The following is a 238,765-nucleotide window of genomic DNA, read 5'->3' as shown; positions in this document are numbered from 1 at the left end:
CAGGAGAAAGAGGTAGGATAGCGCCAAAACTGTTCAAAAATAATAATCTGCCATCGATTTGGATTTGCATAGCAGGAAATGTTGGGGAGGGGTCTTGGCTTTTTGTAAGAGGTAAAACTAGCTTCAGTTGACTAAAAGGGAGTTCAAGATCAACCCTACGTATGGTGAATTTGTAAATCAAATTATGATGTACACTCGAGGGAGAGCAGTGACTTTCACATTTCGGGACCAGAAGTTGACAATCTGAGAATGTCCTTCTCATCATTTAAGCAATAGACAAGGTACATTTGAAGGCAACCCAAATTTATATGCATGTTAATTAGAATATCAGGTTTATGGTCATTGTGGAACGAAGTCAAAGTAAGGGAATTAATAGAGGTCAGACCCTAGACCTTTTTAATAGAACGACTTCGGTGTAGATAAAATGACAGTATGTTTAAGTTTCTGGTAATGGAAGTTAGAAGTGATTCAGCCAACTATCGATCGATAATTATAGGTATGACATCTATCTGAATACGATGAATGTGAATTTTCAGGTTACGAAAGAAATCACGATTATGATAATGTTATGTACTCACATGAGTAAAATAGAGTCTTATTTACCACGAGTCTAATGAAAGGCTCATGTAGATTAGAATGGGATCGAATCGCTTAGGCGAGGATCTGCCAAGTCCTGTCCCTCTATATTAAGACCATGTTCGAATATAGAAGTGAAAACCTAATCGCAAACATCAACGACATGGTCTCTAGCTAAATGTAGATCTCTATTTTAGAAAAACATCACTTATTAAACATTTTAACTATGCATAGAATAACCTCAAGAAAGTTGACTCAATCATGGAACTATGGGAGGAAAAAAAAAACAGTTCGAGAAATTATTGGAGGTACTTGCCAGAGGTACGTAGCCATAAATTATCTTATCATGATGCCTTGTACCAAATTGTACATGGTACCTTACTACCTCACCTCTCAGATGACAGCTAGCTCGAATAAGAGGAAAGATAGAGATCGAATTAGAAAATCTTCTTCAATTCATGAAGGGATGGCACCTGTTCTATAACAACTAATCCCCATCACAATTATAGCGCTTTACATGTTTGAACCTTCCAGTGCATCTCCATCTTTCCTTCCTTTCTCATTGTCCCTTTACATAAGTGAAAACACTCCCCAGAAGTACATCTACTTCTAAGCGCCGTGTTTCTTTCAAATTTCACACCAGCTATATCTAGCTTTTACATATTTTATTCAAAGTTTGAAAGTTGAAACCCTAACTATAGCCCCTTAACGAAATTAAGATCAACGAACTAACTTAAATTGATTTAGTTGTGTAGGGCAATTTTAGATTATAGATATTGGACCGTCATATATCTCGTGGAGCCTAATTAAAAGTACTATGACCCGGTGATTGATCCAAAGCATTAATTTCCTCGATCTTTGATGAATATCAAGTTGCAAGGAATTGTAATTATACGTACTATATATGGTTCAGAAAGTACGTACAATTAATTCACATATCTGATATCAGGCAGACGTGAATCTTAATCCTGTGATGGTTAAACCTGAAAATCTTTTGTAGGGTCTCATAACATGTGGGTGTTCGTATGATCGAATCTTTCAATTTTCTTTCGCCTTCTTAATCAACCACAATCGATCCTGCAACTGCATGTAAGGTTTACAGTACCAGCCGACAATTAGTGTGCATAGTATTTCACCACTATAAATTGAATAAAGGTTCGGAGATTCATCTATCAACCATTCAAACATGCATGATCAGGTAAATGAAACCGACCAAATGAGTGTTATGATGTCAGACTACACAGATCGGTTTACAGTTAAGACTATTCGATACGAGATCGATCAAACAATATTATTACTCGATCGGTGAAACTAGCTAGCTCGGTTTACATATTTGAACCAACCGCATTCACCTGCAAATCCTAGGAGTCTAGGGCGCGCGAGTGAACGTAAATGTCAGCATGCACTCAACGTTCAATCATTCTTTTTACTCGTGAACCTATCAGGCACTCAACGAGAGTTACTTCATCTCTCTAAGAGAAAACTATGGAAGGTCGACTTGTCGTGATTCATGTGTGACTAAATATGTATATCTATACAGATATGGGTACGCATTCAAGTGAGATATGATAGCTGACACTGTGTTGATGTTATCAATTACAGTTGGCCGGGTCACGTACGTACCCAACTTAGCTAGTAGCAACTGAGTTGTACATGTACGGGCTGATATATCTGTAAGAGTTAGACTCGTCAAATTATTGATTCAAATCTCAAAAGGCAATAATTATCACTCTCGTCATTTAAATACCTTACTTGAGTTGTAGATATCAAGCATTGTGGTACCAATTCAAGTACATATATGTAAACATCACGTACAGATGGTCAAGTTACCAAGAGCTTATATATGTATTTAGAGTCCTCATACCTATATTAGAATTTCACGTACCGACGCTAAATTAAATTCAAATATCAATCTGTTCTTAATAATCATGGAATTGACAAAACATTTTGATATGATATTAATTTTGCTAACATATATGGAAAAACGATTGACCTCCTCCAACAACCTATAGAGATTTTTTTATTAGCTATTAGCTAATGAAGTGTTCCCAGCAATTGGTTAGAACGATGGCCCGGCAAGCCTCCTTTTGACCTAATTCATAAAGTCATGTGTGCAATATATATTGTCCAGCACTAGAGTAATTAAGTACCAATGGTTGGCTCCTCTCATCCCACAGATGCTTGCTAATAGTCTATGTACGTATGCTCTATTCCCTCTGCTTTCTTTCCAAGTTCAAAGTAGTACTACCAATACTACTTTCGCTTCTTTATTGCCGCACGAGTTCCCTCCCATAGTCTTCAACTGTTCATATTCTTTTTTATGCATGTTTTGATTAATAGGATAATGTTTCTGAAGAATTATTTTCTACGGGGAGACGAAGAATCAATTCAATGTTTGCTTGCTTTCAACAACTTTGTTAGGCAATGTGCCCCAAATCTTTAAGCAAAATATGATTGAGGATTTGACGATTAGCTACTAAATTTAGTTTGATGAGTAAAATGAATGTTTTCTACAGTTTAAAAGATTGAAGATTAAGAAACTCACACACTAATTATTTCTTTTAGCTTGATCGATACTACTTTCACTACTTAACTCTCCTTCAAGCATCTCATCAAACACTTCAATTTTCTGGTACTTAACAAACGGATTTTGATTACCGATCTCATAAACATGATATACTTCAATACTTGCTTGTAGAGGATATGTACCTTACCGGCCGAGTATTACATGCACGAACTGATCAATACTCAAAATTCTAATACAACTAAAATAACATATACTTAGAACTACGTACAATTAATCCCTTATATAACATGTCAGTGGAGTATTATTATTTCCGGTGTTTGACTGCAGCAACAGCAGTCCTCTATTCCATAGCTGAACAACAGTCTTCTATTATTGCTATATGAACTTGTGGACCGCCAATCAAGCTAGTCATCCATGTTCATTGTCCCAACATATATATGTTCATCCAAATCAAACAATACAAAGAAAAGGTTTTCTTATTGCTTTTCCGGGTGGCATTACTCTGCTCCCGATCGATCTATGACAATGCTTCACTTTCCTCTCCTCTTCCTCAAACATAATTTCGCTACCACCGACGCTCAGCTAGCTAATAAGGTTGCATCAATCTTTATAAACCCAAGTATTCCATTTGTTTTCTCATTAACAAGTTTCGTACTTGGAATAGATGCACGAACGAAATCCCAGCTGATATTTTTTGCCTCGCCCAGTGGGGACACCGCCAAATGAAATCGGTAGGTGGAAGCTGTAGATCGATTTTGTGCCAAAAAACTTCTGAGAAAGAAAAGTAATAAACAAAGACAATATGATCGTGATGAACATTGTTCACCACTCAGTCATTGTTGTCCTTGTCCCCTCCTCAGCTAGATTTGCTCCAATTCTTTGACCTCACTCTAATTTTATTACTTTGATGACCAACCCCGACAAAGAGATTGGTGCTCTAATTATGTGTTTAATCTAATTACTACTTTAATCATTAGCGTTAGTGTTGTTTAATAACAGTGCACTGTTTGATACCACATCATTCGAGTATGGGAATCGTGGTTTTATGATTTTAAAATAGTCTGTTTTGTCTGATGGTGTGGATAGAGAGGAATAATCTTTAAGCAAGGGTTTCGACCGTTTCGTATTATTAATTCTTCTACTCAGTACTATATGTCATCTGGTATATATGCATACATTAAGATAATTAATTAGGGTTTTGTTTAGTAATGCTAATGTGTTTGGTGTTTGTTAATTTTGGGTCTTGGAGAACGGCGGTGATTATACTCGGTATTAGATTGACACGTATGAGTAGAGTAAGACAAATTTGCCAAATATAAACAAATCTAGCATGTCTGCGCTAAATTTATTTATCTAATTGGAATGATCAGTAGTCCAAAAACAATCCTATCCCTTTAAAACTATTATGAAGGGTGGTTACTAAGGGTGTCAAAAGTAAACACAACCCTTATATTTTATGTGACAATTACGTTTGATTGAAAATCTAAATATGTACAATGTAGCGGAATATATTTCCATAGGAATTGAACACTTATGATCGAAATGGTGATTAGTGTTTCTTATAAATAATCAACAATTTCGATTGAAAATTTGATGAAATACTTTGAAGACAAGAACCGACAGAGTGTAGCCAGACTCCTTAAAAATTAGTACTCCAATTTATTCTTCTAGTGTGCAAGTATAGCCATCTTGTATGCTACTTTATTAATTAGATAGTAGTTAGGGCTAATTTTAGACCATGCATGGAGGTTGGTGTTTGTTTAATTAGTTCGTTTCGTTTAATTTACAACTAATTATAATTTGTGTTTGAGGAAAGGTGGTTTACCAGATCGACACGTACATGTGGAATAGACAAGATGTCAAAGAAAAACAAAATGAAGGAATTGGGATTGAAGGCTGATGTAGGTTTTGGCCTCTAATACCGGCCAATCGCTGCGTGCATGGATGGTTGGCGACTTCTTAAGGGCCACCATTGGAGACACAAGCGAGGCAAACCGGCAAGTGATGATTCTCTAAACCGACTGTATGTGATTTTTGCTGACTTCGCCGACTCATTATTAGATGTTCGTTAAGACGCTTAGCAATATTAGATAGCTAGCATGCTGAGTATGATGTTAATTAAAATTGTCCACAAATGTCTCATTATTGACTCAAAGAACGTAATTAGCTCGAGAAAAAGCTTCGATTGCGGCACTACACAAGGGAGATAGATCAATGTGCCTACATGCCTTAATAGTTGCATACCATCCCCGCCTTGCGCATCTTTGTCTCGGAAAGCCTTTCTCTTAATGAAAGAGTTTTTCTTTGACAAGACAATCGCCTTGTAGGAACTGTAGGATTCAGTTACCTGTTAACTTTGGTCGCTTAATTATGACCTGATGACGATGAACTGCGACTTGTTAGTTAGCTGGTACAACCAAATAGTAGAGGTCATAAGTTGAAATCGGTTTTACCGATGTCAAGGATGGATATATAGAGTGGTGCTTTACTCTTTTTTAGTTGTGATACTCACGTACATATATCAAACTCATACCAAAATAGTTACAGTATGACGCAAACTTAAAAGATATATCAAAACTTCGTGATCAATACACCAACAAAGTACATAGAGAATAGATGGGGTATATGTCTGATCGAACTCGATCACACTCACATAGTACTATAGAAGTGAGCATACAACTTTGAAAATTTTAAGAACACAAAGAAATTTAATGCTAGGTCGATAAAGACAAATTAACCTAATTAGAGTTTCGTCTCCATTGGTAAAACTGAGGACCCGGCCTTGGCATAGCCTATAGGCCTAGTAGGCTTGTGCCCAGAGCCCCCATATTCGCCCCAAAAAAATTAAATCCCGGTTAAAATTATTAAATAAATAGCTTATAAATTCTCTTACTCAATGAATGTGTAATTATTGTAATGAAAAAGAGGATTTTATAATATATATTTTGGTGATATTGTGTTTAAACACAATTACATCTATGTGTTTTATTTTTTATTTCATTCTATTTTTTAATTTTTCTTTATGTTTTCTAACTTTACACTCTTTTTATCTTTACACTATCATTTTTATTACTATTTTCATCGTATACTTACTATCAACTTTATCTCTGAATTCGATTAAGCATATGAAAAATATGGTGTACGATATATTATAAATGAAATTAAATAATATATTATTTCACGTACTAGTAATTTTTAACGAATAAAACTATTAAAAATATATTTGACCATACTAAATAATGAGCCCGGCCCTACTGAGTAGCGAGGAAGTGCGCAGTGAATTTGTACATGGCATTCTTTGCACGTCTCCGGTTAAGGCGGTTATGTCTGCAAAACTTTTTGGGCAAGATATAAAAAAGAAAAAACGATATGATTTGGGCACGTTCTAGGCCCAATTAAACTGGGTATTTCAGCATCTTATTCATCAACGTAAACACACCCTTTGCTATGAAGCATCACCCCCGAATTTGTGGCCACCCCAGTCTCCACACCGATGATGACTCATGTCTCAATGGTGAGCTATATTCAATAGATAATACTCCTTATAATCATCCATATATAGCTCAACTTCAAGAAATTAGCTCCTCTCTATTGGAAGTTTGGAACTAGTAATAAGAATGACAGAATCGCTTTGGACATCTATTAATTTCAAGCCAACCTTTGAATGAAAAAATTCCTCTCATCCGAACAAAAAAGAACAGAAATAGGAGACGCAAGTGTAAATGTAAAATTTGCTATTGCAGTATGAAAAATACTACAACACTGAACACTGTTTAACCAACATCATCAAAGCAAAAGAATAACACCAACATTACTAATTCAGACCTATTCAGTCCTTTCAGAATGTAACGAAAACATAGAAAGAGTATGAATAAATTCCTATAAAAGAGAAAAGGCGGATTCCCCCAATATATAATATGTAACTAAACTGCGTACTTCTGAGTATAGCTACGGGCAGTCGCTTCGTACTTGGCTCGATCGGTTTTATACATATGGGCGATATCCGGCACGAGGGGGTCATCAGGATTAGGATCCGTCAACAAGGAGCAGATCGATAGCAACACCTTAGAGACCGTTAAGGCTGGACTCCATTGTTCTTTAAGAATATCAAGGCATATGCTTCCGTTGTTATTGACATTGGGGTGGAAGACCTTCGTCTTGAATGCAACCTTGGGAGGTTTGAAAGGATAATCAGGAGGGAAGTTTATGGTAACCTGGAATACACCATTGGCATATGGGCTATCAGCGGGTCCTATAATCGTCGCTTGCCAATTAAACATGTTGTCTGCCGCCAACGGACCGGCGCTGCAATTAGTCGGAGGATCCCTCTCTAAATCCTTGAGTTCCTTCAGGATGCGCTTCGAGGCCATGATCGATGATAAGCTTGTGCCTTAGTGTGCAGCTCGATCAGTAACCAAGATCTATATAATTTTCTCTCGTATTAGACGGGTATTTATAGGGTTTACATACCTTGTACAACAAGGAAAGTGTTTTCTGTTCAGCCAAGTGAATCTACAACTACTAGAATTCCCAATCAGAATCGAAAAAGAAAAAATTATATCAGAGAATGTTCTAGAATTACCGAGATGGCGAATTTGTCAACAATCGATGGGAGAGTCTCCCCTTGTGATAAGAATATGGCCTCATAATTAAGGGTTAGGGCTTCTTACGTGCCACTGCCCACGTACTGATCGACCATCATTCTCTCCCTTGAGACAGAGACAGTCTCCCCGTCTTCTTGGTGATTTCTTTGCTAATCAAAGCACCATCTCCACCACGCACACAACTTTCATTTGGAGAGGGAATTGTGGCACCTCCCTAATTATATTAGGATGAGAATCGCTTGTGAGTTGAGTAGGTGTAGTTATTTGTCCAGAAAACATGATAAATTTCTTGCGAACTATATAGCAAGAAATCCGCATGCACAACGGGTAAAGAGTTATGGTTAACAACATCTTTAAAGAGCATGTTTAATTTTTTATAAAAATTAATGGTTGTACCACTCTCTATTATAACTTTGTTTCAACTTTAAGCTATCTTACTCAATAAATTTGTCTAATGAGCAGTGATGGATCTATGATTAGATTTTCGTCTAGGCTAATAAGAGTTGCTAATGCAATAACGTTTTTGTCAATTTTGTATATTTGAAATCAAATGATAAACTTACAATTAAGGAATTTTGAATATTCTCATTAAAATCATATTTCATAGGATGGAGAAGAAAATGGAAAGAAAATAAGAAGAAAAGTAAGAATACTGTTGAAGATATGGTAAGAAATCAAAATAAATTTTTTTTTTTAAAAAGAGAAGAATGGCCGGAATTGAACCCAGGCCACCAGGTTTGTTATACAAGTACTCAACCAACTGAGCCAACAAAGATGATTGTAACTTATGCACATAAAGTAATTATACCAAAATATTTTCGTCTGGACTTAAGCTCATACAGCCTACTGAGTAGATCCATCCTTGCTAGCGAGATAGTTTAATTTATGAACAAATTAAAAATATTTTTAGGCATGTAATAAATATTTTAAATTCAAATAAAGCTAAAATAGAGAAATTGATGTAGCCAAAATTTCTAAATTAACTAACTAAAATGACTTTTAAGCTATTTTGATGAAATTAATTAAAATATCCCTAGTATTATTAAAGATGCTCTAAGAGGGCTTTAGCTACTAGAGAATAATGTGTGCATATAACTAGTTATGGGGGTGCCATTAGTTTTAATAACCCATGAATTCATTTGTATCGACTTTCATAAATAAAAATATATATACAAGCCAAACCTTTGGTCTTTGAATAGATCCGCCACTTTTATGTCTAACCATTCCTCATTTCCTCTAATTACCCTGGTTAGATTACATGCCAGAAGTCGACGAGGGTCGTTGTTTTATTTAGCAAGCAGAGGCGCGCATAGTTAATGTCGGGTACATATTCATTTGAATAAGAATCAAATCCTAAAAGTCTAAAGCTGTAGTGGTGCTGGCTGCTGCTGTTGGTGCTGCCTCCTTGATTGGTTTGGAAAGTTAACAAAACTCATTTCGGCTTCTGAGTTTGACGGCCAAAAAGCTGTCAAAGTCAACCTGTGAATCAAGAGAATTAGGCATTACTTGCCTTACTGTTACCCCATTATACACAATCGCAATTACAAAATAAGAAAATGCATTTATTTATAATTAAGGAGAAATGTCCAATGGCAAGAATTTTATCGTGCAACAATACAGTGTTGGCCGAGAACATTTACACGCTACAATTAGCAATTGCTCGATCGATCAATTGTATCCTGCATTAGAGCAAGTCATGAGTAGTAGAATGAGAATATAGGCAAGCAATTAATGGTGCACTATCCATCAATACGACCAACATTGGTGATGATACCTAAGATTAGAATCTAGGGAGGGTTTCAAATTTGACCGAAGGTAAAATTATTTTTTTGACAATTTACATAAAAGATGAGATTCAACCATACAATGTACACAAAACTTTATCTCATGATTGTCAAAACTAAATCATAAATAATGTAAACAAACTTCAAATTTCAATTCGATGCAATAAGTTATACACAACTACAAAAACTAATTCATATGAACTTTGGAATCAATCAAATTAAAATTGAAATAGCGGCAAATAGGAGGCGATAGCGTACCTGAAAAATGAGAGTGAATGTGAAGAAGGTGGATCACCCATTCACCCTAGTCACATACAAAAATCAGTCCATCTCACCATCTTTTTCTTCTTCTGTCATGGGCTCCGAGCCCCGGGCTGGATCGCCACTGCGCTAATATATATGTTGCATGTGGAGCTGTGGACTGCATAGGATAAAAAGAGACACCCTTAAACTCTAAAAGTCAAAATGTTTTCATTTCCAGCATGTAAATCAACAATTTAAACTAACCATGCACTACATACTTGTACACATACTTATATTGACGATCAAGGGGAATAATTCGTTACTTCCCTCTCGGATGAAAAGTTCAAATATTGCTAAACCGAGAAAGAAAGAGTAGTTTATTAAGTAATTTATTTCATTGGTAATCTATATGTTATATTGAACTACAATATAGACAAATTTATTTCTTTATTTAAAAAAAATCACATTTTACCTTTTCATTATGTAAATGTACGAGACCTATGTATAAAACTTAACATCTGGATGGGAATCAAGAACAAAAAAAAAACTAAGTTACAGATATTTAAATTAGCATATACATATGCTGTGAGAATGCTTTATACAAAAGATAATATTGCATGTCAATTAACTGAATTCAAAATTAAGTCACTTAAGATCTATATCTTCAACTAAATAAGAGAGAACAAAATCAAGACAATAAACAGAAGTTCATGACAATAGGTGAATGGAATTTAGTTATTATAACATGTAATAAGAATATGGTAAGATGATCGATATGGGTATTATTACTTCTTTTTAGACCCTCTTGGGGAAATCCTTCTCTTCCATCATTGTTATCCACGAACCTTTACATATATGCAGTACGAAGCAAATTAGCTGCTATCTACATACACACATATTTGCAGATGCAGGGAAAAAATACATAACGAAAGAAATCAAAAGAGAGAATAAGAGAGATATGCTTGGCTCCTCATACGCCACCCACAAAAACCAAGCAACAAGAGGTTGGCTTCTGCTTGTGGCATACAGGGAGCCAGGCACAAACCCACTACTTCACCTTTCACGTACTGTTATTATAATTAAAACCTTCGATCAGTACGTTCTTCTCATCGCCGGCGCCTCCGGCCTTGAATAGATCGAAAGCACCTTCACTACTTCTGTTCACAGAGAGAGAGAGAGAGAGAGAGAGAGAGAGAGAGAGAGAGAGAGAGAGAGAGAGAGAGGAAGCAGAAGATAGAGGGAGTCGCCAAGACTGAAGTGGTCGAAGGTTTGGAGACTATTTAAAGAGGTTTTGGGGGCCCTAGAAGAGAATTTGCTTGACTTGTGCATGTAGTTTAATTAAGTTAATACACATTTCTATTTTTTGAGGGATTCGTTTTTTAAAAACTAAATCACTCTAAATCCTTGAGGGGATAATGGAAATTTAGCTATATCTGCCATTCTGCCTTCATCACCGCCACACTAGGCGCCAGGCATAATTTGGTCTCACACTCTCACTCGTGTCAGAATACTAACGTTATCTTACATTGGTTTAGTGAATAAACTATCCAAAATTTCATTGCAGATAGCAGCATAATGTTTTCCAGAATGTGATTAATTGAAGATGCGTAAAAATGGTACGACTCTTTTATGTCTTGTCACTTCATTTCTCCCTAGATATTCAATATCAAAATAACTTTTCAAGATACCATTTTTGGTGAAAATCATCGATAAATAATAATTCGATACGGTAAATATTACATTGAAACCAAATTTAATCCAATACTATTTGGGTAGACATAGTTTTCCTTTAATATGTGGGGGATGGTGAAACGACAAGTTTTAGCAATTGAATTATTTATTTCACCCAAATTTCATTTTATTTATTATAACGGGACTAAATCACCAAATGTCATTAATTTTCTGTGAGGAATCCAGTTATATAGTACGAATTGTAGTGGTTAACATGATATACATATATCTCCTTCGAACTGCCGACAGTTTCTCCGAAAATGAGATAGTAAGGATAAATCCAACTTGATAATTAATCATATACTTCTCTAAACTGACTATAATCGTAAATATGAAAACTAGATTGATAGTTTAACTTCATGTGATTCGTTTGACGTCCCACTATGTTTTGTGCTTTATCAATATAGAATCAAAACTTAAGACAACTAAAGTAACATCAGATATAATACTTTGATTATCAATTACTCCTCTTGTCCTCCTCCCGCACCTATTATGTTGTTGCGCACTACGACCACCTGCTATAGATCCATGAATCTCATCTCAAGTAGCATGATCAAAATTATTTTCACAAGTAAACTGCTCAAATCCTCCACCTACATAAGATTGTCCACATTCAAATCTTGTATCTCCACCACCTTGTGACTTCCATCACTACCACCACCACACCACCACCACTATCATCATCATATGAACTATCTGGAGTTGCTAAGCCACCTCACACTAGCATTATCATAATCATTTTCTGGGTCTCCAACTTCATCAGATAATACATTGTTTACATAAATTCCAAAATCAGTTGTCTTTTCTACAACGTGTGGAGGAGGGTTGCCAATTTCATCATCGAGGTCAAGGAGAGCGTTTGTCACTGATATGGTTTGACTCTTAAGCGTTAAAACTTGAACTTTTACTCATTCAGATTTCTTTTACGAAAAATTAAAAATTAGCTGATTGAGGGACTACTCTTCTAATTTTCTTTTGGATATATCTCGAGGTTTGAGGTGATTAATTAATCAAAAACTCATCTCTGAGAGTTTGAGACATCCTCAAGTTGAGATAAAAAAATTAATAATTTTTTTCGGATATTTCTCTAAAACATCGAAGATATATCAGATAAATTGTAAATATCAGAGATATTTTATGTTATCGGATAAATATCGTAGATACGAAAAAAAAATAAAGATATTTACCCCTAAGATATATCGGTTTTTTAAGGGAGATATCGGAGGATATATCGAAAATATCAGAGAAATTTTGAACCTCGCTAATAATGTCCGTTCAAGATTGATGCTTGTAATCTTCTTCTTGCATTAGTAAACGTGATGTCTTCTTTGATTAAAAAAAAACTTGTAAAAATTTATCACTCATGTTTGACGAGTCATAACTCCATTCGTGCGACATTGCGTGAATGTAGATCGATCATGTTATTTAAAATAAAAAAGAGATGGTATTTCTAGTTGCAAATCCAAGTGGAACTTCCAATTAATATTGATGAAAAAGATGGTATTTCACTACTATTTCTAATCGAAAAGAAAAATAAAAATGAAAAAGGTGGTATATGCATAATTTAGTTTCTCTATCCCATGCAAATGCATCTATCTACGTACAAACACTGCTATATCAGCGATTTATGATTGCATTCCTACCAAATTAGCCCTGTGCCATATACTTCTCATAAGATTCAAGTTAGAGTCCCTAGTCCCCCCCCCCCCCCCCCCCTCTCTCTCTCTCTCTCTCTTCTCTCTCAACTCTGAAGCATACACGTAAAAATGTAAAGTTACACTGACGTTTGGAAGCTTTTCTTAACAAAGCTAAGCTAGCAATTAGCTCAATAGCTATCAGATATACAGCAGCAGCTAGCTTTAAATCGAAATATGAATAATGGTTTTGAGAAGGGGGCCAAAGTAATGTGAATTATGCTTTCGGGGGCCGCCCGATAATGAGTAATTTTGCATGCTTTTCTTTGTCGGGTTCGCTTGGAGGTACTCCAGGATTCTTCTTTCTCTCTTCTCCAACTTTCTCGATCGACCTGCCATGCCTACCAGCAATGGTTCCCTTGCCTTCTAACTTCATAGAGAACAATATCTAGCTCCTATATGTTACATAAGATTTGTTATCTGTGACCATCGTACGTACAGATCAGAAGCTAGGAGTAACTATCGTGCTTGTGAGTAATTTTTCCATTTTTTTCCTCTGGGATTTCTTGCGTAACGAGAAGGACAATGATAGAGCAGGAGATCGATTTGTCTTGGTTAAAAATACTATGCATAATTATCTTTGAGACATTTCATTATAGCATCTTTAACAGTTTCTCTAACACCCAAATAATCTTTATTATAGAGAAAAAATATCAATTTTTAGCTCTAACAATTCCTCTAAACCGTCCTATATAATAGATAAAGTGAAAAGAGAGAGAAATAAAATATCTAGATTTGTAGAATTTTCAAAATCTCTATAAATTTCAAAACAATCTCTAAACTTTATTACTTACCAAAATAAATTCACTATTTATCCTAAAAATAACAAAAAAAGAAGAAATAAATAATTTATCATTCATTCTCGGGCTTTGGTATAAATGATGATATTATGAGATTCAATTTATTTTTATTTAATTATACACATTTGCATTTAATTTTATACAATAGGATAAATGAGTTGTTGGAGTTGAGAGTTATTTTTGTTGTTGAGATTTTGTGTTTTCATCCTCCATAATAGAGAATTTTAATAGGAGTTGTTAGAGATGCTCTTAGAGATTAGACAATTAGACCTTGAAAAGCTATCCACAAGACATTTCATCACGTTATATTCGCTAAACTATTCTCTGAAAAATGTCAACAGGCAAAAGACTTCACGCTGCTGATATATCACTACACAAGGGAGTCGATTGTTATGACGATATCAAGTTTTTTTTCTTTAGTTTTTAAATTTAATTATGTGCGTTTTATCGTATATTATATATATATATATTTATAATAAAAGATTTGCGCGGCTCCACTCAAGCATTTAGTAATGAAGTTGTCGAAAATAGAAAGAAAATTAAGCCAAGGAGGGAAATTTAAATCAACCATAAGTTTGAAGAGGTTGTTGCCATAACAAATAAAATCATGTGAAAGTTTCTTCATTATATCCTGCCAGGGCCATGTGCATAATGATAATAGACCATGCATGCACTATTGATCCAACTTTTTGTTGGTCAAAGATCAAGCCTAGGCAGCTAACATGATGATGACTATGGTTCCTCAAATCTCTATATGAATAACCCACACATTCATTTTCTCCACAGTTCAACCAGCACAAATGGACAATATCATACACTATGTAGGACCAATTCTTCTAACATAAGCTCCATTTGCGCCGATGAAGGAAAATTGGAAGTGGAATTGCTTTACTTTTTCTCATGATCTGATTGTCATCTTCTTTTTTCTTCAATTTTAAGGTATTGCCTTTTCTCTTTCTCTGACTCAACTAGAGCTGATCCATTCATACATCAGTTCCAAAAAAACGTTCAATTACTGGTTGGTGTGCTTCAAAACAATAAGAGTAAACAAACCTTTCTTAATCCCATTCCACTCATCAAAGAGTTGGGGCCTTATTCCCCTGATAAGAAGAAATCAGTTGTATGCATATGTAATTTTTGTTCAAACAAAGTGTGTTATAGTCTATGCAGAACAGACCTATAGATGAAGAATTAATCTCATATATATGACATTAGGGAAAATGGTACCAAGTGATGAGATTATACTATGTTGTTCTTGAATGACTGTATCCCAATAATTAGTAATAACAAAGTTGTTATCCTTTCATATCTTTTGACTCCATGGATCATGAATCCACTAATGAGATTTTGAGAATTATGTTGTTGGGTGAATAGATCATTTGTCAGTCATGTCTAGATCTTCCTTACATATTTTCCAAGTAAAAGAGTGATTTGAGTTTAAAGGATTGGTGGAGAATAGAGCTCATCAACCTCGTTAGACCAAAGTTTGAAACAGTGGCAATCACTGGAACAAGATTGAAGGGAAACGACATATTAAAGATACCAACCGTTTGGTAAAAAAATCAGAATGCTTTAAACAGTGGACATTGTCAAAATTATGTACTTCCATTGATCGATCGACAATTGGTTTCTACACAATGATCTGATATACATGTGGGACTTCGATCAATGGAAAATCATGATCGTCATTTGTCATTCTGAGTTCAAATAGAGATGATGCTCTTTAATATAATCAATTACTTCATCTGCAGTCAGATACTTTATCGACAATCCTCTTGAGATGCAATCCCTGAGTTAAACAGTAAATCGTCAGTTCATAATTCTTCTTAATAATCTTCTCAACAAGACAACAAGTCAACAACATATCACATTACCTTATTCTTGTTGAGCTTATTTGGTTTGGTACAAGCTCATCCACAATTCTTATGTTACCCTGTAATAAAGATGACATTTAGTAGAGTTAACAAGCATTAATGAACCACAAAGCAATTGACTGTAAAGACGATTTCATCAAAACATATCCAGGACAGAAGGTTTTACTCTTTGAGGCCATAAAAGGTTTGAAAACAATCTAAGAAAAAGGTTATAAATCCCCGAAACAAAACCATGATGAAATCCTAGTCTTTTCATTCAGACTAAATGATTTGCATGACACACGCGGCCGCACATGTATGTTCACTATACAGTTATATATGCATGACCCAAGAATCGTGATGAAATCCTAATCTTTTCATTCAGACTAAAAGATTTGCATCACACACGCTAGCGTGCGCACGTGAGTGTTACTATACAGTTATATAGGCATGACCCAAGAAGACCCTGGAGAAAACTTCATCTGATTCCTAGTTGTTGGTTAATAATTAACTAAACGTGCAGCTAAGCAAATTCCAGAGTTTTAAACCACCTAGGTGAGTTTGGTCAAATTAAGAAGAGACTGACAGAAAACTGGAAATATTAATGGAGTTACCCTATTCTCCCTCAAAATATCATCATTTGACATTATCTTGTCAATATCTTGTCCCTCCCTGCGAATGCAAACCACACCATAATCTCTACATATGCCCCTGATCTGATGATAAACAAGGACAAGGAGTTATGACAGATAACGTTCTCAGAAGTAATGAGCAAATCATCGATAATATATCACATTTTGATGTAAATAACTCTTTATAATTATTAAGTTTTTGAACTAATAAAATTTTCCACAAGAGGTAGCGTAGTAAATACAGGAAGATGAGAATAAACAATATTACAGACATACCTGGTCTGGAATCCAAACTCCAGGAATGCTAAAAGAGTGGAGTAGATCAGAACCACAGACAAGCATGCACTTCAGGGATTCTAATAAGAGTAGAATAACAAATAACTTGTCATGCTTCTAATGAAGGAGTATAAATTTCAGGTTCAAGTTCTCATGGATTAAATTGATTAATCAAAGTCCTTGATGATATATGTGATAAATGAAGTGAGCTAGATCCTAAAGCTTAGCAAGAGCAGAAAATTCAAGCAGCAAAACATTCCTGACAAACTTCCTATAACATTATAGCCATACAGCTTTTGGGCAAGAATATGCACATGTGCTTGGAATTCCTATTTATATGCATACATATAACAAAGAAACAATCTGTGAGATGATAAAATTCTAACTATTCAGTTCAAATGCTTAGAAGCAAAAACTGGTTCATAATTTCGCCAACTTACCACTAGGTATCAGCCCAGATGCAGACAAGAAACCCTTAACTCTAGACAGTACTGTTAAACTTCGTTGGAAGGTACTTTGTCTTGCCTGTAAAAATTGTTTAAAACTAACATACATAAGTACACAACAATTATACCAAGATATAGACTGTACCGCAGAACCAAAGAATGACATGAGAGAGAGAGAGAGAGAGAGAGAGAGAGAGAGAGAGAGAGAGTTACCTCCCATGGGTCAACCATTACAAACTCTGAACTTTTGCAGGCTAAATGACACAACTGTATACGATGGTCAGCAGATAGAAGTCCCTGTAGAGCAGATGACTTAGTACTTTGTCAGACAATGAATGCTATACATGGCTGTGTGATATCTGAGTACCTGATCTTATGACTTAGTCACTTAGCTACAAAATTGTACAAGGCAGAAATAGGTAACCACATAAGCAAGCATTAACAAACTGATCCAAGCAATCCATTGTGCTTATGCAAGCTCTCTCTACTCAAACCTACAGAAAAATTATTACAGGTTCCATACCTTCTTGTTGTATGCATCATTAACAGGTGAAATATAACCTCCAATCACACAAAAGCCTTCAGAATTCAATGCATCCCTTGCTAGTTCTGTGCACACAAAAAAAAAAAAGCAAATAATCGAAATACAGCAGACATGTAATCATTTGTATTCACTGGTTTTGTAACTGTTCATTCAACTAGATTACAATAAGTTTATATATTGTATACTTGTACGGAATAATAAGAATATAAGAAAACCATTCTCGACAAAAGATTACTAACTTAAGACACTAATCAACATAGCAAAAGTTTGAAACCCAAAAAGATAAGAATGAGCCCATCGATAACATGGTTTAACCAGGTAGGCATTTTATTACATGGTTTAAACAAGTAGGCATTTCATTATTTTTACTGTAGCTGTGCCTTATTTACATCTTAAAAACAGTTAAAACAGTATAAATTTGACCTCAAAAAACAAGTATACTGCATACCTGATTCTTTTCAACTTCAAAGATCCATTTCTTATATTACAACATATCAAGGAAACTCATATGCTTGACCCTAACCCATCTAAGAGAAAGATGACATAACTAGTAGTCTCATCGATGAGAACGCCAAAACTTAGCAGAAGCTACATCATATATATCATCTCATCCCACCGCTTATCAGTTTTAAAAGATATTTGTCTATTAACCATGACTATGATTTCATGATTGAGTTGCAACATCGTGTCACTTTGATGAAAACATATCAGTACGACAATATCAGCACTTTAGATAAAAGTTTCTCAACCATAACTGAACAGGAAATCCTCATCTCATCATCATAATTCCTTATACCAGAAACCTATGAGTCTATAACCCAATACAATATAGAGTACAGCCTTCTAATATGTAGATCCAAAATTTAGTAATCGATTATGAAAGATGATAATAATGCAGGTGTAACTTATCCAACATCCGTAAATGCATGTAGGTAAGAGGACTGAAACTTCCAGTGAATGCGAAAATTATAATAATGGTGGAATAACTCACCCATCATTCGCAAATGCATGTAAGTAGGAGGATTGAAACTTCCAGTTGCTACTAGAACTACATATTCCTTGTCCCTGACAGATAGAGAGAGAGAGTCAATATCTTCTCAACAAATTTACACCTTATATTTTTATGAACTTGAACAATCCTCATTGAAAATTCACAAATAAACACGGTCCTGCTGCAAACTAAAAATATACTGAGCTTAAAGGTAGATAAAATTAGGAGACTGAAACATAGAAATACAGTACTTTACTAAACATTATGTTGTCTATGCAATTCCTCATTGTATTAAATTTCTGTTTAAATCTAGTTTGTGAACGCCAACATATCCGTTCATTCCCTTAGCAACAAACAAAACCACAGGCAGTGATATAAACCAGACAAGGTAAAAAACTTACTTGTCGTCGAGATTAACCAAATGCATAGCCAATTTAGTAAGAGGCAGAGGGATATCCATGACACCTGGTATAATCAATAAAAAGAACAAATCAAACAACTGTATCTCTTGTTTTCACAGATAAAATTAACCCCAACCTACTGGGTGTATTAAGTCTCTAACAGCCTTTCTATCTGCCCAACCCTGTTGATTTCACAAGCTAAACAAATCTACAGCACGAAAACCCACAATGAAAAAACAAGAACTTCCATCCAAATCTAACACTCTCGTACCAGCCAAATACAGCATAATCAAGCATTAACAAGATTACAATCGAAAGATACCCAAAGACTATGAAACGCAAATAAGCTAAACCCAGACTAATTAATTGAAAAATCAATACCCTTTTTGAGAACAAATCTCCTCCAACCCAAGCTCCAAGCTAAGTAAAACTGGAAGACTTCTGATCTTTTGTGATATGTGGCTTTTGAAACTTGAAAGTTGAAAGCCAAGTGTTTTACTATGGGATCAAAGTTAAAAGGTTCGTTTTACTTCAAGTTAAAAGGTTTTTTTTACTTCAAGTTAAAAGGTGGAGGCACGGTTAAAAAAGTTGGATACTTTTTGAGTTCTGAAAGGTACTTGTTTCCTATATTTTGCTCCAGACTCAATATGGCGGGTATCACAAAGCTCACAGTGGCCTTTTGTGCTCTTGTTTGACTCATGGACTCTGCCGCCTTCCAATGCCTTCAAAGCTTCCTCCTTTGCATTACTCTTGGCCTTTCTTCTTTTCTTCTTCTTCGTCTTCATCATCATGAGGTCTCCAACAAGCCCAAAACCAAGAGCACTTGCTCAGCCTCTCAAGGTTTCGCTCTTTTAACTCACTTTTCTGCTTATCCTTTATCGTTTGATATTAGAATTGCGTTGATAGTTTGCCAAGATTCAGTTTTTAAGTTACCCATGTCGTTTTCTCATTGAATCGTTGAATTGTATTGAATCTGTGCCTCAGTGTTTAAGTCAATTGCAATTTGTTGCTTTACCCTTTTAATTTCTTTGTTGAAGTGTAATGAAATTGTGCCAAAGTTTAATGTTTAACTCATAAGCTGCTTACTGTTGAATTGTATTGAAAATTGTGGCAGGTTCTAACTTTAACTTATTTGCTCCTTACCATTTGTGTTTCACTGTTTAGTTGTCATAAAATTTTGAGAAGTTCAGCCTTTAACTAATTTGCAGCTTACCCTTTTGATTTCATTGTTGGATTGTATTGTAAATTGTGCCGAGAGGTTGAATCATCAACTCACTTGCTGCCTACCCTTTTGATTTGATCTTGGAATTGTTTGAAACTTGTGGCAAGCTTCAATCTTTAACTCATTTCTTGGTTACCCTTTTCATTATATCATTGAATTGCATTTAAACTGTGCCTCAATTGCATTTTCAGGACACTTATAGACGTGCAAGAAAGAACCCATTTTTTAATGGGCTGATAGATGGCCCTCCCCCACCGGTTGATTTTAATGCAAGTCCCGGCAAGAACATTGCTCGGTCTGTGTCAGATATTGGTCTTAGACCGCAGCAAGAAGCCGTATTAAATGTGTTTGATCAGTTCAGTCCAAATGAAAAACCCTATGATCAAATTACCCCAAAGAAAAAACACTCTTCACTTAGTTTAAAAAAGAACCCTTTTGAGCATAGTCCAGAAAAGAAATTTGAATGGCCAGAAAATGTGAAAGTAGAGGCCTTCGAATTCACAAATGTTCAGACTGTGTGTAGCTTTAACTTGGCTGCTGAAAATAATAATCAGCAGCATGAGATTGTATCTAGTGATATGAGTCCCACAGTTGAGAAAGTGTTTTGTGTTAATAGAAGGAAGGAAGACCTGTCTGCAGTTCCACTTCCTCAGTCTGCAGCTTCATTTTACAACGGAAACTCACCGCTGTTCGAAATTGCTGAGTCATGTCCAAGCATTAAGAGGCTTAATCTGTTCCTAAAAGCGACAAAAAATGAAGTTAATGCTGGTGTCCCTGGAAGATTCTTACATGCAGTAATAGCTCAAGATGTTCCTGGTAAATGCCTATCTTTCTTCTGTGTTATATCTGTATCATTGCCTTTGAAACTTCTCCTACACAACAAGAGGAGGCTACAATATGCTCACACTATCTTTTATATATCTGATGTGCCCTAAAAAGGCGAAAAGTTTGTTATTAACATTTTAAATTTGTTACCTAGTCTTTATCTTGATTGATTTCTATTTTTATCATTTCTACTGATACTTTTAACCACATTGTCATTCTAAGGATTTTCGTTGTCCAATGTCCATGCTCATCTATAGTCAGGCATGCAGAGTGCATTTGGCCTATGTGGGCATCAATTCTGTGACTGATTTGAGGTTCTTGTAATCATTATATCACAATTTACAGATGTCGGATCTGTTGCCTCAACCATAATGTATGCTTTCTACCTGAATGAAACACATAAAACTGACCATCTATGCACGGTTCCTGTGATCAACATGAAAAGGTCTGAGATAAGCTCTCAAGCCGAAGTCAAATGGTTGCTTGATTCCTGTCAAATTGATCAAAAGTCCTTAATCTTTGTAGATGAGGTATGTTCTACTTGCAACAGAAATGCTTGCAAGTTGCTTATTTCTTGTCAAGTTCTGTTATGGTCTTCCACCTGGATAGAACAATGCATAAGAGCAAACAAGTCCGGTCATTTGTGACATGCCTGTTCAACTTATATGCTTCCTCTTGATTATGGAATATTGAGCAGATCGATCTGTCATATTATGATCTATTTGGGAGTCTTAAACTGGTTTTACTAAATGGCTACAAGCTCCCAACAAAGCAAGAGGTACTTACATTTGAAATCTGGATACACTTGTGTTCTTAACCTCAGGAATTTATTGATTATTGTGTCTTCCTAAAACAGGCATTGAAAGATGCAGTAGTTGAAATTTTCAATTGCGGAAAGGTGATTGTTGAATTATGTTTACTTTACTAGGTTACCTTACATCTTCGAGGAACCTTCAATTTAAATCAGCTATTTAAAGATTTCTTTTCATTTTGCAGGGTGACCCTGTATACCCCTGGGTTGATACTGTTACTGTAGGAGAGGTCTGTTTTTTTACAAGTATGAATGGACTGTTTCTTTTCAGTTAGTACACAACTTATGAAGAACTGAAAATTATTTGTGCAGTAAAGTCTGAATGGTTTGATACAGTGCTTTTTGCAATTTGTTGTTTCTATCTTTAAATTATTGTACGATTTGCTTGAGCCAAATATTATCTTTTTGTTTGAATATTTGGCTCCTTTTTAATGCATTTTACATATGTATATACAAATAAAATGTCTATACGAGCGTAAGCATGCTGACATTATCACTATTTTTTCTGAACACTATGCTGGTTGCCTTGTTATACCAAACAGGACAGTTCATGCTGTACTCCAATCGCTGAGAAGTTTGCACTGCTTTCACCTGAGATTTTGGCTGGACATGGATTCAGTCGAGTTTTGGTAGCTTCCTTTTCACCCCTTATCTTGTTATACAATGCGTAGTTATTTCATGATTCTAGACCCTCCAGGGGAGGATGCCATATTGCTCTGAGAAGTGTGATTTTACTATAAAATACTGTCGATTTGCATATAATTTTATGAAGAAAAAAAAACTATAAAATAATATCACCTAATTGTTTAGAGTTTACTCACACCTCCTATTATTGATTAACAAAACAATATTCCTGATTGCCTGCAGTTGGCTGCCATCCTATTAGATTCTGCAAACCTGAGCAGTTCTAATTGTTCCATCAAAGATAAATACATGGCTACAATGCTAATCCATGGTGCTGGTCGCTTTGGATACAATGGTCTTTACCAATTATGTATGTACCTGGTCCTCCACTTACACTTACTTTCTAGCTCTCAATTTTTCATTTTCAATAATTAAATTGTTTTCTTGATTTCAGTGAGATACAAAATGTATGATGTAACTGGTCTCAGAGTAGATGATGTATTGCGCAAGGATTTCAAAAAGTGGACACGCGTAGGTAGAAACTTGAACCAACCCTTAATTTTCACTTAATGGTGCATCTCGGGCCTGCATAATGCTATGTATATATCTCTAAAGATTGAGTGTTCTATAAATTGGTGTGACCAGTCATCTGCGGTCACTACTGGCACAATATAAAACCAGTAGAACCAATGACATCAGACTGATAATTTAGTTTTATGATATTCGGATATTCCATGCTTTGGCATAGGAATTTTTTTTTTTGTCTTATATCATGAACAATTGTTTCCAATGACTTGGAAATGTTGAAATAGGTAATCAGGACAATGCTGGCTCTAGATTGACAGTATCACATATTGGAATGAGTTCTATTGGGACGTCTATAGCAGAATTTCTTGATAATGAGGATTCCACAGTGCGTGAAATAAAATATTTTCAGCGTAAGTGTACTTTATCTCATTGTTATCACCTATTGTAATTTCTTGAATAGGTATTGTATCTTCGTGGATGAAAGATGAGCTATCTCACGAACATTGTTATATAGCTTGCACACATCATTTCACGCATCAGGTTGTCGTTTCTATGAGAACTTCTCTTTTTCTTTTTTTCCTGAGAAATAAACCCATTTCCTCATTGGTGTTTGATAAATTCTCGATTAAGCATAAAGTGGTTCTGTTTCACAAGAAACAAAAAGCATTTACTATTAAATCCAAGTGGGATTATGCAGTATATTTGGTGAACCATATGTGTACTAGATGATAAATTGGATTAATCCTAAATTGGATTAATTTCAATTTACTACCCTGAACTTTAGGTCCTTTATCAGGTGTGCCCCTTTTCTTTTCTTTCAATCATGTGTGCTCCTAAAGTTTTTAAAAACCTTAACAACCGGATACAATTTTAATTTGAGCCTACGATGACGTCAAGATCTAGATGTGAATGAGAGAATAATGAACCATCATTCAGTTTATGACCCTTTATGAAGCACAAAAACATCTTATAGATATCTATCTCATTATTTTGATGGCATAAGTTTGAAGGAAATTTGAAGACTTTTATTAGTCTGATTGAAATTCAAAAGTACAAGGGCACACATGATTGAAATAAAAGAAAAGGGACACACCTGATAAATGACCTAAAGTTAAGGGTAGTAAATCCTAAATTTATAATCCATGTGTTGTGCTTTAGTCCAAGCACATTTAAGTTATTTCTTCCTATTTATGCGAATTATAATGGAAGTATCATGATGTATGTTGGTCTTTATCATATTTAATGCAGTGTTTATTTTCATTGCCCGACTTGTAATTATATTCTTTTTGTGGATTTCCCCTACCAGTGCAATATTAAGATGACCTCTTCAAATTATTTCTGGATTATTAACACATTAAGACTCCAAGCAACATATTCATTCATTCATATGTAATTATGTTCCCGTCTTCTTCTTTTTTTTTGTTCAATTTTTATAATTTAATGTGTGATTTCAGAGATGGAGAAACTTCGTCTTCTCATGATTGTTTCTGGGTATTATGATTTGAAAAAGACCTTCAAGGTAAGACAGATGCTTCGATTTTATGTTCATGCCATGCTAAAGAATTATGATCATACAGCTTTATGTTACCCAGGAAAAAAAAACTAGATGAGCAATATTAAAATATTATTAATTCCCTGCTACTGACCATGCATATTCCAAAGAGCACTTTCATTTTTTTTTTCTAGTTGGTAAATATGGAGTGACATCACTTTATCTTTGGTCTACTTTAGAGAGAGATCCTAGTCTCCGCTCAGTCAGTGGAGCTCATGAGGAATCTGCTGTCTTTCTTGAACTTGAGTGCTTCCAAACTACCCCTGAAAGCTATCCCCAAGCCAGGTATGAATCGCTTTAAAACTCTGCAGAACATGAACTTCAGTTTCTTATGGTTGGCAAAATTGCATTTATATCCTACTTAAATTTTGAAAGAGTACATCGAAAAGACAGAAACTCATACCTCAGTATGATGATTGTCTGAAATGCATATAAGTTGTCGTTTGTTGATGATTGCACACATTTTAGCTTCGAAGTTTCCATGATTAGTTGCAATTTTGTATGATGGCCATGTAGGTCTCCCAGAGCAGATGCGAGCTTTTGAGATTGACAAGATGACATCAAGAAAGACCATCGAGCGGCTCTTGGAAGAATTTGGTGGGAATTCAAAAGGCTAATCTGAATTGATCACCCAGTCAATTATGCAGTACAGTTCTCGAGTATGTGATTAAGAAAAGTGATGATACATTTTGTGGAACAATATGATGTAAGATATAATATATTCTGGCTGCTGAAATTGAAAGGGATGGTGATTATCCAATTCCTTAGCACTTGGGCCTACAAATATTTTTGTCGGAATATCAGAATACTGAGTCTAAGTTGCATCTTTTCTCTTACCGCTGCTTCCAATACTTATTACAAGTCTCATGTCTATGGTTTGGATGCCATAAATTTACGTGTGTAACTAACTGTCCAGTTAAAGAGTATTGGTGTCATGCTTTAGCCTCAGCTCCAACCCAAACTTTTTTCCTATAAGAATGGATACACTGGATACTTCTACCATGGCAAAACGCTCATCAGTGTGAATATTGGTCTTGACAACCGACTTTCCTTTCAAATTTGTTCCCTTAGTAATGTTGACTGCAAACCCTTCTGATCCATCAACTTTTTCCAACCCAATGAAGGTAATTTTATCAATGATCCATTTCTGGCTCAAAGCAAATCCTCCATTTTTAACCTTTGAGCTCAAAAACACAATTCCATTTGCTGCTCCACTATAGAATTTGACTAAGCTCCACTTCCCTCCCACTCCTCCCATTTCAACTTCCTCTCCATCATCCAAGAATACTTCTCCAGTGCTCTCTCCGCTACCACTGAAGACCACCAAGAGTTCAAATGCAGTCTTTCGAGCAGCTTGTGTTGTCAATGCCTCTCCTTGCAAGGCCAAAATGTTACCTTCGCGGACATGTACATTTATATGATCAGCTGGTGCGTCCAATATAACATGCTCTCCCGAGTCTACACTCACTGATCGGGAGTAGTTGAAGAGATCAAACCAGTTTCCAGTTGGAAAATACGCCTCGACTGAAGTTGCTCCTTGCTGCAACACAGGTGACACCATTACACCTTTACCAATCAGGAACTGTGAACTGATGTCGTATGTATTGGTATCTTCAGGAAAAGAGAAGAAGAGGGGCCTTGCAATGGGGGTCCCTTTTTTGTGTGCCTGATACATAGATGTGTAGAACAAGGGGAGCAACCGGTAACGGAGGCCTAGTACCTTCCTTGCTGATGCAGCTACTGATTCCCAAACATAGAGCTCTTGGCGGATAGTAAACTTCTCTGAATGATCTCTAGAAAACGGATAAAAGGCCCCCAGCTGCATGTAGACAGATCAATAAGACATTAAGACAATAAAGTTAGTAAAATTGCTTATGCAAAAGTGATAAATGAAGACAATGTGGTGTAACTCTGCTGCAACGCCTGCAAGTATTCAATGTTCAAGCTAAAGGCTGATGCTCAGTTACCTGAATCCATCGCCGGCAGAGTTCTTCAGTAGTATTCTGAGAGAAACCACATATATCAGCTCCAACCATCGGAACTCCAAATAGTCCAAAATTCAAAATGCCTGGAATTGTGTAGGCCAAGTCACTCCATCTAGCTGCATTGTCTCCGGTCCAGTGTGCTGTGTACTTACCAGAGCTTACAAAGGTTGATCTAGAAAGTACAAATGGTCTCTTACCAGTAGCATTGATCAACCCCTGGTGTGTTGCTTTAGATTCCAAGAACCCATACATGTTGTGAACATTATACTCTGTCACATTACCAAAGTGTAGAGCTGATGCCGGAACGGTTTTACTAATGATCGGGCGCTGAACTCCGGAATCATTGATTTTGTAAGGTGGATCATCAAGTGTGGAATTCGGAGAGGGAGGAGATGTTATAAAGTTGGATAGCTCATTCATATCAATCCAGAGACCATCAAAAGCCAGTTGGTCTTGAAATAGTTTGATCTCATTAGCCCAATATTGTTCACTTTGTGGATGTACAAAATCAGGGTAGTAAACATCACCAGGCCATACATTTCCCTGGTAAGGAATGCCATCACGTTTTATGTAAACATCTGCTTCCTTCCCTCTGATATAAGTTGCATAGCTCTCATTTATGCTGATACCTGCAAGAGCCGAATCATATGGTAGAGAAACATTTAGCAACAATGTTCGGTTCTACTTATGCTTTGTTTCCTCAAAGCCTAATCTTAACAGTTCAGATTGACAGTCTGATAACATAACATACCGACAATATGAAAAGAAAACTCACAAGCGGATGCAAGAAATAATAAAAATGCAATTAGTGTCTATTGCGGCTCACCAGGGTCCAAGATGAGCACATATTTCTGGCCATTTTGGTGGAGGGCGTTTGTAAAGGTCTGCATTTTATCCAGTGGAAAGTTGATAGGATCAAGAGTGAAATCCTTGTAAGCATCCATGTAGTCAATATCTGTCCACATAACTTCAAGAGGGATGCTAGCATTTGCATAACCAGCAACCACCCCCTCAAGATCATCTACATCCTTGTAACCATATCTACACTGGTGGAATCCTGGTAGAATATCGAAACAATGGTAAGTAAATTTACCCCTCGGTATCAGCTTGATCTCCTCAATTTCATGTGTATAATGCATGTAGAGATGACCTTTCGCAGTCGGTCTAACATATTGTGACACTAGTATTCACATTACGCCGGTAAATTCTTTTTGTTTGGTTAACATTACGCTTCTAGTGTATACACTACATTATATATGAATTTCAGTTTGAACAAACTATATATCAATACTCCAAAATGAAATTTACAAATTACCAAGGTAGGATTTAGAATTCACTACTTACCAAAAGACCAGTAAGGCATGGGGGCAGGTCGGCCAATGAGCTCCGTGTACTGCTCCATCACCAATTCCGGCGTCGGGCCGGAAAAGAAATACAAGTCAACAACTCCGCCAATCACCTTATAAGTAACCCTGTCTCCGCCATAATTTACATCCATGCCATTACTATTCAACATCAACACTCCATGAGTAGCTCCCGCGGTAACATTCCCATCGCCGGACGGTGACCTCACGTCCATGTAGAAGGGGTGGGACCCATAGAGGTTGACGTCGACGTTGGCGCTGCCAATGTCGGCGGCCCAGAGCGTGAGAGTCTGGTTGGGTTGGACCTTGAAGGAGGGTTTGGTGTGTTCACCAAGGCCGTAGAGGGAGGACCGGGTTTCCGGGAGAGACGAGGAAAGCTGGATGTACTGGTCCTTGAAGACGAAGATAGAGGAAGGGTCGGAGGGGTTTGGGGTGGCGTCGAAAACGACATCGTTGGAGGAGCGGCGGGTGACGGTGAAGCCGAATGGGGTGGTTTTGCGGAGGGTGAAAATGAGATCATTGTCGGAGATGGAATGGTGGGATGTTTGTGGAGTTTGGCGGGGGAGAAGGTCTTGTGGGATTTCCCATCTTTGGTTATTTGAGTCCGTTATTCTAATTCGTAGTCTCTCTTTGGTTTCATAGCTGTTTCATATAATCATATTACAAATTAGGAATTTTTTTACAAATATTACATGAAATTTAGTACACTATTAATATCGATACATCAAGTTATAAATTATAAACTCTAACACACAAACTAAGAAGTTTGTTACACGAGCAGTACATGCGTCAATAACAATGTTAACTATGCCATTAATTCGTTATCAAAGAGTAATGCAGTAATTCATGTTTATGTCTCTTTCTTATTCTCTCATTTACACGCCACTCACACTCTACACAAGATCAACTCTGCATCCACTATAAATCTCATTCACCCACGAATTCCAACGGTGTTGTTGCCTCCAATGAAACATGATCAATTATCGTCTCCTGAATGGCTCATGGTCATCACTAATGCCGATTTCCAAACGCCAAATATTGATGTTCCATGAGATTTGCATCGGCACACTGTCGATCTCTACAATCTTCTCCATCCTTGCCATCAACTCACTCTTCACCCTGCTCTCCTACATCACCATCACCATCTTTGCCATCAATGTTGTCCCTCACCACCCCCGAACCTACCGCCGTAGCTGCTTGTACATCTCAGAGCATTGGTCAACCAAGGTGGGTCAAGCTGCCGACAATAGAGCTTCTGGAACTGACCATAGGCAGCGTTGAGGTTTGGGTATGGTCAAGTTCTTGGGGCTTTGGTTGTCTCTTGTGTTTTGGAGGATATATGTTGGGAGGGTGGTGGTGCAAGTAGGTAATCAATATAGAGATTGTGCCAAGAGAGAGATGAGATCTGAGTTGCTTAATTAAGTGACGAGAGAAGTCAGAATAAAAAAAGAGGGGAAAAAGTGATGAGATTAAATTGCTTCTAAAATATGGCATATGTCACTAAACTAACGTCGTTAATAACGATGTGTATGTTTATTCGGTTGGACTTGAAGTCTTATGTACCAAAACTTATGTTTTAAAATTTGGTGTACTGAAATTAATAGCGGTCCATAATTAATGTACTCAGTGCCAAAATTTTCCCTACAAATTATGTTGGAGAGTATTGCTTCAAAAACATATCATGTCATGTTCCAACTTCTTAACGAAGTTATATATAGCTAGTGATATACTGAATTACTGATCATCTATTGTTGTATGTACTATGTAATGGAATAATATGCAGATGAGTCTGGTCGAGTTAAACTATTTTGGTGCTAATTTACACTTAAGTAATCACACTTAAAAAAAGGACTAGATATTTAGCATGTATTGTTGGAATTACTTGGAAGAAAACTAGAGGCAGCAATCTTTTTTGGTAATGGAAAAAAAAAAAAAAAGATTGCTGCTTAACTTCATCCTACATTCCAAGTTTCCAACCCACTAGTCTGATCTGAATGCCGTCTATCATTACTATGGACGGCTCAGATGTTCTCCTTTCCAAAAGAATATTAGTTCATATCAAATCTTCCATGTTCTTGTAGTCAACCCCCAAAAATAATCCCGATCGATCTTTGTTCAATCCCAGAAAGCAACCAAGTACATGAAGATCATTCAGCTAAAATGAGCTAATAAATATATAATATTAATGGTTGATCAGTAGAGGTGTACCTGGCAGAAAGCTTGAGATTTGGGATGTCAGGTCCATAGACCAAAGAGCTCTTGATCAGGCCAAGATTAGCCGTCAATGTCTTCCCGAAGTGATCAGAATTCACAGACTCGACTTTATATCCATATCCTATTGGCTCTTCTGCAACTAAACAATCCAGAGAAAAGATGAAGAAGAATGGTAGCAGATGAAGAAACACTATTGCTTTTGGTGTATAGTTTGATCTGTTTCTTTCCATGCTTGTAACTTCTTATAATTTGGTGAAACAATGGTGATAGAAGACAGAGAAGTGTAGAGCACTTGAGCTGGGTTTTATAGTGGATGTTGAATTAGAAGGAGTTCAAGGATAATATTAATAAGATAGAAATGGGAATTGAATATACATAGCTTTCGTACGTGGTACCTACCACACACGTGTTTGTCAATTTTCAAATATCACTGCTTACCTATAGTTTCACTAGTCTTAATCTAAGCGAGAACGTATAGGTCGATATCTCTATCTTGCCTTTTAAATCTCACTTAGTTACCAGAAGAAGAAAGAAGACTGATCAAAGAGGCTCTGTTCTGTTTCTGATCAACTGATGCTGCAGTCCTTGAGTTGTGTACAACTATATATCAACCAATGGAGCGAATACTGTTGAGAATATACATCTCTCATGAGAGAAAATGAGACATATTCAGAGAATTTATAAAAGTTTAGATCATTGTATCTATTGTCAATTAATTTTGGATATGAATCTCATATCACTTTATTATAGTATAAGAGCAGTTTACTCACGTCCACGTGTGGCCCAAATGACCACACGCACTCCATGTTACCCAAAATTATCTACGTGTATGACTTGAAAATTCACCACACGTACGTGAGCGTGTTGATAATATACATCACACATTGGGAATTGAGACACAGTCTGGGTTCACATCCAAAATCAATTGATAATGGATAGAGTGATCCAAACTCTAATAGACTCACATGTTAAATCTCAATTCTCAATGCATAATGTATATTCTCAACAAACACATGTGGTGTATCGTAGCAAAGTGCCAAAGTGTAGCATCAAATTTTTACTGAAAATAATAAACAAGCATAAGGATATGCTATACTCTGTCTTTTCTGGGAAGAATCAATGGAGCTTCGGATTTTTACTGAAAATAATAAACAAGCATAAGGATATGCTATACTCTGTCTTTTCTGGGAAGAATCAATGGAGCTTCGGATTTTGGCTTGAAGCAATCTGGTTTGTTTCCTAAACTCAACCCTACTATCTTATTCTAAAAAAAAAAATTCACTACACTACAATAGAAACCGGATCTTTTTAGGGTTTTGGTGTGTTTTATTGTCCCTTTCGGGGACATCTTATAAAATTTGGTGTGTTTTATTCAGAAACCGAGTAGTTATTTTATATACATGTCACACTACGTGAGATTATCATGTGTTGTACCTAACTAATCATATTACGATATGGTATAATTAAGGACTAACATTGGTTTAGTCTCTGTATTTTTGGTCGGTCATCTATTCAGTCCTTAAAATTTTATTTTCATTTAAATAGTCCTCAAAATTACAACTTTTAATATGAAAAATTCATTATGTCAATTCTTCAATTAAAGTAATGAGGTGATAATTTTTAAAAAATTGTAATTACCAAAATACTCCTAGATTAGTATTTTCTTTTATTTTCTTTAATTAATTATAGAATAGTTATGGCTTTCGTTTTTTTGTTACATTTATATTGTACATATATAAAGAAATATGGAAAAATTACTTGGTTCAATAAAAGCATTCACATCTCTTAAAAATAAAGGGAAAACAATGAAAAAAAATATGTATTGATGAATATAAATATAAACTTTAAATATAAGGATATTTTCAGTAATTGTACATTTATTTTTTGAGAAACTTTAACTACCAATTGAGGGAATAGACTTTTCAGATTAGAATTGTAAGTTCAATGACTATTCAGATGAAAATGAAATTTTAAGGACTTAATAGATGACCAACCAAAAATATAGGGACTAAATAAACGTTTGCCCTATAATTAACATGCATGCGGTGAAAATAACAAAAATTCATTTACATATAAGTAACCAATCGGAAACAAACACAATAAAAAATAGACCAATAACATTAATGGAATACGTCATATGGTATATGTAGCAGGTATATATAATAATTTTTTTTCAGAAACCGAGTAAAATACAAGAGCTGTAAGAAAATTTATTAGTTCATGCAATTATTTGAAGAGAGTCACGTACTAAGTAATAATGCTACACATCTATAATTTGGGACTTTGGGTAGATTATAGGTGGAGCGGCCTTGCTAGTGGCTACATACCATATTGTACGTTGTTAAGCTATATGCCTATATCCCAATAAATGCATACAATAATTTGGTGAGGCAACCTACACTCTTTCTATGGAAAATTCTATTATGCAGGCAATGCTAACGTTCTATGTGCATGTGAAAAAAAATCAATCAAAAAATTAATCTCAAGATGTCATAAGAACTAAATAATTTTAGAATTTTAGATTTAAATAGTGATGATTATGTGCTGCATGGTGTACAACGTTGCACCATAGACAAATCTCTCTTTCTATAAGCAAGTTACATCTATGTCTAGATCATTTGATCTGGGTTAGTTTTATGCGGATTAGTTCTGCATAACGTACAGAAATGATTCAAATGAACGACTTGCTTCAAATAAACAGGTAAATAAGCAAACTAAGGTGTATAAACACAAATTCCAAATCTTTTTTATTTATTATACAACTGAATGAACTGATCATTTATCCCAAATAAACTTGGATAGTTTTCTAAGCAATTGATCTCTAGCTTAAGAGTTTTCTCGCCGCTGTCTGATTAGGCTTTAGCTCCAACTCGAACTCCTTTCCTATAGGAAGGGACACACTGGACTCTACCTTGACAAAACGCTCATTACTTTGACAGTTGACGTTAACATCTGTGTTTCCTTCCAATTTTGCTCCCATATTAACGCTCAACGTAAACCCTTGTGTTGCATTAACTTTGTCCAACCCAATGACAGTAATTTTATCAATGATCCAACCTTGGCTTAATGCAAAGTCTCCATTTTCGACCTTTGAGCTCAGAATTAGGCTTCCATTTTGTGCTCGTGCAGAATGAAACCTCAGGAAACTCCACTTCCCTCCCTCTCCTCCCATTTCAATCTCCTTTCCATCGTCCAAGAACACTTCTCCGATACTTTCGTTGCTGCTACCAACGACCACCAGAAGTTCGAAGGAAGTGTTTCGGGCTGCTTGAGTTGTCAAGGCTTCTCCTTGCAAGGCCAATATGTTTCCTTCATGTACATGCACGTTGATGTGATCAGGAGGTGCATCCAACGTAACATTCTTTCCAGTATCTACACTAAGGGATGTGTAGTTGAAAAGATCAAACCAATTTCCTGCAGGAAAATATGCCTCGACTGAAGTTGCTCCTTGCTGCAACACAGGTGACACCATTACACCTTTACCAATCAGAAACTGTGAACTGACGCCGTATGTATTGGTGTCTTCAGGAAATGAGAAGAATAGGGGCCTTGCAATTGGGGTCCCGTTTGTGTGCTTGATACATTGATGTGTAGTACAAGGGGAGCAACCGGTAACGCAGCCCCAGCACCTTCTTTGCTGATGCAGCCACTGACTCCCAAACATACAGCTCTTGCCGGATTGAACTCTTGTCGGAGTGGTCTCTTGAAAAGGGGTAAAAGGCTCCTACCTGCATATAGACAATAGTTAATAGATAAGTTAGTCACATATAATAAGCAAAAATCAAGTGTCAATATTTCAACTTCTAGGGAAATCAAAATAATGTGGTATAAATTTGTCCGAAGTGTTCAAGCTTCAAAGTAAAGAGGCTTATGATCAGTGAGTTACCTGAATCCAACGACGGCAGAGTTCTTCGTTAGTATCCCCAATGAAACCACAGATATCAGCTCCAACCATTGGAACTCCAAATATACCAAAGTTCAAAATGCCCGGAATTGAGTATGCCAAATCATTCCATTTTGCACCATTGTCTCCAGTCCAGTGTGCTGCGTACTTACCAGAGCTTACAAAAGTTGATCTAGAGAGTACGAACGGTCTCTTACCAGTCACATTGGTCAAGGCCTTGTTTGTTGCTTTGGCTTGTAACATCCCATACATGTTATGCACATTGTACTCTGTAACATTACCAAAGTGGAGAGCTGATCCTGGAATAGTCTTACTGAGGATCGGGCGGTGGCCACCGGAATCATTGATCTTGTAAGGTGGAACATCAAGTGTAGAATTAGGAGTTGGAGAAGAAGTTTGGAAATTTGATACTTCATTCATATCAATCCAAAGGCCATCAACAGGTAGCTGGTCTAGAAATAGTTTAATCTCATTTTGCCAGTATGGTTCACTTTGTGGATGTACAAAATCAGGAAAGTAAACATCACCAGGCCAAACATTTCCCTGGTAAGGTTTTCCATCACGTTTAATGTAAATATCGGCTTCCATCCCTCTAGTGTAGGTTCCATAGCTCTCATTGATACTAATACCTGTAAAAGTGGCCGGAATCATATATAAAAAGAGCTCAAGTATTATACCAATAATTTGATGTTATAAGTAAATATCTAATATCGGCATACTAATAACATAACATACCAAGCCATCTAATTAAGAGAATTTAAAAAAGCTTAAACGGCCTGAAAAAGGAACTATGCTTTGGCATACCGGGATCCAGGATGATCACATATTTCTGGCCATTTTGGTGAAGGTTGTTGGTAAAGTTCTTCATCTTGTCTAGAGGAAAGTTGATGGGATCAAGAGTAAAATCCTTGTAAGCATCCATGTGGTCAATGTCTGTCCACATAACTTCAAGTGGGATGCTAGCATTTGCATAACCAGCAACAACCCCCTCAAGATCAGAAACATTCTTGTAACCATATTTACACTGGTGGAATCCTACAATAGTAAAAAACAAAAATCAAACTTGTTATATTAGTTTATCCATATTATGTAACATGTACAATGCTACAAGTCTTCATTAATTTGTTAAAATATATCATGAGGTGTTTTGTTTTAGCATCACAATGAAGAACTAGAGAAATGAAATTTACTTTCAAATGTAACCATTAGAGAAATGAAATTTACAACTTACCGAAAGACCAATATGGCATCGGGGCGGGTCGACCGATGAGCTCCGTGTACTGCTCCATTACCAATTCGGGTGTAGGACCCGAAAAGAAATACAAGTCCACAACCCCGCCAATCACGTTGTAAGTAACCCTGTCCCCGGTGTAATTTACATCCATGCCATTGCTATTTAAGAGCAGCACACCATGAGTGGTTCCCGCCTTGACCTTGCCGTCACCGGACGGCGACCTGACGTCCATGTAGAAGGGGTGGGAGCCATAGAGATTGAGATCGGGATTTATGCTGGCGATGTCGGCGCTCCAGAGTGTCAGCGTCTGATTGGCGAGGAGCTTGAATGTGCTCTTGGTGTGTTCTCCTAGGCCGTACAGGGAAGACCTGTTGTTGGGGAGAGAGGAGGAGAGCTGGATGTATTAATTGGTCCTTGAAGATGAAGGTGGTGTTGGGATCCGAAGGGTTTGGAGTGGTGTCGAAGACGGTGTCATTGTTGGAGCGGCGGGTTATGGTAAAGCCGAAGGGGGTGGTGTTGCGGAGGGTGAAAATGAGATCGTTGTCGGTGACGGAAAAGTTCTGTGAAGTTTGGTTTTGCCGGGGAAGAATGTCTTGTGGGATCTCCCATCTTTCTTGCGTTGAATCCGTTATTCGAACTCTTAGACGGTTCTTAGTCTCGTAGCTGTTCAATACAATATTTGAAGCATTAACTAGTCATTAACATACATTGATATGTATACCATGCGTGTCCATATGTGATCTGATCATATATCATTAAACCTTTTCATCTACGTTCTGATTGACAACCATAACATTAGAATACTGGATGTAAGAACTAAGAAGTCATAAGTTGTGACAATGTTCCAATCAATATCATTAGACAAGTAACACACATTGTATATATTAATCGACGATATCAACATAATATAAGAAGGATGCATGATATTGATGCAACAAGTGATGAACTGTGGGATGATATGGACAATGAACAAAATAGTTCTTGAAAATTATGGAAGGGAAGAAGGTGCCTATATATATACCTGACGTAGAGGGTGAGATTTGAGATGTCAGGTCCATAAACTGAGGAGCTGTTGATGAGACCAAGGTTAACAGTCAATGTCTTCCCCGAGAAATCAGAACTATGGACGGACGCGACTTTATATCCATACCCAACTAACTCTTGGGCAACTAAGCATTCAAGAGAGAAGAAGATATAGACGAGGAAGAGTAGTAGAAGATGATGGATTGTGGCCTTTCGTGTGGATTTTGATCGGTTTCTTTCCATTTGATCCTGTAATTGGTATACTTTGTGATGAGTTTGCATAGTTGGGAGGAACTGAAGGATAATGAGATAGATACTGGTTTTATATATAGCTCTATGTAATGGGTGTGGACTTTGAATCGGGAGGAAATGAAGGATAAAGATCAATAGGCGGGATAGAAATGAGTTTATATACTAATTAGACGTGGTCCCACGCAGGTGATTAGCATATGGCTGGCGACATTACATGCTTCGCTTTAGCTCTGGTAATTAGCCTTCACTAATTAAGAAAGGAAATAAACCTTGTTAATGGTGTTAAACCTGTTACCAAAAGAGACGACTATTTCCCAAGGGAAATTTTATCCAAAAGCTTGATTGGTTCTCTTTGGATAAACGTTGTTAATTTTTTTTTCCACGATTCTTAAATGAGTATGAATATTGTACATGAGGCATGCCTATTAGTTTTTTGCGGAGTATGATTGTGAAGTTCATCCACCAAACTTCTCGTATCATCACTATCATGCACTAAAGAACAATGCCAGGCGGATTACCTTTTGTCAATGGTATTAATAATGGCTGAAAGGCGCAATTTTGTTTTTACTATGTTATTCTTAAATTAAATATATTGATATTTGTCATCAGAATGAAGTTTTTTCAAATTAATTTCTACACGTCTCTATTTTGATCTTTCATTACTGTATAAGAGAAGATGATATTTTTCGCCTGATGTTTATTTATAAAATCTCTCTATTTCACAACTGTAAATTTATATAAATAACAAATCATGAATTCAAAAACCAAACTAGTTTACACTAAAACATAAAAATCCAACATAATAAAGAGGATAAAAATATAAGATTTTAGATTTTTTCGTGGCCAAATTTGTAAAGCAAATGGTTGTGCTAATGGTGCACACCTTGCTAAAATGTGTTCATCACTAGAATGCATAGGTTATGTAGTGACGTCTGATATTATTTCGGGATGTTCATACAATATGGGGTTTAGGCTCAATGTCTCTCCCTTGTATTATACGGTTTCATTAATGGATACGGTGTGAGGATAGCCAATAGCCAATGATCTAAATATCACTTATCGACATCGTATCGGTTTTGAAAAAATATATTGGATTTATCGGATTTGCTAATTTTTAGTTAAATTTAATATATTTATAAATTTCACTACGAACAAGTACCAAATAAAAATACACAAATAGTTTTAAATAATAAAAAGATGTGTCTAAATAAGGATTGAGGCAGACGAGTAGTAGTTTGGCTCACATATAAAGTTGGAGGTTTCGCCTGATGATGTTTTTTTCTTTCTTGATTAAGGTTTCGGCATTCGAATATGAATATGAAGTTTTTGCGTTCTAAGAAAATGAAGTTTTTTACTGATTTAAGGCACAACTTGTCTCAATTTTAAGTTTACACCTTTTTGTTTTCTCGCAAAAGTAAAATGATAACATTATTTTTTGAAATAAAATAAAAAATGTCCGATATATTGGGTCAAAATCGGGTTGATCCGATATATCAGATTTTGACCATGAAATTATCATTGACTGATAACTTGAAAGGATATGGAGAATATCGTATCGTTTTCTAAATTTTACTGATATATGAGGATATTTAGAACAAAGCTAATAACCCATTTCAAAAAATAATAATAAAATAAATTAAGTAGGGAAGTTAGAGTATTAGATTCGTCAATTATAAAAAAATTGAGTTCAAAAACTCACCATGTAGGAAAAAAAACCATAAAATTTGAGTGGGGGTAATGACCCGCCTCCCCCCTCCCACATGTGGGTATTAAATTTTGGATAAATTATTATATATACTCGCTACATATCTTACGTGACGTACCATCTTAATGTTATTAGTTCATTTTTTATTGTGATTATTTCTGATTGGTTTTTATATATAAATAAACTTTTATCATTTTCACCGCTTGTATGTTAATTATATCATGACGTAATATGATTGGCTAGGTACATCACATAACAGTGTCACGTGGTTGTACCAGCAAACTTTAACAAACCCGGCTTCATGCATGGGAAGTAATTAAATAGACGTTGTTTATGGTATAATAATTGTTACCAAAACGATTCTCTTTGGATAAAATTTCTCTTTGGTAAGAAGTCAATACCAAGAATAAGTTGGACGTTTTCTCATCGAATGTTGTCCTATATCACGTATCAAGTGGATTACCAGGACTGGAGGAATTTGTTGGTCGTCCATTTATAATAGTTATGAATGTTTCCATTATACTTTACGGTTTCATAAATAGTAACGGTGTGAAGGCTTCTGTTTTAGCCCTTATGACACTGTTCACTTATACCTATTGCTTTGTACCCTTTAACAATTGAACTTTGATAAAATCATAAGAACCACAAAAGGAATGAACTTTGCACTTTGATCTTTTGTGATTTTTTTAAAGGACTCTTTGTGACTACTTGCTTGTAGACTCTAGGCATTAATGCATTATGAGTGAATGAAGAAATATAATACAGGGACCAGATTTATGAGCAATGTAATGGTAGAAGTGTTAAGAGTCTAGTCATCAATTTTTGTGTAATACAGGGGCCAGATTTAGATAGAATAGACACTGAGGTTGCAGCAGCGGTCGTCCGATATGATTGGCGCAAGTTGAGGCCAGGAGCGGAGTTATTCAAAGGCTTAAAGGCCATCTCCAGTAAAGGGGTCTAAAGGGCTAAATCCTAAATTATGATTTTATTCTGATCTCCAACAACATAAAAGTCAAAGGGCCAAAGTGTCATAAAAGAGCCAAATAACCATCAAAAGAGCCAAATTTAGCCCTTTGTGTCTTGGGCTATGAGGTCCCTTGCATAGAAAGCACGATATGGGTCTTGGGGTGAAGCCTGTATAACTGAACGGGCGTGGAGTAAACACCCCAGTGGAGGCTGCTGGCTTGGAGGAGGCAGTGTCCCTGACACCAATAACCCTTCTATCCCCCCCTCCAAAATTCGAGGACCTTGACTCTCCTCCCCCACTTCTACTCGGACCCGGTCTGGCATTTCTATTGATATTCACATTCGAAAAGGAAGAGGTTTTCCTCGCAGAGTTCTCTTCGAATGTGTAATCAGTCAGCCTTTCTGCCGCTGCTTGGGCCGAGGCTAAATCTTGGACCCTTTGTCTTTGGAGCTCAGTTCTAGCCCATGGCTTCAATCCTTCAAGGAAGTAGAATAGCCGATCTTTCTCTGACATATCGGGGAGGTCGAGCATGATCATAGAGAATTTGCTCACAAAATCTCTAATGTTGTTGGTGTGTTTCAACTCCCTCAATTGCCTTCTTGCAATATAATCGACATTCTCAGGAAAGAATTGGGTTTTGAGTTCCTTCTTGAGATCCTCCCATGTCTCAATGCAGCAAACATTCCTTTGAATATCATTGTATTTAGTCCTCCACCATAACTTGGCATCTCCTGACAAGTACATAGTCGCCATGTTTACCTTCGCTTCTTCCGAATCAGGCTTTACTGCTCGAAAGTATTGTTCCATATCAAATAGAAAGTTCTCAAGCTCCTTGGCATCCCGTGCCCCTCCGTAAGCTTGAGGTTCCGGTATTTTGACCTTCCTGTAGTCCGTCACAGGTTGGTTTGACATCGCTCGAACAACAAGATTGAGCTTGGTGTTCATCTCCAACAGCTCGGTTTTGAACGCATCAATGGTGGCTCGGACATCCTCAGCGAGGGTGTCCATAGTCACATGTAATGTGTCAAGGGCATCACTCATGGCCCCCAACTGCTCTAACGAGGCACCTCCTCTATCTTCATCATCATGTCCTCCCCCCTCGGGAGCTCTTGTTTTCTCTAGGGCCGAAACTCGGTCCTTCAGCTTTTCAAGTTCCTTCTTAGGCCCTGCTCCTCCCCTGGGAGCTTCTGCCTTCTCTAGGGCCACCACTCGGTCCCTTAACTCCTCAAGGTCTTCCACTCGTGTCGCCAACTTCTCTAGATCGACACGATCCAACAAGGAGGTAATATCAATCAATCTATCAGGGACTCCCGCAAGTTCACCGAGTTGTTGATCATAGAAATCGAACCGTTGCGCGTTCGTCATGTTTCCCACCATCGTATGAGTCTTAAGCACAGCCGGCAAGCCGGCTCTGATACCAGCTGTCACGGGCCGACTTTTGTAGAGTAAAAGGCGGACCGTGCGGCACTTGCTAATCGATGAACGAGTAACAAGTAAGCCAAGTGAGTACCTTGCAAGGGACAATGGAAAGCACACGATATTAGTATAGTGTTAGCGGCAAGCAAGAACACGGTTTATATAGTTGTTGGGCAATCTCATGAACAATTTAATAGGCAACAAGAATGATCTCACGGGGCGCAGATAATTGAATAATTCCTCTCTTTATTGATGGTAAGACGTTAAGGGAGGCGCAAGTACATGTGCTTACCTATACTAGTTCCGTAGGCCAACCGTCGCCGCCTAGGAACCCCTCCCTATAATAGCATATTTTGCAAAACTAGACTTGGCAGGGGGAAACATGGAACCTTCCCACCATGAACCAACTTAAAAAAGGAAATTACAGAAAATATAAATTACAATACTGCCACTAGCACGCAAGCAACCGGCCATAGGCATGACTCATGACCTTGGACAAGGTTGCTTGCGGCCTTACAAGTGCGGCCCCTAACACTTTGGCTAGCCCAGGCCAAACCAATTAGTGGTCCCAAATCAGATAAAAAAAAACATGTACAATTATGTTGTGTATATAAAGACAAGTGTTATGATATTAATGACCTAAATTTCTATTTACAAATATAATTTGTAAAAACATTGTCATTATACATAATTATATGTATAGCTTGGATATTGAATATGACCAATGTATGCTTATGTTATTATTATTTTCGGTCTAAAATCAAATAGCTAACTTTTCAAACTATTCGAAATTTTAATAAAATCTTCAACGATCAAAATAATCAATTATTATTTTTTGTTTGATATCATCATGTCAAAATGCTATCAATGAAACCATATAGGTATACTCAACCATACATACACCTTAAAAATTAGTTTAACACAAATTCAATATAATTTGAATTAAATCATTTTATAATAAGTTTACAAATTCGTAAAATATTTGAAAGGACTAAATTTTAATTCTTTCTTATTGGAGATGATGTATTGGTTTTTTAATAAAAAATAATATTTTAGGAGGCTAAATTATAGCCGTGCCCCAATATAGCCCTCCCTTATTGGAGGTGGCCTAAGGGTGACATCAGTCTCAAATGTTTATGGAATTATGGTTTTCTTCTTGTTAATGTAGCCTTATTGCGCACTCATTCTTGAGTTAATTATGCATATTGGCACCCTTAATTATGTTTCAGCTGCATTTTTGCCCCTCTCATTTAATTCATGATTTTATGGTATGAATCTTCGAAGCAATGTAGGATAGATAATATTGAATTGGAAAAAGGATTCAATACTACATTGGAAGTTCTGGTCTATTATTATCCCAATAAATCCAGTCATGGCCGAACTCATAACGGCTAGTTGGAAATATTCAGCCGTTGTTGGCACGTGCGAACCGGAAACAAAGCAGCACGCTCAGCACAGCTCACACTCACACTCACACTCACTTCCCGTGTCTCTCTCCCTTGGAAGCAGAAGCAGAAGCACAATAATAAGAAGAAGAACAGAAGACCAGTGGTTTTGTCTCCCTCAGACTCTGAAAGCTTCAAGCTTCGAGAGATTTTGTGTCACCATGAACTTGAACATCTTCAAGAAGAAGACCTCCCCCAAAGGTTCAATCTTTTCCTTCTCCTTAAGGTTTTCTGCATTTCTGGGGTTCTTATAATTTTACTGAATAGGATAAGGAACTGTTGAAAACCAAATGGGTTTCTTTCAATTGTTAAAGGGTACAGTTTGACAGTGCAAAGTTCATTCCTTTTGTGGTTCTTATGATTTTATCAGAATCCAATGTTTAGATTGAATTGTAAGCTTAAGGATTTTTCCAGATTTTGAAGCTTTCTGAGTTTTCTATTTGATGAATTGTGAATGAGATTGTTAAATTTGTTGTTTGTTTGAACAGAGGCTTTGAGGTCCAGCAAAAGAGACATGGCTGTTGCTACCAGAGGTGGGTGTATGCTCTATAGCATTGACTGCTTTCTTTGATACTGAAGCTGATTTCTTTTGTGATATTCTGAAAACTAAAGAATCATTGATCGAGAGTTCGACATTGTGCTGCTTACTGCTACTAAGATTATATTGCACCTGTTTGCAGCTACAATTTTGGAGCTTTGGCCTTCCTATCTGTGTTTCTGATTCGTTACCTTTCTTTGCAGGCATTGAACGTGAGATTTCATCTCTTCAATTGGAGGTATATGTCACCATTTCAGGAACGCTTTCTGAATGATTATGTTATCAAGTGCCTTTTTTCAATTGTTCTGATTGTTTGCACATTTCAGGAAAAGAAATTGGTGGCAGAAATCAAGAAAACGGCTAAAACTGGAAATGAGGCAAGTTTACTTATCTAGTCATCTGCTTAAATTTCTCTCCTGCTTCAACTGTTATATTGTGCATAAGTTATAACCTGAGGTCAAATGCAATAAACAGATATAAATTATTTAATAATGTTCTGCAAAATAGAAAGACTTAATGGCACGGTACCTAATAGTTGACACGTACCTTTCGTAGTGCTTGGTAAGGTGTTTAGGTCTCTCATTTGCTGAAATTTACAGCACCAGACGATATTCTGCTCTAGTAGTGAGTGTTACTGAAGGCATGCATACCAAATGATTGGGGAGTCATTGGGGAGTCAGCAGTTGTGAGAATCCTTAGTTAGCATGAAAGAATGTGTTCTTAAGAAACCTGAAAACATGATAATTGACGTGCAACTTTACTTTCGTTTGGTCTCTGCTTTAATGATTTCATCCGTAGATTTACATTACCATGTTTATTAATCTGCAATTTTCTTCTATTGCAACATCCAGTTGTGAAAATGATTACATGCACACAGGGAAGTCATGTCATGTTTCAGTTACAGTACTAGTGGGGTTTAGAAGATGTAAATAAGCTGGTTACTGCACCACAGGAAGAGCTAGGCTTGTTTCTTAGTGCGTGAGTGAATGATTCTTCATATATTATGAGAAGATAGGAGGAAGACATGAAATTATTGTTTATCCTTCTAGTCATGTCATATCTCATTTAAAATATTAATGGGATATGAAAGAAGATGTAAATAAGCTGGTTACTGCACCACAGGAAGAGCTAGGCTTGTTTCTTAGTGCGTGAGTGAATGATTTATTCATATATTATGAGAAGATAGGAGGAAGACATGAAATTATTGTTTATCCTTCTAGTCATGTCATATCTCATTTAAAATATTAATGGGATATGAAAGAAGATGTAAATAAGCTGGTTACTGCACCACAGGAAGAGCTAGGCTTGTTTCTTAGTGCGTGAGTGAATAATTCTTCATATATTATGAGAAGATAGGAGGAAGACATGAAATTATTGTTTATCCTCTAGTCATGTCATATCTCGTTTAAAATATTAATGGGATATGAAAGAAGAAACTGAGCTGCAGGACAAGAAGAGCTTGGCCTGTTTGTTAGTGTGGGAGAGTGGGAGTATATGATTGTCAGATATCATGGAAACATGGGAGGAAGTAACATAATCATTACCGATAGGTCACTGAATAGACATATTTTCTACTGGTAATGTCTTGAAATTCAATATCTTACAAGATGGGGCTCCTTGAACAAAAAAAAACTGTGTAAGACATGCAAAAGGGAACTCCAAATGTATAAGTAATTTATACCGGATAAAACATTGTGTGTGGTATTGATGGATGATTGTTGCATTCACATATTGTTTGGTCATATTGAATGGTGTATGTAACAAGTTTAAACAAACTTTATAGGGTTTCAATAATGTTATTGAAGCCAATTACTTTGTCTTAATATTCTATATTTGAAATAATATATGTATATACTCTATTTAGGCTGCCACAAAAATCCTAGCTCGCCAACTTGTTAGGTTACGTCAACAGATTACCAACTTGCAAGGAAGCCGGGCCCAAATAAGAGGCGTAGCTACTCATACACAGGTCACCATGTTATTATTTGAAATTCAGTTGAACCTTTATGATAGTAAGTGCCCAGCAGATTATTGATTGTTGGTCTATTTGCAGGCATTATATGCAAGCACTTCAATTTCCACAGGCATGAAAGGCGCAACTAAAGCAATGGTGGCAATGAACAAGGTATGCATTTGAAGAGGCAATTTGGAAGATAAATGTTGGGTCAGCTCTATTATTTATAAATACATGATCTGGACCAGTATAGCCATCAAATTTATTATTTCTATCATGATCTTTGATTGATAAAGTGTTGATCATCAATATCTGTTTTTCATTTCAGGAAATGCAACCTGCAAAACAAATTAAAGTGATCAGGGAATTCCAGAAGCAGTCAGCACAAATGGACATGACGGTAATACCACTAAAGGATTTTGCAGCATAATATCGATGTCAAGAGTTTTCATAATTGTTATCCACATGCTGATTTTATTCAAATGGACACTTCAAATATGAATCAAGACAAACGGATAGTAAATAATCTCATCAAATATGTACTAATCTTAAAATATGAATCAAAACAAAGGAATAGTAATAATCTCATCAAATATGTAACTAATATTGTTCTTTTTGCAGATTGAAATGATGTCAGAGTCCATTGATGAGACCTTAGACAAAGATGAGGCTGAAGAGGAAACAGAGGAGCTCACTAACCAGGTGGATTATTGGCAGCCTGATTGTAGTTTTGTTTTCTTGTATATGTCGACACCTTCATCTTATTTGTTTAAAATTTGCATGTTTTACTTCTCAGGTTCTTGATGAGATTGGTGTTGATATTGCTTCCCAGGTTGGTGCTTTAAAATAGCTCCCATGAGTTTGCTTGGTTGGCTATTGTTTTATAGAATAAATATTTTAATTTTGATTCTTGTTGCCTAACAGTTATCTTCAGCTCCAAAAGGCAAGATTGGATCAAGGAATGGTGGAAATGTTGCACCAAGGAATGCTGCAAGTGTTGTTCCAAAGAGGTACGTCTTGATGAAAGAATTTTATGGGTTTAGCCTTTTCTGAAATTGTCTGATTACTAATAGACTAACTAATGTTACAGTAGGGAATGAAATACCCTGTTTAACCCAAGAACCTTTGGCATGATCGGCATAAACTCTCATCTATTCCATATATAAAATAATCTGATTAGTGATTACTAATACTAACTAATGTTTATCTGGCTATACGGAAGGATCAGCATAAGAGGTTCTTGTTTAACTCAGACAATAAGAATGTTTGGTAGTAATCAGACAATACTCTTATCTGTTCCATATTGGAAATTGTTTGTTTAGTGTACTACTAGTACTAACTAATGTTCATCCAAAATTACAAAATTGTTTTTCCTTGTTTAAGCCAAGAATCTCTGGCATTATCAGCATAAATTCTATTATGTTTCATTAACACTCATGAAGCACCTCACATTATCTTCTTTCATGGAAAGAGATAAACTGAGTTGCATACAATGACCGTTCTCTTGTTCTTGTAAATTCTGTGAAGAACCAAGATCAAGTTTTCTACAATGAACTTCTTTAGTTCACTACTGAGAGTGTTAGTGTTCTAACAAAACTGTTTTAACTGATGCAGTTCTGAATCTCCTGATGTTGAGGATCTTGAGAAGAGATTGGCCTCTCTGCGACGCATATGATCTCAACCATTTCATGCATGTGGCACATCCTAGTACGTATGTTCATGTAAATCTGTCAAATTACAAAGCAAGTAACATAAAGAAGAGTATTGTAATAGTAGGGTTCTTAATATGTTTTTAGTACTTTGAAAAGTCTGCCTTTTAGCAACCCAGTTAGTAGAGCTTGTGGACATGATGCTATTTTCTCAATAAGTTAATATTAATAATTAGTTGAAAGTTGAAACATGTTTCTAGTACATAGGTGTTGGTTATTTGTGAATATGCTCCTACCATTATTTACTATTATCTGTACAATTTGAGGGAGTGAACTGTTATTGACCTCGCCTTCTCAAAACTTGTTTAGGTGTGAGGTCCTTAAAGGCATGAAAACACAAACGTTTTAGCTTGAGGATTACCCTTAGATTGTCTAAATTGAGGGGAAATGTAATTCGAAAACACGGAACTTAAAGAAAGAAATAAGAATCAAAGTTCTAATTGAGGATTACCCTTAGATTGTCTAAATTGAGGGGAAATGTAATTCGAAAACACGGAACTTAAGGAAAGAAATAAGAATCAAAGTTCTAATTGAGGGTTCTCCGTGTGATACTGACCAAAGTCTTTAGTACACAGTTTCTTCTGTTTATATATTCGTTTGTTGGAGTAAGGTTGTCTTAGCCCTTGTCCGTTTGTTTGAAAACTACCAATTTCCTTTATGTTAGTCTTTATATGTGCAAAATTTCCCTACCCCCAAGTTGGTGATCTTAGTGTTGATTCCCAAGTTTCAAAATGTGAATGATTGGGGTAGTACCATTTGTTCTTTTTCTATTTTAACAACCTCCCTTTTCTCTTATACCAGTCCTATATTAAAAGTATCAGATGGCCAAGCTGACAGTCGACCTTAGTAGGCCCTGAGAGCCAATATAAGCAGTCCAACCTTGGCCAAACTACAAAATTGTTTGATGTTTTGAGTTTGTTGCAGAAAGAGTTTTAGTACAGTTCATTTCAAGATTAAGCAACTAGTTTCAGTTCATTTCTGGACTAAGTAACTAGTAAGTAGTAACTAGCCTCAGGCGAATACAATAGTAGTGTATCCATATATAACTTGTTCACTTCTCAAGTTATTAGATTTGACTCAATTTATACAGAAAGCAATGGCCAACTGACCCATGTAATATCAGTGGAGGAGAAGAAAAACAATGCAAATAGAGGAAAGGCTATGTAATTTGATTCTGAGGTAATCACATGATACGGCAATTTCAGTACGAGTAAGAAAAGAAAACAAAAATTCCTCCTCCAATTCTGTTTGGTGTTACCAACCACTTTTGCTGTTGAGAGTAGTGGAAGTGAATTCTCAGAACAGAGAAATTTGATGCCTAGTGACATGTGAGGCGAATTGGAAGTCCTTTTTCTGGGGTAGGCATCATATCACCTGTGATCTTTTCCTTAGGAAACACCACTTCCCACTTGAACCTCTTGACCACATTGTGAACAAAAGTGAGTATTGCGAGCCTGGCATACTCTTTCCCTGGGCACATTCTTGGTCCTCCTCCAAATGGAACAAATGTGAATGGTGGGAATACGCTCAAGTCATTGTATCTTGAGGGGTCGAACTTTTCTGGGTTGGGGAAGAATTCTGGGTTCATGTTTGTTGTGCTAACAGTCCAGTATACCTGCAACAAAACATGACTTGGTTAGCTACTTAGTCTTAACCAGGGATGCTCCTTTTAAATCAAAAACTAAGATGATGGACAATGTTTATACCTTCCAGCCCTTGGGAATAGTGTAACCGGCATACTCAAAGTCGGTCAAAGCCTCTCTGAATGTTCCCTGAAGTGGTGGAGTGAATCTCATGACCTCATATATGACATTCCATGAGTACTTCATCTTATTCAAGTCTTCCCATTCCAAAAGTTGTCCTGGCTTCTTCGACTCTGCAACCTCCATTTGTTCTGTTTCCAACTCAAAAACTCAGTTAGCATAAAATTAGAAAGAGAAAACTTTGATGAACTGGGTTATGAAGTTGTGAGGTGAATTACCTGCTAAGACCTTGGCATAGATGTCAGGCCTTTCTCCCACATACTTCATGAAGAAAGTCATAGCAGTAGCCACCGTGCTGTACCCTGCAGTCAACAGACCCATCATCTTATCAGCAATCTCAGCCTCAGGCATGTGTTGCCCAGATGGATCACTTGCCACAATCATATGTGTCAAAATATCCATCATTGGTGCTCCTGATGCCATTGCAGCTTTCTTCTCCTGGATCACAGCCTTCAACTCCTTCCTGATTGCATCAGCTGCTTTTGTTGCTTTGTAGAAAATGGTTCCTGGGAAGTTCACAATGAGTGAGTGCATCCCCACAGTCACATCATCAAAGTTCTCCACCAGCCTAGCAATCCTCTCCGGCTCATCAATCCCCAAGAAGAATCTGCAGGCAAGACTGAGAGTCAAAGTCTTGGCCAGAGGGTAGGCCAAGACCTGGTTCTTGCCTTCCCAGTAGACCTTCATCTGTTCTTGGGTGATTGAGTCCATTTTCCCCAAGTACCTCATCAATGCTTCCGGCTTGAGGAACCCCGGTGACCTAAGTACTTTCGCCTCTTCGTCGCGAGCAGGCTGCTTTGGAGGAACAGCAGCAGTAGCCTTGTATGACCTGAACATCATCTGCATGGAGTGTGGTCGGAATGCAGTGAAGTACTTCTGTTCATTGCTGAAGAGAAACTTGTGACCATTTGGTCCACAAATGACAGCGGTTTTCTCCCCAAGGATCTTAGTCTTGAAGATGTCAGGGGAGTACCTCTTCATCCTCTTGAACACAAAGTTTTCCGGCTTGCCAAAAAGAAACTCGAGAGTCTCTCCAACAATAGGCCACCCCATGCTGCCTGGTGGGAGGTTCTTGCCATCTTCGGATTTGAATGCAAATAGAGCAAAGGCGAAAAGAGCAGCGCCTAAAGATAGAACGAGGTATAGGGTCTCCATGGTTGGTGCTGATATGATCGAGAATTCAAGATTGAATTTCTAGCTGAAACTGAGAAATGCAGTGATGATTAGCCAGCTTCGAAACTGGGGTTTATAAAGGGTTAAATTCCAGATGGTAGCACGCCAATATTTAAAGTCGTCATTGTTGAATTTCAGGAGTGGAAATAGTTTTTTTTTTCTAACAACAAGTTGCAGATACTTTGACTTGACGGCTTGGAATTTTACAGATGTGTTATAATAGTTATTGTAATTTATGGATCAACGACGGCGGAAATATACATAATTTTCTTAATAATTTCGCCGAAGTTTTTATTTTTTTTATTTGAATATATCTGTTACGTACTAAATATATTTTGATTATGAAAATTTATATATCGTCACGTGTCATGTCAATTTTAAATAAAATATAAAATTACTGATTAGGTCAATCGAACATCTAATTCATCTTTTTGTAAGCACAAAGTTATATCTGTACTACATCAACTTATTGTTATATATGATTTTTTTTATTATATATTGCATTTCATGTCTCAACATTCACCTAAAATTAAAATAAAACCGAACTAGTTGTTGAGGGGAATTGAACCCCTTTGGTCCAGGAGGAAGCAATGATAAACTTTACTCTTATGGGGGAAATTCAACATGTCTTATCCATCATATTTATTATCTAATGAGATGCAATCAAGTGAAAACATATGAACACAATCTGATGCACAATCTTCACATAGCTATGGTTAGGTCAAAGTTAAGAAATGTTTGATCCGAACGAGAACTACTAGTATGACAACCCACAGTCAATCACTCACGACCCATACAGTTGACATATAAGTCAGTATATACAAAATTATAAAAGGACGATATCATTTAATAACTATTTTTACAATATACTCAGGTTTTACTCAAAGACATGATGAAGATAGTGAAAATTTTGTACTTCATAGATCTTTTATGTGGTTCTAAATGTATCATATGTAAATAAGACGTGATGACCTACCCTCTATTTGAGTAAATATATACATATATTATGTAAATTTTTAATAATGTTTGACGATTATTTCAACTTAAGTTACTATAACTCACTATAAATTAATAGTTATATTATAATTTTTTATGACATATAATAGATAATTGATCAAATAAACATTTTTCAAAATTTCATTCAAAATTTCTATATTTTTATATAAAATGTTATCCATTTACTTAATTATTTTTAAATTGAATCTAATTTTCAATTCGCCGAAATTTTAGTTCTTACACCTTAGAGATGAGGACCTACTTTAACAATCGATTATGCCTAGGCTTGTCTTCATCTTATTCAAAGGCATGTGATTCTCCTCACCAACCAGTCAAGAGTCACTGCTGGTCATTAGTTCAATGAAAATGTCTGTGGGCTCTTCTCCAAACATGTACTGCCAAATTGTTCCGTCTTTTTGTAGTGGTAAACTCAGCATCACGATGTTACCAACAAACTGAAAGATTAACAGTTTAACACCATGATCGTCATTACTTAGTTGTGCCAAATTATGGAATCTACCGGCACAGGACATAAAACATGAACTAATTACTTGTTATAAAATGAAGCAGGAAGAAGCTTGCTTGCTTGATTGAGAGAGTAGGACTATTATGAGAGAATTTACTTGCTAGAAAATAAAAAATAAGAAGAAAGAATATATGAGAGGAAATGTGATGTGTTGTTTTACTCTTCATTGGCCCTTTTATATAGGGATGCAAGACTTGGTGACCACTCTAATTACTTGGTGGCACTTACAATTGATTGATGATCACTCACAACTTGGTAAATGCACACAAGTTAACTTGTCTGGTACTCATAAAATCATTGGTGTAACTTTGTGAAATTGTCTGAACCTATTATGTGAATAGCCATACTATAATTACCAGGGGTGGGCATAAAAACCGAAAATTCCGATCTCGTCCCGATTCCGTCCCGAAATTCATAGGGACGGAACGGGACGGAGATCTAAAAATATCCGTCCCGTCCCGCTCCCGTCTCGTTTCATAATAGTGGGACGGGACGTGAGACGAATAATTTATATCTCGTTTCGTCCCGTCCCGTCCCACCTTTAATAAAAACTTAAAAATTCTTATATATTTATATCAAAATAAAACTAATTATGTTTTTAATAACTCTAAAATTATATCAACTCAAATATTAATGGTAAATTATAATATTTTGAACATAATATGCATTTTTTTTGTTAAAATTTCATTATTAAATGTTACTTTGTTAATGAAAAAGTAAAAATATATGTTTTTATTTAATTTCATAGGAAGGTGGAATTTGTCCCGTCCCGTCCCGTCCCGATCCCGTCCCGTCCCAACCGGGATTAATCCCGAGTGAGATGCATTCTTAAAATCCCTCGTCCCGTCCCGATCCCGTCCCGATTCAAATGAGTGAGACGGGACGTAGGATGAGCCCCGTCCCGTCCCATCCCGTCCCGTGCCCACCCCTAATAATTACATTTACAACATTACTCATTTTCTTCAGCACTTTTACAATATTGGTATACCTCATACTCATGTTTTCCCATACCGAGGCATAGGGATATCGAAGTTCAGGCCAATCAATAGTTCTAGATAGCTAGAGCTGACCCAACCTCTTTGAGGTATATAACAAAAAAGTATGGCTACTAATTAACGTCATGTGTCACTCAGACGAAGAACTTGGGTACCAAGATTTATAGATTTCCTGTAGCATTTGTATAAACATCAGCTTTCACCATGCATTTGGTTGATTGGTTCACTTTGGTTGTTGCCATGAAATCTCCGCTTTGATCGAGGAACTAGATCCCCGATGCCATAGACTTCCAGTTTCAGTCAAGCAGACATATTGGAACCTCAATTGCATGAGCTTTACGCATCAAACGAATGAACGATCCGTCCATTGACTGGAGATCAATAACGATATAACACTTCACACTCTTCCGTTCACTTTTAATTTCCAATCTTCTTGCGTTTCAATTCTAAAAAAAACATTTGCATATAATGGTATGTGCGTACTTGTATTCTTGCTAAAATTTTCAAGCATGGATCGGATTTGGTAGTTTCTATACAGTAAATTCTTTATAACATTATGGACCTAACATTATTACCATATATATGAGATCTACTGTACGTACTTAGTCCGAAGCTTTGAACCATGAAATTATTTAGCATGTGTTAAACATGAATCATGAACACATTTTAAATCTGTTATAATGCATGGGGAGCTTGCTATAAAACAAACTACAGGTGCGTACATTTATCAAACAAAATAAAGAAAACAAAAGCATTGTTACCCAAATACCCAGGTCACTATAGCAACCAAATCCATCTCTTTTTCTACATGCAATTACGTAATTTATACTTTATCTCGTGTTGTTTTCTTTGCAATGATGAAGCGGACAGTTATATACATGTCCCACTAGCATGTTGCATTCTGTGTGCAAAAGTTTCAAGCTTATTAAACCAGAAATTAGCTAGCTAGTTAAGTTGTCGAGAAAAGAAATTAATTAGCCTCGCTATGATTGATGATTCAGTGCATGAGATTCATATTTATACGGTCAAACTTTGCAACCTTAATATTTTAGTAATTTTAATTTCATTTTCTCTATTCATGTGGACGGTAGAAGCTACGTCGTATATAAATAAACGTATTGATAAACATAAACGTCTTGGACTGAGAGCTTAATTTTAACTTCCATTTTCTCTCGTGTCAATCTTTTTTTTTATAACAATTCATCATCATGAAATTTGAAGACTAGTTCTTTCATCTTGTGTATATGCCTATGTGGAGTGATTCTAGTTTGTACCACGGTATTCATATACCGAAGTTAAATTTACATGTGTCGACGTCTGACAGGTTGATGGTAGTTTGGTAATTACGAAACGTAATACTTGTTCATTCGTAGAACGTATGGTAAGTCTAGTGTATATGATATGAGATACAAGGTTAAAATTTGTTTACTGCAACCGTCATGTGCACTGCACCTATGCTATTAGATGGAATTGAGATTCATATCGACTTTAAATGAAAGAACTAGGGTTTATTGGGGAATTGCAGGTGATGCTTACTTAATTCGCTTCTCTGATATTTTGGCTTTCAATTTATATGCTCTGGTTTTCATATATAAATAATATAATATAGAGTTTTGGGTAGGAGCTAAAGTCAGTATGGAACGAGAGAGGATCTATGTGGTGTTGGATTATAGAGATGAGCTCGGAAAGAAATTTAACTATTTAAGTGTACTAGTCCAGGAGGGAGAATCAAAGATGTGAAGCTTTGTGTTTTTTGGCCATGGTTATGTGCTCTACACGGACTTAGATGTCAACTGTAGAGAATGATTCAACTCTACACGACCATAATTCAGAAGAGGTGCAGATCTGAGGGAGAATTGGAGAAGAATGTGAAAACCCCAGAAGAGAAAGAAGAAAGAAGAAATCAGTGATGTTGGCGATGATCGAGGATGACTAGAATCACTACATGATGCTGATTTAAAAATGGAATCTATGGTACTCACAATTGAGTAAGGATGATTAGATGATGAATCTGGTGTTAATTTGATGAAGAACGAAGAAAAAGAAGAGACTAGAGATAAGGAGGCCGTTAATTTGATCACTTTCTGTTTTTGTTCTATCGGAAGAAACAATTGAATAAATATATTGTTTGCATTATATGTAACAAAAGCATGAGTTGGCCTGGGGGTTTGTTATCAAACTTGCACGTTAGAGGTTCAGAGTGTACTACGATCATCTATCTAAGTCATATTGCTCTCATTTGTGAACCCTAAATGAAGAACGGGTCTCGTGCTCCGGCGGTCGAGAGGAATTGAAAGGTTGTGTTGGTGCTACTCTGGGCACTGTGCTACATATTGAAAAGCCAAAGGTCATCATCCTACAACGCCATTGGTGAAGACTCTTACATTGATCTCAATATTCTCAACCCAAAATTTGGAAGACTAGATCTTTTGGTTTCACACAAGAAAGTTAAGCTCTAAGCTGATTCAGATTACTAGCTCGTAGCATTGGGACATGTAGGCCGCTTTTGGTTTGGACTCGTCCCATGTCCTCTGGAACAGCATGCGAATCTTACCATCTTGACAGTTCAACCTTTATATTTTTATATTTCATTCAAGAATTTTTAAAAGAACTATATTTTCCTGTAAGAAATTCACTCAACTATGAAAAATGATATAAAAGACAGAAAATTTCTGCAGGTAGAACCATAGATGGTGTATATATGATGATATATATATTCCAATAATTAAGTGCATACAACCTACAGCTGACTTTAACAGATGAAACTAGAATAATTTGGACAGGAATATCAAAGGACTACAGGATACAATCTGAATTTATAAGATAGGGATGAGGTGGCTATTCATAAAGTGCCAATAATCCCCAGCTGAGCTAACACGGAAATGAAGCAAAGAGTCGGCAGAAAACCACTGAAAAGCAATTATTAATACTAAAACCAACCAGATAAGTTTTATAAAAGCGCTCACCGAGAGGCAGCTAAAATGGAAAATGAAGCTCGGTATGGCTGCAAATTGATAGTTCTCACATGAAAGGAAAAACTTTATGTCCGAGTTACCCTGCCCTGAATTCTCTAGAGCACTGCTGACAGAGGGAAGGAAGTTTTGTATGAAACCAGCTGAAACTTGAAATTTTAGCATCATGGCTTATGAAGCTTAAAGCCGAACACTCTCGGAACATAGCTCTGTGATGGCTTCTGTGGCTTCAGGTGCCCGTATGACATCAGGAACAGGTGAGGAAATGTACTTCCGAAATAGGCTCCATCAATGTCTAATAGAGTTAAGTAGTTCAGGAATTAATGCTTGCAAAACTAGTGAGCATTTTGATGGACCCCGAAAACGAGTCAAAGCCAATGATGTTATAATCATAAAGCACATGTCATGGTATAAGCAAGGCATGATACTACCAAAGTATGCATCAAGTTTCACGCTCTTAACAAAATCATAAAATCAAATGCATATAAAAATATTAAAAAAATAACTACATAAATCTTAGAAAGACAATTTTATCAAAGAAAGAAAAAAACTGATAAAGCTTGCCAATAGAATGAAACCAAGCTTTTATATTAGCCAGAAAAGTATCAAGTCTTTTTAAAGTCACCAAGCTTTTACTAATTTCTTGTATAATTGTACCACCAGATAGAAAAGTAATAATATTAATATTTGTCTTTTTTACGGTCCCTCTGTGATAGGGAGAGAGTATTTGGAATCACAATTTATTGATTTTTTTTATAATTTATTTTATTTATTTTCTCTGCACAAGTGGTGCATTTTTGGACGCCACGTGTCATATCTGTTTTATTTTAATTTGTTAAATGATTTCGAAACTTAAAATGACTTTAAAATTTATATAACTAGAGCCTTTTGATTTTTTTTGTCCTTATTTGGTAATATTATGTGGTTGTGAACATGTAAGCCTCATTCGGCCATCAGCCCCCGGTATTAGGTTGACCGGCCACACATCCTCATCCGGTAATATTATGTAGTTGTGAACATGTAAGTCTTATTCGGCCATCGCCCCCGGTAATAGGTCTACCCATAGGTCATATTATAAGTGTTTTAAGTTAACCAGACAAACCGATGGTCAAACAAGCCCAAAATTCGATAATTTTTTTTACCATACGCATAATTATATGTAACGATCGCATTACGTGATGTCAATTGAACACGAGACGTTTCTTTTATATAGTTGCTTTATAATGTTACAAGTGTAACTCTAGTGTATATATTAATGCCCACTTCGGTGATCCACAAGCTAAGTAATGAATATGGTCGATCGACACTATTTGATGTGATTTCTATATTTATCATGATACACTGACAGAATTTTGTCAATTTAAACCTCGTTTGACCGTTAATTCATGAGTCAACAGAAAAACACACGTTTCTACTAAACATAAACCCTTTGAACGGTGCATTCCCATATTATTTTTTTCTTCGATTTGACCGCACATTCTCATTCAGTAATATTACGTGGTTGTGAACATATAAGCCATATTTGGTCATCGACCCCCGGTGATAGGTCTACCCATAGAGCATATTAATAGTGTTTTCCGTTGATCAGACAAACTGACAGTCAAACGAGATGTGAATTGGATGAATTTGTTAAGTATCCCTAAATATAAGTTCCGATTACATTAGCTGATATCGATTCATCTCGAGAAGTTTCATTCATATAGTCGCTTCATAATGAGATAGTTTTATTTTAATCTAAGTATAAAAGTTATGATACATTAGTGGACACTTCGATAATCAACAACTGCAGTTTGGAACGATAGACACTAGCCGATGAGATCGGTATATATATTTAGAGATATTAGAAAATTTTCTTCCATTTTGGACGGGAAGATAAAATCTTCTGTCCCCAATTTACCTGTCTCCCACATACATATTGACACCTGTCATTCCATGTCATCACACTTAACGGAGTTAAGTCATTACAGAGATTCAAGAGTAGAATATGAAATGAGTATTTTTTTTAATTAAAATTGAAGAAGTAATTCCTGTTGGTCCTTTAGAATTCTGGATACCGGCTTGTAGTAAGAAAGATTTGTTTCCCTACAATGATATTGTTCGGTGATTATCAGTTTTTGGGGAGAATGTATGATACCTTTTGTAAACACCGATTGTTGAAAGACATGTTAATTTCTTTGCAGAACAATATGACTTTGATGGTGAAGGCGCTATGTTTTATTCTTAAATATTAATCAGTTTGGGGAGGATTCATGATGCCAATATATATGAATTGTTGCTTTCAACATAAATGAAAGCTGTTGATATCAAAACTCATACAAGGAATTAGGAAGTACCCAGAAAAATTAAACCCAGATCATATGATTCATATCCTCTACTTTCTCAATTGGAGGAACCCATATCAAATCCCGAGGAAGAAGAAGATCAAAATTGATGTATTTTATTACGTTTTGGGGTGAAACATATTAGATTCATGGTCAGGAAAGGGTTTTTAAATGGGTGCTCAATGACACTAATTGGATTTGCCATTGGGAACTTGGAAAAATGATTTGGATTGGATGAATTATTGCTGGTTCGAATAAGAGTGTAGGGCTTTGTAAATAAGAATAGCAGTACGGCAGTACTGGGGAAAGAAGATAATGAGATGATGAGGTCGATCTGGGTTTCTTGAATTTAACTGTCAAGAGGCTGTTGAAAGTAATGATATGGCAGGACAGGTGTCAATACGTATGTGCCAGACAGGTAGAGGGACAGAGAATTAGGGACAGAAGATTTTCTTCCGTCCAAAATAATCCTGTCTTTCTTAACAGTGGTCATCGAATCAGATATCGCCACGTCTGCAAACTTTTAAGATATAGGTCTACCTGGGTTGAATAAAGCCGAACTCGCAAACGAATATATAAACAGAAGAAACTGTGTACTAAAGACAACCTTAGCACACTTAATGCTCTGCATCGAGTTAGAAAATGACTTGGCCTTATATTATCCGTTCATATATGTGGTTATGAGCTAGCTTGATATGAACTGGAAGCTTGTTAGGATAAGCATATTAACGTCTTTCTGATATATGATCTTCAAAAAAAGAAACACAAAAACAAAAGTGGGCACATCGATCCCTTGCGAGCTAAACGTCCAGGCCAGATGATGAACAACTTCTTTTAACATTGTTGATCATCTGGTAATAGAATACGAGTTCGAATGTGATCTATCAGAGGCCTCACTGATAAACGATACGTTTTTAATTTGAATTGAAAGACTATATATACTTAGGACAATATGATACTGATATATAAATGAGGGCGTTCCATATATAGCGCAATGCTTAGTGTAAAATGTTCCCACTAAAAATGTTGTAATATATAATGCCAGGTCAAACAAGCAAACGTCAAAAAGTGTGGACATTTGATACTTAACAATGCTACTTAGAGCTTCTCTTTTATATATGTAGCCATCCATGCACGCACATGTTTCGTGTCTGGCCATCTTGGATCATCAGTTCGAGCAGATGAGTAAGGCCCTTGCTGGGATTGCTTTCAGTAGTGTTCACACAATGCTAAACTAATTAGCTAGCATAGTAACGCGCAAGTATGTATATATAGACCGGGTATAAGATATATATTCCACCAACATAAAATGCAACTGTAATAGATCCGATCCGGATCAATTAAAAAGTTAACAAATTAGATTAAGCCTCGACCATGATATAATTTATGTTCCCCGAAATTAACATGTGCAGCTAGCTGCTGTTTGATTAATATTGCATGTCCTATAATCCACAGCTTGTAAATTGCACGTTCTGTTTGATTAATATAACGTATATTACCTACCTTGGTATGCAAAATCCCTTTATTTTAGGACAAAAAGGAATTTTCGCTATAGAATTAAAGATATTAATCATATCCTTGTTCCCACATTTGAATTTACATCAAGGATGGTTCATTGGTTCATGAAGTTCTTGGTGCTTAATTGCCCAAGTGAACCTGCAATCACGCCATCAGTTCCAGTGTCCCACTTAAACAATTTAAAGTAAAATTTCGTGAGCTGGCTTTGTTTGCTTACGCAAATTAAGCAAGTTCTCTGTTATAATTAGGCTTGAGATGAAGGAGATTAAGGATCGAAGAACATGATTAAGTGACTCACATGTGCAAACTCATTGTTAACTTTGGACGACGTACAGCTCCAACTTTCAGTGAGCAGCTAGCTAGAACGTACATGCAATCCGCGCACTCGATTAAGATCAGTTTAACACGCTCGGACACGCGAACTCAATTTGGACACGGTCCGGGCACGCGAGTGTCCGAATTGGACACGCACCGACTCATAATAAAAGTGAAAGTGTTATGGTGAGAATTGAACCTTGGTCATCCAAGGCACCCAACAACTCCTCAACCATTCCAACAGATTCAGTTTTTGTTATATTTATGCACACTTTAATATATATAAGGAGAGAAACTCATGATAAAAATAAGAATGCTTGTGGTGGATTCGAATCTTGGTCATCCAAAGGATCCAACAAATCCTCAACTATTCCAACAGATTCAGTTTTTATTATATTTATGCACACTTTAATATATATACACCTAAATACTTTCAAATTTTTAAATTAAATTTTTAATAAATATATATATATATATATTAAAATAATTTTAATTGACGTGTCCATCACGTGTCTGTGTCCAAAAAAATTTCTATAAGCCGTGTCTACGTATCGAATTGTGTCCAATACGGACACTCGTATCCGTGTCAGTGCTACATAGGTTATAAACGTGCAGACTGATTCATCAGAGGCATGAAACCAAATTAATATAGCCATATAGGAAATTTATTAGTAGATCTTGATTCTATAGTTTTTTTAATGATATTGATTCAATAGAGGTTGATCGATCACTTTAAACTACTCTTTCATTTATATGAATCTCACATTGAATGACAGCTATATTGTTTTGAAATTAAACGACATGTTAGATCATTTCAATCTCTTCTGAGTGAACAATAATCATGATAAGGAGAGAAAAGGTACAATGGATGGATTGGATACCATACTAATTTGGTTCCTGCTAACTGGTTTAGTAATTTAGCAAACTAGGCAACCGGTTCTACACTTGAAATTTTAGACTGACCAAAAGTCATAGCTAGAGTATGTGACGAGGAAATTAATGTGTTGGGGCCAATCACCCAAGACGAACGAAATTTTAGACTGACCAAAAGTCACAGCTACAATTGAACAACTACCCTAATTGACCAAGACCAACGTACAACACCCGCATGAGTTAATACTTACTACGTACTACAATGAACTGAGCTTTAAATTTGATCACTTTTGAACTTGGCCTAAGAGCATCTCTCACCATAAGACAAAATTGGTAAGATATAAATGATATATGGCTTACCACTTTAACATATTCTTTGATATCTTTTTTGCCTTTTGTTTTTAAGTTCTCACCATAAGGTATAAATGATAAGGTATATATAGGGTTTTTGGATGACAACGGCTATTATTTGAATCCTGATTGAAAAAACGACTACTATTTTTTTGTCAACATCTACATCGGACAGTTAACGAACATTTTTGAAAATTCTATATAAACACATATTCATCACATCATTTTTTGTGGAGTCCTTCATTATGGAGGAAATGGTGGCTCTGGAACACATGGTTCGCAAGGAGTCTAACGATTCGGCGATAACGGTGGAACCAGAACATATAGTAGATATGGACGGATGCCAGAACATGCAAGAGGTGATGATGATCTTCAAGAGTACTAAATTGGGTGATTAGTTACTTCTTTTAATATTTATATATTATTTAGTTATTTTACTTTTATACATCAATGTGTATGGTACTTTTTTCGAGCTCATAGGTCATCCCCGAGAAGGTTTTGAAGAGGCAGTTAATCATTGTTTATAAATCATAAGTAATTATTATGCATTAAAATAATTTAACTCGATCATATTCAATATTGGGCTCATATGAAAGAGTTCACTGCGAGGTTCGTGATGGTACAATAGTTATTTGTAAAAAATAAAAATAAGCATGGTATTTATGGAGAAAATTATTATGTAACTAAAATTAAAATGGATATAATTGAAATATTAGAAAAAGTATTAGGATAGATTAGGAAGAAAATGAAAAAATAATAAAAAAACATAACTCATTTACCTTACAGAATGGAATGTCATATATAGCATTTCAGTGATTTCATAAGAGAAATTTTTTTTTTGGGAAATGGGGAATACCTTATGATGGGAGGTAGTGGTAAGATATATAGATGGTTTTAGCTTATAGTGGGAGATGATCTAATTAAGGGTTTTGGTAATCAACTAATCAAGTTAGTTACCATATTTATTTGGACATGATGCACTGCTGGTAACTAACGACATGCCTTTGCTGCGCTCTTCAGAAAAATTCTTTCGAGTAAGAAAAAAAGTTGCTTGGATTTCTAGTATCCTGATTCAGGAATCTAGTAATCGAGACGAGGAACAAACTATTTGACACAAGTACTTTAATAGGAATAATAGATGAGTATGTTCGAAATTCTGGGTACTAAATCATAATTATCCATAGCGACCAGTAAAAAGTTGGTAAGTTTGGCACCAAAAAAAAATACAGGTTTGAAGTAGTCGACAGACCATTTCAATATATATGGATGATTTGATGACGTTTTTGGTTGGTGAAATCGAAGAGGTACAAGACCACTCTTGGCATCTATACGTACACACTACACTGCCAAAGCAACGCATAATTTGTCAGCATACATAAGTTAATTTAACTATAACAAATTGCAAAAATTCGAAAATTATGTTGCAGACTGCAGTCGGAATCAACAAGATTCCAACTACAAGCCATTCATTGGTATCTCTACGTTTATATATAAACGGAGCTAGTGTAGTCAGTAGTCTTGTGTTTGTAAACATCGATTGATCGGGACGTATACTGTTTCTCGTCTATTTATATATCTACTGTAGATGTCTTCAAATCATTGGGTGTATATTGTTCTCTAACGTGAATATGATCATTTCCTATATACGTATAAGAGAAATGATCATATTGTAGGCGTACTGTAGACTGTAGAGTACTGACTAATGACCATAATTGAGGTGATTTAATCTGTATAATGAGTATAAGGTTTATGTAATGCCATGATGTTTCGAAAATACTAAAATAGTGAGTCTGGTCCATGTTGTCCATCTGATTATTGATATTCAACAAGGCAGAATGCAGACTCAAAATAGTGAAAATATACTAAGCAGGCAGAAGAATATTCAACATTGACGACTTTTTTGGCCTTTATAAACCCTCTTAAAGCTCCATAGACACCACTGCTTCCTAACTTCATTCAGTCTCAGCCAACCATTAAGCTCCGAGTTCCAACCATGGAGACCCTTTACCTTGTTCTCTCTTTGGGTGCTGCTCTTTTCGCCTTCGCTCTATTTGCGTTCAAATCCGAAGATGGCAAGAACCTCCCACCAGGCAGCATGGGGTGGCCTATTGTGGGAGAGACTCTCGAGTTTCTTTTTGGCAAGCCGGAAAACTTTGTGTTCAAGAGGATGAAGAGGTACTCCCCTGAGATCTTCAAGACTAAGATCCTTGGGGAGAAAACCGCTGTCATTTGTGGACCAAATGGTCACAAGTTTCTCTTCAGCAACGAACAGAAGTACTTCACTGCATTCCGACCACACTCCATGCAGAAGATGTTCAGGTCATACAAGGCTACTGCTGTTGTTCCTCCAAAGCAGCCTGCTCGGGACGAAGAGGCGAAAGTACTTAGGTCACCGGGGTTCCTCAAGCCGGAAGCATTGATGAGGTACTTGGGGAAAATGGACTCAATCACCCAAGAACAGATGAAGGTCTACTGGGAAGGCAAGAACCAGGTCTTGGCCTACCCTCTGGCCAAGACTTTGACTCTTAGTCTTGCCTGCAGATTCTTCTTGGGGATTGATGAGCCGGAGAGGATTGCTAGGCTGGTGGAGAACTTTGATGATGTGACTGTGGGGATGCACTCACTCATTGTGAACTTCCCAGGAACCATTTTCTACAAAGCAACAAAAGCAGCTGATGCAATCAGGAAGGAGTTGAAGGCTGTGATCCAGGAGAAGAAGGCTGCAATGGCATCAGGAGCACCAATGATGGATATTTTGACACATATGATTGTGGCAAGTGATCCATCTGGGCAACACATGCCTGAGGCTGAGATTGCTGATAAGATGATGGGTCTGTTGACTGCAGGGTACAGTACTGTGGCTACTGCTATGACTTTCTTCATGAAGTATGTGGGAGAAAGGCCTGACATCTATGCCAAGGTCCTAGCAGGTAATTCACCTCACAACTTCATAACCCAGTTCATCAAAGTTTTCTCTTTCTAATTTTATGCTAACTGAGTTTTTGTGTTGGAAACAGAACAAATGGAGGTTGCAGAGTCGAAGAAGCCAGGACAACTTTTGGAATGGGAAGACTTGAATAAGATGAAGTACTCATGGAATGTCATATATGAGGTCATGAGATTCACTCCACCACTTCAGGGAACATTCAGAGAGGCTTTGACCGACTTTGAGTATGCCGGTTACACTATTCCCAAGGGCTGGAAGGTATAAACCTTGTCCATCATCTTAGTTTTTGATTTAAAAGGAGCATCCCTGGTTAAGACTTAGTAGCTAACCAAGTCTTGTTTTGTTGCAGGTATACTGGACTGTTAGCACAACAAACATGAACCCAGAATTCTTCCCCAACCCAGAAAAGTTCGACCCCTCAAGATACAATGACTTGAGCGTATTCCCACCATTCACATTTGTTCCATTTGGAGGAGGACCAAGAATGTGCCCAGGAAAAGAGTATGCCAGGCTTGCAATACTCACTTTTGTTCACAATGTGGTCAAGAGGTTCAAGTGGGAAGTGGTGTTTCCTAAGGAAAAGATCACAGGTGATATGATGCCTACCCCAGAAAAAGGACTTCCAATTCGCCTGACTAGCCACTAAGCATGATCAGGGACTCTTGTGAAGTTTTCTGGATGGTGAAACTGCAATACCATAGTGAGATTAGATGGTCCTTTTCCATTTGTAATTTTTTTCCTGCTTTTCTGAAATTACAAGAGAAAATAAATATTGATTTTCATACACATTTCTGGTATATCTGTTACTTGGGCATCAGTCACTTTGTGCAACCTTTCTGCAGAACATGATTAATAAGTAATACACGTAACATGTGCTGTTATAACTTGGAAAGTTAAGGAGTAAAAAGCTACTTCTTCATATCTCCATGTTCTGCTACAATTGCCAAAGCTACATTCTTTGCTTTTGAGAATTAAGAAAAAAAATTTATATCAAAGAAGAAAAACTATTTATTAAATTAAGGATCTGCAGAACAGCACTAGCTCCTAAACTAATACTCCCGAACCTACTTCATATGTATTCAAATTTAAAATAGGAGTCCCACACAAGTTATCTGATTGCTTACGGTAGCTGCCATGCTTGGCCTGCTAAAGTTGACATCCCCAACTTAAGTGTCGTCACAACTATGTTCTTTGTCCAACTTTAATGGTAAGAACATTTCCAGTGGTTCTGGACTAATGCAGAGTTTCAGTAGTTTGGTGGTAAGAAACTAGACACAGAACAATCAGTGGTTCTGGACTAATGCAGAGTTTCAGTAGTTGCCACCACAAAAGGGCATCAAATTTAAAGTTTTATTAGTATTTGAGGGATCAATTTACAAGAGATACATGCCTTAGAGCTCATCTCTATTCTCTAGAGGTTGTAAAATCAGATCTCTATTGTCTCACGAGATAATATGTACACCTGAAACTAGATTTGATAAATATTAATAGTATTTTCCTAGACAATACCTGGTAGTTTTAATATAAAACTCAGATCCCTTCAAAAATAAAATAATATATATATATATATATATATAACAGATTTATAGAGGATTGTTCTTTTAAACATCATGACAATATCTCTAAATAATATTCTTTAACATTTGCATATGTCTGTATTCTAATTCCTAAACCACGACTACTCATGTCCTGGATAAATTATTAAAACCTGATGATAGATCTTGATCCAATGTGACTTCATATCCACTAAGAATCGATTTATTATATAAATTCTGGATCATGATGATATGATCTACGAAATAAATATAGAAGATGATATGTTTCCACCTATCTTTCTGTAGTACCTATTAGGCAGAAAATTAGTTGAGAAGTTAACCTAAAGAGTAAATAACCTTGTACTCATTCATCAATGACGTTCTAATTGGTACTGAAGTCTAAAGTCTAACTTGACTTTGTCACAGAACATGACAAAGGAATGTGGGAGGCTACAACCAACTGACCAAAGTGACTACAACTACCACCCTGATTGACCAACTGATAAAAAAGAAGTTAACTGATCAATCTTCCAAGTTGGTCAGTTTACAGGATATCAGAAACACCAGAGCAGACTTAACTCAGCCAATTTAGTTGAACCCTGGCGCAGGAGACCAGGAGTAGGAAGACCAGGCAGCATGGCACTGTCAACCTTGGCGTGCTGCCGTGCTCTTTGCACAGGTTCTTTATTATATATTTTTGTTTGTGTGCGTGAAACTATGTATAAGACATGAACCTAATATTTTAGAGTTGTGTTGCTTGGTTAAGATTAGGAAATGATGTCTAACGTATCTGTTATCTTCCTAGAAACACCTCCCTACATCTATGACTATTGAAAAATTTGGCTCTACTTTTTTTAGTCCAACCGTCGAAGCATACGTATCTTGATTCTTGACCATATCAATCATTATCAGTGTTTTTTTTTTCCTTTAGTAATCGGTATCATGGTTTTTAATGTAAACACAGTTCACCTCTACCCCATTAAAACAAAAGGCCTATGAAGTGACAAACCTACAAAGAAAATCACATTTCAATTGTGCTTGAAAAAGCTCAAACACATACAAGAAGCCATAATTGTCCAAACAAAAAAGAAAAGAAAGAAAAACAAGAATGCATATTTTGAAAACAAGAATCCACTGTTATTACTCGAACAAAACAAGTTTTGCATAATTATACAAACATATCATATACTTGAATTTGTCAGTATGAAGGTTCCTGTGTTTGTATATGCTCAAATTAATCACATAGACCCAGTTTCTCCAAAAGCAGGTAGGTAGGTTCATCCAACCTGAGTTCCATACCTATCAGCAAACAGACATATGCTATACGTATAGATGGCTACAATATATTATGTATTAAAGCCATATGAGAATGGCACACAATAAATATGGGGGTTGCTGATGAAGAGTAAAATCTCTACAGAAGCTTATGTTCTAGAAAGGGGGAAAGAATACCAATGCACCCGGTGAGAGAGATGCGTGGTCGAGCTATTAAGGTTCCTTTACTGCATTCTTTGGCACATTATCAACAACAGACAGCCCACTCTCCGAAGCAATTACTGCGGTGCATCTGTGATTCAACAAAAACAAGAAAGGAGGAATTAGTTGTATACCAATACGTAATTAGCACTCCAACGTATTAAACATGATACTTATGGAAAATGAAGTTTTTTTTACAAGTAAATATAGGATCTCTAATTATAAACACAAGAATGTAACAAGAATTTGAGATGTCTATATGGACTCACTAGTCACAAGATGTAACTCAGTAAGTGGCAGTATCTATTTATTTAACTTTTCTAATTTCTTGTAGAGTTGTAGTTGAATGCCCTCCTGGAAACTAAAATATGCTTTGCGATTTGAAAATCCCAATAAGATAATCTTTGAAAATGTCTTTCATTCTTGTTTTGGAAAAAAGTATAGACATGATATATGACTATTAAACCACAGAATCAAAACTTTAGCTTTATGATATGAACCTGCATAACTACTTTCATGTAAATCTTAATCTCCGGCATTGAACAGTTAAATATAAAATAGCTACCATCTAACCTAGTACAAGCATCAGTGCATCACTCCTTTGCATTTAAGAAGAGTGATGCTGTTATGTTCATGTATAAAGCAAAAGGCATGTTCAGCTCTGTAAAAGCAAAGGTAATAGGGATAAAAAAACTTAACGGGAACTTGGAAATGATTCCATGCTCTATGACTCCATCAATATTATCAAGGCTCATTGATACTTCAGCTACAATTGAAATTCAGAAGAGACATCCAAACTTGTCGTCAACTATGGAAGCATATATTAAAACAAGAAAATGCCAAAAGACCTACCAAGGCTTAGAATTGGAGATGTAAATATGACATCAATAACGTTATGGCCTTCTCTGGTGACTAGAGGGAACTGACCACCATGAGGCCCTGCCAGCCCAACTGAGGGTCTCCTCCAGAGCTTCAGAGGGATTAGAAGGAAATCCAATTAGAAAAGACGAGAGTAATTTGACAATATCAATCTAGCTCCTTTCTCTCATGAACAATTTCTAACTGTGATTTGCATGTGCTTCATAAATGGAAGGCTGGAAACTAGCAATACTAAAAATCTGATGGTATCCATTCTATTAGTACCCAAGACTTACATTGCAAAAGTATTTCTACAACTTCCTGAACATAATCACTGTACTTGTGCGCAAACCACCATAATCCACACGATGTTGCAAGAGCGTCTACAATTTCTTGAGAATAAACACAGAGAGCGTGTGGAAACACCATGGTCCACATGATGTTGCCAGCTGCTTTTTCATCTTTTATGATTCTTTATAATGCAAGATTTGTCGAATGAGGGCTTAGTAAAAGAGAAAGCTGGTTACTGGTTATGAAGGGCGGAACACTCTTTATGTAGGAACTAGAAGATTAGAAGATTAGAAGATTAGAGCTACATCTTGTTATTCACAACTATTTTCATCTTGAAAAATAAAAGTATTTTTCTTTTGGTTTGTAAGTATTGCACACCGCTTATTCACCATTGGTACTTCCTAGCTAGGAGACCCTGAAAAATTCTTATATAGAGAACTAATTTGAGATAAATCACCTGTTTACTGAGACAGTGGCAAGTGCTTAGGTTCCTATTATAAAATGTAATCGATTAAGGTAATATAAAATAAAATACTGAAATAGTGACTTCACAGTATAGAAGCAGACCTCTGCATCACCTAAAAACAGGTCATCAATCTCTTCAGCAGTTTCCATCCAGTTTACCTGAAAATTACTTTGACTGTATAGAAAATCATTCTTATTCTGGTTTGTTAAAATCTTGACTGAAAGAGATTTTGAGCATAGCCACTTACAGGATTTACCAGAACTGGAATAGAGCCATCCATACCACATTTATACTGGTTTTCTCTGACTATGAAGACAAGTTTATTGGCTGCGTTCAATATAGTCTGCCAACAAAAAGAAACAAAAAGTGTGGGCTAAATCATAAGAAACATAACTCTGATATATCAATTTATCCAAGTTAAAATAAATGTGAAATAACTTGCACTGCTAGAGAACTTTGCCGAGCAATGACTTGAATTTAGAACACCCTATATATTATAGGCAATATTATCATAAATCACCTTCTCTTGGATTATAGACTCCTCACCCTGCGATCTTGTTCTCCCAATGACAGCAATAAGTGTCCTTTCTTCTATTATATCAGCATCATCAAATGCAAAATCAATCTACAAAAAAGTAAGTTAAAAATGATAATCTACTAAGGTATAATTTTAGGGGGAATCTTATATTGAACACACTGAAGGTGGTGGAAAGCACACTGATCAAGAAAATGTCTAATAATATATGTACGAACTAGATAGCTAGAATATCATTTTTTTTCATTTTCAATTTTTATGTCGTGAACTCGTGATAATTTCAGAGTTGTTCAATACAAGTGTAACTTTTTCTTTTCTCGAATCAAAAGGGGAATGTATAGACATGACAATTACTGGGGTGTTTTCTGGATTAACAGACAAGTACAAGTGCACCATCCTCGAAAGCATAATATAATACAGAAAAATATAAATGAAAATGGAAATTTTCAGATGATTAGAATCTGTACACACTCGAGAACTATCCTCATAATGACCCAACGGAATTCCTGCCTTTGCCGCCTCATTTGCAGATGCTACTGACCTGCAAAAGGAAAAGCAATACTCCTTTATGATAGATGGAGGGGGTGGGAAAGAAAAGAAAGCACGACCACCCTTCGTAGGATTAGAGTCTGACTCTAGTTCCACTTGGTATTTTATATAACTGAATACCAAGTTCAATATATATTGTGCTGAAATACCAAGTTCAATATATTTCTAGGACATCAATAGTCACTTGCAGTATTTTATAAACTTCAGAAGGAGCCCAAGAATCATATGCAGAACAAACGGAGACAAAAAGATGACTGTAAATTCCTAATAAGATCGACGAGGTGAAAGAATGCATACTTACATCGGTATCCCCACTATGTCCTTAAAAGCACCAGCTCCAAGTTGCAGACCTATATACTGCATGGCCATACCAGAAGCTATACCAGACCCTAGCCCAATCACCATACCACTCTTAATATAGTTATCCACCTAGAAATTCAAATATGAATCTTCCTTCAATTAGTTCCTACATATACAAAGCATCCAGACATCACTAAAGCAAGACAAAAATAAATAGAGATAACTGTTGTCAGTCTTTCATAATTTCGTTATTCATGCTTCTTCCTGGCTAAACTAGCCAGCTATAGTTTCAATTAATCCAGCCACAGTTACAAGCTATATCTCCAAATTCAACCAGAAAGCCATGAATACTGTGATCTCACAATAGAAATGTCATAATTCTGTCATATATGTAACTTCTTGTCCACAGCCAAATAGCTTAAAGTCTTAAACACTATTATAGCATAAAAACTGCAAAGTTTCCTGCTTTCACTTTCTCCATGTTCTAATTGCTAGCAAAGCTTCAGACCTTACTCACAAATCACAACAAAGATCAATCTTTTAACTCTAAAAAAGTGTTATACACCCCTAAAATCATTATCAACAACAGTAACGCTCCCATATACTCAAAAAATTTAAATGAACCCAACATGAAAGCAAAGCAGAAGTATTGAAACTCATACAGTGTAATGGGCTGCTTGGAAGAGAGCAGAGCCATCAGCAAGACTGGACCCACTAATCTTCAGAGAATGGGTTCTTCTTCTAGTACAGAAGGCTCTTCTTCCTCTGGCATTTGACAAAGTGAGAGATGAATGCAGGGGATTTGGTGAAGCTATTGCTATGGCTGCCATTGCCAATAACATCCTCACTCACTCAAAAACTGGATAAACTTTTCAACTCTTCAATTGGCGCCCCAAACTTTGATCAGTTCAGATATACCTATCACTTTCAATTCAGCACCAGTGAAACTGTGGGCCTAGACTGATGTTGTATATGGGCTCATAACCTAGTCTTTCTGTTTGTAAATCGCTTCACCTGAGCTCATCTTCGACCCGAAATACTAAAAATAGTCTCAAGACTAAAATGTTAATTCTGAAAAGTTAAATTATCGTGACATCAACCGTCTCTAACTTATATGTCTAAATTTTTAGTCCTAGATTATATTTTAAGATTTGAGGTTGTAAATATTATAATTTTGTATTAGAACCTTATTTCAAGTAAATAAGTTATTTTCATAATTAAAAAATTAGTTCCGACATTGTATTATATATTTAAATTAAAATTATTATTACCTCTCACTTCTCTATTTTAACCACATTTGACGTAATAATATATATTTAAGGGTAAATTCCTTCTATAGTACCTGAGGTATTATGATTTAGACACTTTAAATACCTAATGTTTCAAAGATGACACCTTGGTACCTAAAGTTAGATTTTATGTGACACTTTAATACTTATGTTGACTTTTTTGTTAAATATATATGGTAAAATTGACATTTATATATTATTTATCAAAAATTAAAAATACAAATAGAATTTTTATGGGCTCAAGGCTAATTTCTATCAATTTGTTATTTATCATTTTTGTATTATTTGCGAGAAAATAAACATGAAAATTTTAAGCTTTAATTAAAGATGAAAATTTTGGTTTTTTTTAGGAAATCTATAATTTATGATTTAAATACCCACGAGAATGCTTTTAATTAATTAAATAAACCTTGCAGAGTAATTTTGTTAGACGATTGAATTTCATAAACATAAAACTGACTTATACTATCAATATGACCTAAAAATATTAACTTAAATACATAAAACGATTAATATTGGAGGATAATGAACACATAAAACTCGTATTTTTTTTAAATATATACTTAAATGTCTATTTTACCCTCTCATTAGTCAACATGAGTACTAACGTGTCGTATAAAACCTAACTTCATGTATCAAACTGTCATCTTTGAAACAATATGTACCAAAGTATCCAATTGGTCATACCTCAAGTGCTATAGAAGGAATTTACCCTAAATTTAACAAAATAAAAAAAATGAAGCAATGACATTGTGAACTTATCTACCTCAAAAGTAGCCGTTTGCTTCAACTAGAAAGAAAATAGTTGTTTGCTTCATAAATGTATCAACAAAATACTCATTCCAATAATAATAATAAAAAATATATATATATATATATAGTGAGGTTGTATAGATTATTTTCTTGGAATAGAGAAATATAGTGAGGTTGACATATATATATATTATTCTTTTAATCCATTTTTTTAATTTTAATCCTCAACATTTTTATTAATCAATTAAAATTAAAATTAATTGTATTAATCATCAAAATTAAAGTTAATTATTTTAATCATTAAATTTTAAATTAACTGTATTAATAAAAATACATAATTAAAATTAAATGTAGTTGATAATGAAAATTAGATGTGGATGATCTATTGAATAAACAAAAAAAATTAAAACCTACTCAAAGGACTAAATAGCCCTTAACAATATTTTTTAGCCCTCACCTAATGTCTTTTAGCCCTTTAACTTGAGTGGATTGGAAATGACCTAAGGCTCTTAGTAGGTTAAACTGTTAAAGCTTATTAGCTTATACCGGACAAAATGTTGGTAACAAGTTACCCACAATGTGATAGTCATGTTTTGTTCTTTGCACTAAGAATCAAACTATCAAAGTCGTTATTCTTACTTCGATTGAATTGAGGACTCTACTAAATTAGCAGATACCAGATGTTTGTGCCAACTGCCAACTTTTCTGCTGAATATGTGAAATGAAAGAGGATTGCAAAAGTTAGATATGGCACCAGTCTTTCTCTGGTAGTACAATAGTACTCGACCACAATCATTTGTATCCTCCATATAGATTAGATGGTGTGAATGAGCAACGGTTGAGTGGTAGACATGTTGTTTTTTCCTTTTGATTTTGTCACATGGAGAAGGTCATGATTTAGACTCCAAAAGAGAATGATCCTAAAGATTGTAGGAATCAGGTTCTTTTGGCACAATGGAGGACACCATGAACTTCCAACGACTATTAAAATAGAACCATCATGGTTTCTAAAAGCAGAGCAGTACCAGCCCTACTGGCATATGGGACGATAGTCACGGTACAGAAATGTATGGGACACCAGAAGCTCTCTGTGTATTTCGCTTGTTATAAGGGCTAGCAAGACACTGCAAATTGAATCGAGCATAATATGTTTGTCGTTAATGTCATTCCAATAACCATAAGAAAGCATAAACGACTTAATCTATTGTTTTAACAAGTCATTTTATAGCTCTTATGACAATTGTATCACGTCACATGTCTGACTTACCGTGTTAAAATCTAAAAAACTAAAATTTTAACTCCGGATATCTTTAGTAAGTAACGACACACACTTTGAGTGCTGATCAGAATAAGTTTGATATAGTTGAAGTCCCCTAACGGCCTGACTGAAGAAGCTACTCGTCGGTGACACAGAGAAATGGGTGATGGGGAAGAAGACAATAGTAAACCTTGGAATAGAAGTCGCAGTCAGGTTCACATATGGTACTCAAACACCCTAGACTACTCAATACACCACCGTCCCACAACACCCCCACCCACCCAACCAAACCAAAGGAGTCTCTCTCCCCATTTTCGCACACTCACGGGTGACCTTATAAAAAATTATAACGTTGGAACAAGTAGACAACCCAAAGCAAAGCTCCAAACCAGAGAAGCTTGACCCATCATGACCACCATCATCCAGGTTCTATGAGAAAAAAAGAAAAAGAAAAGACAATGAAGCTTGAAGATCCCATTTTTAGCAACCATTTTCATCTGGTATTTGCAGTTTTCCACATATACTGATATTATTTCCTAATCAATGAAAATAATACTCAGTAGGTACCACCGTACCAATATACTAAAAGTTTAGAACAAAGATTGATTCACAGTACATAAATTTTTCCAATACATTATGCAGACTACTTTTATACAATAACATGTCAATGATTAATGCTACATCGAGTCTGTTTGGCTTTGAATTAATCTCCGATTACCAAACTATCTACCTAAAGTATGGATTTAGTATTGATACAAAACTTTTACAGCAAAACCACTACAGCAGATGAGTTTTGTATATTTAGATGTCTAGTCACAAACTCACAATGTCCAAAAATGGTGCAGGAATATATGTTCTTAGCCTAAAGACCATATACCGTTGAGATAATAAGAACAAAACAAGAGAAAAAAAAAACGTTCATATTTCTCAATGCTGAAGCCTTTTGTATTTTCCCACTTTGCTTGATAATAAACTAAACGTTCAAATGGCACAGCACCCAACAAAGTGTGTTGCAGATTCTCAGTGCTCCAGATATTAATACTGCCTCTGCCTTCACTCTGCTTCTTTACTCTCTCTCTCTCTCTCTGTCTGCACCCAAAACAAAAAAGAAAGAAAAAGAAGGAAGGAAAAGGGTTCATTTTTCACAGTAAATGAAGGCTGCTTTCATCACTCAGATCACTTCTTATCTGTGAAGAGTTCTCTTTCACACCCTTGTTCACATTGAACTAAAGGGTCTCTCTGGTTTTGTAGTTCTTCTTCTTCTTCTTCAAACTGCAAATGTTGCTGTAAAGCAGCTTCCTTTTTAGCAAATGGAGCACTTGGGTTGCTGAAAGGCTTGAGCTTTGAGGCGGTTCTGCTCATCTGGGGAAGTTTTTCTTCTGTAGATTTGAAGTTATTGGGATTTGGGGTCTGAAAATGGGAAGAATTCATGGGGCGCATTTGGTGGTGTTGCTTGTTTTGGGGATGGTTATGAGCTCTTGGTGTCAGGATGATGATGATTTTGGTAACAGCTCTGCTGTGTATATTGTCACTCTTAAACAAGCTCCTGTTGCTCATTACTTGGGTGAAGCTAGAAAGAACAGTCAAGGTTTGAATGGGGATACTGAGAGGTTGAGCATTCACAAACCAAGGTAGTTTTTCTTCTCTTCAATTTCGAAGCTTTACTTAAGAGTCTGAAATTACATTGATTTGATATTGTTTTTCTCTGTTTAATATACAGCTTACTGGTTTTTCGATTGTGATCCAAGTAGAGCTAGTACTATTTAGAATTGTTGAATTTTATTTCCACCTGTGATTTGGACACCTGAAAATAAGTATTCAATTGGGGAGAAATTGATTTGGGCTCTTGCACAGGGTTGTGTGATGGGTTGGGCTTAGTTTTGCTATCAGCTGTTGTTATATAAGAAGTTAAGAACTTGAATTATAGATGTAATAAAAACATTCTGCACTTGCTTCAATGTCCCAATCATGGGGTCTTTTGTTGATTGTTTTAGTATGCTGTCTGTACGAATTGTTTTGTTATGTTCATGAGGAAAATTGTACTGATCATATTGTCCTTCACCCAGTATAGGGGTAGTGCCTTAATCATGTTCAAGTTATATCCTTTTTCGTAATTATTGTGCAAAATTCATATGTTTATTTTCTTTTCCTTTTCCATATCCTCCTGTAAAATTCCATTGTTTCCTTTTTGTGTCTAATTATCTGATGAATTCAGGCTGTTTGTATCATTAGGACCCTTAACTTGATTGATGATGGTTTATTGGTTTTACATGATTTTGATTTAGGTCTGTAAATATCTCAAGGACGGATCCTAAGTATGGCTCATACATTGCTCGAGTTCATGATTCATTATTGAGGAGGACGTTGAGAGGGGAGAAATATCTGAAGCTTTACAGCTACCACTACTCGATTAATGGTTTCGCTGTGCTTGTTACCCCAGATCAGGTATATTACCAGCATAACACTATTAGTGAAACAACTATTATCATATTTTTTCATAGTTATTATGATCTATACAGCTGTGTGCTCTAAATTTGAATTATGAATGATCACCTTCACATCTTCTTGTAAAATGGAACATTATTCGGATTTTAGTGAAAAGATGCACTGAAACAACTTCCTAACCGGGTGACATTTTGTGAATAGGTTAATAAGCTTTCCAGGAGGAGAGAAGTAGCAAATGTGGTTCTGGACTTCTCCGTTAGAACTGCAACAACCCATACTCCTCAATTCTTGGGATTACCACAAGGAGCATGGGTCCAAGGAGGTGGATTTAAATCAGCTGGAGAAGGGGTTGTGATTGGTTTTATTGATACTGGCATTGATCCAACACACAGTAGTTTTGCTGATAATTCTAAACATCCATATCCAGTTCCGGCTCATTTCTCGGGCGTATGTGAGGTTACTCGAGATTTTCCATCTGGTTCATGCAATAGGAAGCTTCTAGCGGCCCGCCACTTTGCAGCATCTGCTATAACCAGGGGTGTTTTTAATATATCCCAGGACTATGCTTCTCCTTTTGATGGTGATGGCCATGGAACGTGAGTTTCCTTAATTTCCCAAAGAAAAAGTAGTAAACCAGTACACCATGGAAAGTTTGAAATGTTTATATGGCTTTAATTTACATTTTCAGGGCAGCATGTAGTTTTTGATGATAATTAAACAACAGACGCAGAATCTTGATAATTGCTATGCAAGATGATATGTAAAAGTGTCTGCTTTCATGTGGCTAGCTTCCATTTTAAAAGGTAGTTGATGGATCTCAATATGAATTTACAGGCACACTGCTTCCATTGCTGCAGGGAACCATGGAATTCCCGTTGTTGTTGCTGGGCATCAGTTTGGACACGCTAGTGGGATGGCTCCTCGATCACAGTAATTAATCTAGATCTGAGTCTCGTAGTATATTCTTGTTATGTTAAATGTTGCTGGAACAATTAGATACACGGTCATCTTTTCCCTTTCCTCTCTTTGGCCTTTTTTCTGTATGGTTGAATTGTGAGTATATTTGGTTATACTATCTTGATCACTTGCCTATTTATTCCAGCATTGCTGTTTACAAGGCACTGTACAAAAGCTTTGGAGGCTTTGCTGCTGATGTTGTTGCTGCAATAGACCAGGTACCTGCGATATGGCATTTCTGAAGACTAATCTATCAAACAGCTAATGAATCTTCACTGGTGTTCTTAACCAAAACGGGAAAACTATAATCTATTTGCATTCCAGGCTGCTCAGGATGGAGTTGACATTATAAGCTTATCAATCACTCCCAATAGACGTCCTCCCGGAGTTGCAACCTTTTTCAACCCCATAGATATGGCATCACTATCAGCCGTCAAGGCTGGTATATTTGTTGTCCAAGCAGCAGGAAATACGGGACCATCACCAAAAAGCATGTCTTCGTACAGTCCATGGATCTTCACCGTTGGTTCTGCTTCTCATGACAGAACCTACAGCAACTCTATAACACTTGGCAACAACGTCACCATTCCTGGAGTAGGACTTGCACGTAAGTTTGTTCGCTGCTGCTTATTGCTCAATTTCTGTTCTTTCCCCATAGGATCATTTAACAACAGTATTCATGCACTTTTCATTCTTGTGAACTGATAGACTGGGTCACTACTCTTAATGAAACTAGGTCCACTAGGCATAGGTCCATCATATGGTGTGACAGCGTGAGCATCTATATTTGGATCTTCTGTGAAATACAATGAGTGATTGGTCACTAATATGTAAATGTTCTGAGATTTTGAAGTGATTTTATTTCTTTCTCCAAGGCTCATATATTTTTTCTATTAAAAATTCTCAGCAAGTTAGGGGGAGGAATCGGAGGATGTCTAAAATAATGAATCTTGTAGCCTACATTATATGCTAGTGATTGTTGAAAGCTACAGTACTGGTGCATCATAGAGCATAACTTTCTATACATGTAGCAGTATCAGGTGTGTTATTTAGAATAAAGTAGATGACGTGGTCAAATTAGAGGCAGAATCAGAGTTTATTATGAAAAAACACTGCTAATTATGTATATATACAATTGAAAATAACGCATAACTTTCTATATTTGTGTGTGCGTACGTGTGCTTGTGTATGTATATGTATATATTGAAAGTTGATATGTTTGGTAGCTGATGCTGTGTGATTTTATCTCTGTTTTTGACCTTGGAGATAACCTTGATTTAGTAAATACTAAACTTGGTTCCTTTCACCAACTAAATGTCACTAGCAGATTGATCCTTACACAAACATATGTTAAGTTATTAAATAATAGAGCTGTACAATCCCCACTTCATACATAGACTTAACAAAGTCACTTCAATATTAGTCCTGATCCTTAAGTAGCCAGTTTTATGCATGAAAGCTGTAATTGTATCCATAATCTTGCCAGAGTTTAACGTTTTAGACATGTCGTTGCCATCTCAAGTATGACATTACTAATCTGTTCCTTGAGATTATCTTATCTTCATGCATGACATTGCAACTTGCATGTGAAATCGTGAACCATGACTGCAACCAGTTAAAATGAAGGTGAACCTAATGAGTGTCTGTTTCTGTTTCAGCCGCTACACAGAATGATACCAGTTACACACTGGTTTCTGCAATACATGCTTTGAATAATGATACAACAGTTACAGATGACATGTATGTAAGTGAATGCCAAGACTCGAGTAACTTCAATCAGGATCTGGTCCAGGGTAACCTTTTGATTTGCAGCTACTCAATTCGATTTGTGCTTGGAATGTCCACAATACAGCAAGCCTTACAGACAGCGCAAAACTTAAGTGCAGTTGGTGTGGTTTTTTATATGGATTCTTTTATGATCGGTTTTCAGCTCAACCCAACACCAATGAAATTACCTGGCATCATAATATCTTCCCCGGAGGATTCCAAGGTGTGGTTTTATGTTTATGCATGCACATACATTTGTTTAATCCTTTGTTATCTATAAGTATATTCTATTCAGAGAGTTTAATTGTCAAAATGGATGTTGCTACATGGGCATAGATCTAGAGGGTTGGCAACTCTCTCTCTCTCTCTCTCTCTCAGCATTTTTCTAAGGCTTTACATGTGGCAGGCCTTAATCCAATACTATAATCGTTCCTTGGGGATAGATATCACGACAAAGAAAATTATTAAATTTGGAGCAGTTGCAGCCATTTGTGGTGGTACAAAAGCAAACTATAGTAGTATTTCTCCAAAGGTCATGTATTACTCTGCTAGAGGACCGGATCCAGAAGACAATTCTCTTGATATTGCAGACATAATGAAACCCAATTTGGTAGCTCCTGGAAACTCTATTTGGGCTGCTTGGAGTTCTATGGGCGCAGACTCAGTTGAGTTTCAAGGTAAAATTGCAGACAATTGGTAACAGTTATAGTGATTTATACTCGCACTGAAACTTTGTTGGTTCACAAGTGACAACAAAGCTCTCCTTGTCTTATAAAACAATATTATATAACGTTACGTGTCTATTGACTACCTTTCAGGTGAGAGCTTTGCAATGTTGTCAGGGACAAGTATGGCTGCTCCTCATGTTGCCGGTCTTGCTGCACTGGTTAAGCAGAAGTTTCCCAATTTCAGTCCTTCAGCCATTGCATCCGCCCTTTCAACGTCGGCTTCTCTATATGACAAGACTGGTTGTCCAATAATGGCTCAACGTGCTTATGCCTTTCCAGATCAGAACCAATCTCCAGCAACGCCATTCGACATGGGTAGTGGTTTTGTAAATGCTACAGGAGCACTAAATCCAGGATTGATTTTTGATTCCAGTAAGTTACTCAATCTCTTTCCATAAGTTAGATAACACCCTCATCTTAGAACTTACCTTATTTAGAAATTTATGTGGTTAACCTTATCATGTCTGAAATGCATATGTTATGGTGTAGGTTATGACAATTATATGTCATTTCTTTGTGGCATTAATGGATCAGCTCCTGTGGTTTTGAATTACACTGGTCTGAGCTGTTGGGTTTATAACTCTACTATCAATGCCGGAGACCTGAATTTACCATCTATAACAATAGCAAACCTTAACCAGTCTAGAACTGTTCTAAGAACTGTGATCAACGTTGCTGGAAATGAGAGTTATAGTGTTGGCTGGAGTGCTCCTTTCGGAGTTTCACTTAAAGTGTCTCCATCACATTTTTACATTGCTAGTGGGGAGACACAGGTATTGAGTGTATTCTTCAATGCTACGAGCAACAACACTGCTGCTAGCTATGGAAGGATAGGATTGTTTGGCAATCAAGGTCATGTTGTCAATATTCCTTTGTCTGTCATTGTCAAAATCTCATATAATACTACTACCACTAACAGCTAAGGCTTGAGAATGAAGTGCTTTGTTTTTTTCTTTTTGGTTGGCTTTAGTTTTTGCTTGCAAGATGTGATTAACCATTTTTTAATTCGTTATATTGTAAATCTATGATCTTGTAAGATATTGAAGTATCTGTAGTATAGATACAGTGGTAAATTGTACTAATCAACAACGTTTACTCTCTCTCTCTCTCTCTCGCTCTCGCTGTACAAATTTCTTTTTTAATTTCTTTCAAAGCGTGCATAATTGCCATCTTTCTCAGATTTTATTCCTCTATAGTCTATAGAGACTTGGGCAGCATGCAGTAACATACAGTAAACAACTCTGGTAAAATTTAATGACATGCTCTTATATTAACTACCAAGTCTGATCGAGGAATTTATGGTAGTGTCGACGCTGCGCATGCGTGAAAACAAGTGTTGAAGAGACACATGGAAGAATTGGTTAAATATCATGACACATGTAAATCAGCACCAACTGATGCATGGAGATATGGATGGCACTCAATTCAAGCCTTCTCCGACTATATATACCATCACAGCCTCTAAAACTCTGCATTTCTTGTCTCCTCAGTTACTCCTCTTCTCTAATGGGAATAGCTAGGGCACGATCATCAAGGGCCATGCACATTCATTCTGGTAGCTTCCACTTTCAATACCTGTCCAAGTCTTCTTCATAGCTTCATACATATCTTTCTCTATATAACCACTCAAGCTTTGAGCTTTCCATGATGTCCATCAGAATGGCTACTTGCAAAATCGGTTACTTGCGTCTCATTTTCATGTTGAGTTTGATTTTCGCCTTAGATACTCTTCATGTTCAAGCACGTCGCTTACAGTCCGAGACACCAAAACCAACCCAAGAGGAGACTGCTGAAATTGGAAAGGTGATGATGGAGGAGCAGCCTGCAAAAGTTAAGATAGAGTTGGATGAGATGAAGAATCCACCACCTATTCCTGAAATTCCATTAACACCACAAACTCCTGGAAATTTTCCATATACACCCCCATTACCAATTCCCCAACTACCATTTACACCACAAATTCCAGGAAATATTCCATTTCTACCTCCCCCATTTCCATTTCCACAAAACCCATTCACACCGCCAGTTGAGATTCCTAATTTCCCACCACTACCTCCATTTCCTTTCCCATCCATTCCCAACTTCCCACCATTTCCTCCTTTCAACATTCCTAACAATCCCTTCTTCTCTCCTCCTGCATAAGTTTCCCAAGTTAAAATGAACCTGCTTTTGTGTACTCTGTCAGTATAATTGTACCATTTGTACGTGCATGCATGTGCTCATCAAGTTCATGTAGTTCTCTGGATTGTAACCTTAAGTTCTTGAATGGAGTTTAGTAGTTTGCTGTATTTACTGTCCACTTCAATGTAAGAAATCTAACCTTGCACTAGTTGTGTTGTTAAATTCTTGGATCGTTTTCGTGAATAAGTAATTTCAATGCTTGGTCACATTAGATCCTGGCCGCCTAGGTTTACCTATCTAATTAGTAATCTAACCCATTTCAGCGCTGTTTCTCAACTTAATTTGAGTAGTTGCTTGCAGTAAAACATTGTGGTACTAAAAGACTATTTAAGGTTGCTCTTAGTTGTTATAATCTGGAATATTTTGCTTTTGCAAGTTAATTAGGTCCTTTAAATCGTCGATAGTTCAATATTAGTTGAAACAGTGGGGAGGCACAATGCTCGTTGGGAGTCGTCGCCGTCGTCGGCATCGGGAATGACCTTAGCAACAAGTTTCTGTAATGAGACTAATGACCATTAAAGAAACTTATTGCAAGGCCATTCCCGATGCTGAAGAGAATTGTGCGCATTTGTGCCTCCACTTTGTTCAACTATTATCGAACTATAGTCTATACTCTATAGTAATAGAAACAATGAGCCACAAGCCCACAATGTTATGGAAAAATTTAACACGAGTGAATGAGCGCTCTGTTATGTTAAGGAACAATAAGCAACGGTTCCAGACAAATAAAAAAAATGAAGGAACAGTGAGCCACAAAAACAGCTGAAAAGATGGCTATTGTTTATTGTTAAAACTTTGAGGGGCTACATGCAACTCGCTAGATGTAATAGATTTACATCTCCATCAATGAAGTCTAAATCATACTGCTGTTTTGTGTATTCTAGCCAACACAAACACGCATGTACGTAAACAAAGGCTACTTCATGGGGTTGCTGTGATTGCTCCATCGGTTGAAACAGCTGAATCTGAAGCTTTCTTTGCATAGCCTGGTATTGGTGGTATAGCATGAATATAAGGATTATAATAGGGAGGAAAGAAAGGGTTTGGTGGAATTGGAGGCAGTGGAGGTAGTGAGGGTAGTGGAGGTAGTCGAGGAAGTCCAGGAAGTCCTCGAAAAACAGGGTTCGTTGGAATTGGCATGTTATCTTTGAATGTTGGCAGTGGTGGGTTTGGATTTGGAAATGGCATGTGGTCTTGTAATGTTGGCAACGCTGGGTTTGGATTTGGAATCAGCATGTGGTTTTGGAATGTTGGCAGTGCTTGGTTACTTGGCTGGAAAAGTGAGGAAGAGTCGAGTCCTAATTCTTTTGCTAATGACTCTTTTGATTCCGGCAAGAGGCGAGAGGCTAAGCATGCGTGAAAGCTGCAAAGCAATGAAGCAAGGAAGAGCAAGCACATGAAAGTGCTACTGAGACTGTAAGCCATTACAACACTAGGAGATGGTGATCAGAGGATGAGGATTTAAGAAGTTTATATAGGTGTGGAAAGGAGAGAGTGAAGTGTAGTTTGGGTTCATTGTGGTTGGTGCTCATTGCTTGCATGTTACTTCTACCATGAACCTAATACATGAGTCATGCCCATTCCCAATTCCAGACAGCAGAGACAAAAGTGTTTGACTCGACTTTGAAGAAGCAAGAGATGTGTTGGAAGAAAGGTTTAGAAGCTCATTAGGTGAATCAATACCACAACTCTTAGAATATGTAGAAACAATACTAAATCATGATCATTAGTCTATTATGCAATTGACAGTATTAATTTTTTTTTTAAAGTTCATTCGTATAAGCTTCTGTGCAATTTGCCTATCAACGAACCAAACATTTGTGTGTGCAAATAAATTTATGCTGATGATAATGAAACCAAACACATGATGAAAGACATTCATCATTTCAGTCCCTAATTTTACAAACATATCCCTTTTAACTTCATCTTGGCAAAATTAGTACACGAGTAACAAATTAGGTAAAAATAAGTAGAAATATGTACAATTGGGAAAAACAAATTTGATGGAGGGTACGTAGTGTCGTAGTGGAACTTTGCAACGACATTAGTTGAAAGCGGAAACCACCTCTGCCAAAACAAAACTATCAAACAGATTCAAAGTGTGCGCTGTTGAAACTAAAAAGAACATAAACCAGTGACAACTGAGTAAGCAAGCGATTCGATCATGGCGGGTTCCGATCCAAACAAGCTCATGGCCAAAGCCGATAAGCTGTCAGTCTCTCTCTCTCTCTCTCTCTCTCTCTCTCTCTCTCTCTCTTTCACTGTTATCATTCCTCAGTTTCTTTTATTGTAGGTTTGTGGGTCATGTCTATGCAATTTGATGCAGTTTTCCAGAACCCACTACTGTTCTGTGAAAAAATCTCAAACATTTGAGACATTATCTAGTGCTTTGGGTTGGGTTTGTGAAGTAACGTATTGGGTAGGAGTTGAAAATCGTTTTTCTTATTCGTTTCTTTAAGAATTGTTAGTTCAAGATTGATGTTTTACTCGATCAAGATTGCAAATTTGTTTTGGTTATCGGGGAAGTATGAAATTGGATGAATTGTACTTGGATCATTCATCAACTTAAAGTTTTCAGTAATATGAAGTTGGTGAATTTGTGATGAGGACAAAGATTTTGTCTTTTGAATCTTGATCATTGAAGTAAAATTCAGTCCTCAAGCATAAGAGTTTTAGTTCTTATTCTGAAGTTGAATTCCCCATGTTTTAGGACAAAGCTCAGTTTTACAAGGTGGAATGCTGATTGGGAGAGCGCTACTCTTCTGTATGAACAAGCGGGTACAAATGCACTATGCATCTCAGAAATTTTCTTGCTTGATGGGGATTTGTTCTTAGTAAAATGTTTCTGTGTAGCCAATGGGTTTAGGATTGCTAAGGATTATGAGAAAGCAAAGGAGGCGCTCGAAAAAGCATCAAAAGGACAAGAGCTGATCTCTTCGTATCCTCATTTATATTAAGTGGTTTTGTTTGATGATCTGTGTGAATTTCGTCTTGCTATATCCTTTACTCTGGAATCAGACCCTGGGATGCTGCAAAGCATATGGAGTCTGCTGCTGCTCTTGCAAAAGAGTTAGGCAAGTGGAATGAAGTTGCTGATTTTTACAGAAGGGCATCGGAACTATACACAGTCTGTGGAAGAGCACAGCCTGCATCAGATGCTCTTGCAAAAGGAGCCCGGTAAAGACATTGTTCACTCTCTTCTTCTTGTAGCTTTTTATATTAGGGGTCTCGTGTTGGTCCAAAACTGTTAGTTTACTTGCAAGGAATTGATTGATTTTGACATGTACTTGGGAGTTCTTGACAATTGGAAGAATTATTTTTTATTTTAAATAATTATTCATTTAAAAAAAAAAGAATGTTGAGCTTTGATTACAGTGAATTTGCACGCGCACACACATACTGGGAGGTACCTGATCTAGAAAAACCTTTGTTTATTTGAGAGTTCCCACGTCTTTTTTTCTCTCATATATGTGCATACACTAGAATGGTGGTTAGGCTAGAGAGGTTTGGCCTCTTTTGTGCTCTGTTGTAGTTTGTTCCTCTTACGGTTTAAATGTGCTTGTCTATTCTAAACCATTTGATATGTTAAAATTTACTACAGTGCGCTTGAAGATCATGTGCCTGAAGAAGCTATTCAACTTTACATTGAGGCATGCACTATTCTTGAAGACGATGGCAAAGAGCAAATGGCCTTTGATCTATATCGAGATGTTACTAGTGCTTATATAAAACTTCAGAAGTAAGATTTATTGATATACCGATTATTATTATTATTGTTATTATTATTATTATTATTCAATTGTCACTTTACTTTATTAAGAAGATGCAGCATGTAGTGGCTTATATCAGCATAGATATCTCAGCAATTGAGGCTAATGTGTTGAGAAATTGAGTTTTATAGGTTTATTTTTCAGGAAAAGGGAATATTAATGCTCCACTACCACAAAGTGGTATAATCACGTTATATATTTGGTGTTTTCTAGTACATTAGAGTCAACAGTTTTCTTACGAGTTTTTTCTTATTGCTGGTGATCTACAAATTATTGCTTCAATTATTTACAGGTATACAGATGCTGCGGCTTTTCTGTTGAGATGGGGGTTAGCAGCTGATAAATGCAATGCTACTCATAGCCAGTGCAAGGTGCGAACAGATTGCTTTTTGCACATTTATCTTTCGGTTCTATGCTATTGGAATTGTTTCCCGTGACACTATCCTTTACCATTTTTCTAGTGTTCTTTTGGACTAATTTAGAAGTACTGGTTTCTGATATGAATACAATGTAAAAATGGCTCCTTTGATGAAGTACCTATGCTACATAGAGGTCTAAAGCCTGAAAAAGAGACTCGTGTTCTCCGTGAAGTAGAAACTTCTAAGAAGGAAAAATTTGCAACTAAGTTTCTAGAGACTGTACATGTTGTTGCATCCTTGTTTCTCCGTGACGTCTTCATCCTTGTTGTTGCAATGAAACTAATTCAACGGAATATTTCAATTAGAATGCAACTATGTGTAAAGGTTTAAATCAACAGCTGTTCCCAGTTCTGCAATTCTACTGAAGTAATCTATTAACGAGAAGCAAATTGTTGTGTAAAAGAATCAAATTGTCGTGTGATGACTGCTTCTCTTTGTATACAGTCAAATACTAACTAGCATCTGCATATGGGAGATTAAGCTGTTGCATTATTAATGTTGTTATCTGTTTTTTTTTAGTTTCAGTCTATTTTTAATTCCATAGTTATAAGATATTTATGAAGACGTTAATTTAATAACCTTGTTGCATCAGGCATATCTAAGTGCAATTATCATATACCTGTATATTCATGACATCAAGCAAGCAGAGAAATGTTACAACGATTGCTCCCAGTAAGTAAAAACTCTTAACTGAAACTTCTGGTATAAGCAATACATTGTGGTCTTGTACTTATGTGTTCTTACTGTTATACATCAGACTTATTTACTAATAGGCAATTTTTCGAGGCAGAACCCAAAATTGTGGGTATTATGTATATTTATAATTTTATATCAAATTTACCAGATGCTAGTTTCTTTTCATATGAAAAAATTTATCGTCTACCTGAGCTGCATCTATATAAAGATCCTAGAATGATGACATGAGAGGTTGTGGTTATTTATACTCATGTGAAATTCTCTATACATGTGATATCCGTTTTGCTGGTAAGTACTACCTACATGATTATACGCCAACTTCTTTTCCTGTGTAGGGTCGATGCTTTTTTGGGCAATGATCATGGCAGATGTGCTAGTAAACTTCTTTCCGCATACACTGAAGGTGTTGTTGAAGAAATTAAACGCATTGCTCAGTCAAGTGCAGTTTCTCATCTTGATCACATGGTAATGCATATGCTTGGTTCTCTACCATTATTGGTTCAGCATTAGTCTAGGATATGCCACTGCCATAGGGATGTTGAATTAAACCTATACGATTTTGAATGATTTTGCTATTCTGTTCTGCAAATATGTCTGGTTTCACATTAGTTTTACTAAACTGAAATGAATGCAGGTCATCAGACTCGCCAGGAAACTGCCTACAGGTGATGTCAGTGGGCTAAAGACAAATGTGTCCAAGGAGCAAGAGGAATTGGATGAAAATGACCTTACATAAACTCGTGACTGACGTTGGCATAAATACCCCCTAAACCCTTGTGATGTATTGATACTTGATACTACATTCTTATGCATCACCTCGCGAGGAAGTGGATGTTTTTCCCCATATAAAAAAAATGAGCTTCTCTTGTAATGTATAACCACAATTCCTTGGCCTGTTTAGTATTAGCTTCGTGTATTTACACTTCGCATCATTGTAAGATTTCTGTGTGATTTGTGGGTTTGCATGGGCCTTAAAATATTGTAACTGGAAAAATATATACTCATACTAAGTGGTATTCATAGCTAATCTCAGAATTCTACTAAAAAAAGAAGAAGAAGCAGCTAATCTCAGAAAATAATATTTGAATGGGTAGTTAACAAAATAAAGACGTCAAGTTTTGAGGAAATAAAATAGCTTCTATAACCTGGTGAAGTTACTCTTAGAGGTTTCAAAGCTTCTCTACGGAACTTAAGCTTTACGAAACTATCTATGTCCCTGTTTGAGGACTTGAACGTTTTCGTCAAGGCGAAGTCCCAGAAAAACAATAGCAACAAGAAGAAGCACAACACAGCAACACACAAAACAATTGCAAGCACAGAAGATGTTACTCAAAGTGGTCGATATGGATACCGAATCTTTATTACAATGAAAACTGGTAAATTAAGTGGTGACATTTCAATCTAACATTCTTACATGCCAAATAGACTCAAGAACTTCTTGAATTAGAGAGCAGCCCTTCAGGTTTAGATATCACAAATTGAACAAGTAAACAATTGCATCTCACAAATTATCGATTTGGACATCCTCCAAGTCGAGAGTGCTTAACAATTTGAATTGTGAAAGCAGTGCATCTGATAATGTGGACATGTAAGTTGCAAATACAAGAAGAGAACAATTCTTTACATACCCAGGCCTGGTTTGATTTCTCCTTTTAATTTGTGAATTGATAGTCGACGGGTTGACATCTCTTCCATTACTTGCCCACCGTCGCATACATAACCAACCTTTTCTATTATGGCAGTCGACAAAGTAAGTTCTCGCATAAGGTCGTGCATCTCAACTTTTTGTAGATAGCATTGATGAATTGGCCCATGATGTTGAAGATATCATTGTGGTTTGCAAGAATCAGAGACTTGGCCCATGATGTTGAAGATATCATTGATAAATTTTTGTACCACATGTATAGGGAGCCAACTGGGGGTCGATTCTCAAGGATACTACGCAAAACCATTCTCGCTCCAAGTAATATTTGGTATAGGCATAAAATTGCAAAGATGCTGAAGAAGATTACTGAAATGATCAAAGCCATTTCAGAGAGGAATCAAAGGTACGGTGTTGGCTTGATATGAGGAGCAACTTCATCTGAAGATATTCAGAAACCGTGGCAAAACCAAGCAGCGTCCTCATTTTTCATTACGGAAAACGAACTAGTTGGCATTGAAGACAAGAAGCAAATACTAAAGGGATAACTTTTGGATGAAGAGCAAGACCAAACTGTTAAATCTATGGTTGGCACGGGAGGGTTTGGAAATACGACTTTAGTTGCCAAGACCTTCAAGAATAAAAACATAAATAGACATTTGATTGTTATGCATTGATTACCGTTTCCCAAACTTATAATGAGAGACACATGCTTTAAAGCTTGATCAAGGAATTCCACAAATCAAGGAATGAGAATATCTTTGCAAATTTGGATGCCATGAGCCCCATATAATTGAAAGAGATGTTGATCAACTAGTTGGAGTCCAAAAGATACCTAGTTGTTCTAGACGACGTGTGAGATATAAAAGTTTGGCGAGAAATAAAGGTATCACTTGAAGATAGGCAACTCGAAAATGATCAACTAACTATGATTTGACTTTCGAGTTGCCTATCTTCAAGTGATACCTTTATTTCTCGCCAAACTTTTATATCTCACACGTCGTCTAGAACAACTAGGTATCTTTTGGACTCTAGCTAGTTGATCAGCATCTCTTTCAATTATATGGAGCTCATGACATCCAAATTTGCAAAGATATCCTCCTTCCTTGATTTGTGGAATTCCTTGATCAAGTTTTAAAGCAGGTGTCCCTCATTATAAGTTTGGGAAACGGTAATCCATGCATAACAATCAAATGTCTATTTATGTTTTTATTCTTGAAGGTCTTGGCAACTAAAGTCGTATTTCCAAACCCTCCCATGCCAACCATAGATTTAACAGTTTGGTCTTGCTCTTCATCCAAAAGTCATCCCTTTAGTATTTGCTTCTTGTCTTCAATGCCAACTAGTCCATTTTCCGTAATGAAAAATGAGGACGCTGTTTGGTTTTGCCACGGTTTCTGAATATCTTCAGATGAAGTTGCTCCTCATATCAAACCAACACCGTACCTTTGATTCATCTCTGAAATGACTTTGATCATTTCAGTAATCTTCTTCAGCTTCTTTGCAATTTTATGCCTATACCAAATATTATTTGGAGTGCGAATGTTTTTGCGTAGTATCCTTGAGAATCGGCCCCAATTGGCTCCCTATACATGTGGTACAAAAATTCATCAATGATATCTTCAACATCATGGGCCTAGTCTCTGATTCTTGCAACCCACAATTCCTCTCCAACATTTTTTGGTTTGTTGGCCTCCGCATCCTTTAAGAAAGCTTTCATGCCTAACTCCTCCTTTATCTTATCAACTTCATCATGGACATCGGCTATGGCGGTTCCTTCATTCTCAAGAACTGATACAAGCTTTCCAGTCAAGAGATCCGCTATAGATGAGGCCATATTAATAGCCTTCAATCAGTATATACTTGATTTCTCTACAGTTAAAAAATCAGAAGGTTAAGTATTTTGAAAAATGTGCGGCTATTGCCACCCTATGAACTACTTTACTCACCCTACATACTCTTCTCACCCTAAAATATTTTCTTAATTTGAAATTTACTTTCTTTACTCATTTGCAATACTAAAAATAACCCTTAAACAATACTATTTTGTTCACCCAATATTTTGAGGCAACAGCTTCTCTAAGGCGTAGGACTTTGCAAAAAATTCTTTTAACAACTCAACCTACTTTATAACGTTTATTCATAGGGTAATTGGTGAATTATATATATCTTGCATGCTTGTATTTAGGTCATCTTTTCCATCATTGCATGTTTCAGCTTCAACAAAGGATCAAGGATCAATTTGAAATGATCTCATATTGGCTCCAATTTTGCATTTTTTTTCTTTGCCAAAATCCAAATCCAAATTTTGTACCTCAATAAAACATATTTAATTCAGTAAACATATCAAGATATTTGTCTTATATTGTAATTGTACATGAGGTTATTTTAGTCATTCAATATATTATACACTTTAGGGTGAACAAAATGGTTTGTAGGGCGGTAATAGCCGCAACTTTTCTAAAATTATATTGCGAGCGTACGTAATGGTAATAGTATTGCAAAATAATGCATTTGAGATAATATAGATGTAGAACGACGTACCAATTGTCGATGGATCTGAGCCTTCGAGAAAAAACTGCAATGGTGATTTGGGTTAAATCCATGAAGCTCCCGTCAAGAACTCAAGAACATGATTCTTGTACTGACCACCGTCTTCATTCAAATGAAACTGATCGATGTCGTTGATTGCCCAATGTGGAAATAATAATGATGCGGAGCAGCAGATCTACTTGACCAAGACTTGCAACGCGTAAATTAAAGGAGAAGTACGTATATACTCTAGCTAGTATGAGAAGATAAGATGATCATTCTCAAAGTGACATGTGTGAGCTTATAAGCAAATGCTTGCACAGCTGATGCACTGAGCTAAACCCTAATTAGCACAAGACTAATTAACAGAAGGGACTAATTAACACAACTAACTCATATTCGCAAACCATCTGCTACCATTGATCAGTCTCCTTCCCGCGTTCCAGCATCACGCCTGGGAGAGATGTTTTCAATTTTCTACCCACATGACTTGTTTAAGAGATCATTTGTAGATGAAGCCATATTGAACATCGATCTGTTAATATTATATCCCTCTGTATAGAAGAGAGAAGTTAAATGAGTAATGATAATAAGTAATATTGAAATGATGAAACTTTTATAAATCGATAGATGTAGAACAACGTACCAATTAAGTGTTGACGGATAGTTTCGATAAGATCTGAAAGCTCACAGAAGAACTGCAAAGATCTGGTCAAGAACTCAAGAACTAGACTCTGGTCAGTGGTCACTGACTTAGTGGAAATGAAACTGCCATTGTTGATAGAGAACCTTTTTTTTTAATATATGATGCTAATAAACTTGACCAAGACGCCTCTCTGGTTTGCAAGCTCTGAAGAAAACTGAGGAGGAGGTAAGACATGGTTTCACTCAAGCTCCAGAAGCGGCTCGCGGCCAGCGTCCTCAAGTGTGATCAGGGTAAGGTCTGGCTTGACCCCAATGAAGTCAGTGACATCTCCATGGCCAACTCTCGCCAGAACATATGGAAGTTGGTTAAGGATGGGTTCATCATCAGGAAGCCCACCAAGATTCACTCCCGATAGCTCCCGTGCCCGTCGTATGAAGGAGGCCAAGAGGAAGGGTCGTCACTCTGGATACGGTAAGCGTAAGGTACCAGGGAGGAAAGGCTTCCAACCAAGATCATCTGGATGCGCAGGATGCGTGTCCTCAGGAGGTTGCTGCGCAAGTACCGGGAGGCAAAGAAGATTGACAAGCACATGTACCATGACCTGTACATGAAGGTCAAGGGTAATGTTTTCAAGAATAAGAGAGTGCTCATGGAGAGTATCCACAAGTATAAGGCTGAGAAGGCAAGGGAGAAGACTCTGTCTGACCATTTTGAGGCCAAGACGGCCAAGAACAAGGCTAGCAGGGAGAGGAAAGATGATAGGAGGGAAGAACGTTTGGCTCAGGGGCCTGGAGAGCTCAAGCACCAGTTGTTGCTGCTCACAAAGCACCAGTTGCTGCTGCTCCCGAAGCCCCTGCTGCGGTAGCTCAATCCTCCTCACAGGCATGTAAGATATCCAGGAAGTGAGTCCTATGAAGATAACTGATAGATGGGTTATTGTATTGACAAAAAATGGGTTATTGTTAAAGATCCATGTGTTTTAAGTTGTTTGAATAGTTAGCTTTAAAGGACCAGAATCATTGTTTGCTTTGGACCCATAGTACTATGTTTTATAGCTGAAAGAAGTTTCAGAATCTTTGTACCGCCGTGTATGAAGTTTCGTATGTTTCATATGAATTATTTGCTACCAGTAATCAGTGTACTTCCATGGGCATAAAGTAGATCTTGGTGAGATGTTTTCAATTTAATTTGTACTCATACGAGCTTTTTAAAGCGGACTCTATTATACTTTTTTATTTATTTTGGAGAGCATTATGTATAGTTTTTGGCAAAAAATTGCAGTTGTACCAGACTCTGTGTCAACTTTCAGATTTCATGTAAATAATTAATTTGTTAAAACTGGTGTGCTCTAGCTATAACATGCAGAAACTTAACCAGCAAAAATAAAAACAAAGAAATGTAGCAAGCAATGTATCAATAATTGTTATACTAGAACAACACACACCCGGTGGGTGTGAATGTGTGATCATTTTTTTAAAGAATAAATAGAGATTTACTAATAATAGTGGGAGATGTAAGTCATGTAACTACCCACTAAAACATGCATGAAAGTTATCTGTAAAAGAATTTTTTGTTTTGAATTTTGTTTTACCTTTTTATCTTTTAAATATTAAATATAATATTAAATTAATATATAATGTAAAAATCTATATATTTTCACATGCGTTTTAGTTGATAAAATGTGTTTTGATTATAATAGTATATATGATGTATGCTATGCAGCAGATTACTTGTGAATTTTGATCAGAGAATTCTAACTTACATTTTTGTATTCAAATTTCATATTTTGGACATTATAACTCCTTAAATAGCACAGAAATCAACCAATCTAGATTTAACTATATATTGACCATTTACGAACTAAAGATAAGGATTCAAGTATTTCGAAACTTAAAGAGTCATGATGATAAGTATTTCCCAAGAGAAGCAACCAATACTTAGATGTAACTTAAAAAGAATAATAATAGATGTAAAATGACGTACCAAGTATTGATAGATTTTTGATAAATATACGAGAGCTCACAGAAGAATTGCAATGATCTGTTACCAATCCATAATGAACTGGACTGTTAATGCAACAGATGAATCTGTCTCTAGCAAACAGCTCAAGAACAAAACCCTGGACACCAAAGGCGGAACCATGGGGGGGGGGGGGGGTAAGCGGGGGCAGCTTGATCAGTGGCGGATCTAAGGTCCGGAAGTTAGGTGGGCGGAAAAAAATTTATCAACTGTAATGAAAATTCCTAAGAAGGTAAAAAAATAATTTTTACATATAATTCATCAATAATTTGAAAGAGATATAAGAATTGTCAATAAATAAGAGTCATTAAGAACTGTTACATAAAATATTCTATCTAAATTGCGCTCTACGATCTCCAATAGACTCAAAATGATCAATCACTGCCTCTGAGTCAATACCATCTACGTATTCCTTTTCAATGTGAAGCATCATACAACCTGAACGGTATCCGTCTTCCATCTTGTTTCTCAATCTAGTCTTTATAATTTTCATAGCTGAAAATGCACGTTCCGTAGTAGCAGTGGAAATAGAAAGTGTCAAGACTAAACGAATCAATCTATCAACCAAGGGAAAAAGCTTTGCTAAGTCTATTTCAACTAATCGTCTACATAATTGCGCAAGAGAAGATAATTTTTCAAAATCTTTATCAGAAACAACTTGATATGTATAATGCTCTAATTGTAACCTCAAAGCTATTACCTCAGATGTATCAAAGTCTTCCGGATAAAACTTCGCAGCAAGTTTGCAAAGAACTATGATTGGAGGGGTATCCATTTGAGCTTCTTTTTCTAATACTTCCACTTCATTCATTGGCAAAGAACTAGGAGAATCAGTACATGGAGTAGGCATCTCGGATGTAACTGATGTTGATGCTTGCTTATTGACATCTTTCTTATAGAACGAAAAAAAAATCCTTCATTCGTTTGGGTTTAGGATGATAATCAGACATCCTATCAGAATAACAACAATGCAAAGATTATTTCTCAAAGTTTGAAGAAGACATGCATAATATATTTGGATCAGTAAATATATTGTCTGATTTTGTTTATTGTCTGATAATCAGACATCCTATCAGAACAACGTACCAAGTATTGATGCATGGTTTCGATAAGATCTGAAATCTCACAGAAGAACTGCTATCTTGTTCAAATCAATGAAAATCTGGTCAAGAACTAGACTCTGTTCATTGTCTTGAATTGAAATTGCTATTGTTAATACCTTTTATCAAAATATAATGCAGACCAAGACTTCAGATGAGTAATTTGCCACCAGCTAGCTAGTGATATTGGTGAAATGTTTTAAATTTTCCACCCATAAGATGTGTAATCATTAATTCTCAATCTGCATGTAGGTCCAGTTGACCAAGACTTCTAGCCCCTATTTTATTTTATCAATTTGCGATCAAAGTTGTCATGCCTTTCTAAATAATACTGTTAATCTCAAGTTAATGGCCTCTGTTCAACCAGTGTTATCATGTAGTTTATCATCTAACTGAAAATTGAAAACAAATGTTTGTTTACTGTGATAAATCCAACAACGTTTAGGGCGGGAAATGGAAGAGCATGCAGGGCATTTCAGGGAAACAGACTTGATGAGTATTGTTATGAAGGGTAAGTATTGTGGTAAGCTTAATGTGCTTCTAACTAGCATTATACATCGCCATTACGACATATATATATGATGTCATCGCAGTATATTTTGTGCGTGTTCTCTTTACACTCCACTTGCGATAGTGTGTACTAGCTGCATTTTCTACATTAGTTTTATAGAGATGGAGAATTAGTAATGAGAATCCTATAAACTTCAACAAACAATAACTGGAAGGCTAATTCTCAATTTCAATAGTGAAAGATGGGGAGTGGTTTATCCCAACAGAGGTGACTAGGCGAGCGAAAATTGTCTGATGAAGTGGGAGTGCACCTACGTACATATTTCATATTTGGTTTATCCCAACAGTGATTTATAAGACCTGTATTTTTGGTTACCAATCCTAAGCAGCACACTAGTATCAGAAACTGCATAAGCTTTAGTGAACCCAATACCCAAACTGAAAAACTCTGGGCGATCAACAACTTTTTTTTCACAGATTTTTAACCACTTAAGGAGACACTAGCAAATCCTTATATCAATAAAGCAAAGGAGAAACAATATGATAAGGCAACAGAAAGTTTCTAAACGTTGGCATTGGCTTACACAAGCTTGATCAAGGCTAATATCCTACAATGGGTTTAAGAAATGACAGTAATTAAAAACAGAAACCCTAAATCAGCGTTCAAACTTGCAAATTGCAATATAAGGAATGATACGTAGCTACCAAACTCTGACACGAAATAATTTCATGAACCAAAATTGCACAAGCTGATGCATCATTCTATAGTTTCGAAAATGTCATCAACTACTATCAATAGAGATCAACTTGAATAACATCCTAAAGCAATGGAAAGCATGCTTCAAATCAAGGGCTGAAAAATCTAAGTTTAGGGTTTATAATTTGTTTTTCTCGCCTAAGGATATATCTTTCATTTATCTGTTTAATTTCGTTCGATATTTTTAAATTTCCCAATATATCGTGATATTTTCGAAATTATTGGAAAATATCGCGATCACGTTCAACGCGCACCATAACCACATTCCGCCATCATAACCTCATTCTGCCACGTGTCGCCACCACAAATTAAAATTCAAACATGTTTTTGAGGGGAATCGAACCCCTAATCAGGTGGTTAGGCACCATAGTGACCTTACCATCTCAACCAAATCATGCTATTGTTCTTCTATGCAATTATTATGATATATACAATCTTACAAATAAAATTTGATAAATTGTCTAATCCCAACTAATTTTACTAGTTTCTTTTTTCCTTCCTTATTATTCAACTACAAGTCAGTTGTTAGCTAATTTTTAATTTCTTTCCTTTGTTAACTTTACTATAAATACACAAAAAGATGTAATGCATTGTTGCACCACTACTATTTCATTTGTTCTTCTTAAGATTTTTCTTCCACTTACCTACTGTCATATAAATTGATGATGAATTTATGAGAAGCTTAACAATGCATTATTCACTATATTCTTTTCAAGTCAATTAGATGTTTATACTTTAAAATCAATTTTTACGATGGTTGTTTCATCTCAAATTACTACAACTCCTTATAGACTAAAAATTATACAATATTTTCTTATGAAATATAGTAGACAATTGATTAAAGAAACATCTCTCAAAATTACATCAAAAATTTCCATGTTATTATTTAAATTTCCATCAATTTTCTCAATTATTTTTCAAGATCGATATTTTCCCAATATTTCCATCAAAATTTCTATTTTTTGAACCCTCGATATTTCCGTAGTTACCAATATTTTAGTCCTTACTTCAAATCACACAACTACAAAGAAACACTAATCATAAATCCAATCAAAATTTTCAAAATCCATATATAAATAACAAAGCAAAAAACTGAGAACCACAGTGCCACCAGCCTCTTTGATCTTCTTCTCCGCAACCTTTGAAATAAGCTTAGTCTTCACCACCACCGGCCGGTCTGCCGGCAGCTTCCCCTTCCCCAAAATCTTAAGGTACCTGTGCTGCATCACATCGATCAACGACACATCGTTTTTAGTGGTCTTGTCCTTGACCTCTTGGGCACCAGTGACCAGAGCTTGTCAACGTTGACGATAGGGCAGTAGAACTTGTTGCGAAGCTTGTGAAAGTAGCGCATACCGACTAAATTCATATGCACATATATGGAAATTATCTAAAAGTATGAGAAAGATGATTAGAACACAACAATAGAAATACAAACTTCAATAATTATAAGAACATAATTCGGTATAGTCTCAAAAACATATCAAATACAATCTGAAGATTCTAAAACAAATATAAAACCAATATTTCCACATAAACAACAACTTACAATATTCATAGACATAATTGTAGATTGACACAAATAGACAAAGCCCATGGAGATGAGTTGCGAGAATCACACGTTGTAGGAACCTTAGAGGTACGGCTGTAATAAGTGAAACTCAGTAGAGATGATGATGGTTTTGGGGTGGATGTCTTGGCTAATTTGTGAGGAAAGTTTATGGTGGTGTTTTGGTAGAGTTTTGAGTCTTGAATGCTAATGAGAAGTGATGATTTTTCTTTGTGAATGATGTGCTATTTATAGAAGAGTTTTGGCTCCTTGAATATTATAGCTTGTACTTTTCCTCCTCAATTTCTTTCACTTATTTTTGTCATTGGTGGATGCAATCTCATTTAATAAATTATTTCTTTTTCTTCTTTTTAGGTGTCTTCTTCTTTCTCTCTTGCATTATCTCTTTTTATTCTCTTTCTTTTTCTTTCCTTTATTTTTGTCATTGGTGAGTGCAATCTCTTTTGATAAATTCCATCTTTTTCTTTTTTGAGGTGTCTCATTTTTTCTTTATTTTCCTCTTTTGCTTCTTTTCCTCTATTTTTTTCTTCATGCTAGCTACACAATCTCATCTTTTAAAATATGAAAATAATAAAAGAAAAGAATAAAGACAAGATAATTCATATAAAAATATCAAGTAAATTACTAGAATATGAGAGTAAGATTAGGAAAGTTACGGAATAAGTGTTTCAGTTCAAGTAGGACTTTCCTAAATAGTATGTTTTCTAGTCTAAAAAAGATTCTTAATGCAAGTAGGATTCTCAATATATCACAAATGTTATAGAAAATGCCGATTAACGAAGACTCCTAACTTAACTAGGTTTCCTAGTTACACAAGGAATCCTACTTTAAATAAGACTCTCGACAATTTCTGTGTTTTCAACCTGTTTTAACACCAAAATGCAATTAACACCACCATAGACTCCTAACTCGACTAAATGACTCAATACTACAACAATAAGAGCTAAGCAAAGTACAAATAGAGGTAAAAACATGTTAAGAACGTCACACAAAGTGTTCTTATCATTGACTTCTAAATTGGAAGTTCGATTCCTTCCCTACCTCTATTTCATCAATCAATGTTTTGAGTCTCTTCTTGTCGTCTCATTTTCTTTCAATTTCGTTAAGCGGTTAAAGATGAATAGCATCAATCAATCTAATATGTGTCAGAAAGAAAGGGGAGAGATAGGGAGTGATATCAAGAAAATCTAGATGAGAAAGAGACAGAGAGAAGAAGACGAAGAGTTGGGGAGAGATATGGAAAAAAATCCAGATGAGAGAGAGAGACAGAGAGAAGACGAACTTTTTTTTTGTATTAATTTCATCTAGTGATGTTTCTTTGCACGTGCCCAACACATTCACACTATACTATACATTCTTTTTTGTTTGAATTTTGAAATGAAGCTTTAATATTGCTATAGTCAAAGATAATCATGGTTTAGAAAAAAGTTATTAATAGTTATCCAGTTATTTTAATACTAAATAAAATAATTAAAAAATAAAAAATAAAAAAGTATATAATATATATATATATAAATATTATTCCGACGCTTCCAAAACGCATCCGTTTCCTTAAAAAATTTGAAAAAAACGCTTTCGCGTTTCCAAACGCTTCGTTTCCACGTACCCGCACCCGATTTCATGCAGCTTAGGGAGGAAAATGTGGAGCAAGGAGCTTTGGGCTTCAGCCTAATTCGGCAGCTAAAACGTTAATTGGGCTACTAATTTTGGGGTTTCGCAAAGACTCTTCTAGGCATGATGTGTAAATACACGACCTAACGTGAATAGTTGACTTTAATTCGGCAGCTAAAACGTTAATTGGGCTACTAATTGTATGTTGTGCATATAAAAATTTACGTTTAAATGAGTACTGTTACGACAGTGGTGTAACAATTGGCTCTGGGCAGCATGACTCAGTTATGAGAATCATAGCTTGAATATTCAAAGACCAAGAACTACGAGATTATTTTGGTTGGCAAGGAATTTTTACATCAAGATTTTATATATATATGCTTTCTCGAAGATCTACCACATTATCAAGCTGATGTGTTCACAACTTCTTAAATCTAATTGTCACGTTATGACGTTTATGAAATATTGATGTCTAGAACATGTAAGTACAAAATAATTGACACTTCCTTAGTGAACAAAACACGCATGGTAAAAGTCCAAGAAGAGAAGTCATGATCAAAAGTTCAAGCACTTAGCCCAAGTTGGCTCATGACCCTCAATTAAAACATGCACGTGCATTTCATCGTTTTTCACAAAAGATATCGAGAATGTCTTGTATCCTTACTAGGATATCGAGCATGTTTTGTATCTTGCTTCTGGGTTTTCCCTGAGTTAGTATTCGTGTATAAGTTTCTTTGAATCGTGTCTTAGAAACTAACTTTATGAAAGGTTTTCGTGCACCTCAAGCTTGTGAGTCCAGCTAAGCATTCATATGTCTTGGCATTCAAGTTTGGTCTTGGTTTGAGAGTTCTCTTTCATTTCGGCTTCAAATGTCTTGAGATCCCAAATTCATAATACATTGATCTATGTTCTTTGTTAGGTCATGTTTAGAATTAAGGACAAGTCACTATTCACCATTTATATTGTATTGACTTGGTAATCACGTTAAGAAGTGATCTTAATTGTTTTTGTCTTATTGTTAATGGTGTTTAGCAAATTCTATTACATGTCTTTTTTATAATCTTGGGTTTAGTGTGCTGGCAATTGGAGATTATCAAAGAGCTAGTATATCATTTGCCTACATATATGGAGCTTGTGGTTCCATGTTTGATGTTGAGAAAATTGATAATGTGCATTTTCTTTTAATCCAAGTTTCATTGCATGTTTCTGGTGCCTTTGAGTCATCCTTAGTTAATTGTAAATCTCAAGGCTTGAACACACAACAAAACATCTTTTTCATATCATTCATTCATGTTATTGCATACCATGGCGGATTGGTAGTGCAACTGGGTTACGAGAAGTCTTTCCAAGCAAGGCTGGTAATCAATTAGCTAGTATCTGTTTGTTTAGCTTCAGTGCAGATTTCATTGTGTAAACACTTGAGAGACAAATGAGATATGACAGTCTAGAGACTAGGTAGTGTCTTAGATAGGATCAAGGATGACTTGATATCATGATGTTGCTACAAGCTTGTAAATGGTGTATTTGTACATAGTGAAAATCTTTCTCTCAAAAATTAGGAGAACATAGTTTTTCTCCCTTGATTCAAGATTTCTGCGAGTAAAAAAAATCATGGTATTGTATGATTTTTTTTACAACTTTCATTTCAATTATTCGTTGAACTATTCTTCAGGTTAACAAACACTAAAGGTATTCCTGAACACAAAATATCGCGAAAAAAGTTGTAATTGTTCTATTCACCCCTCTAGGACCTTCAGACCACAATTAAAAGTCTCAAACAGAAAATTTCATGTTTGGAAGAGAAGCGGGTTGTTCTAATATGTAGAGATTCAGAAATATTGATTTTGAGGACGCATTTCGTATCCATATAACACATTCTTGATTAAAAAACAGTAGTTCTCCATATTCGATCACTATCCCATGGCATTGGTGGCAAGCTCAAGCGTGAAATCCAAAATCCCGAAATGAACCGGGACTTTCCGTATAATTACCAACTTTACCCTTCTTCCACAGATTTCTCAAGGAATCTCCCGCCAAAAGTTGGTTACGCTTCGTCCTTCTCATTTTCTGTAACAGCATAACAAACCGACTCGGCCAAGTGGCCCCCTCCCTCTTCTTCTTCTTCTTCTTCACTCTTTCTCTCTCAGAAAAACCTCAACCCTTCTCTCCCATGGCGCCCAACCACCACCACCCTTCACCTTCTCTCTTCATTCTCCTCATCACCGCCGCTCTCACCCTCTCCGATCCTTCCTCCGCCACCCCCTCCGCTTCACCCCCAACCTCCTCACCACAACCACCGCCACCGTCACCCTCACCGTCTCCGCCACCTCCACCTCCTTCACCATCTCCGCCTCCACCTCAAACACAATCGCCACCTCCGGCCACGGGATCGACTCCGCAGCAGATGAACAACATCGTCGACGCTCTGATCGGCTCCGGCGACTTCGGAAGCTGGGCGAACATCATCGCCGCCGCGAATCCGCTCAATCTTCCGCTTAGCGCCACCGTCTTCATGCCTGAAAGCGGCGCCGTGTCACGCACACCAGTCGCCGACGCGTTCTTGCTTCCCTACCACGTCGTCCCTCAGCGCCTCACCTTCGCCGATCTCCGCCTCTTCAAGACCAACTCTCGCCTCCCGACTCTCCTTCCCGGAAAGTCCATCGTCGCCACCTGCAACTCCGACTCCAACTTCACCGTCGACGGCGCCACCATCACCCAGCCCGACGTCTACGTCACCAACAACGTCGTCGTCCACGGCGTCGCGCGCGTTCTTGATTACTCCGTTTACGGCGTCGCAACCGTCGACTCTAAGCCGAAGCCAGAGCGGCAACCGAGTCCGAGGCAGTCTTCTCCTCCCGCGACGCCACTGTGGAAGTCCGGCGCGGCGTTGCCGCGCCTCTGCGTTCAGTTTCCGGTAGCTTTTGCAGTTTTAGGATTGAATAATCGAATTCGGTGATTGATGAAATTTAGGGTTCTTCAATTTTCATTGTCCCAATTGTGGCTTGATTTTCAGTTCCTTTATCTTTGCTGTTAGATTCAGATTGAGAGTGTATGAATTTCTGTGATGAATCAAAGAATATACAAAGTTGCATTTTATAGCAATGCATTGAAGAGATTGAAATGGGAGCTTTATTATACAACCTTATTCTTCAATGATTCACAAAAGAAGAAGAAAACTAAAAGCTATTTGAGCCTAGAATTGTTAAGACTGGGAGGTTAGTACTAGAAGAAGAAACAGCATTATTGGCCTGATCATCAAAAAACCAAAACTGTAGAATTCAGTTTCATGAGTAAGCAACTTTGCAAATATTTTGTGCCCAGCTCAAGATCCAGAATCCCTCTTTCCTCTCTTTTATGGATTTTTTCGACCCAAGAATAGAGCCTAACGAATGACTAAGTTGCTAGCTAGCTTACCTTGAATGAGAAAGAATGATGGGTTGGGTGGGGAATCTCTACGGCTTCCTGATATCTACATTTCTCTGCAACTCTTCAATCAAGTCTGTGCAGGCCACTCTCGATTCGGGTGACTGGCTGGAGAAGATTCTATGTAATGTCCTGAACTCTTCAGGGGTCGGATTGGCTTTCTCTAAGAGTCTTCGTAATACTAACTGCATCTCATCGATCGAGTGTTGGCCCTTCGCGGATGGATTGTTTTGCTCCTCGTTCGTCATGCTCATACCAAATAGTTTTGTCTGCAGCACTCCAGAGCATTGTACAGATGATAGCTGCTGCTTATGCTTGTGATTCCACTACTCCGTGCATTGATGATTGGGATCAAGATCCTCAATAGCCTGGAGAAAATGCAATCAAAGTGAGATAATACATAACTGAAGCAAGAATTATTTTGCTCGTTTAACAGAAAGCCACATCGTTTCATAGTTACCGTACCTCAACAATGGGTTGGGAGAGAAAGCCAAACATTGCAAACCCGTTAATGCTCTGCAAAGATTGTAAAGGGGGTAGCCCTCTTTCCCCTAGACTACTCCGTCTACTTATTTCACTGTTTAGTTTATTTAGTACCATCTCCCAGCACTTGTCTGCTGATACATTTGCAAAAGACTCCCCTGGGCATTCTTCTAAACTGACCTGAAAATTACGCAAGAAAACGTTGAAGAAAGTGTACAGGGTAAAGAAATTGTAAATCTGTTGGATGCTCATTCTTTTATCATAGCAAGTTAGAAAATTATTCCCCATCCAGTGACTGTCTCCCAGACATACCTTAAAAAGGGGTCCAAGAAGCCCAGCATCTAACACTTCTGATATATAACTACACAGCTTTGTTGGGTCCAACACACTGAAGAACTTTATTCGGCTTCTAAACCCTGCAAAAGGTACCCCAATCATTAGACACCACAGAACAAACAATTGAACCAACACAGAAATTATATACAAGTTATTCAAAGCGACATAGTGTATCCAGCAAGCATACCTTTGGGATACATGGCATGCTTAGTGCACCAATATTTCCCAGTCATGACAGATCCGAAATTCAAAGGCTCAACAAGACTCAGACGTCTTAATTGATTGCTTTGTTGTCTCATGGATGCATTCACAGCAGAGGTATCAGTAGTTTCAGTTTCCGAAGAACTGATTGGTGCTATGTTTGAAACAGGACGTGATAAGCCCAGATCAACACCAAACAACTTGTTACTCTCAGATGTGCTGGCCTTCTCTTGATTGGACATTGATGTGGATATATCTTCCTCAATTGTGCTAGCCTTATTATCACACACGTCAGATACGTCAATTATCTTGCTTTCATTTTCATCAGAAGTACAATTGAGATTCAAATCAAAACTGCAATCATGCTCCATCTTTGGTTCAGCATTCACAACTAAAGATTGATCTCCAGTCTGATCATCCTGTGACCCTGACTGAACTACTGCAGAAGAATCATGACTAGAGGAACTGCAAGATCCAATCCTGTTAACCTTATTTTCTACAACTGGGTAGTCAGGCACAATTTCCATTGGATCGCAAGCCTGATCCAGCTTAGGCTTCTTAACCGCAAACCTACTAGTGCAGTCTATAGAAACTACTTCAGAATCCTTAGATGCCCATGCATGAATGGCAGCCAACTCCCCTTCCAATGCTTTAACCAGCATATTTAATTCCTCGACAGTGTAGCGGAGAAGGATATATCTCTGAGTCTTTTCACATGAGCAGAAGTGCCTTGCATGTTTCAGACATGAAAATCGGTCAGGAGAGCAGTTGCAGCTGGCAGCAGATAAGTGCAAGTCATAGAAGCAAGAAAAACATTCTCTCTCAGTGTTTGAATCAAAGTCTCTTTCCATCTTTTGCGACTTCCAACAAATTGGAAGACGATCCAGTCTTTCCTCCTCCATGTCCACTCGTCGCTGTGAATGTCAAATACAATAAACGATTTATTAGTGCTCTACCATAAGAGCACGTATCAAGGTACTTGCATGCTAAAGTCTAGAGAGAAAAAAGGGAGGGTGAGGGGGATATTTTACCTTAACTGCTTTGGTGAGCACACCATCTTTGCCACAGACTTTTTGCCAATTCTGATTGCTGGTCAACTTTTTTCCGAGTGATATTTCTCCGAGAACCTGCACAGCTTCCAGAGCTGACTGCAGTAACAATTTGTCATGCGACAATGATGTCTTGCGACACTGTTTACTGTAAAGCTCAACTGCAGTTTGGCCGTGTTGTAACCAATCAACAGGTGCGACATTTACTGCCTCGGCACAGTTGAAGCCGCAATTAAATCCAGCGTGATATGCTCTCGGGAAGGTCAGAACAAACTCCCCAGAATGTTGGACAACTCGATGCACAGGTACACCCTCAGATTTTAAAACTGAAGGAGATAGCTGAGTGACCTAAAAAAATGAAACGGATATTCTTAGTGCCTTGGCCAAACATACAAAAATACAAAAGCAAAGTAGATATCTTGTAAAAAATTGTGCAAGGACTGATAGCTGGAGATTAAAAAAAAAAGGGAAAGGGATATAAACATCTTTTGTACCAGTTCATTGAGTAAATCAGGTTGTTCCTCAAACAAATCCGGCAAATGCTTTCTCATTGTTTGTTCCAAAGAGGTAGCACGGCTGCCGGGCACTCCATACCATACTTTTGGGTCACCAAAGTGCAGATAATTTAGGGAATAGAGGTGGTGGTCCTCAACATGCTGTTACAAAGAAGGGAAAACAACACATCAGTAATCCCCAATATTTAACGTAAGAAAAAACAGCAAAGATTTTGACAGATGTACTTTGACCATGATGGTTGAAAACACATACCCAACAAAATGACGAAAAGCACATCCCAACATAAAGCCATGGGACTAGAACTCCTGAGATATCGCTTTCCTCGAAACATAGTACCGAACCAGGCAGACGAGGCAAGTTATTCAAATTCCAGCCTGACATTGCATAAATATCTGAATCACTCTTAGTCCCTATGGATGATGCCTTGGGAAAACCACTTCCAAATACTCCTGTTTCCAAGTCAGCTCCATAGTCAACCTGAAATGTGAAAATAAAAAAGATATCCGCTATTAACAAACATGAGTCCACAAGTCAGAATCACATATTTAGTTCAATGTACAGGAAGACCGTAGCTACATACCTCAACCTCGTCTGTTGGTTGCTCAACAATCCGCCAGTATTCACCTTCAATATCCTCCACAGAGAGCTCCCATCTTTTGTTGTTAGTTCCACCTGAATTCGGACCCTCCTTACGTTCATGTGTTCCAAAGTAACTGTCCTTGAAAGTTAAGGCATGTCTCTGAAACTCTGTAAATGTGAAGTCCGATCCTGACTGGAACCCAAATTTCTCATCAGTCTCAGAAGCAGCATTAGCTTCTCCACGTCTCTTTGAGTGTCTTCTTCGTTTTCGCTTCCGACCTCGAGTTTTCTTTTTCATGGACTCCCTATTCTGGAGCAAGTCAACTTGCTGAACACGTGTAGAAAATTTAGCATTTTCCCACATGTGTTTCTCTCTAAGAAGGCATGGAGGGATCCAAGAACGTGGAGGGACAATCCTACAAATACCATAAGATTCAGCCTGTGGCCAAATCTTTGCTATGTAACCAACTGTATCTTCAAACTCCTAAAAAGAGAGCGCACAAAGTCATTGGATTAGTATACCATACAAAAAGTTAATTCAGCACCGCAATGATGCTAAGTTGCTAACAGATATAAAAATTGAATGGATACCTCAACAGTTGGATAAAATACAGGTGCATCATCAATGACAGGCCGGCATGCTTCCTCTGGATCCCATCTAGGTGCTATCTGGAAGACGCCAGTAATAACTCAGTTAAATCAGTAGGATAGAAGAGAAAAACTCAACAAGAATGAAGCTACTGCTAACCACTACAGGGAATGACATTCAATTACCGTAAAGAAAACACTGAATGACATGTAAAATGTTGCCTACCTTTTGACTTAGAGGACTGCCAGAGCACTCAACTGTGTCATCACTTCTCTGATTGTTGTTAGAAGAATGAACCTACAAAGCACTTATGTCAGATTCATAATCCTGGATGGCCTAAATAGTGATTTTGAGATCATGTGAGTTAAAAAGACATATTACACATAATCCTAAGATCCTATTCCAAGTTACTCAGATACTTACAACTTATTACGAGAAAGAACAGTAGAGAAAAAGGCACGAGAAAACACGGAAACAGGTGAATGGTGATCATACAAATCAGGTAAGGAACTATAATAAAAGGAGGGTTGTCATCTATCAAGATTCATTTAAAACACATAATATCACAATGGGCTACAAGAAGAATCCGGTAATTACATCAACACCTGCAATATCACGCAATTTGAAAAGAGCGTGTTGACATTTACTCTACGATTACCAATACAGGCATACATTGTAAATGTATGAGAGTACTTGACTAATTTCTAAAGAAACATGCATAACCAAGCATACACCAAATACAATAGATAAGATACAGATAACACGGATCTGACATTCTGAACATCAATGATGCATATATTGGTTTACAAAACACACAACATCATCAACACCCGGAATTGGCAATCACCATGGTCATATCACATAAACAGATCACAGAAAACAACATTAGGGATCAGAAATCCAACCTCTATTTGCTGAGATTCTGCTGCAAAGCACGTCTCTTCCATTGCCTGCAAAAACAAAACCAAAGAAAACCCTTTCAAGACCTATCCAAATCAATCAAAATCAGAACCAAATACCAATTCCCTACTTCCTGACAACCCAACAATCCTAAACCAAAGAATCAAATTCCTCTGTACCTTATCCACCAAAACACGCAGAGCATTCCCCAGAACCAAAGTTCCAAACTTTCATATACCCAACAATCTCAATTGCATGTATTCCTAACCAAGCCCCAATCTTTCACCTCCTCTGGTAAAATAATTCTACCCCAAAAGAAAAAAAATTAAACCAATTGACTTGGTAAATGAAATTTGGGAAACAGAGTAACAAAGATTGAACAAGTCTAACTGAACAATGAGGATATGGAAAACAGACAAAAACCCAAAACACACATTTATATTTATGGCATAACCAAAAGGGTGGTACCTTAAAAGAATAAGAACCCAGGTAAGGGATTGTGGGTGATGACTTGATATGTAGGTTATTGTATCCTATCCGTCCTATGCAAACCCCCTCTCTAATTTTATCACTTTCTACTGTTTTATTCGAATAAAATCTTTGTTTTTATGATACTTATTGCAAAGAAATAAACTGGAATTTGGAACCTTTTTTTTTTTGGTTATTTAATAAGACCAGGTGGGATGAGAAATCCAGCTTGAACGAGGAAGTTGGATCTAAAAAAGATTTATATATGGAAAAGGAAAATTAATTAATTTTGAAGAGTTTTTTTTTTCAATTAAATTTAGAGAGAGATATATATATATATATGGTCAACCTGGTGGAAAGCACGCAGTTTTAACTGAAAGCGGTGACCGCACAACTTATTTGAGGTGTGGGGACCCGCAACGAATGACAGTGACATATAAGTACGTCTAACAGCCAGTGTAGCCATAAATTTTATTAAGATAGGTCAAAGTTATATATAATTACGATTCTACAAATTAAATGACCTAATTATGTAGGTACAAATTAGTTGTTAATTTTTTATTACTGAAATATTAATAAAAAATAAGAAATTAAAAAGAATATGAAATACACTATAGTATGTATGAGATAAACCAAATAAAAAAGAGAAAGATAATGATGAGAAAATTCTATAAAGACATTGATTTGCTTCAATTTTATAATATAGTCAAAAGTGAGTAATTTTGTTATCACATTAGAAGGGGCAAAATGAATCAAATGACTTATATTGCTCTTAGATCAAAGTAAAAATTTAAGGCATAACACAATTGTCAAGCTAGTGAGAAGGGTCAACCCTTCTGGTGTCCATGTAGCTACGCCTATACTAATAACATCTTCTTTGGGACTCCACAGTACACCAACACAAACCTAAAGACGTTTCTTTCTTTTTTCCCATTTTTCTATCAAATATAAATCTTTTTCTTTGGGTTTAACTGTTTAAGTGATGCGGATGATGTCGAAAGTTCCTCATCACTGTTTTTCTCTTGCTTGAGTTGTGAAGTTATTGTTGTTCGATTTCTGTAATAAGAATTTAGGTTGTTTTTAGGTGTGATTTGATGTCTAAACTTATGTCATGTGTTCAATTACTCAAATTTGCCGACTATTTTTTATTTGTTCACAATTTTAAACTCATGTCATATGTTTTTTCTCAACTCATATTTAGATAATAATTGAGCAATTTGACATATGATATGAGTTTAAAATAATAGGTATAAAGTGGACAAATATGGTGGTCGGCAAATTTATTTGTATGATTTCATTGTCCAACGTGGAGCAACAGAACATTGGTGGGTTCCGCCTTTTAATGTCTTGTTGAGGATTTGACAGAGTTCTTATGTCAGTGTGCTTTTTTAATTGGATTCTTTTTATAAACTAATTATGAGCATATTCAGCGGTAACTGATACATTTAGATGATCTAGGATTGTAAAAATATTGAATAGCTTTCAACAACCCTTCGCAAAATGTTGAGCTATCTGCCTTCATTTGCGGTTTGACGTAAATTTGACAAAACCACACTTTATTTGTACGCTTTGGTTTAGTCATATGAGATTATGAGTAATGGGTTTACTATTCCGTCTATCTCTAGGTTTCATCGTACCTACTATAAAGTTAACATGTAATCCTCTGTCTACTTCTGTATTATTTCTTCTACATCACACGGTTTTAAATTCAAAATCTTCCAATATTGTTTTTAGAACATACACTACTCTGTTGAAATGGGTATTCTATAATGTCCTTATTGACCTCGGTATAGTTATGGTCATATTATTATAAGAAGATTCATACCAATTGTACCATATGATTATTATGGGTGGACACGGGTCTATTCGGTTCGGTTTTGGACAAAACCCATAACCCAACTCAAATTTTAAATTCGGTTCGGTTCGGTTCAGTTTTTCTATTTTAGAGACTGTGACCCACAATCCAACCCAACCCGTACGGTTCGGTTCGGTTCGGTTTTTTTTTCTGTTTTACCCGTATGTAAAATACGTAATATTATATATTAATTTTAAAAGTACAAAATTTAACATAAAGATGAAAAACTAATAGTCTAATGATTATTTCATACCTAATTGACTTATGCCTCATCATTTAGCCCGTGGATCTGAAAAGCTCGCCGAGGCCCGCAAGCCCGATGGGTTTTTACCCGAAAACAACACTAATATGTCATAAGGGAATACCCATTACCAATATGCGAACACTAAAAGTCGTTTGCATATATGAAATCACCTAATTTTTGTCACCGATTGTGTGCAGTCGCACCAAAAAAATCTATTTGGCAAAGCCCCGGTCAATGAGGATTTTAATATGTCAAAACGCCTTTTTTTTACCATAAGTATGGACGATCAATCAATATCCAAATCAGACTAAATTTTTACGGGTTCCCTAAATATATATACTGATCACATCTGCTGGTGTCGATCGACCATATTTCAAACTGGAGTTATCGATTGATGAAGTGTCCACTAATGTATCATACCTTTATATTAGATTTATAATAAAACTATCGCATTATGAAGCGACTATATGAATGAAACTTTTAGGGATCGATCGACACCATCCGATGTGATCAGTATATATATTTAATGACCATGAAAAATATTTCATCCTATTCGGACCTAGTTTGACCGTCAGAATTTCCGGTAAACTGAAAACACCACTAATTTGTCCTAAAGGAGAATCCATTACAAAGATGCGAATGCCGAAAGCCGTTTGCATATCTGAAGTCACCTAATTTTTGTTACCTATCTTGCGCGGTCGCACTGAAGAAATCTATTTGGCAAAGCCCCGGTCAATGAGGTTTTATTATGTGAAAACGCATCTTTTTTGGTTGACCGTAGGTACGAACGGTCAAACCATGTCCAAAATGGACGAAATTTTTACGGGGTCCCTAAATATATATACCAATCACATCTGCTGGTGTCGATCAACCATATTTCGAATTAGAGTTGACGATCACATAAGTGTCAACTAGTGTATCATAACTTTTATATTAGGTTTTAAAATAAAACTATCACATTATGAAGCGACTATATGAAGGAAACTTCTAGGGATCGATCGACACCAGCCGATGTGATCGGTCAATATATTTAGTGACCCTATAAAAATTTCATTCAATTCGGACCTCATTTAACCGTCGAAATTTTTAGTAAATCGAAACATCACTATTATGCCATAAGGGAGGACCTATTACAAATATACGAACGCCAAAAGCCGTTTGCATATCTGAAATCACCTCATTTTTGTTACTTATCATGCGTGGTCGCACTAAAGAAATATATTTGGCAAAGCCCCGGTCAATGGGGTTTCAATATGTGAAAACGCCTCTTTTTTAGTTAACCGTAGGTACGAATGGTCAAACCATGTCCAAAATGGATGAAATTTTTACGGGGTCCCTAAATATATATACCAATCACATCTGCTGGTGTCGATCGACCATATTTCGAATTAGAGTTGACCATCACATAAGTGTCAACTAGTGTATCATAATCTTTATATTAGGTTTAAAATAAAACTATCGCATTATGAAGCGACTATATGAAGGAAACTTCTAGGAATCGATCGACACCAGCCGATGTGATCGGTATATATATTTAGTGACCCTATAAAAATTTCATCCAATTCGGACCTCATTTAACCGTTAGAATTTTTGGTAAATCGAAAACACCACTATTATGCCATAAGGGATGACCTATTACAAATATGCGAACGCCGAAAGCCGTTTGCATATCTGAAATCACCTAATTTTTGTTACCTATCATGCGCGGTCGCACTAAAGAAATATATTTGGCAAAGCCCCGGTCAATAGGGTTTCAATATGTGAAAACGCCTCTTTTTTAGTTAACCGTAGGTACGAACGGTCAAACCATGTCCAAAACGGACGAAATTTTACGGGTTCCCTAAATATATATACCAATCATATCTGCTGGTGTCGATCGATCATATTTCGAATTAGATTTGTCGATTTCCTAAATGTCAACTAATGTATCATAACATTTATATTAGGTTTAAAATAAAACTATCGCATTATGAAGAAAGCAAGACGGCTAAATAATGCGCCTCTTATACATTAGGTCAAATAGGTTAGAAATTATGTGCGGCTGTGAGGCCGACCACACTATTTTGTTATTTAAAAAATAATAATAATGTAAAATTATAAATATGACAAAATGATGTCGTTTTGTAACGTTGACCATTGACTTCGGGTTGTTTGGGTCGGTTCGGTTTCTAAGGGACTGAACCCAAAACCTAACCCAAATAGAATCGGTTCGGTTCGGTTTTTTTTTTTCGGTTCGGTTTGATTCGGGTTTCGGTTTGTTCGGATTCGGTTTGGGTTCGGGTACGGTTTTTTTCGGTTTTCGGGTCAGTTTGTCCACCCCTAATGATTATGGCTCATCATGGCCGGCACAGGGTTCACCCTACCCTAAATTTTAGGACTTAGAGTCGGGCCGCGCCGGGTTTTGACTTAGTCAACAAATTTTAGGGCTAGTCCAAGGCTTCAAAATATAAGCATTAACCTGCCCTAGAAGTCCATTATGCAAGGGCCAAAAGGGTCTGACTTAAAAATTTGGGTTGAGCTCGGCTGGGCTTTTGTTTAACTCAAAATCAATAGTTTCTTATAAAACAAAAATATCTCTTTTGAGAAAAAAAAAAAACATAAGTATATGAGAATAATTTTCATAGCATATATTCAACCTTCATATCATGTTTGGGAGCCTGTATTATGTACAAAAACTGAAGCTCAATTCATGCTCTAAATTAATAGTCATTCTACTAGAAATATTCATTCTACAATGTTGGGAAAAATGGACCTCATATATTAACTGGAATTGGTTAATTAAGATTACCCTAAATTAATAACTAAAATTTAAAAATTATAGGATAAGGTCGGGTAGGGCTTTAGGGCCGGGCTTGGGCTCGGGTTTTACATTAGGACGGGCCGGACCGGACTTGGCCTTTTAGGGTCGAGCTGGCTTTAGGGCGGATCGGGGCCGTACGACCGGATGATGTGACCTCCGTATGATCACTCTATATATAGACCTTTTCCAACTGGAGAAGATTAACCTATCTTATTCAAATTCTTTTTGCTAGGGCGAAGCTACAGCATACTTCTCCATTGAGTCGAATTAGATGGCGGTTCAAGCACCAACAGCAAAAAAGGATTGGTTTTTGTACTTGATGATGGAGGATCGAATATGCCGTCTAAATATTGATGAATTCTGCAAGCAGAACTCTCCAAAGCCTCAGTTTGAAGTTGTGCATGACTATTATACTGATAAGGACAACTGCATTCCAGATACAATTGTTCCGCTTCCTGATACAACTATTCCGCTGGCAATGCAACCTATTGTTGTGAATTCCAAAGTGTACATGCTAGGGGGGTATACGCAAGGAATCAATGATACTGATCCCAGTGATGATGATGACGACGATTCCGTTGACAGAGAAAACAATAATTCGGAAGATAATCGCCGGTGTGACCGTAAAAAGGTACGTTGGAATGCTCAAGTCCCCAACTTAGATGTCTATGCCTTTGATCCTGATGCTTCAGAGGGTCCAACCATCAGTCTCAACGACGGTTGTGCCATTCCAAGGAGGGTAATTGATTCGAGGTTGAGTAATAGTATAGTTTTCACCCTTGAGAACAAAATCTATGTTGTGGCCAGAGCACCATACTCGGGCGATGACAAAGATATTGATCATCAGCCACCCCTGTTCAAAGTTTTTGATCCATTTCACCAATCCTGGAAAGATCTTCCTCGTCCCCCCTATTGTGATTATAATTACTCTTACGATAAACACTCTACTTGGGGTCACAAATTTGCTGTTAGCAGTTACAGGAGAGGCTTATACCGCAGTTACAGGAGAGGCTTAGATCTTTTGAACCCTAAACGAGCTTCAATGGATATTCTGTCCTTTTTTATGTGTCAGGTATTGTTTTATGGGCAAGTGCGACGGTGGCCGAGTGTGCTTGGTGTATTCCGCTGATCAGGGCGGGTATGAAGTGTATCGACGGTATACACGTATAGCTGTTTTTAAAGTGTTCATCTCCAATTACCTTGATGGCAATCAGGTCTTCTCAACCGAACTCGAGGCTGCCGAGTTTTATACTTTCCCATCTACTGATAGACATTCATCTTCAGATCCTAGACTGCATTCAACTTTTACTCTGTGCCATCACTCAAACAATCGTGTGACTGAGAAGAAAAACTTGTGCGGGAAAATTGTAGCACACGATCATCGTTGAGCTAGGGTAATATTATGCGAGTTTGGCCACCGTTGCTACCTCTACTGTATTATTTTTGGTCCAATATATTGTTGCTTTGCATAGAGGAACCCATATCACATTTGATTTCGGCACTGAGTTCGTTAACATAAACAATATGTATATATATGCTTGATTCCTAATGGGCTAAATCTTTTCAATGTAGTACTCTTATTGCTTCTTAAGTTCTTATGTTAGGCTGCTTCTTGGTGGTTATCACAGTGCTGTTCATCAAACGAAATGCTCTAGTCCCTATTCATGTATACTTGTTTGACTAATTTGTGTATTAATGTTTGATACATGTGTGTTTACTGTGCCGGCCGGAGTGTTATCCACACAACCACAATCACAGAAGATGATGATTGTTACTTATGGCACATATATGATGTAGGATCAAGTCATGACATGATCTTGTGTAAAGCTGGTTAAAAATCTACATACGATAGCTTCTTCTCAACCATGGATATCATTTCATGAGTAGTGTTTGTGTAGAAACTGAGATATATCCACGACAAAAGATATGTTTTTTTTTTCTCCAAAGCAATTGGAGGAAACCTTGATTTAGGAGTAGGGGCTACACTTACTGTCATGCTGATTCTCAACCTTAAATCTCATGGACGACTTGTCTACACCAAAATGGGATCAGAAAATGAGACAGAAAATAATCGTCAAAACCTCATCTTCAAATGAATTGAGGGATACACATGGTTGAGATGAGATTGATGTTGCCTGGCTGTTTTAGCAGTACCTGGTACGAGTTTTCATTAGTTCTCAGCCATGGGAGTTCCTGGTGCTGGTTCATGAGCTTCATTTTTATGTGCCGATTATCTTTAATATGTTGTAAATTAAAGGGGATGCTTAAAGTGTGTTTGCAGTATTGAACGTTGCTCTTCAAGATCTTTTACTTTAAGATGTTCTGGTTAAAGAGGCAAAGTTTCTAATCTCTCAATTGCAGCATTGCACTATAAGGTTATTGTACCTCTGTAGCTCAAATCTTTCAATGTGATATTGAAGCTAGAATGTAGACATGTCTCGGTTTTTTTGGTTCATACCAGTTTTTGTAGATGAAAATTCACTAAATATTTACTATCCTATCCTTTCAATAGACGCTCACCAACGTTTAAAAACTTTGTATTTTTCCTTTAAAACGGTCCCTAAAAAAAAAGATAATTTTATTAGCTTAATTAATAGGACAAATTATAAAAAAATAATATCTCCCGACTTATATTAAAAAAAGTCACTACTTATAAATTAATTATAAAAAGATCATCACATGTGAAAATTATAAAAAAAATCAACAAAATTAGAAAAAAGTCACTATAAAAATATTTTTTGGATTGTTTTGCTATTTCTCACTATTTTTTTCTTCTTTTTCTAATTTCGGCCATAACATTCTCGTCCGGCGATAGATTTTGACGAAATTGGTACCGTTAGAAAGATCTCGCTCCCCTCTTTCATTTGATATACTACCCACTCCGAATCAACTAACCATACAAGACGCAAAAACCATCGCAAAGGGTTGCCGCCATCGATGACGGTGCTCCAAGCAATTCCGACGAAACCGAAGCTCAAGGTTCCCTAATTCTAGCTATTCTCTTCATTTTGAGCATACTTATACCAATCTCATTTGAATTTTAACAAAATTTCGCATATTTCCACATTTCCTCTCGGCATGTCGCACCTCCTGTCACAACCACTATCACAGACACTGTCACACTACCTGTAATACCCATTGTCACACCCACTGTTACAACCTCTGTCACACTACATGTCACACCTCCTGTCACACTACATGTCATACCTCCTGTCACACTACATGTCACACCTCCTGTCACATTACCTGCCACACCAACTGTCACATCTTCTGTCACACTACCTGTCACAACCGTTGTCACAACCATAATAACACAAACTGTCACACCTGATGTCGTAACCGCTGTCACAACCCCTATCACACCTGATGTCACAACCGCTGTCACACTAACTTTCTACTGTGACAGGTAGTGTGATAGCTAATGTGACACACAATGTGATAACTACTGTGATAGCAGCAGCGGTAAATTTGTTCAACATCAGCATATGTGCATCTTCCGCAGTGAACCTGCTCCTCCACCCCGCGCCTCCATTGTCAAACCACGACCCAATCTTGCACCTCCACCCCGCATCTCCACCCCGCACCTCCATTGTCAAACCACAACTCACCGTTGTCACAACCTCTGTCACACCTGCTATCACAACCGTTGTCACACTAACTTTCTGTTGTGACAGGTAGTGTGACAGACAATGTGATAGCTACTGTGATAGATACTGTGATAGTAGCAGCGGTAAATTCGTTCAATATCAGCATATCAGTTCCTCAGACTTCGAGATCTAACACGACGAGTGAGGCGGCGAAGACGAAGTGAGGCGCACACGTCGGTGGCCATGTCGTCTCCTTGCCAAATCAAACATATCGTCAGCACCGATCGGGACGACGTGACGCAGATGGGATGTACCTATCGCCGGAGACCCCTCTTGAATGGAGATCCGGCTCTGACGTGCTACCTTCTCTGGTGGCGTATCAGTTCCTTAGACTTCGAGATCCAATTAATTACGATGGCTTTTTTGTCCTGCTCCTTCGATTTCGAGTGGTTTGGCACTAATAGCTCCGGCGAGTTATGGCAAGGGTGGTGATGGGGGTTTACCTGGAGAGATTGGACAGAACAACACGACGATGGAAAATTGTAATTTGCTACAAGAATATGTGTAACGGTTTATGAATTTTGAATGAGTGACTTTTTTATGATTTTAGAAGATTGTTTGACTATTTTCTAATTAATGGTGTGCAAATAGAGTTTTTTATAAGAAGCCCTAATTAATTCAGAAAATTAGAGTTTACAAATAGAAAAAATAAAATGGCTAGAAAAGAGGGGTGTCGGATATTTTAAAGGACATAGAAGATGTAGAAGAGGAGACTAGCCCTCTCTCTGTTCGAGTTCGGAGACTCAATCCTACATTGGCTAAGTCTCCCTGTCATCTATTAACCTAATGGAGCTGTCCAGTTTACGACATAATTTACATTAAACCAAACGAAGCTTTCGAAACTTCTCAATCTCATCTCTCTGTCTTTCTCTCTCTCTCTTCCATTATTCCCCCAACAAGAAACCAACTTCAACCGTCTTCATCTTCTAGGTCAATTCCCTTCGCTTCACGTCAATTAAAAATTTCACCCATTTCTATCTTTGGCCTAATCCCGCGTATCCGATCTTACCCAATTCCCAACACCCCCCAAATTCCACATTTGGGTCCAAAGCTCTCATCTTTATTCCTTCCCTTTGTGCCCAGGTATTCGTTTTCTTTGATACTATTGTTGGGTTTGTGCTTTCTGTTTGTAATTTGGGTCTAATTGAAGCCTTTGTTGTGTTGCAGGGTTTCGATTTTGTGTGGATTTGTAACTCAAATTTGGGAGAGGGATCGTAAAGATTGAAACTTTTTTGTGAGGTAATAATTCGTTGTTTGATTAAGCTTTGTGTTAATGTAACTGGTGTTTGGTGATTGGTTTTATGGATTTGATTAGTTTTTGGTCTGATCAATTGTGTTGAGATTTGTTGTGGTCCTAGGCATTGGGTTATGTGTGTTTTGGCCTGCCTGGACTTATTTAGGTTTTGATCTTTTTATATAGAATGGGACATGTTCTGCTGTCAGCTTAGTGATTTGGTTTTGTTTCGAGAAGTGTTCGAGAAGGTTGAGCTTCGGTTTTAAGGGATATAAGTTCTAAAAGGTAGATTGTGTCCCAAAGGTAGCTTAGATATATAACTGTTTGAGTTTAGATGGGTACCCGAGTTATGAGATTGATAATGAAGCAGCCCTACGATCGGTTTTTGGGTGTTAGGTTGAAAACAACCTCATCTCAGTATGTAGCATCAAGAGCCAGAGATCCCACGTTTGAGAAATTAATGGATAAGTACAAGAACCTTGTGAAAGTCATTGCAGTGCAAGATCTCATCCTAGCAAACCCGAGCGACCTTGCAGTTTCTGTTGATTTTCTCTCCAGGCTCTCTCAGAAGCTCCATCTCAACCGTGGTGCAGTGGCCTTTCTCCGCAAATACCCTCATATTTTCCACATTTACCATGACCCAACAAAGGGACAGACACGAAGCACGTTAACTGATGCTGCTTTTCGAATTTCAGAAGAAGAAGCAGGGGCTATTAATGCCTCATTGCCACTTGTTGTTGATCGATTGGTACGGCTTTTGTCCATGTCAACTTCCAAAATGCTGCCACTCCGTGGCATTTTTAAGGTTTTCAGGGAACTTGGGCTTCCTGATGATTTTGAGGAGTCTGTAATATCTAAGAACTCCCATCTTTTTCAACTTTGTGATGCTCATGAGCCCAATACTCATAACTTGAAACTGGTTGGTGAAATTTCTGATAAGTTTGTTGCTGCTGTTGAGAATTGGAGGGTAGAAGAATATTGCAAGGAGGGTTGCAGTGTTGATAGGGCTGAACTTCAGTTTAGTTTTAAGCATGGGTATCCTCCAGGGATGAGGTTAAGAAAGAATTTTAGAGCCAAGGTTAAAGAATGGCAGAAATTGCCATACGTAGGGCCATATGATGAGGTCACAGAGAAGAAAAAGTTGTCTAAAGCTGGAATGATAGTTGGGGAGAAACGAGCAGTTGCAATAGTTCATGAGTTCTTAAATCTGACAGTTGAGAAGATGGTCGAAGTGGAGAATATCAGTCATTTCAGAAAATGGTTTGGGTTTGATTTGAATGTAAGGGATTTGTTTCTGGATCACCCTGGGATGTTCTATTTGTCTACCAAGGGAAAGAGGCACACTGTTTTTCTGAGAGAAGCTTATGAAAAAGGGTGTTTGATTCACCCAAATCCAGTTTATAATGCAAGGAGAAAGCTTCTGGATCTTGTTGTTTTAGGACGCCATGATATGTTTATTGGTGACTCAAAGATGAGGAGCATTGCTAATAGCAAGGAGGCTCAGTATCTAGAGCAGCTCAATGGAGAAATTTCCGACTCTGATTAGTTACTACAGTTTTCTTTTCCTTTCTGCAAACCTGATGAACTTAAAGGTCTTATTAGCCAGAGCCCAGAGCTGTTTTGGTTTGATTTTCTACTTTCAATGTCAATCTTTTGCTTTAAGTGGACTGCAAAATTGATGCAATTCAGTTATATTGGTGTGGGAGTCAAGAAAATGTTAGGAATTGTGCATCAGCACAAATTTCTTTCCTTGTGTTGTCCTGTTTGGTTTGCTGTCATCATGATGATTGTTGGTTAATTTTTTTTTCTTTTATAAGGAAGAGCTACTTCTTTCTTGGCTTTGATTTTTAGTGATTATCTTGTATACTTCATGTTTGCTCAAATTGTGCAGTTGTCCCTCTGATTTTTCTTCTCTAGTTGTGAAATTATTCAAAAAAGATACGTCTTGTTACAATACAAACATATAATAGTAGCACTGTGGCAGACTGCAAGGATCTTAGATTGTTTCAAAACTTGTAATGGAGTCACTGTACCTTTTCTTATTTTGAAATAAGTTAATGTACCTTAATGCATATTGACATAGTAGAAAAAACAAATGAATTTCATTTCCACAATAACTGCCAAATATGCTTGTCGTGCGAGCCCTCATTTTTTATGTACTAATGTTGCAGCTATGCAGAGCCAGCTTGTTTGTAGTGGTTGTAGAAGCATCCTTTTATATCCAAGAGGAGCTTCAAATGTTTGTTGTGCATTATGCAATATAATCACCCCTGTCCCTCCCCCTGGTAATACACTTTCTTTTCTTTTCAGTTCTTTTTAATAGGTACTGAATTAGTAAGCAGTCTCTGTTCATAAAATATTGGTAGATATATGAATTAGCATCTGCTTAGTAGGAAGTATGGTATAAGGTTTTGTTATTTATGGTAAAGTCAAATGGAGGATAAACATTATCAATATGGTGTAGTTGATGCATGTCCCTCTTCTTTATAGTATAACTAGAAGGGTTTGTTAGTCTTATTTGTGTCAAATCAGAAAAATATATTAAATGGTAGGAATTTAGCGGAAATTATATAGCAGAAATTTAGAGGAAAATGTATTAGTCATGTGTAAGATGCATGGTTGAAATAGAAATTGAAAAGAATGGAGGAGAGTGAGATCACTGGAAATCCGTAAACTGTTTACCTGGTTGTCTATAAATCTCAGTTATTGATATCATGTGGATTGTCAGTCAATATGGTTCTTTGAACAGAGGCTTTATATACTGTGTACTATCAATACTGGACTAGACATCAATAAACTCGAACCTAACCTTAGAAGCATTTCATGGAGTCATCCGGTATGATAATGTGGCAAATCTTGTAGGTACGGAAATGGCTCAACTTATTTGTGGGGGTTGCAGGACGTTGTTAATGCATACACGGGGCGCAACAAGTGTGAGATGCTCCTGCTGCCATACAGTCAACCTTGCTCCAGGTATTATATAAGCTCTTTTGTGTTTTTCCTTATTTTTATATGCAACATGGAGGTAATGATGCAGCCTTATTGTTTTAGTGCAATATCTTCTGGTGATAACAGGCTTGAAACTTCTGTTCTTTTGAATACCTATTTGCCTATTTCTTAGTAGTTGATATTCAATAAAATCGAAAAATGGATCCGTCGTGAACTTGTGATCTGTTCATCCTTGTTTTATTAAAGAGCTTCACAATTGCATATTTTGCTGAATTTTCTTTTATGTTGCATACATGGAAAACTATTTTACCACCTGAACTATTATCTAATGAGGGCTTTCGTTTTGTGTAATACAGCAACCAATCAGTTTGCCCACATCAACTGTGGGAACTGCCGGACAACGCTTATGTATCCATATGGGGCTCCTTCTGTTAAATGCGCAGTCTGTCAGTTTGTTACCAATGTTGTAAGTTGATTTCATTCTTTTTACCTTTGGCATATCAGTGACTCATATACCATTGAAATTCTGTTCATACTGTGACTTCACTAAAGTTGTCTTCTACTTTGGTATTGTATTAAAGTAGTATTTAAACTTGCTACTTTGTCTTGCCTATCTTATTTCTTTCATGTGGATTTTGTGCCTCATTAAGAGGTTGGTGTTATTTTCTGGTCGCATGTAAAGTAAATCTTAACTTTTTGAGACAACTTTAATGAAGTCACAGTATCACCCAAAAGGTCTATTATTATACGTCGTTCACCTGTTTATCATGCTGCAAGTCAGTCAGCCTCTCTCTATGTGCCTCGATCTTACATGCAAATTTTATGTACTTTTACAGATGGGTGGCAATCCACGACTCCCAATTCCAGTTCAGAGACCCTCTACTTCAGCAGTAAGCTAATTATAGTATACCATCTATATTCCAGATGGGAGCATGTTTGTGGTAGTGACTTGTGATACTAATCTTTTTTTTTTTTGCAGTCAATGCCTAATTCTCAGAGTCAAACTGTTGTCGTTGAGAACCCTATGTCGGTTGATGAGAGTGGAAAATTGGTATGTCCATTCAGTTCATCGTTCATCTGTTTTCCCTTCAAATTTTCCTTTCCTTATCAAGCAAACAAAGATCAGCTGATCATAATTTTCTTAATCTCACAGGTGAGCAACGTTGTAGTTGGTGTCACAACAGGGAAAAAATAGCATCCAGATCCTGGAATCTACCGCAGCTACTTTTACTTTGAAGGAACTGGAATCCTTATCACACATTACATGGAAGATAGACATCAAAATTGGTTGTATATTTTGTTGGGGATGTTCATAATTTACAACATTTGTGCGAGAAACTATGTCAATCTGTGGTGTCAGATTAATGTATGATGCACTTGAAACACCTGAAGTGGAAAGGATATTCATGTCATTCTTGTGATTGCTATATCACCATGTGTTGTAGTTGATTGACTGCAGATAAAGTATATATGTTCCCGGATCTAATTGTCAAACATTTATTCTGTATTTAAAAAAATTTATTTGGTTGATGAACTGATGCTTTTCTTATATTTATTTTAAGCTTAATCATTTCAAACACTAGTCTGCATTTGCAATTGCAATTGCTTTGCTTTGTACGTGCTCGAATTCCCAGTTTCTTTATTTTTGATATCAAATTTGGGTTTTTGTTGTCCCTTTTAGGATCAAGTTCTCCGTGAACAACCATTGACCTGTCACTGTAACAGGCAACTTTACCTACATACAATCTGTCACTAAGCTATTGTTATGGACTTATGGAGACCAATCAGACCATCACTAAACTCTTTCGAGTAGGAAATCCCATCACTCTAAACTTTAAATAGCAGGAAATCCTATTACTGTTCCAGCAATCTTCTTCAAAAGTACGGCGGAGTTCGTGAAGATAGCCGATGTGGAAACAACTAAAACAAGGACCCTAATCCAACAGATGTTGGTGATAATGTTTGTTGGGGATGCATTTATGGACAATTGAAGTGCTTGTCCCAGGGTCATGGAGTGTAGTTTCTCTTACAAATAAGGATCACTTTCATTCATATGGAAGCCTTATTCTGGTAATTGATGCCATGTTGGTACTCTATTTTGTTCTAAAGCTTTGAACTAAGAAACAATGCTGTTTGCTGGATGGCCAGACTAATATAGCACACACGTCGGCCCTTCCCTTTCACTCTTTGGAGTAGACTTGGGGGAACGTTGATGACTTAAAGAACAAGTTTTCCGTTTGTGAACTAATTAGAGATTGTTAAAATTGCTGATGTGTTTCTGTAAAGTGTAGAGAGAGAAAATATGGTATGCTGCTTGTTATAGTTTAGACTTTAGACCATATAGATTTGCTTAAGACAACCAAATGTTACCATAAAGTCATGGAGTTAATAGAATTAATCTTCCGAGCTACCTCTACCAACCTGTGTACCAAAAGTTTGTGGATTGTTGAGACAACTCCTATGAGTAGATATGTTCTTCGCACTAGCAGACTCAACAACTGAAGACTTCTTCTAATCCATTTCCCTTCGTCTAAGTTACTATATATACGCCTCTACCTCGAAAACAAAGCAATCACTTCCATATCTCTCATTCAGTTCTAACAATGGCGCTAGAAGATGGAGAGAAACCAGGGTCTAGTTGCTTGGTGGTGATGAGAAAGCCAAAGGATTGTACCATTCTGTTGCTGAGAGTGGTTGCCTTCTTGGCCACGCTTTCCGCAACTCTTGTAATGGCACTTAACAAAGAAACCAAGACCTTGGTTGTTGCTACTATTGGTACTACTCCAGTAAAAGCCACTCTCACAGCCAAGTTTCAACACAATCCAGCAAATGTGTAAGCACACACTATTCTTTCTCCTCTCATGAACGCTGGAAATCGTGATGAAATTAGAAGTGAAATGCTGATTTTCGTGAAATGAGGATCATGCAGGTACTTTGTTGTAGCTAATGGAATGGCCAGCCTTCACAACTTGCTGATGATAATAGTGCAGATTTTCGGTGACAAGTTCAAGGACAAGGGTCTTCGCCTTGTGATGATGGCCATTTTAGACATGGTAGATGAACATTTTTTAAGCTTAACATGTCGATATATAACTGGCTAGCTAGTAGCCTAGTACAGATTGTTTTCATGTCGACTAAATATTGTGTTGTTCATTAATGTTTTGTGCACTGCAGATGACTGTGGCGCTGGCATCTTCTGGTGATGGTGCAGCTACCTTCATGGCACAGCTAGGGAAGAAAGGAAACTCCCACGCTCAATGGAACAAAATCTGTGACAAGTTTGGCAAGTTCTGCGACCATGGTGGTGGTGCTCTCATTGCTTCTTATATTGGGCTGCTTCTCTTGGTGGTTATCACAGTGTTGTCCATCATCAAGCTACTGAAAACGAAATAGAGCATTCCGATGCTATAGTCCCTTTTCATGAAAACTTGTTGATTGATTTGTGTTTTGATGTTTGATATATTTATGTGTTTGTTGTTCTGGAGTGATATCCACAAACGCACAATCACAGAAGAAGGTGGTTATTACTTGTTCAATGTGTAGGATGAAGTCATGACATGAACTTGTGTAATACTGGTAAAAATGTTACATACAATCGCTTCTTCATAACAAAGAAATCATTTCCATGATCGTAGTGCTTAGTGTCTCGGCATTGTATTATCCAAACGACAATAGAATTCTTTCTAGAGCAACTAGTGGAAATGATCACAAGGGTTGGGACAATAGGGGCTATGCTTGTTGATTCTCAACCCTTAATCTCTTGAATAACACCAAAATATGATTACAAAAAAGCTATTTCTTAAATAAATTGAGGGTTGCAAAATGTAAGAACCACTGTCACAGACAAAATAAGAAAATATATTGAAGTTGGCGAATGAAAAATAAACATAAATTAAATAAAATCCGTGGAATAATCATGACTTTTCTCAATAATTAGTCAGCGACCAAAGCTTTTTTCGACTTCTGATGCTCTCGCATCTGGCGTAGTACTCGACTTAACCAACCGATTGAAAATCATCTTTGCAATATGTGAATCATAATAATGCGGCAAAACTCAAATTATAACGCACTCAAATATGCATTAACGATCAAATCTATACGTGTTTCAGCAATGATATATATATATATATATATATATATCACGATAGATAAATCATCTATTTCATTCTTCACACACTTTATATGATCGAATGTAATGCAATCTAATTCTAAAAACCATGGTTCTCGGGTTGGGCCGAGAGCAAGTTAGAAGAAATAAAAACTACGGAGAATAGAAGAGGCCTTCGTCTTCATAATCTCTCTCTCCCTCTCTCTCTCTCTCTCTCTCTCTCTCTCAGATCTGCACAACCGAAACCGCCACCGAGCACCACCGCCATGGCAGCACTAGCAGCAGGACCGGACCACCTCTTCAACCTCCGCAACAACTTCTACTTAGGCGCCTACCAGGCCGCCATCAACAGCAGCGAGCTCCCTAACCTCTCGCCGGACGAGGCCGTCGAGCGCGACTGCCTCGTCTTCCGATCCTACATAGCCCTCGGCAGCTACCAGCTCGTCATCAACGAGATCGACTCCTCCGCCGCCACGCCTCTCCAGGCCGTCAAGCTCCTCGCCCTCTACCTCTCCGGCCCCGATTACAAGGTCCCTCCGTCCGGATCCCCTAGGGTTTCCAAATCCCTCGCGTTTTGATTTTTGAAATTGGGAAATTGAGAATCGGAAAATGTGTGTGAATGTGGTGCAGGAATCGGCGATCTCGAATCTCAAGGAGTTGCTGGCGGATCCGGCGATCGGGAACATCCCGGTGCTGAGGATGGTCGCCGGAACTGTGTTTATGCATGAGCAGGACTACATTGAAGCTCTCAAGTACACTAATGCCGGCGGCAATTTGGAATTGTACGTCTGCTTTTTAACTTTTTTACCTTCTTAAGTATAGTTTCACTGTTTTTATTTACTATCTGATTCAACATGTTGAAGTTGTGTTTACTCTGGAATTGAAATCGGATGCATTAGACGAATGTTTTACATTACCACCTGCAATGCTTAAGAGTTTTATTTTTTCTAGCTATGTGTTAGGTTTTGGTTTTCCTAGTTGGTTTATATTTCTTGAGCTAGCTAGCTTTATTAGAATAAGCAATCAATGTGGTTAAAACTTGTACAAGATCATTGGAAAACTCGGTTTCTAAGTCACATTCAGGACATAATATGAGGTCTAAATTATGTGAACTGCAGTAACCGATTGCCTGTGCATGGTTCTTAAGGTTTAGATACTGGATAGATTATGCAATGTACCGCTTTCCATCTGTTGGCTTCGTAATATATGGATAGAGATGTTGGTGCAAGCAGAATTTTCGAGGGCCGTGAAATAAGTGTTAGATCATGAAGACAGAATTGTAAAATGCTGGTGATCTAGTTATATTCTCAAGTCTGATGCATGCTGGTTATTCTTTTGTAGGGATGCACTGACTGTGCAAATATTCCTCAAGATGCATAGGTCTGATTATGCTGAAAGACGGCTGAAGGAAATGCAAAAGATTGATGAGGACCACACCCTAACTCAACTTGCAACAGCGTGGCAAAATCTGGCAGTGGTAATTCATGAATTTAGTTTTGCCAGTACAGTTATGTTACAGAGAAGTTATCATCCATGTTTCTAACTTCTTTGATGTATTCAGGGTGGTTCTAAGATACAGGAGGCATATCTCATCTTCCAAGATTTCTCGGAGAAGTCTCAGGTCACAAGCTTGATTTTGAATGGAAAGGCTGTTTGCTGCATGCACATGGGAAATTTTGATGAAGCTGAAACACTGCTTCTTGAAGCACTGAACAAGGCAAGTGTAATTAATCAGTCGTAGTCTATTTTAAAATTTGTAATTTGTGTACAGTTAATCTGGGAAAATGTAATGTAATTTTTGCACTATAGAACTACATAATTGCAGTCTTATGGCTGAACTCAATGATTGGATAGTTATACACTGGTATATTGACGTGTGAGTTCAAATATTGTTGTGTGCATCGTTGACACTGAATGTGCACATGATTTTGTTTTCTCTTTGTTATTATGAGTAATGTGGAGTCACTTGTTTCTCACAGGATGCAAAGGACCCAGAAACTCTAGCCAACCTGGTTGTATGCTATCTTCACATCGGGAAATCACCTTCTCGTTTTCTCAGGTAAAGTTTGTTGGCAAATACAAGTGGATTGTGTGGTATATTTATGTCATTGTATGATTCGGGAATTATATAATGTACAACATAATGGTTAATAATTCTACTATCACTGCTTTCAGCCAATTAAGACTTGCGCATCCAGAGCATGTCCTCGTCAAACGTACCTCATCTGCAGAAGAGAGCTTCGACAGAGCTGTTCAATCAGTTGCATGAAATCTCCGAGGTGGATTTCACACAAGAGCTAATTACTGCTATTGTATACTCACACCTTTTGTGACGGCTCTGCTTTGATTTTGTAAGCTAAGAATTTGAGAATATATGAATTGAATCGAAAATGTGTATTTGGTGACACAGATTAAAGTTTTATACTATTGGTTCCTGATCTCATTGTTGCATATGATACTTCATGTATTAAAATGTTTTCAGGAATTTGGATTATGGATTTTGGTGGCTCAAACTTTTGCTTTCTTTTTGATTAATTGCATCTGGTTCCGAATTTTTATGAGTAGGTCTTCTAAGACCTGGGCGTTCCACATATTCGATTTTGCAGTCATTATTTTGAGGTTAATCTCACTTCAACTTAGTAACGAGAAATTTCCCAAATGTCCAAAATCCCATAGCACATGAGTTGGTTTAGGCTCTTCGCAATCTTCATCAGTTCCACAACATTTCAATCAAGACGTGGGAATGAATTTGAAATAAGTTTATGTAATATGTGTATTACATTGTTGGCTTGGAGATTGAATACATGAGTTTTCATTTTCTTATTGATCCAACACTTAAACATGGCGAAGTTCTATAACTAGCTATCCGTGAGCTAATTTGGGAGAACAACTTATTCATATGATAAAATATGTTTCACCAGGGCATCCAAGCATTGAGATGAAGATCCACCTGGTTTGCAGCATACATTTGCCTTCTCCATCAGCTTCAAGCTTCTGTCTCTGATTTCTTCTCCTTCTTTCTCCTCCATCAGCTTCCTAATTGTTGCTTCAATCTCACCTCTCTCAATCTCATTCTCATACTGCAACCCAATTTTCCAAACCTTACTCACATACCTTGCTAGCACCATTTGGTCACCGAAACAAGGAAAACAAATCATAGGGACACCGGCACAAACACTCTCCAATGTAGAATTCCAACCATTGTGAGTCCAGAAGCCTCCAACTGATGGATGTGACAACACTTCTTTCTGAGGTGCCCATTTCACAATGTGACCTCTCCCATTCAGGTTCTCGAGAAACCTATTAGGCAGTAGTTCAAGCCAGTCTGACCCGTGGACTAAGCCGGGTCGAACCACCCACAAGAAAGGTTGGTTGCTGTTGCTTAGACCCCAAGCTATCTCCAAAAACTGAGCTTTGGTTATTGCTGCAATGGTCCCAAAGCTAACATAAATGACAGACTTTGGTGCTCGAGTGTTTAGCCAAGAAATGCAACTTTGGTTGCTAGTTGAAGAGGCTTCCTCATAGTCGTGAAATGGACCTATTGGGAAAACTGGAAGATCAGGGTATTGCTTCTGCAATATCGCCATTCCTTGTTCTTCAAGATCCTTGAAAGTGTTAAAAATGACTCCATCAGAGGCAGCAATTTTTGACGCAATAAGGACGCATATTTCGAAAAATTTCTCCGGGTCTCCCTTTGGGATCACCGGAAGGTCTTTGATTCTGAGAGGTGGAAGCTCCGTCACTACCTTCCCTGGTTGAGAATCTGAAGTTAACAGCAAAACTAGTGTTACGTTTTCTCACATCTTACTTAGAGAGGATTCAATAGTGTGGATTATATACAGGGTATGAATTTAGGATCTTTGTAAGGCAATCCAATATTGTCACAACTTTTGTTTCATTGGAATTTTGAACATGAATGATGGCAGAAATTTAAGTACTTAACTAAACAGTCCTCGCAAAAGTTCACACAACAATGTAAATCAAGTAAAGAAATGCTGGACGATATTTATTAGTACTTCGATCTATCATTACAGCATATGCATTTTCTGTTCCAAAAATTTAGCACCACCAGAGTTGACAAATTATTTCATCAGCTTGTTTCAAATGAAGCGCTGATGCATCCGAAAATGCGTGTTAGGGTCCAAATTATAGTAATCTCTAACATGTAACCAAGCAAACCAACACATGATCGAAACCGAGATACAATTTTGATAAGCAAAAGTGCAAAACTGAAATCAGTAGCCCTGAAAAATAAGGAAGAAAGTTCACCTTGCGTAACTGGTAGGTAACCCTTTTCTCTTAGCAGTGAGAAATGAGAAAAAACAGCATAGCCAGTCATGCTCCCGGTCTCAAAGACAAACCTTGGCAGCTTGAAGCTTTCAGCAACAGATTGAGTGAAATGAAATATGGCGTCAGAGATCAAACAAGCAACTTCAGGCTCCTCTGATAACAAGCTAGACAAGCATTCCTTGAAGGGCTGCACACACTTGGTATTGAAAAGATAAAAGAGAAGGACGATGTCTTTGGGGGAAGCCTCAGATTCGGACAAGCCATCTGGGATTGAGCGGAAGGTGAAGTGTGGATGGAGTGAAGGGTTTGGGGAGTTGAGTTGGGTGTGGATGATGGTTATGGAGAAGCCTTTGGAGTATAGAAGATCGGCCAGCTTTAGCATGGGGTTCATATGGCCTTCAAGGGGAATTGGGAACAAGATCAACCTCTTTCTCTTTGTAATTTCCTCCATTTTGATCGATTTAGAAGGGTTCATATGACCAACGTACCTCTTTATACTGCTCATCGGTTAAAGGTCAACTGGAAGTTTGGGGGGAATCACAAGCCTACCATTAAAATAAAAAAGCGTGCATGCTGGGCTTGTAATGTCAGACATAGGGTTAGTTATGGTACTGTACCACATAACTTTTTTCTCAAAACCATATACCATACCAACTATTGGTATTTAAAATTGACAACCACTACCAACTTCTCCATATATCTTGGTACTTGGTTGGCACGGTGGTATGGGTTTTCCAACCAAGTTTGGATTCTAGCTCATATCAAATTATGTATAATGTATATGTCATCAATAGTTTAAGTAATCAATACATAAGAATAAAATATGATGTCTACTTGAATTAGGAAGATTCCCATCCATTGAAGAAAACAGACGCAGAGATTGCATAAAAGGCATACCGCTCCTGGGCATCATTTATTGATATCATCATTCAAATACATGTAAAACATAGGCTGCTCCTTTTTCCGGCCACGGTATAGGCTGCTCTCTACTACTACTAAAGAATAATATAATATAATATAATGACAAAAATTAATCCCCTATTTTTTTTTCTTCAATGGTAATTCGTAAACCCCTTTTCCAGTCAAGCTAAAGACGTGTGGCTCAAGTAGCATTGCATACTGTGTCAATCTCGGTAAGGTACGCAACTGTTGACTCAATTTAGAAGAAATCATCAAGGGGGTATAATTCAAGAAGACACTATCAGAGGGGTTCCATATCCATCTCGGTGCGACTTTTGCCATCTCCACGCAACCTGCAAGCTCTCTTGAAGATTGGTGTGTTGTGCTGTCCAGTTTAGTTCACGCAAGATCTTAGATGGGTCACTATACACTTCAGCATAGTCACCAGGCCGGCGGGGAAGAAAATCAACTTTAATGTTCACCCCAGTTGCCTTCTTACATGCCTCCACAAACTCCTTTACAGAACTCCCTGGTAACAGACACCCGCATACAAGCTTTAGGACAAACAAAATTTGGCAAATTGCAATGAAACATATAGATTATACTAACCTTTTCCAGTGCCAACATTGTAGATTCCCACTTTACTGGGCCGTGCATGCTCAAGAGCTTTCACATGAGCATCAACTAGATCAGTGACATCAATGTAGTCCCTTATGCAAGTGCCATCAGCTGTCTTATAGTCAGTTCCTCTAACCTGCAAAGCAATTCATGTTTCATAATTCCAACTACTGCTGAATATCACTGCGAAAAAAAAAACCCACCAAACTGTACCAAACAGCGGAACATACTGCATAGTGCATACTGATGCAAAGATCAAAATGGTGTAACTTTTATCCAAGTGAAAAACAGAAACTTCTCATGTACCCCCTCTGGCTGGTAACAAGTACTAACTTGGATGATTCTTTACTTCTTTTTCATAATTGGTGAATTACTAGCAACGCTTTCCCAACCTAATACTTATTAGGTCATTTAAGAATAGAAAGACATACCTTTAACCCAGTAATAATACCACGAGCTGCATCAAAACAGGCTGCTGATATGCGCCCATGCTCACGAAGTTCAGGTCTGGGAGCTTCACCTAGTCTGCCCTCTGGATCTGACCCAATCACATTGAAATATCTGAAAGATTCCAAAAGAAAAACATGATGATAAAATATATATGACCCAATTTAACAGATGGTTTTGAGGCATTTTGTTTGGTTAAATTCTCTTGGCCAAAGGTTGGAAACTTAAACACTTCAGATAAGGGTCATACCATATGCAGGTTCTACCAGATGCTAATACTAATATTCTATAGGAATAAAAAGGACCTTGCTGAGAGCCCAGAACTATCAGATGGACATGTCTTAGGATAAAGAAAGTCCATCAAGCCAGTGACTACAACAAACCAAAGAGTACAAATAGGGGGAAGAAAAGTTCAGCTAATAAAGAAAAATTGAAGGCAAAATGATACTTTGAACAGCACGTAGTAAGAAAGAAAAAACTAGTTTACTATTCAAAGTACAAATAGGGGGAAGAAAAGTTCAGCTAATAAAGAAAAATTGAAGGCAAAATGATACTTTGAACAGCACGTAGTAAGAAAGAAAAAACTAGTTTACTATTCAAAGTACAAATTACAGACAGAGTCACTTTGGAACATAATAAGCCAATTAGCTGATAACTTCAATACTAATGGGAAGGCTGTAAAGTTTTACGATGTCCCAATCAAAACCAAGAATCCGTTGGCATCTAAGCTATAGCTGGGGGCACGAAGGTCTCAAAACTAATCAAGAACTTAATGTGATTAAGAAGTGAAGACATCTGGACACTGGTATTATTTCATGCTTTAGGGTTTACAACAATGAGAAATTCATTGACTACTAATAAATGATAATCTTCGATATCAAGAGCAAGCAGAGTGATTTTATGAAAGGCACCAACCTTAGGATCATGACCGCCATGTTTGAGTTCTTGGAGAAATCCAGGATAATGTCCTCTGCCATCTTCTTAGCTTTTCCATAAGGATTAATTGGGACCTGAATTTGTATAAAATCATGTGAATTCACAACCCGAACAAGTAAAAGACAAAATAGTTTCTTTGTTGGAAGCAAACCAAAACCATAGTGTTGGATCCACACCTGTGTAGTTTCTTCAGTAATAGGCATCTTTTCTGGTTCTCCATATGTTGCACATGTGCTAGAATATATTAATGTTCTCACACGATGTCTAGCCATTGCCTCTAATACTACCAATGTATTAGATGTAATATTATGGTAATACCTGTGAAAAAGGCCCAACAAGTCATGAAAAGATCAATTGAAATCTTATAGCATAAGATGCACCATTTGACAAAAGAAATTAAGTAACTTAACAAGAAACAAAGTTTGATGCACTGAATAGCCTTTAATTCTTCAGGTGCGGAAAAAATTTGTCCAGGAAAATGATACAGATTTTTCATTGATTTTCTAGATGTTGAAGATCTTCAAGAGTGCAAGAAATCTTCATAATCACAAAACTCCAAGCAGATTAGCATTTAAATTGCTATAGGCCCATCTGGCAGCTAAAATCTTTCTTTTTGCCACATCAAAATTCAAGGTGTTCCACCATCACCTATTCCATGTGTGTTTTATCTATGACTTTTTAAATACAAATAGACAATCTTAAGAGGAGTCATTGACTTTGACGACCTTAAAAGGAAATCAATCACAGATTCATAGTTCATACCAGCTACACAAGCATGCCCTCAGAAACTTAGCCGTTTCTGTCATTTTGAAACTTTCAAAAAACGAATACGGAAGCTTATATATTCTATAGTAAATGGTCCTGAATCTCTGATCCAGCTTACAGGGAGTACTTACTTAAGTGGATCAAGGGTACTTTCCCCGACATATGCTACAGCTGCAAAATGCATCACAGCATCAAATGCATTCTCTGAAAAAATCTTGTCAACCTGAAATGTTCAGTTAAGGCTACATTGACAATCCTTTTTTATTTGCATAGACATATTGATAATGATTATAAAGGAAGTCATAAGGATACAGATTTTGGATCGCCCAAGTCAGCATAAATAAACTGCAGCCTCCCAGGCTCAGGAAATAATCCTTGAAGAATCTTGACTGCACCTAAGTTTCCCCGTGAGAGGTTATCCTGTCGAAAAGCGAAATTTATCAGCCAAAAAGTATTTCCAATCAGATGGATACGATCCGCCAGAATCCAGAAGAAACCTACCACAATAGTTACACGATATGAATCCTTTAGAAGTCGTAATGCAGCATGTGAACCAATATACCCAGCACCTCCCGTTACTAGGACATGGGTTACTCCTGAATCACGAATGGAGAACTGGACAGAAATCCATTGTTCATGGAGTTTAGAGCTTTAAAATGCATTAAAACTTCACATTTAACTTTCAAGACATTAAAAAGAAAAGATTCTTGAGAACCTTAGTGTAGTATAAAAATGATCATTGAGATAAGAACCACGCGAGTAGTATCATGTATTTTAGCATACAAGGGATTACCGTGCTAGAAGGATTGAATGATGGGGATTGTTTCAGCATAATAATGCATAATGCCGTAAGGGCAGCCGCCAAAATTATCTTTCCTACAAAATTGTTCTTCCTCTTGGGATCTGGGTAATCCATGCCTGCAAGTGAAATTGGATTAGGCAGAAATTCAAAATAGTGATCAATGCAATCAAAATGTGAATAACATTTTCGAACTCTTTGTATGACAGAGCCATACACAATAGACATTTCACTTCAAGATATTTTAAGCATACTCTTATTTCAGCTAAAACTTCTCTCAAAAAACTAAATGACAGAACCAAGACTCATTTTTTCAGAATGGTGAAGGTTAAAATGCTTCAACTACCAGCCAACCACAAAATCTGATAGAAATCAAATTAACATGACAGAAGAGATAATAGATATAACCGAAACCAAAATCTCACCAAGCGACACGGGTCTAGTGGATCGTGACTCTCGTCTGCCCCTGACAAAATTTAGCATTGGAGAATCTCTTCTAAGCTAATAAGAGCCGACCAAAGATCCTATGCCTCAATGCCAGTGACCAACTTAAAAGGAACTGCAATGAAAACCCAAACTCAATCAGCAAGACATTCAAAAACTTGTTGTGAAAATCATTAAAACACAAAAGTTGTCATAAAACTGGGCCCTGTCTAAAAACAACAAACGATCAAAAAAGGTATGAAATTTAAAAAAAAACAAAACAATTCAGAACTGCAATGACAACACATAGAACACCTGGAAACTTCACCACACAAGTTTCAAAACTCCAGAAACAGAAGAATAGACAGATTCAGAATTCGAAGATCCAAACTATATAAGAATTCAAATAACCAAAAGAACCAGAGCCAACATTCCCAAAACACATGCACAAATTATGAGTGTCAGAAACTGTCTCCAAATATAAACAAAGCTAAACAAAAAAGAACCTTTAAAAGGGCCATTTTTCAGAACCCAGGAATCTGAATTAGTTGAAAGAAAAAACAAAGCCAATACGAAACAGAGAGCCATAAAGTTTCAAAATTGCCAAGATCCAAACAAACCCACCTGAAATTTGATCCCCAATACAAAACCAAAATCCACCACTACCCCATTATGATGATCACAATGTAACAACCAAAGTTCAAAGCTTTAAGCAGAAACAAACTCAAATACCTGAACCCAACAAATCAAAATCACTGAATAGCCAAGTCCTGGATTGCAGAGAAGCTAACCAAAAGCACCCAGATGCAGAATCATGAGGAGAACATCAGAAAGGTTGGAAATTTAAAGAAGCTGCATGTACAAAACTAGTTGACTAGAAAAGCAAGAAAGAATGGAAAACGTATAGAGAGCAAAGGAAGGAGGGAAACGTACAAGAGGCGAAAGGAGAGAGAAAGAGAGAGGTCAAGCTTTGGTTGATGAGTTGAGGATTTGAGAAAATGGGGAGGAGAGAAAGAAGAGGAGAGCCGAAGGAAGGAGGGTGGGATTCTAATAATAGACAGGGATTTCTCAGCGGAGAAGTTCATGTTCTCTTTCCAAAGAGAATACCACCAAATTCTATTGGACCTTGAATTTCTTTTACAATTTTATTTGTTTTTATTTGCTCTTTTCTTTTCCTAAATCAAATTATAAATGTCTTTTCACCTTTGTTTTGGTTACACGATTGATGTTAGAGTATGGACTAGAGATTGAATTAAACTTAGAAATTAAGACAGAATTTCTTGAATGAACGGCGTGTAAATTGATGATGCCCACTATTATTATTGGAAAATATGAGTTTGGGGACAACATGCATTTGTATGAAAATTGTTTCACTTTGTGTCTTGAAAGCTCTAGCAATAAATAAAAGTCTCGGAATCTTTCCCCCTGTAACCTAGTCATTTTTTCTTAAAATTTTAAGTTTTATTTTGGGCATGAATGTCTTTATTTAGTTGGGCGGGGAATGCGGGGCGGGACTGACTACTCTCTGCCTCCACCAATTGGAGACCTCGATGTTTTTTTGGGTTCATGCCTTTGTAGGACCCTCCCCCCTGCCTTATGACTACTTTTGGAAATCTTCTTCTTTTCTTGCTTTTTTTGGTCACCAAAAACTAAGTTAAGAAGTTTTTTCATACAAAATATCTAGCTAGTTCAAGGTGGAAGTTTACTCATTCCAATTAGGCAATTCAAAGAATATTCAAGTATTCAACCATAGTGATTCATGTTTGCTTGTAATCTTGACTATGCCTACCTTTGGCCTTTGTGATATAGCTCATAATCTAGTTTAATTTAGCTCAATGTTATTATAAAACTATGCAAAAATTTATACTAATCAATACGTAAAAAGTGACGATTAATAATGTTTCTTCTTCTTATATTTGTGATATTCGAGAATAAGATAGAATTGTACATAACATGTACAAATACTTTCAATGCATGCAAATGCAAGCTTGATCTAATATCATTAGTTGACTCACGCATATATAGTTTATTTTGTGTTCAAAAAACTACATCCAACTCACCATTCATCATATGGAAGGTGAAGCTTGATGAAGGCGTCGACCTCGTTACTGGTCATTCACTCTTGTCAATTTGCACGAGTTTATGGGATTAAATATCTAAGCTAGTCGTAGACTCGTAGTGTACTTAGCTAGCAAACAATGGTTTCGATCGCTATCGCAAATACACCTACGAATGAGTTAACATTCAGTCACATGTGAAATTTGAGTCACTTTACACTTGTCAAGCTTATATATATTGATTTGGCTTCTGATTTGTAAAAGAGATCGCGCATAAAGTTTCAAAATTCCCTGCATATACACACTCTCTAGTGTATGTATAATTTCTTTACAAAAAGGACGATGGAGAACCGAGCAAATTAAAGTGCGACTCTATAGCTTTCACTTTCATCTCCGATCGTTCATTGTCCCAAAAGTGACTTCAACGCGGAATATGATATGAATGTTACCAAGTAACTTCTTTCATCATCATCGTAGTAATATATTGCCCAATATATAAGTTGCACGCGTAACTGTGAAGGTTATAGACTCATATGTTCTTAGAGAAACACATCGATTGCTTTAGGGGAATTGTTAGACATGAAACTCGGCTGCATGCATTAGCGTCACTGGGGAGTAATGAGGATATATATATGGGGCGATACTATTAATTTTCTAGATCAAGAAATTGGGCTAATATGGTTTATTATTCATTAGGTAATGTAACAATTATTAGATGCACCATGTAACAATGGAACATCGAAGATATATTGATTTATTTCACGGTTTTAAAGACTGTCGAACTAGTTAGCTATTTGACATAAATAAATAAAATAAATGTAGAGTCTAAGTTAGATACTCAAGTGTCAGACTAAATCTAAAACTTAAATTCAAACGAAGACACGGAATGGGAGTACGTACCAGATCAGTGCAAAATCATCCTATAAACTCAAGTAAGAAGATAGCTAGCCAAAGAATTCCTTTGAGATGTACGTCAAAAAATTCCTGCGCATATCTCACGCTTCATGAGAAAACATCAACTTAAGTAAGAACATGCATGATGTTAAAATCTTCGAGTGCAATGAAGCTCCTCCTCCGGCCACTCCCTCGAGTCCTCTCAACCTTGCATGTTCGATCCGGTAGAGTAAGACAGAAAGATCGATCGAGCAACACATGATGAATATGAAAGACTATATATAGCTCCCATTTTCAACCACGTACGATCGACACGTACACGTGTAATTTTTCTGGTACTCCATTAAAGCCTAGCTCGAGCTCGGAAGCAGGTACAGTCTGGTTGTTACGTAATTAACGGGTTACGGGTCGCTGCATAGGTCAGTCCACACGTGTCACGACGGTGAACGTAGAGTTAAGCATGCATTTATATAAACCCAGCAAGTCGGGGAGAGTCGGGAACTGTAGAACTGTAACTTGCCGACACTACTACTTAGGATGCTTATTTCGATGGTTTACATGTGTTGATCAATTTAACTATTGGTGATTTAACTAATACTGTACTTAATTAGGTGTGCTTTTAATTTGCTGTTGGATGTTCCAAGTGCGCACTATATTGATTAATTTTACCAAATTTGATGTTTACTTCTGGTCTGTACTTGGTCCACCGGCCGGGGACGTGTTACCTGAGAAAGGTTGTATCTTATAAATTATAATTAAGTAATCATAACTAAGTACTGTGGTAATTGGATTCATTTCTAGAGGAGATGGAGATCCATATGAGCGATTAGTAGTTTAATTACTCTATATTCAGATGTCTAATTAGCAAGAATGATCGTTAATATTCAGCTTACAAACTGCATGCGTCATAATGTCAAACACTTAAAATACATGCTTGAAGAACCAGAACTAATATCGGTATAGGCAAGATTTGCGAGAAATTAGAAGTTAAAAATCAGCATGTGTTTCTAGTCTTTCTACCAATCAAATATTTGTAAGTGAATTCGGTAATTATATATATGTATATATCATTCTTCTAGCTTTTTGGACCGCTATCAAACATCACTTCTAGTTATCAATACTAATAAGCATGTTGGATTAACATTGACCATTTGAATTATTATGGGACTGTTTTAAATAATTTTCCAACAATTAGGTGGTTACGTACTATGGATATGGGAAATGGTAAGCATATGCTTTTAAAATAAGTATAATAAGAAGATTAGAAGAAGAAGAAGAAGAAAAAGACGGGGGAACGATCGTGCTGTTAGTTTGCTACCTTTCAACGTTTTCTTATCCTTAGTCTCACATTACTTAATCTTCAAGTGTTTTACATTGAATTTGCATGCACATTTGGCTATACGTGATGACATATCGATCGCACCCTTTAGCATGTGGCATTCTTCTCTTTGGACATAAGAAGCCTGAGTTGTAAACAGCGCAATGTAGCTAACTAGCTAGTGAAGCAAAATGATTAAGCTCTGACCTCGCTTCATCACTACATAATTAACACTAATTTATATTGCAATTGTAAGGACTGGGGGTGATTAACCTGCATTTATATATGCGTATATGCCCTTAGTTGAATTAGAAACTCAGATGCAGTTTATACGTACTCATCGAAATTTCTGAATACGGCAATGCTTGACCTGCATGATTTTGGGAAGATTTCACCAGGGGTTTTTTCCATCTTTTCTTCGCATGTCATATTGCCAATGTAAGGAAAGGTTCCTCCACAATTCGATCTGCCTTGTATTAAGTTTGATCAATTACCTCCACCCTATAAGCAGTTAGAAAATGTCGGATCCAATTAGTTTGATTAGTGCATACAAGTAACCACAATGCGTACGGAACTGAAGAAGTGGCATTGAATCGAAGTTGCAAGAAGTGTCCTAACTTAAAAGCAGGAAACCCGACCATTGGTCATGAGGGCTGATGAAGAAGGAAAACAAAGAAATTTGTTAATTCGAAGATTTTTTGCTTATTTTTATATAGAAAACTTTAAATAATATCACTAAATAATGAATAATAAAACAACATTGTCTGAAAATGCAAGGAGGGTTGTATTATACATAAGGACGTAGCTACACACGGGCTACGGTGGGTTGTAGCACACCTTAAATTACTAAAAAACTTGTATTTTTAGCTAAATTTTAGTGTAAAAATTTAAAATTGTTTTAGGATGAAATAATTGTGTATTATTGAATGATACGGGGGCCTATATATAGGCATTACAAAACCACAATCCCGTAGGATTCGAAGTCCTAATCTATTACGGAGATGCTAATCTATCTCCTAACAGGAAACCTATTAGACTAAGACACATACAAGGGTAGAATAGTAATTCTCCCGGAACACTCCCCCTTGTGTCGCATGTCTAGGTTGCATGGTGCACACATTGTTGCCTCGGTAAAAACCTTGTCAAGCAAAATAAAAACCTCTTGAGTAAAAACAAAAGCTTGATCGAAGAGAAAAAGAGCACAACGCACCGTCTACATTTGATAGCATCATGTGAGGTAGACTCCCCCTGAAGTCTACGAAACAACTCCCCCTGATTAGTGCCATAATCATGGAGTACAAAGAACAACGTATACAACGTTCATTACATGCTTCTCAAACGTAGTCTTGGGCTAATGATTAATCATTAATCTATCCACATATCCTTAGATCATCCATGCTATACTTAGCCAAACTTAGATCTTAGGAAACAAGATTGCATAACAACTCAAAACAAGAGTTTGCAATGAAAATCAGATTCTCGGGTAGAATGACCTTCACTCACTTAAACGGCCATAACTTCTTCGTCAAAATAGCTTTCAGCAAACTGTAAAATATTCTGAAAAGTAGACACATGTGGCTTTCCAGTGACATAAGGTTCACAACCTCATCCGATCGGAGCAGTTCACAATGCTCTGTCGAAGTTGACTGACTTGCAAATTTCCGGACAGGACTGTCCTACTTTTCTAAAACAACCATAACTCACTCAATATGATAGCTATGAACGAAAGGTTGATGTCCCTTGAAAGTAGACACATAGACATTTCCAACGGTACTAATTTCACCATATTTCATCGAGCGAGCTGTCCTGTAGGTCTCATTGAAGTTGGCCTACGAAACTGGACAGATTCTGATTTGTCACATGAACCAATGAATGACTGATTTTGGTTCGAGACGGAACCGTACGCATCCTCTACACTACCAGTGTCGACTGCTACACCAAGGCGTACGTTGATGTTGCTGGAGCTGCTGGCGGTGTTGGTGTGGATAGGATTTGTGTTAGTTCACTAAGTGTAGAACTAAACCCATGTCAAAGAAGCAATGCAAGTCCAATGACAATGCATAGGCGCATAGTTAATCACGTCATAATGAAAGCAATAGTGTCCCAACAACACTAACATGTATGAATGTATAGCTCATTGAATCTCTTCATCGTCTATACTTAGACGGAATAGAGAATCAAGAATTAGCTTCATATGAACACATATGGGTATGAGTTCTGGCAACCGATTGTACTACGTTCTCTCGAACGTCGCAATCTGATTACATAATCGCTCCGTGGTCTAGAGGCATTTAAAGTCCCTCGGGCACTCTCATATCTGCGTCAAGATCCCTTTACAGATATTCTATGACCACTATCATGTGCTGCAAAACAGTTTTCATGGATACTACTACTGATCAAGTAGCGGAAAGCAATTATGTCCATAACGAGAGAATATAACTCATCGTACTCAATACTAGGATAATGAGACAATCTTTGCGCCATAAGTCCTGCATATATTGCATGACTTCATCTTTCTCATTACACTTACGAACAACGACCAACATAACAAGTCTAGTTCAGCCTGTATTGATTCTTTCCACTTCGGTCAAGTTGCTCATCGTTGATGCTTTACAACGGAATAAGAGCATAAGCGAATACATCATCAATCATGGGAGATCAATCCATTAAACACGCGCACGCGCTGTATACGATCAATTTGTGGGATTTCTATTCTTCTCTAACATCAACAAAATGAGTCTGTAGCGTCCCACAGAAACTTAGTTGATACACATGTTTATAGGATATCTCTTGATGATGGGCGAAATACTTGTGCCTACGCACTTCGCTTCTTTCTAGTTTTGATTCTAGAGAATAATGGTCTCCCCCTCATCTAGGCAGGAGCCAAGACCGAAGCTATGACCCTTAGTAGTCCATCTTTGCGTTTGCCGCCCTTGTTTTGTGGTACAATACCACGGGCGCCGACAACACCACAGCGTACGATGGTGCCATCGCCGGCTTCCTTCCCACTGTCAAGGATGGTGCCAACGGTGCTAGGGCCAGGTCATATGAAATTCTCCCATATTCTGAGAGTCCCAACCTTACCGGCACATCACAGCATTTATGTGCGATCTCGTCACTTTCGCAATATCGGTAAAGTCATTGAGCATCGAATCTTTGACTTTTTGGAGGTCGATAATGCGTTTCACATTTGCTCACTTTGAGTAGTGCGAGATCTTAATGAGACATAGCGCCACACCACATCAATTCCTGGTGTTAAAAACCAGAATGGGAGCATTCCATATCTCCCCCTAACGACGGGAAGTATGTCTCATCAAAGTGACCGTCTGCTAATATCGCAGAATAGAGATCAACGGTTTTAGATTGGAAATAGCGGACAAGTATTGGTGATTCATAAATCATAACCAACCAGAATACTTAATCGTTTCAAGTAGACCCATTGAGATAACTACAATAGAGGCACATAAACAACTTTAACCAAATAGGCGTTAGTGAAAAGAACGTTGGGACCGTATCTAGTGAACATCTGGTACGCACTAAACGCTTGGCACGTTGTAGGTCTGAAACGAATAAGTGTCGCTGCATGCAACATTATTACATATCCCCATGCAAAAATCGGCAGGTTAGTACCCATAACCAAGTCCGAGCTCTGCTAGATCATGTAGTGAATGAACATGAGGAATACTATGTTCAACGACGATCCCAGTAGATATGCAAAACGAAATCATCAAAGTCGTGGGGGTGAACTCTCCAACGGTATCCATTCAAATAGATTTGAGAGGATGGGAAGGGTGGTGAGCCCTTAGTATGATGATCATAGCTAAAAACTTTAGCGAATGCAGCGTTTCTTGTGGAAAGCAAAGCGACGTGTGACCAACGCGTCGATGCTCTTAACCTATACCATAAAAATACCGAAAAATGTCCGTATTCGGTTGGATAGGGTCCACTAATGTCACCTTAAATACTTCGTAAGAATGGAATGTTCTCGGTTGGAGCCTTAGAAAATAAGGACTTCCTTGAAATCTAGCTAAAGAACAAGCTTTGTAAAATGAGCGATTGACATCAGAGATTGTCATGGAGGCATTAGAAGACACGGGAGGCATCACAAGCTCCTGTGAAGGAGGGGATGCCGCCACCGACGGCCTTAATGCCATGGAGCCGCCGAAATAGGCAGGCTCGGCCTCACCGTGTGGAGCATGGGTGAGGTGGTCCTCCAATCGCTTCGTGAACATGAAAAATAGATGATAATGTGAATTTCAAAGAACTCGAATCATCATATCTTGTTCAAAACGACCAAAAATGATCATGTCAAAACCGAGAAGACAGTAAAACCGAACCCATGATTCAAAGAATCTTGAGTTACATAAAGCTACTGCTGCAGGCAAGCAAAACGATGTCTGCAGGCTAACAAAGCTACTGTCGAAGCTTGAAAAAGATATTGTCAATGAAATTTGACAGATTTATTCCTCTCCATTCTTAACACAAATATCAAGATGAAAATCCATCATTGGCATGTATGGCCTTTAAAACAAAGCAGGCACGAAGATATAGAACACAATCTCCGCACGAGATCCGTAAAATAACTACCTGCGCCGTAGGACAGTGTGGGTGGTTACGCAATTAGCAAGACACTCGATTTCACGGCGGGACATTCTCAAAATGAAGATTAAGAGAGTCAACGACGCGGTGAACTTCTCTACACAATACGCCGTAGGATATTGTAAGAGAGGGGATTGAAACAAATGGCAATCCCATCGAATGTATCACATGGCAATAGAACTACATTCTTCAACTCAAGAGTTGGAAAAACATGGTATTGGAGCAGTTGAATACCAAACAATTACGGTGGAAAACCTTCCATTTGGTGCGGGTGGTCACCAATAATAATAAAATCATTTGAGCTATGAAACGACTTGGAGAAAACCGGAAAATTAACCGGAAAACCATGTCAAATTAACTCAAAACCTGGTGAAATTTGGACTGGGAAAACGTGACAGCAAGAACTGCTGAAATATGCGGAAAACATGACGAGAAACGACGGAAAAAAAAACATCGGAAAAACTTGTCGGAAGCCGGCGGCACCGATTGCCGGAAATCCGGCCGGCAGTGGCCGGACCTGGCCGGTATGGAGGCCATAACTTCAGGTCCGACAGGGAACGCCGTCCGGAACCGGATGGCGGTGCCGGAAACGCCGGAATATGGCCGGAAGGCGGCGAATACGCCGGTAAAACGTCAAAAAACGCCGGAACAGTAACCGGGAAAAACAATGTCAATTTTGACGTTCCGAGGTCCGTTTTCCAAATTTCAAAGTCCAAAATCATAATGTAATGCTATTGGGGTCCCATGTAACCCAAAAGCGGCCAATTTAAAAACCACGTGAGTTGCAAACGTTGACCATACATGCTAAGCCAAGGCAAATAAAATTCTCACGACTCAATCTTGTAAACAAGAAATACGAGAAATTTTATAGAATATGCCAATATTTAATACAACACAAACAAGTTTCCAATTCCAATAGACGACTTAAGCTAAAGTCGAGCAATAATCATGGCAATGCCAACGTCATACTTGAAAAATAGTAAGCAGAAAACATAGTCAAAATAGATTGACTAATCAAAAGTCCATAGCAACAAAATCTTGCATATCGGATCGGGCGGAGCCTTAGCCTGAGGCTCAAAGATGTTTGCTTACTTGAGAATGGAAGAATATTACTTTTCCATCTCCAAAATTCCCTCAAGAAATAGATATAGGTGCCAAAAATGGCATGCGTTTCTTGGATGCGGAGTATGCATCAAGGTCAACTCTGATAATACAACGTCATAGACGTTCATTAAATCACTTGAAGTGTGTCCCATAGAATTCGTTATTTTTGGGATCTTTTGTCAGCAAATAGTGCTGCTTCAGAGTAATGAATTTCAACTCAAATAAATGAGTACGTAGACCTTGGGATTATCGTTTATAGATATGAGTTTAAGAAAACTCAAACATTCAAATAACAGTCGCGATGACGACGCATCCATGAGAAACGAGGGTTGTATTGGTTTCGAATAATCGAAATATTCAAGTATGTAACCAGAATTAGAAGGGTTGTGATGTATATGGTCATAAAATAATCGATGCATATCGGCGATTCTCATGATCGCACCCAAAACAGCGGTGCACTCAGGCGACCACACGAAATCGATATCTTCCTTTTTTAAATAATAACGTGACTCCCCCAGGACCGTCACACGAAAAACGTCGACCAAGAGGGGAATCATATCCCTCTTTGGTCTCATCGGCGTTATAAGAAAGGCCGGAAAAGAAGACATGAAAAAGGCTAATAGCACCCGATAATTTATATATATATCTTCAAAAGCAGCAACTTTAAGAAAAATATACTTGTTGGTCTGCCAAATAGACCGCATATAATTAAATTGCACTGCAAATCGATTGTCATGCATGAAGTTGCTTGATGAATTCCTTTTCGATCTTCGTCCGATGACATAAAAATCTTGGGAGGATACGATCAAAATCATATGTAGATGACAAAAGTATCGTCCATCTCGGCATGAATGTCATCACCATAGTACGACGAGTGATCTTTTTTCCTATCCAAGCACGTGAAACATAGTTATAAAACGAAAACGTGCAAATAAACGATTTAATAAGCAATAGGAAAATAAAAAGGTAAAAAGAGAAATAGTTTAAAGGCCCAAAAGGGTAGAGAAGACGGGAGTAGCTTCTCTTGAGCGAAGAGTTTGCTTGTGCAGTTCGCGTTCATTGCGTATATATGCGGGAGGAGCAATTTTGAATCCTCTGATGCGGGGTTTTTTGGGGCAAAAAGATGTTTTTGCGGAGCGAATGCGGAGGATACCCTGCGGGGCTGCGGAGGCTGCGTGCAGGGGCAGCAGGGGTTGCAGGGCAGCAGGGGCTGCAGGGCAGAATCTGCGTGCGGGGCTGCATGCGGCTGCGATGCGGGGGCAGCAGGGCTGCGTGCGGGACTGCGTGCGTGCGTGCAGGGCTGCGTTGCAGGGGCTGCAAGGCAGGGCTGCGGGGGTAGCATGCAGGGGTTGCGCGCGGGGCTGCCGGGGCAGCATGCAGGGGCTGCGCGCGGGGCTGCGGGGGCAGCATGCAGGGGTTGCGCGCGGGGCTGCGCCAACGAGGAACGTCGACGGGAAGATGTCGGAGGCCAGAGACGACGGTGGCCGGCGGTGGAGAAGAGAAAAAATTTCTAGGGCTCTAAAAGTTCAGGGTTTTAGAGCAACGTGCTGATAACGTGTTTTAGGATGAAATAATTGTGTATTATTGAATGATATGGGGGCCTATATATAGGCATTACAAAACCACAATCCCGTAGGATTCGAAGTCCTAATCTATTACGGAAATGCTAATCTATCTCCTAACAGGAAACCTATTAGGCTAAGACACATACAAATGTATAATAGTAATTCTCCCGGAATAAAAATTTAAATATTAACCCACTCCAAAATTCTATATATAATTCATAAATAATCGTAATTTTTTTTAACCCAACTAATTAAGAAATTATGGCTCCATCCTTGATTATACATATGATGTATCTAATGTATAGAGTCAATACCTTCCTAGTCGTTCCTTCAAAATGAGGCTGCTAGATATGTCCTAAATGCCTAAGTAATGGTGAGTGGACATTCATCTAACTTTGACTTTAGGTGCAAAGATACCAAACTGATTGACTAAGATGATTTTTATGTACCAGCTCGATTAATGCGTACGGAAGTTCATTAATTCTTGCCGTCAATATAATAAGAAGGGTTGGCACTGCATATATGCTAACGAATTTGGTGTACAGTGTTAATTATTGGGGGTGATATTCTTCTTAAGTCTGGTCATGAGTGTATATCAAATGCTTATGTGATAAATTGAGTTTTATTGTCCACTATAATTAATGGTCTAAATAATGGTTACCACATTGTATCATTTTTGTAAAATAAGAATATATCATGGATATATCGAAATATATTGGATTTATTAAATTTTAATTAAATTTAATATATTTATAAACATATATATACTTTAAAATCTATAATACATTTATACATTATGTATATGTATTTTAACTCTAGCAAAGAATAACATAAGATATCATCGTGAATACTGTCTATACAGTAGTCTACGGTGTCTACCACAGTACCACTCTAGTCACGGAAGAAGCTAACCTCCCTAACCATCTCAATTTTCAAAGAAAAGTTAATGGTAATGCTAACCTGACTAATCTGCCAAACTATTTTCTTTTTTAGACTCCATACTTAGCAAGTACAATTCCGAGGTCAGTGAGGTGCCTATATGGCTATATAACATGATTAACATCAACTAACAGTCTAACACTGATTCATACATTTAACATCAACCGTCATAGAAATCCAAACGTCAACCATTACTATTGATCACTGCAAGTTCTAGTTTCATAGGCACAGCCGCACAGGCATTAAGGCCAAACAAATTCTATCACAAAAACAACAAACTACAAAATAATCGAGTTCATCATGCACCCATCAAACAACAAGACTAATGATAAAAGTTCAAACAACAAATTCAACAATCAGAACCTCCTAAACTAATTCAATACTCGAAAGATCCCAAGGTTCCTAGTGTACTCCGATACAGGCAATCCACCCACATTCTACCCCTGCACATGACACCGCCTTCAGTTCCAACGAGACTTTTAGATCAAATAACAATCAAAAACTCCTAAACCAAGCCAATATTTGAAAGATCCCAAGGTTCCTGTTGTACTCAAATTCAGGCAATGCACCCACAATTGATCCCTGCACACGGCACCACCTTCAATTCCAACGAGGCAACGAGACTTTTTCAAACGGGTGAATGGCCGAACGGGTCAATTTCTATGCTCATATAGCTCGGTTGCTCTCTCAGTCTCTCTTCTTCTCATATCAATAAAAGTTCACATTTGATTATTTGAAGCAGCGAAGGGCGTAAGTCGACGCAAAATTATCAAAATGACATCATCTCTTTTAAAAAAAATCACCGAAATATCGGATCAAACTGGGTTTGACTCGATATTTTACATTGACCGATATTTGAGACGATATGTCACTTATTCTATTGGAATTTAAAAATTAATGATATATTTCCGATATATCTAAATATTTATAACATTGAGTATAATAGTTAATATTTAGTACGGAGGAGTGTGTACTATTTATATTCGTATATCTCAACAAATTATGAGTCATATCTAGGTGGTCTTGGGTTTACTGTCAAGACCACATGTCCAAGGATCGACTTGCATCATCACCGAACCACACCAAAGCTATGAGCCATATATGGCACTCAAGAACATTGAATAAATTGTACAAAACCTTTCCGGGAACAAGCTTTCGGTGAATATACAATAAAGCAGCATTGAGTCCTTTTGAAGTGCCTGATCGATTTCTCATGCATCCTTGCACAATGGTAACTTAGGGTTTCATAATTTCAAGTTTGATGTATGGGGTACCCCACCTGACATGTATGTTGAAAGATCTTGAAAAGGAGAGGCAATCCCTATAATAACTTGGTAGCAGACTTGCTTTTGCAATTATATTGATGCAGACCGGTCTCGATTGATTTTTGATAACCGAGGGATGACACCTCTTTTTGATAGTTTTGTTTTTTACATATCTCAATAAGAACAACAAAACAATAGAGTAAAACAACGAGCATTGAAAAAAAAAAGTTTATAGAATTCAAATTCCATATCCTCATGTAATTCTAACAACATTATATATTATATAGAGAAAAACATGTTCATTTATCACAAAAACCTGAGAAGTCGAGAAAATTTCGACACTCTAAGATATGAGCTAACAACTTATCTCTATTGTCCCATCAATAAAACTTTTGTAATGTGAGTTTCTCTTGCTTACCAATTATCAACCACCCGAGCCCTCTTTAAAAGGTGTTAATTTGTTCGTAAAATCATTAAGGACTATGTACGAAACTATGAAAATGAAAATAAATGAAAATTTAAACAAAGATTGTCAACAATACAATTGGAGCTAAGACAATAAGCCCAAACCAGCCCAGTCCGGTCCATTTATCATTTCGACCCGCTAGGGTTTCGGAGGCAAGCCGTCTCTAACTCTTCCCCACTATAAATATTCATTTTTAGGGTTTTCAGAACCTAATCTCAGAGCCGCAGCGAACCAGAGAGAGAGAGAGAGAGAGATGGGACGGGTCATCAGAGCTCAGCGTAAGGGTGCCGGCTCCGTCTTCAAGTCCCACACCCACCACCGCAAGGGCCCCGCCCGCTTCCGCTCCCTCGACTTCGGCGAGCGCAACGGCTACCTCAAGGGCGTCGTCACCGACATCATCCACGACCCCGGCCGTGGAGCCCCGCTCGCTCGCGTCAGCTTCCGTCATCCTTTCAGGTACAAGAAGCAGAACGAGCTCTTCGTCGCCGCCGAGGGAATCTACACCGGTCAGTTCATTTACTGCGGTAAGAAGGCGAACTTGGTCGTCGGGAACGTGTTGCCGCTCAGATCTATCCCCGAGGGAGCCGTCGTCTGCAACGTCGAGCACCACGTCGGCGACCGTGGGACTCTCGCTAGGGCTTCTGGTGACTACGCTGTTGTTATCAGCCACAATCCTGATAACGATACTTCCAGGTGCGCATCAGTTTGCTTTGATTTTTCGGCTTTCGATTTCGATCATATTATGCTGCGAATTGTAGAGAAGATTGTGTTTTAAGCTGAAAGTTTAATTCTTTTGTATGATACACTGATATGAGTAGCTCTTAGGGTTTAGGAATAGCTGATTGAACTATTAGCGAGGGATTTGAGTGTGGAAGTGTGACTGTTTGATTGTCGAAAAGTGTATATATTCAATGATGATCTGTGGCATTGTTGTCGTTGCTGATCAGAAGCTCAGTTGTGTTGTTTCGCAATTTATGTTTATTATTCATGTTGTAATTCATAATCTTTCAATTGCGAGTTTGCCATCATAATGGTTGCAAATATGTTAGGGGTTCATAGTCCAAATGTTTCTTTACAGTTCAATGTTACTGTTAGATTATAGTCTTAGAAACAAGCAATTTATTGGTTTGGTCTCGTTTACTTGTAAGTTTTCCCCCGAATTATTGAGCCGATATTTGGATGCATGATCGTTGCTTTCCTGTTGGCTCCATGTTTGTTAATTCCGATTTGAATCGGGGTTGGAATGTTTGTCTAATTTGTATGTTTGTGTTTTTGCAGGATCAAGCTTCCATCTGGTGCCAAGAAGATTGTTCCAAGTGGGTGCCGTGCTATGATTGGACAGGTTGCCGGTGGTGGTAGAACTGAGAAGCCTATGCTCAAGGCTGGTAATGCATACCACAAGTTCAGGGTGAAGAGAAACTGCTGGCCTAAGGTGCGTGGTGTGGCTATGAATCCAGTTGAGCATCCCCATGGAGGAGGTAACCACCAGCATATTGGACATGCTAGCACAGTCAGGCGTGATGCTCCTCCTGGGCAGAAGGTTGGTCTCATTGCTGCCAGGAGAACCGGTAGACTCAGAGGACAAGCTGCTGCAACTGCCTCCAAGGAGAAGTAGAGTTGATTTTACATTTTACATAGTCTGTTTATTTGGTTGTGCTGTTTGGCACTGGATATTTTTGACAATAGAATTTTATCATGTACTAGTGTGTTTCATGTTGGAAAATTTTTTGTTTATCAAGAATTTGAAGTCCAATGTTTTCACTATTAGTTGGTTGCCTATTTATCCTTAAGTGTTGGATTTGATCTCATTCTCTATGGAAATTTGGATTGGGAAGTTTTTGGAAAGAGTTTAGAGATGGATGAAAAGAATATCGATCTCTGGTCCTTTGAAACTGCATTTGTTCGACGCACAAAGTTTGTGGAGGTAGCAAACGTCTATTTATCTGATTCAGAGTTCTGTTGCCAATATGAGGGATTCAGAGTTCTGTTGCCAATATGAGGGATGTCTATCAAGCATAGTATTGATTATTAAAACCCAGGATCAGGTTTCTGCTCATCTTTTTTTGTCCTTACCACATACACAACTGCAAAACTTTAATGGGTCTTGAAGATGAGATCAAGTAATTTAGTCATGAAATTGGTATGGGTCATGAGTCGTGACTCAATTAGCGGGAGTATCTAAATAGGGATGAGATGGCTGTCAGGTTATCACGGTTCTGAACTTGTGACTTGCGAGTCATGTTCACATGAACCTATGACCACACGTTTAGACGAAAAATGTCATGTTAATAAACTTGGATGAAAATTGGAACTAAACCTAGCTTCAATGCTCTAGACTTCTAGTTGATCGTGTTTTCTTAATAAAAATGAAGCTGAACAAATCATTAAAAGGTACAAATTACTCTTCACAAATCGTAGTGGACTAAAATATTGGAGGATACTAAAGAGTAAGAGCTAAATCTCCAATGATGCCAAAAAAAAAATTAGAAGCTGTTTAGTCCTAACCATATTGAGATGAAGATAGGAAATGAAACCTGCCGTTTTGGGAAACTGAAAATATGAATTGATTAGAGCTCTAAATTATTCAACTCTATGTTTGGTAGGTATCTCAAATTGTGGAAAATTGTAAACTATAGTTTAAGGGACTTGTTTAATTAACGGTTGATTTCATTATGAATCCACTATTTAGGATTGTATCTTTAATTACACCGTTATAGTAGTGAGAAAATTCTACAAAAGATTTTAGTCTTAGAATATAAACGACCCTAACCGCCTCTCCTATTTCTACCCACCCAGGCGCGGACCTAGGTGCAAGGTTGGGGGGACTCAAGTCCACCCAAGAATTTCAAGAAAAATTGCTAATGATGGATGATACCACCACATATTGTAGTCTTGCAGCTTTGGTTTGTTGTTTTATTGAGCACCTAGCTCACCCAAGTTCAATTCTCCTCAAATGCAAATCTAGGATCTAATTTCTATTTACTTCATATCTATCTCTTTACATGTAGATGTATTTTTACTTTACTCCATTGGTGTTTTTAGTCCTTACAAGAATAAATTTCTTATTTTGGTGTTAATTTTGATTAAGTTCTATGCTCAATTCCAAAAAAATTATGTTCATAATCGATGATTTAATAGATATGTTGGATGTATTTTTATTTTCAAACCGATAAAGTATATATTTAGTATATTATAGTTAAATTTTTAACAAACGCTATATTTTTTGTATCACTATCAGTCATGAAAAAAAATTCAAGTCCCCCTAGAGTATGTTTTCTAGATCCGCCGTTGTACCCACCCCAAATAGAATATGTCCGCCAATATTACATTTTTGGTTAGGGTAAAATTTATTTACTATTTGCTAAAATTTGAAGGGATGTTGTGAAAAGAATGAATACATAATTTTCTGTTCAACATTAATGTAGTGAATTAGAGCTATACCTGTAACAACTCAAATCATTCTCAAGCATGAAAAGTAAAACATTCCAATTATAAAGTTGACTGAGTAACCCATTCAATTAAATGTACAATCAACTTATCAACATATGCCAATACATTGTTGTTTGCTTAATTTGTTGTTATTTATGCCGTCTCTGCAGACTTTGGTTTGCTCTAATGGCGCAGTCACTCTATATATTCTTACATGCTATCATTTCTATGCTTCTTGATTCAGATATGAATCTTATGACATCAAATTTCACCTCCAGTTTCAATTAAGTGAACAACATTCTTTCGAAATTCAGATGACATGGGCATTTTCATATTTGTAATCTGCTGCCATGATCAATAAATACATGTTAGCTTGAAGCTTCAGCTAACACTCTCAAGCACGCCTGTTCCTCATGCACAACTCTAATCAATTAGGTATGAATCTAACTCATTTCATGTTATGAATGACATGCTTCTTACATTGGTTGTGGTTACCAGGTATGTGCCTGCGTTAGGATTTGGGTTAGATTGAGAGACTTATGGCGTGACTCGAGACATCAAATGTTATTGGCTACCTAACAATCACATCTATAACACACGCATTCAAAATGAAAATTTCATGTTGTTCCGACCTTCTCTATAAACTATAAAGCTCTAAGACTCCGAGATTATTACTTGTGTCAGGGCCAACTACGTACTTGTATTTAAGTCATAAAAATATAAAACAACGCTGCCACCAAACCCAGATATTGGAGAAAATTCAAAAATATGCATGTAGTTTTTTTTATGATCGGAGAATATGCATGTAGCTTATCCCATGCATGTATTCTGAATATCAATAAAATATTTGCCTTAAACCAACTGCACAGTCTATGTAGCCGCTACACATCTTAGCAAGTTAAAATTGTTAACAACGATTGGATGGAAACACCGGAATGATCAATATTTCAACATATTATAAGTTGAAAAGTTTGATGATTACGGTACATTTTTTCCATTCTTCTAAGAATTAACCTTTCCCATCTCTAATATACAAAAATTGCGACCAATATCTCTATGTGGAGGCATGTCAGATGCTAGTGATACTCCAAATGCAATATATCAATCATGTCTAATTGTCAATTTTATAAAATACTATTATATAACAAGTTTGTTTTCTTTTTATTTTAAATAATTGATTTACACAATCACCTCATGTAACAATACAATGCAACAACAACAAAAACAAGAAAATGCAACAAAATTCTAAGCGAGTAGCCTAGTTGGCCCCAGAACCCTTCTATCAAACTGGACTGCTTAAGTTAAAATGTCTCCTAAGACGTACTGAAATAACATTGATGTATAGGATATTTTGTTAGAGACTTAGAGGAAAGGTGAATGATGATAAAGTTGTAAACGTTGCCGGAATACTCAGTTTGGTCTCTTTCAGAACCTGTACTATCATCGAAAAGGATTGAAGGTGGTGCAAAGGCCAAATGACCAATGACGTCTTTGATGGGAGAATAGGCAATTGAACGTCAAAGTTGACCACCGGAATTGCTTGTTGCATTGAAGGCTAAAGTAGTTTTTGATCAGCTGCTTCAATTATTTTCCCTTCTTCATAGAGCTCCCAAAAGACACTCCGGCCAACCATGCTATTCTCCAAAGCAACAACTCGGAAGCTACAAATTTCTTTGACTTCTTGTTTCCTTTTTTGTTGCTCACCAAGTACATTCTGATCCGATGATGGCCGACTTAAAAATCCTTTACTAATAGCATATTAGTCCATCTGGTTGAAGAATCTGGGATGTATCTTTCTAGACAGTTTTAGACTTTTAGTGTACTAGCAGCAAATTAGTACTACACTGAATGATAGATGCATATGCGCATTCTTTGTCATCCTTTGTTTGCCATTCTGTCTTTGTAATCTATTAATTTGCAAAGTTGGCATCTACGAAGGAAATGTTTCTATGAGAAAAGTTGGAAAAATAACCTATTTTACATTTGAATACATTAATCTAATAATAAGCTGGTTCAGTTTGAACAGTATATACACTTCCATTTGATTTAAAGTTACCTGTCTTCACACTAGTTCTATCAAGATCTCTATCAAATTCTCTACAACACATCATAAGATTTTCAAATACAGGGTTCACCGCATCACTGTTGGCAGTAAGAATGCTAATCTCATGAACTAACTGCACGAGAGTGTCTTTCTGAAACCTTTCTGCATTTTCCTTGAACAAATTCAACCATGCCGTCTTTGAAAATGTATGTAGATCATTGGGATTCGTTTTGGCGATGCAGGAGATAGCAACAGAATAGTTACCTTCCTCCAGCTTTTTGCAAAACCTTTCCTTGATGAGAGCAGGGGGTGGAATTCGGTCTGCCTTGGTCAAGTGCAGCCAGGTTATATCCAGTAGCTCACCCTGAAAAGCAAACATGGGTTCACTAGCGAAACAAACTTACTTGGGTAAAGAAGAAAAGACCCTAACAACGTAACAAGATTGCATTTTTTTTAAATCATTTTTGTGCAATGCAGTGTGTGTGCACACATATTGATCTCTACCTATTAAATGAGGTGACAAAGAAATATTGATAAGAAAATGTTACCTTTCCTGCTTTCCAGCCATCCAATATCATCCGAAGGTGTCGTTTAACATTGAAGTTATAACCACTTTGCAGCATCCGTTTGTAGAAAGCCTCAAAATCATCCCATCTTTTCTCAGTAATGCATGCTTCTAACAAAGTGTTGAATGTATAGATATCTGGTGTCACCCGAAGCTCATAACCAGATTTGCTGTGGAACCCATCTTCCAACATCTTTTGGAACAGCATTTTCGCTTCTTCATACATCCCATGGTCCAAGTAGCCTTTCAGCATTACGTTGCAAGTGACCAGATTTGGGGAGCAGAAGTTCTCCATTTGGTTGAAAACATATGCTCCGTTTTCAATGCTTCCAGCATCCAAACAAGCTTGAATTAAGCCAGTGTAAGTCACTACTAGAGGTTTATTCGCAACCTTACATATCTTCTCAATCTGTGAAAGAGAAGACAATAACATAATATGTCATCCAAACCAAGTATGAAAAAAATAATTGCAAAGATAATAAGTGGTCCCTAGTGGACAGCCACATGCCCACATCTGATTGTGTATAAACTAAAAATAAATATTAATGGTCATAATAGTTATGAGCAAAGCATGGCACTGATAGAACATGCTATCCAACATGCAGCATCTATTTTGTTTCAGATGTGCATACCGTTTGGGATTTGAAAAGAAAGGGAGACATGAGACAGAATGAATTTTCAGCCATTGGAATATATATTATAGCAATAGAAGCTAATCCCATCAATAGATTCGATGGAACAATAGGATTCACAAGATTCGTCCTTGCAGCAGAACATCTTTTGTCGTAACAATATAATGCATGGTTGAAGTGAAACCCAGATTACAAAAAAATAAAATAATAATAATGACGAGGTAAAATAGAAACAAAGACTTCTGGACACTGGCATAGTAATTACCTGCATTAGTGCTTCTTGACACCTTCCACCACTACAAAGACATCGAGCGAAGTCATAATAAAGAGCTGCAGAACCTACTATTCCTCGTCTTTCCATATTGGAAACAGTCTGTACAGCCTCATCTATTTTATTTTCTCTCCAAAGAGTTTTCACAATAACTGTATATAGAAGGAATCATCAACAGTATCAATCTAAAATAAAATCCCAGGTGAAAAACAATAGCCAGTAAAATACCTCTGTAAGTTAAAGCATTTGGTACAGAAGATTTCTGCATCTTCTTAAAAAACTCGTGAACCAACTTGTACTTGCCACATGCATACATCACCTGTTTCAGTGATTTTTTTAAGATATCTGAACTTTAGAAGAGATCCAGATTACCTAGCACTGTAGCATCCTAGTACTAAATTGACCCTTGCATCATTCTGGCCAAAACAAAACAATTTTGTGCACTGTGCATGCTAGATACAGTGATAAGCATAAACAAAGATAAAGGAACTTTGATCGAGGTGGAGAAGCTAGGCACGAATAATTCTTCTATAAAGATTTTTATGAAATCAGGGAAACACTAAACTATTGACTTTCAAGAACAATCATTTACTAAAACGTCACTATTCTAGCAATTTGAACTAAGTGAAATTGATACATATTACATTTTAGGCTGGCAAGAAAATTATTTATGAAAACCAGAAGACCAAATGAACAACCACAAACCTTGCATGTATAATCTTTGAAACAGACATTATTCCTTGATAACCAAGCAATACACGGTATTTGTGTAATGTGATATATCCAATGAACTATAATTGTATAATGTATCATAGGAAACAAAAAAGGGACAGGTACTACCTCCATGACAAGTCCATATGTTGTAGTGGTAGGCTGCAGACCTTGTTTCTTTAGCTGTTCCAAAACCCAAAACGCTCCTTCCCAATGTTTTCGCTGAACACAAGCATTTAATACCTGCTTATACATATGAAACATTACATGACTGTACAGGCTTTCTGATTCCCCATGAAGTAAACAGAAAACACTAATGTTACACCAGTTGCAAGATCTTTAAGAGTTCAAATCAATTAACAGATCACAATTTGTTCCACAGAAGTAGTTAATTATTTCTCTCATCAGAAACAGACATTCATTTTTAGCTCAGTAGCTGTCATCCTAAATAATATAAATTAAACTTAAGAGATTGATGTTCAACTGAGTGTAGGAAATTAGTTGAGACAACCGAAGCAAATAATACTTTGGAAGGATTCCCTAACTCAAACGTGATTCAGTTATTATGGTCTTAAATCTTAATGCTGGAACAGTGTCTGGATCGATCTATTTGTCAGATGATTAATGGTTGCTTGTATGGGTCCTAGACAATAAGCAATAAAATAACGAGATTTGATAATTTTCTGGACTTAAATGATCCCCAAGTGCCACTTACTGCATTGTAGACAATGAGATCTGGTTCCAACCGGGGATCCCACTTCCCAAGTGTTCCAGTCTTGAACTTCTTCTTGGGAGGAGACCGCATAGTATCAATCACGTCAAACAGTTCTTTCATATGACCCGCTTGTCCAAGAGTAATGGCAATGGAATGATAAGCCACCAAGTCAGGATATGAGGACAGTTGTTGCTGGAAAGAAGAAAGACAAAAGATGTCATGAATTGACAAAGATATCACTTCCACCTCCTAAATAAGTGTGTATGAGCAAGAAACACAATGTAGAACATGAAATTATGTGTTACTTACCAGCATTACTTGAAACACGTTTAGAGCCTCCACAGGTCTTCTTGCCTTTCCAAGTACATCGAGTGCAGTTGTATATATGTATCTGAATTTTAAAGATGAAAATGCTTCAAAATTTGGGACACGGGTATTAATTAGTGACAACTGACAACTATCTTAACTAGTAAAATAAGATATTAAAGTGAGTGAAATCCAAGAAAATTGATTTGAGGGTAGTAACAAGAATCAGCTGTAAATCATACCAGCCATCACACCATTCCTTGGAAAGTAAAACTCTAAGCAGTGTTGTCAATAATCCACAACAGGAGTACATAGGTACATGTATTGTTATATGCATGACTATAGGCCAATTCATATCTAGTAGTGCTCCAACTAATTACCTGAGCTTGTGAGATTTGAAGCGCTCACGCATTTGAAGCCACTCGATGACTTGTAACACCCGTCTCCAGTTTCCAAACTTTCCTAATATCTGAATAACTCTAAGTATTGAATGATCTGTGAATATGATTTGTGCACTTCGCATCATTTTTGAAAACATCCACTCAGGGATGTCAATGTTTGCACCATTCAGCCTGTTAAGATCAACTACTTTAATATCATTGAGACTGAGAAAATCCAAATGAAAATAAATCAACAGTATGTGAGCGAGTTTGGAGAAGTTAAAAAGGAAAGTAAAAAAAGTCCGGAACTATCAGCAGACTTCCTGATCAACAATGCCTGAACAACCAACTTAAGAGATCAAAGAACTATACAAAATCTCAATGATCATTTTGAAAACATCATATAAGGCAGATAATTTGTGGAATTCATCCGTAAAAAAAGTCAGAATGAAAAATGGTACATATCCTCAAAAAATTTAGGCTTGAACCTTGTATGGAGAACTATAGTAGATGATGTGGGGACATTCTAATCAATTAATCTTACTAAGTCATTCATCAACCAAGAGATAGTAGAAAATGAGATTATAGATAACTTGTGACAATATAACAAATGACAGGAAGTGTGTAACTTTATTTCACTTGCATTCTACTCTATAGTCAACCAAAATGATGATATAGCACAACAGAAACAGCAAGACAGACTGATGAACTCAGCCATGAATTGTACATGTATAGAATGAGGTTGCATTTACATTGAAAGAAACACAAATATTAAGGATACCAAATTTCTCTTGAGGAGTTAAATTGTGATTAGCAAAGTTTAAGCTAAGATCATTCTATAAAAAAGAAGATGAAAACCTCAGAAAAGTAAGAGAGCACATACGACTTTGCAAGCTTCTGGATTCTCTCCTCCATTTGCACTTGGGAAACTCGCGGCCTGTGCATAGTATCATTATATTCATCAAAATACTTAAATGCAGCTCTTTCATCATGGTCATGCCTAGGGGAATCCCTTTCACCCTTGGTTGAATTTCCACTTCTAGGAGAGTATCTTCTATCAGCAGTGCCTTTCTCAGCACTGATGCGGTACCTCTCATGTCCATCTTCACTTCTGTCACCACTTTTCCTTCTCTCAAAGTCTTGACCAATTGACTTGTAATCTCTTGTGCCTTCTCTAGCATTTCGTGCCAGTGCACTCTTACCCGAGTTGTAGTCCAATTCTTGTTCTAGTCTACCAGTATATCTTGACCATTTTCCATCCCTTGTATCTCCCCTTATGTCACTCTGCCTACTATCATATTCATCCCTATATCCTCTAACTCGCAGCCTTTTGCTTTGTTCCGTGGATCCATTATCATTTTCATACAGTTTCGCAACTTTTGACACATTCCTTTTATCCAAATGCCTTTCAGACTCCTTCCATCTTACATCCTCTTCATCTGTCTCAGATGAAAATCCTCTGGAAACATTTCTACTCCTCATACTATGCTTTGGATTATCTTCTCTTGGCCTGCTCTTATTATCTCTGTCACCTCTAAGCTTAACAGACCCCATAACCTCCAAGCATTGATCAAACGACGGCTTAAATTCACAATCTTTCTCAAGAATTTCACTACCAACAGAACGATTATCAGTCCCTTCCTTAGCTAAAGCACTAACAACACTTCCACAGTTCACTGTTCTAACACCTGAAACCCGGCTCTTCTTCACATTCTTCTCATTTAAGCCAACACCGAAAAAGGGTCTCCCAGAAATCGAAAACCCAGATAAAGGAAATGACTTTTGGCTACAATTCGTAGCCAAAATCCCATTCCTATGAAAATAAGAGAACCCCACTTGCCCATTTGACAATTCCATATTCAACTCAACAGAAACATCTCACATAAACACGGCTGTAAACTATGATGGACACTACAGAGTGATACAACTGTATAATTGAATAATGACTCAAAAGCTAAAGTGAAGTATGAACTTCCAGTTTAAGTAGCAGAACAGTTATAAGAGACAAATGATTACCAGGACTCTGCTCTCCTCAAAAACCAGAGGACCCAAGTAGCTGGAGGGGAGAAAGATGAGAGATAAAGACTGGGGCTTTGATTTGATTGTGGAGTAAAGACTGAAACTTGAAAGGGAAGATGAGTAAAATGAATGTTGCAGACTGTGAGAGGGGTTTAGGGTTCTGCTGGGTGCAGATAGCGTCGTAGAGTGTTGGGCCAGCCGGCGAGATTGAGTGAATCTTGTCTTGATTTATTGCTTTCAATGGTTAGCGATAGAGTATTACCACTTGTCCGGTTACAGAATTACTGTCCACCCTAAAACCTTCCATCTTTTTTTTTTTTTTTAATTTTGGATTGTTTTTTATTAAAAAAATTACTATGAGATATTAGATCACATTTGAAATAATTAAAAATTAGCCTAAAACCTTCATTATATATTATGCTCGTTTTTTACTTCTCGACTCTCTTTTAGGTTGGCAGGTATTTGGTAACGACGCCATTGCATCAGTTTTCTGTATTTGATTTCACTGCGCCTTGTAAGGATCACGTACATACAAAGCAAAAAACCAATATCCTACCCCCCTTGCCTTTTCTTGGTTGATGGTTATGTAATGCCATACTGTTGGTTGTATAAGTTGCAACTATATTTTTAATTGTTTGCCAATATATATTTCCATTATTCTGTGCATGTCTTGCTTCCATATTAAAGTGGTCTGTTCGTTATCATCTTTAGTGTTTACTTTTCCTCAAGAATCTATTTATATCTAGCTTGATCCTGATCTGATCGATGTACAAGTAGAAATAGTAATATTCGTGTTGCGTGTCGACATGATAGAAAGCTAGTTGGATTGTTTGTTAATAGGCGAAACCCATTTCATACGAATTAAGGATGTGTAATTTTTACGTTTAGGTCGACCTATCAATCTATCATATATACATCAAATGTTCACAGACTGCACGGAAACATTGTAATGATGGACAGAAGCACTCCGTTGTAAGATTGTGATTTTATTTTTTTTGTTCCAAACTTTATTCATCCATCACTGATTTGAAAGATTTCCAAATTGAACTCCACGACAGAAACTTGTGCATATATATAGGCCGGTTATGGAGCGAATGTCTGCAGTGTACTAAAAGTGCGAACGTCCGTAGTGTACTAAAAGTGCAAACGTCCGTGATTCTGGCAACTAGTGACGCTCAATGATAGCGCGGATGGTGTCCGCCGCACTCTCCCCTCCTGGCACTCCTACCTGTACCGGCCGGAATTTGCAAATTTCTAGAAAATTTCTCAGAAACTTGATATTTGCATATTCTGGTCACCGTGGGCCGGCACTGAACCTCCGGTCGACACAGACATGAGCGCTAGGAAGGGGGAGTATGGCCGGCACCATCCGCACTGTAGTTGCATGTCGTCGGTCAACGAAACGGCGAATCCACACCGTGTAGACGTCTGCTCCTAATCCTCCCTATATATAGCAGTTGATGAAGAATAAAAGAAAACTACTACCACTGGATGTTTGGATCCACTGGCGCGATGATTGTGTTTACATTGTTGTTCTTTGTTGCAGCGCTTCAGTCTGCAGAAGAGCCCTTGTTGCAGCATTTCCAATCCTCTTATTAGCCTGTTTTGCTGTCTTCTTAGTAGGATGCTATTGCATAAATATTCCTTCTAATCAGTTGCATGAAATTTAAGGTTCACTAGCTAGTATCATTTAAATAGAAAGTCCTGATATATAGTTTCTCGGTTGTAGACATCCGCACGGTGCAGATTCGATGATTTCGGCCACCGGCAATGCGCAACGATGACGATGACTAGATCATCCGCACTCTCATCCTCCCAGCGCTCTTGTCTGTGCCGGCCGGAATCTCAAAATTTGAAATTTCTGAGCACCATGCGGAAATTTAGAGATTCCGGCCGCCGTAAGCCGGCACAAATAGGAGCACTTGGAGGAGGGGAGTGCGGCTGTGCTGGTCGGTGCCGTCGTTGCGCATCGCCGGTGTCCGTAATCGCCGAATTTGCACCGTACGGACGATCGTCCGTAACTGAGAAATTATATATATATATATATATATATATATATATATATATATATATCACTAGCTACTATGCGGTCTATGCCAATTCCGCCCTATTGTTTTCATCTAGATAAATTCTAAAGAGAACAACGGCTCTTATATATTTTCATGATCTTCGACCAAAAAAAAATATAAATTTTCATGATCTGATTAGGGGGAACTTATTCAGGGCACCGCTATTGAACCAATCAATATTACTCAATCTAGACCGTTCATTTAATCTGACTTTTTACGGCACTATTACCAATGTTAAGATAACAAACAAAACAATAGTAACACTGTAAAAACAAAAGTGAATATTTAATTAATTAAATTAACCCCAATGCAAATTGCAATCGATTGTTGGTGAAAAAAAGAAACTGAATCGAAGAACTTGAACCCAGACCGCGTCAAACAGAATTCAAAATTTTGCCTCGCTGGGTTTCTCGTCATCAGCGGTCTCGGAAGTGATTGGAGGGTACCGTGGTTGAACTCGCTTCAAGTAGCTTCATCATCAAGTCTCATATCTATTTTATGCATGGGCTTGCCAAGATCTTGTTTTGAAGACTCCCTCTTTTCTTTTTTGTTCCGAATCAGCTTCTTCTTTATTTGAATATTCTTTCTCGACGCCAAGTAAACTAGAAATGAGGAGTTATCAATCTGGGTCGGCAAGAAAATTTGAAGATGAAAGGGTCTGATTCCCAAAGGAGGATTTCGACTGAGGTGTAGTGGATCGAGGAATTCAAAGTTCTTTGATCTGGGTATCAAATTGGCACATACACGGATGAGCCATATCTGGGTTTAGAAAACAATGGCAGATCTAGATGCAATGAATCAGGATATTCAAATTTCTTCGTCAAGTTTGTGGGAGAATCTATAAAGCCATAGGGGCACCTTTGAATATGGAAAAGCTATGTTAATTAAACTCAAAGTCTCAGAGATCGAGAGCCATGTTCATATGGGCTGGTGTTCATAACCAGGTAAATCACGTGTCTCCCACACTATACAAGGTACTTCATTTTTTTTTTTTTACCATAGTTCGTTTTTTTATCTACATCTGACTAACCAACGACTAAAAGATTCTGTCAGTGCAACTCACAGGTTCAAATGAACCTTGGTGCCTGGAATATGTCAACGACTTATCAGATTCTGTCCGTGCAACTCACAGATTATGCCAATTCCGCCCTATTGTTTTCATCTAGATAAATTCTAAAAAGAACAACGGCTCTTATATATTTTCATGATCTGATTAGGAAACCTTATGCTTGTGTTCATGATCTGATCAGGAAACCTTATTCCACTCGGACTTTGCCAACCAATCCTTTTCTTGCAAATATGAGAAGGATTCGACTTCTAATGTCTTATATATGCTGCGCATGCTCACCTCTATCTCCAATCAATCAGTTTAAAAGAAAGTACGAACCCGAGTCTTGTATCTCCAATTCTCCAAGTAAGCAACAATTTTATATCATCCATATTCCACCCACATATAAGTAGGAAACAGATCGAATCAGGGAATCAGAAGATTGATTTTGCTGACTGACAAGATCGAGATGAATTGGCACTCGGAGATACCTAGGGTTGCGGAAATCATTTGGCTAGAGCTTGAGAACGACCCAGCTCCATTAAATGATGGAATCATACTGAAGATGATCTGTGAAGGGCTCTTTTTATTTGCCCAAAGAAAGTGAAAATTGATCGATTCTAGGTGAAGATGCTCAATTTGGTGTTGCATTCATGTCCGCAGGTCGCACAGACATACACGAGTTTCATTTGTGACATAGGATTTGCACCCATGCGCGTGCGTGAGAGGGTATAAGGGGGCTTACACACTTTACAATCCATACACAATGGATTCTATATAAAGTATTTTCAACACTTCTCTTTTCCAATGTGGGACAAATACATTTCCTTCATTCTAAGTAGTCATCTTTGAGTGACAATTTCTTATTCACCCACAAACCAAATTACACAAACAAACATATGATCTTGTAGCCCTCATTATGGAGAACTCAAATCTATGTTCATCTTTGATTAATTATAAGTTTAACTTAATTTAATTAATTAATTAAAATTTGGTTTTAAATGGTTTTTCCAACCATTTTCCAACAGTAGCAATAGTAAGAACTATGAAGTAGAAGTCCGTGTTGCCTTTTTCGTATGGAAGGAACTCATGGTAAGTTGGTAACATCATTCATTACTTTTAGTCCAAGAAAAAGAAGAACGAAGAATCCTACATACAAAAAATTATAGGACGTGTGTAACCCAGAATTCTCACCAAATATACGTGCATTGTCGGGTATATATGATGCTTTTTATAAGGCAACTTTTAATTTTAAAACCCTAGGTTTCTAGTTGGGGGTGAAGCTTCTCCTTTGTGGTGGCTGCTGCGAGAGGTTTCGAGGAGGGTGAAGAAATTTAGAGAAAGAAATAAGAGAGAAAAATAACTCTTGTATATATTTCTTCGTATGCTACACTGAAGAGAAGAGCTTCACAATTATTACAGACTAGCAGCTGCACAATTATTACATACTAATAGCTACAGTAAAACAAGATCTAACAATTACTAATTTACAAGCATATCTCCATGAATTAAGAAAAGCTGTATTAAAGGAAGCAACAAAACAAATTTTTTTTCTTAAATTCAGAGACATAAGGAGAAGCATAAAAAGCGGCGTCCATGTTGCATACTGTGTTGCAACTGCATCCATATCTCGATGAATAAGGAGGCAAGTACAACCTAATCTTCACTAACTCCATACTCACATAATTCAACAGAGGGCTTCAGTAATCAGGCCAAGCAGCAGCAGCTCTGAAGCAATATTGTTTGAATACGTCTCTCCGATTCAACATTGCTTGTATTCCAACTATTGTTGATAGCTTGTGTCGGTAGCTTCTGTTTTTGCGGCTTAGTTTGTGTTGGTAGCTTCTGTTTTTCCTCTTTTTGTTTTGTTGGCTGTTGCCTTTAATGGATTTTCCAGTTTCCACCAAAAAAAAGTAAATCATATCCCTCATCAACAACGCTGACAAGGATTTGGATTTAGTATCTTAATACCAAATTAGTTCTCTCATGCGTCTGTGCGCGCCTTGGCCACCCAATCGATCTTGATTATCAAGTTCTTGTTCTTAATTTTTGAGCCTCTTAAAGAATAACCACAGAATGTTTCCAACAAAAAAAATTTGGACTTTGTAATCTCGATCTCTGTTTATTCTCCTCTCTCGTTCATATTGAATGGAATCACTAAGGATCGAATTCATTGTGTAGAAGGTACTTCGGCTGCTCCCCACTTAACCTAAATTAATTGGATCTTATCACTTTATCAGAATGCATTTTGCAGAAAGTTTTTGTCGTTCAATTTTTCTTTCTTTCTATCGTGTATTTGGTTTGATTTTGGTTTTCTCATGCATTCCAATTGGATTTTTTTCTTTTAATTATAATGAAAATTTTAATTTAATTTTAGATGAAAATAGGTAATGCCATGTCATTTTCCAAATGTAACGACCCCAAAATTTCGAGCTTAAAAACTCAAAATTTTAAAGTCGTAAAACACCAAATAATTTCAATGAAATCGAAATTATTTAAAATGTCACAGCGGATCATTACTGAGTTCTCAATACAACTTAGACAAACCAATTATTACAACCCAAATTTGTAATCCATACATAAAAATGGAAATGTAAGCTCATGGCACTCTCAAATATCAACTCCTTAGTAGTCATGCAAATGACTGATATCATGGTCTTCTACTCCTGTTTCAGCCCTCGTAGATACTTCTGAGCTAAAGCTGTCGTACCCATAGGCCTGACATACCGGTATAGTTGCGAAAATCGGGCATCATACTCTCTAATGGTCATGTCTCCCTGTACCAGTGCTAGAAATTCCAACTCTAAGTCCTCATGTACTGAGGGTGGAAAATACTTCTCTCGGAAAATGGTAGTGAAACCTCCCCATGTGAATGTAGACACAACCACAGTCTGTCTCATGCTCTTCCACCAGTCGAGAGCATCACCTTTTAGAAAGAATGTAGCTATCTTTCTCTTCTCAATCTCTGTGTACTCTATCATCTCAAAATAAGTCTCCATACCCTCGATCCAATGGTCAGCTACCATATGATCTAGTCCTCCATGAAAGGTCGGCGCTGACAGTGCACTGATATCCTTGATCAGCTTCAACACTCGACCATCATCTCTAATCGCAGTAGCAGGCTCAACCTGCTTTTCCTATGGAGCAGCCTCCTCATACAGGTTCTCCACATTGCGGACTCGGCCAGCGGCCCTACCTTGACCTCGGCCTCTCGCCGTCCTCGGCCCTTATCTGAGTTCATCACCTTCAAACAATGAAACACTTAGTCAATACTTGTGAAGTCTCGAATCCAATCAAATAGATTCAATAGATATCAACATGAAATTTCAGAATGAGATGAATCATCGAAGTATCATCACAATACTCCCTAGAGGACCAAACCATCAGGTATGGCTCCTAAAACACTCTCGCATACCCGACAACATATCAATACCGAGGACCATGTGATGGGTGCCTCCCTGCAGTCGGATCATCGCTCCCGGATGGTATAGATAATTGCCAAATACGCACTTAGGCTCTGATACCAACTGTAACGACCCCAAAATTTCGAGCTTAAAAACTCAAGATTTTAAAGTCGTAAAACACCAAACAATCTCAATGAAATCGAAATCATTTAAAATGTCACAGCGGATCATTACTGAGTTCTCAATACAACTCAAACAAACCAATTATTACAACCCAAATTTGTAATCCATACATAAAAATGGAAATGTAATAATCCTCACAATCTCTCACAAAACACACAAATAAATGCTCACAAATTCTCACTCACAAATCCACTCTAGAAATCTCACCACTCTACAAATCGTCTCTCAATCTCCGCTAATCTACACCTGCGGAAGTATCCCCTACACCATTGAATTGGTGCACCGGGATTGTAAATACAAACCCGGTAAGCTTTACAGCTCGTATGAGTAAAATGAAAATATAACTCGCATATCAATTATTACAAAAAATCCAGAAATCAAACAAATATAAATGCACTCATGAGTCAAGGGACGGCCCATCTGGTTGTCCCAAAGAAATATGAAATGAAACGCTCATGAGAAATTAAGTAACCCTTCTGGTTACCCTAATGCATTTATAATACGGGTACCAAGAACGCTGGTACACATCTGTTACCCCTCTCGTAATACACCGCCGATATTGGGCAACCACCCGCTACCCAATATCCAAAAATATCAGTACTCATGAGCAGATAACCACCCGTTACCTCACATGCAGGACTCTGTCAGACAGACTAGAGCTCTAACTGTATCGTAACTTTCGCCCGCCCAAACGCTAGGTTCCGCTTGCCAAACATGTACAATAATCTCACATCATATTGTACCAAAAATCAAGTCCGAAGACAAATCACATTTTAACAATCTCCATGTTAAAATCACGTACAATAATCTCACATCATATTGTACAAATCAAAATCACATGCTCGATAAAATCTTGTCATCAAAATGACATCATCACAATAAAATCATAACATTATATTATATAGCAAACTATATATATATATATGTATTTATTTACCATTTATACAATATATATATATAATCCACTATATCTTATAAATGTCATAATTTATGAACACGTCCGAAGACAAAACGTTTAACAAACTCCATATCAAAATCTCATGCTCGTCATCGAAATGACCTATTTCAGATGAATTCATAACAGTATATAATATAGCAAACTATATATATATATGTACTTATTACCATTTATACAATATATATATATATAATCCACTATATTGTATACATGTCGTATTTCAATATTTTAAAACTCTTGCAAAAATCTTGGACTCACCGCATGGGTAGATTCATAAATAATGTGAGATTTTACTCACCTTATCAACTCGAGCGTAATTCCACAATTTCCGAAGATAATTTATTTCCTTGATTTATCGATCACCTTGAAAAGATAAGAAAAAAAATTTAGAAACGTTTTGTAAACCTTTAAATGCCGTAACAGTAATAATCGGTTACTGTTCAGCAATTTTCGGTTTTACGAATTTACTGTTCACTGTTTTACTATTCACATATTTATTATTAATGTATAAATACACATCTCATACGTATTTCTGTACGAGTACATACGGTTTACGTATTTCTGTACGTATAAATACTATTCAAATATACGCACTGTCTCAGTAAATAATAATTACCGAATTACCCTTCCAAAATTACTTTTAACCTTTACTAAAACTAATTTACATTTACCGTACGTAAATAAAATTTACATTTACCGTACATAAATCACCTTTTACATTTACCATACGTAAAAATAAATTACCCTTTTCGGAAACACTGTTCACGCCACCGCACGTGGCGGCGCGTGGGGTGCACGCGCCACCTCCGGTAGACCGCGCGTGGCGCTCACGCGCCGACACCAATCACGGCGCGTATCATGCCACCGCCGAGCCCATTCTCTTCTCCTTCCTCCCCTCTTCCTTCCCACGGCATCACACCGTGCCTAGGCACCACCATGCGTTCACACGCGCCGCCTAAGGCGGCGGCATCTCCTCCAAAACCCTCCTCCTCCAATCTCTTCCAAATCGCAACCAATCAACCACAAATCGACAATCATGCATCACAACAACCTAATCATGCTAACCCTCACCTCAATCAAGCTTGGAGACCACCGTAGTTTGGCTTTGACACGGCGGAGGAAACGCAGTAACTTGGAGATGTTGGTGGAGCTCCGGCGCGGCGCGAGAGGGTGCGTCCTCCTTGGGGTTGCCTGCGGGGGGTGGTGCGGTGCCTCCTAGGCCGGCGGTGAGGACCACGTCTCCCTGAGATGGGAGATCAGTGGTGAAGCCGAGAGGGGAGAGGGAGAATCAGTGAGGGAGAATCAGTGAACCGGACCCATACCTAATACAACGATACTTGCAATTAAAAAAGATAAAAGAAATCAATCTCAAAAATAACATACCTTATTAGTAGATACTAAAAAGAATATAAACACAGATATGCATAGGTAATAGTGTGATACACGAGTTCACAACAAACATATCGATTTAAATTTCTTTCTCTTTGCATTGGTTCAAAGGAAATGAATTGTTTGTATCAACAATTGTATTGTTTAGAGTTTGGCTAAATATAAAGGTTCTTTCAATGTAAATTTGACATGAATGCGTAAATTATGTTATTAATCACATACTTTTAAATTTTTATGATTATATAACAAAACTGGCATAAAGATTGACACAAAATATGTACAAACACTCTAAAATGAATGTTGCCTACCTGGATCGAGTATAGATTAAAACACAAATAAGTGTGGGTTTCTTTTTAAAGCTTGTTTTTAGGTTTTATTCTAATTTTCTCTTAATAAATTAGTTCAATGATAAGATTTGATTCCGTCTCCATCTGTTTTTTTTTAATTTAAAACTGTCTAGACAGTTTCTTGATGACAATGACATTGGTTATATATAATGGTAATCACAATATATATATGGTCAAAAAAGTAATGGCACGCTAAGATTAGGATAATTTCTCCATTTTTGGTAAATTTTTTGTTGCGGAAAATATCTGCGAATTAAGATATAGATCGATCCCCACTGTAGTACAACTTAAGAACTATGCTACCAAAACAACAATATTGAAGCAACACTTTGATTTAACATTTATTGATTGTTTATTAAAACAAAAGGTATACTGCATAAAATTGATTATATACATCCGAAACTATTAATCAAATAGCTCAGATTAATCTTGATATATACTACAAATTAAACAAACAACACAGCTAAAACGTTATTGTTTCGATCACCATCCCATGAATGCAAGCTTGCTGTTAGCTAGCCATTTCCTCTAGTACGGAAGAGTAGGGATACTTTGTTCATTTCTAAAGAAGTTGCCTGGATCAACCTTGGTCTTAATAAGCACCAATTTATCGAAATTTTCCTTGAAATACTTGACCCCGAAAACTCTTCCCTCAAAATAGCTTCCCTTGTCATTATGGTTGATCCCAATGTCAAGATCTTTATAGTTGAAGAAGGCTTCCCTCGGGTTCTTGGAAACGAAAGGAGTCATGTACTCAAACAACTTCCTCGTCAAATCGATATATTTCTCTGCAGCCTCGGACCCAGAGGCGTCCCAGTTAGTTGCATACTGAATCTTCCAGAGATTCCCAGCTCTATGTGGAAAGGGCTTTGCAGTTGCTGCAATCTCAGCCATTCTTCCGCCGTAAGGATTAAAAGTCAGCATGGGTGTCTGCAACTCGATCATTTTCTGAAAAATCCATTTCAAACCAGCTTTCGGAATTGGCTGCTTGACGTAGTCCGATTTCCTCTTCAAATGGGTAAGTACTTGAGGAACTCTAGAAAGCAAAGCCTCAGGAGCTTTCCCGTTCGGGAAGCTTGTCCAGAAAAGCGTGGATTCAACCCAACTCATTTCTTGGCAATCGGATTGCGTCAAACCCAGCTCAGGGAAACTCTTGTTCATCACAGAGAGTAGTCTCGCTGAGTCTCCCAGAAACAAGGCGTTGAATGTAGCTCTCAGAGTCTTTTCTCCAATTTGAGAGCCAGTTGCATTGACAACATCCATGGTGAGCCTGATGAACAAGTCATTGTCAAGCTTATGTGCGACATATTGCCACCGGTACACAATGTCGGTTGCGTTTTGTTCCAAGGTTCTTATTACCCTGAAAACAGTAACAGTCTCCGGGACGGGTACAAGATTTATCTTGTACGCGATCACAACTCCAAAGCTGGCTCCACCGCCTCCGTTGATGGCCCAAAACAGGTCTTCTCCCATCGATTTTCGATCAAGAAGTCTTCCATGCACATCGATTATTTGTGCATCGACGATGTTGTCAACTGATAACCCGTACTTTCTCATCATGTTACCATATCCACCGCCGCTAAAGTGTCCTCCAACTCCGACTGTGGGGCAAACTCCGGCTGGAAATCCATGCACTTTGCTTTTCTCGTATATTCTGTAGTAAACTTCACCGAGAGTGGCACCGGCCTGCACCCAGGCAGTCTCGCTTGTGATGTCTACGTCGATGGTCCGGAGATTGAACAGGTCAAGAATGAAGAATGGAACTTCAGCCACATACGACACACCCTCGTAATCGTGGCCTCCGCTTCTAATTTTCATTTGTAAGTTGTGTTTTTGAGCACAAAGGATGGCTTGTTGCACATGCGATACGTGCAATGCGGTGATGATAAGGTAGGGTTTTCGGGTATATGATTCATTGAAACGAAGGTTTCGGATGTAGGATTCCAAAACGGAAGAGTAAGAAGCATTGTTGGGAGTGTAAATTGCTGGACCGATTGGGTGAGAAGGGAGAGCATGGCTTAGAAGACATGAAACAAAGTCTTCAGGAGTTGATGATGAAGCTGAGACTGTACCAGCAGAAACGGAGAGAACTAAGAGAATAGGAAGGAGTAAGACAAGCTGCGAAAGCCTTCGAATTGCCATTTCCGGCTCTTTTGATATTATGCCTCTATGGAGATGTTATGATTGATTTGTGTATTTTGATGTGTGTATGGGTGGGAATTTATAGGGCATACGCGTTTGACTTAGACAACATTGTTAATTCAAAAAAAGTCTGAAGAAGTTTTCAAACAAAAAAAAAGGTCTGAAGAATGAATTTAATATGAAATGAACATGCCTCCCATTGGTGTTGACTTGCTGAAAATTCAAAGCAGGGTACAATAGTTATATATTTAACAATTTCATTCTTTACGTACGAATTTTTATTTGTCATTTGACTTAAACTTCGAGGTACAAATTAATTAAAGAACATTTTCACCGGTATGCAATAGAATTACTAACGAACTAAGTGATCGATAAACACATTATTATATACATACGCTAACTATACACACGTACGTACTTTAACCCTAGATAACCTCGAATGATATAGGATGGGGGCAGCTAATCATCTATAACCTAAGTAGCACGAACACGTGCTCATGGTACCGTATTGCGTGTCTGACACGGACACGCACACGTTCGGACACGCGTGGATACGGTTGGACACGCGAACTGATTTTGGATACGGCCCAGACATGCGAGTATTCAAATTGGACACGCAGACACGCACCAACTCATAATAAAAGTGAAAGTGCTTATGGTGAGAATCGAACCTTGGTCATCCAAGACACTCAACAACTCCTCAACTATTCAAACAGATTCAGTTTTTATTATATTTATGCACACTTTAATATATATAAAGAGAAAAACTCATAATAAAAATAAGAATACTTGTGGTGAGATTCGAATATTGGTTATCCAAGGTACTTATCAAGTCCTTAGTTATTCTAACAAGTTATGTTTTCATCATTTTAATGCACACTTTGACATATATATACATCTAAAATTATAAATACTTTCAAATTTATAAAATAATTTTTTTAATAAATATATATATATATATATATATTAAAAATAATATTTAATTAACGTGTCCATCACGTATCCGTGTCTAATAAAAAATTATATACGCCGTGTCTACGTATCAAATCGTATCTAATACGGACACTCGTGTCCGTGCTACGTAGTCTATAACCAATTCTCTATTCCCTTCTCTGTAACCCATTAGTTTTTTGGCACCCGTCTGTCAATGTCATATAAACTTAACAACAACTTAATGGAGTTGGATGAATATATTGAAAATATTGATTGTTTATCAACAAAATTGTTTTAACTTTCTACGCTTAAGAAGAACAGAAACCCAGATCAAATCATATCCTAAAGGCCGACTGGTCAATCTAGTTGGTAGCGAGAAACCGCGATCAATTCTGATTGACTTCGACATATTCCTAAAAGAACCAAATCATAATTAATGGGTTTCTTTGAATTTCATGGTGAGAGATGTATCCAGAGTCACTGACGAAAATTTGGATTGAGATATTGGATGATCCCGAGTCATTCATGTGGTAGGTTTCTGTTTCTATACTCGTCGTTGTTATTATAATGAGAGAGGAAAATCTTGGTCAAAGTATTCTCTTTGATCTTATTTTGATATGCATGGATTACCTGAATTTGTGAGGAAGAACTCTGCTAAGAACACCTCTATAAATCAGAACTCCAAGAATTGCCTTAGGTCTGAGGAGAAGTATTACTAGAGGGAACAAAGATGATGAACCTGAAGAATGAAATCAACATAAGCACCTTTTCTTTTGATCTCATACAGAAGGCCTTCAATTTGATCTGGGGATCGACCCAGACTTTCTTATCACTCTTTTTATATATATATATATATATTAATAGTTTGTAAATAAAAAGAATTTTTGTTGCTCATAACAGAGTTAGGTTGCTGTCAAGTTTAGATGACGTGGATGACATATGTCAAATAATTAGTGAAGTATAGGTAAATAAATAGAAAATTGGGAGTAGAGGATTAGCTGGCGGGAAATCCCAGATAATTTTCCTGGGAATTGGAGTGGGACTAAGGCGTGGAGAATGATCACGGATTAATGAGGATGGTGTTGTCACTATTGTGAGCCATCTCACCTTGTCCCATTGCCATGCCTAGCTAGACGCTCAATTAATATAGTGGGACTTTAATATTGGCTCTGAGTTAACTCAAATATTATCTTAATATGCCCTAAATAATCACCGATCTTCGGTGTGTATACCTAATTGCAACATTTTACTGATGTTATTTAGTAATTGTAATATTGATCGATCTGTAGTTTGGTCATGCATGGACCTTATACAGTACATGCTTATTTGCATGATTATAATGTTTACTATAGCTGGGAATGCCAAGCAATTATGTAGCCATGGCGCTTAATTGGACATGCACGTACAGTTGGCTCAAAAGAGCACACAGTAATTACAAGGGTCATACAAAATTATAATTGACAAAGAGATCAGAGTAATTAAATAATTAAATGTTCATTCATCGTCTCTAGCTAGATCGAGGTGCCAGAAAACTAAGTTGGCAACCTGGCATGAAGGGACATCACGGGACAAGAATCAAACGTTAGTAAATATATATATATATATATATATATATATGTTTGTCATATACTAACAAGTAACAACAGAAAGGGTGTTTTTACACTTTTATTACTACATAGCAATCATGGAATCGTCAGTTGTGGGTATTCGACCATAAAATTACACAGCTAGCAAGTATTCCCAGATATAATTTATCGCCATTCTAGCAAAGAAGGCTCTCTCTCGGTACAGTGTTGACACGTACATATTATATTCACCAAAAAGAAAAACTAACACAACTAATTTTCTGAATGTCCTATATATGAATTGCATTACTAACCTCCCTGAACCTTTTCATGATTTTGGCTGCCTGTTTTGGACTAATAATGCATAATATCTAAACCTAACCCTAGCTCTAATAGTGCATGTGATTAAATTGAAGTCTATATGCGCCAAGATGATGAATGATCGATTTGGAGTACGTTTAACCATATATTCAAAATCATTAATTGATAGCAGGCCGGAAAGTCTCTTTATACAGCCTGTCAGAGTCAATCCACGTACTTAGTTGGAAGTATATATTAGTCGTTGTATATCAAGGTTCTAAAAAGCGTTAGGCGGTATACGGACGGACAACCACCTCCTAGCGTCTAGATGGTTAGGCGGCGTCTAGGCGGTTTTGAATTATTAATTTTTTTTTATTTTTATACATATATTTAAACTATTTTAATGATTTAAAAAATATAATGATGTTTAATATTAATTTTAAAAATACTTAAAATAGTCTAAATTCACATAACTTAAGTAGAAAGTCCATAAAAATATTTGAAGAAAAAATAAATAATGAAAATAATACAATAATACTAAATCTCAATTTATTTCTCTCTAAATTATTTCCTAACTCATTCATTATCGGACTCAAACTTATTATTCATATTTATTTCCTCTTATTCTGTTGATGAAATTTAGTTTTCATAAAATAGACAAATAGTGAGAGTTGCGGCCTCATTTAGTTTTTTTTTTAAATGTCAAATGATGGTTGACCGCCTAGGACTAAATAGAGCCAATTAGACCGCATATGACTGAATATGGCTGCCTAGACCGCCTAGGACTGAATAGGGCCGCCTATGACTGAATAAGGTTGCCTAAAACCGCTTAGAACCACCTAGGACCACCTAGGTGGCCGCCTAAGACCGCGTAGAACTGCCAAGGACCGCATAGGCGGCCGCTTAGGACCGCCTAATTCACAAAACGCCACAGATGGCCGCCGAGACAAAAAACGTGGCGGTGGGTGACCTCCTAGCGCCTAGGCGGTCGCCTAGACCGTTTTTAGAACATTGCTGTATACTATAGCTCGTTGATACTTTCCTCCGATATTTTAAAATCAAAGATTTAGGCAGATAATTAAGTATATGTATCACGTCAGTTGTATATATAGTTGTATACTGTAGAAGTATAGAACAACATTCCCATTTCATAGTTAATTATATATAATCCCTGCAATGTGAGGCCCAGACATTTAACTGTTCCTTTCATATATCGAATTAGCATAATCTATTTTATTATAGATACATACCAATGATACCATCTCATGGTGCCAGCTAATTCAACCAATCATTATATATAATACTAATAGGTACGTATTCTATATATGTATATAGTACATTAGTACTACCCTCGGATCGGATCTGAAAGCAATCGATGACTAAAGAATGAGTTACTGCTGGAGCTAGATGGATATCTATCTGCAAGACGTACTGCGAACAGACGTATACATATATTACACGTAAGACTAATCTGAAGCATGCAATGAGCCGTAATTTCTAGAAGTTGACAAAATAGCATCAAATCAAGAAAAGGTTGATTATGTATCAACATAACGCACGTTTATACTGTATATATATGAGATCCAAAGGCGGAAAAGGGGCCAAGCGGGGGAGTTGCCACCACTTATCTTTTGACAATTGACAATTAGATGGTATTTTATTATTAATTTGTAATCATAGTTTAATAGATAAGGAGAGCCTTAGACATATATTAGAGTAATTAAATGAACACAGTTTGCACTAAACACTAATAAAGTATATATATATATATATATATATCAGATTTTCTCAAATGCGGAAGTCCGCACTAATGATTTTGGTGCGGATTTCCATCTTTTTACCACTTTTTGATCGAATTTTCTCATCTCCACCGTCTAGTATCTAGATAATATTGTGTAGATCATCTCTGCAATTTTTCAGCCAATTTGGTAATTGTTAAGACCCTCAAAATCGAATAACAAATTGACGGACCGAATTCTATCGAACCGTTACCGTTCATATTTTTAACATAAAAACGCAATTTTGAAGGCTTTAACGTTTACCAAATTGGCTGAAATTTTTCAGAGATGATCTACACAATATTATCTAGATACTAGACGGTGGAGATGAGAAAATTTGATCAAAAAGTGGTAAAAAGAAGGAAATCCGCACCAAAATCTTGGTGCGGACCTCCGCAGCCAAGACGGGCTGTATATATATATATATATATACACACTAGATCAAGTGATAATATATGGATTCAGTAGTCATGCTTACTCATTGTTCTCACCACTATAATTGTCGTGAGTCCTTTAATTCATATTCCGTTTTCTGACTTTTTAAGAACCTCAAGCATCCGGCTTTGCATCCATTTGTACCACTTTTGATGAAAAATTTCAACATACCTATTTTAAGGATAGTATAGTAAAAATTGTGCTTCACGCAAATTATTAAGACGATTTTTTTGCCCACACTGACATAAGTCTATGGTTCCATCACTAATGAGATCGAATAAGTATGCAAATATCATACATAAGAGCTTAAGCCATGTTTACTTAGGGTGCTGGACAAAATGGACCTCAACTAGCTCTATCATATATGCTAATATGAACGTAGGGGTACATCAATAATCTCTTTCTCCAACTTGATCTGATCTTTGCAGTAATTTCAAAGGTATATATGGCTACTAATGTCTGTGGCCAAAATTGAGTTTTTACGTGCATGCAACTTATCTGCAGCAGTCTCTCATATAATTTTGACCCTCTTCTCTTGTTGAATATTTGTACAAGGAAAAGTCTGATTAAAATTGTCTAAGACATGCAACGAATCGAATTAGTCAGTGCTGAAAAACTTGGTTTAGTCGATCAATTTGACATTTGGAATCATACCATGCATGCATGTCTAGAAGGATAACACCAAAGGATTCTGGATTTGTTTTGTTTACAAGTAACAGACATAATCCACAATTAGAACTCCTTTTAATTTCTTTGATTTCCGTAAGTATCTGTATCATGTATGTACGTGTCTGTGGTCAAAGACATATAAACCCTAGATTTTTTGGCTATGACTGTAGAAAAGTGAAGCCAACAATAACGAGCACGTACACACCAGACTGCCCAGAGCATCCTTTTCCTCCGGCCATCTTTATATTGATGGGACTTCGGCGACGTTTTTAATTATGCAAATGATGTATATTTACTACAAACTATGAAAATTTACAGTTGCGCCTTAGATTCTTTTTTTGTTTTGTTGAGAATATCTGGTACGCGCGCACGTTTATCCGCGTGGTGAAGTTGCCATATAAAATTGTAGACTAACAATGGATAGTTGGCGAACGGTCTTTTAATGACTTCTGGGCACAAGTGCCATTCTCGTCGTCCATTCTCGTCGTCTACTCTTAGCTGGGAGAACTGAGAGCCTTAGAGACGCGGCTTCCCGAGACGGAATGAAGTAATTTAATTGGAAACAAACATCCTATCTATTGACTATCTTTCAAGAAGTGAAATCGTAGTTGTCGTCGAACAAAATGTAGGGGGTTTGAACTGTTGTCAACTATACTGGTTTTTCAATGTGAAGGCTAGGGTATATCCTCAGTTGCAATCGATTTTCACTTTCTCTTCCAAAGTGTTCCTATTGTAGTCTACATTATACAGCTTTGAACTGCAATTTGATTGAGTTTTTGACTGAGTATAAAGAAAAGAAAAAAAAAATTAGTGAGACAAGAGGTACGGTTCACCTCAAATGAGTTATACGTTTCTTCAAAAACTCGAATACATATGATTTATCCAGGTCTTTGTCTAAATTATTAGTTGATTGCTACCTTAATTGGATTACGCAGTTTGTTTGCCTCCCCAAAATGATGACTTAATTAGGTAACGTTGTTCACTTATCAAGTTTAAAGATTTTATAGGTAACCTCCGGTGGAGTGTTGGTTTAAATGATTGTAAATTTGTTTTGATAAGGTCACCATGTCATCTAGGCCTCATTATTTAGCCTATGGATCCGATGGGCTGATGAAGGCCCACAAGACCGATGAACTTTTACCCGGTTCGGCCTGCGAGAAAGTTCGCTTCCGTGAGTAGAGAGCTGAGCTTAGTTTAAAGGTTTGAAACTCAGCTCAGTCCACCAAAAACATGCATAAGCCCGGCCTGTAAAAGCTCGCCAAATAATTAATATGTTATATTATACATATATATGTCCTCATTAAAATTTAGGGGGATTGATAACACATGGCATTCGAATATCCTAAATTATAATCAGGGCACTAAGTCTAGCTTGATGATAGTTAAGGGTCATGCTAAATTACTACCCTCAAAAGATAAAAAAAAATTACATGCGTGCTACTATAGTAGCTATTTCATATCACATATATTCAATTAACAAAGTACTCTACTAAACCCAATCATCTCCCCCTTTCTCACCCCACCACCAACTCCGCCGTCACTGACCAGGATTCCTCATGGTGGAGAAGTACAACCACCCCTCGTCGTCGTCGTCAATATTAAAGTTATATTGGGCACCTGGACTTACTTTGAACTCTCTCCATCTCTCAAAATTCCATATTCTCTCTCTCCACCCCATCCATTGAACACCACCCTCCCTTCTCTCTCTCTCTCTCTCTCTCTCTCTCTCTCTCTCTCTCTCTCTCTCTCTCTCTCTCTCTCTCTCTCTCTCATTGAATACGATGAAGTCGATGCAGCTGCAACCCAACTTCTTGAAGGAGAAGATAGATCCTCTGCAGTCGCCCAACCCTAGCTATGGTAAGCCTATGGTTCTACTGAAGCATAATGCCTTGCGCCTCCGCCTTCAAATCTATCTTAACTACCAATTCCAAACTTTTCACACAAGCTCACGACTATCGACATCAATCATCTCAAACAAAAGCTCGAGATGGTTCCTGAGAACTCCATCTATGGATCGTTAAATATCTTTCTTGTTTCAAGAGATTTGATACGGAGCAACAATTAATATAGCCAATTTGTAACTATCTGTGTAACTATGATAACACAAAAAACTGTGTTGTAACTTGTAACTGTCTTTGTAGCTATGTTCACAACTGTGTTTGTATTAAGTAACTATTTGGTAAATATGTAGAAATTACACATACAGTAGGTGCGATGTTGAGGGATACAAAAGAGTGGAGGAAATGTCGGCCAATATGCCCAAGGCAACCATTTCGTAGTGATTTCCCTGGAACATAGTACTTAAAGTATAGAGATTTTGAGATTTTAACTGTTACCCAATTGTTACAAGTATATGTTGTTAAGTTCTTGTAATGTTACTTCAAGTATTGGCTAGTTTATGAGTGAAATTGAAGTTAATTAATGTAATCACCCAACTAGTCAAGTAACTACTAACTTCTCAAGTCACTAACCACTACTTATGTAACTAGTTTTGTAACTACAAAGTTATTGGTCATGTGTCTGATTATTTCCAGAGTATATGTAACGCCCCAAATTGTACCTCACCAACCTAAGTACATCACAATGTTGTGTAACTGGCGATGTAAGTACTCAATTATTTGTTAACTACTCATGTAACTGGTCGCCATCCAAGACTCAAACCAACACAACTAGTTGTTACATAGTGATACACATTTTTTTTAACCTTCTAAATTTTTTGACCTTGTACCGCACACTTGACACAACCGACGGGCCAGGTCTGATTAAGGTTAGCAGACCCATGATCTCCCAGGTTCCACTCACTAAATTCCCAAAATTAGTCGATCTTAGAATAGGGGAGCTTACAAAACTAAGAAAGAGGCAAAATAAGCAATCATGGTATTATGACTATTATCTACCGACGGACACCCGACTTGAAATCATAGCCCAAGCATGTCCCAAACTTAAGACCTTCATGGTGCGGTTTTATGGAACTACACATCTCAAAGGTGATGGTCATTTGGGGGGCGATAGGTCTAAGAGCTTTGGCAAATGGATGTTCTAAATTGTCCAGGGTTTTGTTTGAAGGGGATAGGGCGATGGGAATGGTGGAGTTGATGCGCTTTTTCAATCCGCACATAGTTTGAAGTCTTTGCATTTGATTGAAAATGAGCTAGTCTCTGACCATGCATTTAGAGCAATTGGGTCATCTTCCGTTAGCACATTAGAGTTAAAGAGTTGTGATGAGGTTACTGATGTGGGATTGAGATTCTTGGCAAATGGGACTACCTCACAAACCCTCAAGAAATTGATCATTTACCGTTGCTTTGAAATCACCGATACTGGCATCCAGCTTTTAGTCAAAATGCGTAGCTTAGAGCACCTGGAATTGAGCTGCTCAAATAACCAATTTACTGATATTAGAGGTGTGGCATTCTCTGCAATTCAGACCCTGATGGAATTGAGCATATCTTTGGAAACTGTTGCTAATGAATGAGTTTTTGTTTTGATAATGACAAGGCCTGCTTGGTAGATGTTTGATAATATCATATATTGAATAACTTCATTTTATGTAGCTCTTCTATGATGGGTTGGCCTTGTTTCGTTCACATGTATGACAGTTTGTGAAATGTTTTTTCTTTTTCTTATTTAGTCTTGTTGAATTGTTGGTTGAGGGAATTTCCATTGTTTTTCGTACGTAGAAGTTTCTTTTTTATTTTGCGAAGGGTTGCCGATGTAGTTTTAACATATCGGAATGCTGAACCTGTCTCTCTCCTTGCCTCTTATGTTCTTTGGGCTTTAGTCTACAAAAGAGTGCTTTTGATGGACTTTGAATAATAGTGCTACTTCTATGTTCGATTTGCAAAATGCAGTCATATAACTCAGTAACAGGTAGTAAAGCAAGGAGTAACTCTAGAGCAATGATTAATACCAAACAAGGCAGATCTGTAATGAATATTGAGAAAATATTGATGGCAAATATCACATTTGTATGTGATATAATTGAACTGGTCTGTTGGGAAATTCTAATTTGTGTCTGTGTGGCATGGTTTTTATGTCCAGCTGCACTTTCCTGTTTCCTATTTCTGCCTTCCTGTTCATAGAGCACAGTTGCTGTGAAACAAATGCAGGGGTTAGGACATTGTCACTTATACTGGGTTCTTAATATAAAAGGGTATCCTGAGTTGCACTCAGATCAACTCCTGTTGAGCAAATCAAGTGGTAATAAGTAAATTTAAATTTATGTCTCCAAAATGAATAAACCAATAATATATTTCACTCTCAAAGTCAGCAGGGTGGAAATTCCCAAACTAAAAGGAAATGATACACTTCACAAACATATTGAGCACAGGACCATAGTGATTCTGCAAAAGAATGAACTATCAATTTCTCTATCTTCTCACACACTCACTTATTGTTCCCAATCTGCAAAAGAATCAATTCTAATCATATGTATATAATGCTCCCCCACTATGTCCTTTCTCAACCCTCTGCTCAATCAATTACATCAGCTCAACAACCCTCACAAGCACTTGTTGGTCTTGTGCCGATACAGAACCCTCTTCTTCTTGCTTGAAGTGTTTTCAATCGTCAGGACAACCTTTCCAGGCTCATTGCTTCTGAATGTGTTGCGAATGGGACCTTCATTAGCTCCAATCTTCTTCTTCTTCTGAACAATAATGGTGTATGACCCTTCATCACTAGGCACAAACTCCTCTGTGTAATTCACTTCCCATCCCAACACATTCACATCCCAAACCAATGTGCTACTGTCAACCTCAGCTACATCGATCTCTATGGTTTGGGTTGATCCTGCCTTGAGAGTCAGCTCAGAAACCGAACCATCTTCTGTGGAGAAGAACTCGGTGTCATTTTCTCTCTTGAAGCCACCATACTGAACCGGTATCTCCTCAGCTGGAATGTACCTGAAAGTAGACACAAGTTTAGTTCATTTCTCAAACTTCAGGCTTACAATGGAGTGAAAATCACATCTTTGATGGTTAGTAATGGAGGGAAACGGCTTACTGGAGAAGGGTCTCAGTGACCTTAGCAGGTCGAGCCACCACAAACTTGCTCTTGGTTCGTTGAGTCAAGAAAGGGGACAATAGAGCATTGAGTGCATAGTACCAGAATGGAACATTGATGACAATCTACATACCAAAATGAAACAAAACCCATCAATGAAGATCCAAACATATATCGAATTGGTAAAGTAAGCAGAAGTCGAAGAAGGTTACATTTTTGGCGACCAATTCAGGGTAATTGTCCTGCAAGAGCCCAACAGCTTGCTTTGTTGCAACCCTAAGCTCCTTCTTGATCGGTCCAGGCGAGTTCTTGAGGTCATTGATCTGAAGCAGAGAAGTAGCACCACTAGGCCTCAACTCAAGCTTCTGAATACTCTTCTCCATCAGCTGAACTCTCCACCTCAAGAACTGTCCTCTCTTCTCTGCATTCCCAAACGTCTTCTGGTAAAGCTCTTCATTGTCAAACACTCCAAAGATGTTGTAGCAAACAGGGTGACCTTCGCGATCGACTCCATTTAAGTAAGCAGCCGAGCTCAAATCAGAACAGATCTCCTCCTCCAAAACAGAATCAATTTTGGACTCCTTCCTCCACTGCAGAGTCTTCTTCAACATCTCGAACGCCTCGTTCACCTTAAACTCCCTAGCCCTCAGGAATTTCAAGAGCACCACATCAGTCCCCTCAGACCCCTTGCTAGGCAACAGCGGCACACCCCAGATTGAGATATCAATGTCAACAACTTCGCTGCATTCTGGTTTCACTTCTTCCTCACAGACCAGAGCTGCTACCTCTTCCTTCACCTCATCCAATTTCGCTGCCTTCTCTACTTCCTCTGTTTTCTCAGCAGACTCTGTTTCCTCTGTTTTAATAGTAGGCTCTGTTTCCTCTGTTTTAACAGAGGCTCTGTTTTCTTCTCCTTCTCCTCCTCAACCTTCTTGGGCTCATCTTTCTTGAAGATATTGTTCCCCAAGATCGCTTCTTCGAGTTTCGCCTTCAGGTCGACCAACGCCTTCTTCTCAAACTCGTTGAGATCCGACAGATAGTTGCTCTCCTCTTTATAAGAAGCGCTCTTCTCAACTTTCTCCGGCTTCTGTTCGGCATCCTTCACCGGCTCCTCAACCGCCACGACCTCCTCCGCCACAGCCGCCACCTGGGTCTCCTCCATTGTCATTTTCACAATCAACGAAGAAAAGCCAACTAGATTGACAGAAAAACAAGAGATGACGATATGTCTGTGTGTTTGGTGAGAGAGAAGAGAAGAGAAGAGAAGGCTGGGTGTGTTAGAAGAGTGAGGATTGCAACGGCTATATATTTCGAGAGAGAGGTGGGGGTGGGGCCCAGTAACGGTCATTTAGCTGGAGGCCACCGCAGAAGGTGGAGGAGGAGGAGCCGTTGGGGGATTCCCTTTCCTTGGAGGGAAGGTGGGGGCCCCACTTATTTGACAGGAGGGAATGATTGTGTATGGTCGAGCTCGAGTGGTTTAACTTTCTTGCGGAGCATCTGATTGGTCGTTGGCCCCCACAGTCAGTATATTTGTTTGCTAGGGTTTTGACCAAGTCTTTCGTGCCAATGGGGACATTGATATTGTTGCACTGGCAAATATTGACGTTTGATTCTCTCTCTCTGTTCATACAGCTAGATTTTCTTTCTTTTAAATTTGTTATTAATAACCGTCATTAGTGTTCACAACCAGAAAAACGGACTGATTGGCAGGCAAAGGGTAAGAATAATGTGAGGATTTGATGTCAAGACAATGATTCCATATATCATGCATGACTTGGTGTGTTTGGAAACGTTATACTTGTACATCTGTTAATAGTTTCATCATCGGAATAATGCCCTTCTGATTCTGAGCATATTTCCGAAAATTAATTCTATTTAAATGTGGCGATAATCAGCACAATATGCTCAAGAATTTTTGAAGTTCGGTGCATAGCTAATCTTTATGCGGAATCCATTATGTGATGAGTTGTGATCATTGAATAAAGGAGTAAGTGCACGAAATTGAAGATTCACTGCGGATTTCATTATTCTATGATGCTAATATAAGAAATGACAGACATTACATGTTCACAATCCTCTTTAGTGATCATTAGACATCTCATATGCTTAGGTTTCATAGACAAAAAGAAATGCAACGTCCCCAGTTGTTTATAAAACCAGCTACTATCAATGAAAAACGGTCCAATTCTTTTTGAATTTTGTATGGAAAGTATCAATAACCGTCAATCAGCTACCTCAAAATTTTCTCAGATAAATAAATATTCCTGATTTCCCGGTGACAGGCTTGGTATAAGGTGCCACCTGGCAAAGTACATTGGCAGATGAGGTGTGTTTGACTTGGGATTTAAGCAACTGGTTAGTAGGTTAATGTGTGATTTAGAGAGAGATGCTCCACTGATTGATCATCAATCTAGCCGTTTTTCTACACCCGCCTCCAATTATGCTCTGTCCACCAACTAATACAGCAAAGATGAAATCCCCACATCTCTATTGATTGAGATACTGTTGTGATACAAATTGAAAGATCCTGGTGCAATAGTACAACATTCTTAGTTTGATCCTATTTCATTGTCTGGGACCTGACATGAAACTAAATCTCACATCAATCCCATAATTGGGAATATTACATATACAAAATTACAAGGTATTCCCCACTGCTTAATCACCTACTGTTAATCATGGCCAGAGCCGCCGTCGTCTCCATCATGGTGTTTCATGAAATGAAAAGGCACACAGTGAGCTCACCAGACTGCCCCGATGTAGATGATTCTCACTGTACACGGATTGATCACGTAATTTTGCTATTTCTTCTCATTTTCTTTCGGAATATCCACATATCGACCAGTTGCTCTGCTCAAGAACAGTAATGAACACATCAAGCATATTATTAAGGCATCAACAGAAATGTAGAAATCTATTGGCATCCAAGTATTTAAGAGAATCACTTTTTTTTTCTTTTTTGAGTAGCTATGTCTGTCTATTTTCTTCCTATCTATCACAATCTTAAAGCTTTACCAGTTTACCATACCTATCATATGTCAAATAGGCGTCACCTATGGTTCCTGCAACTTTATTCCGAACCTTACGAACACAAACCTGCGAATTGCAGATTACAAATTGATAGCAACGTTTAGCATCAATAACAACTTTTAGAAGAAAAGATATGAAAATAACTAAGATCACAAATGCTCGCCACGATTTATTAAATACCAGAGGTAGGATATTATGGGAACAAAAGAGGATGAATTGAATTTCCCATGTGTCATTGCCCATGAAAAATATAGGTACAGTGCTCACCTGTACTTTATCAAGTTCCCCAGCATCTGGATCCCGATTGCGATGAATTACAAGTCCATTGTCACATTTATTTATGAAATGTGCACTTCCACTTATATCATAAAGATTAGGAGGACCCCCTACCCATTGGTGCAACTGTTACAAGGTAGATAATTTAGAGAAATAACATGAAAAAAGAGAAATGAGCATGTTAATGGTCAAAGTTGCCAAACCTGTCTGGGATGTGCAACAAACCACACATGACAAGCATGATGCTGAGCAAACCGTTTGACATTCGTAAGCATCTGACTTACATACTCTGTTTCTGTCCTGTTACAAGAATGGGTAATCTAGTAAGTGTACTGTAAAAAATATTTATGAGGAAAGTACTGTATACTTATGGCACGCAGCTAAAAAGTACCAAGGAACTCAACAAGTATCATAGGAATACCGCTCAGCAGTACTTATATTCAACAAAAAACAGTTGAAAAGAGTCCATATCTAAATACAAGATTGGCTAATGCCATGCATGCAGGTTAGTAACCTAAAGGTCCAATAAATTATACCCGTTAAAATTTTAACCAATATTAGGATGACTGAAGTACAGTAAAAACTTGAAGTATGACGTACATCATTATTCTTGCTTGATCATGTGTACATATGTATAAGATAACATAATACACAAAATCTATTGTAACAACTCACTGGTTTGGTGGACGTTGATGATCAAGCTCGTTGTAAGGATCAATTACTAGTCCACGCACTCCATGCCTAAGAACTGCTGATCGTGCAAGATCAAGAACCCATTTGATATTTGGAAGGGAATCATCCTCGCACCTGTAATATAGGAGTAAAATCAAAAGCGCCTCAATATAATCAGAATTCAACTTAAGTAATCAAAGACTTTTCACCCACAAGGTATTTCTTTGGATGAAGTCTACACATTTTAACTGATTAATAAAATCACAGATACCTGAGAATTCTCAAATTTCCATTTCAATAACACTCTACACTCGTATTCAATAATTGAAAAAAAAAAAAACAATGTTGACCCATCTAATGTTTGCCTTGCAATACAGAATCCCTGACAACAGTACAAGCAATGATGCAATCTATTTGTTCTAGAAATAAACTGACCATAGTCATGCAAGGATTTTTTGTAATTCAAAATTGTTGACTTAATACTGCAGCCTACCTTATGAGGTGAAATGTGTCATTTAACCATTGTTTCCCTTGCTCAAATTCTTCAACACTCATTCGTTCAGCAGGACCAGCATAGCTATAGTCAATCAATGCAAAATTGAAATTGACTACGCATTAGAAAAATAATATTAAGCTACTGGTAAAACATCATAGCACCAGTTTACATGTCTAATAAACTGAAATAGAATAATCCTCTTGTCAATCAACAGCAAACTAAAAGCATGAGATCTGAAAAAATTGTTAAGTTCTTGGCTCTACTCATAACTACGTCTTCTCGGTTAATGTTGTATGTTAACAAAATAGAATCACATCCCTAAAACATCTAAAGCAATGACAAAGCATGCCCAAAAAAACCCACCGTCCATCAAAGAAAGGCTTCCGTATGTGCTTTTCTAGCAGCTTTCGTGCATGCTCCCTAACCTGTAATCATTAATGAGACACATTGATATGAAAGAGCAACCAAAGAGTACTGCAACTATGACTTGAGAGTATATGCAATTACACTAAAACTCACACGCAAAGTTGGTTTAAAGTATAACCCTCAGACATAATTTGGACCACAAGGTCACAAAATTAGCTCCAATTTTACAATGTTGTCAGTAATGAAGAATACATATTTTATATGCAGGTTAGAAAAAGAATCGACACAATTAGTTATTGGAGAACACCACCAGAAAAGACAATATTCCCGAAATTCTTACTGTTCTCAAACCAAAAAGGTTTTTAGAAGCGTGCCTAAGCCATATTTTCTCTACTGATCGCATATCCAAACCAGAAGGAATAAGGTCTATACAGGTGAAAAATCAGATCTTCAAATTCCTAAATAAGCTTTACCTTGTTTTCCATAGAACAAAGTGCAAATTTCCAATCATGACTTTCATAGAGATTGCACAAGAGAGCATCAATCCACTCACTCTTGCCTGAATTGGGAACTCCTGTTACTATTGTCAACTCACCGGGGACAACCTTCATATTACAAAAAGCATTAGGAGAGATAATTGTAACTATTTACAGACCACCATTCTTATCCAGAGAGAGAGAGAGAGGGAGAGAGAGAGATTCTATTTTAGGACTATGTATTACATAATACAATTATAAGGACATCTTCACTTGATTAATCATTTTTATTTTATATTTCATCTGCACTTGATTTACCATGTTTATGCCTCGGCCATTAGATGTGCACTATGTCTAAATTGTGAAGCTGACAAAAACAAAAGGGTTTATGGGCCTGATTTTTGTAATACAGTAGCACAATAGGTCGGGTTTAAACTATTGAAAGCATTGAAAAATTGTCAAAACCAATGGCACTCTCAAAAGGAGATGGAATAACCAAGACACATTTTGATCATCTAATAAGTATATAAATCAAATTTAAGTTTGTGTTGTAAAGCATGGATCATATGATTAACCGCAATAAAGTACTGTTAGCATGTCTTCCAGGGAAAAAAGCTAAAATTAACAACCAGACATACAAATATATTTTGATCTTGTTGTGTTTGCATACATTTCAATACTACCTGACCTTAAACAAGAATATGTCTATATATATATATATATATATATCACTTAAAGATGCGTAAGTGTGTTCTTACATTGTATAACTCATCTAGATCTCTCCAACCAGTTTTGACACCACAATCATGTTCATACGTCCGATAGTAATATGCATTAATTTCGTCAAAATAATCTTGAAATCTGAACAATCCACGTATAGGATATAGCTCAGCATTCTCAATTACTTCCTTCAATTCTGCAGGTCCCAAATACATGAGAACCTGCATAAACAGATCACAAGAGTAAGGATTGCTACAATGATCTCAAGGTAAATGATCAAATAATATTGAGGAGTTCAGAGACAAACATTGAGCTGGCAAGATCATTTTCAGTTCCAGAAGACGATGCATATATAACAAATCCTCACATAATACCCATTACCAGTTTTGTACACTTAATCTGTTGCCTCTAGAGCATGTTGGTTGAGGATTTGTATTGTGCATAGCAGACATATTATGGCAACTCACAAGAATATGCTATATGAAACTAGAATTGCACCAGCGTCACATGAACGTGTGTATAACTGTGTGCATATATTGATATATGTTAAAACATGCATGTGGCATATGTATGCACGCTGAAAGTTGAAAACTATTTAAAAATGATCTCCTCCTAATCACTATACTAGATATCAATTTAACCCCTCACATAACATTTTGTTCAAGTGTGCATTCGGCCACTGTGATCTTCACCATCTATTTCACTTCATCTACGACTATTTTTATGTCCTTTATACATTGCATATGCGCAAAACTAGAGAATTTTAAAAATAGAAACAGTTCTATATGTAAAACTTGAGGCCTTATCTCTTGTTTTCCTTCTATCCACGAAAGGACCAAAGCCCCTTCTAGTGTAAGGCATGAGGTCAGCTTAGTGGCAAATTGGACAAGCTATCAGAAAATGATAGCCAAGGGGAATAATAACAGAAATTAGAGAAGTTAGGGTGCAAAACAAAATTGTTGTCAGAGGATAAAGTGGCTACTACGACAAGAAAATTGTAAGCAAAAAAGGATGTCAAACTAAATCTGTATCAGTAAATATGCTGTGACTCTGATGGTCTGACCTCATTTGCATCTTTGAAGTGTTCAACCTGATTGCTTCTCTTTGGCCAGCTGACTCGCCAGCATCTGGAATAACATAGGACGGGGACAGTTAATACCAACAAACGTACATGAATATCTCTTCAACATAACCAACAAGATAATAAGAAAAGAGAAAATCACTAAAACCTTTCTCTTCCAAGGCGGCGGGCAAGTTCTTCAGCTAGGGCTTGACCGGGCCCATCTTCATCAGTGGCAAGTATAATGCGTGATTCCTATTAAAATAAATTGTAATTAGCAGCCAAATCCATGAACTCCTATACCAATGTGATTTAATGAATAGCAGAGAATGTATATGCCAACCTTCTTTAAGTACTCTTTGCAGTTCCACAGGAATTGATACTTTGTATCCTGGCTTTACAGAAGAGATATAGGAGCATCAGATCCAAATATCATGAAGATGAGAGTAAATAAATTTGTGTCATGAGTAGATTCATCAGTAATTTTCTCTGCCGTGCGATACCAAAATCCACAAATAATAATATAAACTAATAACATTTAAGAAATAATAAGTAAATAACCCAAATTTCGGTCGACTACAGTCATATCTCCAAAATCATATAAGATGATCACTATCTTTCCAATCTTTGTTTCTTTATGCATATCAGTAATTATGATTCCATTACACTTTGTATAGCACTTATTTCATCTCTCGCTATATTTCCTGGAATTACCATGAGATTATAAGGTCCTGACTGATACAGAACTTTAGGACTTGGTGAGTTGGGTCATTTCAATTAACAGTAGCCACCAAAAGTAGTCCAGTACAGCAGAAGATGTTAAAATATTCAACCTATGATCATTTCATAAGTATTCAGTTCTTATGCAACAGAGGAGGTTCACAATTAAACTTGCTCTTGGTGGTGAATCAATATATGTTCAGACAATTCGTCAGAAAAAAAAAAAATCAATTTAGAAAAAGGATATAGGACACAAACCTGTTCTTCAGGTGGCAGATCCTTATCGGAAGGAGAAGCCTTGGCAGGAGCACCATCAGGCACACTCACACAATTACGGTAACCAGATTCTTCCATTGCAAGCTTATCCATTTCTCCTTCTACCTAAGGTACAAAACAAAAGTAATAGATATAAAGTCAACAATGTTCTTTAAAGAATCATAAAACTGACAAGAAGATGGACATCATACAATAATGATATCATTTGTATCTTTTATATCATCCAGCCCGTAAAAAATCCGTTCGGTATCCTTCTCCTGCGATCAAAGCAATCTAGTTAAATGAATATGTGAGAATTTGGTTCTACTTAACACGGTAAAAGAAAAGAAGCATACAATGTCCTATGACTTAAGTGGATCATTATCTAAAAGTTGAAAACCATCCAAACACAGGGGCAATGATGACAGCCCCGGTGATGTTATGTTATGTGTTAGTGTGCATGTCCACGTGCATGTGGGCTGAAAAATATATTTCACCACAAAAAGAAAAAATGTATGGTACGAGGGCTATATAAAGCAAAAATTGCAAATTACACAAAAGAAAAAATAGAGCATAGTCATTATGCTCTATTCTCAACGTCCTTGCTTGTGAAAGCAGATGGTTTATATATGTAAACGATTCATTTATTGCAAGAACCTGCCAGAACTTCTTGTTGATGTCTCGATACTTGCAACTAATTAGCTTTCCATTCCTCCAATAAGTAAATGCAATAGAAATCTGCACATAAAAGTACAGAAGCAGTTAGGTACCACAGTATACCAGTAACAATATGTTGAAGAGACTACAATGGAATATATGCCTCAGACGGTCAGAGATCAGTACTGAGATAGAAAAAATTCAGCTCAGGTCCCTGAATTTCTTACTTCATATTATAGAGATAACAGAAGCTCAATCTTTATTGAAGGAACAGTTGAATTTCATATGCTTTATATACAATGAAATGAAAGTCTACAAAGGAATATCAGTACTAATAAAACTCAATCAGTCTCAGCAAATGGATTTATCAAATTTTGAAACCATAGGATGTAGCTGGTTCACAATGATGACACTTATAACAATTTATAGGATGAAGAAATGTCAAACACACTATGTGCAAAGCCCATACCATAATGAACCTTTAGTTTGATCCATGGCAAGTTACATAATATGCCTGATATATAGAAAATTTTGTACCCAGTTTTCTTGGGTTAGATACTAGGAAATTTATCCGTATATAGCTAAGGAACATGAAGTAAAAGTATGAAGCCCCATTAGGTACTACTTTTACATGTTTATCAACAAAAACAAATGATCCCATTTCATTGCAGTTCAGTTTTGATAGCTGCAGAATAGTGGTGCAACTTGTACAGTCTAATAAGCAACTTGCTGTACTCCTCAACTATACAGTTGTTATCATAAAGATAAAAAAGGAGAAATCTTTTTCAAGAGTCAGCACCTGATCTGTAATGGAACAACGCTTTTGCATTACTTTATTTCTGATCACTGTTTCCCTTGATATTCCTCGCTCTGAAAAAAATGCAAGAACCTGAAACAAAATCCAGGTTGCAGTAAGAAAGAAAATCATAGTTTACTGATGAATGATGATGGTGTCAATATTAGTGTCACAGAAGAAGCAGTGAGACTTCAGGGGTGATGGGTTTAACCTCCTCACAAAGTGGTTCCAGTCCTAAGCTTTCCAGTGTGATATCCCTTTTTGTCTTATCTGTTCTGCTATTCTTTATTTTAGTATAAGATGACTTGCTTCCTGCCAAGGCCTGCAAGAATTGGGTGCCAGTAGCCCATATGACTATTGTATCCATTGATTTGCAATGTATTGTAATATCCATTCAACCAAAACATAACTTGGATAGAGAACTCATCATACCATTGTTCTACCTTTCCAATCACACTTTCGGCGGTGGCACTGCCAAGTAGCATAACTCCTAAGAACTCATAAGTGCCAATATATAAGTAAGATTTGCAGTAAACGGATACATGAGATAAAAATATGCAAAACACCAGCAGAAGAGAAGCATACCAATCTTGTTCAACAAAGAGCGCTAAGCTTTTTTCCTCTGAATCACCACCTTTGCACTAGCATAAGAGAAGTCAAAACGATTAACAATGGAACTTTTGTTCTTTCTTTTACTCAGTTACACAAAGAAATTGCATACTATTCAAAGCTGAACTGTAGCACATCATGTCCACCTCCAAATCCCTAAGCTTCTGCACTACAAAAATTTTAAGAAAATAAAAACTCCTCAATCAACTCCCCACTTAGCGTTTTTCCACATTTTTATGGCATCCCACCAATAAATGTCTCCAACCAGAAAAGGGGAAATGCCAAGGAAGACTCTCTTTGGTCTTCTCAAATGCCATGCCAAGAGTAGGTAGAGGCCGGTTGAGAGGACTTATATTAGTGTTAAGTTTCGGATTTCCCTTTTGGCACTCTTGAACACAATAAGTAGTCAACGAATTAAGAAATTTCAGGTACAAACAAAGATTAACTTCCCACTACTCTGAACATATACATATCTTACATTCTTTCTGGTCTGTTCTGTCTACTCTTGTCAACCCCATTGATTAAAACAATAATTGTATAGAACATCCTTAAAAATCATAAACTTACATTTCGGTATCCTAAACGAATTCAAGAACAAATGATTAGCTGATAGAAACTATTGTACAGGTACAGAAACAAAACTAACATACCATGGGACAAATCAAATGGCCATACTGCATTGGTATACATAACTCGTCATCTATGCTAATCTCCTTCAACTTTTTCAGCAAAGACTCGCGTCTCATCTCATCAGTTATCTCCAACTCAACTACACACAATTCACACAACACAATCAAACAATATCCAAACCACCACACACTACTGTATTAACCAAAACTAAATGTAGACAATTCTCAAAGGACCATACTTGGTTTTGGGGCTTCGACAGTGGAGACATAAGAGTAGCCATTAGTCCTGAGGCAAAAGGGGCGAGCTTTGGAGGTGGGTTTAGTCGGAAATGCAAGGAAACCGAGCCTTTGAGAGTGAAAGGTGTGTGCTTGTGAAGAAAGAGGAGATGGGTTTGTGAAAGGTGTCGACTTTAGGAGCTGCTTGGAGGCCATGAGACGAGAGGTGGTTGAGGATAAGGCTGAAAGCTTGTGAAGAGGTCGGTGAAGAAGAAGGCGCATGTTTCTGCTAAAACAGCAACTGGGGTTTTGAACAAGGTTGAAGCTTTTATGTGGGCGGCTATGGTTTCTTCTTGGTTGAACTGGGTTCCATGGCTGGGTTTAAAGGAGAGGAAGAGATAGGAGGTGAACACAAAAGGGGTTTAAGGTTTGATTGATTGGTTTATTTGGTTGCGCGCCCCCTTGTACCAACACCCGGTTCCTTGTTTTCTACCCGTAACCGAGCCCGAGCCCAAACCCGAAGCTTTTTCCTCCTCTTTTTTCTTGCACACAAGTAAACACAACACTGCATTAACCTTTTTATTCCAGTCTTGAGAGGGCTTATGAGAATTGCATACTTTGTGTTAACATACCCATGTTTTGGTTTAGAAGCAAGGTGTGATCTAAGAATGACAAATATGAGTATCCAGTGTAACACCAGCGAAGGAGACCAAACTGACAATAAGGTGTCACATTGTACCCATGACGCCAAACTTGGTACTAATCGGACTGGACTCCCTAAGTTTTTGTTATCTTTGGCGCAACTTGTGATGATAAATGACCGGTTAGCTTATTTTTGCATTTTGGTACAAGAGCACTAGTTTCTCTCTCAAGAAGAGTCTGTATGCTCAATTAGCACTTTAGCAGGCTGGAAAGAAACAGTCATCTCAATTCAGCAATTAAGAAGTAGATAGGACCATAGGAAAGTAGATCGGTTCACAAATTCGTGAACTAAAAAGCGCCTGTATTAAGCTTGAAGCATTTGATGATTTTGATCATTTGCTGTCTTACCTTTCGAGTATTTCACAAGAAAGTTGAGCTAAAGCTTTCGCAAATGCAAAATATGATGGATCACGGCCGCAAATTTTCTGAAGGTATACAAGTACCAAACCTCACTCGACGTCTAGACGGGTCACATTCAATGGAAATATGTCAAATACCGAACCGCTGTAACTTGTAAGCAAACAAGTTTCTTTGCAACAAGCCATGCAGTTGAACGTCAGTCCACAAGGATTTCGGAGGAGTTTGACATGTTTGGACGTCTGGTCTGATGCTGAGAGTTTTCACAGATGAAACCATCTGAAATGTATCCATGCTTCAGAAGTCCAAGTGCACAACCAAATACAGAATCTTTGGATCCAGAATGTCCCAGCCAATAACATAAAAATGCAATCATCTTGAACACATGTTACATACAGTTAAAACAGTTTACGGCAGAAAATTGCTGTGGCACTCAATTACAAGAAAACAAACCAAGGTCATAATGTAGCAGTTTTATTAAAGGTAAAAACTGAAATAACTACTGAAACTTTAAAATGAATAAAAAGCATCAATGCTTTAGTAATTTAATTACATAAAATTTGGGGGTTCTCAAATATCAGGCCTAGGCACAAGTTACACGCAATTAACGCATAATCAGAAAGCCATCATACTGGTGTACCTCACAATCAAATGTTCCAAAACTAATATATCTCGTCATCAGGGACGTCTGGTGTTAAGAACTTCATTGGATCTTTACTAATTTCCTCGTAGCTCATTCTTGGTTTTACCTTGTCTGGGACAGGCTCCAGTGGAAGAATGCTATCTCCATCAATAACTCCGTCAATTATTCCATATTCTACTGCTTCTATGGGGGACATATACCGATCTCTGTCGATATCTTTTTCAACTTGCTCGTATGTGCGACCAGTTACGTTTGAGATAATTCTTGTGACATTGTCTTTATTGTGCATGACTTCTCGAGCTTGAATTTCTACATCTATTGCCTGGCCACTAGCTCCTCCAAGAGGTTGATGAATCATAACCCGTGTATTGGGCATTGCAAAACGCTTTCCTTTGGTGCCACCACCGAGGATTATTGAAGCTGTAGATGCTGCAATGCCGAGTGCAATTGTGGAGACATCAGCCCTCACAAGCTGAACAACATCATATATAGCCATTGTGGCACTGACATAACAGAAAAAGGCAAGTCAGATATCAACAGGATTACAGGAACATGAAGCAGGACAGCCAGGAAGCATATACAGTGAACAATGTTCAAGATGAAACTAATATAAGCAAGATCTCTAGTCACATAGTTACAAGTTCATAGTGTTCATGTGATGCTACCATTTTATTTAGCATTCAGTGTGCCTGCGAGTGAGCAAAACCATTTTCATCTCTTTAGCACAGAGATTTAATGGTCCTGCTGAATGAAGCACCATCATAGCATAATAATCATCCATCCCGACTTTAGGTGTCACCCTTCACCAACTTTTTCTCTCTACACTCCACCTGAGGCAGCCTACAACCGCTATAGTACTCTGAACTGTAAGTCCCAAGGTATTAAAATCCTAGCAGATATACTTACTAATGGTCTCATTCCTTACACTGGACATCTTAGGTTGCTTCTCGTCCGGGGATGAATGACAAGAACACTGGATAGCAAATAGGTACTTGCATTAAACGTCATGTTTATTTATACAAATAACTTAAGCTGTTAAGAGGCAACAATCGGGAACAGGAGGAGCTAGTGTGGGAGGGTCAAGTGTGCTCTCATTTAACTAAATTTATGGGCATCATTCGTCCAATAAAAGATAAAGAGCCATCCTAATATTGGATCCTTACTTTCAACAAATTCAGGTCACCTTACACGGAACTTTTTAGTTAGTTCTCTTCCCGTGATAAGATGACAAGGACACTGGATAACATAGAGGTATGCTTATACAATGACTGTTAAGAGGCAACTGAGAATAGGAAGAGTTAGCTTGGAGAGCAAAGTGTGTCCTGGCTACAACGCCATAAAGACACTTCCCTGACTTAGAAGTTAGAACCCTATCTTATAATAACATCAAACTAAATTGTTCTTATTAAATACATCCCCAATATACGCGCCTTACTCTAGTCTCATAACATAATCAACTAGCAGCACACCTTCAAGTCCTCATTACACAAACAACACAATCTCACTACCTCTCTCAGATAAGAAAATACACCAAGCATAAAAACTAGTACACCCCCAAATCAATGTCCACCCCCAAAATGACTGAAACTCTAATCTAAAGATGAATCCTTTACCAATCAGAACTACTCTTTAAGTCATAAAAAAAACCCAAACTAGTACACCACTCAGTAAGAATCAATAACTATGATGTCAACACCAGTCTAAAGATGAATCCTTTACCAATCACAACTATTCTCAAGTCCAAAAAGCTAACATTTTTATCAGTAAACAAACAACAAAACACAAATTCGAAACAAACCCAGATGAGAAAAGAGCATTACAAACCTGAGAGACCCCCCAGTGGAGTTAATGAAGAGCTTAATATCCTTCTTGGGGTCCTGAGCATCCAACAGAACCAGCTGGCTGATAATAGCGTCAGCCACAAAGTCATCAATACTACTCCCCAAAAAGACAATCCTCTCCCTCAGCAGCAGCCCCATGGCGTCGCCCTCGGCGCCTCTCATGGCGGTGGCCGGCGTCTGGGGAGCGGAACTGAGGAGAACGGAGGGGTTGGAGGAGAAGGGTTTTGGGGTTTGGAGAGCGACGGATTTGATGGAGGGGAGGCGTGAAGAGGAAGAAGAGGGGGAGAAGGAGTGGGAGAGGAGCTTGGGAGTTGAGGAGGAGGAGAAGAGAGGGGTTGAGATTGAGAGAACGTCCATGGTGGAAGAGATGGTGTTGTGTTGTGTTGTGTTGTGTCTGAGACAGGAGCAGAGATTTTGATAGAACAAGGAAGGAAGTGAAATGAGGGCAGGGGTGTAACCTTAACGGACCAAATTGGGCCTCAAAGTAACAACCTTTAAAAAGTTGGATCTCTGTTAAACAGAACAACCCAAGTATAAATAAAGAGGAATAGGGATTATGATGACTTATAATCCTCATCTCTAATTTCATTACTCATAAAAAGTTTACTTACTTGGAGAGTTGGAGTGATGCAGTAAATTATTCAGTATACATGTATTTTGTTTGAGACTTTGAGTCAGAAGTGCTTGAGCTACTTCATATAATATGGTCGGTTTTGAGTAAGAAGTGCTTGTATCTACTTGAACTACTTCCCTCCTTTGATTTGTAGGGTTTTTCATAGAATCGGAACTGTTGATTTGTTAACTAAGCAAATCCAAGATGAGGCCTTAATTCCAATTTCTAGCGCCAAATTTACAAAATGATTTGGGTGTCGTGTCCCATAACTTTAACCCATAGCAAGCACCTTCCTATACATACTAAGCAATGATTGTTAACCTCTTCTATACTTCTGTCAAATAATTCAAAGGGAACCCCTGTTGCGATGAATCACAAAATACGGGAAGAACTATACAGCCTTCAAGTTCATTAATGTGCGCTACGAGCCTACTGAGCCAGTGTTTGCATCTGTGCATTTACTTGATCTGAAGTCTGAACTTTATTCTACTTTGTCTGTCTCTGAGATGCATAGCTGATATGGTTCTGCACTTTCAATTATCTTTCTCAAAACATCAGGTCCCAGACATTTGAGAACCTGCTTATTCCAAACATTAGGTAAAATGACGCCAAAGAAAAAATGTATATATTTTGAAATAAAAACCAACAGTAATAAGAGTGAGGGAAGAGTGAAAACCTCATTAGCATCTTTAAAACAGCTAGATTCATCTTTCTTTGGCCAGCTCACTTGCCAACATCTGACAGCCAACAAAAGTAAACAGAAATAAGTGGACACATAAATATCAACCATGTTTAATACAGCCTATTCCCCTTTGGCTATCTGTTTCAAGGAATACCAGAGTAAGCATTTCATGGAGCAAACATCTACAATGGTGTGGAAGGACAGAAATGGACATCAAGAAACCACGTTTAAAGTATAGTTTTGTGTTCAGTAGATGCCATAAATGTTAACAATTAACCTAGTAATCTAGAAACTTGCATTCCTTAAGCAAGAGACTGCAGAGAGAATAGTAATTGTTCTGATTTGATCACCTAACAGCACTTGACACAATTTCAGTTCAGTCCCATGAAGTTTTGGGTTTCCAACCAATAAAGTAAAATGAAAATATAATGCATTCTTCTAGTATTGTACAGAGAAATATTAGCGCACATTCAGATTTATGGATTTGTCAAATACAATAGGTAGACGCTTAACCTGTCTGTCCCAAGGCGACGTGCTAGTGCTCTGGCCAATGCTTGGCCTGTTGCATCATTGTCAGTTGCCAGGATTATCCGAGAAACCTAACAGGTAGCGTGTAAAAATTATAGTTCGTAGGAATTTATTTGAATGACATATAACAGTTTACATACCTTATCCAACTCATGTTTGCAATTCCACAGGTACTGAAATGTTGTGTCCTAATTCCAGAAAGTATGCATACAGAGAGGAATATGTAAATGAGCATGCTAAACGATTCTCAACACCCAGAAATTGATATTTGAAAGCATGTTAAAAACCCCATAATCAAAAGAAAAGCTTGTATAAATGAAAAAAAGGTGGTGATTGTCAAACTAAAGTAAAGAAATAAGAGTGATAATATAAACTTTTTGAATGATATACCAGTCATGCCACATGCAAGTATTACATGCATCTATCTCTGTTAATAAACCTGTGGAACTGCTTGGTGAGTAAAAACAAAATCTACATTTTTCTTTTATTTTCCTCAGATTCGACATAAAAATATAGTTTCATATTAGAGTCCTAGTTGTTAAGCAGTTCATACCATGTTAAATTCCCCACTTGAAATATCCAAAGGAAAAAAAAGAATCTCCAGCCTACAAAAAGCAGGCTCTACGGTATTTAACCCACACCTTTTCCGCAGATGGCAATATAGGAGAATTCTTTCCTGCTCCACCCCCAGGAGCACTCACACAATTGAAGAAGCCAGCTTCCTCCATAGAAAGCTTATCTATTTCACCTTCAACCTACAAGCAGCATATAAATTACAAAAGTACGGTGGGGAGGGCAGAGATAAGAACACCTAACAAATAAGGGGAAATTGAACTCACAATGATAATTTCAGTTGCACCATTTATATCATCAATTCCATATAATATCTTCTTTGAACCCCTCTCCTGAATATCAATTTCACACATCAAACAAGTTCCAGTTAGAAGGCATTTACAATTGACTTTCTTCATAGAATTACATTATATAATCCAGAATTTCAGGAATATTTAGATATATTTACCGTCCAGAATCGTTTATCTAGGGTCCGGTACTTGCAACCAACAATTATTCCGTTGTGTCTATAAGTAAATGCAATGACATCCTGCACTAATTTTAGCAGTTTAAGACCAACTCTCAACGATGAAGTTAAAACAAATGAGATTAATAGAAAAGTTCTGTGTGGACGCAATATAGAATATTTAGATTATTGATATGTTGGGTAAAGAATCTCCAATTATGTTATGATTGAGGATTTATACATGTAGAAAAGTTTACTTAACAATCTGTTGAATGTTATCTTTTGAATGTTCCACAATCAGGGTTGTTAGAATTGGTTTCTCTTAGAAGGATATGACAAGCGTGGCAAAACACACTAATTTACTGATTTGCAGGAAATCAATGACAGCACACCATAAACTGTAAGAGGTCAGGGAAAAGTTTCTGGTAAAAGCATAAATAATATCCCGGGTTGCATGGACAAATAGTTTTGTTGATGCTCCTGTGTGCACAGAGCTTTGTAAATTATTCAAGAGAATTCAAAGTAATGCAGTAGTTCCAGCAATTGATAAGTTCAGTATACCTCCTTAGAACGTTGCACGTCATTAGAGAGTTTCATTACGGCATTTCTCCACAAAGTTTTCTGAGATATATGCCGCTCACTGAAGTAGGCTGTTATCTAAATAAAAAGATTGATTTTGAATGGTCAGAATATATCGTGTCAATGATAGTACATATATGGAAATTGAGGCGAAAATCAGGAGTTAGCCTGATGAGGAGATTTTAATAGATCTTTATAACTTGTTATTTGGACATAAAATGTATCCTCTATTAACTTAAACCTTAGTAATGAGACAATTCTCCAATTGTCTGATCAAAAGGACATTTGCATCATATGCACGTCTATTAAGTAATTAAAATCATAAGGTGCTCCCGGTTTAGGCATATGTTTACAGCAGGTAAACCATAGAAATCCCAATAAAGACAATATTGTTCTAAGTCTGCTGAAAAAACCCACATAAAATGCGAAATTATCTAAGACCTTATTAATTTGTTAACCACAAAGTCCTACACAACCATCTTTTGTATGACAGCATTAGGTCAGTTTAAGTACCTTTTCTCCTATTGGTACTAGCCTGAGGCCTTCCACTGTCATTTGCCTAAACGGCTGAAACTCTATCTTATTCTTCACCTCATCGTGTCCTGCTTTGCCTTCTAAAAACACCTAAAACATGGTGAGTCAATTTAAGTACCTTGTCTCTTGTGGCATGAATTCCAAATTCCTGAAGTGATTGGCAGATAAAAAAAATCACATTGTCATATTCTCTTACCTTGTCTGCCCAATTACAATCAGTTCGAAAACACCTCCACCTTGCTAAATCCCTATGGCATACAATCACAAAACAAATTACAATCCATCTTTTTGAATTACAAAAAGACTAGAAGAAACGGCATTATACCCTTTTTCGACAATGTAAAGAGACAAGCTCCTCTCCAGTGACTTCCCACCATTGCACTGATTAAGCAAAACAATAGAAACTATTCAAATTCCATCATGAATATCCAATTGAAACCAACATAACTATCTATCAGTATACTGCTCTGGTTCAGAGACTTTCTACACATTGAAAGTGAATTACACAATCCTAATTCAAATTACACAACATAATCATTCTCGAGTCCTAAAGAACATACCTTTGGACACAGCACATTACTATAATGTCCAGGCACACAAGAACTATCACAGTTAATCCCAAGAAGCTCCAATTTCTGCTTCAAGACTTCAACTTTAGGCACATCAATGCTCTGCTCCTCATGCTGCTCCACCTTAGCTTCAGAAACAACAACAGCCCAAGTCATGAATTGTAACAGTAAGGCATTAGATGAGGTTCTGACATGGTCAAAAGTGAACCTGGTGCAATCTGGACCTGGGTGGAACTGGAGGAAGAGCATGAACAAATACGAAGTGAAGTATTAGATGATATGGGAGTGCTTAGCAAGTTGTGGGTGGAGAAGAAGAGTGCAGTGCGCAGAGGACGATAAAGGCAGAGACTTGAGAGACTGTTGAGCATTGTTGGGTTCTGGGTTTGTTTCTTTCTTCTGAAATAAGGACGATAATTGGTCACTGGTTTAATGGGTTTTGGAATTGAAGCTTCAAGCTGCAAGTAAACCATTGTCAAAAAAAAAAATCTGCAAGTAAACCGCTTCTGTGTTCTGTCCCCTGTCCACATATGTGTACCGAATATATATATATATATATATTTATTTATATATTTATATATATATTTATATTTATATATATTTAAGATTTTTCTTTTATCTTTTATTTTAAAGAAGAGGTGCTGTTTTCAAGTCTTTTATTATGCACACACCATCATTATAGTGAAAGCGAATAAGAGATAAATAAATAGTGTAAATTGTATGTCGCTAGCTAACCCTCTTGTTTTTGTAATTGTATGGATAATAATCGAGGGAATACCATGTTAGATTTGTGTACATTGAGACTAAATCACAATAATGCTTGTGTGATTGAACCATGTAAATTGGATGTTTCATGGCTCGTTCGACTACTCTTCAGTTTTTCAACCTCACTTATTGGTCGATGTCTCAATTGATGATCCTTTGGGTCCTCGTTTTTGGGATGTCTCAATTGAGATTTCAATAGGACTTTACCTGTTTGAGCACGTAATCGCGGTAGTGCAAAAAGGGTATGATCAATCAAGTATTGGCTCTCCCTTCGGTCCCTTCGTGGATCACTTTTGTTTTTGTTTTTGTTGAGAGGGAGAATTCCTCTGGTGTCACTCTTCGTAGTGTCACTCTCGAAGGATGTTTTAATTTGTATGGTTTAGAGATTTGGGTTCTGGAGTTATTTAGATGGAATATGTGATGTTCTTTAAGTGTTGGATGGATTTTGTTGTAATTTCTCAACGACAGTTCCGGTGGCGAATCTATGTCATGATCGGGCTTGGAGTATGGCGGCGACGTCTTCACCCCACCCCCATGGGTTAAGGAATGTAGGGATCTTGGTTTTGATTGTAATGTTTGCTGTTTTGTTGTTTGTTCATGTATTTCTTCTCCACATATCCTTTTGGATATGTGTTTGTAATCCTTGAGTTGAAGTAATATATGATCTCTCATGACCAAAAAAAATACATTGAATGCATAAAAACGTCATAAAGCCATATAGTTACACAAACACAATTAGAACCAAAAGAAATACAATAATAATACTGCGGCCTCTAGGTTTTTTTTTCCAAGTGCTCTCTCCCTCACGTCTATACCTATTGATGTGCGGCAATTTCTCTCCCATGGTTGCTCAGCTCGCCTCCATGATTGCCCACCCAGCCTCCAAGCTTTCTCTCAATCACCATGATGAATTTGTTGACCTTGGTAACCTCTGTTGCCCGGACAAAGGTTTTGTTGCCCCGCGTTTCTACCTTGTTGGTAGGTTGAATATGGCTCAACTCGTTGCCTTCGATTCTTTCAGAGGCGCGGTTAGACCCATGTGGAGAGTCTTTGTTCCAGTTGAAATCTCAGCAAGAGGAGATCAATTTCTATTTACCTTTGCTTTTGAATGTGATCTTTCGCGTCAGGAAGAGAGGTATATGGAGCTTTTAACGAGCCATGATCATTATCAACGACTATGATGGATTCTTGGATATTCAAGCAGTTCTTTTGGATTTTGTGTGGATATGGGTTAAGATCCATAATTTGCTAGGGGCTCTTCTCACGGCACCAACTGCTCGACTAGTGGGGGAAACAATCGGACCCGTGCTGCAGGTTGTCCTTTTCATGCTTGCGAAGTGGCTAGGGTTAGGATAACCCTTTCCCTCAATGATCTGGTGAGAATGGATCGTTGTCTCCGTGTGTCACCGGTTACTGTGGTCAGCGTTATGTACAAGTACGAGCGTTTAAACGAATATACGCCGCATACATGCACAAACATTGAAATGGTTAAGAATATTTTCTCGCTACTGGCATATAGATCGATCTACCACGTACACTACTGGTCAGTTCTTTCGTTAACAATCACGCTCTGAGGTCCTCAATGGAGTCAATTTTGCTGTTGCATTTAAGTATTTACTGTTTGAATTACGGAACAAGAATACAAGATCACTAAAAAAAGGATCAACGTACAAAAGTACCAATATCAATACAATGGGACGTTAACGTACTATTAATCCAATTAATACAATGATTAAATTAATAGCCGCCATCAAATGAGTAATCAACCAGAACGGTTAGAGGAAATAAACTCTAGAAATAAAAGGGAGTTAGGGTTTAGTGGGAGGAGTTATTCAGTAATACAACACTTCCAATCCTAAACACTCTGATTACTCCACGTAGTTTTTAATTCGATGCTTATAACCAATCTTGCCTTGTCTTCTTCTTTTGTATTTTGTAAAACGATTAACTGTTGCTATTTGATTTGCTAGGACCACACATACTTGGTACTCCAACACTAGATAATCATAACTCAAATTAGGGGTTAGTGTATGCTAGCAAGCGGGAGGTGGCGGTTATCATCGTCGCCTCCTTTATCTGCGCATGAAGAAATGAAACTAATTAACTGCCCACCTTCCCACATCTCTCTCCCGTTCTCTCTATCTCTCTCTCACTGTTAACAGTTGCTGGGCATGTGTCAGTGATATATAGCAGACATCTATAGTAGTCAGCACTAAGCAGGCAGGTGTTTGTTTAAGTTGGTTATTACTTTTGTAAACTTTGATAGGGTTAATCTGTTGATTAATGCTGGTCTTTAAGTACGTCCACTGCAATTCTCTCTGGTACGTACCCTCTCCCCCTCTCTATCTCTCTACATTTCCATGTGAGAATGTCTTAATTCAATATCTAATGTAGATTTGCATGTATATCGTACACTGCTTAATTTCAGGTTCTAGTTCAACTTCCATGGCTGCTATGAGTACTACTTTTTGCTCAGACTGGGGGTCTCTTCAGCTTCTCAATGACAACCCTAACCCTAATAACCCAGATTATGATCAACTGTTTATCTTCCAGACCCAACAACATGAGCTGGCAGCAGCAAGTATATTAGGTCTAGACTACAGTTTAGCTCTTGACGATCCAAACCCACTACATCTCTCCCAAACATTTTTCAGTGACCCAGAATTCCTCCCTGCTCTTGACGATCTCGAATACTATTATCATGATGAGAACCCAAAACGCCAGAAGACCCAACAACAATTCCATTCAGGCTTCAATGGGTTTGTCCCGAATCCAAGTATGCTCCCAGAGTTTGTGCAGCCTCAGCTACCTTTGCCACCTCCTGAAATTCAGATTCAACAGCTTCCATCAGCCCAATTGTCTGCTAACTGTGCACTAAGCAATAAGGATGAATGTACTGCGGCGAAAATGAAGGCAAACAGTAATGGAGGAGTGAGCTTGTCTCCACAAAGCATTGCAGCCCGCGAGAGAAGGAGGAAGATAACAGAGAAGACTGGTGAGCTTGGAAGGCTGGTTCCCAGTGGAAGCAAGATGAATACTGCTGAAATGTTGCAAGCCGCTCATAAGTACATCAAATTCTTGAAGGCACAAGTTTCAATGCTCAAATTTATGGATTCAGTGCAGGTAACCAATAGTAATATATAGGTTATTTTGTTTACCACTTTACTTATTTTTCCTTTTCATTAAAGATCAAATGATTTAGACATTAGGTGATTGGTTGTTGCAGGTGAAAAAAGGCCAATGGTTGCAAAATCCGGAAGGTCTTCAAGTTCTTGCATCCCCAATTGTTCAGGAGAAGTTGTACTCAGAAGAAAAGTGCTTGGTTTCAAGAGATTTTGTTGAAACCCTAGCAAATAATCAAGACATCCAATCGAACCCATTGCTCAAGGATTACATTGCTAAGTTGCTGTGAAATATTGGATGATATAACAAGAATCGCTGATTCTTCTAGCTAGTTATGAAGTAGTAGTTAAGGGTGTTATTTCTCATATTAATTTGTTGTTGCTAATTTATTTTGTAGAGCTAATTTAAATGTTGTTTTGGGTTTTAGTTATAGGGTGTCTACCCAAGTTCTTGTACATTCCTTGTTTCAAGAAATATTCAAGTCTTTAGATGATGTTGCGTCTGTTTTGCTCCTTATTCGGTTGTAGTGTTTGTCTCATTATAATATGAATTGTTATCAAAGCAACAAAACATATGAATTGTTATTGATGGCAAAAAAGAATAAATATCAGGTCTTCGTTGGCATTCTGAGATTTGTTTTAGATGGTAAACAGTAGCTTCAAAAGTTAACTAAAACTGTTCATCCCTAGCTAGCTACATGTGCTCGAGTTGAATCCAAATTAAGAAATCCTACAATATAGTGAAGAGCTGCTCTACTAGACCCAACAATTTATCATTTCTAATCTCTAAAGCCCCTGCATGTGTTCTTCCAAATTAAGTGTCTTTAACAAATATATAGACAAATGTCTTTATCAGGAATTTTGTAACAGTGAATATATAGATCAGAGGAAAATTGGTTTACCATTTGAGATAATTTCGGCCCTCACATTGACCCAAGCCATGTTATATTTATACTAGCTTTGTACCCGTGCGATGCACGTTATTTGATCGGGTTGCAAAATTTTATTTGAAATGTATTCTTAAAAGACAATTTTTTTATGTAATTTTGTTTCATATGAAAGATAATTTTAGTAAAACACGTTAGTGAAATATTTGTATTTTTACATAATTGTTTTTTTGTCTATGTGTGAGGAAAAAATTACATAGGGATATATTTAGCAGTTCATAATTTAGTGAAACTTTTGGGTGCTCCCTTTATAATAATAGAGATTTGTATTTTTATATAATTGTCATTTTTTCTGTGTGTGAAAAAACTTATAAATAGATATATTTAACAGTTTACAATTTGGTGAAACTTTTAGGTGCTCCCTTTATAATAGTAGAGATGGCATAGTGCCAATATACATATATATATATATACAATTTTTATCTAGAGTGAAGCTTCACTCTGAAATTACAGAGTGAAGTTCCAATTTTGACACACTTTTCGATCAATTTTTTTCACCATAAGCGATTCAATATTTAGGTATGTTATTCAAGATCATCTCTATAAAATTTCATCCAATTTAACAATGGTTTGAACTTTTAAAAAATTGAGATTTACACGAACAGTTCACGTTGAATAGTTTTAATTCATTCATTGATTTAATATAATTTCAATACCTTAACGATGTCTAAATTAGATGAAATTTTGTAGAGATGATCTTGAATAGCATACCTAAATATTAAATCGCTTATGGTGAAAAACATTGACCGAAAAAGTGTGCCAAAATTAGAACTTCACTATGTAATTTCATAGTAAAGTTTCACTCTGCATAGAGACTATATATATATATATATATATATATATATATATATATATATAAAAGTAGCTCTTACCAAATGTATATGTATAAATAATTATGAAGACATGTCATGACTTCAAAGGATCGGAGTGTGAGAATGAAGTAATTAGAAAGTAAATTTAACAAAAAAACTCATTGAAATTGGTTTAAATGGCTGTTATGGCTCGTCACTAACATCCACATAACATAGCTAGCTATACGCATATGAACTTAGTCACTGTGGAGCGTGTATGCATCAGACCGGCCATATTGAAATTCAGATATCCTGGCCGGTCTGGCTTTCAGTGATTTGAATATATCTGGCAATAAATTTAGATATGAACTTCATCTTCCTCCAATGGTGAATAGCTCTCTTTATATTTGTAACTAGCTACGATTATTTGTCGGTTGTGACTGAAAAATTTAGAGCGCACTACGATTGTCAAAGTTAAAACAAAACTCAAAATTTGATTACACAGAAATACATACAACACAAGGACCGAATCGAAGGTAACACAAAAGGAAACTGATATGATGACTGATATCTTATACTAGTGATTAAGTTCATATGTACGTATATGATACAAGAAAGTAACAAATCAAGAAAATTAACCAACTTGAAGCTCATAGAGGCATATGCAGGTTTGCAGTGTTTAGGAAAAATTTGCACTTAGCTCTTACCCGCGTACTCAAGTGCTTGTAATTCTTGCAGGCATCGATCTGAGTCATCTGACCACCAAGGTACGCCCCGCCCATCTTCAACCAAGTCATATATAAAAGTACTGTACCAGGCCAATAGAGAGCTCCTACGAATGTATGTATCAAGAACAACATAAAGGAGCTAGCTTGGATATAAAACTTCCCGTGATTTTATGTTGTACCTGTATATGGAAATGAACCTTATGTTCTAATGTTCTATATAATAAAAGACCCCTGAGACCTATTTGAAATTTAAATTGAAGAGAGATTTCAGCACAGTTATCCTTTGGCTTTGAATTATTTTCCAAAATTCAAAATTGAAACCAACAAAAACGTTATCTGTTTGAGGGGCATGGCGTTAGCCTACTGATCAGTACAACCCAGGATGACACGATGAGATAATCTGTATCCAAGGGCCAGAAACAAAATACAACTTAATTGGTCGATCTAACTTCAGTTTGCTTCTTGTTCGTGATAATATTATCTGTTAATTTGGATTTTGTTCGTGGATGGAACAGCAGTCAAATAATATAAACATAGACGTCTTTTTGAAATAAATTTTGTCTCAAGCAATAAGGTTCCTAGTTGTTGCTTTATGATATTATCAATCATTAGTTACAAATGCATATAACAAAAATCTTCGTCAATGCAGCCCCTTAACAATCTATCGACCAATTATTAATGTCCGCACTTGGGGGAATCGATCGTTTTAGCTCATAAAATTAGAGATTACGTACTACCATGCAAGTTGGCCTCAGATCTACCATCGATCTAATATATAGTTCATTCATTAGCTTCGTACGAAGTATATACATTGATATTGGGTAAGGATCGGGTAATCTGCATCATGAGATTTAGATCAGTTATTGTATGTATGTGTAGTTTCTAGCTCTCGGAGTGCAGATTACCCAGCTAGTGCCATTCCAATGCAGGACCTGTCTTAACTAGTAAAATCACATTGAGCTAAACTAGTAAAACTACACATACATGAATGCACGTTGGTCTAATTTGCTTGAATTATCTGTTGCAAATCTATAGCTCTCATATATAATAGTAATAATACTAACTAGCTAAATTTTCACCTAGATGAAGCACATATCATATATGCTGATATATGCTTCTTACCTTTGCAGAGTTGGGTAATTGCAAGCAGCAAGATCAGGTACTATTTCCTCCCACCAGTTTGAGTTCTAAAATCCTTTGCGGCAAACGCTTGCTTGAGTTCTAAACCCTAAACCCATTCTTATTGTGCTCATTTCACACATGGAGCTTCTATTCATACCTCCAAAAATACTATTTAGACCTGTTTAATTTTCTCAAAATGCCCATAGTCTAATAAAATCAATAAATTTTTTTTTACTTTAAAAATTCATTCAATTGATTGAAACCTATGATAATTCAATTGATTCAAACATGTTATAACTATATCGACTCTCAAACTTGAATAGAATCACGGTACAATAAAAGTTATATACAATTCGTTATAACAAAATACATTTAAACAGACGGATCACAATAAACTAGAGAATAAAAAGCTAAAAATTTAAAAATAAATAAACGTTTACAAAGTGAGAATAAATTTTTTTTTTTACGATGCATATGTGAATTATTGAAAACGATAATATCATAGTTTAACTAGATCATTCTTTGTTTGAAATTAATATTGTAAGAAGAAAAATTTGAGAAATTAGATTTATTGTATTGACATCTTTGGTTTTTTGTTTATTTTATATTATCCGTATTAGTAATTTCGCATTTATTGATAAAGTCAACACAAACTTGAAAAAAGATTGAGGTCTAAGTGTTGTTTTGGAATGTATGAATATAAGCTCTCTTTCATATATCTGCTAATTTCCCTTCATTTTTTTTCCTACATCAGCTTTTCTTCAAGAGAAAAAACTACTTTAACAAAAAAAATAAAAGAGAAAAAACTGCTCCGAACGCTTTAGTGTAACTACCAAAAGTTACCCTTGAACGTGTAAAAATTGAACTCCCCACTTCTATTCCCCCCACAATACCACCATGACAACCGTTTGAACTCTAACTTGTGAGTTAAATATCAAAGTCACCTTCAAGCAGCAAAACACAAACTTTTCCATGGCTTCCATTCCTGTAACTTTCATCATCTTACTCTTCACAGTTTCTTTCTCAGTTTCTGCAACTCTATCTGCATCGGTTATAGATGACCTCAAAAGTTTAAAACCACCACAAGATTTCAACTCCACAATCATGAAAAACTGCCTCCACAACCCATCTCTCAGATACTGCAGTACCTCTTCACCAATGGACCTCGATGAGATCTTCAAATCCACCATTGTTGCAAGCCATCTCTGCAACGAGTCCAAGAATCCGAACTGCGTTGAGTCATTCTCCAAAGTAGACCTTCAAAGCCGCCCAAACATTGCACCACTCTACTTATCATTCAACTTCTTTTGGAAGTATTGCCCTTTAAGCATCTTATCTATTGATCTGTCGAATACCTCTTTGAAGAGTGATTTTCCCATTGATATCCTTCACTGCACCCAAATCCAATCTCTTGATTTGAGCCATAATGAACTGTATGGTGATGTGCCAATAGAGAACTTATCTGTCCTCACAAACCTCACAGTTCTGAATCTATCATATAACCACTTCTCAGAGAGTAAACTCTCTGATACCTTCTTCTTCAAGAAGTTTAACACTTCGAGTTTTCTTCATTCGGGTCTCATTCCAGATCATAAAAAGCTCAGAATCAAGGCTATATTCTTGTTGGTTGGTTTTCCTATCTTTGTGATTCTGAAGATATGTTGCTTGTGGTGGCTCTGTTTTCGTAGGCCTGATTTCCTCCCAAGAATGTTTAGAAGAAAGCACAGGTTTACACCAGCAATGCTCAAGGCAGCAACAAATGGATTCTCGAGAAACAATTTGATGGGGAAGAGTGCATCAGTTGATATTTACAAAGGAACATTCAGAGATGGTAATGATGTTAGGATTGAGGTTTATAGTGGCAAAAACCACCCGCAAGTGATTGAAGAATGCAAAGTTCTTGTTCAGCTATGCCACAAGAACCTGGCTAATTTACTGGGTTGGTGTGATAACCGAAAGTTGAGGGCCATTGTTACTGAATGGATGGAAGGAGAGAACCTAGAGAGCTGGCTCTTGGGATCAAGTTTTACACCATGGAACTACAGGTTGAGAATACTGATGGGGGTTGTGGAAGGCATGTGTTATCTAGAAGAGCATTGGCCGGAAGTTGCGTATGATCTGAGGACAAGTACTATCATGTTGTGCAACTACAATCTGGACCCTAAGATTTCAAGGTTTAAAGTTGGAAATAAAAGCACTAGCAGTAGAAGTAAGTCACTATAAGAAACTACATCATACCTATCTGTTGGATTTGACCTAATTTCCAATATTAACATTTAAACTTTGGCCCTTCAGGGATGTACAGGTTTGGTGTATTCCTGCTAGAAATGATGGTAAACAGGAGGCCACAAGAAGAATTTGAGAGGGGCGAGGCTGGTTTTATAGAGTATATCAGAATGCATTATCCTGGAAATTTAGAGCAACTGATAGACCCAAAAATGGAATTGACTCAAAACACTATCGACCAAGCTAAACACGCAATATCCCTGGGGCTAATGTGCACAGAAGTATCAAGCAACCGGCAACCAAGCCTACAGCAGGTGTTCGATATTGTCAGTAGAGCCTACCAGTCTTGCAGAGTTTTAGCATCCCATCATAATCATAATCATAATCATAATCATTATCATTATCATAGAAGATTTCATGCAGAAAGAGGAAAGGGACACAGGCGTGTGCAATCAAGATGACCTATCAATAATAGAAGTGTCCATGAATTATCAAATGTACAATTTAGCTCTTTTATTCTTTTTCCTTCTGCTTTCCATCAGTTAATAGGACTTACTGTTTGATATGTATGATGCTAACTTTATTTATAGCGCACTCTGCATATACACCTTATAACAACTTCTGAAACTTCATTATGATCTATGACTGTAGCTACTATATAGTTGAAGTCATTCTCTAGCAACAAGAAATCAAGTACATATAGCAGACCAAATTTGTGAGCTTGAAAACAACAGATTATTTTATACCTCCCCTTTAAAAAAAAAATTGAATACTTTGCCAGGATACAATACACATAATAAGGGATGAATATAGTCCAATCATTACTAGCATGCACCTTATATACAAGAGGTAAAAAAAAATAAGTGCACCATTAAGCACATTAAATGCCGCTGTGGCTGAATACAATTGAGTTCTCACATACTTAGGGTAGCACATGCATGCGCAAAAAATTATGGCATGTTACAAAAGTTTCAGAAGCAAATATCTGGCGGGGCAAATATAATTAGCAAGTTAAAGAGAGAATTTCTCACTTGATGATTGCTGGTCTATTGGTTTGCACCTTAGATCTAGTTCGGTGGACCTTCTTAGGTAACTCAGTAGTTAACGCATACATTTTCACTGCAAACAGTTCCTGAGGCCATCCCTTTTGATCCTGTACAAAAAGAAAACAGCATTACGGAAGAAGTAACTCACATGAAGAACACAGTGGAGATGACAACAATTTTCACTAAGAAAACAATTATTTAACCAAGTCTCTCCAGTTAAATGAAAAAAGTGGCTTCAATTTTAACCTTTATTTTGTAAAGATGAAGTCCACACTGGCAGAAGAGCTCCTTAAAGTACGAATCAGACCTCGTGATGCTCCGATCTTCTTTGTCTAACACGAATCCTCCTATAATTGAGTCATCAATACAATTAGTTTTAAAATTTTGACTTTTAGAAAATAATGTAGGCAATACACATTTACATGGTATGGTAAACTTAGCAGTACTATAAACAGGTGAAAAGAAACAATCAAAAACACAGGGAGTGAAATATAAAGCACATTACCCGTTCTAGCAATATTTTCCTTAAGGACAAATAAACCACCTGGTTTTAGTCCAACCTTAAAATAACAAATTTGTCAGTACTGCTAAACATAATAAAACAACAGTGCAGTTACACATCAAATTAACAATGGCCTGCTGGGATTTTATCAAAGATTGTCAATAGAAACAGACTATGCCAATATGTTAAAGATAGATAGCCAAAAATATGAAAACATCAATGGGAGTATTCCTGCCATTAAAGAGCTGTAGAGGCAGATTGATAATAAATAGATGACTGCCCAGAGTTTCAGGTATTTCATACTCAAAAGTGACATTACGGACAATATGGTAGTGGAAAATTGGTTTCCATGGTAGATTACAGGTGAACAGGGATAACAATAAAACTAAACTAAACTACTCTGAATTATATACTAATTATGGATCCACTGGATAATCGAATACATGTATTAAGATTCATGAAAAATAGTTGTACCTTTGCTCTTGTAAAGAATGATACAAAGTCTTCATCTGTGAGATGCCCAATACACCACTGAACCCATATGATATCATATCTTCCTGCTTCTGGTGTGAATTCCTAAAAAGAAAGGGAAGAACATGTTCATAAGTAAAGTCACACGCTTAAGTTTTATGTAGGACAAACCACATTTCCATTGATTCAATAATCCAAATTAACCAACTGAACTCTTGTGGAAGGTACAGTATTAAGAAAAAAAATCAATAATTTGGTACATTAGTAACGTTACCTGAAGAGGCACGCAGAAAAAATTAGCAGCTCTGTACATATCAGAAACCATCAGATTTTCAGGAGCCAAACTCTCGCGAGCTGTTTCTAGAAAATGTGACACAGGCTCCAGAAGATCAACCTAGGGATTCAAGGAAACGAAGAAACAAACAATCAATAACTGTTCCACATAATCCAAGCAAACTGTATACAGAAAGACTGTGAAAACAGAGAGGTGCTGCACACAAAAACTGAACTCACCTCATTGAAGTATCTTATGAGAAGATTCTTTGTGATCCTCCCAATACCAGAACCACAATCTGTCAAAAGTTCAGCACACTCATTACAACTTTCCCCAACAAAACCACACATGACACATCAAGCAGCTACATTCATAAACAGGAAGCCTACATTTAGTTTAACACCTAAAACTCCAAAGCATTAGTAACCCTAAATGATCACACTAAGTCCAAACTCAACTTGTTCATACAAAAACACAAAAACCACAAAAGAAAAAAGAGAGCTTTGCATACCAAGAGCAACAAGGTGACGTTGGCCATTAGCAGCATTGGGAACAATCTCAGAGAGAAGCCCGTTAAGAAAAGCTTCACTGTCTCTTATGTCAGCCTCACTCACATGCCCATACCCACCCAACACTCCATCATTCGAAGCCTCCACACCTTCCCAGTACCCAACTCCTTCTCTGTACCACTCTGTCTTCTTGCTCTCGTCTCCCACCTCCTCCCTCCACATCTCCTCCGCCGTCTTGAACTCCCGGCCATCGGAATCCAGCCCACCTTTTTCCATCGAAATCTCACCTGGGCTCTTCTGGGTTACTGAAATCCGAGCTGGCTTCTTCTGGGTTTTGATAAAGGTGAAGTCTTTGAGAAAAAGGTGACGCCTTTTGTTAGTAGTAGCTGCTCTGTGTATAAAACCATTAAAACCCTAAATTTTAAGGAGGAAGACGATCTAATTTATTGCCACGTGTCGTGTTGTAATAGTTAGAGACTTGGTGAGTGTGGTTGAGCAAGAAAAAAGAGTAAAGGTTTGAGCTTTGAGAATCTATGGCTACTAGGTTAGCTAATTTGTTGCAGGGTTGTATAGATAAGAAGGCCCATTTGGGTGGGAAGATTATTCATGGGGTTATACTACGTAATAAAGCATTATTCTTTGATACGTTTTTGGGGAATAGACTTATTGAGTTGTACTCAAAGTGTCGTAATTTGGGTTATGCTCACCAGATGTTTGAGGAAATGCCTAGGAAAGATGTGTACTCATGGAATGCGGTTTTGGGTTGTTGTTGTAAGGCTGGGAGGTTGGAGGAGGCTGAGGAGTTGTTTCTGAGAATGCCTGAGAGGAATGTTGTGTCGTGGAACACGCTGATTGGTGCGTTTGTCCAAGATGGTCAGGAGGAGAAAGGGTTGGGTGTTTATGAGGCAATGGTGTCGGAGGGATTGTTGGCGACGAATTTTACACTGGCGAGTGTGTTCAGCGCGTGTGGAGGGTTGTTGGATGTGGAGAAGGGGAGGAAGTGTCATGGTCTTGTGGTGAAGGTTGGCCTTGAGGAGAATGTGTACGTGGGAAATGCTTTACTGTGTATGTATGCGAAGTGTGGAGTAATGAGGCATGCAATGCAGGTTTTCGGTGATTTGGCTGAGCCGAATGAGGTTACATTTACGGCTATAATGGGGGGGGGGGGGGGGGGCTGAAGCAAACGGATAGAGTTGCGGAGGCTTTGGAAAAAGGCTGATGTGTAGGAAAGGAGTGCGTGTTGATTCTGTCTCGTTGTCGAGTATGTTGGGTGTATGTGCCAAGGGGTGGTGTCAGTCTGATGTTTTTGATCATAATGATGGGATTCCGAGTAATGTGAATGGGCAACAAATACATGGCCTTACTGTTAAACTTGGGTTTGAGGAAGATCTTCATTTGAACAATTCATTGCTTGATATGTATGCAAAGAGTTCGGACATGAAGAGTGCTGAGAAGGTTTTTGCTAGTATACCTGAAGTTAATATAGTTTCTTGCAATGTCATGATTACTGGGTATGGTCTAATATATCAGAGCCAGAAAGCTATAGAATATCTACGAAGAATACAATCTTGGGGCTTTGAACCTGATGAGATCACTTGTATCAATTTGCTTGCAGCATGTGTCAAGTCTGGTGATATAGAAAATGGCCGTCAAATGTTCGATAACATCTCATGCCCAAATGTGATATCATGGAATGCCATACTATCTGGTTATTACCAGAATGAAGACCACACGGAGGTAATCAAGCTTTTCAGGGAAATGCAGTTTCAGGGTGTGCAACCTGATCAAACTACTTTGGCAATTGCCCTGAGCTCTAGTGCAGCAATGGGGAGTTTGAAGGCTGGAAAAGAGATCCATGCTGCCTCACACAAGGCTGCCTTTGATACAAATGTATATGTTGCGAGCGCACTTATTGGCATGTATTCGAAGTGTGGTAAGACAAAAATGTCAAAACATATATTTCATAATATGCAAGAGTTGGATGTTGTTTGTTGGAACTCCATGATAGCAGCTCTGTCACTCAATTGTCAAGATAAGGAAGCTTTCACTTACTTTAAGCAGATGATGCAACATGAGATGATTCCCACCCAATTTTCTTATGCTACTATACTGAGTTGCTGTGCGAAGCTAGCTTCTTCGTTTCAAGGGAAACAGGTTCATGCTCAGATAACAAAAGATGGACATGTGAGTGATGTCTTTGTTGGGAGTGCTCTCATCGGTATGTATTGCAAATGTGGTGATGTAGATGGTGCCCGGAACTTTTTTGATACGATGCCAAGCAAAAGCACTGTTACTTGGAATGAAATGATACATGGGTATGCACAGAATGGACGTGGAGATGAAGCTGTTCTTCTGTATTGGGACATGATTGCCTCAGCTGAGAGACCTGACTACATTACTTTTGTTGCCGTTTTGACTGCTTGCAGCCATTCTGGATTAGTTGATGCTGGCATTGAAATATTCAATTCAATGGAGCACAAACATGGAGTGGATCCAGTCCTGGATCATTATACTTGCATTATTGATTCTCTCGGCCGTGCTGGTCGTTTCCAAGAAGCAGAAGCCGTACTAGATGATATGTCGTATAAGGATGATCCAGTTATATGGGAGGTTTTGCTTAGTTCTTGCAGGATTCATGCTAATGTGAGCTTAGCTAAAAGAGCAGCTGACGAACTCATCCGCTTGGACCCACATAATTCAGCTCCATATGTGCTTTTGGCCAATATTTATTCTTCTTTAGGAAGATGGGACGAGGCAAGAAATATGAGAGATCTAATGAGTGACAAACAAGTCGTCAAGGATCCAGGTTATAGCAGGATTGAGTATGAGAAAATAGTGGGATCATAACTACATGTTTATCGATGATTAAGTATGAGCAAGAAATATAGATTCTTGGTACAATGCCTAGAGTCTGAGCATCGCTATAGAGGCATGCTTTGGTACTTCTTCACAGCACAGGCGAAGCTGGTTACTTGGTATCAAGTGGAACAGTATCTCAAGAGGTGATAAACCCACTTAGCAGAGCATGCTACATCACCTTGTGGGTATTTGGATTGATTATTTATCCGTAGCAACTATTAAATGTGTCAAGCTTTAGCATCTCTAAAAGCCCTGTGCAGTTTGTATGAATGACTGGCAGGGCTGTGGAGGACCCTGTCTGCATATAATTCCAGAAGTGAAGGGGTGAGTATATTGAAGGTGTTGGTCTTATTATGCCTGTATACCTTCGCAGGATCCTTTCTTTGCAGGTTGTATATGTTTTGTGTGATGATCATATTTAATAACTGAATCACATAATATTGATGATGCCCATTCATCTTGGCTGTACCAGGTGAACTGCCTTCTCTCCTTCCCTCCCCTGCTTTCTTTCTCTAAAAGCTACTATGCAAGTTATTAAGCACTGGTGTTTTATGGTGTACTTTTACAGGTCTCTGTTGCAGCATCCATTGTCCTTTCTTTCTGCATCATCAGCATTTATATGGAGAACACAAACAGCAAGATCACTGCCAATAAGATAATTTAAGATGGATGTACCAGCTTTGGCTAATGCTTCAAATGGTGTACTATCTTTTCCCCTTGAAGAGAAGAGGAACAACAAAGTTAACAGGATAGATGATGAATTAATCCCAAAACTAAAGGCTTTGCTTTAAATCTATTAGTAGCTAGCTATACTGAATAGCGTTTTGACACTGCATATTGCATAGTGTATCTTGACGAGGCTTGTAACAGTTGAAGACTCGTGACTCTTTGCTTCTACATAACCAGAAATCTCAATTACTCATCTCCAGCGACTTGCTTCACTTTATCACTGTCTCAGTTTAAACTTTCAAGCCTTCTTTAAATTCTTTTTGTTCTGAAGCTTACCTGCATCAAATGCTTTGAAAATTGTTCGTGTCAGTGCTATGGCTTCCGAGTCTTTTGGAGAGAGATAGGTGGTGTTGATACAACCGTGTGCAGAGTAAAACAAGCTCTGGATTCTGGAGCTGGTTTAACCAAAATAAAGCTTCCGATAATCAACAGAAAATATAAAGACCGAGACTCAGATAAACTTGCTACCAATATTAATTAAGTAATCCAACAGTTTCACATATAACAGGCAACTCGAGGCTTGCACCTTTTTCAGTCAAATGATTATTTTTTCATATTTTCCTGTTTAGAAGTAAGATGACATTCACCAAGGAATTTCCTGACCATCCCAGGCAAAGAACCTTCCATTGTCATTCCCTTTTGTATTGTGGATGATGCTCAAGAGCTTCTGTACTGAGAACTCAGTTGTGAAAAGCTTGCCTTCTGGGACATTTTTCTGAAATGGCTTGGAGAGATCTGTGTCCACTGTACCTGGATGCAATAGAATGCATACGATTGGATCTTTCCTCCGTGCCAATTCAACTGATATATTTTTCGTCACTGCAATATTTGAGACAAGTTATTATAAAGTCAGAAGATATGTATTCAAAAAGGGGAAACTATTGGCCTATTGGGTGGTACTAGTCAGAATGACTAAATTGCAAGATAGAAGTGGTCATTTGAGACAGTTGGTGTAAAGGGGAATTGAAACGAAGACCATACATTGATTTAGTGCAGTTTTAGAAGCTCGATAAGAATGCCAACCGCCAAGACGATTATCCCCTATGGATCCAACTCTAGCACTCACATTGGCCACAACTGCAACATCTCTTTCAGTTCCCAGTCCACCACCAACCTTTAGGAGAGGCCACATATGCTGCTTGAGAAAGTAATAGATGGCAATGATTAGTCATCTAGGGATATGCATTCACATCATAAGACCTTGAATAAAACAAAATAAAAACAAGTAGGACCTTTCGAATGTATCATTTCTGGGATTTGGTTAGGAAAATAGATGCCATATAAGTTGCGCAAAACTATATGATGCATTGCTTTTAGATTGATACTCCATAATGGAAGGCTTATGTTCGAGAACCCACAATGAATTCGCTTCTAGAAAAACTCTAAAAGGAGTCACTTCACATTTGATTCCACTTTATGGACCTACCACTCTCCCCACTCAAAAACAATGATCAAGCAAGCCAGGATTCAAATCTGAAATGTATAGTGGGCATACCTTGATCACTAGAACGGGACCTACAGCATTAACTTCATAAGCAAGCAGCAAAGATGACTTCTCTACTTTGCTCAGTGTCGTTTCTGTACTGGAAATAAAAGATTACAAATGACTATCTTGAATTAGCTATAGATGATGAACTTCTGAGCAATATATTTGATTTCAGACGACAAGGGGCAGTAAGTATGTTGGAGCATGAAACACTACTTATAAACAAATCAATAACGCACATGCAGACCTGGTTGCAATACATTAGGTATTGAAAGAATCCCAGATGCATTGATCAGAAGGTTTAACGAGCCATATTTTTCTCTGATAGACTTTGCAGATTCCTGGAATGGAACGAAACTTCTTCGTAAATATATACATCGTCTAATTTACAGACAAGAAGTCTATTATCAAGTTCAACTGAAGAGCATCTTCGTTCCAGGAAGACAAAGGAAAGAAAAGATTTCTTTTAATTTTCTTTGTTAGGGTCTGCGGATTAAATTCCAACCCTTGCGGTTCATGTGCAAAGAAGTTTCCTGGAAGACCTTGGCCCATTCATTCTTATTTTTCTCAGGAAGGTAATCCAAAAAGAAAGAAAATGAGATTCTCGTGAAAAAAGAGGTAAATTTCGTCAAGCAACCCTCAAATGTAGAAATGAAAAGATTGATCATAATAATAAGGCATTGCTGCTACAGGGAAGCCAAATTACACAATCTGGCCAAAGCGAATCGGTGATTGCAACTAAGATTTACTTTCATTTCAGTAAGGAGCAAGAGAAGAAAGAGCTTTTAGAGATCAAAGAAAGGATATGTAGAACCTGTATGGTGCTTTCATTCGTCACATCCAATTGTAGAACTGTAAGGCGCTCATTGAATTTACTTTGCAGATGGAGAAGACCTGTTGCCCCATTAGGATTACGGCAGGTAGCAATAACATGACCTTTTTCCTTCTCCAACAACTGTTTAACCTATAAAAGACAGACAAAGAAAATGTCAGAATTTTATGAACATGTCACAATATTAAGGCAGAAAATTGTCACAGCCATAGTAAAGGAAAATTGGCTCCCCTCTAAAAAGACAGAAAATGTACATTACAGAAAATCAATGGTACAGGAAACATTCCAGCATATACCAACGATAATTCAGTTATATGGCTACTACTCATGACAGTATAAAGCTCTATTGACACAGACACAAACATTATAATTTTTTAATCTGAGGATATCTTGAACTCTTCCAAATGTTAGGGTCAAGCAAAGGAGTAAATTTCAGACTGTACTGACAGAATTGGAAGGCCCAAATTAAGATATATTGCCTACTAAATATCTCGTGAAACTGAATTCTTTATGCAACAACATGCAATCTACTGAACAATGACCATTAAAAAAGGACTAAAAAAGCATTGAAGAGATTATGCAACTGAACAAGGAGCATATGCCTATAAAGCACAAAAGGTTTGCTGAGGTTTCGACTAATAATGATATATATACTATGACTATTTCCCCCATAGAAAGACACCATTTTTAAGTGCTGAATTGTCAATAACATGGAAGTCCTGCAGAGTAATGCAGGCTCGCCTAAGGTGAAACAGAACTGGCAACTTAGCTAACTGAGCTAAGTAAAAATTTAAAATATAAAGAGACAAAGTATGACTTCACTGCCATACTGCTATGGAGCTTCCTACAGCCAACTTTAAAAGTCTGATCGCCATAAGAAAAAACAATTAACAAGCTTTCTTATTTGCAATTGGCATTGACCTGATATAGACATTTCTTCTCCCTACCTAAACCTTCACTGATATTTGTACAGAAAACTAACCATGCAACTGAAGGACATAACGAAAAACAATTTGGATTTCACTTAAACAATACAAAGATCACAACTTGAACAGTTATACGGAACTTCAACATCCAAAGCCCCCAAATGTGGCCAATTCAAATTTCAAGGCAATGCTAGCAATAAACATCCTACATTAGTCAGCTATGTAATATCAAGGTCATCAGAAAGCATCCTTCTTTACTAATTCTGGCAATATCTAAAGCAAGATCTCCATGAAACAGATCAACCCATTTGGCAAATCAGCAATACAAACTCAAATAAACAAAGATCAAGAAAGCTCACAAACTCAAGGCCAATTCCTCTGGAAGCTCCCTGCACCATGGAAACCCCACCTTCCCATTTCACCGTAGAGGAAGAAAATGTGGCCCTTCGGGTCATTACCCGATTCCTGCCGAGATGCCTCACCGCCATGAACGAGCATTGTTGGTTCAGAAACAACTGCGTCAGTTTGTACATTGTTGAATGGTTCGCCAAACCCAAAAGGCCAATCTTTGTGTTTCTTTCTTGTGTTCTAGTTTTGATAAAAACAGAGTGCTACTTCTAGACCTATGACATTGACATGAACCCATAACAGCTTTAAGCAACTGCCACCCAACAGCTCACTGCAACGTGAACACTTCATATGTGGCTGATAATCTTACACCTCTGTACCTTTTCTTCTGAAACTTCTCTAATTCCAACAAGAAGCTGATCTACTGGGCCAGCTTTGTAAATATTGGGCTAACTGAAAAGAATTGGGCTGTACCCGAAACCCTGAAAATTATACGTGTTTTTACTGATTTTGATTTACGAACGATTAATCTTTTAAACATGGAGTTTGAAATTCTTCAAGAAATGATGATTTGTTATTGCGATTAGGACTTGACTAAACATATATGAAGACATCGAATAGTCTGTCATGTCAGTATGATTGAGTTTGGGATTTTTTTTCTGGATTGAAAAGCTCTCAAAGTGCATTCAAGAGTTACCGAACATGTTGATCCAAAAGAGTAAAATGGTCATGAAACTTTATGTATTGCCCATCAATTACAACCCCAATTCTTTCTTGTCAAAATCATGATCACAGTCACTCCCATTAAGCCCACCCAATTTTATTCCTTCCTTCATATGCATAATGATGCTTAAGTGATTTAACCCATCAATCAAGAATGGTCAAGTATAAGAACTTTTTTGACTGGTGTTCCTTTAACACAAAAGTTGATGGATTTGACGGAAGTTGGTGTCACTATTTCACAATAAGTTGAGTGAACAAGGTTTGCTTCCTCATTACCCATGGGGACACAATGCATGGAAATATGGAATGACAAATCGTGTTAACACTTACTAGTAAGTTTAATAATGCTTATATTAGGATAAGATAGTGTTATGCTTGAACAAAATGATATACAATTTCTTATGCAACGCACACTGCATTTGGATATATATGATGTTGTTTTCATCGAAAAAGCCATTCATTCCCCGATCCCCATTTCTTTGTTTAATTTGGTTAGGAAGATGTCAACATTATAGTGCAAGTCATTGCTAACTTGAGGGATGAAAACAGAAATGAAAAGCATTAATTATGCTTTATGAAATACTGGTATCTTATGCATAATATCAAAGGATAATGCAACTGTATCCCACTGAGGTCTTCCTAGCTCTGATTAACAAATATAATTGTATTTGTTTGTACCGTATTTTTTGGAAAATTCTAATATACATCAATATATGGTATACATTACACATCTGACGGTTGATATTGTTTTATGAGTGGGGTCAGAAAAATAATATATGTTGTCAACCGTCGGATGCAAGATGTATAACATACATTGATGTATATTAAATTAATTCATATCTTTTTACATTCGTTTTATTGCGGTGAGAGATATATATTAAATGCAAATAGATATATATTTTTTCACCGTAATTGTTTCCGATTTATTCTAAATCATGACTATAGTTATATGATATCAAAAACCAAAATATGGCCTCTTTAATTCATATGGCTCTATCCTTACTTAAACCATTGCATTTTATGGTTTATTTTTATCTACTTACCACTGAAATATAAAAACCAAAAGAAAAGAAAAAAAATTAACAAGAAAAAATCGAGATCATCTCGTGTAAGTTTTGTCTACAATGCACGGCTGTTTTCCCAAGAAAGGTTCTGGTGGAAACTTAATTTGTTTTTTAGTAAGGTCAAAACTTTTTTTATTTTCTTGTAACGTATAGGTGCATACTTGATGCCAATAAGAGACTTGAAGAGAGGAAGTCCTAGGGTAGTTAAATGACTCTTTGACATGCAAAATGATGAATTTTCAAGCTCGATCTGCTGGATCTTATATGCAATATATAAAATTGCTCTGTATATTAAGCATGACTGATATGACATTATGATGAGACTCATCCATAATTCCATAGTAATTTTGTAGCTTTTTGAAGAATACAAAAACAGTATATTCAAAAGTTATGCACTTTGAGTGAGTATCCAAAAGTAAGCAGAACAGCTTGGAACGATAGAATGGATAAATATGCCGGATAGATAATAACACGAAAACGAAAGCTAAGGAAACCAGAGCATGCATGTTGCAGTAATTCTTTCTTTGCGATACAATCCTTTGTCCTTTCATTATTTTTCTTCAATATTTCTTTATTTTCTGGCCTTTTTCCTCCAAATCTCACCAGCATATATAGCAAAGCAGTGCAATCAAGACTTCATGAGGATTTTACTCACAAAACTGATTGTTTTTTTCATGTTGGTATTAAGACCAAAGGTTACGGTTGAATAAGTTTTCCCACTTTGAAAGATGAAGCCAAGTCCCATCTCCTTCTTATCAATCTCCTCCTCTCACTATTGGGAGTATTGAGCTCTCCCTATCATTGTCTCTGATATACTTGTTTCAACTGTAGAAAACCCTCTGTTCATAAACTTTCTGTCCCATCCACCAAAAAATCCAAAAGGAATGTGGGACTCTTAGGTCTGCTGCCAATCAACTAGCACTCTGATCTCTATTCTTTACCTGATCTCGCTTTCCCTGAGTAATTATGGTAGATAACTAGAAATGTAGCAATGTAAAAACGTAAAATACACAAGGTCCCGACGGTCACGTAAAATTTAAACAAAATACAACAGTAAATCAACTACATTTTTAGACCGCATTAGCGAACAGACATTACTTATATGGAATAACGTGTCGCATAATAACTAATGTAGTAATTACTAATCGCGACAAAGTTATCTAATGTATGTGATATAAAAATGTGGTTCGTCTTACGTACTCAATACACACGGCCGGAAGATTCATATAAAATCATTACCACCAAAACTAACTTAGAAAAAGTAGTCTTAACTCTTGTTTAGTTGGGGGATGTTAAGTTGTTCCAAGGGTGCCCTCGTTATAGACGCCTCTTTGCTTCTTGACCAAATGAAGGATCGTTGTTGAGGTTGATGTTGGTGTTTTGATCCCCAGACCAATCGAAGAGATTAAATGGATCCAAGGCACACTTGTTTCTTCCCTTTATCTGTTCATCTTCAGTGAAACATTGAGAGAACAAGAGGTGTAGTGGGTCAGCCTCAATTTCTCCTAAATCAGCAAAGAAATCCTCTGATTGGTTACTGGAATGTTCAGGCATTGATGGTCTATAAGGAAACCCTTGTTCATGATTACTGAACTGGTGATGATCACTATCATTCTGATGATGGTGATGGTGATGATCAACCTCCAATTGCAGGTTCTCAATGTCCTCAAACTCTTCTTTAACTGTTGAACTACTCCCTACAGTTGCATTAACCGGAGACGGTACGTGATTATTCTCGTCCATGCTGTCAACTGCAGCCTTTTGTTCTTCCTTTGCTGGGCTATTTGGCTTTTGGCGCTGAGCAGTATTAGGAGCGGTCTTTGTACCGGCACCGGCTTTAGAAGGCTGGGATCGGGTTGAGCCGGCGAGAGCATTTCTCTGGGTTGGCCAGGGATGGTTGTGCTCGGAAGTGTAGGTGATGACCAACATGTTTGGATCAGTCCGGCTGCGTTCTACTTGTTTCCTTGCTGAGCAACCCTTTGAGCTGCTGCACCTATAGTAACCTCTGCATACGTTTGTAAATTACCCGGTTCAAAATTCAAAACCCTCATTATCTTCGTTTGCATACTTTCATCATAAACCACTCGTAACAGTACGTGAGTTTTGGGGACTTCTGTTATTTTCCCATAAGTTTCTGAAATGCTAGGGTTATAAGTTAACTATCTAAGTAATCACTTATTCTATTCAAATATTTCTACAATAATAATAATTCAAAAAGAACAAAGGTAATTATATACAAACACCTGAATCAAACGATACGCATAGTTAAAATGCATTACTTGTGAATGTTTTTTTTTTCTTTATAAAATCTCATAAATTCGAAGTAGTACTTGCAAATGGGTACTAAATTTGATAAAAGCAACATCATTAACTGCACTTAAATTCGTATCAATTACCTGAATCAAACTAACATCATTAATAAATTCGTATAAAAAAAAACTGCACTTAAATTAAATCCATTTATATCAGTGTCACATTCAATGCTGAAAGTATAATATATGATTAAGCAAAAGGGACACAACATGCATGCACTTCATGATTGTCAGTGAAATATGCAAATGGCAGCCTTAGCCTCAGTTCTAGGAACTTTCTGTATATCATTGAAAATGACGATGGCAAGAAATTAACGTAGTAAGAGACTGCCTAAACTAACCTCGGATAAGGTGAACCTTTGATGGGTTTCTGACCGTACTTTCTCCATGCCCACAGATCAGATGGAACTACTTCTCCAGTTGGTCTACTGTTTGCTGCTGCTGGCGCTGGAATGCATATAACCTTCTTCGCCTGGCTCTTTCTGCTCATATAATATAATCCATTAGTATGAATTACTTGGTTAATTAATCATAAGTATTGGAGTTTGAACTAATTAACTCAATATTAATTAGACTAGTGGAGGGAAGGAAGGAAGGAAATGTCTCACTTCCTCACACTTTCTGGTACAGATGAAATATTTTCATATGTACGTTGCTTGATTCAGTATATTCCAGAACACATCGATGTTTCGATGATCAGGTGGGTTTGGGATAAAAAGATAAAACAATGAAAGCTAAGTGTGTGATTGCTATTGTGACACAAACAATGCCCCCCTCACCTTTTGCAGCTCACGAAAATATGCATCATGTGTTTTGGGGTACTACTATTGTTTACAGTACTTAGCAATATATCTCACCTGAAAAACAGTCCCAGCTAGCTAAGCTAGCCTATTAGACCATTTCAGGAAGCAAGAAGACCTTACAGTCAACCTAAGGATCGGACGACGATGATAACTAAAAAGATTTATACTTTGTGAGAGTCTATATATAACTATATAACAAACCCTATTCTTAGATTGAACCAAAACTCAAGTTGCAGAAAAGGTCCGTAAGGTTGCTTATCTACGAATAATAGTACTATAGCTACTAATCTCGGGGTTATAATTGAATAATTAAGTCCTGTGGTTGTTAACAAGGGTTTAATAAATTCATGGAATCATGCATCGATCAAGAAATATTAAATGCCCTCTATCTCTCTATTTTCTTAAATCTCGACTCTCTCTTTACCTTCGCTTGATACCCGGATTCCGTGGAGATGAGATCTGCACCCCAACTCCGGTGTTCTCGAGCAAGCAACCTTTTGAGCTGTTTGCATTAATCATGTCGCTTCCAGCCATAACACCACCAGGCCCCGCCTTGATTCCTCCTCCTACTCCTCCTCCCCTCGGCGACCCCAACACCGCGACCGAATCGCACCCCGACACGTCTCCGCCTAGCTTGCCGGGGGAGATCTGAAGCATACGAGAGAATATGTTGTTGCTAGGCCTTTTTATAACTTCACCCTGATGATGGTGACCAAGTACATGTGCCCCAAACGGCGCCGGACGAGCTTCCATATCTACACTGATATTCATTTCTGAGGTCGAATTCGGGCTGCTGAAGAAGCCGCCGGTGGAAGTTGACGACAGCTCGTGAAGAAGCGGATCGCGTATGTACGATGAAAACGGATCGCCGAAGTTGTCTCTTGCATCTTCTACTTCTTCTTCCATGGCTAATGATGTCGAGAATTTCATAGAATGATTATCATCGGAGGAAAACTGCCAGTTGTCGGAATTCATTGTTTCGGAATGATAAGCCGACGATGAGGACGAACCTGTAGCAGCGCCAGCTCGAAGTATATCAGTTAAATCGCCTTGATAATTCTCCATCCCAATTGGCATAGACAAGCTGCACATGATACTACTGACTAGCTAGTATGGGAGATCAGCAAAATAACCGGCATTTGAATCAACCCTAGCTGACGTACAACTGCAATATGCTAATACTTTGGGGTTTCAGGTTGTGTCTGATTAATATCACTCTGATTCAGCAGACATGGAATCCTTGCAGAGAGATGAAGAGAGAAATTAAGAAAACGAGTTTAGCTGGTGATCGATGATGGTGTGGCCTTGTGGGTTGTTATAAGGTTATGTGCTTCTCAAAAACAAACAAAGTCGTATGAGAAAGGGTATGGTTTTGGAGAAAGAAAAGAGATCAGAGAGAGGTGGAGATCGGGAGCTGACTTTTTCATACAATAGAGCTCTACTCCATACGCAACAAAAAGAGAGAGAGAGAGAGAGAGAGAGAGAGAGAGAGAGAACAGAGGATGAGATTTTAAATAATGTCCGAAATTTGCCGAATTGCTAACAAGCTATTTGTCATCGAGCTAACTGTAGCGTTTGCTATGTTTTAGTTTTTAACTCGATCTCTTCACTTTCAAATAATTTATATAGAAAGACCATAATATTTCTAGCTTTCTCTCTTTGATATATATCTATTCCTATTATTAATTTTGCTGGGAAGATAAAGTGAAAAGAAAGTAAATAGGCGGCAAGTAGCCGCATTTCTCGGAGAAACACTTAGTCTTTCAAGTCGATATTGTAAAATCCATATACAAGAGTAACAAGACGGTGAACTAGTAAAATTGTAAGTATATATACAGGTACGCAGTTGTGTACTAGCAGAGTATTAATGCATGTATGGTGTTAACAGTACGTACTTGACTTCTTAGATAATCATATCGGACTCGGGACTCCTCTGACTTGGCTTACCAAACATTTTACTATACTCAATCTGGGATAATAATTTGATTCTGGCTCCGATATCATGGGATTTATAGCTCTGTACTTATGGTGAGTTAATTCGATCATCCTTTCACATTTCGTGTTGGGAGAAAACCAAGGGGGTAATATGGATAATTAATTTAACTTATATACATTTTCATGCATGCACGTCTCGTGCATGGCATCTAGGACAGAGAGTCTACGACAAGATCGAGTTGTAAACTTGTTCTTACCTTGCACAAAATAGAAAAGGGAAGAAAGGAAACTTTGAGAAAAGTACGTAGCACATCAAAATAGTCACAATAAACTTTTACCGCTTCGCATTATGAGGAACCAAGTAAGGTAGCAGACGAGTAGCTAGTAACTTATGAGCGTAGACTCAATGGTTTGCTTTTCTTGGTTTAAATACTCCACTTATTCTTCTGGCTTCCTAGCTACTGCATGCAGTTTCTTTCATTTTTATCCTTTATATTTATTAAGGGTGGATCATTCCGCCTTCAAATTAGTGCTGGGGCTCCAACGCTTCTTAGACAAGAAGGAGTTTGTTTGGAACTTTATTTCCTACAACAACTTTAATTAGGAGTCACCAACCAACAATACGGTGATCATGATGGAGTGTTATATATACATATCTATTATCATTATTTAGGAGTAGTTGTTCTAGCTAGCTAGCAGCAGGTACAATATTAAGATGGTATAATTTCCTCTGGTACAAGATCGATGCTAATATATAAGTTGATCGATGTTCAATTTCTTTACTAGCTGCTCTGAACTGATGATGCGACATTTTATTCGAAGTCAACACAGGGTGACCTTTGGCCATAAATATAAGGTGTCTAATAGCTACAGTTCTTGTAGTTGCTTGAGGTTTCTTAATTTGCATTTGTCAACTAATTCTGAAGCCATGCACTCTAATTTTTCCCGAGCTATGAATTTAGTGTTGTAGTGGTAATTATATATTAAGTTAAAAACAAAATTTTAAGGATTAAATAATTGTGACACTCTATATTTTAGGTGTAAAAACAGTTTTTTCCTTATACTTTCAAATTTAATCCGTATATCCTTTAACTCTTATTTTTTAACCGTTTTGTCTATTCCGTTAGTTGATCGTTAAAAAATTTCGTTAAACCGTTAAAATGTCTAGAATACCCCCAATTCAAATAAGATTTTTTTCTTTCTTTTCTTATGCCTTTTTTATTTTCTCTTTTGGTCTTTCTTTTTGTTTTTCTTGTTTCTAAATTTAACTCATCATATATGCTACCAAATATATATAATTGTAATCAACACAAATCATCAAATTAATTGTAAACATCTTATAATCAATTGGATAATACCTAAAATGATATGTGAGTGTCAGTACTCAAATCCAGTTAGAAACTTCCTTTATATTATGATGCTCTACTAACATATTTTAATTATTTTCTACAATGCTAAGACGAAAAAGACTTATACTATCATAACCATACTTTGATGCAAAAATAGTTTCAAATTATTTATTTCCAACTTGATGTTAAGCAATTGTCATTAATTCTCCTCTTACTGCACAAGCAAATTAACAAAATTTCCAACAATGAAGAAAAAAGGTTAAAAAGTAAACCTCTTGTCGTATGACAATGATTAGATTATAATTTGAAATAGAATGCAATTACTAGTAATAAAGTTTTCAAGCAATGCATTCACTATCATTCGCTCTAAGTTTGAGTTTTGAAGCACACCTACGTGAGGAGTCATTCCATTTTACATGTTTTACATCTGCTCTAAGTTCTCGCAAGCGTTCAACAAAATTACAGATAACTTGATAGGGAGCAAGATTCTCATTCTCTTGTTTACAATTAATTTGATAATTTGTGTTGATTACAATTATATATATTTGATAGTACATATGATGAATTAAATTTAAAAACAAGAAACACCAAAAGAGAAAAAAAAAAAGGCATAAGAAAAGAAAAAAATCTGATTTGAATTGGGAGTATTCTAGGCATTTTAACGGTTTAACTAAATTTTTGACGGTCAACTAACGGAATTGACAAAACTGTTAAAAAATAAGAGTTAAAAGATATATATATTAAATTTGAAAGTAGAAAGACAAAAATGTTTTTACACCTAAAATATAGGGTGTCACAAGTATTTAATCCAAAATTCAATAACTCGATAATTTAGTTCTTCATGTTTTAATTTCAACTGATCACTCATTATATTTTCAAATTTTAAACAATTTAGTCATTTTGTTAAGTTTTTGTTTAATTACACCGTTAAGTTATTGACTCTGCAAACATCACATAAGATGAAAAAAATACTTAACAATATAATTTGACGGTGACTTAATAGAACGATCAAATTGTTTAAAATTTGAAAATAAAAAAAGTGATCAGTTAAAATTGAAACGTGAATAACTAAACTGTCAAATTACTAAAAATGAGATTAGTGAACAATATTTTATCCTTAAGTTAATAATTAAATATAATACATACGGACTATATATTTAGTGATTAAGATATTTATGAAAAGGTAAGAGCGCATGAGTACAGTAATTGATGATTAAGAAATTAATAGGGTATTATGACTGTAAAAAACAAATAAAAAGCGATTGTGATTAAAGTAAGGCATACAAACTGGAGAGAGATACAAAATGTCGGGATGATGAAGGACAAGCGTTAGAGTTAGATTACTCCTAACGGAGCATGAAACATGCATATATAAGGCTTAATTATAATTAATTAGTTGATGATTGTGCTTTTAGAGGTCATATAATATGCCCTCTGCTTTGGTCTAAAAGTTGTTATTCTTTTTGGAGTCTAGTACTCCTCATACGTACGTGACTACTTCGAGATCCATCAAAGATGTTGATAAACAAGTGTAACATCATCATCATTACCACTATACCACAGATCATAATAATATTTAATATCAGGTAATACAGGACAATTGATGGCCTTCATTTTGTGTTTTCTTTAGTGCTATCGATCAGTATGCATATATACATAGAAGTATATACATAATGTTGAAATAGAAACTTAAGCAGTGTTTTGGGGATGATATTGTGGGGAAACTGAAGGTGGCGTTTGATTAGAATTTTGAAAGTATATATAATGGGACAATAATGATTGATGGAATCACCGTCCTCACATTATAGTTTGATGAGACATTTTAAGAATATATCTACCACTATATGTAGCTTGCATACCTCTCTAATAATACGACTTCAAGTTAAAGATTTCAAGAGTTTTTACTTTGAAATTTCTCCAAAAGACCAGTCTTGACATCGATCTTTGTTTCATCACTAGTTATTTCTTAGTACTTTATCTTTTTTACTTATTTATTTTCTATCCATTCGTGAAGCACATGCTATATAAATATAAATCACTGAACATTACAAAGTGATCGAAAAAAAAAAGAGAATTTAAAAAGCACTGCCCAAATTTCAAGTGCTAGCTAGAGATTCAAATTAGTTTGACCAAAATAATTTGCTATAATTAACAAACGAATCTAGCAATAAAGCATGCATTTCGACTGTAACACAATTAGACGTACATGACATTGTATGAATACAAGAGATTAAAAATAACCATTTCGACGCCTGGACGGTAATATATACTTACATTGCACACTAGTGAAACTATTCTATGAATTAAATCAACAAAACTCCACATGAATTAGGAGTTAATTTAAAGACTAAGGTGCTGATAACTAATAATCAAGTGCTAGATACTAGCCTAGCTAGCAATAGTGCTGTAATTTTATACAAGAAAACAGCGAGCTAGATGGCTAATTGGCTATATATAATGACACAAATTACAGATTAGCTAGACAACTTGATCATGTGTGGTACTTAATTTCTTCTGTTTGACATCTTAAAAAAAAATAATAATTTATAATTGAGTAAACTTCTCTAGAGTCTGGACCAGTTCTATAATATTGGGAGCTTCTTAACAGAAAGGTCCTAAGCTTTTGATCGAGGGGTCCATACTCTAAAACATAAATGCCATTTTATAGTTTAGTTTGCTAGATCGACCATTATTGATGGACTGGCTTTGGATCAGATGGATCAGACTCAGAGCTTTGATGTATAGACAAACACTTGCCCCACGTTGTTGCATGACAAGCTTAATTAGCCTCGGCCTCTCTCAGATCACTCCAAAACAAAATTGAACTGGGATTCTCTGTGCAGTGTTCTACAGAGCTTTTGTCTTCCCACAAGAATCCTTAGCTAGCATCCTTCCATGTGAAGCAGACACATTGTTATTATAACACCACCCTCCAATTATTAATTAACAGAAAAATTAAGAAACTAAATTAACAAATACCATGAGTCCATGACCCATCGGGGGTCTTTAAAATTCCAACGTTCCGACCCTGCTTACGAATGCTCGTCGGATTAAACTATGGGGAAATGAGGTGTCTGTAATATTAGGGTGCAGTTTTATAATCTCATCCAGTCCTGATTATGATAAGGCTGTGCACGCATGACAGTATGACTCTTATTGCTTATAAACTGGCCACACCTCTGAACGTCACCACTCGATCGATCCTCCTACCGCCCTACCGGCAACGTCACCGGTAAGCCTCACCTGAATCTTATTGCTGGGTGCCTCTGTTCACACATAGATAATGCCGGCCATTATCGTCTACTTGGACGGCTGTGATTTCACCCGTCATCACCAGCTGTCTTTTTGTCATTTGCCCTAGTTCGCTAGCTATCACATTCCGATGTCCCTGCAGTCTCCATATTAGGCTATTAGCTATTAGGTCAAAGTGGGGGTCCGCATTAAGCTACCATATTAACCCTAACCCTAGGCTTTCTGTTATTTGATATTGATCTTAATTTTCAAGGTTTTGAATATAGTTTTCAATCCAACACAGCACGATTCACATATGTTTTAATTTATATATTCACTTCATGAGATGTTTGTATGTAAAGTACATATCAATTATATCATGCATGTATCATACTTTTGATTACACGTTTTTAAGTTCACGAAATAGCCCCATAAGAGAATCCAAATCCTTGGTCATGCATGATCGACTTAGTGATTTGAATCATCTGATATAATCCAGTTCATGAGTTACCTTAAATTAAGCGAACAACCTAGGCAAACCAATTATAAAATGACATGTTAAATTCCGCTTTCAAGCTTAGTTGATTAGTATTCAGTAATCTCAACCTTCGCAATTAGTACATGGTGCCTACAGAACTTTGGAGGGCCTATCATTGAGGGGGTGGGGTTTACGCTCTTCACCACCAACCACAATGCCGATTGTTTAGGCTTTAGCTATCTATGAAAAATATAAAGGAATAAGGGAAAATGATAACTTGTCTGGTCTTTGTAGACTTTAGCTGTGCATTTTGTTTATAACTTTCAACAAACTATAGAGGTTGGTCCATAAGATACGAGGCAGTGCACCTGAATAATGTATGAAGCAAGGAAGCTTAGCTTCCTCCATTGGTAATCCAAAGCTTATCTTTTTTGGGGGGGAACGACGAAAACTGAGAATGATATTGTAGTCTAACATATCCCATACGTGAGGAACTGCAAAATTGTGATCTTAATTTATTGTACAAGATTAAACAAATTGAAGGGTAGCTAAGGATAATAATGAAACCCTAATTTTGAGTACCACCTGGCCCGTTCCCATGTGAATAGCTGATAATAGAGACTTTACTTCCGGTGAGAAGAAGTTAAGAAAAGCATTGCCGGATTTGGTTTGGTCCTTAATCTAGAGTAGGAGCAGTGTAACCCCCTTTAAGTGAATTTCAAGTTGAAGCGGAAAACCACGGTGGTCTTGCTTAGTCAGTTAGTAGCCTAGCACAGTTACCTTCTTTGTTACTTTGGAAAAATAATCAATCAAGATAAGATATCCCTCTAATGATCATTAGATTGGTTTGGGCAAACAAACAAAGAGAAAGCACACTACAGTTACAGCTGTGAAACCATTAGATGCTTTCCTCGTTGTTGTTCTTCCATCGATGATGTAGTATGCGATGCAATCTCAAGGGGCTATTGAAAGAAATGTGTTCGTTTTAGCTTCTCTTTCGTAAGAGGCCTGTTCGGATGAGTTTGAAATCGTCAGTCAAGTTTTCTCCGCTTGTATATGAGTCGCACCGATCGATCGACTTGGACTCATTAGAGTGCCCCTTGTATAAGTTTAAATCCCTCGGCAGACAGTCCGGCTTTAATTATGCAGGGGATGCTTTGGCTTAGTAACTTCGCCTAAATTGTAAAATGTTTTCCTTAAAAAACACTCTTACTGGAATATTCTCTAGCGTGGACAAATTGGGAGTTTCCCCAGGCTGACCGGCAGTAATAGGCTAACAGCTCACGGACAGCCGATAAAACTCTTGTTCCGATTTCAGGAAGGTTAAACACTTTTGGAGGGGCAACGGAAAAAGATTCCCCCATAAATTCAGTTCGGACATATAGACTCGCAGCACATTCAAGTACCAACAAAATATTTCAGATTCTACATGTGGTTGCTAAATATGGACTTGAACAAGTTGTCTGCAAGCCTTGCATGACCACAGCCTTCAGCCCTTCAAACGTGAAATGCTACTGTTTGCACATAGCTTACTATAACTGATATCATAAATAAAAAAATGAATTTACAAACCTCCTTGGGTGGGGAGAAAATAAGTATGTAGCAGCACTTGACTCACTTTGTCACTAAGACTATATGAACAGAAGACCGAGTCAATGCTCGCTACAAATTTAAAAGTTGACAAGAAATTCGAGGGAAGTTACTATATCACCTATGAACCTATGAATAAATCATTGATTAGACCCTAAAACATATGAAGCTCGGCCTCTTTCTCACTAATCTAGGTGATTACATGGTGAGTGAACATCACTACTTGTAATACACAAGAATTAATATGGAACACACTTAAAACTAAGACTTACAGTATTCAGATGCCAATTTCCTATCTTTATCTTCACAGTTTTGTAAGCTTCTCTCAATTTTCTTCCAGTTAGAGAACAACCAGCAAAATGCACAATGCACTGTGCTTGCTATCTTCTTGGAGGTTTGGGTGGATATTGTGGGGGTCTGCTAGATTGCCATGATGGCTCAGAGCCTTCTGAGCCAGAAGGCAGAGTGGACATATGGTTGAGAGAAGTTCCATGTGTTGGGGAGTCTGGAGGATCAGGCGTGTCTGGAAAGAAACAACAAAGTGGAGTTTTAAGACTGAAAGATGCAAATCCAATCTAAACTACCACACGCTATTCAGAAACACTGAATGCAAGGAGCACATACCGAATAATGCCTTAACAGAAGGTCTCCTTGGCTTGTTAGTCTTTTTCTTCAACTCAGCTGCAAAAGGAGTTTTCGTTCATCGGTCAGAATCTTCATTAGAGATTTCAATGGATATTCAAGAATAACCATGCTACTGATTCAGAAACAACAATACTTACCAATCCCAGGCATGTGATGTTCATTGACAATTTCATAATTCTTGTACGTATAACCAACAAAATTTGTATCCATGGACGACAGCATCTGAAATTAACATAAGGTAATAATTCACTAGTCAACAGAAAGTACAAAAGAAAAGGCTGTCTAAAGCGGGCAAAAATAAAAGATGTTTAGTAATTGATATAGCACTTGCCTTTCTCCATGGACCAGATTTTGATGGAGTTTCTACTGAATCCCCCAACTGCAAGGGTGGAAAGCAGAATATATGCTTAATTTGCAAAGTGAACTCATGAAAGCATTAAAAAAAAGGTGGAATTATGTTTTACACGAGATTGGAATTAAAAAGTTTATACATGCACGTAATTTTTGAGAGCCACAATGATAAACATTACATCCAGGGATCACAGAACCTAGTATCTTACTGACGTGTCATTAATGGTATACATGAGCAAGTATTCCTGGTATCCTTTTAGTGGTACGTCTACTCTTATTTTATTTATTGATAAATGAAATATGCCCAGTAACGGGGCAAAGATTTTCTGAATTCCAGTTCCCTTTCCTACACACAGTTATGGGTTGCCTTTCAAACAGGCTACTCATAATAATTGTCAAAAAAAGTTTATACTTTGATATCTACAAAAATTATCAAATTTAAAAGACTGAATATTTGAATAATGCCAACTGTAATGACAAAAGGATGAAAAAGAGCATTGGAGCAACCACATCAAACAGAAATAATCATAATCATTTCCTTACCTCTTCAAACTTCTCAAAGTTCTGAGTATCTAACTCGTTGTTAACCTCTGGTATAAAAGCAGCTTCCATCTGATATAATTTATCCCATTCTAACCCTTTAAACCATGGGTGTGCCTAAATGAGAAGACATGTGTCAACTTAAATACATTCACCATATAAAGAAAAAAGAAAGAAAATTTGTGCATGCATACTAACCTTTATTTCATAAGCTCCTTTAGTCCCTAGTCTTTGCTCAACATTGCAGAGAAGTTTGCAAATGAGATCTTTAGCCTCAGCAGAGAGTTTTGCTTCCTCCGGGAATTTCAGATGAGTTCTCCAGTTAACAATCTGCATGGGAAAAGCAACCATTGATTAGATCAAAGTATAAGTTATTTCAGCAGAAGATTTTCTAATTTATACTGGTTAATTTTTCAAGAATTTAATCAGGATTCGTGAAGACACAATTCCTAGAATCTGTGTTCAGAAAAGTGAAACGCTATCCTAAAATTACAAATTTCAAAGCAGAAAGTCAAAAGTATATATACCTTTCTGCATGTGGACATGGGTTCTTCAGAATAGAAAGGTGGAAATCCGACAAGCATTTCGTACATAATTGCACCAAGAGACCACCTGATAGAAATATCTTGTAAGAAACTAATCACTATCATGTGCCATTAGGTGATAGAGGTGCAGAAAAGTTCATCTAACCAATCACATTCCATCCCATATCCTTTCTTCAGCAGTACTTCTGGAGCAATGTAGTCTGGCGTCCCAACCGTTGAATAAGCCTAAATGGCATACGACAAGTCTATTTATGTAAAGAAACACAAGCATATCCTAACTAAGGCACATAAAAAATTAGGGAAAGTCCATCCTTAAAAAAATTCTCAGAATGTTGCAACATATTATTTTGATGGGATGCATATGATATATCCATGGCTTGAATTGCATAAACCATTTAACATCAGCATGCTTGTTTCCTCAAATTTCAGAAGCAATATTGAATGGTCATCTGGCATAGTTATGGCAACAACCTAAACAATGTTTTAATTCAAGTTCATAAAAACAGAAAACATCAACACAGCACACATAGATTTGTTGTCCAACTGTACAGCTGTACTAAATATAAGTTTCTTAAGGTAGTACACAGATAATGAACAAAATAACACAATTTATCTTTCAATTTAATACCATATGTTATGACTTAATTTTTTTATCTATATGCATGTCTCAGCAGTCATCAGCAGCGTAGACCAAGTAGAAGGTGAAGAAGCAACAATTTCGTCTAAGATGTCCATGGATGCCACTGATCACTCTAGAGATTCACAAGATGATCAAAACAGCAAAGGATAAAACATACCAACATTCGTCTGTTCTTTTGCCAGTGCAATAACTGTTCCTGCTGGGTTTTTTTTGGTGTAGAAGGATTGGATTTCTGTCTGGAGTGTTGGTTACTCTCTGAAGCGGATTTTAAATTTCTTCCAACTGCTGAGTCATTCTCACTAAGATCCGGAAAGCTATTAGTGCCTAAAGGCTTGCACAACCCAAAATCTGAAAGCTTCATGTGGCCATGACGGTCGAGCAGTAAATTATCAGGCTTAATATCCCTATCAAAATAAGTAAATTTATTATGACCATATGCCACTTGAAGTAATAATCTCAGAAGCAAATAACATAACCAATAAAATGACTACAAAGCAAACAGACCAAAACCCTAATGATAAAGATTTGCGCATATAGATACTTGGCTAAAGGTTTGGATGATAACCATCAAAGATCTGACGAGATTAAAAATTTTGTCACTTTCCACAATCAGTATTAAAACCATAAGATTAGTTAAGGTTAGATTATAAAGAAACAACAAGAACAAGAAAAGTATTCTATAGGGCAAAACTTAAGCCATGTCTATATACCTTAAAGGCAAAATATATATTGCAAGTGTCAATTGTATTTCTGTTTGGATAAAATAAAAGAGCTACAAATGCTGCCTATAAATGTTGCAAGTGTCACATTGTATTTCTGTTTGGATAAAAATAAAAGGCCTACAAATCCCGCCTACACTAGTTTTCTGGCGATAGTGTAACTGTACTCCACATCCGATAAGTAATTTGATCCAACTCAGTAAAAAAACAAGAACAAACCTGTGAATGTAGTTGTGCTTATGAATAGATTCAATGGCAAGAACAGTCTCTCCAACATAAAACCTTGCTTCATTTTCAGTCAAGATATCTTTACGCATTAGTAACGTCATCATGTCACCTCCAGGAAGATATTCCATTATAAGATACAAAAATTCCTCATCTTGAAAGGAACAATAGAGCTTGACAATGTAAGCACTATCAACCTCCGCAAGAAGGTTTCTTTCGGCTTTAACATGCTCCACCTTCCAGAGAGAAACGAAACAAAATATGAACTCACACTACAGTTCTAACGCGCAGAGCAAAGACGCACAATTTAGATGAAACTCGTAAATCTTCAGTAAGCATTAGCAGACATATGGCAAAAATATTCTTCATACAAGTACGAAATATAGCACATTACCTGGCCTCTACGGAGCATCTCCGATTTCTTGAGCTTTTTCATGGCATACACCTGGCCAGTCGATTTCTCCCTGCAAATTCTCACCTGCATTATGTTTCACCACACCAAATAATGACAATGCAATTGATACAAACAACAAACTCCACTAACAAGAAGGAAATTACGAAACGAAAACGCAAGAACATCACACACACCTCTCCGAATGCGCCTCTTCCGATAATCGTCAACAGCTGAAAGTCATCAACCCCCATCTTATGCCTCTGAAGATGCATGTACTCCGTCTCCTTCTGCTCCAAATACTTGAGCACATTCATCTGATCCTCCTGCGAAACTTCGGCATCCGCCAGCCGCCTCTCCAGCATCCACCGCCTGCAAAATCAACACCAATTTCAGTTCCCCCCAAACACAGCCTTAGCCTTTTACCTCTGCAATTCAAAAGCTTCACTCTCCTTACCTCTCCTTCCTATCCTGCAGGCACTTCATCTGCGCCTTGTAGTGATTCTCTATATACTGCTTCGCCGCCTCAACCTTCTGCTTGGTCGCAGCCGACGGCGCCTCGTCGTCCAAAGAAGCCGGCTGTTCTTCATCTCTAGCATTCTCCGTCCCCTTCTTCTTCGCTCTCGGCTGAAACTTCTGGAACCAACTCCGAGCAGAATCCATCGCCGGAGCTTCAAACACCGGAGAGCTTCCCGGTCAATCGCGGCCCTGCGATTCCAGTCCAATTCAAGTCAATGTTTTCAATCGCTGATATTATATTCAACACAAAATCGCAACCGAAAAAGATAACTGTGAGGATCGGTAAATATTATAATAATAATAAATTAAAAGACTAACCGGTAGCGGAGATCGCATCGGAAAAGCTGACGTGGAATTAGCTGAGGCGACTGAATCAAAGGGAGAGCCGAGTTGCGAAGCAGTTTCTCTACTCCTTCCTTTTTACCAGGGGAAGACTCACCAGAAGAGCAAGAGAGGATAATAAATATTTAATTTCATTTAATTAATTTGGTTAAAATTGACAGGCTTGTGAAATGACGGGTATGTCCTAGGTGAAGGACGAGTGGCGAGAGTGTGGAGGGTGGTTTGGGGAATGGGAGGTGACGGTGATTATGAGGCAGTGTTGCCGTCGGGGGTGACGGTACGGAGGGAGGAGATGACTGGGTTGGGGACCGACACGTGGAGGGGAACGTGAAGGCACGAAAAGGAGGAAGGTATGGCCACGTCGGATGGTTGGGGCGCGTAAAGGCGCGCAAACTTGGAATTAACGCGTGAGTGAATCGTGGCCGTGTATTTTGGGGGCGAACCAGGGTTTGGATAATTGCTTTTGAAAACGCGTGGGAAGCTTAACCATGGTTAGGACTTAGGACTTAAAGAGCGCAGTTTTCAAAAAAGGTAGGTCTCACCTGTGAGACTTTAACAAGAAGAAGAAAGAACTCAAAAGAACAGAAGGAAAAAAGAAAATGCACCAGCCGGGAATCGAACCCGGGTCTGTACCGTGGCAGGGTACTATTCTACCACTAGACCACTGGTGCCATGTTATAGGTAGCAGCATTTAAAACTTAATTAGTTTATGTGTAATTGCCATGTTCTACATGATTTTGGTACAACAAGGAAAACATGTTGCAGTTGATTATAGTTGGAATGAGTAAGATTACAACCAAGAGAAATTTGTTTTATAGTGCTAGCTTAAACTTGGATCCAATCTAATGTGCAGCTATCAAGTAATGTGGGATAACATGGTTTGAAAATTGGTATACACAACCAACACATTGCTTTATTATACCTATGAAAAATACTTTTGATTTAAATTAGAACAAAATTTTACTTCGTTAATCTAAGGAAAAAAATATTGAAAGTTGTAAGCTAGTATGGGGTGTTGTGAATACTAATACATATATAATCGATGAAATTATTACATCCATAACAACACATATAATTAAATTATTACTTCATATTAATTGACTTTTGATATCTAATTTATAATGTTTTTTGAGACTGTAGTTCACTTTTCTCCCTAACATTAAGTTCAATTGTTGCACCTAGTGCAACTGGTATATATTTCATGAGCGTTATTTTATATGCAAAAGCAATGACTAAAGTGAGGCAATTATATTGTTACAAAGTTTTAATTCACACCAATATCTTAAAATCATCTAACATCGAAAACATTTTATTAGGATTGCAAGAGCGAGCGACCAGGCTACCACATACATTGCTCGTATTCTTGCTAAGGCACTGCTTTTGTGTAAATATAGGCTAGAGGTGCAGATATATATAGCGGAATTATCATCAATTTTTGTTAGAAGTCCATCGATCAACATGCAAGATGGATGAGACCAGTTCATATTCGATCAGTTTGGTGACTGATAATTAATCATGCTCATAACACTACAAAAAATGTGTGCAATAGCTACGTTTGCCACGAAGCAAAATCATGAATCGTGGGAAGTTTCCAAGTTCAACAGTTGAATGGCAATGTATATAGATTTTATAATAATGTATAATATTTTTACCCCAAAATTCTAGCAGCTCTGACATGAATAGGAGGTTTTTATCCTCTAAATATTAAATAAACTCATAAACTAAGTTGGTGTCTCATGAAAGAATTAATATGTCCCTGCCCCAGTGGTTTCACAGTAAATTAATAAGTTGTA

At 37.2% G+C, this 238,765-nt stretch overlaps 35 protein-coding genes, 1 non-coding gene and 1 pseudogene across 45 annotated transcripts; 15 read left to right on the top strand and 22 right to left on the bottom strand.

Moving 5' to 3' along the window:
* Nucleotides 1-6,998: 6,998 nt before the first annotated feature.
* Nucleotides 6,999-8,019, bottom strand: LOC126789506 (ubiquitin-conjugating enzyme E2 28-like). The gene has a single exon (XM_050515670.1). The coding sequence runs from the start codon at nucleotides 7,471-7,473 to the stop codon at nucleotides 7,027-7,029; it is 447 nt and encodes a 148-aa protein (XP_050371627.1). The 5' UTR covers nucleotides 7,474-8,019; the 3' UTR covers nucleotides 6,999-7,026.
* A 7,440-nt stretch (nucleotides 8,020-15,459) lies between these two features.
* On the bottom strand, nucleotides 15,460-19,563 carry LOC126787799 (nicotinamide/nicotinic acid mononucleotide adenylyltransferase). The gene is made up of 10 exons (XM_050513703.1): nucleotides 19,484-19,563; nucleotides 19,103-19,166; nucleotides 18,702-18,775; nucleotides 17,690-17,775; nucleotides 17,380-17,463; nucleotides 17,161-17,245; nucleotides 16,721-16,800; nucleotides 16,427-16,528; nucleotides 15,834-15,892; nucleotides 15,460-15,748 (listed from the first exon to the last, which is right to left on the bottom strand). The coding sequence occupies exons 2-10, from the start codon at nucleotides 19,159-19,161 to the stop codon at nucleotides 15,652-15,654; spliced, it is 726 nt and encodes a 241-aa protein (XP_050369660.1). The 5' UTR covers nucleotides 19,162-19,166; nucleotides 19,484-19,563; the 3' UTR covers nucleotides 15,460-15,651.
* Nucleotides 19,564-19,736: 173 nt separating this feature from the next.
* Nucleotides 19,737-25,500, top strand: LOC126786690 (uncharacterized). The gene is made up of 13 exons (XM_050512590.1): nucleotides 19,737-19,942; nucleotides 20,516-21,140; nucleotides 21,495-21,679; nucleotides 21,847-21,927; nucleotides 22,006-22,047; nucleotides 22,146-22,190; nucleotides 22,503-22,589; nucleotides 22,828-22,954; nucleotides 23,039-23,119; nucleotides 23,397-23,522; nucleotides 24,567-24,631; nucleotides 24,844-24,949; nucleotides 25,181-25,500. The coding sequence occupies exons 1-13, from the start codon at nucleotides 19,892-19,894 to the stop codon at nucleotides 25,279-25,281; spliced, it is 1,722 nt and encodes a 573-aa protein (XP_050368547.1). The 5' UTR covers nucleotides 19,737-19,891; the 3' UTR covers nucleotides 25,282-25,500.
* On the bottom strand, nucleotides 25,324-134,856 carry LOC126786688 (alpha-glucosidase-like). 2 transcript variants are annotated; one of them, XM_050512586.1, is made up of 6 exons: nucleotides 134,853-134,856; nucleotides 30,222-30,463; nucleotides 27,994-28,655; nucleotides 27,476-27,706; nucleotides 26,632-27,278; nucleotides 25,324-26,483 (listed from the first exon to the last, which is right to left on the bottom strand). In XM_050512586.1, the coding sequence occupies exons 2-6, from the start codon at nucleotides 30,455-30,457 to the stop codon at nucleotides 25,581-25,583; spliced, it is 2,679 nt and encodes an 892-aa protein (XP_050368543.1). In that variant the 5' UTR covers nucleotides 30,458-30,463; nucleotides 134,853-134,856; the 3' UTR covers nucleotides 25,324-25,580. The 2 variants fall into 2 exon arrangements, with proteins under 2 accessions (XP_050368543.1, XP_050368544.1); XM_050512587.1 differs by lacking the exon at nucleotides 134,853-134,856 and adding an exon at nucleotides 69,526-69,529.
* On the bottom strand, nucleotides 32,950-36,785 carry LOC126786685 (alpha-glucosidase-like). The gene is given in 7 exon segments (XM_050512584.1): nucleotides 32,950-33,796; nucleotides 33,798-33,955; nucleotides 34,114-34,760; nucleotides 34,936-35,166; nucleotides 35,363-35,771; nucleotides 35,773-36,028; nucleotides 36,387-36,785. Coding segments are annotated over 7 exon segments (2,733 nt in total). The 5' UTR covers nucleotides 36,671-36,785; the 3' UTR covers nucleotides 32,950-33,048.
* Nucleotides 42,206-46,574, top strand: LOC126786700 (vacuolar protein sorting-associated protein 2 homolog 2). Its single transcript, XM_050512605.1, has 11 exons — nucleotides 42,206-42,374; nucleotides 42,662-42,706; nucleotides 42,915-42,949; nucleotides 43,038-43,088; nucleotides 44,576-44,680; nucleotides 44,765-44,836; nucleotides 44,994-45,065; nucleotides 45,287-45,367; nucleotides 45,462-45,497; nucleotides 45,590-45,675; nucleotides 46,280-46,574. The coding sequence occupies exons 1-11, from the start codon at nucleotides 42,335-42,337 to the stop codon at nucleotides 46,338-46,340; spliced, it is 684 nt and encodes a 227-aa protein (XP_050368562.1). The 5' UTR covers nucleotides 42,206-42,334; the 3' UTR covers nucleotides 46,341-46,574.
* On the bottom strand, nucleotides 47,523-49,390 carry LOC126786691 (beta-amyrin 28-monooxygenase-like). The gene is made up of 3 exons (XM_050512591.1): nucleotides 48,356-49,390; nucleotides 48,081-48,268; nucleotides 47,523-47,989 (listed from the first exon to the last, which is right to left on the bottom strand). Exons 1-3 carry the CDS (start codon nucleotides 49,290-49,292, stop codon nucleotides 47,693-47,695), a joined length of 1,422 nt encoding a protein of 473 aa, XP_050368548.1. The 5' UTR covers nucleotides 49,293-49,390; the 3' UTR covers nucleotides 47,523-47,692.
* Nucleotides 62,120-63,921, top strand: LOC126786692 (beta-amyrin 28-monooxygenase-like). Its single transcript, XM_050512592.1, has 3 exons — nucleotides 62,120-63,107; nucleotides 63,195-63,382; nucleotides 63,474-63,921. Exons 1-3 carry the CDS (start codon nucleotides 62,171-62,173, stop codon nucleotides 63,768-63,770), a joined length of 1,422 nt encoding a protein of 473 aa, XP_050368549.1. The 5' UTR covers nucleotides 62,120-62,170; the 3' UTR covers nucleotides 63,771-63,921.
* LOC126786697 (probable ribose-5-phosphate isomerase 4, chloroplastic) lies at nucleotides 65,784-70,062 on the bottom strand. 4 transcript variants are annotated; one of them, XM_050512600.1, is made up of 10 exons: nucleotides 69,797-70,062; nucleotides 69,136-69,263; nucleotides 68,757-68,826; nucleotides 68,271-68,375; nucleotides 67,998-68,093; nucleotides 67,852-67,908; nucleotides 66,988-67,105; nucleotides 66,835-66,901; nucleotides 66,112-66,226; nucleotides 65,784-65,958 (listed from the first exon to the last, which is right to left on the bottom strand). In XM_050512600.1, exons 1-9 carry the CDS (start codon nucleotides 69,974-69,976, stop codon nucleotides 66,148-66,150), a joined length of 900 nt encoding a protein of 299 aa, XP_050368557.1. In that variant the 5' UTR covers nucleotides 69,977-70,062; the 3' UTR covers nucleotides 65,784-65,958; nucleotides 66,112-66,147. The 4 variants fall into 4 exon arrangements, with proteins under 4 accessions (XP_050368557.1, XP_050368558.1, XP_050368556.1 ...); XM_050512601.1 differs by having other exon boundaries at nucleotides 65,784-65,945; XM_050512599.1 differs by having other exon boundaries at nucleotides 65,784-66,226; nucleotides 69,797-70,061.
* On the top strand, nucleotides 73,523-79,425 carry LOC126786689 (subtilisin-like protease SBT2.2). Its single transcript, XM_050512588.1, has 10 exons — nucleotides 73,523-74,065; nucleotides 74,720-74,879; nucleotides 75,081-75,475; nucleotides 75,714-75,809; nucleotides 75,982-76,054; nucleotides 76,161-76,443; nucleotides 77,495-77,826; nucleotides 78,010-78,280; nucleotides 78,422-78,703; nucleotides 78,821-79,425. Exons 1-10 carry the CDS (start codon nucleotides 73,851-73,853, stop codon nucleotides 79,252-79,254), a joined length of 2,541 nt encoding a protein of 846 aa, XP_050368545.1. The 5' UTR covers nucleotides 73,523-73,850; the 3' UTR covers nucleotides 79,255-79,425.
* On the bottom strand, nucleotides 80,068-80,770 carry LOC126786907 (uncharacterized). Its single transcript, XM_050512867.1, has 2 exons — nucleotides 80,767-80,770; nucleotides 80,068-80,465 (listed from the first exon to the last, which is right to left on the bottom strand). The coding sequence occupies exons 1-2, from the start codon at nucleotides 80,768-80,770 to the stop codon at nucleotides 80,068-80,070; spliced, it is 402 nt and encodes a 133-aa protein (XP_050368824.1).
* Nucleotides 82,564-86,418, top strand: LOC126786698 (gamma-soluble NSF attachment protein). Its single transcript, XM_050512603.1, has 9 exons — nucleotides 82,564-82,723; nucleotides 83,223-83,290; nucleotides 83,366-83,450; nucleotides 83,531-83,689; nucleotides 84,114-84,251; nucleotides 84,575-84,653; nucleotides 85,294-85,373; nucleotides 85,733-85,862; nucleotides 86,032-86,418. The coding sequence occupies exons 1-9, from the start codon at nucleotides 82,677-82,679 to the stop codon at nucleotides 86,131-86,133; spliced, it is 888 nt and encodes a 295-aa protein (XP_050368560.1). The 5' UTR covers nucleotides 82,564-82,676; the 3' UTR covers nucleotides 86,134-86,418.
* LOC126786905 (60S ribosomal protein L19-1-like) lies at nucleotides 90,389-91,082 on the top strand (annotated as a pseudogene).
* LOC126786904 (putative 60S ribosomal protein L27a-1) lies at nucleotides 95,638-95,957 on the bottom strand. The gene is made up of 2 exons (XM_050512866.1): nucleotides 95,886-95,957; nucleotides 95,638-95,808 (listed from the first exon to the last, which is right to left on the bottom strand). Exons 1-2 carry the CDS (start codon nucleotides 95,955-95,957, stop codon nucleotides 95,638-95,640), a joined length of 243 nt encoding a protein of 80 aa, XP_050368823.1.
* LOC126786903 (FAS1 domain-containing protein SELMODRAFT_448915-like) lies at nucleotides 99,955-100,826 on the top strand. Its single transcript, XM_050512865.1, has one exon. The coding sequence runs from the start codon at nucleotides 99,955-99,957 to the stop codon at nucleotides 100,738-100,740; it is 786 nt and encodes a 261-aa protein (XP_050368822.1). The 3' UTR covers nucleotides 100,741-100,826.
* LOC126786687 (lysine-specific demethylase JMJ14-like) lies at nucleotides 100,975-106,228 on the bottom strand. The gene is made up of 11 exons (XM_050512585.1): nucleotides 105,866-106,228; nucleotides 105,186-105,257; nucleotides 104,963-105,040; nucleotides 104,373-104,855; nucleotides 104,045-104,269; nucleotides 103,771-103,932; nucleotides 103,259-103,624; nucleotides 102,214-103,141; nucleotides 102,003-102,106; nucleotides 101,673-101,870; nucleotides 100,975-101,575 (listed from the first exon to the last, which is right to left on the bottom strand). The coding sequence occupies exons 1-11, from the start codon at nucleotides 105,905-105,907 to the stop codon at nucleotides 101,534-101,536; spliced, it is 2,700 nt and encodes an 899-aa protein (XP_050368542.1). The 5' UTR covers nucleotides 105,908-106,228; the 3' UTR covers nucleotides 100,975-101,533.
* On the top strand, nucleotides 115,881-120,591 carry LOC126786702 (protein LSD1). 2 transcript variants are annotated; one of them, XM_050512607.1, is made up of 8 exons: nucleotides 115,881-115,957; nucleotides 116,042-116,113; nucleotides 118,280-118,393; nucleotides 118,971-119,081; nucleotides 119,414-119,523; nucleotides 119,894-119,947; nucleotides 120,037-120,108; nucleotides 120,211-120,591. In XM_050512607.1, exons 3-8 carry the CDS (start codon nucleotides 118,282-118,284, stop codon nucleotides 120,250-120,252), a joined length of 501 nt encoding a protein of 166 aa, XP_050368564.1. In that variant the 5' UTR covers nucleotides 115,881-115,957; nucleotides 116,042-116,113; nucleotides 118,280-118,281; the 3' UTR covers nucleotides 120,253-120,591. The 2 variants fall into 2 exon arrangements, with proteins under 2 accessions (XP_050368564.1, XP_050368565.1); XM_050512608.1 differs by lacking the exons at nucleotides 115,881-115,957; nucleotides 116,042-116,113 and adding an exon at nucleotides 117,595-117,700.
* On the top strand, nucleotides 115,890-117,654 carry LOC126786696 (protein ROOT PRIMORDIUM DEFECTIVE 1). The gene is made up of 3 exons (XM_050512598.1): nucleotides 115,890-115,957; nucleotides 116,042-116,113; nucleotides 116,295-117,654. The coding sequence occupies exon 3, from the start codon at nucleotides 116,443-116,445 to the stop codon at nucleotides 117,652-117,654; it is 1,212 nt and encodes a 403-aa protein (XP_050368555.1). The 5' UTR covers nucleotides 115,890-115,957; nucleotides 116,042-116,113; nucleotides 116,295-116,442.
* On the top strand, nucleotides 121,650-122,653 carry LOC126786701 (CASP-like protein 1B1). Its single transcript, XM_050512606.1, has 3 exons — nucleotides 121,650-121,890; nucleotides 121,987-122,110; nucleotides 122,232-122,653. Exons 1-3 carry the CDS (start codon nucleotides 121,661-121,663, stop codon nucleotides 122,448-122,450), a joined length of 573 nt encoding a protein of 190 aa, XP_050368563.1. The 5' UTR covers nucleotides 121,650-121,660; the 3' UTR covers nucleotides 122,451-122,653.
* On the top strand, nucleotides 123,300-125,663 carry LOC126786699 (coatomer subunit epsilon-1). The gene is made up of 6 exons (XM_050512604.1): nucleotides 123,300-123,695; nucleotides 123,796-123,947; nucleotides 124,507-124,642; nucleotides 124,727-124,882; nucleotides 125,145-125,224; nucleotides 125,341-125,663. Exons 1-6 carry the CDS (start codon nucleotides 123,432-123,434, stop codon nucleotides 125,432-125,434), a joined length of 882 nt encoding a protein of 293 aa, XP_050368561.1. The 5' UTR covers nucleotides 123,300-123,431; the 3' UTR covers nucleotides 125,435-125,663.
* LOC126786693 (UDP-glycosyltransferase 76B1-like) lies at nucleotides 125,896-127,930 on the bottom strand. Its single transcript, XM_050512593.1, has 2 exons — nucleotides 127,435-127,930; nucleotides 125,896-126,928 (listed from the first exon to the last, which is right to left on the bottom strand). Exons 1-2 carry the CDS (start codon nucleotides 127,928-127,930, stop codon nucleotides 126,057-126,059), a joined length of 1,368 nt encoding a protein of 455 aa, XP_050368550.1. The 3' UTR covers nucleotides 125,896-126,056.
* LOC126786694 (probable UDP-arabinose 4-epimerase 3) lies at nucleotides 128,336-135,491 on the bottom strand. Of its 4 annotated transcripts, none has more exons than XM_050512594.1 (12): nucleotides 133,277-133,424; nucleotides 133,076-133,129; nucleotides 132,346-132,479; nucleotides 131,915-132,039; nucleotides 131,623-131,736; nucleotides 131,434-131,541; nucleotides 131,253-131,344; nucleotides 130,533-130,674; nucleotides 130,336-130,430; nucleotides 129,405-129,534; nucleotides 128,965-129,109; nucleotides 128,336-128,884 (listed from the first exon to the last, which is right to left on the bottom strand). In XM_050512594.1, the coding sequence occupies exons 3-12, from the start codon at nucleotides 132,401-132,403 to the stop codon at nucleotides 128,643-128,645; spliced, it is 1,251 nt and encodes a 416-aa protein (XP_050368551.1). In that variant the 5' UTR covers nucleotides 132,404-132,479; nucleotides 133,076-133,129; nucleotides 133,277-133,424; the 3' UTR covers nucleotides 128,336-128,642. The 4 variants fall into 4 exon arrangements, with proteins under 4 accessions (XP_050368551.1, XP_050368552.1, XP_050368554.1 ...); XM_050512595.1 differs by having other exon boundaries at nucleotides 133,076-133,195; nucleotides 133,277-133,417; XM_050512597.1 differs by lacking the exons at nucleotides 133,076-133,129; nucleotides 133,277-133,424 and adding an exon at nucleotides 135,301-135,491.
* An 11,281-nt stretch (nucleotides 135,492-146,772) lies between these two features.
* LOC126786201 (60S ribosomal protein L8-3) lies at nucleotides 146,773-148,291 on the top strand. The gene is made up of 2 exons (XM_050511956.1): nucleotides 146,773-147,243; nucleotides 147,829-148,291. Exons 1-2 carry the CDS (start codon nucleotides 146,804-146,806, stop codon nucleotides 148,163-148,165), a joined length of 777 nt encoding a protein of 258 aa, XP_050367913.1. The 5' UTR covers nucleotides 146,773-146,803; the 3' UTR covers nucleotides 148,166-148,291.
* Nucleotides 148,292-151,947: 3,656 nt separating this feature from the next.
* Nucleotides 151,948-157,836, bottom strand: LOC126786241 (pentatricopeptide repeat-containing protein At1g30610, chloroplastic). The gene is made up of 9 exons (XM_050512007.1): nucleotides 156,487-157,836; nucleotides 155,604-155,795; nucleotides 155,227-155,308; nucleotides 154,918-155,109; nucleotides 154,332-154,445; nucleotides 153,720-153,810; nucleotides 153,486-153,643; nucleotides 152,572-152,997; nucleotides 151,948-152,387 (listed from the first exon to the last, which is right to left on the bottom strand). Exons 1-9 carry the CDS (start codon nucleotides 157,458-157,460, stop codon nucleotides 151,977-151,979), a joined length of 2,640 nt encoding a protein of 879 aa, XP_050367964.1. The 5' UTR covers nucleotides 157,461-157,836; the 3' UTR covers nucleotides 151,948-151,976.
* Nucleotides 157,837-167,345: 9,509 nt separating this feature from the next.
* Nucleotides 167,346-169,196, bottom strand: LOC126787773 (berberine bridge enzyme-like 8). The gene has a single exon (XM_050513672.1). The coding sequence runs from the start codon at nucleotides 169,160-169,162 to the stop codon at nucleotides 167,549-167,551; it is 1,614 nt and encodes a 537-aa protein (XP_050369629.1). The 5' UTR covers nucleotides 169,163-169,196; the 3' UTR covers nucleotides 167,346-167,548.
* Nucleotides 169,197-179,073: 9,877 nt separating this feature from the next.
* LOC126787901 (patellin-4) lies at nucleotides 179,074-181,095 on the bottom strand. The gene is given in 4 exon segments (XM_050513817.1): nucleotides 179,074-179,746; nucleotides 179,847-179,971; nucleotides 180,059-180,742; nucleotides 180,745-181,095. Coding segments are annotated over 4 exon segments (1,482 nt in total). The 5' UTR covers nucleotides 181,015-181,095; the 3' UTR covers nucleotides 179,074-179,343.
* A 1,218-nt stretch (nucleotides 181,096-182,313) lies between these two features.
* Nucleotides 182,314-191,222, bottom strand: LOC126786111 (twinkle homolog protein, chloroplastic/mitochondrial). The gene is made up of 21 exons (XM_050511826.1): nucleotides 190,848-191,222; nucleotides 190,630-190,748; nucleotides 189,956-190,011; nucleotides 189,803-189,860; nucleotides 189,582-189,692; nucleotides 189,374-189,463; nucleotides 188,575-188,655; nucleotides 188,130-188,195; nucleotides 187,921-188,043; nucleotides 187,286-187,333; nucleotides 187,112-187,197; nucleotides 186,946-187,009; nucleotides 185,921-186,103; nucleotides 185,160-185,291; nucleotides 184,684-184,745; nucleotides 184,318-184,401; nucleotides 183,828-183,959; nucleotides 183,356-183,452; nucleotides 183,144-183,278; nucleotides 182,875-182,942; nucleotides 182,314-182,696 (listed from the first exon to the last, which is right to left on the bottom strand). Exons 1-21 carry the CDS (start codon nucleotides 191,104-191,106, stop codon nucleotides 182,648-182,650), a joined length of 2,103 nt encoding a protein of 700 aa, XP_050367783.1. The 5' UTR covers nucleotides 191,107-191,222; the 3' UTR covers nucleotides 182,314-182,647.
* Nucleotides 191,223-192,339: 1,117 nt separating this feature from the next.
* On the bottom strand, nucleotides 192,340-194,786 carry LOC126786862 (ATP-dependent Clp protease proteolytic subunit 4, chloroplastic). The gene is made up of 2 exons (XM_050512825.1): nucleotides 194,351-194,786; nucleotides 192,340-193,029 (listed from the first exon to the last, which is right to left on the bottom strand). Exons 1-2 carry the CDS (start codon nucleotides 194,722-194,724, stop codon nucleotides 192,546-192,548), a joined length of 858 nt encoding a protein of 285 aa, XP_050368782.1. The 5' UTR covers nucleotides 194,725-194,786; the 3' UTR covers nucleotides 192,340-192,545.
* Nucleotides 194,787-195,236: 450 nt separating this feature from the next.
* On the bottom strand, nucleotides 195,237-199,346 carry LOC126787969 (primase homolog protein-like). Its single transcript, XM_050513890.1, has 13 exons — nucleotides 199,099-199,346; nucleotides 198,882-199,018; nucleotides 198,647-198,702; nucleotides 198,518-198,569; nucleotides 198,301-198,411; nucleotides 197,770-197,865; nucleotides 197,212-197,292; nucleotides 197,030-197,095; nucleotides 196,832-196,945; nucleotides 196,331-196,378; nucleotides 196,176-196,261; nucleotides 195,657-195,717; nucleotides 195,237-195,557 (listed from the first exon to the last, which is right to left on the bottom strand). The coding sequence occupies exons 1-13, from the start codon at nucleotides 199,256-199,258 to the stop codon at nucleotides 195,462-195,464; spliced, it is 1,164 nt and encodes a 387-aa protein (XP_050369847.1). The 5' UTR covers nucleotides 199,259-199,346; the 3' UTR covers nucleotides 195,237-195,461.
* Nucleotides 199,347-202,097: 2,751 nt separating this feature from the next.
* On the top strand, nucleotides 202,098-203,064 carry LOC126789050 (transcription factor bHLH52-like). Its single transcript, XM_050515107.1, has 2 exons — nucleotides 202,098-202,775; nucleotides 202,879-203,064. Exons 1-2 carry the CDS (start codon nucleotides 202,098-202,100, stop codon nucleotides 203,062-203,064), a joined length of 864 nt encoding a protein of 287 aa, XP_050371064.1.
* A 4,270-nt stretch (nucleotides 203,065-207,334) lies between these two features.
* On the top strand, nucleotides 207,335-209,049 carry LOC126788880 (probable LRR receptor-like serine/threonine-protein kinase At2g23950). Its single transcript, XM_050514895.1, has 2 exons — nucleotides 207,335-208,571; nucleotides 208,658-209,049. The coding sequence occupies exons 1-2, from the start codon at nucleotides 207,335-207,337 to the stop codon at nucleotides 209,047-209,049; spliced, it is 1,629 nt and encodes a 542-aa protein (XP_050370852.1).
* A 363-nt stretch (nucleotides 209,050-209,412) lies between these two features.
* LOC126786447 (alpha N-terminal protein methyltransferase 1) lies at nucleotides 209,413-211,935 on the bottom strand. The gene is given in 8 exon segments (XM_050512281.1): nucleotides 209,413-209,741; nucleotides 209,881-209,981; nucleotides 210,140-210,194; nucleotides 210,611-210,712; nucleotides 210,882-211,001; nucleotides 211,121-211,179; nucleotides 211,393-211,746; nucleotides 211,749-211,935. Coding segments are annotated over 8 exon segments (966 nt in total). The 5' UTR covers nucleotides 211,798-211,935; the 3' UTR covers nucleotides 209,413-209,615.
* LOC126786446 (pentatricopeptide repeat-containing protein At4g20770) lies at nucleotides 211,924-215,071 on the top strand. Its single transcript, XM_050512280.1, is given in 3 exon segments — nucleotides 211,924-212,601; nucleotides 212,603-214,721; nucleotides 214,818-215,071. Coding segments are annotated over 2 exon segments (2,313 nt in total). The 3' UTR covers nucleotides 214,238-214,721; nucleotides 214,818-215,071.
* Nucleotides 215,072-215,513: 442 nt separating this feature from the next.
* LOC126788571 (uncharacterized) lies at nucleotides 215,514-218,896 on the bottom strand. The gene is made up of 6 exons (XM_050514572.1): nucleotides 218,582-218,896; nucleotides 217,279-217,428; nucleotides 216,712-216,805; nucleotides 216,474-216,556; nucleotides 215,960-216,113; nucleotides 215,514-215,797 (listed from the first exon to the last, which is right to left on the bottom strand). Exons 1-6 carry the CDS (start codon nucleotides 218,753-218,755, stop codon nucleotides 215,562-215,564), a joined length of 891 nt encoding a protein of 296 aa, XP_050370529.1. The 5' UTR covers nucleotides 218,756-218,896; the 3' UTR covers nucleotides 215,514-215,561.
* A 2,485-nt stretch (nucleotides 218,897-221,381) lies between these two features.
* On the bottom strand, nucleotides 221,382-224,766 carry LOC126786842 (probable WRKY transcription factor 14). The gene is made up of 3 exons (XM_050512795.1): nucleotides 223,897-224,766; nucleotides 223,011-223,151; nucleotides 221,382-222,362 (listed from the first exon to the last, which is right to left on the bottom strand). The coding sequence occupies exons 1-3, from the start codon at nucleotides 224,562-224,564 to the stop codon at nucleotides 221,675-221,677; spliced, it is 1,497 nt and encodes a 498-aa protein (XP_050368752.1). The 5' UTR covers nucleotides 224,565-224,766; the 3' UTR covers nucleotides 221,382-221,674.
* Nucleotides 224,767-231,994: 7,228 nt separating this feature from the next.
* On the bottom strand, nucleotides 231,995-237,063 carry LOC126786228 (uncharacterized). Of its 2 annotated transcripts, none has more exons than XM_050511989.1 (14): nucleotides 236,949-237,063; nucleotides 236,569-236,819; nucleotides 236,309-236,483; nucleotides 236,115-236,198; nucleotides 235,715-235,956; nucleotides 234,934-235,180; nucleotides 234,282-234,361; nucleotides 234,119-234,203; nucleotides 233,790-233,921; nucleotides 233,595-233,708; nucleotides 233,032-233,079; nucleotides 232,838-232,922; nucleotides 232,680-232,736; nucleotides 231,995-232,578 (listed from the first exon to the last, which is right to left on the bottom strand). In XM_050511989.1, the coding sequence occupies exons 2-14, from the start codon at nucleotides 236,772-236,774 to the stop codon at nucleotides 232,436-232,438; spliced, it is 1,698 nt and encodes a 565-aa protein (XP_050367946.1). In that variant the 5' UTR covers nucleotides 236,775-236,819; nucleotides 236,949-237,063; the 3' UTR covers nucleotides 231,995-232,435. The 2 variants fall into 2 exon arrangements, with proteins under 2 accessions (XP_050367946.1, XP_050367945.1); XM_050511988.1 differs by having other exon boundaries at nucleotides 236,569-236,858; nucleotides 236,949-237,002.
* A 509-nt stretch (nucleotides 237,064-237,572) lies between these two features.
* Nucleotides 237,573-237,643, bottom strand: TRNAG-GCC (transfer RNA glycine (anticodon GCC)). The gene has a single exon. It is a non-coding gene; the product is annotated as a tRNA-Gly (tRNA).
* Between the last annotated feature and the right edge of the window lie 1,122 nt (nucleotides 237,644-238,765).

This window comes from Argentina anserina, chromosome 3, assembly GCF_933775445.1.
Source record: "Argentina anserina chromosome 3, drPotAnse1.1, whole genome shotgun sequence".
Taxonomy (NCBI): Eukaryota; Viridiplantae; Streptophyta; class Magnoliopsida; order Rosales; family Rosaceae; genus Argentina; species Argentina anserina.
This window is presented reverse-complemented; position numbering and strand designations above follow the sequence as displayed.

What these genes read in the sequence shown, in the direction of transcription:
- LOC126789506 (XM_050515670.1), bottom strand. Translation starts at nt 7,473, where the DNA reads ATGGCCTCGAAGCGCATCCTGAAGGAACTCAAGGATTTAGAGAGGGAT.
- LOC126787799 (XM_050513703.1), bottom strand. Translation starts at nt 19,161, where the DNA reads ATGGATATCCCTCTGCCTCTTACTAAATTGGCTATGCATTTGGTTAAT. An exon ending in ATCTGGGCTGATACCTAGTG is followed by an intron (nt 16,801 to 17,160) that starts GTAAGTTGGCGA and finishes TACTCTTATTAG; the next exon opens with AATCCCTGAAGTGCATGCTT. An exon ending in GAGTTTGGATTCCAGACCAG is followed by an intron (nt 16,529 to 16,720) that starts GTATGTCTGTAA and finishes GTTTATCATCAG; the next exon opens with ATCAGGGGCATATGTAGAGA.
- LOC126786690 (XM_050512590.1), top strand. Translation starts at nt 19,892, where the DNA reads ATGAGGTCTCCAACAAGCCCAAAACCAAGAGCACTTGCTCAGCCTCTC. An exon ending in AGCTCCCAACAAAGCAAGAG is followed by an intron (nt 21,928 to 22,005) that starts GTACTTACATTT and finishes TTCCTAAAACAG; the next exon opens with GCATTGAAAGATGCAGTAGT. An exon ending in AAATTTTCAATTGCGGAAAG is followed by an intron (nt 22,048 to 22,145) that starts GTGATTGTTGAA and finishes TTCATTTTGCAG; the next exon opens with GGTGACCCTGTATACCCCTG.
- LOC126786688 (XM_050512586.1), bottom strand. Translation starts at nt 30,457, where the DNA reads ATGGAAAGAAACAGATCAAACTATACACCAAAAGCAATAGTGTTTCTT. An exon ending in CATGCCTTACTGGTCTTTTG is followed by an intron (nt 27,707 to 27,993) that starts GTAAGTAGTGAA and finishes ATATTCTACCAG; the next exon opens with GATTCCACCAGTGTAGATAT. An exon ending in TGTGCTCATCTTGGACCCTG is followed by an intron (nt 27,279 to 27,475) that starts GTGAGCCGCAAT and finishes CGGCTCTTGCAG; the next exon opens with GTATCAGCATAAATGAGAGC.
- LOC126786700 (XM_050512605.1), top strand. Translation starts at nt 42,335, where the DNA reads ATGAACTTGAACATCTTCAAGAAGAAGACCTCCCCCAAAG. An exon ending in CATGGCTGTTGCTACCAGAG is followed by an intron (nt 42,707 to 42,914) that starts GTGGGTGTATGC and finishes CTTTCTTTGCAG; the next exon opens with GCATTGAACGTGAGATTTCA. An exon ending in CAATGGTGGCAATGAACAAG is followed by an intron (nt 44,837 to 44,993) that starts GTATGCATTTGA and finishes TTTTCATTTCAG; the next exon opens with GAAATGCAACCTGCAAAACA.
- LOC126786691 (XM_050512591.1), bottom strand. Translation starts at nt 49,292, where the DNA reads ATGGAGACCCTATACCTCGTTCTATCTTTAGGCGCTGCTCTTTTCGCC. An exon ending in CTATGCCAAGGTCTTAGCAG is followed by an intron (nt 48,269 to 48,355) that starts GTAATTCACCTC and finishes AGTTGGAAACAG; the next exon opens with AACAAATGGAGGTTGCAGAG. An exon ending in CTATTCCCAAGGGCTGGAAG is followed by an intron (nt 47,990 to 48,080) that starts GTATAAACATTG and finishes GTTTTGTTGCAG; the next exon opens with GTATACTGGACTGTTAGCAC.
- LOC126786692 (XM_050512592.1), top strand. Translation starts at nt 62,171, where the DNA reads ATGGAGACCCTTTACCTTGTTCTCTCTTTGGGTGCTGCTCTTTTCGCC. An exon ending in CTATGCCAAGGTCCTAGCAG is followed by an intron (nt 63,108 to 63,194) that starts GTAATTCACCTC and finishes TGTTGGAAACAG; the next exon opens with AACAAATGGAGGTTGCAGAG. An exon ending in CTATTCCCAAGGGCTGGAAG is followed by an intron (nt 63,383 to 63,473) that starts GTATAAACCTTG and finishes GTTTTGTTGCAG; the next exon opens with GTATACTGGACTGTTAGCAC.
- LOC126786697 (XM_050512600.1), bottom strand. Translation starts at nt 69,976, where the DNA reads ATGTTATTGGCAATGGCAGCCATAGCAATAGCTTCACCAAATCCCCTG. An exon ending in GACATAGTGGGGATACCGAT is followed by an intron (nt 68,827 to 69,135) that starts GTAAGTATGCAT and finishes TTCCTTTTGCAG; the next exon opens with GTCAGTAGCATCTGCAAATG. An exon ending in ATCTCCAATTCTAAGCCTTG is followed by an intron (nt 66,902 to 66,987) that starts GTAGGTCTTTTG and finishes TTTCAATTGTAG; the next exon opens with CTGAAGTATCAATGAGCCTT.
- LOC126786689 (XM_050512588.1), top strand. Translation starts at nt 73,851, where the DNA reads ATGGGAAGAATTCATGGGGCGCATTTGGTGGTGTTGCTTGTTTTGGGG. An exon ending in TGCTTGTTACCCCAGATCAG is followed by an intron (nt 74,880 to 75,080) that starts GTATATTACCAG and finishes TTTTGTGAATAG; the next exon opens with GTTAATAAGCTTTCCAGGAG. An exon ending in AGACTCAGTTGAGTTTCAAG is followed by an intron (nt 78,281 to 78,421) that starts GTAAAATTGCAG and finishes ACTACCTTTCAG; the next exon opens with GTGAGAGCTTTGCAATGTTG.
- LOC126786698 (XM_050512603.1), top strand. Translation starts at nt 82,677, where the DNA reads ATGGCGGGTTCCGATCCAAACAAGCTCATGGCCAAAGCCGATAAGCT. An exon ending in ATGGCCAAAGCCGATAAGCT is followed by an intron (nt 82,724 to 83,222) that starts GTCAGTCTCTCT and finishes CCCATGTTTTAG; the next exon opens with GACAAAGCTCAGTTTTACAA. An exon ending in TCTTCTGTATGAACAAGCGG is followed by an intron (nt 83,291 to 83,365) that starts GTACAAATGCAC and finishes GTTTCTGTGTAG; the next exon opens with CCAATGGGTTTAGGATTGCT.
- LOC126786904 (XM_050512866.1), bottom strand. Translation starts at nt 95,957, where the DNA reads ATGCGCTACTTTCACAAGCTTCGCAACAAGTTCTACTGCCCTATCGTC. An exon ending in TTGACAAGCTCTGGTCACTG is followed by an intron (nt 95,809 to 95,885) that starts GTGCCCAAGAGG and finishes AGGTACCTTAAG; the next exon opens with ATTTTGGGGAAGGGGAAGCT.
- LOC126786903 (XM_050512865.1), top strand. Translation starts at nt 99,955, where the DNA reads ATGGCGCCCAACCACCACCACCCTTCACCTTCTCTCTTCATTCTCCTC.
- LOC126786687 (XM_050512585.1), bottom strand. Translation starts at nt 105,907, where the DNA reads ATGGAAGAGACGTGCTTTGCAGCAGAATCTCAGCAAATAGAG. An exon ending in GCTTTTCGTCATTTTGTTGG is followed by an intron (nt 103,933 to 104,044) that starts GTATGTGTTTTC and finishes TCTTTGTAACAG; the next exon opens with CATGTTGAGGACCACCACCT. An exon ending in TTCTTGGACCCCTTTTTAAG is followed by an intron (nt 101,871 to 102,002) that starts GTATGTCTGGGA and finishes CGTAATTTTCAG; the next exon opens with GTCAGTTTAGAAGAATGCCC.
- LOC126786696 (XM_050512598.1), top strand. Translation starts at nt 116,443, where the DNA reads ATGGGTACCCGAGTTATGAGATTGATAATGAAGCAGCCCTACGATCGG.
- LOC126786702 (XM_050512607.1), top strand. Translation starts at nt 118,282, where the DNA reads ATGCAGAGCCAGCTTGTTTGTAGTGGTTGTAGAAGCATCCTTTTATAT. An exon ending in CACCCCTGTCCCTCCCCCTG is followed by an intron (nt 118,394 to 118,970) that starts GTAATACACTTT and finishes CAAATCTTGTAG; the next exon opens with GTACGGAAATGGCTCAACTT. An exon ending in AGAGACCCTCTACTTCAGCA is followed by an intron (nt 119,948 to 120,036) that starts GTAAGCTAATTA and finishes TTTTTTTTGCAG; the next exon opens with TCAATGCCTAATTCTCAGAG.
- LOC126786701 (XM_050512606.1), top strand. Translation starts at nt 121,661, where the DNA reads ATGGCGCTAGAAGATGGAGAGAAACCAGGGTCTAGTTGCTTGGTGGTG. An exon ending in CAACACAATCCAGCAAATGT is followed by an intron (nt 121,891 to 121,986) that starts GTAAGCACACAC and finishes AGGATCATGCAG; the next exon opens with GTACTTTGTTGTAGCTAATG. An exon ending in TGATGGCCATTTTAGACATG is followed by an intron (nt 122,111 to 122,231) that starts GTAGATGAACAT and finishes TGTGCACTGCAG; the next exon opens with ATGACTGTGGCGCTGGCATC.
- LOC126786699 (XM_050512604.1), top strand. Translation starts at nt 123,432, where the DNA reads ATGGCAGCACTAGCAGCAGGACCGGACCACCTCTTCAACCTCCGCAAC. An exon ending in GCCGGCGGCAATTTGGAATT is followed by an intron (nt 123,948 to 124,506) that starts GTACGTCTGCTT and finishes ATTCTTTTGTAG; the next exon opens with GGATGCACTGACTGTGCAAA. An exon ending in TCACCTTCTCGTTTTCTCAG is followed by an intron (nt 125,225 to 125,340) that starts GTAAAGTTTGTT and finishes CACTGCTTTCAG; the next exon opens with CCAATTAAGACTTGCGCATC.
- LOC126786693 (XM_050512593.1), bottom strand. Translation starts at nt 127,930, where the DNA reads ATGAACCCTTCTAAATCGATCAAAATGGAGGAAATTACAAAGAGAAAG. An exon ending in TTACCTACCAGTTACGCAAG is followed by an intron (nt 126,929 to 127,434) that starts GTGAACTTTCTT and finishes TGTTAACTTCAG; the next exon opens with ATTCTCAACCAGGGAAGGTA.
- LOC126786694 (XM_050512597.1), bottom strand. Translation starts at nt 132,403, where the DNA reads ATGCTAAATTTTGTCAGGGGCAGACGAGAGTCACGATCCACTAGACCC. An exon ending in AGTACCCTTGATCCACTTAA is followed by an intron (nt 130,675 to 131,252) that starts GTAAGTACTCCC and finishes CCTTTTTCACAG; the next exon opens with GTATTACCATAATATTACAT. An exon ending in ATGGCGGTCATGATCCTAAG is followed by an intron (nt 129,535 to 130,335) that starts GTTGGTGCCTTT and finishes GGAATCTTTCAG; the next exon opens with ATATTTCAATGTGATTGGGT.
- LOC126786201 (XM_050511956.1), top strand. Translation starts at nt 146,804, where the DNA reads ATGGGACGGGTCATCAGAGCTCAGCGTAAGGGTGCCGGCTCCGTCTTC. An exon ending in CCTGATAACGATACTTCCAG is followed by an intron (nt 147,244 to 147,828) that starts GTGCGCATCAGT and finishes GTGTTTTTGCAG; the next exon opens with GATCAAGCTTCCATCTGGTG.
- LOC126786241 (XM_050512007.1), bottom strand. Translation starts at nt 157,460, where the DNA reads ATGGAATTGTCAAATGGGCAAGTGGGGTTCTCTTATTTTCATAGGAAT. An exon ending in ATCCAGAAGCTTGCAAAGTC is followed by an intron (nt 155,796 to 156,486) that starts GTATGTGCTCTC and finishes TGATCTTAACAG; the next exon opens with GCTGAATGGTGCAAACATTG. An exon ending in AAATGCTTTAACTTACAGAG is followed by an intron (nt 153,644 to 153,719) that starts GTATTTTACTGG and finishes TTCTATATACAG; the next exon opens with TTATTGTGAAAACTCTTTGG.
- LOC126787773 (XM_050513672.1), bottom strand. Translation starts at nt 169,162, where the DNA reads ATGGCAATTCGAAGGCTTTCGCAGCTTGTCTTACTCCTTCCTATTCTC.
- LOC126786111 (XM_050511826.1), bottom strand. Translation starts at nt 191,106, where the DNA reads ATGCGCCTTCTTCTTCACCGACCTCTTCACAAGCTTTCAGCCTTATCC. An exon ending in TGGAACCACTTTGTGAGGAG is followed by an intron (nt 189,464 to 189,581) that starts GTTAAACCCATC and finishes ATTTTGTTTCAG; the next exon opens with GTTCTTGCATTTTTTTCAGA. An exon ending in ATACAAATGATATCATTATT is followed by an intron (nt 188,044 to 188,129) that starts GTATGATGTCCA and finishes TTTGTACCTTAG; the next exon opens with GTAGAAGGAGAAATGGATAA.
- LOC126786862 (XM_050512825.1), bottom strand. Translation starts at nt 194,724, where the DNA reads ATGGACGTTCTCTCAATCTCAACCCCTCTCTTCTCCTCCTCCTCAACT. An exon ending in TCCACTGGGGGGTCTCTCAG is followed by an intron (nt 193,030 to 194,350) that starts GTTTGTAATGCT and finishes CTGTTATGTCAG; the next exon opens with TGCCACAATGGCTATATATG.
- LOC126787969 (XM_050513890.1), bottom strand. Translation starts at nt 199,258, where the DNA reads ATGCTCAACAGTCTCTCAAGTCTCTGCCTTTATCGTCCTCTGCGCACT. An exon ending in TATTGCCATCTGCGGAAAAG is followed by an intron (nt 196,379 to 196,831) that starts GTGTGGGTTAAA and finishes TTCTGGAATTAG; the next exon opens with GACACAACATTTCAGTACCT. An exon ending in GCAAACATGAGTTGGATAAG is followed by an intron (nt 196,262 to 196,330) that starts GTATGTAAACTG and finishes GCTACCTGTTAG; the next exon opens with GTTTCTCGGATAATCCTGGC.
- LOC126789050 (XM_050515107.1), top strand. Translation starts at nt 202,098, where the DNA reads ATGGCTGCTATGAGTACTACTTTTTGCTCAGACTGGGGGTCTCTTCAG. An exon ending in AATTTATGGATTCAGTGCAG is followed by an intron (nt 202,776 to 202,878) that starts GTAACCAATAGT and finishes TGGTTGTTGCAG; the next exon opens with GTGAAAAAAGGCCAATGGTT.
- LOC126788880 (XM_050514895.1), top strand. Translation starts at nt 207,335, where the DNA reads ATGGCTTCCATTCCTGTAACTTTCATCATCTTACTCTTCACAGTTTCT. An exon ending in TAAAAGCACTAGCAGTAGAA is followed by an intron (nt 208,572 to 208,657) that starts GTAAGTCACTAT and finishes TTGGCCCTTCAG; the next exon opens with GGATGTACAGGTTTGGTGTA.
- LOC126788571 (XM_050514572.1), bottom strand. Translation starts at nt 218,755, where the DNA reads ATGTACAAACTGACGCAGTTGTTTCTGAACCAACAATGCTCGTTCATG. An exon ending in GAGGAATTGGCCTTGAGTTT is followed by an intron (nt 217,429 to 218,581) that starts GTGAGCTTTCTT and finishes TGTCTTTTATAG; the next exon opens with GTTAAACAGTTGTTGGAGAA. An exon ending in TAAAACTGCACTAAATCAAT is followed by an intron (nt 215,798 to 215,959) that starts GTATGGTCTTCG and finishes CAAATATTGCAG; the next exon opens with TGACGAAAAATATATCAGTT.
- LOC126786842 (XM_050512795.1), bottom strand. Translation starts at nt 224,564, where the DNA reads ATGTGCAGCTTGTCTATGCCAATTGGGATGGAGAATTATCAAGGCGAT. An exon ending in AATCCGGGTATCAAGCGAAG is followed by an intron (nt 223,152 to 223,896) that starts GTAAAGAGAGAG and finishes TTATATGAGCAG; the next exon opens with AAAGAGCCAGGCGAAGAAGG. An exon ending in AAAGGTTCACCTTATCCGAG is followed by an intron (nt 222,363 to 223,010) that starts GTTAGTTTAGGC and finishes AAACGTATGCAG; the next exon opens with AGGTTACTATAGGTGCAGCA.
- LOC126786228 (XM_050511989.1), bottom strand. Translation starts at nt 236,774, where the DNA reads ATGGATTCTGCTCGGAGTTGGTTCCAGAAGTTTCAGCCGAGAGCGAAG. An exon ending in ACTTTGAGAAGTTTGAAGAG is followed by an intron (nt 233,080 to 233,594) that starts GTAAGGAAATGA and finishes CCACCCTTGCAG; the next exon opens with TTGGGGGATTCAGTAGAAAC. An exon ending in ACATCACATGCCTGGGATTG is followed by an intron (nt 232,737 to 232,837) that starts GTAAGTATTGTT and finishes CTCCTTTTGCAG; the next exon opens with CTGAGTTGAAGAAAAAGACT.